The sequence below is a fragment of the Aulonocara sp. 'chitande type north' Nkhata Bay genome, linkage group LG5 (genome assembly GCF_057382095.1).
Source record: "Aulonocara sp. 'chitande type north' Nkhata Bay isolate Kocher_YH1m ecotype deep benthic linkage group LG5, A_spYH_male_GT1.1, whole genome shotgun sequence".
NCBI classification, from domain to species: domain Eukaryota; kingdom Metazoa; phylum Chordata; class Actinopteri; order Cichliformes; family Cichlidae; genus Aulonocara; species Aulonocara sp. 'chitande type north' Nkhata Bay.
Window position 1 is genome coordinate 34,268,320 of NC_141348.1, and position 235,524 is coordinate 34,503,843.

Here is a 235,524-nt window from a genome sequence, read left to right on the forward strand (position 1 = left end):
CAGTCCCTGTGAGGACACACCACATGATCTTTGTCTTAGTATTTTAGGTATCAACACAAGGCAAAGATGAAAACCAGCACAGTGACTTAAAAAGGTTAACTGCAGTGATTCTACTGTAGAAACATGAACAGGTAGAAACAGAGGCTGCACCCTGACTGCTAATCTCTGCTGTTGTTAGTGTGGAAGTTCAGGGTCTGGCTGCTGCGATGGGGTCAACATTCACAGCATCACTCCGGGTTTCTGGCTAGCTTAGCATTAGCATGCTGTCTGTGCAGGTGCTTGTAAAGAGTTGTGTTAGCAGTATAATGCAGCTGTTTCTGTTCTAGATGCAGTTTTCACTTTACCAACGTGCTCTCGTCCTTATCTGTTGTACGAACATCTGTTTACTGGATGCTATGTAGAATAGATACACTGCATATATCCTGGAAAGATCACTATCACATAGCCACTGGCTTACATGCAAATTTAAAATCACCAATTAACCTGCATGCATGCCTTTTTAAGGAAGCCCGAGTACCTGAAGAGAACCTGCACAGGCCTCGGCTGGCCAGTGGATTCAAACCCAGGCAACAGTGCTAATCCATTGTGAATGTTTAACAATGAGTCTTCTATATAAAACAGAATTTGAGTACTGGGTTTGGACGTGAGTCATGTAAACACTCACTTCCTGCTGTGAGAAATTAACCTCCATCGGGCTGATTAGTTTCTTGTCTGGTTTCTTTCACCCTCACGACTCCTCCCTTGCTGTCCGTCTCTGAGTTTCTTCACACTGCCATCAATTACTCCTTAATGACCTAAATCACTTCTTCTCACTCCCATCTCTCCACCCACGAGCCTCCGATGGCAGCCCACATTTCTCGCTGAGGGAAACTCGCCCTGCAAGATGTTGTCACGACGACTGCATTTCTAATGGCGACTGCGGCGCCACCACAGCAACCAGTGACTCCAATTTGTTTGGGTTCATTAGTAACGGTGGTCATAATGTGGAGAAGAGCTCCAGGCGACAAACATCTTAACTGCAGACAGATCATTTAGCAAAGTTTAGAGCTGAACTGGCAGGCGGTTTGCTGACGCTCGCGTCATTCACGCTGACTCATTCCTCTCCGTGTCTTCACCCTCAACATCAATACAAACATTCAGCCCCATTTCTTAGTAGCCAGCGTGAGTCTGCAAGAGGAACCAGAGGGGATTAGACCAGAAAATAGAAAAATGATAATCCCTCAATTGAATTTCATCCTCCTTTTGAAAACACCTGCTTATGTAAAGAGCATGTATAAGTGTGTAAACCTCCTCCACTGTCACACTTGGGATCAAATTATTAACATGAATAAGCCCCAAAAAATGCTTCCATGTTTTGCTCACTCTTCAGACACAAAGATCACAGATGTCAGAGATGATGGTGCTGACGTTTGTTTCAGGAGCAAATCAAACCATTTTCAATTAAGAGAGTGGGAGGCCTGAGTAAAGTGTGTGTCCGTGTGTGTGTGACGGAGAGGGCTTTATAAAAGGTCTCGAGATTGAATCTGAAGTCAGTTTAGTGTCTAATCAGCCGAAGTACTGCAGTCGCAAACACGGGAAATGTAAGTACCTCTTTAAGAGTCGGATTACTTTAAAGAAGCTTTTAGTTAATTTTTGTTTCATATGATAGTTTTTTAGTTTTTAATTTGATTCATTTTTTTGTACTTAAATGTTGCTGGTGTTTATTTTTTCTGTGTTAGTCAAACAGTTAAAAGTAAATTGAACTTTATAAAATTGAAATTGATATGAAATCCAGATTCATTTAAAGAAAACTGAAGCAGTTTCTTGTTGTGGACAGACCGACCCAACGTGGACGAAACAGACAATATCGGGAACGTTTGCATGCTCGTTTTACGTGTTTTTTCTTTTTTGTGTGTTGAACCCGAAGCCCAGATGGAGTAGGATCCATCAGCTTGATTTGTCTTTGACTTTGGGAGATCATTAGCTCATCATGACTTACCCGTCACACCTTTCTCTGCATACAGCCGATCTTCCAGCTTTGTGAAAAGTTTGTAGTTTGCTTCGAGGCAGAAAACAGCAGCTGTGTTCATTCTGGATTCTGATGCTGGGGGAAAAAATGAATGGCTGCAGAGGAATCAGATGTGTGGAGAACTCTTTGTTGTTTGTAGGTTCACAGAATTATCTCTTTGTGAGGTAGTGGAAGATAACTTGGTTGCATCCACTAATGAAGCCAAAAATATCCTCCAACACTTAGAATCAGATTCATCCAGATTGTCCACATCATCAAACATTAAAACACAATCAAAACCTTCATAAACGATGCTTTGTGTTCATATTCTACAAGCACATTTATTTCTGGTATTTTTCAGGCTGATTACTGTGCTTTTATATTTACAGGAAATGAAAGAAAAGCAGATGTAAATAGCATATTCTGTAAATATAAGTTGTTCTTCTTAGCAGACACCTAAAGTAATATCTTATATTTTCTGTATTGTTATATTTCAGTGACTTGCATAACTCAGTGGTTCCATAAGAAGTGGTCAGGACCTGGTAATGGGTTAAAGGTCTGTTGGCAGCTATCTAAATAGGGCAAGGAGTGCGTTACAGGTTATTATTTAGCAGTTTATTTGAAGACAAGTTTTTAAACTCTAATCAGAAAATACGATAAGCTTAAATGGGAGGCTTATTCTCATGCAAAAGTCTTTGCATGTTCCCATGTTCTCTTTTCATTCAGAAGAACTTGTTAACTTTAATTTTAGCTGCATTTCTGTCTGCTGATTATCTTTGAGTAGGGATGCATCCACAGATCAGCACATTTCTTATTGAGTGTCACTTTTCTCATGAGACTCATGGGCTCCTGATTTGAGAGCCAATCAAAAGCTTGGACATTGTCTCAGTATGTGGATCGTGGGGATTGGGGATAAAAATGTGGCACAGTTGCTGAATAGACTCGGGCACCTAATCATAGCCACAAGAAAAACGCACTCACTCGCTCACACGTACACCGCTGAACTAAACATTTCCACAGTTTACCTGACACACAAGCACGAGAACACAAATGTCAGATTCAGTCTGACATTTATGTGATGTCATAATGCATCACTCCATATAGTGCAGCTAACCGCTGCGAGTGGGCATTGTGCTCCTGCGTGCTCTGTGCAGGCCTAAAACACACCGAGGATTTCCAGCAGCGCTAAAGTGTCTGAGGTGCTCTACTTCCTGCTGTGTGCTGCATGTCAGAGGAGACCACTGTGGAAAATGCCCATAAACGATTCTCCTGCAGTTCATGTGTGAAAACGACTCATCTCTGCTGAAGAAAATTTCATTTTCCTCGGTTTGTTGAGCTTGTGCTCCTTTTTCCTGGGAACTGGTGGATGATTTTTATCCATAAGAAAGAAAAATGTTTCCAATAAATAAATAAAGTAAATGGGCTGGTTCTTATAGCACTTTTCAACTCTACCTAAGCTCTCAAAGTGCTTTATGTAGCATGTCTCATTCACCCATCCACACACACATATATACAAGCAGTGTTTTCTATGTCTGGATGGGTTTTTTTAATCTAACATTCCCATAGATGAACCCATCAAAAGCAACTCAGGGTTCAGTATCACCAACCTTCAGCAATAGCTGATGTGCATTCAGAACGTTTGTTTTTTACCTTTCGTATGAGAGGTTTAAATGTGTTTTGTCTTTGCTGCTGTTTTCATGCAGAAGATGCAGACGTCCCACAGGCCTGTGCAGTGGCTCGCTGTCATGCTTCTTGTCATTGTTACAACAGTCCAGGGCCAACAAAGCGACAGGTGGTCTCACTGTTCCCACTTTATTTCAGAGTTTATGAATAATAACTATTACTTATTTATTACGCATTTTCTGTTTTTGGTGTCACTTTGAATCTAAAACAGTTTTCACTCATTTAAAATGTATTCATGTGCTAAGAGATGAATGGACCCAGTTTGCTGTGCTGCGTTTGCGGCTCTGATTTTGTTTCCATAAATGAATCCGTGTGTTGGATAGAACATGTCATTGATGGTTGCTGCATGAACTTTGAGACTGTGCGCTGACCAGCAGCTGCTTCCTGCTGTCTGTTTTCTTTCTGCAGTCGCCGAGCTGTGACCGAACACCAGCTGATGCACGACCGCGGCCGAACCATCCAGAGTCTCAAGAGACTCTTCTGGCTGTCCAGCGCAATTGAGGGTCTCCACACAGCACAGACCCGCTCTGCTGCTTTCAGCCCCACAAAGGTCTTAAACCTGGCTCTGAATCCAGAGCTGATCCCTGATGATGGAAACCCCCAGAATGCCCAAGTCAGGAGCCTCCTGAGAGACTTCTCTAATCTGTACCTGTCAAACGGAGACGACTAACAATGCACAGAAGCAAAACATGAAGCTGAACATATATAAAAAATTTATTGTATCAATTGTTTGAATAATAAAATGCACAAAAAGCACAACTACAAAATCATCCCGAGTGCCCAAAGCACCCATTCAGCTGCAGATGTGTCTCAAGTGTTTAAAAGCAGCTGTAAGTTTAAGTTTATAGAGCTAATAGAGCTGCATGAAAGTGTACCAGTGGGTATAGTGGTAAGGTTTCAATGTAGGACTGCATACGTCTATATGACTGCATAGGCTTTAAAAAATATTTATTGGGGTTTTTTGATGTTGTTGTTTTTTAATCATGACTGAATATCACACGTTAAGGCAAACACGACAAATTATCTAGAAAACGAATATAAAACTTGTGGGTTGTTGCAGACTTTTTTCAATATGCAGCTTTAGTTTTAGGACCAGCACATTCATGTGTTTGAAATTTCATAACTGCAGATGATGCCTGGAAAACCCAAAGTCACAACAGACCAAACTGTGACAGATAAAAGATACATGATTTAGTCTGTTATATATTTATTCATGGAAAAATACGCTTTTTTTGTTCAGATATTTTAAAAAAAGTCATACTTATACTAAAATGGACAGTTTAAATTGTGACGTTCTTTTTTTGACCATTTCCCTACAGCTGGTTACCTGGTTAAGTTGAATAGGCTTACTTTTTGTAAACGAAATGCTGTAACCCTTTAGTTTTCAAATTTGGGAAAAAAAATGACCACCTGGTAACAGCAAGCATATATATTTAAAAGACTATATGCAGATTTTTCCTGTATAAATTCTTTGAATTATAAACACATCACCCCCGATATATAAAAGCTATAATAGGTCACCCAGCTCTGCTACATATTTCAGCTCTCATTCTTGTCCATCAAATGCAAATATACAAATTTTTGTTTCGGCAGAAAGATGGCGAAAGTATGAAGCCTAGAAAAAAGTGTGGGACAGAGACACTTTCAGAACCCGCACAAAGGCATGTAGCAGTTTTAAAGAACCTGATCTGGATGAGAACCAAAATTTATTGGGTTCTTTTAAATAGTTTTTATGTGATTTTGCTGGCAGAGAAGCAGCATGGGATTCCCAAATACATTTGGGAGAAAACAACGCTCCTACTTCAACAAAACTTAAATTGCGTAAATTGGTTAATTTGTTTTTTTTTAAATACCCTCTTTAATGTCCACCTTATAACATAAAAATAGCATTTTAATTATGTTATCTTCTTGTAATGTTAAAAGGTCCTTGAAGCATTAGACATATTTACATACCTGCAGCTATGCCTTTCCCACACCTCAGTAGTGCTTTTTTTTTTTTTAATCATTAACTGAAATGTTTTCAGGTTGGTCTCTTTTGTCCTTTATTGTGCTGCTTTGAGCAAATTTGCCTGATGCACAACAGTGTTGTTGATTTTTTGGAGGTGTCCGTTGCTCTGCATCCTACAGCTGCCCATAGCATCCCTCTCTGCACAGTTTTTGCAGGGAGTCTAACCTGAACTTAACACGCATCGTAGCACTGTGTGCTATGATAAGTTCTGAATAAAGAACCCGAGAAAGTAAATGCAGAGGTAACAGCAAGCTTTAAGTCGAACAGAGTAACAGAAAAATTGAAAAAACTAAGCTGAACACATTTTGAGACAGCAGCATCGCACAGGAACGCAGCCAGTCTGACAAAAGCAAAGGCAAAACTATTGAAAACCACACAGAAAGACGCAGACTACAAGGAGACCACAGAGATTTAAGAGGTGCCCCTGAATGTAAGCATCTCCATCCAACGATTACAAAAAGTCCTATTGTCCAATGAGTATTATACAGTAACCAAGACCCAGACAAAGATGTGTTGCCTAACAAAACAAGGATGTGGCTGCAGGTGAAGACCATGTTATATGTACAGCAGAAAAGGCTGCTGTAGTTGAACATAACTCTCTATTGAGAGTTATGTTCAATTACAGCAGCATGGTCTGATTTAACTCCTATACTGAAAGCTGACTGAGGATTTTGACTTTCAGCCTTTTCAGTGAATTCGTGTTACAAAGTGAACGATTACAGACACAAAAAAGCCTGCAATACAGGAAGGAATGAGGGGCTTTAGGCTGCAGTTACTACATTCAAGAAGACTGATGCAACTGTGTAAGAGGGAGAGGAAAGGAGGGAAATGATGACTCCTTTAGATCTTATTGCAAATATTTGAAATCATTTGCATTTGGCTTTGTGCAACTTTTATGCAGCTGTCAGCATGTTGGAAAATGCGCATGGTCATTGTGCTTTTCTTGGCTGCATTAGACCAGTGCTTTGTGTAAAATAAAATCAGTGCGTTGTGGTTGGTTCAGTTGTGAAAATGCAAAACTGTGTTAAGTTTAACATGTCATATAGTGCAGCTTGAATTTACCCAGAGTCTCAGTAACATTTACAAATTTGTGTGATCAGTGTATAAAGAAATGTGCAAGTATGTATGCAACACTAATCTGAATGCCTGGAATTTTACCTTGTGAATATTTATATTAAACTAAGTGGTGCACAGTTGTACACACGGTCTGTGTCAGCTTACTGCTTAAAGGGGACTCGTTATGCTTTGTCTCATCAATCAGTGTCGCAGACTTTACCTGAATCTGAGCAGAGAGCACAGAGTTCATCCTGTTCATCCTAATAACCTGGTTCAGGTTTTTCCTGGTACCATACCTGAAACCAGGGACTGTGCATTGTTTCAGGGCTGTGCAGTTAGTGTTAGATGTCAAGTCTAATCTGTCTTTCTTGTTCCCGAGTGTAACCTGTTGTTTGCACCTTGTCACAAACCCTCTGTATTTCTGTCTCTAATCTCATGATTAGAGACTTTTACAGTGATAAAGGAACCTCCTCGCGACTGTTCTTGACTCGGTTACAGGTGTGAAGGGTTTTTCTTAACCCAGGAAAGAGTTTTGGAATCATCCACTTTAGGTGTCTTCTGTGGTCTCTGAGGCATTTTGCATTCAACACTTCTTTGGGCCTCATATTGTCAAATACCAAATTGAGTTAAAAATTCTGTTGCTTACCTTTAAAATCATAAACAATACTGCACCGTGCTACCCCATTGAACTCCTTAGTGCCTATATCCCTAGGAGAGCCCTAAGATCATCGGGACAATTACTCTTAGTGCAGCCTAGATCCTGGCTAAAGACCAGAGGTGACTGTGCCTCTGATTCCATCTATTCATTTAAATCTCAATTAAAAACTTACCTGTTTGACTGAGCGTTTTCAGTTAGTTAGTGCACATCTCCTGTATTTTACCCTGATGTTATTTATCTTCTACTAATGTTCCCCTGTATAAATACCCCCACCTTATATTTATGAATACCCAGTAATTTTATCTCCTAAACTATGCTCTAATGTTTTATTTCTTATAAAATGTTTTATTTCTGTCTGTACTTTTGTAATCTGTTATAGCCTTTTATCTTATATCTTATGTTTTAACCTTGTTGTGAAGCACTTTGGTGTACCTTCGGTTTTAAGTGTGCTATATAAATAAAGTTGTGTTGTATTGTATTGTAATTCTTTCTAACATCTTTATGGTTAGATTTAAAATCCACTGTTATTGTGTACAGAAGCAAAATTAAGAAAATTGTGTCACATATTCCATCCATCCTAATCAAATCTAATCAGCTGCAGTTTTGTTCCAATAACCATTGAAATTAAGATAAATTTATGTAATTCTTCAAAATACCTATTATAAATACCCAAGGGCATTTCAAGATGGCTGTTGAGTAGCAGTACTTGCGCTGGGACGTTGGGTCAGTGAAGCCTGTGTAATCTCTGTAAGACAAAGGTTCATGTGATAAACTGTGCTGATGTTCCAGATGTGGTCAGCGCTGGCTTTCAGCACAGACACTCCAGTTACCTGTTGCTCAGATCTGTTCTTTATGAGGGAGAGACACTCATTTGCTATAAAGAGAGAGACAGGCGTGCAGCTTGTTGAGCTGAGCCTTGATGCAGCTCCAACAAGTGCTTTAGCACAGGCGTATAAGAGAAGTATAAGTAGGATTTCTTTGAATAGTGAATCATGTAAAGCTACTCTGGAGTCCAAAAATGAAAAGAATATGCAGCTGGAGATGAGCTGAAATAAACTTGGCATCATTTGATAAGCCTGGACTTTTACTGCTACAGAACTGAGGAGAAAGATTTGAGTCTGGATTTGAAAGTCTGCACGTAGCCACCCTGGCGACCTTGGACTGGAGGTTTGTGCCAAAGGAGAAGAGCTCTGTGGCCAAATGCTGTATCCTCAAAGGAGTTTAGTTACTGAATCCAGGGACAGTTAAGAGCCCAGCGTGAAGGGTGTGATGGTGTATGTTGAGTAATGGGGCTGGAAATGTCAGGGGAAAGATAATCCGATTAGGACCTTGAAGGTCAGGAGGAAGATTCTGAAATCAGGTCTGGCTTATATTGCAAAGACACCCGGACAGGACAATTATGATCGAACTTTTTTGATAACAACTGCTGCACTTTGAACTTCCTGAAGACCACTTGTTGCTGTCAATCAGTTCTGGGTGTAATAAAGTCGGGTGCAAGGTTTGCAGCATCTGAAGTGGATGAGAGAAACTAAATCTGGGCTGTGTTATCTAAACAAAGAAGAAAAATCAGATAGATAATATTATTTTTGAGGTAAAATCTCAAAACTTACAAAATACAAAAGGTTTTCTGTCTTTTTAAATGCTATTATTTGGGTTGTGAGGATTAAAAAAACTGTTTTGTTTTTTTTCATGATCAGATAATGATTGATTTATTGCAGCTTGGGTATGAGAAGCCTTTAAATCCATGTTTAAAAGGCTTCTAACCTTAAACTATCAATACTTAGTTACTAAAAGACATTCTTTGTAGCACTGACCCAAAGTCCTTGTCAAAGCAAGTCTCACCACTGTCAGTAAGTCCAATTTAAAAAAAAAAAAAAAAAAAATCTTCAAATTTCAAATTACTTGAAAGCCAACTCAAGTCAAAACTTTGCGATATTCAAAATTTAGAGATGACAATTCAAATTTTTACTCGTATCTGCCTGGCAGAAACAATCTTCTTTATAAGGAAATAGGAGCCTTTGGTGGAGTGTTTTTATGCAGTGGTTTTGTTAGTCTGACCACCTTGACGTAGCCAACGAACTAAACGAACTTGACACCCCTACACTAGAGGGCGTTTGAGCGGGCTGTGTGCCTGTGAGATGAGTTCAGGGCAAAATTTACCCACTACGAAAGGAAACTTCGCGAGATTTCTGTGATGGCTAACGATAACTAGCCTGCTGTGTCAAACCACAGTGACACCGGTCGTGGTGATCCACCTTACAGATGCAGACGCTTGTTTTGATACTCCAAGTCATAGAGAGGAAATCACAAAGCTAACCGAGGACAGAAAGGTGCTGTCTGTCGACTTCAAACACTCCCACCTGGCCCTTGGACTGTCCGCGACTCTCGTCCTTTAATCGCTCAGGTCAGTCGGCATTACGTTCAGCATCCTGCCAGCAGTCTGGGTTAGCTAGCTAGGCTAGCCGCAGTCACCACGGGAGGTCCATGAGTTTCCGTCTGATCTGAGCAATATGCTGAGTATGCACCGGTGCCTTTAGCAAAATAAGTATGAAAAAGAGTCAATAAACTTGCTGCAAGCGTGTAAATTTATAATGCCACCCTGACATGAGTGTTCCGTAGCCGTTCGCTGCGCTAACGTTGCAGATAGTCCAGCTAATGCACACGCTAACTGATGGGGACTGAGCTAACAGCAAGTGTGCTAGGTTTCAAGAAGCAGGTTGTTTGGTGCCCTCCGAGCTTCGTCAGCAGCTCAAGTGACAGTCACAAGAAGTAGTTTAGAAACGTAGACGAGGTTAATGACCGGCAGCCAACCGCTGGCGAACTAACTCCTGTCAGTGTCAGTAATGTCTCAATAAATATTGCGTTATTGATTTAATCTTTCTTCATCGTCTTTTTTGCTCTGGGTCCTGTCATCAGCAACACATGGGCCTTCTCTGTTACTACAGAAATTTAGATGTGCCCTGTTGTCCCAGTTACGAGTCTTAACTTGCCTTTAATCTCAGAATATTATGGGGAGCATAATTAAGCTGATTACTCACATCCACCTATGATTGTAACTGGGTGGCTCTTTGCAGGAGTGTCTTTTCAAGCTCAATACAGAGAGTCATGTTCCGGATGACGTCGTCATGTGGATGTCTTGTCAGTGTGCATTTTCTATATATATCTGTATAAGACCCCAAGATACTTAAACTCATTCACTGGGGGCAGCAGTTCATCCCTGACCTGGAGTGGGAACTCCACTCTTTCCTGGTTGAGAACAAGCTCCAGCTGAAAGAATGAGATAGATACCAGTGGTGGGAATGAGATTTCTCCAAAGGGTGGCTGGGTGAGAATTTTGGTCATTTGGGAGGGACTCAAAGAAGAGCCATTACTCTACACATCGAAAGGAGGAAGCTAAGGTCTTCTGGGCATGTCCTACTGGGATAACACTTTGGTGTTCAGGGCCAGTAAAGCTAGCAATGTCTTGTTGTGTGAGACTGAGGTCTAGGTTTCTTTGCTTAGGCTGCAGCCTCTATCACCTAACTCCTAACAAGTGGTGATGGATGGATGGGCTTATACATTAGAGTAGGGGAGGAACAACTCTCCAAATCCATGCTTTAGGTCGTTCCTAGGTTTGTTTGTTTTTTTAAAAGCTCAGACAGATTATCATAGTTATGGGCTCATCTATCTGCTCCTGCAAAGACACAAGGAAACTTACAACTATGGCATCTATTACATATACGCTTATATAAGTATTTTTTTCCATGTAAAAGCACTGCTTGTACTGTAAAGCAAAAAAATATAAACCTTAAGGAGTCTAAACAAAGCCACATTTAAAAGTGTGTTTTTTCGCCAAACCAACAACTCGCAGGCAGTTTAAATTCAGTGGGCACAGAGATGCCTGACAGGCTGTTGAGGCATCTCTGCTGTTCTTAGTTAATTTTTATAACATCCTGAATATTTGCAAAAAGGAAAATTTTCTTTGTCTAGCACTGACAGAAGTGTTAAATAGTCTGTATGTACTAGGAAAATGTTGAATCCATAATTGTGCACCTTTTTTCTTCACATGTGATGTAACAGCGTGCAGTTAACTTCCCTGGAAGTCCAGTCTGGTTATGTTAGTGCTGCTGCTGCTGCTCCACCATGTCCGTTGCCTAAAACCTGCAGTCTTGCTGTGAACTTGTGCTATCAGCATTAGCATTCAGGGCCTGCATCACAGAGACTTAGTCAGAGTTTTGTCTCTATTGATCTGCTAATGGCTCTTTTCTCCATATTGAAACTGTCAGTTAACGTTGATTGTACATCGATATAATTGATCAGCTGATTAACCCAAACATCTGCTGTCACATTTTAAACTTTACCCCGGTATTTTTAAAACAATAATACATGAGCCTATTTGGCTTTGTGGTAATTAATCTAGGTTTATAAAACACGAATAACAGAAATGGGTGAAGTGTAAAAGAGCTTTTTGTCATCGTGCCCACTCATCTGACAGAGACAGGATCATGGGGAGGGGGAGGGGGGGTGCGCAAACCCTCCTTTATTATACTGATGCATTTCCACTTGTTGCCTTAGCACTGGTTAAACATGGCATCAGATTTGCATTCTTTAACCAGTCTTGAGCATGTCTATGTGGGTGTTACAGGAGCTGCAGATATCTGCATTGCACTTTCACTTTCAAGAGTATTGCATCCACATTTCCATAGTGCAACAGGGCTATAGAGGTATTTGGGAGGTTGGTTGTTTAGGCTTTTGACAGCTCACTTTGCAGGAGCCTTTGTCTGACTTTATGCTAAAACTAGGGCATAGTAAGTGTTTCATTTGCCTAAAATAGGTAAATGTTCACTAAAATTATTCAAGCAGGAAAAAAAAAATCTATGCCATCAATAACAGTTGCAGTTGGTCATGCAGTATTCCCATGTGGCTCTTGGTATTAGTGAAGTGAATTAGTTTTTTTTAATTTTAGTTAAAAAAAAAGTATGTTATTTTTTTTTAACTTTTAGCTGTTTTCAAGTTTTAGCTTTTCCAATTGAAGGATTTGTTAGAGAAAGTTCTTAAGCACCAGATTTAACATTGATGTATAACAAGTAGCCTAGAAGAATAATTATAAAATAATTATAAAATAATAATAATTTTTAGTTGTAGCCTCTGAAATTGGTTTTTGGGATTTTAGGAGCTGCATTCTTTTTTCTTTTTGCTGAGATATTTCCACAGGGCAGTTTTATGATGTTGGGTTTTTCTTCTTAGGCATCATCCGGCCTCACTGTGGATCTTTAGCCCCTCGGACAGGGCAGTGGCAGTGGCAGAGGTAGAGCCATCAGGGACCAGACCAGCAGGAAGCAGGGCTTCATGAGCGCCACGGGGCAGCAGCAAGGGGGGGGTCTGCGTACTCGCCGAGGCCTTAGCCGGGACAAAGACCCCGGGCACGGCATGGGCATGGAGGCAACCTGCTGGCTGTCCCCTGGAGTCCTGCGCAGGCTGATTGAGTTGCCCTCACCCCCCCTGTCTCGACACCAACTCAAGAGACTGGAGGAGCACAGGTAATGCAGGTTTCTGCTGTGTATGCTGAACTCAGGAAAACAAAGTGTTAGTAAGTGGAGTGAAAAGACAGTGACATGTGGGAAATCTATTTTATGTCAAATGTGTACTGTTGCATTACTGGATGCTTGTATTAAAAACAAGCAAAGATTTCAAATAAGGAGGTGAGCGTTTCTACAGCAATCCCTGTGAGCTAAAAGCACATGCTCAGTTTTTTGTTCTACTCTTGGCTGTGTATGATTTCAAACAGAGGGTGTAGTCATAATATGATCATCTCATGCACACAGGTGCAGTGTTCAAATCCTTTTGTGAGGGGCACCCAGTCAGAAGAGGGCTGACACTGAGTCACGAGATGCTCCTCTACACCAAATATTAAAAAAGTGTGGCAGCGTTTTTTAACTTCACAGGTTGCCTTTTAACAGTCTGAAGAGAATGGAGCTGAGTCCTCAGCCCTTGTCTACAATATCAGTTTCCAGTTCATATTTATAGCTAGCATAGTGACTCAAATTGTAATAATTTTCTGTAGAGACTTTAGCTTCAGGTCTGTGTTTGTGGTCTCCACAGCATGAAACACGACTTGCCTGCACCAAGTGTTCTCACAGACTTGTTTCAACGTGAAAAAATAAATAAATAAAATGAAATGATTCCCACAGCCACTCAGATACAATACCTCCTAAATTAAACCCGATTCCTCCAGGAAAATTTGTGACTTAAGCTTATATTTGTCAAGATTTGTGCTAGCGCTCTCTATTATTGAAATATGTTATTCAAAAATAGTGTTACATTAATGGATAACAGATATACGTAGTTATTATGATTGGTTTAGGAAAAAAACTGCTGGTATGTCAGGATTGACGAGCTATGTTACTGTTAACAGATCAGGCCTGTAGCAGCTTGTGCTAAGTTTTTTTTTTTCCCTTCCCTTCTTCGTGTTTCCCTCTCAGACTCACCGGTCGGGTTGAGTCACACCTCGAGTTGAGTCAAAAACCTTATTATCACTTTCAGTTTAATTTAAGGTCAAATAATGCATCAGAAGTGAAAACATATTCTTCCTAATTAAAACGGAAGTCATTTCAAAATTTAAAAAAAGTTCAACAAAAGTACTTGTTTGAATTTAAGAACTTAATCCAAATAAGTTAACAACATTGTTTGAGTTTAACCACAGAGTTCTGGTGAACTGTTATTTTGAAGCCATTAGTCTTGTCTGAGACTAATGAGCTAGCAAAACCGACATCTTCATTATCATCTTTAGTGTTTCCATCAGGATGTTACAAGCTCGATGGGGTGAAATTGATCCCCTCTTGGGCCTAAGCAGCTGGGATTTTATTTATTTTTAAGATGTTAAATTAGGGTGTTAAGATAAATTGGCTAATGATACTGTTAACTGGATTTACACATATAATAGCAGTCTTAAAGAAGCAGCCACAGTGTGTTATCTAAAATGTGTAGGTGGTGACACGGTGCTGGAATTTCTTGCAGTGACGTGATTAAGAACATTAAAAATCCATCCAAATGGAGTTTAAGGTAATGTTTTTATTGTCTGTGAAGGTTCTCAGTCATCCAGGTCATCGTAGTCAAAGGAGCTTACAAAGAAAAGTGTCTGGACTTCTTTAAGTTGCTTGAAGACGTTTCACCTCTCATCCGAGAAGCTTCTTCAGTTCTGTTTCTATTATTAAATCTGAAAACAGCTTAAACATTTTAACATTTAAAGGACTGGCCACTAGCCACCTCTGAATTCAGAGGACTTATGGTTATTGGTTTAAAGTTTTTAATGATGCTATTTGATGTCTATGGTATTTACCTATGAAGGGTTTTTGTTATGTTTGTCTGAAAGGTACTATAGAAATGAAATTGTACTTTTAAGTCTTTTTAGAATGTATTTAGTTATAATTTAGAGCACAAGCTGAGAAAAGTAGGTGAACCCTTCAGTTTATAACTCACAGAACCTCCTTTAGCAGCACCAAACTTGAAGTATTCCCACAAGCTGCTAATGAGACTTAAACAAGCACGAGGAGGACTTACGGACAAGTCCTCACTGGAAAACTGTTTCAGTTCATAAATATTTTTGTATCCTCTGTTTTGTGTCTGTAACTGTGAATGAGATGAAGATCACAAGACATTTTAAGTAATTAAAACAGAAATCTTTGCAAGAAAAAGTTTGTGAACCTTTGAGAGGAACAAATCTTCCAACTTTTAACCGTCCGAGACTAATGTAAAATTGTAACAAATATTCATGTATTTGACGAAACACCTATGTACTAAAGCAAAATGTTTTAGATCAACCATAAGCCATATAATGTAGCGTCCCATTTGTCTGGATGAGATTTTTGTGTTTTGTTCTCGTGCTGATTGGAACATTAACCTTCATTGAGTACTTTGATGATAACTCTTCATTGCAGCTCACAAACTCAAGAAACTCTAGCTGTAATTCTGTTTCTACAGCTTGGTGAGATATATTTAAACACAGTTAATAATTGTCAAGCCCTCGTAAAAGTCGGTAAACATTCATATCTGTCGCTCCTCTGTATCTCAACTGCTGCCACCTGTTGCCCATCCCTGCAGGTACAGCAGTGCTGGACGCTCCCTGCTGGAGCCTTTAATGCAGCGCTACTGGGAATGGCTGGTAGGACGTGTCCCTTCCTGGATTGCACCCAATCTCATCACCATCATTGGCCTGGCCACCAACCTCTTCACCACCCTCGTGCTCGTCTACTACTGCCCAACTGCCACTGAGCAGGTTAGGCGATAATCTTAAAGAGGATGAGGTCCATAGCTACAGCGCTACTGTTATTGTTATTTTCTGTCAGTGTTTTATATTAAAACATAACCAGATATGAAAGTGGTAAGATTAGGTCATAGAAGCTGCTGGAAGGCTTTTAATGTGAAGCATCAGAAGAGCTCGGAGAAAGAAAAGTGTAATAAGAAAATCATCAGTTAACTCATGATTGAAAGCAGTGTTGGTAAAGATGCTTTTAGATTGGTATATAAAAGAAAAACATTGGCACTGTGGTGTTGTCTGTGTGTTTGTGCACATTTAAGCCTCAGTGTTGCTTTTTTGGAGGCAGAAATGATGTTAATTGAACACAGGATGGAGAGAACTTTCAAAAAAACAACAGAAAAATAATATAAATGTGCTTATTAATTCTATAAAGTTGGACATTTTAACATGGGAATCTATGGGGTTGATGAAGTTTGAGGGTCAGCCTCAAGTGGCCATTAGAGGGACTGCAGTCTTTTTTGTTCTTGGTGTTAACTTTGCTGTTCAGATGCTGAGGTTGCTGCTTGGTCACGATTTCATGTTTTTTGTGGAAGTTATAAATGGTTATCAATATCCTTATTAAACAGGCTAATAAGTATTAAATGCATGTTTTGAATAAAGTCACTTTGAGCTGACTTAATTTGTTGACAAAGAGTCAGGATGAATGAATCAAATCATAAAGACATGTCACTTGCTCTGGCTTATATCCATGTAGACAGCTTTGCAATGATCTTTTAGTCTTTGTAATGCTAACCCATCGGACTGTAACTGTATTTATTTTCCACTGAAAACATCCTGGTTGGTCTGGAGAGTCCACATACCTGAATACCAGTGATTTTCCTTTAGAACTACCTTCAACCTCCAACAAAAACTGTTGACTTTCATATGTGAGCTCTTAGGACTCAAATATATGAGAGCTTCTTTAATTACTTCAGCTACCGTATATATTTTTTTTAATCTGGTGATATTTATTTGGGTGACAGAGGGGAGTAAAAAGGCAACTGACGTTCTTGCAGCCAGCACTGACATGTTGCTGCTGCTTCTGTCATTTGTGGGCGTTTCAGCTACATTGAAATATCAAATCTCACAATGAGGGGGGAAAAAGTGAGAGTATTTCTGTCTGCTGTTACATTAGAAACTGCACAGGTGCTTTTGTTTCTCCAGTTTCCTTAAGGTTTAATAAATTATTCTGATTCTGATTTGAGTGCGTTTGTCTGTAAAGACTTGAATGAGAGCGACAAGTGAGACATTTTACACACATGTAATAATAGACTGAGCTGGATGAGTTACTACAACTACAAGCCTAAAGGCCAAACATTTTAATGACTGTTCAGATGATCTCCGTTCATTTCCACTCACTTAATTAATCTACATCATTCATTCATCATTGTATGTGAACAAGGCCTCACACTGAAGCCTTTACTTCATAGTAGGAACTAAACTCCCCACCCAGTTCCTCTTTCACCAGCACCACAGTACTCATTATGAAAGGTGTTGGCACAACCCTAACAATTGCAGTCTCTGTGTTTATGTATGTTAATGAGGTGAAAGAAACCATCATGTTCATGCTGCCCAATCCTCCACCAGCCACGGCATGTAAAATTTGCCTTAGACCGCACCTGTTCGTGAGCATCGCCATAGAGTGACCTCTTCTTCATGTGATTATTTGTGTTTTTTGCTCCAGGCTCCTCTCTGGGCATACCTGTTGTGTGCGGTGGGTCTGTTTATCTACCAGTCGTTGGACGCCATCGACGGGAAGCAGGCCAGACGCACTAACAGCAGCTCTCCGCTGGGTGAGCTGTTTGACCACGGCTGTGACTCCCTTTCCACCGGTCAGTTTACATCCTGTTTGATTCTGTGTTTCAGAAAATCTGAAGCTCAGTGAACAATCTGTGTGTTTTTTCTCTGCAGTGTTTGTGGTGTTGGGAACCAGTATAGCAGCGCAGCTGGGCACCAACCCAGACTGGATGTTCTTCTGCTGCTTCGCCGGGATGTTTATGTTCTACTGTGCACACTGGCAAACATATGTGTCAGGAACGCTGCGCTTTGGGATGTGAGTCAATAAAAACTGCGTATTTTCCTTTTCTTTAAGAGAACAGTTTGCAGCCGTTTTTCTTATCTGTCAACACACGTAGTCGTCTTAAGACCAGTCTGTTTCATTTCTGATTTCACAGCAGTTCTTACTGATGCTTCACTGTGCTGAGTTTGTTAAAGAATTGATTAATATCTCATCACCGCACACCATTAGTACCTGTTGCTTTGAAGACCTTTGTCTCTATCTGTGGTGGAAAGTAAGACAATGACAGATTTCTTCTGATCTCCACAGTGAGCAGTTGTGCGTGGGTTGTGTCTCAGTAAGCTAACATTTTATTTGTACGCCTCAGCCGTAAAAGGCTGATGGGGTATTGTTGTCCACCCATCGTGCGGGTGGACGTAAATTTGTGAATGTAACTCGAGAACAAGGCGATGCTGGAGCTTCAAATTGATATCGTAGGTGCACCTACTAAAAATCTTGGATGAGTTTAAATTTCAGTGACCTCGACCTTAAGGTCAAGTTTTCTGAAAATCCTGCGAGTACGATAACTTGAGAACAAGGTGATGAAGGATTTTGAAATTGATATCATCGGTTTATCTACAGGGAGGCTAAGTACTGTTTATTTATGGGGGGGTTTAAATATGCAACCACTTTGCAATATGCAATCACAGCCTCACTGCTGTTCATGAAATACATTTTTGGTCTATTGATTCTTACTTCTGGGTGCAAATGTTCCTTTTCTGTTTTTTTTGTTTTGTTTTGTTTTTTTCATTTTACATTTTTTGTCAGTCTCATTTCTTCCGTCATGTCTATCTACATAGACTCGCTCTATGTAGGATTTAAAGGATTAATAAATGTCCACATCTGGAGGCTGGAGTAGTTCAAAGTTCAGACGATTACCTCAAAACATTTGTGCTGTTTTAATGGTGTTCATAATTATTTAAAAAAAAAATACTCTGCTAGGTTTAGGCACTACTTCCTGACAGGACAACTCATGGCCATGAACTTGATTTACTTGAGTTTCTGTAACTATTCCATGTTTTGCCATGAAGCCAGGCCAATTTTACAGTTATGCAAAATTTTAAACTGAAAGCAATAAAGGCTGCTGAAGTTAGCACAGCTAGCATTAGCCCCACTTTGTGTATTCTGGCATTTTATATGCGTAATATTACGCACGACACAAATGGCCGCACAATTCATAGGATTTTATTACCAAAGGATGTTGTTAAGTCTCAAATGGTACTTAAACACACACATAGAGTCTGTAGAGTCTGTTTAATTCAATCTGTTAGGTTTCAGATGTTTTTCTGGCTGTTAAACTAGTCAACTAGTCTGAGTTTTTTATTATTAGTAGTAAATTGCTCAGTTTGTCAGCCATTAATCTCTGATTTTTATTACAAATGAGGGTGACATAAAATTTTTATGGTGACTGACTTAAGAATTGAAAACCCTGAAAAGTTCTAGTTGTTTACTTGACCTTTATGTGCGCTCTCACTTTTATTGAACTCTTTCTGTATAAATATAAACACTGATTTTTCTTTGAACACAAATATTAGTTTGATGTGATTTATTTTTAAAGCCAGCATCTTCATATTAGGCAGAATGGACTATTAGTATAGAAAGAATGTCGTCATTTTGAATCACCTTCTGACTTTACATACTGAAACCTGTGAGAATCAGAATCAGAATACTTTATTGATCCCTGGGGGAAATTATTTTTTTTGTTACCCAAAAAAAAAAAAAGTTTGTTAAAGAATTGATTAATATCTCATCACCGCACACCATTAGTACCTGTTGCTTTGAAGACCTTTGTCTCTATCTGTGGTGGAAGGTAGTCATAAACAGGTTTTTCAGGAATTCAGTCCAAAGCTTTGAAAAAGTTAATAAAAGGTGCAGCGAGTTAATTAGACCTGAGGTTTAGTCTTGTCATTAGATCGCAGCATTTACAAGTTCAGGTGACCCGCAGTAAATGTGGATGTGTTCTGTGTGTAGATTTGATATAACAGAGGTGCAGCTCTGTCTAGCAGGATTACAGATGCTCACAGCCACTGTGGGTCCCTGCCTGTGGAACGTGATGGTAAACTTTCTGGCTGCTGCCTGCATGGCTCGCTGTTGTCCGCTTCCACAGTGAACTCTGACCTGCATGGAGTCACATGGTCAGATCAGCTCGTACTCATTTCTGCTTGAAGGTGCGGTCAGTAAAATATGGCTCTGAGTAGCATCAGCTGAAGCAATTGGGCAGCTAGCTTTCATCTGTTAAATATAACATTTATAAGATTTTAGTTTCAAACTTTTGTTAAGAAGGACTTTATGCGTTTACATTTTTATAAACTAAATATTTTGATTAGAGGCCATAACAGAGCCTCCACCTGGTTTTACAGAGTGGCTGTACACGCTCTCTGTTGTACCTCTCTCTTCATGTCAACCGTAACATATGGGCAATGAACCAAAACTTTAAAACTTGGACTTATCACTCTAAGACCCGTTCCCACTGATTTTCAGCCAATGACGTGTGTAATTAGGTATATGTCAGTCTAAGAATGGCTTGACAGCCACCTTTCCACTGAGACTATTTTTAATGAAGCAGTATAAGAGTGTATTAACTGAAGGGGCCAGATGCATCTCTCTTTAATGGGGTTTTTTCGCCTCTTAAGAATATGACTTTCAGATCCTGTCTGTCTGCTCTACACAGGTTTTTTTTGGGGGGGGGTTGTTTTTTTTAGTCCTCCCACGTCGTCTTTTGTACTCAGTTTAGTTTCCTCAAAATCTTTAAAGACACACTGCACACCAAGCTGACAGATGCCAATTTATTCAGCTAACAGCTCTTTGGGTATAAACATAACATGCTTTTTGCAACAGGCTGCTAGTCACAAAGTCTCTGTTATGTGTAGACAAAACATTGGTTTAGCTCTTGAGTTGGGTGCCTTTATCCTGTAATGATTCATAGGTCAGTCTTCAGTAGCTTAAAAAAACAAATAAAAGAAAGTCCTGGAAATGGTCAGGTGGAAGGACTTGACTGAAAATGAATGGAAAAAGCAGCCAATGTCAAGAGGAAAAACTTTGAAAGACCCTCAGAAAACTTGTAGAATTACTGCTCAACATCGCTTACAAAAAAATTTAATCTGGCTTCTTGGAAGCAAAGCATGAACGAATGAGTGGTGGCTTCAGACTTTCGAACAGTGCTCTATATCCCAAGACAGACTGTCAGCTTTGGAGCCAATAATAAATGAAAACATGTTATCAGATGGTTTTCATAATCAAAATATAAGACAAACTTCGGCTGTCACCATGATCACAGCAAGAAGCAGATAAGGTGGAAACGAGCAGCAGAGGAACTGCAGCCTTGCTCGGGTATTGTCTACATGCATCAAACCTGATGTCCTAGTGACGTTTACTAGACCCATGTCACAGTTTGCCCTGCAGTAAACTTGCTCAAGTCAAAGAGATCAGGGGAGTGACTCACTCTGCTGACAAAACTCGTCCTTTTGTTGACCGAGCCAGTGAAATATTACTGATCGCACCTTTTAACCTCCAAATCAAACGTGTCGAGCAGAAGAGCGGGCTCCGTGTCCGGCAGCTTGTTGTGGAGGAATGCTGCAGGATGACTGTGTGCTGTTATACGTCACTAATCCTCACCGTAAACTCTCTGCTTTCTCCTCCCACTCAGCATTGATGTGACTGAGGTGCAAATCTTCATTATAATCGTGTATTTGCTGGCCGCCGTGGGAGGATCTGCTTTTTGGCAGTCACTGGTAATTCTGATTGATCTTAATCTGAAGAAATTGGAACCAATGACAGTGAGACTGTAATGTCATGACGTTTAACTTGATCATTTCACAGTAATGCTGCTCTAACAGTCATGTTTGAACTGTTTTACTGTAATTGTTATAAGTAAGTGCCTTTTAGTAGTCTCTAACATTAGTCATGGTTGTTTAAATGAGGGTGGTGTAGTGAATGTGCTCTCAAAGTACAAAAATGTAAATTTTCTGTCTGATCAGGATTTGTTTTGATGACTTTGTGTTGCATAAAAGCTTCTAAGATTTCCATGTCAATGTCTCGAATTCCAGATTCCGATCCTAAATATCCAGATGAAAATGATTCCTGCCATCTGCACTTTGTTAGGAGCCATCTTCTCCTGCACCAATTATTTCAGAGTTATTTTCACAGGAGGTGTGGGCAAAAACGGATCCACGATAGCAGTAAGCCCTCAGTGTCCTGTCCTGGTTTGTAATGCCTCTTTTTGACTGATGCGCTGCACAGCTCTGCCCTGGTGCCTTATGAGAACCGCCCAGTGTTTTGACCAGCTTGACAGCCTATTTTTACATAGCAGATGAAGGGGTAATTTACACACGGGGGGAACTTGATCTGCAGGCTGTGTCTTATGTAGCAGAGTACGTACAGCTGAAACCTATGTTAATGGATATCTGTAAAAAAGAGCAGAATAAAGTTTCATTTCCGTTCAGAATAAAAGCATTGTTAGGCTAGCTTTAGTTTGTGTTACAGTTTTTTGTACCTGAGCAGCTCCTCTGTCAGTTTCCACTGATATTAATTGTCTTTTTCTCCTCCCTTGTCTTGCAGGGAACCAGTGTCCTCTCTCCAGTCTTACATATTGGTTCAGTCATAATTTTGGCGATGATGATATACAAAAAGTCTGCTGTCCAGCTCTTTGAAAATCATCCATGTCTTTATATCCTGGCATTTGGCTTTGTCTCGGCCAAAATCACCAATAAATTAGTTGTAAGTCAAACATACTTTTTTTTCCTCTCTTTATAATCATCATTAGTTTATATTTACTGAATTATGGTTGCGCTTTGTGTTTTTCACGGTTGTTATTCCTGATATCCTGCATAAAGATAGTCTGGAGAGGATGAACGATGCTCAGTGTTCAAGAAGGGTTTTAACATTTTGCAAGTTTTACTTGTGAGCATCAAAGGTGTGATTAGCCTAGCTTAGCATAAAGACTGAAAGTAGGATAAAACTGTTTGAATAGTTCCATCAACAAACCAAAAAAAGCTTATGTTTTTCACTTTGTAAACCTCATGCATGAGGTAGCTAACGTGCATATTTAATTGTTTCAGCTTTACTTCAGCTTATCAATGAAATAATAATTATTGGGAAAGGATTCCTGAAAAAGCATAGACGCTGACAAACTTAGCTATTTTTCCTAAGCCAGCTGAGAGACATGATCTCTCCAGGCTATCCTGGCTCTGCCCTGGCGTCTCTTCTCTGTTCAACATGTCGAAACGCCACACCTAACTCCTTTTGGTGTTGAGGATTAGTGGCTCTACTCTGAGCCTTTCCCAAATAACCAAACTCCTTTATCTCTGAGGGCCCAGACAATGAGGAAGCTAATTTCCACCACTTGTTTTAGTGTGTAATTCTTTCCGTCACTACCCACAGCTCATAGCCGTACGTAAGGACAAAGACTGCCAACCAGTAAAACTGCTTCCAGGTTTTTGGTACAGCATCCAAAACACTGCAGACACTGCAGGAGGATAAAAACAGGATTGTTTGTTTCTCTAATTTACACTGTTGGCTTTTCAGCCGCTTTCCATCAACAATCACGACACACGGTTGAAACTTAACATTAAAACTCAACATTTGACTCTCAGTTTAATTTATTGGTTGCTGACATTGTTGCCAACAGCAGCAAAAGGGACTCCGATCCAGGCAGGAGGCTTTGGCGTGAACTTTGCATGTTGTCTCCTCGTTCTCACCCAGGTTTTCTACTGGACCTTGAGTTTCTGCTGGCATTAAAAAACATGTTTGTTACTGCTCATCATAACAAAAAGTTATAAATACAGGTTTCAAAATAGAGATTCACAATAAGATTCACAAATGCCACAAATAATTATTCTAAAACCTGTTATTGTAAAAAATAAATAAATCTTTGGGGGGGGGGGGGATTCAAGAGTCTAAACATCCCCAGGAAGAGACTTCTGAACTGCTCATGTTTAAAACTGTCTTCCTTTCCTGCTCAAAGTGGAGAGATGCTGGATGAGAGGCATCTCTGAAGATGTTCACAGACTAAACTTTATAAAATTAGGACAGAGATGGGGTGGGAAAACTCCCCAATAATTTAAGATGCATGCAAGATTCATTAGGCGGGCCACCACATCAAACTGTAGCAGAGGAAGTTTGATGCAATTTATGTAGAAAACTGAAACTTCAAACAACTCCAGTGCCTTGCAGAGATGACTGTTTAATTGAAACTGTGTGTGTGTTTGTGTGTGATCTTTGTGTACAGGTAGCACATATGACAAAAAGTGAGATGCATCTCCACGATTTAGCCTTCCTGGGACCAGGACTACTGTTCCTGGATCAGTATTTCAATAGTTTTATTGATGAGTACCTGGTGCTCTGGATTGCACTGGTAAGTACGCACGATGCCAAGTTTGGATAAATGTGGTCATGACATTTTTACTTTGAAAAGCTGGAAAATCACAGCGGTAACTAATAATATGAGTGACGGATGTGTTCCATTTAGCTGGGTCATGTCCGGAATTCAGTGTTTATATCTTTGTGTTTTTCCTACTCTGATAGTCACAGTGTCACCTTCAGTCAGTTATTGTTGCTGTTTAATCCATAATCGTTACACCTTCTCACTGATGGTGTCTGTGCTGTATGGAAGCCCATTGTTGCCTGTAAAGGTACGAAGCAATAAGTGAAATTGGTGTTCAGTGCGAAAACCCTGCTTCAGCCTGCACCACCAGGCAGTGTTATAAATGAACAATGATGTTATTTCTAAATTAGCCCAAACATTTATGCTTGTTAACAAGGACAAACCACATCACTTAATGAATTGCTGGCATACTTCAATCATCCCTAGAAACAAAACGTAAGTCCGTAAAATTAAATATATATAAATTTACAGTTTAAAATAAACCAATTTTGTCCTTCAAGACAAAAAAACAAGTAGAAACAGATTTGTATCTGATGGACCCAAGCAGATATTTTTTATATATTTATAATTTTGGTTGCATTTGTTATTGCAGCTCTGTTTAAAAAAAAAAAATAAATAAATTTTAAAAATGTGGTAATAGTGGGCTAATAAGGTGAAAACAAGAAGGTCATAACACATAAATGCTAAGTTATTACCAATTAAATGCTTGAGTAAAAGCCAACTAATCGTCTTGTATCAAGTGGTTTTAGCTGAGCAATGTTACACTGAAGTTTGTGATTTATTTTATTTATTTTATTTTTATTTTTTTTGTAATAAGGTGTCAGAAACTGGGGGGATAGTGTGGAAACATGCATGATTTTGAGGAAACCAATTAGTAATGAGTATCGTCTTTAAAATCTTTTAGAATAAAATGGAAACATCTGTCCTCTTAATTTTCTTGTATGCTGGCTTTAAAGTGGTATTAATTCATAATAATGACAAAGTATTGATTGGTGTTTCAACATATTAGGAGACTATTACTGTGTTATAATGCTGGAATTAGTCCTGCCATATGTCCCCAGCATTCGTCACAACACACAGTATGCATGGCCAATATACCAGTATCAGTGTTATACCACTGTTACCTGTTGGTTTTGCTTCATAGCCATACATTTGCTGTGTAATATTACTCAGCTAAACCCAGTGCTGATACAAGATATTACTTAATTATTTACATATTATGTGGTAAATAAGTTTTAATAAGTTGCAGGTTCTGAATTATCTTCTTGTTTTCTCCTTATGACAACACTGCTGCTGAGCTATCATAAAAAGTGCTACCATGATTTATCAAAGGGTCGTACGGGCGCATGCTGGAATATCTTAAACTTGTCTTAATTGGCCAGCCCATATATCACTATCTAGTTTTCATTTTCTTGGCATCAGTGGGTTTCCGCAGTGTGTTAAGCTCCTGTTTTTCTGCTTTTAAAGAGTGACCTTGTTTCCTTCTCTCCCGCAGATCCTTTCCTTGTTTGACTTGGTGCGTTACTGTGTCAGTGTTTGCAACCAGATTGCCTGCCATCTTCACATTTTTGTTTTCAAAATCAAGCCTTGTTCAGTCCTCGGCTCAGCTCCTCACTGAGGACACGCCGGCCATTACTGACTCTGCACCCTTCCTGTTAGCTGCACTCACCTTTTCTTCCCTCTGTTTTCCACGTAGAGACGCAAGGGGGGGTGACGTGGTGTAAACTGTGTGCTTCTGCCAACTGAATGTCAGGACAAATAATATATATTAAGATACTGGAATATTACTGTCATTGTCTGTTTTTCACCAGTGCAGAATTACATTTATACCAGTTTCATTTTCTGCTCCAGTACTAAGAAATCTTCTGACAAACTTACGGTTGCAAAGAGCAGATATTTCAGGAGAGTACAGGTGCTACTCAGTATGCTCAACGAGAGAAACTTACAGCGTGTTTTAACTGTTCACGTGCAAGAAAATGTATAGGAACCGAATCGTTCTCTTTGCTTTTCATGATTATAATTTTTGTAACTTTACCTTTTTGCTATTGTAAATACCAAACTGTTACACTGTCTGTGCTTTCTTTTAAGTTAAAAATCCTATTTTGACACATTTATTTAACCTTCCTTCATGTGTATGATTTTTAAAGACACTCCATCCCCTACACAAAAACAGTGCAGCTGTTTTACATCAGCAAAATGTGGTTTTGGAGGAAACCTGATGCCAGTGTTACTTCCTCTTTCTTTCTTTCTTTTCTGTTTAAAGCAAATCAGAACGTCCTTTTTGTACAAGCCTGCAAATTATTTCACTGCCACTTTCTTGGTTAAATTTGCACTTTGGATTTAGGTTCAGGTGAGAGTTTGGTTTGTTTGTTAAGCTCTTTGCTAATATAGTCATCATGAAGTTGGTACTTTTGTTACGGGGTATAGGCTTTCTTTTATTTATATTGTAAACGTAAAGGGGGCTGTGGACGAGGGCAAAAGGTCATTTAGTGTGCTGTAGTGAAAGGTCCGTCAGCTCCTTTTGACCTCATGTACGAATGAACTCAAATTTCTCATTTTTCAGTTGATGAGAGCAAAGATCAAAACATCTACAGGTGGAGTGAAGCAGTAGACTTATTTCATCCAACTCTGTTACTGATCTCTGCTTTATTTATTGGTGTTTTTTGTTTATTCGTTTTGTTTTTAAGTGTCAAATTCCACAATGATAAGAAAAATAATCCGCCTGCTTCTTTGTTTTTGTTTATTTTTCTGGAACATTTTATCCTGTGTACTTTTTGCAAAAAAGTCAGGTTGAAATTGGTATTGTTTTGAAAAGCAGATTAACATGCATTTTGCGCTCTATATTAGATGCATTCCCTGCAGCATGTCAAAATAAAACTGCACTCCATGTGTGTTCCAGTAGTGCAACGGTTTAGCTCATTTTTAATGATTTATCTGGCTTTGAGACATAGACTATGCTTGTTAGTAGGTCGGTTAAATTTCCCTTTCACTGTATTTGTCAAAGAACAGTTTTGAATAACAGAAAATGTGAAAATGAAACATACACATGAAAAATGGTCCTTCGTGTGTTGCAGCTACTTTACTGAATCACTGCTGTGTGTTCAGTGTTACCATCCGCCTGCACAGTACATCACGTTTCCTCCAAAACACACGCCTGCCTCAGCAGAACAGGTGCGCATGTGAGTGTGCGGGAGGTGAGGTCACCTGATGATGTCACGGGTTTTAAGGTGGTGACTGATTGAGTCAGATCAAACTTAATAAAAATGTGTTGATTTGAAATGTGGCTGCTGGTCGCTCTGCCTCCACATCGTCGTCGTCATCTGATGCTGTTACACCTCAAACCGAATGTGTTTATCGCTGCTGCTGCTGGAGAGGACCTGTAGTGACGGCCTGCATTCACGTGGAGCTCATGTTTGTCCTTAACAGCAGGGGTTAGCTTCTTGCTTTTACATTTTGTGCCTGTTTTATTTACTTTCTGTTGAATACTCCCATCTGCAGATACTGTGCTTTGCCTCTGCGCCGTGTTTGAAATGACCCACAATGCCAAATGTTGACTGAATTGAGAGGCTCTCAGTGTACATTGTCCTCCGAGCTGCGTCATTGTCTCAGCTGGATGAGTTCTTGTGCAGGGCAGCGGTGGTGGTGTTATCTGGATGAAAAGAGACTGATGGCCATTGATTCATATAAACAAAGCCTTCTACACACAAGTGTTAAAGGACCACTTCACCCAAAATCACACAAACCATTGTCCTCTAATGCCTTAAGATGAAATATTATGGCTCAGTGTATTGTGTTTTTATATCATGCAAATAAAGTCATTTTGAGTAAAGAGGTTTAATGAAAATAAAGGTTAAAAGAAAAACATTTGCGTGAGGGTAGAGTGCTTAAAGGTTTTGTGTATAATGTGATGGAAAATGGGAAAGTTGGAACACATATTTAAAGTCTTGACAGCTCATATAATGTATTTTTTAAGTTGTTATTCCCTTTTTGTCAGAAAATGTGAATATTATAATTAGACTAAATGGGAAATTAATGTAGAAGAAAAGCTTTAATATACTGAGACTAAAACTACAATAAATACTGAAAAGCAACACTGCTGGCAGAGGAAAGAATAGACTATAAAGGTGCTGAAAGAAGAAAATTTGCAATACTTTGAGAATGAAATTATATTCAGTGGATGTTTTCTAAAAAATACATTGAAAGTTTCTGCTGCGTAAAAAATGCTGGGCAATAAAAATAGTTTGGTATGGTAGAAAATAGGGAAAATAGCTATGAGTAGGTAAACTGCTTTAAGATATTTCTGGATTTAATCACTTCATAATGAAATGCCAATGTGTTTTTCAATGGTAAAGTAAAATTTAAAATATGGTAAAGACAAAAAAAATTTATTTTAAGTTTATTCATAATTGTAAAGAATAAAATCATTTTAACAATATCAGAATCTAGCTTCAGTTTTGGGGCAAAGTAAAAGTAAGTTGATAAACAGAGAAAACCTTAATTTCTCTAATATTTCTGTTTTGCTTTGAAGGCATAAAGAAAAATTAAAATCTCAGAAAATTCTGAGGTGGTTTTGCGGTTTGGATGAAGTGCGTCTTGAAGAACACTGATGAGTCCATTTTTTGTTGATTTGTTTTTGACAGATTTTGTAGTTGTAAATTCTGCACGTTGTGCAATAAAGAATAGTACTGACTCAATGTCACATTTATTTTATCAGTAATATTCATTTTTATCCTTCTAAATTCTGCAGTTGGTGTCTGATCGTTGATGTAGGAGATGATGAGCTAATACGCATGTGTAGTATTCTGTTGTATAGTTTTGTACTGTAACTAGAGACTCTGAGAGATTCAGCATCAACACATATATAGTTCCTGATGTGAGGTCACATCTCTCATTGTTACCAGTAAAGGTTTGCCTTAAACCCGTTTGTTTTCTATTGTTTTGTACAGAGACCAGCGTGTTGTCAATGTGTGCGTTGGTTATGTTGGTCAGACTGCCAAGCTCAGGTATCTCATCAGTGTGCACAACACTGTGTTCTCTTAAGATGGTAAACAAAGTCACCTGACAATCTCTCCTTCACCTGCCATTGCGAATAAATTTCATACTCCAGCCTGGAACCAGGTTTGTACTTGTGTTTTTTTACTGTGAACATCAAAGTGATGGATTCACCTGCCTGCTTCTGTACCTTTCGGTCTTCCATGGAAAAGACTGGTGATTGCACAGAGCGCCTTGAGTTTTAAACAGTGATGTAAGAACAAGATGATAAATGTCAAAGGAGTGCTTTAATATTTATTGTCTCCATAATGCATGTTTACAGCATTACTCAATAAGTTAGGGACAGATCTGAAGAAATACGTAATGAAAGGTGAGGTTTTTAGAGGCCCAGCGTCAAAGGAATTGTCTTTGGAACAGATCCAGGAATTTTTGGAAGAATTTACGAGCTTTACTATTGTGAGGTAGGATCTTTTGTGTCGTATCTTTGCAAATGCATATCAAAATGAAATGAGAAAAACTGGGAGATCTTGATGTTGACGGTCTTGATGTTCTCAAGAAAATATAACGAATTTATGTAGATCTTTCTATCCTCCTCATATATATGGGCGTGCACTATGGAAATTAAAAGAAATACCTGCTTGACCCCTGAAGTGACAATGTTCCTTTTGTATACGTGTCAAACTCGAGGCCTGGGGGTTCCAGCTATCCTGGGTCTGCCCTGGGGCTTCCTTCTGGTGGAATATGCCCGAAGCAACTCATGCAGGAGACGCACAGGAAGCATCCTTACAAGACAGCCGAATTACCTCAAGTAGCTGGAATTAGAATTTTCTTCATAATTTTTTCTTTCATGTTTTTGTTTTAAATGTTTAAAGAAGTCATCATCATCTGCCAAAACAGTTACCTGGTGGAATTACTTCAGTTTCTCGGCTGCTTTGATCTGGATCTACCTCAGCAGCCATTGGGTGAGAGCAGGGTGACCCTTGACATGTTGCCAGTCTATCAGGTCCAGCCAAAAGAGAGAACTCCTTACTCTCATGTCCACACCTATGGCTGATCTAGAATCTACAGTTAAGATAAAAAAAAAAGTATGTGTTTGAACTGTGGTAGAACATGCAAACTACATAAAAGGGACTCATTGACCAGGAAGTCTGAACCCACAACTAGGGTTGCCAACCGTCCCTTAAAATACGGAATCGTCCCGTATTTAGAAACAAAAGTACACGTCCCGTATTGAGCTAATAAGGGACGCACTTTGTCCCGTAATACAGTGAGACTCAAAAGTAGTCTATAACTTTTAATGGAATTAACACTTTGTTTGAAAACATAATTCCCAGCCCCTCTCCTGCTTTGTGACCAATGAGCTGACAGCACACTGATTTTTTTTTCAGTCACGTTATTCAGCTCCTGCTCAAACTGCACGATTGACTCGCAGGGGTTAGAAGTTGGTAGGTCACGATGCAGGTCTCACACTATATGGCCCGATGCTCTGATGCGACCCGAGTGCTCACACTGCCTCCATAAAATGAAGGTTATAGCAGAAAATCTGTCGCTCTCTGTCTTTCTCTCACACAGACACACCGCCACCATCAACTTTGCTAAATTGCTAATGAAAAACATGATCAGGCAGCTGTGACTGAGCAGCAGTGTAAATCCAACTATTTTCACGGTTGTTGTGGTCGTGATAATTTTGTGACGCCACATCGAAAAGGCTCGGATGAGCTTTCCAAAGTTCTACAAGTTGTGCCTCCATCGCTTGTGTCCAGATCACACGCTGCACAGCCGTGCTGCGCCGTCTTTTTCACCAACGTTTACGTGTTTGCGCGTGAGCAGTGTGAGCGGCTCACGAGCGATTGATGATCGGGAGCTGCTCGAGGTGTTAATCACTTCTCGTTACCCCACGTATACTACACGACGCACGACGAAGGCCAAAAAACGGTCCGATCACCAAAACGGTCGCACGACTCAAAAATCGGCTCAAAATGGGCCTAAAACCGCACAGTGTGAGCCCAGCATTAGAGCAGCAATGTTTGCTCCCCTCAGAGAAAGGGAAGAATGGGGAAAGGAAAACACCTGGCTGGAAAAAGTTAATATGGGCATGTGCAGTGAATATCAGCGCTATGTGGCCAGAAGTGTGATAATATAACTTATTTTGTGTAAGAAACAACTGCAAGGATAGATGATTACAACAAATAGATCACTAATACATAAAAGTAATACATAGATGAATAATGATGATGAGTTATGATGCGTAATCATGGGAACAGGCGGGTTTACAAACAGGAGCAGCTGATTAGCATTAGAAAAGCTGAAATAATACCTCAACTGAAGCCAATTGTACTAAATGCACTAAATGTGCACAGTTACAAGAATGTTTTTCTTTCTATTGTTTTCTATTATTTTAAGTTAAGCAGGACAGAGTTCTTTTAAAGAAAGATTTACTTATATTCTCAAAAGTTAAGCATGACAGGCTTCTGTTTAAGAAAGAGACCTGTTTTACTGTGTTAATGTTGTCATTTTGAGCTAAAAATAAATGGCTAAATGATCATTTGTTTCACATGTGTTCATATCACAAAGAATAGAATAGGATTTAAGTAGAACATATCTACTTAAATCAACTTCAAGTCAAATGGTTAAAAAAAAGAGCTAGAAAATTCACCACACTGGGAAGGGTGAAGACAACTGGGTCGCCTGGCCCTGGCCACGAGGTGTCCCTTATTTATTTTTCAGGAAGTTGGCAACCCTACCCACAACCTTGTTGCAGTAAGGTGACCATGCAAACCACTGCACGGCCCTGATCTAATACAGGATTTCCTTGTTTCTTCTACAGCTACACAAACACCTTCTGGTGAAACACTGTCACCCAGTGGTGATATTAGTTCCTTTAAACGCCACACTTGCACAGTTTTTCATGCTACTAGAAAGCTTCCCAAAGGAGCTTGAAAGCCCCTCCTTGGATTTAGTTTGTCTCAGTATCTTCTGTCTTTTCATGTAACTCCAGACTGAATATGCGAAGATCAGAGCCCAGTGGGATCCACCATCTGCTAAAGCTCCTTCTCCTCTTGTTGCTGAGTCGGGCAGTATGTTTGGGCTTTCTGTTGTGCTGCAGCGGGATTTAGGATCAGATGCTTCCCTGGAGGTTCTGCTTGATGGATCAACATCTAAAGTCTCTTAAGCCACAGAATTATGTGTCTGCTATGCAAACATGCACATAAATGACATAAATGAGATTAAATGCTGATTTCAAAATTCATATTTTTAATTCTCTGACTCCACTGGAGTAGATTTACATGGCAACTCAAAATCCATCTTATGTTGCTATAAAACTTTTCTCCCTTTAAACATTCAAAGCCTAAGTGATCATAAGTGAAAACCCAATTACAGCCTTTTAGATAAAATCCAAAAGAAATTCTTTGGTTAATACTTTTTGATCAGTGATTATTAGAATGATTGTTTCACCCTGACTGAAATAGAAAAATTTAAAAACCAGACTTGCACATTCTGAGAGCACAGAATTAAGATTAGTTGGAAAACTAGAAACAACACACAGCAAAATAAAGAAAAAAAAAAAAAAAAAAGTCTGAGAGTTCAAATAAACCCTCCCACAGATTGTATATGGGAACCGCTATTGCTGGGTTAAAGTAACACTTATTAACACCATCTGAATTCGAATGCACACCAGTTAGTTCACCTGTTCCACCATCCAGGTGTTGTTTTTCCCACCATGAGTTTGACATTGAACTTAGCTAGGAACAGAGCTTCTGTGCACAAAATACTGCTCTGAACATGAGGTGTCCAAGGACTGTTGGTTGTACCATACAGCCATCTGGCACAACATAGAAAAATTAGTCTGGACCCTGTAAGACGTTTGAACATCAAAGGGCTTCAAAGCAACTCAAGTCATGATGTGTAACAGCTGTAAGTAAAATATTTTACTTTACTAAACACAAACATCCCAGAAACCCTCCTGATGAAACCTGACTCTCTGATATCAAAAGCAGATCTCATCTCTCAGAAATATGTTATAGATATTATTGAAAACTAACATCTCATTGGCAAAGTCTGTTTGAACAAAGCTGAAATTTATTTTATCTGACATGTCAGACTGAATAACTCTAAAAACAAATTACAATACCTTTAACAGGTAAGGACTCCCATTGATAGAATGATTTGTGGGTAATTTCACTTTAGGTTCTTTTTCTATGATGCAAAAATATTTTACTTTACTAAACACAAACATCCCAGAAACCCTCCTGATGAATAACTATAAACGTCAGCACTCCAAATCTTCTTCAGAGAACCTGCCACCTTATAAACAACCAACACTAAGTAAGACAGCTGCTCCATTACTTCCTCAAGTTTGCCATAGTGTATGAATCAACACTTTTTTATTTGGCACGGAGTTGTTATAACATTTGATGCCCTCATGCAAACCTCCAATTTATCTGGACTTGAGACCAGCAATAGGAGTACACCAGCTGGTGACCTCCTAAGGTAGGTTGTCCATGGGCTACTAAAACTGACTTGAATGAGAAATAAATGGGAATATTTAAGCTGTCACACCAACTATCTGCCCTGTCTATCCTGGTCACTCCAAGTGAAAATCTTAACATCTTCACCTCTGCCACCTCCTGTCTTTAGGTTAGTGCCACTGTCACCAAACCACACATCACAGTAGGTCTCACCAACATGCTGTAAACTTTTCCTTTTGTGCTTTATGCTGTCCTTGAAATTTGTTTCCACACACGCCACACACACTCTTTTTTTTTTTTTTTACCTCTCTTCACACTGTCCATTGCTTTGGAAAATGAAATAAAATCAATAAAGAAAAATAAAATCGAATAACATCACATAGATATTTAATGCATTTAATATTTTAGCTGTTCATGTACTTATTTATGTTTGAGTTTAAGAGCTTTTGAGTGTATGTCCTTAATGCCTACAAGCTCGCCTGCGAGTCAAAATTCAGGAGGTAAAGTAATATTTGTGGCTTCTGACAGGCGCATGCGCAGTTTTCAGTAAGGAACTCGAATGTTGTAGGCGCTTTAAAAAGTTTATATTATAAATGAGAGTCGGTTCCTTTTTCCGGCGATTACGGTGATTACCGGAGGTCTGAGAAGCTGCTTCGGGGTGTGAAACGAGTGACTGGAGCAGTTTTGTGCGCGCTGGGGGGGTTATGGTCGCAGGAGGACTCGAGTAACGTGAGTGTCATTATGTTGAAGTAGAGAAAAACTGACTTTCTCTCTGCGATTGTTGGTTCCTCGCTGTAGCAGCTGTCTGCTTCAAGATAGAAAACTTTAAAGTAAAGATGTCCTATTCAGCAAATTCATTAGTGAAGGCTACTTAACGAAGCTAACTTTAGCTGGCTAACTAGTTGCTATAAATTTTATGATTTTAGCCATGCTTTAGCCATCTTTTAGCCATGTTTTGTAGACGTCTCTGTCAGTATTTGTTGGCTTTATGTTGCCAGTTTAGCTCCATGCTTTGTTTTGGTCCTTCTGTCTGTAGGTGGCTCTTTATTTTCACGTGTAAATAAATACGTGCGTTCATTTGCAGCTTAATGTGTTGTCAAACGCCTTAAATAGTCTATTTTTACAGTGCACTTTGGTATTGAAACGTCTCCCCTGTGAGATATTTTCACTTTGTTTCGCTTCCTCAGTGAGAACAAGGGAATTTCCTGCACTCATGTTTGTACCCTAACACATTTTTGTCTCTCACGAGTCATGCAGTAACTCACATGGGCTTACCTGGATATTTTCTTTTTAAAAATTCCATCCTGGTGTATTGGTTATTTTTTGTTAAACGAAAGTCTGGTGCTATATCAAAACACATTTTGTATATTCTAAGCTAGCTCCCAGTAAAAATTAGCATTTTTTTGGGCATCTCATCATTATTGCTAAGAGGTTGTGTGAAATAATAATTAAGATCTTATATCATAGTCTTTGTACACTTCTGCATTCCCTCTTTCTCACCTGGTAGCTGTGATTTCACTCATCTACCTGCCCTTCAGTGAAAATGTCATGTTGCACAAAACTGGGCAAAAACAGTATAAACTGTTACCTGTTATTATTCAAGGGTTTTTACTGAAACTTACTACTTCAAAAGTACGTTTTTAGAAAATAAGTAGCAGAATTTTACTGCAGAATAATCCAAAATACAATACAACTTAATTATATTTGTATATATTTAATAAAATTATTATAATAATTATTGATTTGGGTTTTTGGTGAGGATGCACCTTTAAATCTGTATTATTATTTTTTTAGTTATATCTAGTAAACTACATTTAATAAAAATGCTGGCCATTGTCTCTATATGTGGGATGGGAGGACTGAGGATAAAAATCATGTCCATGTCGTTATTTGGGTCACACTATTACAAACATGAAAGTGTTGTTCTTTAAACTTTACAGGTAAAAAAAATGACACGATGGCTCTGGGCCACTAAAAAAAAAGTATGCTGGGCATGTTGAACAACCAGCTGCTGGGATATTTTGGTTAATGCTGGTGTATGCGTTTAATTTACTGAGTGCTTCTCCTTCTAAAATTGTAATCTAGTTTTGTTATTTCTTAGACATTAAAAGCCATATAACTGACTTTGGCTGTTTTTGTGTGGGGAAGTGTTATGTTGAACAGTGCTTTTATATCAATATAAATATGTTGTTAACTGATTAAGGTTCAGATTAATTTCTTTTAAACATTTCAGAAAGACACAGCTGATGATATTTTGTTTTCTTTAAACAAACTAATAATATCCCGTTTAGACAAAGTAAAGGATGCATTCGAAAAATATCGTATTAATGTTTATTTTCTGTATTAGAAGTACCAAAATTACATTTACTTCCCTGTGAATGTGCACATATACATTTCCTTACTGAATACAAAATGTCTCCTCCATAACTGAAAGGATTCACTTCAGGTCTATTTTAATCATCCTGGTTTACATCATCATTGGACCAGAACAGGTTTCCAAACCAGTTGTGTTGTAACAATCTGTCTCATGAGTTCTTGAACATTTTTTTTACTTCCTGCTTTCAACAGAAGGGTTATGACTCGGTCACAAACAATGATCAAAGCACTTTTTTTTTCAGATCACTTAAATCACAATCTCAAATAGGAGAATGTAACCCCACTTAAACTCTTTCACATGCAAAAACAAACAAAATGATTAGAAACATTCGTCACTGGGTGCATGTACATCTTCACAGTTACTTGTGCATGTGAAAGCATTACTCAGTATCTGGACATATCAGTGTAAAAATACAGTAGAGTTGGGCTGTTTTTAACAAGATATTCACCCTCTTTGGACTCTTAACAAGTTAAAGTTTAATATTTAAAGTTAATGATGTTGTTATGAGATCAAGTCAGGCTGAAATCCAAGCAGAATGGCTTTTTTTTTTCTTTTCTGTAACCTAGTTTGACCATCAATATAATAGGATATATGATAGTTTCAATATTGAAACTGCACGTTTAATGGCTGTTACATTAAATAACACATAAAACATCCAAAATTTCAAAAAGTGCTTTTTGGGTAAACTTTAACAGGCCGTGTCATTGTGTGTGACAGGTGGCTGGTCAAAGAATGTTAGAGCATATGAAAGGTCTTGTTTTTACTCACATTTAGATATCAGGCTCACCTTTGCGAGCTGCAAGTCTTCCTGTGTTTCACAGTATAAATGTTCAATTTTATGTTGAGTGGTAAATGTGCTAAAGTAATGTTGCACAACTCCCCAGCTGATTCGCAGATCAGGTGGAAACTGACTTAGAAATTAAATGCATGAAATTATTAAAAAAAAAAAAAAAAAGATGGAGTGCTCTCATAATAATGATGATGCTGATGTTTTGGACAGGGCACAGTGAATCAGCATCAGCGCACACATCCAGTGAGGGCGCCATGTGGTGGTTCCAGCAGGGAATGTGCTTCCTCCCTGCCGCTCTGGTCGTCTGGACGGCGGCGTCCTTCATCTTCCCTTACATCACGGCGGTGGTGCTGAGACACGTGGATCCTTTTGTGCCGTACATCAGGTCTGAACAAACACAGAAGAAATTTAAGTATTTTTGATGTTAAATAATAATTTATTGAACCTTTTGATCTGTTTAAGAAACAAACCAGACTTTTATAAACCAGCATTTGTTTGGTGTTACAGTGACACAGGAACGATGGCACCAGAGAGGTGTGTGTTTGGCATCATGATGGATGTGTCAGCCTTTTTAGGTAACACACACACACACGGCTCTATTCTGTAAAAATGGTGTAAACACACAGTCATAACAGTAAAAGTGCTCAAACACATAGTGTAGCTGATGGTTATTGTGCTTGCAGGTATGGCCACGATGTACGTGCGTTACAAACAGGTGGAGGCTCTGTTGGGTGTGGACGATCTCAAACTCCTCAGATTGAACTGCATCGGGCTCTGGGTGGGCTGGACCAGCTCCTTCGGGATGTGCGTAGTGGCCAACTTCCAGGTGTGTGCTGCTGCTGGTCTGGAATCATTTTCTACATGCTCAGGTTCTGACGCATCGATCGTGTTATCAGTGTATCTCTGTGTCTGTTTGAGCAGAAGACCACCATTTTCTACATGCACCTCGTGGGGGCGATTCTCACCTTTGGGTTCGGGGCTCTTTACATCCTGCTTCAGTCGGTGCTCTCCTACTACATGCAGCCCCACATCCACAGCAGGACCATCTACCTGCTGCGCCTCTGCATCGGATTCTGGACCCTGGGCAGCATCTTCAGCAGTATCCTTCGACCCTGTGTAGTCGTCATTTTTGCTTTAATCTAAAACAAGCAGCAAACTCGGGGCCTGAGAATGAAGCCAACAGAAGCAGTGCTTCTTGCTCCTCAGCCAACACACCCAAGTTGGCTGTTTCTTTGGCAAGTGTGCTTATAAAATACTCCAGAATTAGTCAGTTGAGCCATTGCACTGTTTTCATGCCTTTTCAAGCCTCTTTAAAAGTTTATGTTCCATAAAATTCAGTCAGTTACTTGGCAGTAATGTCAACTAACTGATTAATGCGTGTTGCACAAGTGCAGTACATCATGCTAACACGTGCTAGATGATAGTTTAGCAATAACCACCACTAAAGACACATTATACACAAAAATAATAAAAACATATGCGTGAATAGCTGCAAATGCATAAATACAACCCTTTAAAATGTTCTGGTGAAGCATTTAAATCCAGTTTTTCCTGTGAAAATATCACCAGGCAATCAGTCGAAGGGTAAATACCAAGGATGCAAAACATGCGGTCCATAATCGGCAGCTGCATCTGTCTTTTAGTCTGTTTGTTATATCCGATGTCCTGATGACTCTGAAAACAGTCCTCAACAGCCTATCAGTGTTTATATCTTCAGTCATCATGTACACCAGTCTGATAGGTGTCGACGTACCTCGCAAACTTCACTGGACTCCTGGAGAGACGGTCAGTAGTCTTCAGAGTGTGTTAGAAGGTTGAAAGTCATCAAAGTATTTTTTTTTAGTAGTTCTCAAGTCAAGAAAAATGTGTTTTACTGTATTAATTCTTCAATTTTTAAGGTTTTGTCAGCACCAACAGCCACAGAAGATCTTTGATTTTAGCCAGCAGCTCTGAGCAGATGAACTGCTCCCACTGGGACACAAATACTCTTCATTTAGTATTACCGCAGCATTCAAGCTTGTCCTCTTTTTCCTTCAGGGTTACACGGCTCACATTATCAGCACAATCTCTGAATGGTTTCTGGCCTTCTCCTTCATCAGCTTCTTCCTCACCTACATCAGAGATTTTCAGGTACTCTTTGTTTCACTCACAGCAGCTGCTGAAGGTCTTATTTGACAGATTTACTCGTAACATAACACAATAATGATCTCGGCCTTGCTCCGGGGGCTTAAAAAGGAAAGTCATTTAAGTGGAATCCTTTTTTTCCCTCCCCTTTGACTCAGCTAATAAGTTTCTGTACAGAACAAAGTAGCCCGTGTTGCTTCGGTCTAACTGAAATACCACAAATGATGCCACTGAAGAGTAAAAAAAGAAGAAAGCATTCCTTTTATGTCTGCATTTACAAAGACCCGCTTCCTAATCTTTTCTTCTTTTTTTCTTTCCTTCTTCGTAATAAAGAAAATAAATCTGCGAGCAGAGGTTGATTTGCAGAGCAGTCACCTGTACGACTGGACTCACGGGCACAACCCTGCATCACATCACAACAGTCGCGCACCCTCTGAAGTGTCTCCACTGCTGGCGGGAACAACATGATGAGAACAGGACTTCCTGCACCAATTTCTTTCTTTTTTTTCCCTTTATATTTTAATTTACATTTAAAGGCATTTTATAAAAGGTTTCTGACAGCTGTAGTGGTTCATAAAGAGTCAGTACGCACATACAGTGTCTCCTCCTAACATGTAGTCAGACATTAACGTTCGACTGTTATTCCATTATTTCTTTCTCTACCTCTATAATGTGGAAGTGAATTTAGTTTGAGTCTTAATAATCCACAGCAGGCAGATGTCATAGTAAATATATCACCGAGTCCTGGCAGCATTTATGGTCCCTCCACACTTTTTTTTCTGTAGCATGATGAGCAGGAAACCAGAGAGACTAAACGGGTGTTAATATGGTTTTATTTTTTACCATTTTTAAAAGTCTTTTTTTTGCTTTATTTGAGTTTTTGTTATTTTTTTATATAATATGTGTGGTATCTGTAGAAGTTCAGATCAGTACATTCAGTAAACCTGCATGAAAGCTGCTTCAAGCTGGTTGTGTTGACAACTTTGACCAATTCAGTTAGTTAGGGTTGCCATTTGTATTGTTCCAGCTTTTCACTCCTGAAGCAAACATTTAATCTGAATTTGGTGAATAACCTTCTTTGAAATCAATATTACAAATCCGAAGAGTCGCACATCTCAGTTGTCCGTTTTTTATTTTTAGTGTGTGTGTGTGGACTCTTTGTGCCTTTACTCTGAAGACACGTGTTTGACTGGTGGTCCTACTCGCAAAGAGATTATCTTTGTGAACAACAAGGTTATTAATACAGATATAAAGGACATATCTTTAGTTTTAGTCTTTGTTAGTTTGGTCGGATTTGTCAACAAGATGTCTGATGAGGTTTTGGTGCTTTTGTTACTGAGACTTGGATATCTACATGACTGAGACTCACCTGCCTTTACAGTCTTTTGTTTTTATCTAGTCTGATTTTCTTAAATCTGTCTGGTGACTAAAACTTACACATTGAAATGGATAAAAAAAATGAAACTGACATGAGAAAACCTGCTCTGGAAGCTAACCAAAGAAACAAACTTTAAGTAAAAATGAAAATTAACTAAAAAAACAAAAAATTACTCTTGCAAACCACACATTTGAAAACCATCAGACAAACAGAAAAAACACTGAGAATCATGCAGATTGTGAGGCTTTCTTGAGAGAATCCTCCAAATATGTGGGAAAACCAGAGTGCTGGCAGGTATCCCATTACCTTCCTTGTATAGGGTTCGGTGGAGAAAGAAATCAGAATCAGAATACTTTATTAATCCCGAAGGAAATTAGGGTTACAGCAGGCAGCCCGCTAATGGCGCATGCTAAATCAAACTAAATAAAAACCTGTCTGACTGAAGAGAGAAAACTAAGAGGAGAGATTTTTTTTTATTATTATTATATGACCTGGTCAACATGAAGCTTTTGCACTTTTCTGTCAAACTATGTAACCGCTTTGCACTTTTTATCATTACTCTTTCAAAAAAAAAAAAAAAAAAGGTATTCATGTTCATTTATGAATCATTACTGCTGTTCCTTCAGCAGTCTCTGGAGTCATTAGATGGAAAACTACTGTTTAAATCTAAGTCAGTCTGTTTGTATTTGAGTTGAGCTGCCGGCTTGTTCAGTTCAGCAAACATTAAGTTTCATTCAGTCGTGTTTGGCTGGTGTCAATAAAAAAATAACAATGCAGTTATGTTATCAGAAGCTAACCTGTAGTGTGCCACTGAAATGATTTTGATCACTGAAAGTGTAAAAACATTCCTAAAGAAAGACTTTTATAACTTGGTTTCTAATAGTAAAATTTTAAAAGAATTTTATCCTTTACATTCTTAGTTCATTGTATCTGTTTTGGGATATGTTGTTTCCTGGTTACTTTAAAGGTGCGCTGTTCAGGTCTTGTTGAGGAAAAAAGGTTTACTGTCGGTGTGACACTCTAAAGCGCTCAATTTATTATTTTACTATCTTTAAACAATATATTTTTGTGTCTCCTGACACACTACAGATGGCACTTCCTTGCTGTCAGTTAACATGTGATATGTTCTCATATCATATATCTACAAATATATAATCAAACAAATATATAGTCTGAGAACGAGCTTCTAACTTTAAACCCTTGTTTCCCCTCTGTACTGTGGCATCTGATGTGCATTTTTATACAAAAACTAATAAAGCTGCACTTGTGTTTCAGTACTTTACATAAATGTAAACTTCAGTTCTGTCTATACAAATATTTTGATATAAATAAATATGTAAATATACTGCTGTTTTCTAGTCTTTTTTTTAGTGTTTTATTAAGAGAAAGACTGGGCATGTAAATAATCCTAAATTCAAATCTGAGGGGTTTAACTTCTCATGGTGGAAAAAAAAGCTTTTTAAAAGCTTTCACCACCAGGGGGCAGCATTTTCAGTGTTTTGAGGCTGTGCCACCAAAGTACAGCCCAGGGGTCCGTTCTTCGTACCTCGCTTACTACATCCAAGATCAAATCATCGCGCCAACTTTGAGCTCGCTATTCCGGTTCTCCGAACACACCTGTTGTTGACGATTAGTACAGCTGGATGAAGTAATGTGAGATCACTGGGTGGCTTAACAGGGGCTACGCATCGATAGTAGAAACATTGATCGGCAACCCTTTGATTGGTCGGCGAAAATGTCGAAGGAGCGCGCTCGGTATTTTTCGGCAGCAGAGCAAGAACTCTTGATTGAGGGATTTCAGGAGTTTCAGAGTGTAATTAAAACGCAAGGGAACACTGCAAAGGCTGCAAAAGCAAGGAGAGAGGGCTGGCAGAAAGTTGCTGACAAATTAAACTCGTAAGTAATTTATTATATTATATGACATCATATCATATTATATTATATCATATTATATTACATTATATCCTCTTTCACATTAGAGCCACAACAGGACCCACTAGAACATGGGAACAAGTAAAAGTGAAATATAAGAATATTCTACAGAATGGTAATATTTATCACTTATATTGCTTTTAGTCTCTTGAAAAGAGACCCTGAAATAATCTGTTTGTTTGTGTATAACAGCAACCAAGAAAAGGGCAGAGCAAAAAAAGACAGGTGGTGGTCCTGCACCCCCTCGTCACACCCCGGCAGAGGAGCTGGCCCTAGGGTTGAATGCCACCAGACCCATTGTTGAGGGCATCCCTGGGGGCAGCTCTTCCTTAGACCAGCAGCCGGGGCGCAGTAGCAGCAGCACCTTCATAACTGGTAAATGAGCTCATAATTCTATTTGTACAATGTAAAATATTTGGTTGTTGCCTTAATTAACATGCTTTTTGTACTTTGACATTTATTGACATTGTGGGGTTTTTTGTGTGTAGTTTTACATAACACTCCATCACTTTTACCTGTTCCCATGCAAGGGGTGACTGAAGCATGCACAGTAAGTTGGGAGATATATATATCTTTTTTTTTTTTAATTATTTAGACCAATAGGCTGTACCACATCCCTTTGTAACACCATTTTGTTTCCATTGCACAGGACAGTGACGCAACCCTGTCAGATGACTGTGGTTTGGAGGAAGTCCCTGTAAGTTCATGCAAAATTTGGCCTGAATTTCTATCTACTTGTGTACTTCTATGTGTTTCTGACTGCAGTATGATTTGCAGGCAAAGAGGCCGGCAGAGAGGCCTGATACAGAGGTGGGCAGTGTTGTAATTAATTTTACTTCCTATATGACATGTATTGACCGTTAAATGTTGTCTCTACAATTGAAACAGGGTGACATTCGTTTGCTCTATAAGAGAAGTCTCCAGCAAAAAATGGAGTATACTGAGCTGAAGAAACAAAAGCTTCTAAGTGAAATCGAACTTCAAGCTCTAATGAGGCAAAAACTTCAACTAGAAATCGAGTTGCTTCAAAAGGAACTTCAGAGTACGTGACACAGTATATATGATTTTTTTTTTTCCAGGCAAATGATGACTGGCTTTTTTTTGATGAGACAGAAAAAGATGCTCAAATAAATTTCAATGAAAAATATGTTTTGTCATGTTTTTAATATTCGAAATTGTGTTGCACAATTCCCTTCCCAAATCCACCTTCACTTTTATAGCCGTGGTCTCTCATCTTGATTACACAAAGTAATTTACTATTACTACTCTAAAATATGAATTACATCTGAAATAATCAAATACATGAAATAGAATGATTAATAGTACATTTCCCTTTTTTTAGGAAATGACCTGTATGTATCTGTATGAAATCAATGAAAGGATCAAATACTGCATTATCTTTAGTTACATTGATAATATTTATTTATGGTAAAACAGTGGTAAAATATCGCTGTTGCTTTCGTATACATGAAGCGGACATACCTGAGTGGCCGCGATCTAATCCTGTTTACATAAAGTAAACCTGCTCCCGAGCAGGTTTACGCTTACGGATCTGTTGCTATGACAGCAAGTCCCAGATGAGCTTCGGAGAACCGAACGATCCAAGATCACACGAAATCGTCAACAATCAAATCCAGCTACCTTACTTAGCGAGGTACGAAGAACGGACCCCAGATTAATATGCTGCTGAGAATATAGCCCAGACGAAGCATATAGTATAGCTTTTATTTTGGAAAGAGCCATTTCTCTGTAATAAACTCTCATGGGTGATTTCTCGATCAGATAGATTAGGTTTAGATTATTATTTTATCCCTTTGTTGTTTCAGCAACATTAAATTTAAAAACTGTAAGTTTTAGTAAGTAAGTAAGAAAAAATATCGAACCGTGACACCAAAATATCGAACCAAACCGTGAATTTTGTGTATAGTTGCACCCCTAATATTAATACTGCGTAGATGCAGGGGAAGGATTATTTACTCTTGTGGGGCAAAACGTTTAATCAGAGATTTCCAGAAAGACAAAGCTGCTTCTTCCAGCTCCAGCTGATGATTCTAACCTGCAAAGAGTTTAACACATGCTGTGACTTGGAAGTAACATAATATTGAAACAATGACCAATCCACACTTACCAAACCACAAAGCCTCTGTTGATGTTCTGTACTTCCTCTGGGTCTGAGGTCAGATTATATCACTGATGGCTGGATAAATATTGTAAGAACTTGTGTGGTTAGTATCGTGAATCACTGACTTCAAATGTACATTTTGTACACGCAAACTATTGGAGACACCAAAAAGTAAATGTCAGAAAGTGAGATTTACTACAGCACTGCTCTTTGCATTAGTTAGCTATAAACTGCACAGCTAATGTAAGTCTACTTCTCCTGTAAGGTCCTTCAAAGGTACCACAATGTTGTAAAACGGGCCAAATCTGAATTAAATAATGGATTTAAAGCAGGATTATTTGGATGTGACATGTAGAGCAGTTTTCTTGGCAAACCTTACAAATGCTTAAATGTTGACAAAATATTTAAATTAGACCTATTAATCATACTCATTTTTACTTTCTTTCATATATATTCAGAGGTTATGTACTAGTATCTCTGGGTTAAGGTTTTCAGACTTAACTTTTCCTTTCCTACTGTTAATTTTTCAGTCTAATTCTAAAACCTTTTAAAGTTTTTTGATTTTTGAAACTAGATTTAGGCCATTGGTCTGGAAATACATGTATTCAGTTGCAGTGATGTCATCTCCTAATATGGGAATTTAAGGCCCAGAAGCCCCACCCATCTGCTGTTCTGATTTGGAGGGGCAGCCAATCAGAAGACTGTTGGTTCAGATGGATAGGATTCAAAATAGAGGCTGAACTGATCCGGTGTAGTACAACAATGAGGATTATATTTAACTGTGAATCATCCAAGCTACTCTAGTGCAGTTCAAAAATGACTTTTGGAGATGACAATGAGCATACCAGATCACCTGTAGTTATTCTATTTTGTCTGCCACCCTTTCTTCTGGATAAGCAGAAGAAAATGGGTGGATGGGCTTTTGTCTGCAAGACTTTTTTTTGTTTTGTTTAATTTTCTTCACAATTCCTACAATTCCCCATAAAGTTCAGACTCAACTTTTTAACTTTTAAACAAAGTGTCCACACAGATGGAAGCATATAATACACGATAAGTTTTAATTTCCTCATAAAAGTGTTACATCTCTATGCAAAGCAAACATTTCAAAAGATGCAGCCCCTGACTTAGCTTCAGCTGCTTTGCTGGAAATGTAAAACTCTTAAACAAGCTGAGGGAGTTCATCTTTAAAATGCAGAAACTTTGGCAAACTTACTTGACATTATTCAGACTTTTAAACCCTGATAAGCACAAAATATATCCTCCGCTCTTGCTCTGTCTGTGCTAATGATCCCATGTAATAATCAAAAATATAATATTACAACACTTTATTATTAAAATTAATGGTTCAATTTCTATACAGCCATAACAATAAATAGCGACAATGAAATTAGAGAAGCAGCTTTTGTCTGTGTTATCAATAAAATGTCTCCCGTCTGCTGCTGTGTGGTGCCTTAGTGTTGCAAACTGGATGTTAAAGGGCCAGCTCACCCATATATTCTCTCACAGGTCTAAAACTTGTGTTGAGGCAGAGATGGCTCATAATCTAATAATCAGGTTAAAAACACTTTTGTAAAATGCTAAAATGTGACCAAAAAAAGAAAGTTTAAAAACTTTTTCAAGAGAGTTTGAAAAGAACGAGAATCGCAGTGTTATGTTTACATTTGGCAAAAACATGAGCCAAAACAATTCATTTAAATTAAGCCTTTCCCAATTTTCCTTGTTTTCCACCATATTTATTGTTAAAATGAAGGATGCTCACATTAAAAGTGGCCAATTTTCAAATAAGGATGCCTATATATATATCCACATGTCATTTTCATTTCTTCTACTCTAAGATCTCTATGATGTCAGTAAGAAGGGGTAGGGCTGTGCGATATGACCAAAATCTCATATCCCGATATAAGAATTCTATCGTCCGATAACGATATAAATCACAAAAATGTAACATTTTCTGTAAATTCTGAATCTCGGGCAGCTCAACTTGCGGGAAGTGTTTCCAGGCGGGCGTTGCGTACCTGGACTCGAGTGTTTTAACTGATGCATGAAACTATACTTTTTTTAGACATTTATTTTTTAGCACCTGACGGCTCGTTTTTGCTTCTCATCCGTAAATACTCTAGATCTTTCACGTGATTCAGTTTATTTTGAAAAGTCTCAACAGGATCTTGAGCTTTATTGTGAAAGGTTTATGTGGAAATAACGACAACGCATAAAAACAAGCGCTTGTCTGTCTGTAGTGTGGTTATATTAAATATAAGAGAAAGAGAGAACTTTAAGAAATTAATATAACCACTACAGTGACCATAATGAAAAAATATTGCCGTAAACAGTTTATTTTGCGACACCACGAAACAAACAATAGCGTAAAATGCAACGATAGACGTTTTTTATAACATCATCATCCGATATATATCGTTATATCGAACAGCCCTAAGATGGGGTAACTCTAATATCCTCTTACTGATACTAGAACATAATGGGTCCACTTTGAAAAAAATTACCCAAAATACAGAAAAACTAAAACGCAGTTCAAATGACAGACTGTTTTAGGTACTACGATATGTAACTGAGAATATCATAGTTTTAAAATTTGGGGTGAACTGTCCCTTTAACATAATCAAAAGAACCAAATAAAGGGCAGAAGCGTCACAACAGATGGCAATTATTTTCTTTTGTTTCTGGGTTTGCTCCTGCACTGAGCAGCTCGATGAGTTTTTCCTCTCAGCACCATCTGAGTTTGTTAGCGGCTGGAAGTTCTGATCATAGTCCGGCTCTTTTACCACATCCACATGAATCCAAATGACGCCAAAGTTCCTTTAAAGTTCCCAGAAAGTGCAAAAAAGCAGGTGTTAGAGGGAGAAGAAGAACGGGAGCTGTGGGTCATCCCCTGCGTTGCTACTGGTTCTACTTTGATTACTCCCAGTTTCATTTTAGATCAATCAGCTATTACAGATTAAAAAGCCACAAAGTTTAAGTGAATCCAGCCTGGGGTCGGCTGCACACGGCCAATATACAAAGCACTAATTTTGTATCTCATTGTTCTTCCGTTGTACATGGTGCTTGGGTTGTCTCTGGCTGACCAATCAGCTGTGAATCAATATCTGAAACCACAAGTCTCTTAAGAGGACTCCATTTAAAAGTCATTTTTCATAAATTTGACCCTCATCACTGTGAAGAGTCACACATGAAGACATTTTTCTGGCTTTGACACAAAATATAACTTTGTTTTCTCCAACCAACAAGGACAACAGCAGATATTTTAAAATCACTGAACGAGTCGGAGGTGTTGGCGGTGATTCAGAGACCTGGGACCGGGCACACTAAAGAGAAACAAAGATTTCTTTTGTTTGTTCTTTTTTTATCTAGATATCTGTGTGGAGCTATGGCACGAGATTACGTTCAGCTGGTAAACTAAATGAGTCACTTTTCAGTCCTCAAACCTCCATGTGTGCAGTTGTTCCAGCTCTCTGAGGATGATGTAAGGAAAGAAGGGGTACCAGGAAAAAGTAATAATAATAAAAGGTTGGGACTTTGTAAGGCATCAGTGGGCGGAGCTGGAGCAAGGCAGATGATCTCCATGTCACGCCTCAGTCCTGAACTCCGCCCTTCTTCTCTTGGCGCCTCCTGAAGTTTTAAAATGTCGACCCGCCACAGATGATGTTCTGGCCTCGACCCGGAAAGAGCTCCATCTGCCAGTACCGGGGGTCAGCGTACACTGTGCAGGTCAAAGGTCAGAGGGGACAACAAATCATCAATAGGTGCTCAGTGTGGCTTCAGCAGCTACACAAAACATTAACTGCTTTGATTTTAATTTGTCAGATTAAACATTAATTTATTAATGTTTAATTTGACAAATTAAACATTAATGAATTAATAAACTATATAAAGTCCTAACAACAAAAACTATATTTTAACTTTAAAAAAAAATAAAAAAAAATAATTATCTGTATTTCATCTGCTGTCCATGTGTAAAAATGTGCAGGTGCAGCAGGTGTTACCCATGTCTCCCGGCGTCAGCCACAGGTTGAAGGAGCTGCAGTGTTTCTGGCAGCGCTGAACGGGCAGAACTCGAACAGTTGGCAGCCCCTCGCCCACCACCAGCCAGCCCAACACCCTGACACCCTGAAACCCAAACGGCAGCTTACAACAAAGAAAGCTGAAAGGTGTGTTTTTGTAGTTAAATATTATCGAGGACAAAACGTCACTGAGGCGCTACAATCACAACTGCACAACCTCACACTTCAGCTGCTTTAACTTAATACTACTACTACTACTACTACTAATCCATTTTTTTCTTTATTTTTACCGTTTTTACTGTTTACTCTCTGCATCCATAACGATAATTAGCGTGGTGTTTCCTCCGCGATTGGAATATGAACAAATATGAACACAGTTGGACTCACCTTGCTCTGAGAGTTTGTGCTGTGGGTGACCAGGCAGCGCTGCAGGATGGTCCCGGCGCTGTCCAGCAGAGGGCAGAGCTCAGCCTTCGGGAAGAGCCACCTCAGCACCTTCTCCCTGGTCCCAGAGCTGAACCGCCTACAGGGACAGAAGTAATATGCACAACTACAACCACACAGACTGTATCCAGATATAATTAATGGTCACAGTGATGTCAGCTATTGGTTTTTAACGTCCAGTTTTAGGGTCATAGGGTCAGCGATCTGACAATTACAAGGCTGGCTCGCTCTAAAACCTAGCATAGGGTGGACTTAACTTCCTCTTTTGAATGTAATTGAGACCACAATTTACGAAGGTCAAAGATCACAGGGGTAGTACAAAGATTTGTCTAAAAGTGTAGTAAGTATACTTTTTACAGGTAGATGTGTTGCACCCAGCATTTTATTTATTACACAGTATGCGTCCGCATGTAGATGTTTTAGTGGCACAACAATCTGATTCTGACCTCTTCAAGTATTAAATTAGTAAGTATTTTCCAGTGGTTTGGGTTAGTACTGAGCAAATGGAGCACTACTTTAAAAATGCTAAGTACCAGAGCAACGTGAAGTTGGCAGGTCCCTGAGGGAGGCCGAGATTGTGGTTGTGCAGACCGTCCTCCTCCTCCAGCAGAATGGACATGGAGCCCGAATGAGCCAGGTAGAGCTCCTCGAGCTGCTGCCGCTGGACGCTGAGGGACTCCCCGCCCTAGAGAGAGCAGCATGGACAAATGGAAATAAAGATGAACAAACTGTTTTGTTTTGTTTTTTTATTCAAACTGAATACTGTTTACAGGGCATGTGATTTTACAGGTCTGCTGTTGACTTTTTCCTAGTGTGACAAGTGTCTTACACACATTCTTTATCTCTTGAGATCTGTGTGAGCGGCTCCCACAATATGCATGCGTCATTTGTTCAGCACAGTAGATGCAGTTATCATGATGATCTTAAGTTTTTGAAGTGTTTGTAGTAATAAATAAATAAATTCTTTGGAAAGGAAAATGCTCACGTGCACATTTCAGAAAGACAGAGGCTACGCTAATAACAGAGTCCAAATTAAACAAGTCAAATCCTTTAAATGGCACCACTGGCACACACGGTGGTGTTTACAGACATTTTAAACAGGTTCTCTATCAGGAATATGACACAAGGCTCTTTAGATGGCCACCGTGACAGCGTTGACCTCTGACCTTCAGCAGGACAAGCTGAGGACCTCGTCGCAGAGTGACAGTCCCTCTGAGGCTCTCAGGGACTTCCAACACTGAGGAAATCTCCGCACAGCCTGAACAGTTGACTAGATTTTGCCTGAGAGCGCCAGCGCTCCACCACTCATGGAAACCTGCAGCACACAAATAAACACTTAAGAAATGCATATTTACAGGCTGGTCTGAAACAAACAAACAAGCTTTGGGCTCTAAGGATAGCTTCATTCTTGACAGAGCTGTCAGTGCTGTGCTACTGGAAAGTGAATTTCCCAGAGGAACCCACCCGAGGGATTAATAAAGTTTCATCTAATCTAACTGCATGGGTTGATTTAATTTCTCCTAAATAAGTCACCTGTTTGGATTTCTTTTAAAGACCTATAGTCTGACGGATGTCATCTCCACTAACTCGAGTCATTGAAGTGGTTCATGTTTATGGTGCCTTTAGGGACATTTTTACTGGAATTAGTTTACTGCCCTAAAATTCTAGTATGTTTTATTTTACTTTGTTTGTTACAGTGATTAGCAGATAGCACTGTCTGTGCACTGCCCCGTAAAGTTTATGCATACAGCTTACAGGTAGGCACTCAAGTCAAAGATGTTATAATGATGAAACAGTTTTATTAAGTGTCCCTGCAAGTAACAGCATGCATAAACACAGGTCTGCCCCTAAGGAGAGATGCAAAAAAAAAAAAAAAAAAGTGTTTCTCCTTTTTGGTTTCAGTTTTTTCTCAAATGGAGAACAAGTTTACGGAACAGTCATGTTTGCTGCTGCACACAAACGTCAAATTTAATTTAAACTGAAACGTCAAATATCTTCTGGATTGGCATATCCCAACTACAGCTCTCTGCTGAGGTGCTGAAATGAATCGTGCAATCCTTGGGTAATAAGGACTTTCTCGTTAGTAGGAAACGTTGGATTTTGTTTGTGTACGCATGTTTGCGACAGAACAAAAACTGAAACAACTCACACCTTGCAGGTTGTACTTCTTGGCGATGGGTAGGGAGAGCAGGCGGACATGGCTGAGAGGGGACGACCAGTTATAGCAGCCCAGATTGACCAGTCCCAGCTGGGGAGCATTCTGGGGGTAGGTGAAGGCCAGCACCACCACCAGCAAGAAGCCAACAGCCACCACAAACTGAAGAGACAACACAAAGACTTTGCAACTCAGACAAATGTCTCCTTTATCAGGACAGCACATGAATAACCGTCTGTGAAGCGTAAACCTATTTTAGAGCAACAAAAAGAGCTGAGTCTTCTACAAAGTAAACTTATTGGATTTTCACACTTTAAATCTATCTTAAAACAGTCTTTCAAACTAATTACCAACACTACTGAACTAAAATTAAAACTAAGCCTCTCTAGTGTCAAAGGTCTTCAGTATTAATCTGTTTCAGCAATGTAGTAATTTATATGTGGACCTTGATGGTGGCTCTCAGGATGGGAAACTGTGGGGGCTCTCTTCTGGGCTCGTTGGTCTCCAGGACCTGCTTGATGAACCTCTCGATCTCCCTCTCCGACATTCCGTAGCGGTAACCCGACTGACGGAGGATGTCGATACTCTCGGACAGTTTATCATAAATACACGGCTCGCTCATCGTTGTCCCCATGATGCCGGCAGTGGCGACAGCTTCTTAGTCAAACGTGTCGAATTTCGGTTGCTAAAAGCTCTTGGAGCATGGCGTCACCTGTGAAATAAACCAAGGGTCAGCTGACATGTCACAGCTTTCAGCACTAGCAAGTTACCATCACTGAAGGTGCAGATGATGTGGAAATACTTCTATGTTTAATCTGAATGTGGCTGAAGGTTGCCCACTTGGCCACTCACACAAACATGTTTGTTCTTCCAGACACTGTCACAAATCTTTCAAATGAATTTCTGGCTTTCATAACTAAAACATATTTTACAATATCATCCTTACTATCATCTTGATTTGTGAGATTAATACGCTGGATTTATTATCGTCATGCACAGTTGCAAAAATTATTTGACTTATTAGATCAGCTCTGCATGACTCTCAAAAGGTCCAGTACAAGTCGCAACTTGTACTCTACAAAAACTACTATAGAGCATCATTTATTAATAAACTTAAAGAAAATGGGGGTGCACCTTCTTTGACATAAAAATGCATACACTCTGACCAAGCCACAGCTTTTATTGATTTTTAAGAAGCTCGGTTGAGATCATCTGTGTGCCATATTCTCTTGTGTCAGTTCTACACGGACTTTGGCACCAGTTACAGATAACTTTGCAAAACAGCCCTGTTTTGATAACATGAGGTTGGTGGCAACATTTACATTTGCAGCACTTCAAAAATGCCCGTTAAGAATGTTGCATGTATAATTTTTGAACTTCTTTTTCCTTACAGCAAGAATTAAAAACCCCACAGTGACAAGTACTTCTTTTACCATTCATTTCAAATGAAGGGTATATGATCTCTAAAGTCCTGTTCACAGACTTTCGAGATTTCGAACATTTAAATAGGTTCTCTTCACTATTTACTTGTGTATTTGTTTGTTTATTGCTATCTGATCATAATGAAACAAGTGGTTCTTTCCAAAAGAAAGGGTGCAGGCCAAAGCAATGGCTTGCATACGATGCACCCCACATACATAAAACAAGGTTTAACCATCCAGAAAGTAACATTACAACAGAAAATATTACCAGATAGCCACAGTGTCAAAGCTGGAATCTGAGACTTGCACTTGTGGATCAGGACAATAATTAGAAACATGCAACCAAAACGTCCAAAAAAACAAAACAAAAAAACATTAAAAAGGTTTTGAAGTATCCTAGGCAAAGTCCAGGCTTAAGATGTTTTGGTTTGACCTTAAAAAGGCTTTTTGTGCTTGAAAACCCAGAATTAAAACAATTTTGTCAATAAGGGTGGGCCACGGTGATGTGAAACACTCATTGCCAGTCATCACAAATGACTGCAAAGACAGCAGCTCTTGCTGCCAAGAGTGGCAAAAACAATCAGCTTTAGGGCAATTACTTTTTACAAAGGGTCAGGCGGGTTTGTGTAGCTTTTTCAGTTTATAAGTTAAACCATCATTTAAAAACTGTATGTTTTATTGACTTGGGTTTCATTTGTTTAATATTAAAATTTAAAAACAAAGTAAAACACATCAAAAAGGAAAAAAAAAGTGGACCCACACAGACTGTCCAGTGTAGGTAAACTGATAAATATTTCTCACTTATTTATGTTCCATAATAATATCTATACGAAAATAAAACGACAAGCTACTATTACATATTACAGTGCAAATTCAGTTTCAGTGCGAACGTAATATCAGACTGAGACTCGGGAGTTAAATCCCCACAGTGTTTAGTTCTGCTTTTCACTCGTCGTTGTAAATAACAAGTAAGAGTTGACGCTCATGTTGGTGTCTAACGTTCAGGAAACTAGTTTTCTCTCCTTTTTATCTTTAATAACTACGATCAGTGCAGCTGCTACGGCCAGAAAACGCATGTAAATGTTAAATATAACACTACCTAATTTATTCGTTAATTTGACTAAAGCATAAACCCATCATATTATTTGATATTAATAAAAACAAAACCCCAAAACGTTTTTACCGTCCTGCCAGCAGCAGCATACTGACAGGTTAGCTCGTCTCTGCGAGCTTTCACATTACGAGCAGAAACCTCAAACTCACCTCAAAGCGAGATCCACCACTCAAAAAGTTTAATTTTCCATCCCCGGTGTTTTTAAAAATAAATTAATAAATAGGGTTTTTAAAAGTGACCTAGCTAGGTAGCTAATGAGCTACATTCGCCTTCTCTTCCGCTTCTACCTTTTCTTCTTCTTTATTGGGCGAACGTCAAAAAAGCGCCACCAGCTGGTATGGAGTTTGGGTCTGGATTTAAATATTGCATTATCCATCAATTCTCTTCGGGGTCGCTGGAGTCTATCCCAGCTGTCTTAGGGCAATTTTGGAATCGCCAATTAACCCGCCCCCAACGTATTCGGACTGTAGGAAGAAGCCTGAGAGAACCAACGCAAACGGGGGAGAAGATGTAAAAACTCCTGATGGTGGAAGTGAACTCAGGACCTTCTATGCTGTGAGGAAACAGTGCGAACCACTTAACTCCAGAAATATACGCAAATAGTTATACAGTACAACACTTTCACCCAAAAATTTTACTGAAGCAAAAATATATTATTTAAAAGTAGTGTATTCATAAGATAATGAAACATACTGAAACCACTTTGCACAAACTCGTTGCTTTGTAGCCAACCAAAAAGCAGAAGCGGTACCAAAACACAGAAAATTAACGAATAAGAGTGGTGAACGTTCACAGGAACTCCCGCCTCCTATTTCCGTTTCTTGTGCAACCATGAAACGGCATCGACATCGAGCTGCGTCAAGCTATCAAAGTAACCGAGTGAAGACGCTGCAAAGAGGAGGAAGTTAAAATAATGGGATTTTATTTAATGTATTGCACAATTTGTTTTGGCTGCAGAAGTCCCAGATTTTTGTGATAAAGAACATATTCCATTATCTTACTTAAACTAATTAACAGAAACCTGAAGTTTTTACCCTGTAAAGTCTAAGACATCATTACTGGTGACCCTAGTCCTATGATATTTTTTTACATTGTTACTTTATTTATCTGTTGCTTTTTCTCTCCCCTTGACAATCAGAGGACAAAAACCGCTATCAGTCCGACTGATAAAAATCCAAATATATGTGCATTTTATATACTTTTTTAGAAAATAATCCACTTTATATGAAGCAATGCTTATCATTGCGATGGTTGTGAAAAGCTTTTAATTTGAACGTCTCACACGGAAGTGTTCGGTGTTACGTATTTATCTTGACATTTGTGTTTATACCTGGACGTAACAGACAGGCGGCAACATCACCGAACTTCACTCAAATTTAACCTTTTGTTTAAGTAGTGATATTTTGTTATTTCTATTTTCTTGCGTAGGAACCAGTGGGTTAAGCTGGTCTGTGCCAAGTTTTCTGTTTTGCTGGTGTTCAGCACGAACAGCGTGCTGTTTTTGACGGAGGTCAGCGGCTTTCCAGTTGAAGCCAGTCCACTGACAAGATGCTTGCCTCGGGTAGGACCGTGTCCTCCCGGCTGCTGAGGCCAACCGCGTGGCTTCCTCTCCGGCTGAGCTCCGAGCGGACGGCCGCTAGCTTCCCGCAGAAAGGTAACAATTGCCCGGAGCAAAATGGGTAGCTTATTCCCCCAAGACCAACTAGCACGAAGCTAATCCCAAAGTGACGCAGTTTAGTGAGGCAGGAAACTTCACAGCATCTGTAAACTGTCAGGTTAACTGACGACTTTAAAATCCATGTGAGGTCAGGAAAACCTAAAAAATACTAAATTAAAACACTAATAAACGGAAAGTTCACGAGCACTAGCTGACTGGCACAAGACGAAGCAATCTTGTTAAATAACTGTTTTAAAAAGATTTTATGTTCTGATATTCTCTGTGTCACTCTCCATTTTTTATAATGTTAAAATCATGCACATTACTCTTGACTTCATTGCCAGATTGACAACATTTTTAGGGCCCGAGCACTGAGAGTGCGAAGGCCCTAATGTATCTGCTCTGTTTCTTATTATTAGGGCCCGAGTACTGAGAGTGCGAAGGCTCCATTGTATCTGCTCTGTTTCTTCTTATTATTATTTTCATTGAAATGAATTGCCATTTTTGAGTGCTTTAACATGCTCAAAAACTCGTGAAATTTTGCACACACGTCAGGTTTGGTGAAAAATTTCGTATTTTAACTTCCTAGGACCTGGCGTCCACATATGTGGACATCACATTTTGGGTTATTTAGACCAAAATACTCAATTTTGCTCTACAAGGGCCTGATATCCACTTACGAGGACATTATACTGCTACTGTTCTATCGAAATTTTAAACGAATATCCTCATATGTGGCTCTTATTTTTCATAAAAACAAAAATAAGGTTAAAAAAAATCTGGTAATTCTTTGTTTTTACATTCATCGGGCCCCAATATGCCCGATGAATGTAATAATGTAACAATTTAAATGCCATTTTTTTACATTAATAAATTTAATGTGGTCTTAAGAATGGCTTTAAATGTCTTAAATATACTGTAATTTATGCTGCAGAGTTGATCAAGAAACATGAACAGGATGAGCCTCGCCCCCTCTACATGGACTTCCAGGCAACCACTCCCATGGTAACTGTTACTAAGCACTTTGTCACTTTTACAGGCTTTTACAGCTGATGTCAGAGAGAGTTGGACATAAAGCTGGTTGTACTTAGTTTCATATTAGGGCTGCTCAATTAATCGAATTTTAATCACGATTACGATCTGGGCTTTCAACGATCATTAAAAATGACTGAGCCGATTATTAGCCCCTCCCTCATTTATCCGCGACACCTTAAAGGCCAGTCCGTGAAAATATTGTCGGGCATAAACCGGTCCGTGGCGCAAAAAAGGTTGGAGACCGCTGATTAAGAGGACCCGAGGGAAGCTCGGAAAGCTAAGCAGAAGTTATTTGGAGAGGAGAGAGTGACTGCTGTTGGTTGAAAAGAGAGGTTAAAAAAAAAAAACCTTCAGTGGTGTTGCACACTATTTTATATTATTTTTTTAAAGTCATTGAAGCCGGTCAGAGCAGCACACTCCGTTTTGTGTAACTATTTTTAAATCCCTGTAGAACCTGAACCGTGTAAGCTAGCGCAATAATTTTTTTTGCATATGAAACCGGAGGAGTTGTACTTACATCTGATGCCATCAGCTTGTCCTCGGTCACGGTTTCCTTCCACATAAAGCTTTGCAAAAACTGCATAGAAAGCGCTTGCAGGAACAAAAACATAATATTCCAGAAACACGCTTTGCCGATCCGATCAGCTGTTCGTAACACTTCCCACAGTGAATCAGACGTCAGCACGAACTATCACATGTCGGCCATTTCCTCCCCGAAACCGGTAGTGACGTCATTTTCGCGGAAATGTAGTTTTTTACTTGTAGGCCTTACTGGTCATGTTTGACTTTTCTGAATAGTTTCTGGGATGCTTAGAACTCGAATTGCACTGCTGGAAATCGTTTATTTTGATGCACCTTCTGTTTTCTTTGCAAATTTGCATCATAGGATTGTTTTTTCGTTTTTCCTGCAGTGTATATAAAAATTGGTGTATCTCCAAAATAAAACTATGAAGACACTCAAAATAAATTTCCTGTTGTTGTAAACTATTTTTTGCAACTTTTTTGTATTTAAAGTTTTGAGGGATAAACCTCTTAAATTTCTCCAAGTAGAAATATATGTAAAAAAACAAAACCGATTTTCAATTTTTTTGTAGTTTATTGCAACTTTTTTGCAATTTATGTAGTTACTATGGACATAATGCATACATATTATTAAAATATGGGCTATAACAGTTGTATAGCAACTTGAAATGCTCCCACAAATGGCACTACAACATGTAAAAAAATAATATAAGCTCTGGCGGACTTGGTTCTATGGTAGGTCTTAAAGGGTTAAATAAATATCGTCAAATAATCGAGATCTCAATTTCAGTGAAAATAATCGTGATTATCATTTTTGCCATAATCGAGCAGCCCTATTTCATATGTTTGTGTGTGTCTTTAGGATCCCCGGGTGCTGGATGCCATGTTGCCCTACCAGGTGAATTACTACGGTAACCCTCACTCCAGAACGCATGCCTACGGCTGGGAGAGTGAATCCGCTATGGAGACCGCTAGGAAGGTAGAGAGCTGCTCCATCTTTAGAAAAGTGGGCTGTGCTTATTTACACTTTCTTTGCAGGTAGTAAAAGGACAGTAACATCTAGTCCTTTTACTGAAAAAATCTGGTCCATGTATCACTTTGGCTTGCTCAGTTGTAGCTGTGGTATGCAAAGAGATGCAGGCCTCATACAAGCTAGTGAGCACACCAAAGTCGAGCACTGATGCTGAATGTTTGAATTCAGCATCAGCGCTCCGACATTAATATTTGTAACCTACAACATGTGCATGTTTCACCGAGAGTCACTGACTGATGTTGCTATATGTCTATGGCTACGTTCACACTGCAGGTCTTAATGCTCAATTACGATTTTTTGATCAAATCTGATTTTTTTGTCTGGTTGTTCACACTTTGTCCTCAAAGTTTATGTGTTAAAAGCAGGAAAAATGGCCACGCATAAGAATTTGAGCAAATTTCTCAATGGCCAAATTGTGATGGCCACTAGGGCGGAGTTAGAGCATCACTAGAACACATGTTCAAAATTAGAAACGCAAATTAGAAACATGTGAATCTGTTTGGTGTTTTTTTTCCCCTTTCTTTCTCTCTGAGCAGCAGGTGGCTGATCTGATTGGAGCCGATCCCAGAGAGATCGTTTTCACCAGCGGAGCCACAGAGTCCAACAACATGGCTATCAAGGTCCTACTCTCTTGACCTTAATCACTTTATCTCACACAAACACACACAGGTTTTGTTTTGGTGAAAACTGATCAAAAATATAAAATGCAGACAACAGATTAAAACTACAACTCTTACAAAATAAGAACACTGTAAAAAACCAAGTGATAAACTACATGAGAAATAAAAAACACACAAAACAGTAAGAGCAAATTCAGAATGTGAACTGATTAATAAAACTCCTTAAAACAAAACTGTCATTAACAAAACTCTTTGTATTGTTAATGATTTGGATGCTTCTTCTGAATCAAACTATACAATATTGAAATGCAAAAACTTGTGATAAAAATGGAATTTGTCAGCCACGTTGAGAACATTTAATTAAAAGAAATTTTCTGTGCACACGAGGCAAATAAGTCAGCTGACAGGAAGAAGTAGCATCTGTTTTCACTGTTTCACTGAAACAAACTACTTCACTTCAGTCCACTTGGATTGCCTTACCAAAGACACCATGTGTAGCAAAGAACAAGTAATAACAGCGAGAATAGAGGAAGCAAATTAAAGTCACGCTGCTGTCGATTCTGATTTACTGGAATTATAAATGAGGTCATTGAATTAATGCTAAAAAGAAACGAGCAGTAGCCACAAACTGGATTCACAACTCCAGAAAGTGCTAGAATCAGAGAAAATCTTAAAACTTTCTTCCCTTTAACCCAGTGTGTTCTCTCCTGTAGGGTGTAGCCCGGTTCTACAAGGCCAAAAAACGTCATGTGATCACCACTCAGACCGAGCATAAGTGCGTCTTAGACTCGTGTCGGATTCTGGAGTCCGAAGGGTTCGATGTTACTTACCTGCCGGTCCAGAACAACGGCCTGCTGGACCTAGAGGTAAACATACAGAGACAAAAAGAGAGATCACGCAGACAACAACCAGAATATTGTCTGTGTGAACATATTAAAAACTGGAAGCTATATTTACAATACCTCTGGGCAGTGAAGCCTGTATTTATTATTTTTACCTCCATTTGTAGCGTTACAGAATTCACGAATTATTGTGTCCCGTGTCTGCTCCTTACAGTGAGTCTTACTACATGTTTGTTTGTGTGTTCAGTTGTTGGAGGCCTCCATCCGTACTGACACCTCTTTGGTGTCGGTGATGACCGTGAACAACGAGATCGGAGTCAAGCAGCCCATCAAGGAGATTGGTAAGCATAGCAAATCAAACACACATGAAATGCTCACAATCACGCACTCATAATATCCGCATCTAAATAGTTTTGTCAGTTTTACTGAATAAATCAGACTATTCGCTTTATGCGGAGCCCAACCGAGAGCTCTGATCAGATTAATGAGCTTGAACTCTTTCTATCTACAGGTCAGATTTGTCGCTCAAAAGGAGTCTTCTTCCACACTGATGCTGCTCAGGCCGTTGGGAAGATTCCCATCAGCATCTCTGACTGGAAGATCGATCTGATGTCCATCAGTGGTCACAAGATTTACGGACCCAAAGGTCAGCTTTAGTAGCAGTACCAGTAGGTGGCATAACTCTAAACCGATCGATAGGCAGGTGAGATAGTTTGTGGAGCTCATTTGTCAGTGCCCATTTCCATTTTTTATATAAATTGTATAAAACTAGAAATGGCTAAATTTTCCCACAGAAATACGTGTTTTGGTTTTAAAAATTAAACAAAATACACGCAGGTGAAATATGAAGCAGGAAAGATGGCAAAAAAGTATGTATGTATATAGTATGTAGGTTGTTTATATGAAGATTTTTTTTTCTTTTTTTTTTTAAATCAGCGGAGTTTCCCTGTTAATTTTTTCTATCAGCTGTCAAAGTCGGAGTTTGATTATCTTTGAAAAGATGCACGTAAAATGGTGTAAAAGCAAAAATACTTACTACGTGTGTGTGTGTCCAGGTGTGGGTGCGTTGTACGTGCGTCGCAGGCCAAGGGTGCGTTTGGAGCCAATACAGAACGGTGGCGGGCAGGAGAGGGGGCTGCGCTCTGGCACTGTCCCCACCCCACTGGCTGTTGGACTGGGAGCTGCCTGTAGCATCGCCCAGGAGGAGATGGAGGTAAAATAACCAAAGTCAAACATCCAAAAAACCTTCCCAGACGATGCTACATTTCAGGGGGATTAGTGCATGTTTGTTTGTTTAGTATGATCATCAGCGGGTGTCCGTGCTGGCTAATCGTCTGGTCCAGAAGGTCATGTCTGAGATTCCTGATGTCATCATGAATGGAGATCCAGAACAGCGTTACCCTGGTAAACACATTTATGTTTGTTTAGCAGTCTTTATGAGGACATTTATTAGCGTAAGACATTTCTTAACTCTAGCCTATACCTAATTCTAAACTGAACCTCGAAACCAACTCTTAAACTGTAAAGTGTTAAAGTGCTCCTTGTAACTAAACTGGTTTTATAATACGCTAATAAATTCCATGTAGAAATGAAACTCAGTGCTGCTGCTGCAGGTTAGAATTTAAACCAAAATTGATTTACAAGTCAGTGAAGATTTTTGAAGTTAATGTTTTTGAAGTGTTTTTGTTGGAAGTTGGACTAACACCTTTGATTGTGTTTGTGTGTCTGGGTGTTTTCAGGCTGTATCAACCTTTCTTTTGCCTACGTGGAGGGCGAGAGTCTGCTGATGGCACTGAAGGATGTTGCTCTGTCATCAGGGAGGTCAGATACAAACTTTTTTTTCACACACATATGTCCAACTTTTGAGTGTAACTTTACCCACTGCATCAAAAAGTTAGAAAATCGGCATGGTTTTGAGAGGATGGAAGTGTTGACCGATTTGTGTACTATTTATGAATCAAGTGTCCTGCCACCTGTGTGGTCAGGGTAGCATTCTTACATTAGCTTCTCTTTGTTGGCTACTTTTTAAATCTGGAATTGAAATTAAATCATTCTCCTATCACACAAAGTCCTGAATGCCTTTTGCCTGAATGACTTTTCGTTCCCTATCTTCTGCTCAAGTTCACAGAAACACTTTTAACATAAATGTCAGTTTCAACACCAGCATTGAGAGTACAGTTACATGCTTAATGTACAGTTCAAAAGCCTCATATGATTGTGCATGAAGTCTCTAAAGATGAATATTTGTGTCTGTGTGTGCAGTGCATGTACTTCAGCGTCTTTGGAGCCATCATACGTCCTCAGAGCTATTGGAGCAGATGAAGATCTGGCTCACTCTTCCATCAGGTAACAATACCTCCTGTAACCTGGATTATGATAAAAACTGCAACTCCCCAGAAGTTTAATAATGATTTTCCTTGAGCTTCCTAACTCTTTTCTTCACATTGATCAGACTTAGCAATCAAAGTGATTAAATCCACAGAAAACTAAGCTGTTTATAAACTTGGATAACCAGGGAATGGTTACCAACAGCCTTTCATGTTCTCTAGTTTCAGGTTTAAATGTCCGTGTTTGTGTCTGTGGCAGGTTTGGTATTGGCAGGTTCACCACTGAAGAAGAGGTTGACTACACAGCAGAGAAATGCATCGAGCAGGTCCACAGACTCAGAGAGATGAGGTAAAGTCAGCTCTCAGACACTATCGCGCAGATGCTGATTTTACTTTACATTCATAAAATTGATACAAAATTTTGAATGGTAACCTTGTTTTCTCTAACCTGCCTCTTTGCCTCTCTTTCTGTCTGTCAGTCCTCTGTGGGAGATGAGTCAGGAAGGCATCGACCTGAAGAGCATCAACTGGGCGCAGCATTAAGCTTCTTCCACTTCTTGCCCACTTCGACATGATAGTTCCCAAAAGACTGAAGGAACAGACCAGCTTTTTCTTCCTGTAAACAAACACGCACAAACTCCCTGTCGTCTGGCTGTAGCTCAGTGTCTCTCTAGAAGCTCCTCCAGTTGCTCTCTCAGGAGATGTTGCTCAGACAGTTGACCAACGCACATCAATCTCTTCTTTTTCTTCTGTTGCCCAGAAGGTTGCTTCTTTATCTCAGATGAAATGTTTACAGAGGCTGTGACACGCTCTGAAATCTAACATGACATTCATGAGAAGTACATCCTCTTTGGTTGTTTCAAACTAAATATGGTATTGATTGTGCGACATGTCCATCAGTGGCCGATTTGGGGCTTTGATCAACAGACTGCCCACAAACAAAAAATTTAGACAGACATCCAGGACCATGTTTTCACAGCAGGGCTACTCAAAAAAAGCAGTTATTCAGAATACAACAGTAAAGGATAAACCAGTCGGCACATGTCGTATTTTTTAATAAAGGTTAGGGGAAAACAAATTTGTGGGCACACACACAAACCAAAACAATTGGTTGTAAAGTAAAAAAGGAAAAAAAAAACACTCTATGACTAAGAAGAAAACCTTTTATACTCATGTCTCTGTCATTATTATTTTTTTCTAAAAACATTGCAGCACTGTAATCAACTATGCATCCATCGCACAATTTGATATGCATCAGTGTCTGTGACCAAGATTTGTCTAAAACTGGTCTTGCACAGTATGACAGACATGCAGTAAATGGCACAGAGGCGCTTTTAATCTGACTCTTTAGGTGATTTGACTTCACCTAATCTAACATCTTGATGCCTGGTGTCATCTTGATTTGTGAGATTAATACGCTGGATTTATTATCGTCATGCACAGTTGCAAAAATTATTTGACTTATTAGATCAGCTCTGCATGACTCTCAAAAGGTCCAGTACAAGTCGCAACTTGTACTCTACAAAAACTACTATAGAGCATCATTTATTAATAAACTTAAAGAAAATGGGGGTGCACCTTCTTTGACATAAAAATGCATACACTCTGACCAAGCCACAGCTTTTATTGATTTTTAAGAAGCTCGGTTGAGATCATCTGTGTGCCATATTCTCTTGTGTCAGTTCTACACGGACTTTGGCACTCAGATCTGCCACTCAACTACTTCTGACCCAACCCAGATCTCGACTGAAGTCCCGGGGTGACCGTGCGTTTGCTCTGGCTGCCCCGGTACTGTGGAATACCCTTCCTCTCGACCTCCGCGCATCTGATTCCATTGCACTGTTCAAATCACGATTAAAAACCCACTTATTCAATCTTGCCTTTCCCTCTAGTTAATATTTCTTTTATGATTTTATATCATGCACTTCTATGCTCATTTAAATTCTTGTTTGCTCTGTACCTGTTGCCTTCCTATGTATTAGTGACAGTTATCTGCTTGCATATTTAGTACTTGCTTTGGTCCTATTTCTATTATCCTCCTCCTATACTCTATTTTTCTTGTTAAGCACCTTGGCATACCCTTGGTTTTTAAGTGTGCTTTATAAATAAAGTTTATTATTATTATTATTATTATTATTACAGATAACTTTGCAAAACAGCCCTGTTTTGATAACATGAGGTTGGTGGCAACATTTACATTTGCAGCACTTCAAAAATGCCCGTTAAGAATGTTGCATGTATAATTTTTGAACTTCTTTTTCCTTACAGCAAGAATTAAAAACCCCACAGTGACAAGTACTTCTTTTACCATTCATTTCAAATGAAGGGTATATGATCTCTAAAGTCCTGTTCACAGACTTTCGAGATTTCGAACATTTAAATAGGTTCTCTTCACTATTTACTTGTGTATTTGTTTGTTTATTGCTATCTGATCATAATGAAACAAGTGGTTCTTTCCAAAAGAAAGGGTGCAGGCCAAAGCAATGGCTTGCATACGATGCACCCCACATACATAAAACAAGGTTTAACCATCCAGAAAGTAACATTACAACAGAAAATATTACCAGATAGCCACAGTGTCAAAGCTGGAATCTGAGACTTGCACTTGTGGATCAGGACAATAATTAGAAACATGCAACCAAAACGTCCAAAAAAACAAAACAAAAAACATTAAAAAGGTTTTGAAGTATCCTAGGCAAAGTCCAGGCTTAAGATGTTTTGGTTTGACCTTAAAAAGGCTTTTTGTGCTTGAAAACCCAGAATTAAAACAATTTTGTCAATAAGGGTGGGCCACGGTGATGTGAAACACTCATTGCCAGTCATCACAAATGACTGCAAAGACAGCAGCTCTTGCTGCCAAGAGTGGCAAAAACAATCAGCTTTAGGGCAATTACTTTTTACAAAGGGTCAGGCGGGTTTGTGTAGCTTTTTCAGTTTATAAGTTAAACCATCATTTAAAAACTGTATGTTTTATTGACTTGGGTTTCATTTGTTTAATATTAAAATTTAAAAACAAAGTAAAACACATCAAAAAGGGAAAAAAAAGTGGACCCACACAGACTGTCCAGTGTAGGTAAACTGATAAATATTTCTCACTTATTTATGTTCCATAATAATATCTATACGAAAATAAAACGACAAGCTACTATTACATATTACAGTGCAAATTCAGTTTCAGTGCGAACGTAATATCAGACTGAGACTCGGGAGTTAAATCCCCACAGTGTTTAGTTCTGCTTTTCACTCGTCGTTGTAAATAACAAGTAAGAGTTGACGCTCATGTTGGTGTCTAACGTTCAGGAAACTAGTTTTCTCTCCTTTTTATCTTTAATAACTACGATCAGTGCAGCTGCTACGGCCAGAAAACGCATGTAAATGTTAAATATAACACTACCTAATTTATTCGTTAATTTGACTAAAGCATAAACCCATCATATTATTTGATATTAATAAAAACAAAACCCCAAAACGTTTTTACCGTCCTGCCAGCAGCAGCATACTGACAGGTTAGCTCGTCTCTGCGAGCTTTCACATTACGAGCAGAAACCTCAAACTCACCTCAAAGCGAGATCCACCACTCAAAAAGTTTAATTTTCCATCCCCGGTGTTTTTAAAAATAAATTAATAAATAGGGTTTTTAAAAGTGACCTAGCTAGGTAGCTAATGAGCTACATTCGCCTTCTCTTCCGCTTCTACCTTTTCTTCTTCTTTATTGGGCGAACGTCAAAAAAGCGCCACCAGCTGGTATGGAGTTTGGGTCTGGATTTAAATATTGCATTATCCATCAATTCTCTTCGGGGTCGCTGGAGTCTATCCCAGCTGTCTTAGGGCAATTTTGGAATCGCCAATTAACCCGCCCCCAACGTATTCGGACTGTAGGAAGAAGCCTGAGAGAACCAACGCAAACGGGGGAGAAGATGTAAAAACTCCTGATGGTGGAAGTGAACTCAGGACCTTCTATGCTGTGAGGAAACAGTGCGAACCACTTAACTCCAGAAATATACGCAAATAGTTATACAGTACAACACTTTCACCCAAAAATTTTACTGAAGCAAAAATATATTATTTAAAAGTAGTGTATTCATAAGATAATGAAACATACTGAAACCACTTTGCACAAACTCGTTGCTTTGTAGCCAACCAAAAAGCAGAAGCGGTACCAAAACACAGAAAATTAACGAATAAGAGTGGTGAACGTTCACAGGAACTCCCGCCTCCTATTTCCGTTTCTTGTGCAACCATGAAACGGCATCGACATCGAGCTGCGTCAAGCTATCAAAGTAACCGAGTGAAGACGCTGCAAAGAGGAGGAAGTTAAAATAATGGGATTTTATTTAATGTATTGCACAATTTGTTTTGGCTGAAGAAGTCCCAGATTTTTGTGATAAAGAACATATTCCATTATCTTACTTAAACTAATTAACAGAAACCTGAAGTTTTTACCCTGTAAAGTCTAAGACATCATTACTGGTGACCCTAGTCCTATGATATTTTTTTACATTGTTACTTTATTTATCTGTTGCTTTTTCTCTCCCCTTGACAATCAGAGGACAAAAACCGCTATCAGTCCGACTGATAAAAATCCAAATATATGTGCATTTTATATACTTTTTTAGAAAATAATCCACTTTATATGAAGCAATGCTTATCATTGCGATGGTTGTGAAAAGCTTTTAATTTGAACGTCTCACACGGAAGTGTTCGGTGTTACGTATTTATCTTGACATTTGTGTTTATACCTGGACGTAACAGACAGGCGGCAACATCACCGAACTTCACTCAAATTTAACCTTTTGTTTAAGTAGTGATATTTTGTTATTTCTATTTTCTTGCGTAGGAACCAGTGGGTTAAGCTGGTCTGTGCCAAGTTTTCTGTTTTGCTGGTGTTCAGCACGAACAGCGTGCTGTTTTTGACGGAGGTCAGCGGCTTTCCAGTTGAAGCCAGTCCACTGACAAGATGCTTGCCTCGGGTAGGACCGTGTCCTCCCGGCTGCTGAGGCCAACCGCGTGGCTTCCTCTCCGGCTGAGCTCCGAGCGGACGGCCGCTAGCTTCCCGCAGAAAGGTAACAATTGCCCGGAGCAAAATGGGTAGCTTATTCCCCCAAGACCAACTAGCACGAAGCTAATCCCAAAGTGACGCAGTTTAGTGAGGCAGGAAACTTCACAGCATCTGTAAACTGTCAGGTTAACTGACGACTTTAAAATCCATGTGAGGTCAGGAAAACCTAAAAAATACTAAATTAAAACACTAATAAACGGAAAGTTCACGAGCACTAGCTGACTGGCACAAGACGAAGCAATCTTGTTAAATAACTGTTTTAAAAAGATTTTATGTTCTGATATTCTCTGTGTCACTCTCCATTTTTTATAATGTTAAAATCATGCACATTACTCTTGACTTCATTGCCAGATTGACAACATTTTTAGGGCCCGAGCACTGAGAGTGCGAAGGCCCTAATGTATCTGCTCTGTTTCTTATTATTAGGGCCCGAGTACTGAGAGTGCGAAGGCTCCATTGTATCTGCTCTATTTCTTCTTATTATTATTATTTTCATTGAAATGAATTGCCATTTTTGAGTGCTTTAACCTGCTCAAAAACTCGTGAAATTTTGCACACATGTCAGGTTTGGTGAAAAATTTCGTATTTTAACTTCCTAGGACCTGGCGTCCACATATGTGGACATCACATTTTGGGTTATTTAGACCAAAATACTCAATTTTGCTCTACAAGGGCCTGATATCCACTTACGAGGACATTATACTGCTACTGTTCTATCGAAATTTTAAACGAATATCCTCATATGTGGCTCTTATTTTTCATAAAAACAAAAATAAGGTTAAAAAAAATCTGGTAATTCTTTGTTTTTACATTCATCGGGCCCCAATATGCCCGAGCGGACGGCCGCTAGCTTCCCGCAGAAAGGTAACAATTGCCCGGAGCAAAATGGGTAGCTTATTCCCCCAAGACCAACTAGCACGAAGCTAATCCCAAAGTGACGCAGTTTAGTGAGGCAGGAAACTTCACAGCATCTGTAAACTGTCAGGTTAACTGACGACTTTAAAATCCATGTGAGGTCAGGAAAACCTAAAAAATACTAAATTAAAACACTAATAAACGGAAAGTTCACGAGCACTAGCTGACTGGCACAAGACGAAGCAATCTTGTTAAATAACTGTTTTAAAAAGATTTTATGTTCTGATATTCTCTGTGTCACTCTCCATTTTTTTATAATGTTAAAATCATGCACATTACTCTTGACTTCATTGCCAGATTGACAACATTTTTAGGGCCCGAGCACTGAGAGTGCGAAGGCCCTAATGTATCTGCTCTGTTTCTTATTATTAGGGCCCGAGTACTGAGAGTGCGAAGGCTCCATTGTATCTGCTCTATTTCTTCTTCTTCTTATTATTTTCATTGAAATGAATTGCCATTTTTGAGTGCTTTAACCTGCTCAAAAACTCGTGAAATTTTGCACACATGTCAGGTTTGGTGAAAAATTTCGTATTTTAACTTCCTAGGACCTGGCGTCCACATATGTGGACATCACATTTTGGGTTATTTAGACCAAAATACTCAATTTTGCTCTACAAGGGCCTGATATCCACTTACGAGGACATTATACTGCTACTGTTCTATCGAAATTTTAAACGAATATCCTCATATGTGGCTCTTATTTTTCATAAAAACAAAAATAAGGTTAAAAAAAATCTGGTAATTCTTTGTTTTTACATTCATCGGGCCCCAATATGCCCGATGAATGTAATAATGTAACAATTTAAATGCCATTTTTTTACATTAATAAATTTAATGTGGTCTTAAGAATGGCTTTAAATGTCTTAAATATACTGTAATTTATGCTGCAGAGTTGATCAAGAAACATGAACAGGATGAGCCTCGCCCCCTCTACATGGACTTCCAGGCAACCACTCCCATGGTAACTGTTACTAAGCACTTTGTCACTTTTACAGGCTTTTACAGCTGATGTCAGAGAGAGTTAGACATAAAGCTGGTTGTACTTAGTTTCATATTAGGGCTGCTCAATTAATCGAATTTTAATCACGATTACGATCTGGGCTTTCAACGATCATTAAAAATGACTGAGCCGATTATTAGCCCCTCCCTCATTTATCCGCGACACCTTAAAGGCCAGTCCGTGAAAATATTGTCGGGCATAAACCGGTCCGTGGCGCAAAAAAGGTTGGAGACCGCTGATTAAGAGGACCCGAGGGAAGCTCGGAAAGCTAAGCAGAAGTTATTTGGAGAGGAGAGAGTGACTGCTGTTGGTTGAAAAGAGGTTAAAAAAAAAAAAAACTTCAGTGGTGTTGCACACTATTTTATATTATTTTTTAAAGTCATTGAAGCCGGTCAGAGCAGCACACTCCGTTTTGTGTAACTATTTTTAAATCCCTGTAGAACCTGAACCGTGTAAGCTAGCGCAATAATTTTTTTTGCATATGAAACCGGAGGAGTTGTACTTACATCTGATGCCATCAGCTTGTCCTCGGTCACGGTTTCCTTCCACATAAAGCTTTGCAAAAACTGCATAGAAAGCGCTTGCAGGAACAAAAACATAATATTCCAGAAACAGGCTTTGCCGATCCGATCAGCTGTTCGTAACACTTCCCACAGTGAATCAGACGTCAGCACGAACTATCACATGTCGGCCATTTCCTCCCCGAAACCGGAAGTGACGTCATTTTCGCGGAAATGTAGTTTTTTACTTGTAGGCCTTACTGGTCATGTTTGACCTTTCTGAATAGTTGCTGGGATGCTTAGAACTCGAATTGCACTGCTGGAAATCGTTTATTTTGATGCACCTTCTGTTTTCTTTGCAAATTTGCATCATAGGATTGTTTTTTCGTTTTTCCTGCAGTGTATATAAAAATTGGTGTATCTCCAAAATAAAACTATGAAGACACTCAAAATAAATTTCCTGTTGTTGTAAACTATTTTTTGCAACTTTTTTGTATTTAAAGTTTTGAGGGATAAACCTCTTAAATTTCTCCAAGTAGAAATATATGTAAAAAAACAAAACCGATTTTCAATTTTTTTGTAGTTTATTGCAACTTTTTTGCAATTTATGTAGTTACTATGGACATAATGCATACATATTATTAAAATATGGGCTATAACAGTTGTATAGCAACTTGAAATGCTCCCACAAATGGCACTACAACATGTAAAAAAATAATATAAGCTCTGGCGGACTTGGTTCTATGGTAGGTCTTAAAGGGTTAAATAAATATCGTCAAATAATCGAGATCTCAATTTCAGTGAAAATAATCGTGATTATCATTTTTGCCATAATCGAGCAGCCCTATTTCATATGTTTGTGTGTGTCTTTAGGATCCCCGGGTGCTGGATGCCATGTTGCCCTACCAGGTGAATTACTACGGTAACCCTCACTCCAGAACGCATGCCTACGGCTGGGAGAGTGAATCCGCTATGGAGACCGCTAGGAAGGTAGAGAGCTGCTCCATCTTTAGAAAAGTGGGCTGTGCTTATTTACACTTTCTTTGCAGGTAGTAAAAGGACAGTAACATCTAGTCCTTTTACTGAAAAAATCTGGTCCATGTATCACTTTGGCTTGCTCAGTTGTAGCTGTGGTATGCAAAGAGATGCAGGCCTCATACAAGCTAGTGAGCACACCAAAGTCGAGCACTGATGCTGAATGTTTGAATTCAGCATCAGCGCTCCGACATTAATATTTGTAACCTACAACATGTGCATGTTTCACCGAGAGTCACTGACTGATGTTGCTATATGTCTATGGCTACGTTCACACTGCAGGTCTTAATGCTCAATTACGATTTTTTGATCAAATCTGATTTTTTTTTTGTCTGGTTGTTCACACTTTGTCCTCAAAGTTTATGTGTTAAAAGCAGGAAAAATGGCCACGCATAAGAATTTGAGCAAATTTCTCAATGGCCAAATTGTGATGGCCACTAGGGCGGAGTTAGAGCATCACTAGAACACATGTTCAAAATTAGAAACACAAATTAGAAACATGTGAATCTGTTTGGTGTTTTTTTTTTCCCTTTCTTTCTCTCTGAGCAGCAGGTGGCTGATCTGATTGGAGCCGATCCCAGAGAGATCGTTTTCACCAGCGGAGCCACAGAGTCCAACAACATGGCTATCAAGGTCCTACTCTCTTGACCTTAATCACTTTATCTCACACAAACACACACAGGTTTTGTTTTGGTGAAAACTGATCAAAAATATAAAATGCAGACAACAGATTAAAACTACAACTCTTACAAAATAAGAACACTGTAAAAAACCAAGTGATAAACTACATGAGAAATAAAAAACACACAAAACAGTAAGAGCAAATTCAGAATGTGAACTGATTAATAAAACTCCTTAAAACAAAACTGTCATTAACAAAACTCTTTGTATTGTTAATGATTTGGATGCTTCTTCTGAATCAAACTATACAATATTGAAATGCAAAAACTTGTGATAAAAATGGAATTTGTCAGCCACGTTGAGAACATTTAATTAAAAGAAATTTTCTGTGCACACGAGGCAAATAAGTCAGCTGACAGGAAGAAGTAGCATCTGTTTTCACTGTTTCACTGAAACAAACTACTTCACTTCAGTCCACTTGGATTGCCTTACCAAAGACACCATGTGTAGCAAAGAACAAGTAATAACAGCGAGAATAGAGGAAGCAAATTAAAGTCACGCTGCTGTCGATTCTGATTTACTGGAATTATAAATGAGGTCATTGAATTAATGCTAAAAAGAAACGAGCAGTAGCCACAAACTGGATTCACAACTCCAGAAAGTGCTAGAATCAGAGAAAATCTTAAAACTTTCTTCCCTTTAACCCAGTGTGTTCTCTCCTGTAGGGTGTAGCCCGGTTCTACAAGGCCAAAAAACGTCATGTGATCACCACTCAGACCGAGCATAAGTGCGTCTTAGACTCGTGTCGGATTCTGGAGTCCGAAGGGTTCGATGTTACTTACCTGCCGGTCCAGAACAACGGCCTGCTGGACCTAGAGGTAAACATACAGAGACAAAAAGAGAGATCACGCAGACAACAACCAGAATATTGTCTGTGTGAACATATTAAAAACTGGAAGCTATATTTACAATACCTCTGGGCAGTGAAGCCTGTATTTATTATTTTTACCTCCATTTGTAGCGTTACAGAATTCACGAATTATTGTGTCCCGTGTCTGCTCCTTACAGTGAGTCTTACTACATGTTTGTTTGTGTGTTCAGTTGTTGGAGGCCTCCATCCGTACTGACACCTCTTTGGTGTCGGTGATGACCGTGAACAACGAGATCGGAGTCAAGCAGCCCATCAAGGAGATTGGTAAGCATAGCAAATCAAACACACATGAAATGCTCACAATCACGCACTCATAATATCCGCATCTAAATAGTTTTGTCAGTTTTACTGAATAAATCAGACTATTCGCTTTATGCGGAGCCCAACCGAGAGCTCTGATCAGATTAATGAGCTTGAACTCTTTCTATCTACAGGTCAGATTTGTCGCTCAAAAGGAGTCTTCTTCCACACTGATGCTGCTCAGGCCGTTGGGAAGATTCCCATCAGCATCTCTGACTGGAAGATCGATCTGATGTCCATCAGTGGTCACAAGATTTACGGACCCAAAGGTCAGCTTTAGTAGCAGTACCAGTAGGTGGCATAACTCTAAACCGATCGATAGGCAGGTGAGATAGTTTGTGGAGCTCATTTGTCAGTGCCCATTTCCATTTTTTATATAAATTGTATAAAACTAGAAATGGCTAAATTTTCCCACAGAAATACGTGTTTTGGTTTTAAAAATTAAACAAAATACACGCAGGTGAAATATGAAGCAGGAAAGATGGCAAAAAAGTATGTATGTATATAGTATGTAGGTTGTTTATATGAAGATTTTTTTTTCTTTTTTTTTTTAAATCAGCGGAGTTTCCCTGTTAATTTTTTCTATCAGCTGTCAAAGTCGGAGTTTGATTATCTTTGAAAAGATGCACGTAAAATGGTGTAAAAGCAAAAATACTTACTACGTGTGTGTGTGTCCAGGTGTGGGTGCGTTGTACGTGCGTCGCAGGCCAAGGGTGCGTTTGGAGCCAATACAGAACGGTGGCGGGCAGGAGAGGGGGCTGCGCTCTGGCACTGTCCCCACCCCACTGGCTGTTGGACTGGGAGCTGCCTGTAGCATCGCCCAGGAGGAGATGGAGGTAAAATAACCAAAGTCAAACATCCAAAAAACCTTCCCAGACGATGCTACATTTCAGGGGGATTAGTGCATGTTTGTTTGTTTAGTATGATCATCAGCGGGTGTCCATGCTGGCTAATCGTCTGGTCCAGAAGGTCATGTCTGAGATTCCTGATGTCATCATGAATGGAGATCCAGAACAGCGTTACCCTGGTAAACACATTTATGTTTGTTTAGCAGTCTTTATGAGGACATTTATTAGCGTAAGACATTTCTTAACTCTAGCCTATACCTAATTCTAAACTGAACCTCGAAACCAACTCTTAAACTGTAAAGTGTTAAAGTGCTCCTTGTAACTAAACTGGTTTTATAATACGCTAATAAATTCCATGTAGAAATGAAACTCAGTGCTGCTGCTGCAGGTTAGAATTTAAACCAAAATTGATTTACAAGTCAGTGAAGATTTTTGAAGTTAATGTTTTTGAAGTGTTTTTGTTGGAAGTTGGACTAACGCCTTTGATTGTGTTTGTGTGTCTGGGTGTTTTCAGGCTGTATCAACCTTTCTTTTGCCTACGTGGAGGGCGAGAGTCTGCTGATGGCACTGAAGGATGTTGCTCTGTCATCAGGGAGGTCAGATACAAACTTTTTTTTTCACGCACATATGTCCAACTTTTGAGTGTAACTTTACCCACTGCATCAAAAAGTTAGAAAATCGGCATGGTTTTGAGAGGATGGAAGTGTTGACCGATTTGTGTACTATTTATGAATCAAGTGTCCTGCCACCTGTGTGGTCAGGGTAGCATTCTTACATTAGCTTCTCTTTGTTGGCTACTTTTTAAATCTGGAATTGAAATTAAATCATTCTCCTATCACACAAAGTCCTGAATGCCTTTTGCCTGAATGACTTTTCGTTCCCTATCTTCTGCTCAAGTTCACAGAAACACTTTTAACATAAATGTCAGTTTCAACACCAGCATTGAGAGTACAGTTACATGCTTAATGTACAGTTCAAAAGCCTCATATGATTGTGCATGAAGTCTCTAAAGATGAATATTTGTGTCTGTGTGTGCAGTGCATGTACTTCAGCGTCTTTGGAGCCATCATACGTCCTCAGAGCTATTGGAGCAGATGAAGATCTGGCTCACTCTTCCATCAGGTAACAATACCTCCTGTAACCTGGATTATGATAAAAACTGCAACTCCCCAGAAGTTGAATAATGATTTTCCTTGAGCTTCCTAACTCTTTTCTTCACATTGATCAGACTTGGCAATCAAAGTGATTAAATCCACAGAAAACTAAGCTGTTTATAAACTTGGATAACCAGGGAATGGTTACCAACAGCCTTTCATGTTCTCTAGTTTCAGGTTTAAATGTCCGTGTTTGTGTCTGTGGCAGGTTTGGTATTGGCAGGTTCACCACTGAAGAAGAGGTTGACTACACAGCAGAGAAATGCATCGAGCAGGTCCACAGACTCAGAGAGATGAGGTAAAGTCAGCTCTCAGACACTATCGCGCAGATGCTGATTTTACTTTACATTCATAAAATTGATACAAAATTTTGAATGGTAACCTTGTTTTCTCTAACCTGCCTCTTTGCCTCTCTTTCTGTCTGTCAGTCCTCTGTGGGAGATGAGTCAGGAAGGCATCGACCTGAAGAGCATCAACTGGGCGCAGCATTAAGCTTCTTCCACTTCTTGCCCACTTCGACATGATAGTTCCCAAAAGACTGAAGGAACAGACCAGCTTTTTCTTCCTGTAAACAAACACGCACAAACTCCCTGTCGTCTGGCTGTAGCTGTAGCTCAGTGTCTCTCTAGAAGCTCCTCCAGTTGCTCTCTCAGGAGATGTTGCTCAGACAGTTGACCAACGCACATCAATCTCTTCTTTTTCTTCTGTTGCCCAGAAGGTTGCTTCTTTATCTCAGATGAAATGTTTACAGAGGCTGTGACACGCTCTGAAATCTAACATGACATTCATGAGAAGTACATCCTCTTTGGTTGTTTCAAACTAAATATGGTATTGATTGTGCGACATGTCCATCAGTGGCCGATTTGGGGCTTTGATCAACAGACTGCCCACAAACAAAAAATTTAGACAGACATCCAGGACCATGTTTTCACAGCAGGGCTACTCAAAAAAAGCAGTTATTCAGAATACAACAGTAAAGGATAAACCAGTCGGCACATGTCGTATTTTTTAATAAAGGTTAGGGGAAAACAAATTTGTGGGCACACACACACAAACCAAAACAATTGGTTGTAAAGTAAAAAAGGAAAAAAAAAAACACTCTATGACTAAGAAGAAAACCTTTTATACTCATGTCTCTGTCATTATTATTTTTTTCTAAAAACATTGCAGCACTGTAATCAACTATGCATCCATCGCACAATTTGATATGCATCAGTGTCTGTGACCAAGATTTGTCTAAAACTGGTCTTGCACAGTATGACAGACATGCAGTAAATGGCACAGAGGTGCTTTTAATCTGACTCTTTAGGTGATTTGACTTCACCTAATCTAACATCTTGATGCCTGGTGTCATCTTGATTTGTGAGATTAATACGCTGGATTTATTATCGTCATGCACAGTTGCAAAAATTATTTGACTTATTAGATCAGCTCTGCATGACTCTCAAAAGGTCCAGTACAAGTCGCAACTTGTACTCTACAAAAACTACTATAGAGCATCATTTATTAATAAACTTAAAGAAAATGGGGGTGCACCTTCTTTGACATAAAAATGCATACACTCTGACCAAGCCACAGCTTTTATTGATTTTTAAGAAGCTCGGTTGAGATCATCTGTGTGCCATATTCTCTTGTGTCAGTTCTACACGGACTTTGGCACTCAGATCTGCCACTCAACTACTTCTGACCCAACCCAGATCTCGACTGAAGTCCCGGGGTGACCGTGCGTTTGCTCTGGCTGCCCCGGTACTGTGGAATACCCTTCCTCTCGACCTCCGCGCATCTGATTCCATTGCACTGTTCAAATCACGATTAAAAACCCACTTATTCAATCTTGCCTTTCCCTCTAGTTAATATTTCTTTTATGATTTTATATCATGCACTTCTATGCTCATTTAAATTCTTGTTTGCTCTGTACCTGTTGCCTTCCTATGTATTAGTGACAGTTATCTGCTTGCATATTTAGTACTTGCTTTGGTCCTATTTCTATTATCCTCCTCCTATACTCTATTTTTCTTGTTAAGCACCTTGGCATACCCTTGGTTTTTAAGTGTGCTTTATAAATAAAGTTTATTATTATTATTATTATTATTACAGATAACTTTGCAAAACAGCCCTGTTTTGATAACATGAGGTTGGTGGCAACATTTACATTTGCAGCACTTCAAAAATGCCCGTTAAGAATGTTGCATGTATAATTTTTGAACTTCTTTTTCCTTACAGCAAGAATTAAAAACCCCACAGTGACAAGTACTTCTTTTACCATTCATTTCAAATGAAGGGTATATGATCTCTAAAGTCCTGTTCACAGACTTTCGAGATTTCGAACATTTAAATAGGTTCTCTTCACTATTTACTTGTGTATTTGTTTGTTTATTGCTATCTGATCATAATGAAACAAGTGGTTCTTTCCAAAAGAAAGGGTGCAGGCCAAAGCAATGGCTTGCATACGATGCACCCCACATACATAAAACAAGGTTTAACCATCCAGAAAGTAACATTACAACAGAAAATATTACCAGATAGCCACAGTGTCAAAGCTGGAATCTGAGACTTGCACTTGTGGATCAGGACAATAATTAGAAACATGCAACCAAAACGTCCAAAAAAACAAAACAAAAAACATTAAAAAGGTTTTGAAGTATCCTAGGCAAAGTCCAGGCTTAAGATGTTTTGGTTTGACCTTAAAAAGGCTTTTTGTGCTTGAAAACCCAGAATTAAAACAATTTTGTCAATAAGGGTGGGCCACGGTGATGTGAAACACTCATTGCCAGTCATCACAAATGACTGCAAAGACAGCAGCTCTTGCTGCCAAGAGTGGCAAAAACAATCAGCTTTAGGGCAATTACTTTTTACAAAGGGTCAGGCGGGTTTGTGTAGCTTTTTCAGTTTATAAGTTAAACCATCATTTAAAAACTGTATGTTTTATTGACTTGGGTTTCATTTGTTTAACCCTCTGATGCATGAATTATGAAAGCCTTGGTCAAGATTTTTTTCTTAAGTGCTTTTATTCTTCTCAGGACATGAAAAAAAATGTTTAACTCTTTTTTTTTCAAAAATATGTTTTTTTATAAAGTTATAAACTTGTCCACTCCAGTGGACTACATGCGCCTGAGCACTTAGCATGAAATACTGTGAATTTACTGTAAAAATTAATTACCTTGTGTTCTATTGTAAATATACAAACACTTGTTTGCTTGTATCCTTTGAAAAACATCTCAGCAATTTTTTTGGAACTTTCAACTCATAAGGCCCCAATGTTTAGACGTAAATAACAAAACCAATCAACAGTCCTAGCTATGAATCCTACACCTGAATATGGCAAACTATCTCCAACAAGAGAAACATTTTTGAGTCTACACAGTTCTATAACGATGCAGGACAGTATTACCAAGCCCTTAGTAGCATGCTGGAAGAAAACACAAACTGACATCTTAGTCTCTGCATCTCCAAACAGTTCTATGTTCATCACACCTAGGCTGTGCAAAAGTTTGCAACGCATCCAGGGCACAATGGCACACAGCATTGCATGCAGATGTATTTGGTCTTCCGTGTGCACACAACATCATGGCACCTGTTTGCATTTTTCACCTCGGTCAGTTGGGGCCAGTGATATCCTGTGGCAAACCTGACCTCACAGGCTACTTTGGTGACTGCTCTCCACTTCACGGGTTGTGGGGTCCCACTGGGTCTTCCTCTTTTGCATTGCTGGAGGGAGAATCTCTTCTCTTGTTACTGACAGTTCTTTCCCATACAAGTTGGTGTTGTATGTTATATTATCAATTAGATCTGCTGGAAACAGATGTCTGAAGAAATCTATGGGATCCTTCCCCTCCACATTCAATTTCCACTCTCCTAGAAAAGGAGGCAAGTCTCCAACCAAGTCATTGTCTTGGACTTTCCAAATATTTTTGCGGGCTTGAGTATGGTCAGGTGCCATGTACCCATCTCCCACAGCTCCCTGATCATACTGACCTTCCTCTTCATCCTGCCCCTCATCGTTCTCACTTTCTGCATCCTGACTGTCTGTGTCTTCATCATCCGTAGTTCCTATGTCTCTGTTCTGCTCTGGCAGCCACTCTCATCATCACTGGACTTATCACTGAACTCCTCATCACTGCACTCATCAATGAAATCATCATCACTGGAGCTGGATGGAATTTCCTGGACTATTCTGTACGCTGTCTTATTCTTTGCTGCATTTGAAGTCTACAAAATATGATAAAATAATTATTATAGTAACTCAAACTACAGCTGATCTGCACAGAAATATATATTTTAAATGAGTAGCTTATAAATGTAACAATTATATGCTTAATTATAACCAAAACAGTCCCAAAAAACAGTGAGACAATTTATGACTTATGTTAAAAAAATATAGTGGGTAATGCATGATGTCCACTACAGTGGACACATGGTTAATTGTAGTTTTCTACATATTAGACATAACAATTTCTTATTCCAAACAGATAATATCCTTCCCTAGATGTTACTGCATATCATCATATTTTTTTTACCTGTTGGGCTCTTTTAGCATAGAAGGATTGACAGGATATGCCAGCAGTGGTCGGCAGGGGTGACAGTTTGTCTGCCATCTTTGATTCAGAGGAAATTTACTTGCAGTTGCACTAACTGAACACTGAATTGACCTCAATGGAGCATGGCAGCAGAGAACACTCTAGAGGCTAATATGCAGTTCCACCATAGAAACCAATGCATTAAAGAGATATGTACGTTTTAGTAGCTGTCCACTCCAGTGACCACTATGCATCAGAGGGTTAATATTAAAATTTAAAAACAAAGTAAAACACATCAAAAAGGAAAAAAAAAGTGGACCCACACAGACTGTCCAGTGTAGGTAAACTGATAAATATTTCTCACTTATTTATGTTCCATAATAATATCTATACGAAAATAAAACGACAAGCTACTATTACATATTACAGTGCAAATTCAGTTTCAGTGCGAACGTAATATCAGACTGAGACTCGGGAGTTAAATCCCCACAGTGTTTAGTTCTGCTTTTCACTCGTCGTTGTAAATAACAAGTAAGAGTTGACGCTCATGTTGGTGTCTAACGTTCAGGAAACTAGTTTTCTCTCCTTTTTATCTTTAATAACTACGATCAGTGCAGCTGCTACGGCCAGAAAACGCATGTAAATGTTAAATATAACACTACCTAATTTATTCGTTAATTTGACTAAAGCATAAACCCATCATATTATTTGATATTAATAAAAACAAAACCCCAAAACGTTTTTACCGTCCTGCCAGCAGCAGCATACTGACAGGTTAGCTCGTCTCTGCGAGCTTTCACATTACGAGCAGAAACCTCAAACTCACCTCAAAGCGAGATCCACCACTCAAAAAGTTTAATTTTCCATCCCCGGTGTTTTTAAAAATAAATTAATAAATAGGGTTTTTAAAAGTGACCTAGCTAGGTAGCTAATGAGCTACATTCGCCTTCTCTTCCGCTTCTACCTTTTCTTCTTCTTTATTGGGCGAACGTCAAAAAAGCGCCACCAGCTGGTATGGAGTTTGGGTCTGGATTTAAATATTGCATTATCCATCAATTCTCTTCGGGGTCGCTGGAGTCTATCCCAGCTGTCTTAGGGCAATTTTGGAATCGCCAATTAACCCGCCCCCAACGTATTCGGACTGTAGGAAGAAGCCTGAGAGAACCAACGCAAACGGGGGAGAAGATGTAAAAACTCCTGATGGTGGAAGTGAACTCAGGACCTTCTATGCTGTGAGGAAACAGTGCGAACCACTTAACTCCAGAAATAATAACAATGAAAGTCAGAATAAAATTATGTTAGAAGATATAACTTCAAATATTTTTGAACTTAAAGGTCGATACCCTACAGAATACATTTTAATGGGTGGTGATTGGAATATGACTCCTGATGAATGGACTGATAGATGGCCCTCAAGGACAGGTAGACCACAAAAAAATAACCTAATTATAGAATTTTTGATTAATAACAACTTGACAGATATTTGGAGAGTAAGAAATCCAGAAATTAAGAGCTTTTCCTGGTTTAAACCAAATGGAGCTTGTAAATCTAGAATAGACTATTGGCTAGGAAGTGACATCATTCTTAGCCACACTGTAAAAGTTGCAATGTCAAATGCACCTCTATCTGATCATTGCTTTATTGAACTGTGCTTAGAATCGGAAATTAGACAATCAAATAAAAGAACTTATTGGAAGTTCAATGCCAAACTTTTACAAAATGAAGACTACTGCAACATAGTCAAAAAAATTATAAAAGATATTATGGCTGATCATCTAATTGTAGGATATATCAATAAATGGGAATTCATTAAATTCAAAATTAGAGAATTTAGTATTCAATTCAGTAAAAACATAAGTCAAAAGCAAAGAGAATATGAATGTAAATTATTCCAAGAAATTACTTATTGCTGTAGTAAAGATGATCTAAATACCCAAGAAAGGAGTAAACTTATGGAGTTGCAAACTAAATTAGATCAGCTCTACCTAAATAAAGCAGAAGGAGCTTTTGTGCGTTCACGGGCCAAGTGGATTGAGGAGGGGGAAAGAAATTCTTCATATTTTTTTAATTTAGAAAAGAGCAGACAGAAAAGAAATTTTATATCTTCTCTGTTAATTGATGGCATTGAATGTGACGACCCTAAAATTTTGGAGAATGAAACTTATACATTCTATTCCAATTTATACTCCTCACAGTTCTCCCAAGCAGATTGTGATGTCTTTTTTGATCAAATAGATAATCTGATCCCTAAAATTGATGAATCATTTAAGGAATTATGTGAATCTGACTTCAGAATTGAAGAGTTAGATGCATCTGTTAAGAAAATGGCACTTAATAAATCCCCTGGTCCAGATGGGCTGACAGTTAATTTCTTCCAATTTTTTTGGGAAGACTTACGGGAAATTTTATTCAAAGCTATACTGGCCAGTATTGAAAAGGGAGAATTGATGTCTAGCATGAAACAAGGATTAATTACATTAATTCCTAAACCAAACAAAGATAAACGACAATTGGATAACTTAAGGCCCATAACTTTATTAAATACAGATTATAAAATTTTCTCTAGCTCAGTTGCAACAAGGCTCAAACAAGGGGTTTCAAGTATAATTAGTGAGACACAATCAGGGTTTTTGAAAGACAGGAACATTCATAATAATATCAGATTGGTTTTAGACTTACTGGACTACAATGATCTGATTAGTGATGACAGTTTTATTCTTTTCTTGGACTTTTATAAAGCTTTCGATTCAGTAGAACATCCTTTTATTTTAGAAACACTAACTCGATTTGGATTTGGGGATAAATTTAGGAAGATAATAGATATACTGTATAATGATATAAATAGCTCTGTGTCATTAGGCTATGGCACTGGTAAAAGATTTGGCGTCAAAAGAGGAATTAGGCAAGGGTGTGGAAGCTCTCCGTTGTTGTTCATAATGGTTGTGGAGATGCTCGCAATTCTAATTAAAAACAGCAGCGTTGCCGGAATTGAGATTATGGACAATTCTTTAATAATTAGTCAACTTGCGGATGACACTACTCTTTTCTTAAAAAATGAACATCAGATTCCCCTGGTAAAACAAATAATCACTACATTCTCAAAAGCTTCAGGCTTAAAGTTAAATTTAAATAAATGTGAATTATTGGCATTAAAGGAGTGTAATTCACAATTACTGTACGATATAAAGGTGAAGAGGGAGGTAAAATATTTGGGCATCACAATTTCAAAAGATCACAAAGTCTTAGAAAAAGTAAATATTTTAGATAATGTTGACAAATGTAAGACAATCCTAAATAAGTGGTTACAAAGAGACATCACAATTTTTGGAAGAATATTATTAACCAAAATGGATAGTTTATCTAGATTTATATATCCAGCTTACTCTCTATCAATATCGAATAAAGTTATTAAAACAATTAATAGCTTGAATTTTAATTTTATTTGGAGGAATAAGTGCCATTATATATCTAAAGATGATTTGGTTAAACCATACATTGAAGGCGGTGGAAACGCAATTGATTTTGACATAATGAATGGTGTTTTGAAACTTAAATGGTTAAAATCCTTCCTAAATAATCCACACTCCATTTGGTTTTTTATACCAAGTAAGGTCTTTAACACACTAGGGGGTATCGACTTTCTCCTAAAGTGTGACTTTGAAATTACTAAGCTACCTGCTAAACTCTCTGAATTCCATAAACAGGTCCTTCTTTATTGGAAAATGTTATTTAAACATAATTTCACTCCACATAATAGCCCAATTTGGAACAATAGATATATACTGATGAACAGAAAATCTATTTTTATTCAAGATTGGTTATCAAAAGGTGTTTGGGCAATTGCCCATTTTGTAGATGAGGAAGGACATGTTCTAGGACATCAAGATTTTTGCCAAAAGTTTAATATCCAATGTTCTAAAAGTAAATTTAATCGGGTTATAAAATCCATTCCATTGTCACTTAAAAACATAGTTGTAAATGATATAATATATTCTGACATCTCCCCCAAGTTAAGGCAATTATATATAGATGGTATTCGATTTTGTGATGTTAAATGCAACAATAAGTTTCTTAGATCTTCATTAAGGAGTCTTTATTCTCCAAATTTACTTAGACGTAATTACATATTAAAAGATTTCCAAAGGGAAGAAATTGAAAAAATAAGAACTGATTATATCACCTTCCCTATCCCTCCTAAAGGGAAAGAAGTCCAATTTAAAATCTTGAATAAAATTTACCCGACAAATAGACTCCTTGGTGCTAGATTCAAAATAGAAACGGGTAATTGTGTATTTTGTGAAACAGAAGAGGAGGATTTGGACCATCTATTCTTTTTGTGCAATTTTATACAAATATTTTGGTTGGATTTTCATACCTGGCTTTATTCCAGTGGGATTCAAATTACCCCATTTACCTTAAATATGATAATGTTTGGAGTGTTTTTGAAAGAAAAGAAAGCTAATTATGGTGTTAATGTGTTATTAATCTTGTGTAAGTATTTTATACATAAATGTCGCTTTTTTAAGATTAAACCAACACTGGCTCACTGGAAAAACGACCTAAACCTGTTGGTTAAATCTTTGACTTTAGTTAAAAAGAAAAAGGCTGCTTTTTTTGTTTCCTTTGTAGAAGATTTTGATTTAGTGAGTTAATAATCTGTTAATTTATGTGACCCCATCTTTATATTTTATTTTCACTATATATGAAAGTTGCTAATATGTAAGAAATGTTTATTCTCTGAATCTGTAATATATGGTGCATTTTGTTTGTATGTTTATATTACTAATAAAAGAAAAAAAAACAAAAAAAAAAACAAAACCTTTTCTTCTTCTTTATTGGGCGAACGTCAAAAAAGCGCCACCAGCTGGTATGGAGTTTGGGTCTGGATTTAAATATTGCATTATCCATCAATTCTCTTCGGGGTCGCTGGAGTCTATCCCAGCTGTCTTAGGGCAATTTTGGAATCGCCAATTAACCCGCCCCCAACGTATTCGGACTGTAGGAAGAAGCCTGAGAGAACCAACGCAAACGGGGGAGAAGATGTAAAAACTCCTGATGGTGGAAGTGAACTCAGGACCTTCTATGCTGTGAGGAAACAGTGCGAACCACTTAACTCCAGAAATATACGCAAATAGTTATACAGTACAACACTTTCACCCAAAAATTTTACTGAAGCAAAAATATATTATTTAAAAGTAGTGTATTCATAAGATAATGAAACATACTGAAACCACTTTGCACAAACTCGTTGCTTTGTAGCCAACCAAAAAGCAGAAGCGGTACCAAAACACAGAAAATTAACGAATAAGAGTGGTGAACGTTCACAGGAACTCCCGCCTCCTATTTCCGTTTCTTGTGCAACCATGAAACGGCATCGACATCGAGCTGCGTCAAGCTATCAAAGTAACCGAGTGAAGACGCTGCAAAGAGGAGGAAGTTAAAATAATGGGATTTTATTTAATGTATTGCACAATTTGTTTTGGCTGCAGAAGTCCCAGATTTTTGTGATAAAGAACATATTCCATTATCTTACTTAAACTAATTAACAGAAACCTGAAGTTTTTACCCTGTAAAGTCTAAGACATCATTACTGGTGACCCTAGTCCTATGATATTTTTTTACATTGTTACTTTATTTATCTGTTGCTTTTTCTCTCCCCTTGACAATCAGAGGACAAAAACCGCTATCAGTCCGACTGATAAAAATCCAAATATATGTGCATTTTATATACTTTTTTAGAAAATAATCCACTTTATATGAAGCAATGCTTATCATTGCGATGGTTGTGAAAAGCTTTTAATTTGAACGTCTCACACGGAAGTGTTCGGTGTTACGTATTTATCTTGACATTTGTGTTTATACCTGGACGTAACAGACAGGCGGCAACATCACCGAACTTCACTCAAATTTAACCTTTTGTTTAAGTAGTGATATTTTGTTATTTCTATTTTCTTGCGTAGGAACCAGTGGGTTAAGCTGGTCTGTGCCAAGTTTTCTGTTTTGCTGGTGTTCAGCACGAACAGCGTGCTGTTTTTGACGGAGGTCAGCGGCTTTCCAGTTGAAGCCAGTCCACTGACAAGATGCTTGCCTCGGGTAGGACCGTGTCCTCCCGGCTGCTGAGGCCAACCGCGTGGCTTCCTCTCCGGCTGAGCTCCGAGCGGACGGCCGCTAGCTTCGCGCAGAAAGGTAACAATTGCCCGGAGCAAAATGGGTAGCTTATTCCCCCAAGACCAACTAGCACGAAGCTAATCCCAAAGTGACGCAGTTTAGTGAGGCAGGAAACTTCACAGCATCTGTAAACTGTCAGGTTAACTGACGACTTTAAAATCCATGTGAGGTCAGGAAAACCTAAAAAATACTAAATTAAAACACTAATAAACGGAAAGTTCACGAGCACTAGCTGACTGGCACAAGACGAAGCAATCTTGTTAAATAACTGTTTTAAAAAGATTTTATGTTCTGATATTCTCTGTGTCACTCTCCATTTTTTATAATGTTAAAATCATGCACATTACTCTTGACTTCATTGCCAGATTGACAACATTTTTAGGGCCCGAGCACTGAGAGTGCGAAGGCCCTAATGTATCTGCTCTGTTTCTTATTATTAGGGCCCGAGTACTGAGAGTGCGAAGGCTCCATTGTATCTGCTCTGTTTCTTCTTCTTATTATTTTCATTGAAATGAATTGCCTTTTTTGAGTGCTTTAACCTGCTCAAAAACTCGTGAAATTTTGCACACATGTCAGGTTTGGTGAAAAATTTCGTATTTTAACTTCCTAGGACCTGGCGTCCACATATGTGGACATCACATTTTGGGTTATTTAGACCAAAATACTCAATTTTGCTCTACAAGGGCCTGATATCCACTTACGAGGACATTATACTGCTACTGTTCTATCGAAATTTTAAACGAATATCCTCATATGTGGCTCTTATTTTTCATAAAAACAAAAATAAGGTTAAAAAAAATCTGGTAATTCTTTGTTTTTACATTCATCGGGCCCCAATATGCCCGATGAATGTAATAATGTAACAATTTAAATGCCATTTTTTTACATTAATAAATTTAATGTGGTCTTAAGAATGGCTTTAAATGTCTTAAATATACTGTAATTTATGCTGCAGAGTTGATCAAGAAACATGAACAGGATGAGCCTCGCCCCCTCTACATGGACTTCCAGGCAACCACTCCCATGGTAACTGTTACTAAGCACTTTGTCACTTTTACAGGCTTTTACAGCTGATGTCAGAGAGAGTTGGACATAAAGCTGGTTGTACTTAGAGTTTCATATTAGGGCTGCTCAATTAATCGAATTTTAATCACGATTACGATCTGGGCTTTCAACGATCATTAAAAATGACTGAGCCGATTATTAGCCCCTCCCTCATTTATCCGCGACACCTTAAAGGCCAGTCCGTGAAAATATTGTCGGGCATAAACCGGTCCGTGGCGCAAAAAAGGTTGGAGACCGCTGATTAAGAGGACCCGAGGGAAGCTCGGAAAGCTAAGCAGAAGTTATTTGGAGAGGAGAGAGTGACTGCTGTTGGTTGAAAAGAGAGGTTAAAAAAAAAAAAACCTTCAGTGGTGTTGCACACTATTTTATATTATTTTTTAAAGTCATTGAAGCCGGTCAGAGCAGCACACTCCGTTTTGTGTAACTATTTTTAAATCCCTGTAGAACCTGAACCGTGTAAGCTAGCGCAATAATTTTTTTTGCATATGAAACCGGAGGAGTTGTACTTACATCTGATGCCATCAGCTTGTCCTCGGTCACGGTTTCCTTCCACATAAAGCTTTGCAAAAACTGCATAGAAAGCGCTTGCAGGAACAAAAACATAATATTCCAGAAACACGCTTTGCCGATCCGATCAGCTGTTCGTAACACTTCCCACAGTGAATCAGACGTCAGCACGAACTATCACATGTCGGCCATTTCCTCCCCGAAACCGGTAGTGACGTCATTTTCGCGGAAATGTAGTTCTTTACTTGTAGGCCTTACTGGTCATGTTTGACTTTTCTGAATAGTTTCTGGGATGCTTAGAACTCGAATTGCACTGCTGGAAATCGTTTATTTTGATGCACCTTCTGTTTTCTTTGCAAATTTGCATCATAGGATTGTTTTTTCGTTTTTCCTGCAGTGTATATAAAAATTGGTGTATCTCCAAAATAAAACTATGAAGACACTCAAAATAAATTTCCTGTTGTTGTAAACTATTTTTTGCAACTTTTTTGTATTTAAAGTTTTGAGGGATAAACCTCTTAAATTTCTCCAAGTAGAAATATATGTAAAAAAACAAAACCGATTTTCAATTTTTTTGTAGTTTATTGCAACTTTTTTGCAATTTATGTAGTTACTATGGACATAATGCATACATATTATTAAAATATGGGCTATAACAGTTGTATAGCAACTTGAAATGCTCCCACAAATGGCACTACAACATGTAAAAAAATAATATAAGCTCTGGCGGACTTGGTTCTATGGTAGGTCTTAAAGGGTTAAATAAATATCGTCAAATAATCGAGATCTCAATTTCAGTGAAAATAATCGTGATTATCATTTTTGCCATAATCGAGCAGCCCTATTTCATATGTTTGTGTGTGTCTTTAGGATCCCCGGGTGCTGGATGCCATGTTGCCCTACCAGGTGAATTACTACGGTAACCCTCACTCCAGAACGCATGCCTACGGCTGGGAGAGTGAATCCGCTATGGAGACCGCTAGGAAGGTAGAGAGCTGCTCCATCTTTAGAAAAGTGGGCTGTGCTTATTTACACTTTCTTTGCAGGTAGTAAAAGGACAGTAACATCTAGTCCTTTTACTGAAAAAATCTGGTCCATGTATCACTTTGGCTTGCTCAGTTGTAGCTGTGGTATGCAAAGAGATGCAGGCCTCATACAAGCTAGTGAGCACACCAAAGTCGAGCACTGATGCTGAATGTTTGAATTCAGCATCAGCGCTCCGACATTAATATTTGTAACCTACAACATGTGCATGTTTCACCGAGAGTCACTGACTGATGTTGCTATATGTCTATGGCTACGTTCACACTGCAGGTCTTAATGCTCAATTACGATTTTTTGATCAAATCTGATTTTTTTTGTCTGGTTGTTCACACTTTGTCCTCAAAGTTTATGTGTTAAAAGCAGGAAAAATGGCCACGCATAAGAATTTGAGCAAATTTCTCAATGGCCAAATTGTGATGGCCACTAGGGCGGAGTTAGAGCATCACTAGAACACATGTTCAAAATTAGAAACACAAATTAGAAACATGTGAATCTGTTTGGTGTTTTTTTTCCCCTTTCTTTCTCTCTGAGCAGCAGGTGGCTGATCTGATTGGAGCCGATCCCAGAGAGATCGTTTTCACCAGCGGAGCCACAGAGTCCAACAACATGGCTATCAAGGTCCTACTCTCTTGACCTTAATCACTTTATCTCACACAAACACACACAGGTTTTGTTTTGGTGAAAACTGATCAAAAATATAAAATGCAGACAACAGATTAAAACTACAACTCTTACAAAATAAGAACACTGTAAAAAACCAAGTGATAAACTACATGAGAAATAAAAAACACACAAAACAGTAAGAGCAAATTCAGAATGTGAACTGATTAATAAAACTCCTTAAAACAAAACTGTCATTAACAAAACTCTTTGTATTGTTAATGATTTGGATGCTTCTTCTGAATCAAACTATACAATATTGAAATGCAAAAACTTGTGATAAAAATGGAATTTGTCAGCCACGTTGAGAACATTTAATTAAAAGAAATTTTCTGTGCACACGAGGCAAATAAGTCAGCTGACAGGAAGAAGTAGCATCTGTTTTCACTGTTTCACTGAAACAAACTACTTCACTTCAGTCCACTTGGATTGCCTTACCAAAGACACCATGTGTAGCAAAGAACAAGTAATAACAGCGAGAATAGAGGAAGCAAATTAAAGTCACGCTGCTGTCGATTCTGATTTACTGGAATTATAAATGAGGTCATTGAATTAATGCTAAAAAGAAACGAGCAGTAGCCACAAACTGGATTCACAACTCCAGAAAGTGCTAGAATCAGAGAAAATCTTAAAACTTTCTTCCCTTTAACCCAGTGTGTTCTCTCCTGTAGGGTGTAGCCCGGTTCTACAAGGCCAAAAAACGTCATGTGATCACCACTCAGACCGAGCATAAGTGCGTCTTAGACTCGTGTCGGATTCTGGAGTCCGAAGGGTTCGATGTTACTTACCTGCCGGTCCAGAACAACGGCCTGCTGGACCTAGAGGTAAACATACAGAGACAAAAAGAGAGATCACGCAGACAACAACCAGAATATTGTCTGTGTGAACATATTAAAAACTGGAAGCTATATTTACAATACCTCTGGGCAGTGAAGCCTGTATTTATTATTTTTACCTCCATTTGTAGCGTTACAGAATTCACGAATTATTGTGTCCCGTGTCTGCTCCTTACAGTGAGTCTTACTACATGTTTGTTTGTGTGTTCAGTTGTTGGAGGCCTCCATCCGTACTGACACCTCTTTGGTGTCGGTGATGACCGTGAACAACGAGATCGGAGTCAAGCAGCCCATCAAGGAGATTGGTAAGCATAGCAAATCAAACACACATGAAATGCTCACAATCACGCACTCATAATATCCGCATCTAAATAGTTTTGTCAGTTTTACTGAATAAATCAGACTATTCGCTTTATGCGGAGCCCAACCGAGAGCTCTGATCAGATTAATGAGCTTGAACTCTTTCTATCTACAGGTCAGATTTGTCGCTCAAAAGGAGTCTTCTTCCACACTGATGCTGCTCAGGCCGTTGGGAAGATTCCCATCAGCATCTCTGACTGGAAGATCGATCTGATGTCCATCAGTGGTCACAAGATTTACGGACCCAAAGGTCAGCTTTAGTAGCAGTACCAGTAGGTGGCATAACTCTAAACCGATCGATAGGCAGGTGAGATAGTTTGTGGAGCTCATTTGTCAGTGCCCATTTCCATTTTTTATATAAATTGTATAAAACTAGAAATGGCTAAATTTTCCCACAGAAATACGTGTTTTGGTTTTAAAAATTAAACAAAATACACGCAGGTGAAATATGAAGCAGGAAAGATGGCAAAAAAGTATGTATGTATATAGTATGTAGGTTGTTTATATGAAGATTTTTTTTTCTTTTTTTTTTAAATCAGCGGAGTTTCCCTGTTAATTTTTTCTATCAGCTGTCAAAGTCGGAGTTTGATTATCTTTGAAAAGATGCACGTAAAATGGTGTAAAAGCAAAAATACTTACTACGTGTGTGTGTGTGTGTCCAGGTGTGGGTGCGTTGTACGTGCGTCGCAGGCCAAGGGTGCGTTTGGAGCCAATACAGAACGGTGGCGGGCAGGAGAGGGGGCTGCGCTCTGGCACTGTCCCCACCCCACTGGCTGTTGGACTGGGAGCTGCCTGTAGCATCGCCCAGGAGGAGATGGAGGTAAAATAACCAAAGTCAAACATCCAAAAAACCTTCCCAGACGATGCTACATTTCAGGGGGATTAGTGCATGTTTGTTTGTTTAGTATGATCATCAGCGGGTGTCCGTGCTGGCTAATCGTCTGGTCCAGAAGGTCATGTCTGAGATTCCTGATGTCATCATGAATGGAGATCCAGAACAGCGTTACCCTGGTAAACACATTTATGTTTGTTTAGCAGTCTTTATGAGGACATTTATTAGCGTAAGACATTTCTTAACTCTAGCCTATACCTAATTCTAAACTGAACCTCGAAACCAACTCTTAAACTGTAAAGTGTTAAAGTGCTCCTTGTAACTAAACTGGTTTTATAATACGCTAATAAATTCCATGTAGAAATGAAACTCAGTGCTGCTGCTGCAGGTTAGAATTTAAACCAAAATTGATTTACAAGTCAGTGAAGATTTTTGAAGTTAATGTTTTTGAAGTGTTTTTGTTGGAAGTTGGACTAACGCCTTTGATTGTGTTTGTGTGTCTGGGTGTTTTCAGGCTGTATCAACCTTTCTTTTGCCTACGTGGAGGGCGAGAGTCTGCTGATGGCACTGAAGGATGTTGCTCTGTCATCAGGGAGGTCAGATACAAACTTTTTTTTTCACGCACATATGTCCAACTTTTGAGTGTAACTTTACCCACTGCATCAAAAAGTTAGAAAATCGGCATGGTTTTGAGAGGATGGAAGTGTTGACCGATTTGTGTATTATTTATGAATCAAGTGTCCTGCCACCTGTGTGGTCAGGGTAGCATTCTTACATTAGCTTCTCTTTGTTGGCTACTTTTTAAATCTGGAATTGAAATTAAATCATTCTCCTATCACACAAAGTCCTGAATGCCTTTTGCCTGAATGACTTTTCGTTCCCTATCTTCTGCTCAAGTTCACAGAAACACTTTTAACATAAATGTCAGTTTCAACACCAGCATTGAGAGTACAGTTACATGCTTAATGTACAGTTCAAAAGCCTCATATGATTGTGCATGAAGTCTCTAAAGATGAATATTTGTGTCTGTGTGTGCAGTGCATGTACTTCAGCGTCTTTGGAGCCATCATACGTCCTCAGAGCTATTGGAGCAGATGAAGATCTGGCTCACTCTTCCATCAGGTAACAATACCTCCTGTAACCTGGATTATGATAAAAACTGCAACTCCCCAGAAGTTGAATAATGATTTTCCTTGAGCTTCCTAACTCTTTTCTTCACATTGATCAGACTTGGCAATCAAAGTGATTAAATCCACAGAAAACTAAGCTGTTTATAAACTTGGATAACCAGGGAATGGTTACCAACAGCCTTTCATGTTCTCTAGTTTCAGGTTTAAATGTCCGTGTTTGTGTCTGTGGCAGGTTTGGTATTGGCAGGTTCACCACTGAAGAAGAGGTTGACTACACAGCAGAGAAATGCATCGAGCAGGTCCACAGACTCAGAGAGATGAGGTAAAGTCAGCTCTCAGACACTATCGCGCAGATGCTGATTTTACTTTACATTCATAAAATTGATACAAAATTTTGAATGGTAACCTTGTTTTCTCTAACCTGCCTCTTTGCCTCTCTTTCTGTCTGTCAGTCCTCTGTGGGAGATGAGTCAGGAAGGCATCGACCTGAAGAGCATCAACTGGGCGCAGCATTAAGCTTCTTCCACTTCTTGCCCACTTCGACATGATAGTTCCCAAAAGACTGAAGGAACAGACCAGCTTTTTCTTCCTGTAAACAAACACGCACAAACTCCCTGTCGTCTGGCTGTAGCTGTAGCTCAGTGTCTCTCTAGAAGCTCCTCCAGTTGCTCTCTCAGGAGATGTTGCTCAGACAGTTGACCAACGCACATCAATCTCTTCTTTTTCTTCTGTTGCCCAGAAGGTTGCTTCTTTATCTCAGATGAAATGTTTACAGAGGCTGTGACACGCTCTGAAATCTAACATGACATTCATGAGAAGTACATCCTCTTTGGTTGTTTCAAACTAAATATGGTATTGATTGTGCGACATGTCCATCAGTGGCCGATTTGGGGCTTTGATCAACAGACTGCCCACAAACAAAAAATTTAGACAGACATCCAGGACCATGTTTTCACAGCAGGGCTACTCAAAAAAAGCAGTTATTCAGAATACAACAGTAAAGGATAAACCAGTCGGCACATGTCGTATTTTTTAATAAAGGTTAGGGGAAAACAAATTTGTGGGCACACACACACAAACCAAAACAATTGGTTGTAAAGTAAAAAAGGAAAAAAAAAACACTCTATGACTAAGAAGAAAACCTTTTATACTCATGTCTCTGTCATTATTATTTTTTTCTAAAAACATTGCAGCACTGTAATCAACTATGCATCCATCGCACAATTTGATATGCATCAGTGTCTGTGACCAAGATTTGTCTAAAACTGGTCTTGCACAGTATGACAGACATGCAGTAAATGGCACAGAGGCGCTTTTAATCTGACTCTTTAGGTGATTTGACTTCACCTAATCTAACATCTTGATGCCTGGTGTCATCTTGATTTGTGAGATTAATACGCTGGATTTATTATCGTCATGCACAGTTGCAAAAATTATTTGACTTATTAGATCAGCTCTGCATGACTCTCAAAAGGTCCAGTACAAGTCGCAACTTGTACTCTACAAAAACTACTATAGAGCATCATTTATTAATAAACTTAAAGAAAATGGGGGTGCACCTTCTTTGACATAAAAATGCATACACTCTGACCAAGCCACAGCTTTTATTGATTTTTAAGAAGCTCGGTTGAGATCATCTGTGTGCCATATTCTCTTGTGTCAGTTCTACACGGACTTTGGCACTCAGATCTGCCACTCAACTACTTCTGACCCAACCCAGATCTCGACTGAAGTCCCGGGGTGACCGTGCGTTTGCTCTGGCTGCCCCGGTACTGTGGAATACCCTTCCTCTCGACCTCCGCGCATCTGATTCCATTGCACTGTTCAAATCACGATTAAAAACCCACTTATTCAATCTTGCCTTTCCCTCTAGTTAATATTTCTTTTATGATTTTATATCATGCACTTCTATGCTCATTTAAATTCTTGTTTGCTCTGTACCTGTTGCCTTCCTATGTATTAGTGACAGTTATCTGCTTGCATATTTAGTACTTGCTTTGGTCCTATTTCTATTATCCTCCTCCTATACTCTATTTTTCTTGTTAAGCACCTTGGCATACCCTTGGTTTTTAAGTGTGCTTTATAAATAAAGTTTATTATTATTATTATTATTATTACAGATAACTTTGCAAAACAGCCCTGTTTTGATAACATGAGGTTGGTGGCAACATTTACATTTGCAGCACTTCAAAAATGCCCGTTAAGAATGTTGCATGTATAATTTTTGAACTTCTTTTTCCTTACAGCAAGAATTAAAAACCCCACAGTGACAAGTACTTCTTTTACCATTCATTTCAAATGAAGGGTATATGATCTCTAAAGTCCTGTTCACAGACTTTCGAGATTTCAAACATTTAAATAGGTTCTCTTCACTATTTACTTGTGTATTTGTTTGTTTATTGCTATCTGATCATAATGAAACAAGTGGTTCTTTCCAAAAGAAAGGGTGCAGGCCAAAGCAATGGCTTGCATACGATGCACCCCACATACATAAAACAAGGTTTAACCATCCAGAAAGTAACATTACAACAGAAAATATTACCAGATAGCCACAGTGTCAAAGCTGGAATCTGAGACTTGCACTTGTGGATCAGGACAATAATTAGAAACATGCAACCAAAACGTCCAAAAAAAACAAAACAAAAAACATTAAAAAGGTTTTGAAGTATCCTAGGCAAAGTCCAGGCTTAAGATGTTTTGGTTTGACCTTAAAAAGGCTTTTTGTGCTTGAAAACCCAGAATTAAAACAATTTTGTCAATAAGGGTGGGCCACGGTGATGTGAAACACTCATTGCCAGTCATCACAAATGACTGCAAAGACAGCAGCTCTTGCTGCCAAGAGTGGCAAAAACAATCAGCTTTAGGGCAATTACTTTTTACAAAGGGTCAGGCGGGTTTGTGTAGCTTTTTCAGTTTATAAGTTAAACCATCATTTAAAAACTGTATGTTTTATTGACTTGGGTTTCATTTGTTTAATATTAAAATTTAAAAACAAAGTAAAACACATCAAAAAGGAAAAAAAAGTGGACCCACACAGACTGTCCAGTGTAGGTAAACTGATAAATATTTCTCACTTATTTATGTTCCATAATAATATCTATACGAAAATAAAACGACAAGCTACTATTACATATTACAGTGCAAATTCAGTTTCAGTGCGAACGTAATATCAGACTGAGACTCGGGAGTTAAATCCCCACAGTGTTTAGTTCTGCTTTTCACTCGTCGTTGTAAATAACAAGTAAGAGTTGACGCTCATGTTGGTGTCTAACGTTCAAGAAACTAGTTTTCTCTCCTTTTTATCTTTAATAACTACGATCAGTGCAGCTGCTACGGCCAGAAAACGCATGTAAATGTTAAATATAACACTACCTAATTTATTCGTTAATTTGACTAAAGCATAAACCCATCATATTATTTGATATTAATAAAAACAAAACCCCAAAACGTTTTTACCGTCCTGCCAGCAGCAGCATACTGACAGGTTAGCTCGTCTCTGCGAGCTTTCACATTACGAGCAGAAACCTCAAACTCACCTCAAAGCGAGATCCACCACTCAAAAAGTTTAATTTTCCATCCCCGGTGTTTTTAAAAATAAATTAATAAATAGGGTTTTTAAAAGTGACCTAGCTAGGTAGCTAATGAGCTACATTCGCCTTCTCTTCCGCTTCTACCTTTTCTTCTTCTTTATTGGGCGAACGTCAAAAAAGCGCCACCAGCTGGTATGGAGTTTGGGTCTGGATTTAAATATTGCATTATCCATCAATTCTCTTCGGGGTCGCTGGAGTCTATCCCAGCTGTCTTAGGGCAATTTTGGAATCGCCAATTAACCCGCCCCCAACGTATTCGGACTGTAGGAAGAAGCCTGAGAGAACCAACGCAAACGGGGGAGAAGATGTAAAAACTCCTGATGGTGGAAGTGAACTCAGGACCTTCTATGCTGTGAGGAAACAGTGCGAACCACTTAACTCCAGAAATATACGCAAATAGTTATACAGTACAACACTTTCACCCAAAAATTTTACTGAAGCAAAAATATATTATTTAAAAGTAGTGTATTCATAAGATAATGAAACATACTGAAACCACTTTGCACAAACTCGTTGCTTTGTAGCCAACCAAAAAGCAGAAGCGGTACCAAAACACAGAAAATTAACGAATAAGAGTGGTGAACGTTCACAGGAACTCCCGCCTCCTATTTCCGTTTCTTGTGCAACCATGAAACGGCATCGACATCGAGCTGCGTCAAGCTATCAAAGTAACCGAGTGAAGACGCTGCAAAGAGGAGGAAGTTAAAATAATGGGATTTTATTTAATGTATTGCACAATTTGTTTTGGCTGCAGAAGTCCCAGATTTTTGTGATAAAGAACATATTCCATTATCTTACTTAAACTAATTAACAGAAACCTGAAGTTTTTACCCTGTAAAGTCTAAGACATCATTACTGGTGACCCTAGTCCTATGATATTTTTTTACATTGTTACTTTATTTATCTGTTGCTTTTTCTCTCCCCTTGACAATCAGAGGACAAAAACCGCTATCAGTCCGACTGATAAAAATCCAAATATATGTGCATTTTATATACTTTTTTAGAAAATAATCCACTTTATATGAAGCAATGCTTATCATTGCGATGGTTGTGAAAAGCTTTTAATTTGAACGTCTCACACGGAAGTGTTCGGTGTTACGTATTTATCTTGACATTTGTGTTTATACCTGGACGTAACAGACAGGCGGCAACATCACCGAACTTCACTCAAATTTAACCTTTTGTTTAAGTAGTGATATTTTGTTATTTCTATTTTCTTGCGTAGGAACCAGTGGGTTAAGCTGGTCTGTGCCAAGTTTTCTGTTTTGCTGGTGTTCAGCACGAACAGCGTGCTGTTTTTGACGGAGGTCAGCGGCTTTCCAGTTGAAGCCAGTCCACTGACAAGATGCTTGCCTCGGGTAGGACCGTGTCCTCCCGGCTGCTGAGGCCAACCGCGTGGCTTCCTCTCCGGCTGAGCTCCGAGCGGACGGCCGCTAGCTTCGCGCAGAAAGGTAACAATTGCCCGGAGCAAAATGGGTAGCTTATTCCCCCAAGACCAACTAGCACGAAGCTAATCCCAAAGTGACGCAGTTTAGTGAGGCAGGAAACTTCACAGCATCTGTAAACTGTCAGGTTAACTGACGACTTTAAAATCCATGTGAGGTCAGGAAAACCTAAAAAATACTAAATTAAAACACTAATAAACGGAAAGTTCACGAGCACTAGCTGACTGGCACAAGACGAAGCAATCTTGTTAAATAACTGTTTTAAAAAGATTTTATGTTCTGATATTCTCTGTGTCACTCTCCATTTTTTATAATGTTAAAATCATGCACATTACTCTTGACTTCATTGCCAGATTGACAACATTTTTAGGGCCCGAGCACTGAGAGTGCGAAGGCCCTAATGTATCTGCTCTGTTTCTTATTATTAGGGCCCGAGTACTGAGAGTGCGAAGGCTCCATTGTATCTGCTCTGTTTCTTCTTCTTATTATTTTCATTGAAATGAATTGCCATTTTTGAGTGCTTTAACCTGCTCAAAAACTCGTGAAATTTTGCACACATGTCAGGTTTGGTGAAAAATTTCGTATTTTAACTTCCTAGGACCTGGCGTCCACATATGTGGACATCACATTTTGGGTTATTTAGACCAAAATACTCAATTTTGCTCTACAAGGGCCTGATATCCACTTACGAGGACATTATACTGCTACTGTTCTATCGAAATTTTAAACGAATATCCTCATATGTGGCTCTTATTTTTCATAAAAACAAAAATAAGGTTCAAAAAAATCTGGTAATTCTTTGTTTTTACATTCATCGGGCCCCAATATGCCCGAGCGGACGGCCGCTAGCTTCCCGCAGAAAGGTAACAATTGCCCGGAGCAAAATGGGTAGCTTATTCCCCCAAGACCAACTAGCACGAAGCTAATCCCAAAGTGACGCAGTTTAGTGAGGCAGGAAACTTCACAGCATCTGTAAACTGTCAGGTTAACTGACGACTTTAAAATCCATGTGAGGTCAGGAAAACCTAAAAAATACTAAATTAAAACACTAATAAACGGAAAGTTCACGAGCACTAGCTGACTGGCACAAGACGAAGCAATCTTGTTAAATAACTGTTTTAAAAAGATTTTATGTTCTGATATTCTCTGTGTCACTCTCCATTTTTTATAATGTTAAAATCATGCACATTACTCTTGACTTCATTGCCAGATTGACAACATTTTTAGGGCCCGAGCACTGAGAGTGCGAAGGCCCTAATGTATCTGCTCTGTTTCTTATTATTAGGGCCCGAGTACTGAGAGTGCGAAGGCTCCATTGTATCTGCTCTGTTTCTTCTTATTATTATTTTCATTGAAATGAATTGCCATTTTTGAGTGCTTTAACCTGCTCAAAAACTCGTGAAATTTTGCACACATGTCAGGTTTGGTGAAAAATTTCGTATTTTAACTTCCTAGGACCTGGCGTCCACATATGTGGACATCACATTTTGGGTTATTTAGACCAAAATACTCAATTTTGCTCTACAAGGGCCTGATATCCACTTACGAGGACATTATACTGCTACTGTTCTATCGAAATTTTAAACGAATATCCTCATATGTGGCTCTTATTTTTCATAAAAACAAAAATAAGGTTCAAAAAAATCTGGTAATTCTTTGTTTTTACATTCAGCGGGCCCCAATATGCCCGATGAATGTAATAATGTAACAATTTAAATGCCATTTTTTTACATTAATAAATTTAATGTGGTCTTAAGAATGGCTTTAAATGTCTTAAATATACTGTAATTTATGCTGCAGAGTTGATCAAGAAACATGAACAGGATGAGCCTCGCCCCCTCTACATGGACTTCCAGGCAACCACTCCCATGGTAACTGTTACTAAGCACTTTGTCACTTTTACAGGCTTTTACAGCTGATGTCAGAGAGAGTTGGACATAAAGCTGGTTGTACTTAGAGTTTCATATTAGGGCTGCTCAATTAATCGAATTTTAATCACGATTACGATCTGGGCTTTCAACGATCATTAAAAATGACTGAGCCGATTATTAGCCCCTCCCTCATTTATCCGCGACACCTTAAAGGCCAGTCCGTGAAAATATTGTCGGGCATAAACCGGTCCGTGGCGCAAAAAAGGTTGGAGACCGCTGATTAAGAGGACCCGAGGGAAGCTCGGAAAGCTAAGCAGAAGTTATTTGGAGAGGAGAGAGTGACTGCTGTTGGTTGAAAAGAGAGGTTAAAAAAAAAAAACCTTCAGTGGTGTTGCACACTATTTTATATTATTTTTTAAAGTCATTGAAGCCGGTCAGAGCAGCACACTCCGTTTTGTGTAACTATTTTTAAATCCCTGTAGAACCTGAACCGTGTAAGCTAGCGCAATAATTTTTTTTGCATATGAAACCGGAGGAGTTGTACTTACATCCAGTGTTGGTCAAGTTACTTGAAAAAAGTAATCAGTAACTAATTACTGATTACTTCCCCAAAAAAGTAATCCCGTTACTTTACTGATTACTTATTTTCAAAAGTAATTAATTACTTAGTTACTTAGTTACTTAGTTACTTTTTAAAAACACGATTTACAACCTGAAGAGGTGATAAAGCGATAGATCTTTCAGCCCAATTCTACTTTTTCTACATAATCCATCATACAAAATGTAATCAAATGGAAAAGTCTCTTTTTTTAACTTGTTTTATCATTTTTAATCTTTTAACTTTATGCATCAAGCAAAAATTTAATTATATGCAACATTCTCTGAGTTGAATAAATGAGTTTAACATTTAAACCTATTTTCTGCACATTCCAGCACATAAAATAAAATAATTTTTTGTGTTTACACTCACTCTTTCAAATAGATGCAAGTAAAACACAGCAGAACATAAATAAAGTCAAAGACTCAGCGGTCCTGTTGCTCTATTTTCACCTGTAAAGCAGGACTGCAGTAGGCGGAGGTTTACCCTGGTGCAGGTGTGCAGCGGTCAGTGGAAGGATACGGCAGTGTCTCTGTGAGTTTCCCATTACGTCGTTGCGCTCTTGGTGCTTCCTTGGAAGTTTAGGGGTTTTTTTCGCTGTAAAAAGAAGTTTTCTTCCCACGCACGATGGACGCTAATGTTTTTGTCACTTTTTATGGAATCAAACTCAAAGTAAGGTCAGTACTTCCACGCTTTAAACGCTGCATGCTCATACTCTCTCCCGCACTCGATATGTGATCCATTGTTGATCTGCACACAGCTGTTGTCACTAACGGCGCACTTGCTTACGTCACTGTCGTGAGACATTCTCGCAAAAAATCACGGTTTTAGTAACGCAGTAACGCAGCGTTCCTACGGTAAAGTAATGGTAATCTAATTACCGATTTTGCAATAGTAATCCCTTACTTTACTAGTTACTCGGAAAAAGTAATCAGATTACAGTAACGCGTTACAAGTAACGCGTTACTGCCCATCTCTGCTTACATCTGGTGCCATCAGCTTGTCCTCGGTCACGGTTTCCTTCCACATAAAGCTTTGCAAAAACTGCATAGAAAGCGCTTGCAGGAACAAAAACATAATATTCCAGAAACACGCTTTGCCGATCCGATCAGCTGTTCGTAACACTTCCCACAGTGAATCAGACGTCAGCACGAACTATCACATGTCGGCCATTTCCTCCCCGAAACCGGAAGTGACGTCATTTTCGCGGAAATGTAGTTTTTTACTTGTAGGCCTTAAAAGCCTATACTGGTCATGTTTGACTTTTCTGAATAGTTTCTGGGATGCTTAGAACTCGAATTGCACTGCTGGAAATCGTTTATTTTGATGCACCTTCTGTTTTCTTTGCAAATTTGCATCATAGGATTGTTTTTTCGTTTTTCCTGCAGTGTATATAAAAATTGGTGTATCTCCAAAATAAAACTATGAAGACACTAAAAATAAATTTCCTGTTGTTGTAAACTATTTTTTGCAACTTTTTTGTATTTAAAGTTTTGAGGGATAAACCTCTTAAATTTCTCCAAGTAGAAATATATGTAAAAAAACAAAACCGATTTTCAATTTTTTTGTAGTTTATTGCAACTTTTTTGCAATTTATGTAGTTACTATGGACATAATGCATACATATTATTAAAATATGGGCTATAACAGTTGTATAGCAACTTGAAATGCTCCCACAAATGGCACTACAACATGTAAAAAAATAATATAAGCTCTGGCGGACTTGGTTCTATGGTAGGTCTTAAAGGGTTAAATAAATATCGTCAAATAATCGAGATCTCAATTTCAGTGAAAATAATCGTGATTATCATTTTTGCCATAATCGAGCAGCCCTATTTCATATGTTTGTGTGTGTCTTTAGGATCCCCGGGTGCTGGATGCCATGTTGCCCTACCAGGTGAATTACTACGGTAACCCTCACTCCAGAACGCATGCCTACGGCTGGGAGAGTGAATCCGCTATGGAGACAGCTAGGAAGGTAGAGAGCTGCTCCATCTTTAGAAAAGTGGGCTGTGCTTATTTACACTTTCTTTGCAGGTAGTAAAAGGACAGTAACATCTAGTCCTTTTACTGAAAAAATCTGGTCCATGTATCACTTTGGCTTGCTCAGTTGTAGCTGTGGTATGCAAAGAGATGCAGGCCTCATACAAGCTAGTGAGCACACCAAAGTCGAGCACTGATGCTGAATGTTTGAATTCAGCATCAGCGCTCCGACATTAATATTTGTAACCTACAACATGTGCATGTTTCACCGAGAGTCACTGACTGATGTTGCTATATGTCTATGGCTACGTTCACACTGCAGGTCTTAATGCTCAATTACGATTTTTTGATCAAATCTGATTTTTTTTGTCTGGTTGTTCACACTTTGTCCTCAAAGTTTATGTGTTAAAAGCAGGAAAAATGGCCACGCATAAGAATTTGAGCAAATTTCTCAATGGCCAAATTGTGATGGCCACTAGGGCGGAGTTAGAGCATCACTAGAACACATGTTCAAAATTAGAAACACAAATTAGAAACATGTGAATCTGTTTGGTGTTTTTTTTTCCCCTTTCTTTCTCTCTGAGCAGCAGGTGGCTGATCTGATTGGAGCCGATCCCAGAGAGATCGTTTTCACCAGCGGAGCCACAGAGTCCAACAACATGGCTATCAAGGTCCTACTCTCTTGACCTTAATCACTTTATCTCACACAAACACACACAGGTTTTGTTTTGGTGAAAACTGATCAAAAATATAAAATGCAGACAACAGATTAAAACTACAACTCTTACAAAATAAGAACACTGTAAAAAACCAAGTGATAAACTACATGAGAAATAAAAAACACACAAAACAGTAAGAGCAAATTCAGAATGTGAACTGATTAATAAAACTCCTTAAAACAAACCTGTCATTAACAAAACTCTTTGTATTGTTAATGATTTGGATGCTTCTTCTGAATCAAACTATACAATATTGAAATGCAAAAACTTGTGATAAAAATGGAATTTGTCAGCCACGTTGAGAACATTTAATTAAAAGAAATTTTCTGTGCACACGAGGCAAATAAGTCAGCTGACAGGAAGAAGTAGCATCTGTTTTCACTGTTTCACTGAAACAAACTACTTCACTTCAGTCCACTTGGATTGCCTTACCAAAGACACCATGTGTAGCAAAGAACAAGTAATAACAGCGAGAATAGAGGAAGCAAATTAAAGTCACGCTGCTGTCGATTCTGATTTACTGGAATTATAAATGAGGTCATTGAATTAATGCTAAAAAGAAACGAGCAGTAGCCACAAACTGGATTCACAACTCCAGAAAGTGCTAGAATCAGAGAAAATCTTAAAACTTTCTTCCCTTTAACCCAGTGTGTTCTCTCCTGTAGGGTGTAGCCCGGTTCTACAAGGCCAAAAAACGTCATGTGATCACCACTCAGACCGAGCATAAGTGCGTCTTAGACTCGTGTCGGATTCTGGAGTCCGAAGGGTTCGATGTTACTTACCTGCCGGTCCAGAACAACGGCCTGCTGGACCTAGAGGTAAACATACAGAGACAAAAAGAGAGATCACGCAGACAACAACCAGAATATTGTCTGTGTGAACATATTAAAAACTGGAAGCTATATTTACAATACCTCTGGGCAGTGAAGCCTGTATTTATTATTTTTACCTCCATTTGTAGCGTTACAGAATTCACGAATTATTGTGTCCCGTGTCTGCTCCTTACAGTGAGTCTTACTACATGTTTGTTTGTGTGTTCAGTTGTTGGAGGCCTCCATCCGTACTGACACCTCTTTGGTGTCGGTGATGACCGTGAACAACGAGATCGGAGTCAAGCAGCCCATCAAGGAGATTGGTAAGCATAGCAAATCAAACACACATGAAATGCTCACAATCACGCACTCATAATATCCGCATCTAAATAGTTTTGTCAGTTTTACTGAATAAATCAGACTATTCGCTTTATGCGGAGCCCAACCGAGAGCTCTGATCAGATTAATGAGCTTGAACTCTTTCTATCTACAGGTCAGATTTGTCGCTCAAAAGGAGTCTTCTTCCACACTGATGCTGCTCAGGCCGTTGGGAAGATTCCCATCAGCATCTCTGACTGGAAGATCGATCTGATGTCCATCAGTGGTCACAAGATTTACGGACCCAAAGGTCAGCTTTAGTAGCAGTACCAGTAGGTGGCATAACTCTAAACCGATCGATAGGCAGGTGAGATAGTTTGTGGAGCTCATTTGTCAGTGCCCATTTCCATTTTTTATATAAATTGTATAAAACTAGAAATGGCTAAATTTTCCCACAGAAATACGTGTTTTGGTTTTAAAAATTAAACAAAATACACGCAGGTGAAATATGAAGCAGGAAAGATGGCAAAAAAGTATGTATGTATATAGTATGTAGGTTGTTTATATGAAGATTTTTTTTTCTTTTTTTTTTAAATCAGCGGAGTTTCCCTGTTAATTTTTTCTATCAGCTGTCAAAGTCGGAGTTTGATTATCTTTGAAAAGATGCACGTAAAATGGTGTAAAAGCAAAAATACTTACTACGTGTGTGTGTGTGTCCAGGTGTGGGTGCGTTGTACGTGCGTCGCAGGCCAAGGGTGCGTTTGGAGCCAATACAGAACGGTGGCGGGCAGGAGAGGGGGCTGCGCTCTGGCACTGTCCCCACCCCACTGGCTGTTGGACTGGGAGCTGCCTGTAGCATCGCCCAGGAGGAGATGGAGGTAAAATAACCAAAGTCAAACATCCAAAAAACCTTCCCAGACGATGCTACATTTCAGGGGGATTAGTGCATGTTTGTTTGTTTAGTATGATCATCAGCGGGTGTCCATGCTGGCTAATCGTCTGGTCCAGAAGGTCATGTCTGAGATTCCTGATGTCATCATGAATGGAGATCCAGAACAGCGTTACCCTGGTAAACACATTTATGTTTGTTTAGCAGTCTTTATGAGGACATTTATTAGCGTAAGACATTTCTTAACTCTAGCCTATACCTAATTCTAAACTGAACCTCGAAACCAACTCTTAAACTGTAAAGTGTTAAAGTGCTCCTTGTAACTAAACTGGTTTTATAATACGCTAATAAATTCCATGTAGAAATGAAACTCAGTGCTGCTGCTGCAGGTTAGAATTTAAACCAAAATTGATTTACAAGTCAGTGAAGATTTTTGAAGTTAATGTTTCTGAAGTGTTTTTGTTGGAAGTTGGACTAACACCTTTGATTGTGTTTGTGTGTCTGGGTGTTTTCAGGCTGTATCAACCTTTCTTTTGCCTACGTGGAGGGCGAGAGTCTGCTGATGGCACTGAAGGATGTTGCTCTGTCATCAGGGAGGTCAGTTACAAACTTTTTTTCACGCACATATGTCCAACTTTTGAGTGTAACTTTACCCACTGCATCAAAAAGTTAGAAAATCGGCATGGTTTTGAGAGGATGGAAGTGTTGACCGATTTGTGTACTATTTATGAATCAAGTGTCCTGCCACCTGTGTGGTCAGGGTAGCATTCTTACATTAGCTTCTCTTTGTTGGCTACTTTTTAAATCTGGAATTGAAATTAAATCATTCTCCTATCACACAAAGTCCTGAATGCCTTTTGCCTGAATGACTTTTCGTTCCCTATCTTCTGCTCAAGTTCACAGAAACACTTTTAACATAAATGTCAGTTTCAACACCAGCATTGAGAGTACAGTTACATGCTTAATGTACAGTTCAAAAGCCTCATATGATTGTGCATGAAGTCTCTAAAGATGAATATTTGTGTCTGTGTGTGCAGTGCATGTACTTCAGCGTCTTTGGAGCCATCATACGTCCTCAGAGCTATTGGAGCAGATGAAGATCTGGCTCACTCTTCCATCAGGTAACAATACCTCCTGTAACCTGGATTATGATAAAAACTGCAACTCCCCAGAAGTTTAATAATGATTTTCCTTGAGCTTCCTAACTCTTTTCTTCACATTGATCAGACTTAGCAATCAAAGTGATTAAATCCACAGAAAACTAAGCTGTTTATAAACTTGGATAACCAGGGAATGGTTACCAACAGCCTTTCATGTTCTCTAGTTTCAGGTTTAAATGTCCGTGTTTGTGTCTGTGGCAGGTTTGGTATTGGCAGGTTCACCACTGAAGAAGAGGTTGACTACACAGCAGAGAAATGCATCGAGCAGGTCCACAGACTCAGAGAGATGAGGTAAAGTCAGCTCTCAGACACTATCGCGCAGATGCTGATTTTACTTTACATTCATAAAATTGATACAAAATTTTGAATGGTAACCTTGTTTTCTCTAACCTGCCTCTTTGCCTCTCTTTCTGTCTGTCAGTCCTCTGTGGGAGATGAGTCAGGAAGGCATCGACCTGAAGAGCATCAACTGGGCGCAGCATTAAGCTTCTTCCACTTCTTGCCCACTTCGACATGATAGTTCCCAAAAGACTGAAGGAACAGACCAGCTTTTTCTTCCTGTAAACAAACACGCACAAACTCCCTGTCGTCTGGCTGTAGCTGTAGCTCAGTGTCTCTCTAGAAGCTCCTCCAGTTGCTCTCTCAGGAGATGTTGCTCAGACAGTTGACCAACGCACATCAATCTCTTCTTTTTCTTCTGTTGCCCAGAAGGTTGCTTCTTTATCTCAGATGAAATGTTTACAGAGGCTGTGACACGCTCTGAAATCTAACATGACATTCATGAGAAGTACATCCTCTTTGGTTGTTTCAAACTAAATATGGTATTGATTGTGCGACATGTCCATCAGTGGCCGATTTGGGGCTTTGATCAACAGACTGCCCACAAACAAAAAATTTAGACAGACATCCAGGACCATGTTTTCACAGCAGGGCTACTCAAAAAAAGCAGTTATTCAGAATACAACAGTAAAGGATAAACCAGTCGGCACATGTCGTATTTTTTAATAAAGGTTAGGGGAAAACAAATTTGTGGGCACACACACACAAACCAAAACAATTGGTTGTAAAGTAAAAAAGGAAAAAAAAAACACTCTATGACTAAGAAGAAAACCTTTTATACTCATGTCTCTGTCATTATTATTTTTTTCTAAAAACATTGCAGCACTGTAATCAACTATGCATCCATCGCACAATTTGATATGCATCAGTGTCTGTGACCAAGATTTGTCTAAAACTGGTCTTGCACAGTATGACAGACATGCAGTAAATGGCACAGAGGCGCTTTTAATCTGACTCTTTAGGTGATTTGACTTCACCTAATCTAACATCTTGATGCCTGGTGTCATGAAGCTGGTTAACAGACAGCTTAGTTTACACTTGTTTCACTAATGCACTCATGAGCGTGTCTGTGGGAAATGGAAGTTACACACAGTACCGTCCAAATCATGAAGTGTCAATGTGGCAGGCAGGTTGAAATGCAACATTGTTTTGTTATGACACTGCAATTAGTAGAAGCTTTGTAGGCCCACACATTGTAGCTGTGTACTGTCATCTGTCAAATATATCTCAGTAATGTAGTGTAAAAGACTTCAAACTGGAGTGAAACTGAATATTGAAAACCTGAGAAGTCTTTTAAGCAGTCAGTATGCCGGGGCTAATGGCAAGTGTGTTTCCATAGCCCTTTCATTCTTTGACTTCCAGTAATCACCCTCTCTGCAGAGCCAAAGAGCTCCACAGAAAGACCTGATCAGACATTCACACAACTAGAACAAAATAATTTATAATTTACTGAGTCAAGCAGTAGTTCAAACATCCATTGGTGTTATATCCAGCGATCCAATTGATGACAAGTTTTGATATTATCTTGAGAATGAACCTGCTGTGGAGAAGCACGAATGTACATGTGACCAACACAGTTACTGTTTACTCTTGCTAAATGTGACCGAGCTTTGTGATACCATCACACTCGCATTAAACCCAAAGATAGCCACATAAATTAGAAAAAAATAAAACACGGGCAACAATCTAAGTGATAAAAGAATCGGAACAAAGCTGTGTTGCTTCAGCAAAGCTGGAAAGAGCAACTGAAGGCAGCAGGATGTGATGATTCGCCCAGTATTTATTTGAGTCAGACCTTTCCACTAGATTCACAGGCTTATCTCTCCAGCTCTGTTCATAGGTTATAAACTGCCCTCTCTGTCTCATGCTCTTGTCTTATCATCCCACATCAGCGTTTATTATTCATTCAGTGGTAGCATGTTGGCCTATGATCAGCAGTTCTCAGTGAAATATCCAACGAGACAGTGTTAGCAGCAGCGGTTTCATTGTTCTGTTAGTCAGTAACCACTCTACAAGTCTGCAGCCCTGATTTTTAAAGTCAGACTTCTGTCACACGTGTCCGTGGCTTATGACAGGAAATACAAGATGATTGTGAAAATCTAAACAAAAATAAAACAATTGGTTAAAAAATGTGGGTCTCTAAGACTACACTCTCTGGGGGGGGGGATTCTTGTATTGTGTTCTTGGATGTATCTGGAGCCTCTTTTTGATATATTTGCTCGTCTCCTGCATCTACTGTCTTCGACTGTTACATGTCATTGCACATTAGTATCCAATAAAATTGTTTCTTCTGGTTATGCCATCAACTTTTGATGTATTTAATTTGTGTTTATTGTTTTTTCAACTCAGATTCTCAAAACAGTTTTGATGATGTCTGAATGCGTTTTTCACATTGCTCCACGGGTCGCAGAGAGTTCAACCTGAGGTAGTTTGACCATTCCATTATAAGATAAAATAAGATGGATCTTCTTTGCCCTGGAGATCTGAAATTGTCTTTTTTTTATGTAGCAGATAAAATTTCAGTTAAACACCACGAATGTCTGTGACTGTAAAACTCCAAATCTGTCTGTCCACAGACTCTTATGCAATCAGGAGTTTAGCAACCAAACATTGCACAGTTACATCTTAGGCCCCTGTATGTATGTATAATCTTTGCAAAAGTCTTGCACCACTCATGTCTTCCCATTTTGCCTCCAGTAAACACCGAAATATACCATACGAATATATGAACTTATCTCTGAAAAATAAAGATATTCTTACCAAATAATAACTTTCACATTTGCTAGAACTGTACAACCCCTGTTTTTACCCAACAAAAAATGTATATAATAATATAGTAATTGTATAGTATATTATAAAATATTCGTAATTTTATAATCTACAAAAACAACTTAAGTTGTCAAGAAGAGTGATTAAAGGTGCAGTGGGATAGATAAGGCAAGGTCTACTAAACTACTTAATTCCCCCAGTCGACAGGTGGCGATGTCGCTCAATCAGGATATCCCCAGCTGCGTGTTCTCGCGTCATCACGCCTGTCATCGCGGTGTTTGTGCCGACATTTCGTGCAGTCGTAGCAGCAGCTTGCAGAAGGGAGAAGAAAAGACCCGCGTTCATGAGTTAAACCTCAGTGTGTTTGTTGACAAATTTCTCGGTAAGAACACATCCGCGGCTGCTCGCTAAAAGACGAAATCACAGCGGGAGCCGATGAAAGCACGCAGCCTGCTCGTTGTTCCGCTGCACTTCACACACAGACACGCACACATACAAAGCAACCACCCCAGTCAGCTAGGTCGCTAATGAGCATTAGCCTGCTAGGAAGCTAAGCGGTATAATCTACATTCACTCTTATCTGCTGAAAATTTGATAGTTAGCTACGACTGTATAAACTCCACGTAGACTATGAATGCCTGTTAAGCGTAATGACTGTTAGCATAAGAAAAAGTGTAAGCAGACTTTGTGTAAAACGGTGTCTTAACCGTAGCCGCAAGCAGATATATACATTTTTCTATTTTTCACTGAGCGTCAGTTCGTGTTCTTGTCGTGTATTTATTGAGTGGAGTGATGGGCATGGAGGAAGGTTTTGAACGATATTTGCTACGATACAATGCCGTCCGTCACTGCATAGTAGAAACCAGTAAACCCCGGCTTTGGGTAATGACGTTAAGCGTTGAGCCGCGATGTTGTCAGAGAGGATGTTGTTCAAGATGAGGCTGAGTAGTCATGGAGACCATGTGGGGACGTTTCTGATAGCTGTTAACTGATGTGTGGTCTTGGTTTATGAACATCAGCCCTTTTCAGATATGAAATATGCAATCCCAGCTCTCCCCTGTGATCATTATGATTTAATTCAGTCATGATAGAACCGAGAGAGAGCTTCTAAAATATGTAGTATACAGTATACATGCCGTTACACTGTAGCGTTAATATCATGATTTAATATATGCAACATAGGCCAATGCTACATATTTTTGTATAGCCTGAATTTATGACGATGATGCGCCTGTTGTTTTTATGTAATTCCTACAGGTAAGTGCATAGTCAAGATTTAGGTTGTCAACATAAAGAACAGCTTAAAGTGTAAGACTGACTCTAAAGTTATGTCTTTTTCACACTCATTACCAGGGATGCACCAATGTTTTTGTTTATTTGCATTGTTTTTATAATTTTTAAATTATAGAAATAGGTATTTTTTAGAAGTATTTATTAGAAAACATAAGTAAACGCATTGGAATGGTTTGATTCTCTATCCATTATAATGAATTGTGGACAGTTGTGACAGCACTGTTTCACACTTTCTTTAACCAATGTGACACCACAGCAACTGGTAAATCATCTTATTTGCAAATAGGTTAACAACAGGGATGAAAACTTCAGTCAGAAATAGCATTCAATAAGGAAAACTACTTAAGTCCCAGATCTCTGCAGGTAGTTTTGCTTTGCCAACGTTACCTGAAAAAGTTTGCACTGGATTTTTTTTCCACTTCAAGTTGTAGTAGCTAACATTTTTACTTAAGTGTCTCAGACTGGGAAGAGACACAAACATGGTTTTGGTCCCGAGCCTGGATAAAAGGGAGAGTTTTATCAGGATGGGTATTCGGTGTAAATGTCTGCCAAATTATCTGCTGTGATGCCTTCTTGGGAAATAAGTGAGGAGCAGAGTTGCATGTTAAAATATAACAGACAATTGTAATAACAAGGAATTTTTTTTTTCATAAATGTATAATTTGTGACATTTTGAATATATGACTATCATAACTAATCCTCACACAGCAGTATGTAAGATTAATGAGTCAATTTGGCCAAATATATTGGTGCATCCCTTCGTATGGCCTTTCATGTACACTATTAATCAAACATGAGACTTGTATATCAGTGCTTCTAAACATTCACATCAAAGGTGCATGTCTGAAAGGGGCTTTAGTTGAGTTTGTGAATGACTCCCCAGTTGGTCTGTTGGATGCTGAACACAGCAAACAGGAATATTTATCAGTTTCTCCAGTATTAGTGGTTTCTAATTTTGTTCTGTTGGCTCAGTGTGCATTGCGCAGGCCAGTGGAGCTCTGTGCCAGAGATTTTTCTTTATCAGACATTTCTGAAAAAGGAGGGCTCAGGTGTGCTCTGGGCTTCATCCCAGAGGCAGTCTCATTGTCCCATCTGAGACTTGATCTACATGCTGAATGTTGTGAATGGAGAGTTCCTCATTCTTGTTCTTTGGTAGATTATGGTCTTACTTTTTTCATCTTCAATTCCACTCTTTGATTGATGGATTTGACAGCCAGTTATGCGTTCCAGCTTTGAACCAACAAATTAAGACAGTGTGTTTTTCCTTTTGATTCTGAAGTTTCTTTCTTGAAAATCAGTTTCTGGTTTTCTTTGTGTGATTTATCAGCTTCACTGTGTCTCTGTTGTGTTAATACAAGCTGAATGTTTAAACTTGCTTCTGGTTACTCGATTCTTTGACAGTATTTGTTTGTTGCTGTTTCCTCTTCTGCTGTGTTTTATCCTCTTGCTGCTGTTGATGTTGGTAGTGGATGTCTTGAATGAAATTGTTTAAAATCTAGTTTAAAAAAGCAGTGGGTACACTGCTGACGCTGATAATGCTAATGTTAATGTCCAGACTGATTTTGGTGGGTGTGTTGAGTTGTGGGTAGCATCCTGGCATACAAACATGTTCCTCTGCAACTCATTGCTTTGTACTTTCTCCTCTGCTCAGCTGCTGTCTTTGGTGCTGTGCTGGTAATTAGTTGCTGATATTACTTTGGTTTACTTAAAGCTAATGTTGCTCCGGTTGATATGATGCTAATGTTGCTCTGGTTGACGTGATGCTTATGTTGCTCTGGTTTACATATATCTAAATTTGCTTTTGACAAAATGTTGAAAATGTTGCTGTAATTGATAAGTTACTGTTGTTACTTCTGTAATAGTTGTCCCAATGATTTGTGTTAATTGCTGACGATGTGTTGCATATTTGCTGGTTTGGTTTGTTCCGCTTGTTGTGCTCTTTTAAAGCCAGATGCTGAAGTGTTGTCTGCTGGATTTGGTCAACACTGTGATGTTGCCTTCGACCTGTTTGCCAGATCGGTTGGTTTTTTGGGTTGTTGCTTTGACGTTTGGTGGGCATTGCTGAATGTTTTCAGATATTGTTATTATCTATTTGTTGATAATTACATTTTTTCGTAGCTGAAGTCATCATGTTGTTGGTTTACGAAGCCTAAATGTTTTAGTTTAGTGTGATATGTTGTGGGCACTGCTAGTCTTAGTCATGATGAGGTTGAACTTTGGACTGGAGTTCTTCTTTGCTTCTGGCAGTAGTTTTTCTTTTTGCTGTCTCATTATGATGATCTGTTGTTGGAAAAGATTTCCAGTTTTAGTGTCCATGGAGCTTATAGAACAATTTTCGTGTGCTTTTCCGTGATAAGACCAGCTTTTAGTTGTAGGGCTAAACTCTTCCACCACATACTACTTGTGCAATATTCAGCATTTTTTTTTAACTGAGTGAGTGCAAATACTTGAAACTGATAAAGCACATCCTGTCAAAACCTTCTTGAAAATGGCTCAACGTACCATTCTTTTCTGTGAAAGGCTGAATTCATTGATGATGTTTTTAAAAACAGGAATGCTTGTTTCTTTGACCTTTTCACCAGGTTTCAGTATCCTGCAGAAAACCTCTGTCTGTTACAGTGAAACTATACACACAGCTTAGTTGCATTGGTGAGTTGGAAGTTGCATGAGATTTATAAAGGATTACTGTTGCACGAATGATTCCATAGTTGAATAAACAAGCAATATCGCTGTACTGCATGATAGACAACTTAATGAACCTTATTGTTGCAGCCAGTTTATTAGGGCTCAATATTCCAGAGTACCACTGCAAAGACTCAAGGCCTTGATAAACCTTAGACAAACTGGGTTGAATGACACTTCATCATCCGTTTCATCTTAAACAAAAATTAAAACATTTAAAAATTCCCTCTTTGGGCTTCACTGGGTTTCCGCCATAACTTAGTGGCCTTACTAAATGTACCTAAGGCCAGAAAAAGCAGAAAAAGGAGGAGGAAGTATTAACATGGCACTATTCAACCAAAGTAATGAATACTAGGTACACATGAAGATCAAGTACAATAGGCTACACCAGCAGGAGGGCAGGGGGGGGGGGGAATATAGCCTCAAAATTGTATCACAATATTTTAATCATGATATAGACAAAAAAATGCTGAATGTTTTATTGTGCTTCTTTGGAGGCTGCTAAAGAAACTCCCATTTCAGATAGGTTGGGTAGGGTTCATAAAAACATAGTATTGCTATAGCAGTGATATTGGATAATGACTTTTTTATGTCACTTAAAATGTTATATCAGTATTGTCATGGACAATATGATATGGCACAGACCTACAGTGCACTGAATCACAGTTAATCTTGTATACAGCGATGGATGATTTTTGCCTGCTATAATTAGCGAATGTAATTGGGCAGATATTAGTTGAAAAATAAAGGTGAAATGGTATTAAACATTTTGCTACTTCAGTCCATTTTATTTTAGTATGTTTGTTTTATTTGTTTTAAGAGTGTTCGCACCAAACATGAAAAAAAAAGTCTCACCTTGCGCCAGTACACTTGCTGAGTAGTTTTATGGAATCCACAAATGTTTGGCCATAATGGCCAGTAGGAGAAAAATCACTGCAGTGCTGCCATCATTTCTAAATGTTCACAAGAACATCTTCAAATTTGCTCACTTTTCTCCAAGCTTTTTAGTTTTTTTCCTGTTCGACCATACAGCTCCTTCAATCCACTAACACCAGCATTAAACTGGTCCTCACTTTCTAAATGTTGGTGATGTCAGAAGACGCTAGTCTCTGGGAGAATAGAGAGAAAGATGAATACACGTGGGTTTGCCTTAATTTCCATTACCCGCATGAACTTGCATAGACTTTTGTCAAAACTTTGCTTCACATTTGGTGTGAATGCTACACTTTAAAAAAAAAAATTTGTTGACAAATGTTTAAAAACAGAAGGCGTACAAGATACGGTAGCTAGTGTTTAACTAACAGTCATAATTTTAGCTCATAATTAAATAAAATTTAAATAAACACGACCTGAAAATGCAACCATCTTAATGCTTGATACTCAAACACTGGCGGAAACCCTGGACTTCAGATGCTTTTATGCAATCTAGTATTGAAAGTAAAACAAGTTGTGTTAAAGTTTTCTTTTTGTGCACACAATTCACATTGAAGGTATGTTGATACCTGAAAATGCTTGTTGAATGAAACAAAAGCTGTGCTACTTGTCTTTACAAACCAGATAAGCTTTACTGAGGATTAGAATTTGACCTGGCCAGGTGCATGCATGGTTTAGAAGGACAAAAAGATATCACAGATGACAAATGAGTCTCATTTTTGGCATGTAAAAAAAATTTTCAGAATTTTTAAATGTTATATATTTGCAATTCATGACAATTTAGGAGAGAATATACCACATATCATCACAGCGTCAACTTTATCTGGATTGTTTTTTCCCCCTGTCTTTAAGCCTGCCTGAAATTCTTGCTGTTCTTTAAGCACAATTTCTTTGTTCTTGCTATGCACTGTTTTTAACACTTGTCAGTTATTCAATACTAAAGCTATGTTTAAAGCTTAAGATTGTTTTGTGGTCTAGTAAAATATGTTGGGCAGGATTGCTTAATTATCAAAATGAAAGTTTAGCTAACCTATTAAGTGGTTCAGAGAGACTGTTTTAGTTGACAGTTTTGTGCAAATTTTTAAAATTCTTACCTCTATTCCCCAAACCCCTTCCAAAAAACCTTTGGTTTCCAGATGGCAAGACAAAAAGGAGTGCAAGATTGAGAACTTGTTATTATGAAGCGCTTAAAATTGTAAGCACTGCTGGCTATGCAAAAGAGACTCCTATCCAAGTTTACTAGAAAAAAAAAAATCTGGAAACGATTGGTCACCCTCTCTCTGCTCTTCATCTGATGGTAGTGTTGCTTTCTCCCCAGGTTTTAGGGCTGTTGTTTAGCAGTCAGTATGGCGGTAGTCATCAGACTGCAGGGTCTGCCCATAGTGGCTGGCACCATGGACATCAGGCACTTCTTCTCTGGCCTCACCATTCCTGATGGGGGAGTGCACATCGTGGGGGGTGAACATGGTGAGGCTTTCATCGTCTTCGCCACAGATGAGGACGCACGGCTGGGCATGATGCGAACAGGTGGGTCCATTAAGGGCTCCAAAGTGTCGCTGTTGCTTAGCAGCAAGACAGAAATGCAGAATATGATTGAACTCAGTCGCCGGAGATTTGAGGCTGGGGCAGGGGCTGTGGAGATTGCTGCACCTACAGCAGGAAATGCCAGTCGTCAAGCAAGTGCTGCCCCTATACCCACAGTACAGTCTGGGGCAGGGGGGAGAAGCGGTAGCCATGGAAATCAGGGTTTTGGTAACACCCCGACTGCAGTGACGGCAGCAAGCTCATCTCAGGAGCCACCAAATAACAAAGCTGCAACCAGCTTGGCCAGCGTGGTGCCCAGCTTCCCCAACAGCTACAGTTCTGCTCCCACAATCACCACAGCACTGGCATCTCTTAATGCAGGACCCCCACCCATCCCTCCACTTCCCAGCATGCCTTCCATGCCTCCTATGCCCACACTCCCTACTATACCAATTCCTCCTCCAGTCTCCTCCCTTCCTCCTGTTCCTACTGTTTCGCCACTGTCCCAAGGACCTCCAGTGCCTCCTATGTCACACCTTCCGCACATGTCCTCTCTACCTCCCTTCAACCCTTCCCTACCTCCCCCAGCTGGACTAGGCTCCGGCCTTCCTCTTGGGACACCCAACCATATGTTATTTAACCCTCTTTCTCCTCTGGCTTCACTTGGCCTTCAAGCCCACATGAAGGCGGCTGCTGCCGTAGCCACTGGGGGAGGAGCTGGCAATCCTGATGAGTTGTTTGTTCTGCTGCAAAACCTCCCATTTTCATGCTCAGAGGTGGAAGTCAGGGAATTTTTTCGGGGTCTGGGGGTTGATGCTGTTCGCCTGATGAGGGATGGACAGGGGCGGCCAACTGGTAGAGCTATGGTCAAGTTCTTCTCACCCCAGGAGAGCTTTGAAGCAGTGAAGCGTGGAGGTGGCATGATGGGCCAAAGATTCATTGAGATCACCCCTGGCTCTGAGCGTCAGTGGGCCAGCCTCAATGATGGGTTGGCAGGCCATGCTCCTCACAACAGCAGCAAATCAAATAGCAGTAATGAGTCACAAGATCTGCAGCACCGCCGTGGTAATGTAGAGGCAGGAGGCAGAGATCAACGAGCAAGGTCGCGATCTCCCCACCGACAGGAGTTCTGTGTGTACCTAAAGGGCCTTCCTTATGAGGCAGACAAAAAACAGATTAAGGAGTTCTTTAAGAATTTGGACATTGTAGAAGACAGTATCTACATTGCCTATGGCCCCAATGGACGAGCCACAGGAGAGGGATTTCTTGAATTCAAATCGGAACAGGACTACAAGGGAGCTCTAGGTGCTCACATGCAGTATATGGGCAGCCGGTTTATTCAGGTTCACCCAATCAGCCGTAAGGGAATGCTAGAAAAGATTGATGCCATCCGCAAGCGTGAAGCAGCACAGGGTGATGGCAAGAACCAGGATGGCTTAAAAACGCCCAGAAATTGCGCCCACATTACCAACATACCTTACAACATCTCCAAGAAGGATGTTCGAGCCTTTCTGGAGGGTGTGGGCATCTATGAGGACACCCTGAAGGTCCTGACAGATAGCCATGGCAACGGTTTAGGACAAGCCATCTTCCAACTGCGAACTGAAGAAGATGCTCGCAAAGCTGAAAGACTGCACCGTCAAAAGCTCAATGGACGGGATGCCTTTGTCCATCTTGTGACCTTTGATCAGATGAAAGAAATTGAAAGAAATCCTCCACCCCAAAATAAGAGGGGCCAACGCAACCAGAACCAGCAGAACCAAAACCACCACCAACAAGCCCAAACAATTCCCCAGCAACCCCAAATCAATCCATTTGCTGGGATTAGTGGTGAGGAGTTTAACTTTCTCAGAAACACTATGGGGAACCTCAACAGCCCCCCATTTGTGACTCCATTTTCAGCTCCAGGAAATGGGCTAGCAGGCCCTCCTCCTCTCCCACCACTGGCTGCGGGATTGGGAGATGTTAATTTGGGCGTGGCTCCCCCACTAGTTGCAGGCCTTCCTGGAGCGCCAATCTTGGAGCCACCTGGCTTTCGTAGTGGAGCTGCAGGAGGGGGTCCATTCAGCCAGGATGGGCTGAGAGGCTTGGTACCCTTTGACAATGCCAACAGAAAAGGAGGTGTGGGAGGACAGAACCGAGGGGGAGGGGCCAACAACAACCAGGGGCGTCCAGGTGGTGGAGTGGTGAGTGCACAGCCAGTGTTCACTCCAGGGGCAGAGGGTCTCCGCAACCAGCCAGCCCCCGCAGGATCCAATAATCCTAGCAGTCAGCGTGGCGCTGCTGGCCCAACAATTGTAAAGCTGCAGAACATGCCATTCACCGTGACAGTGGATGAAATCATGGATTTCTTTTACGGTTACCAGGTGCTGCCTGGCTCAGTCTGCTTACAGTTTAATGAGAAAGGCCTGCCAACTGGAGAGGCCATGGTGGCCTTTCAGAGCCACGAGGAGGCCACTGCTGCAGTTATGGACCTCAATGATCGACCTATTGGAGCACGCAAGGTCAAGATAAGCCTTGGTTAAAGCCCCTACACTGACTGTAGTTAAAATTACCTGGATTAAGTCAAGTTGAAACAAAGCCAGCCTAAACCATACCAGATTTTGGACACAGTTCAGACCTTGCCCTGTGCTGTGACTGTCCCTTTGTGTAGATATTGGCAGGTAAGCCAGATCCCCTGCAGTCTGTGCAGTAGAAAACTATGACTTTGCTCTTTTCTGCAGCTCCTCCACTGACTTTGATAGCACAGTATCATGATTAATATTGCTGTGATTGTAATGATGATGATGCTTATGATGATGATGGGAGGATTTTGGTCCTTTTGTTTTCAAGCTGTTAATGACATCACAGCTTATTTCCAAATCATGTCAACTCATGATGCAGCGAACACACTCAACTGTTTTAGGTTTTTCTGTGTGTCTTTTTTGTTGTTTTTTTGCTATGCTAATATTGCTGTATATGCTTAAATATGCTGCGCTGCTGTGGTTCGATATTAACATGCTCTGTTGCTGTAATTCTCCACATTCCTTGTTGCTGTGGTGAAATCATGATTTTAAAAAAGCTATGTTGCAATGATCAAATGTTGCTTTGGTGAAATGTTGACATGCCCCTTTGCTGTGGAAAACGTATTACTGACTTGAAGTTTTGTGGCCATTGTAAAAGAAAGACACTTGCTATAGTAAATGTTGTCTCAAATCTGTGTTGCAACAGTCCTCTGTTGATACGTGGAGTGTGTGGGATGGACAGATTGCTGACTTCAGTTTTATTTTGTAAAAAGGGGCTGCTGAACTTCTTTAATTTTTCACATTTTTTATCATCTCGCTGTGTTTGAACAATGCCACCCTTTTTCCACAGCACTTGCTCAGTAGATGTTTGGATTGTAGAGCGCTAAGATGAAGTCTGTAGTGTTTTTAGTTTGGTAGCTTTTTGTTGTTTCATAATTGTTTTGGATATTTTCTTCTTTAAGCTTATGTTTGTTTCTCTCTATTGTCAGTGTGAAAAACTTGTATGAACGTATAACCCTATATGATGTGGAGTCCTCTTTACTTTAGCTAATAAAAGGATGTTCCTCACCTGCGATGAGCTCTTTCTGACTGCTCTTCACTGTCTGATGATGGAAATTGACTGAATATGAGTTATTTTTGTAGAAGCGGAATGGAAGACTCGTTTGGACTTGTTTCCAATACAGGTGACCTTTAATATCGACATCTTCAACTCAATATGAATAGGCGTTATTATGGGAAAGAACTTGAACCTATATAGTTATCCGTTCTCTTTTACACAGTAGAGAGATTTTGTGTTTGGGGGGAGGAGGCGTACATGTAATGGTTTTATTTTCTCTGGAGTTGGAAGACAATGTAAAAAAAAACAAAGGCACAATTTAAAAAGGCTGACGTGAAAGTTTTGCTGTTTGAAACAGTCAGAATAAGATGACTGAATCAATTGAAATGCTTTAGTTTAAACATTTTTTTAACCATCAGTTGCACACAGAGGTTTGACTATACTGTCACAGTAAATCTCTTTCTGTGGTTAACACTAGACTTTTAACAAAACAAGATCATAGCAACAAAAAAAGGACATCAAGAATTCCTGAAACAAAATAAAACAAAAAAGGTGCTCTTTTGTGCTTATAACTATAAAAGTTGTAAAATAAAACATTTGATGACCTCAAATTACAGAAACAAAAGTCTAGATAGTGAGTATAAAAACGACTGACCAAGAACAGTCGCAGGTCTCACAGTTACCTTTTACGGTAATAGCTCTATGGCATGTTTTGCGAATTACAGCATTGTTTAGCTAGCGAGTCTCATTCCCTTGCTTGTCTGAAACTCCTGCTGTCACCATGTTTTTCCCAGTCTGGTAATATACTCCCTACCCCCCCCGGCCAGGTGGGTTGGCTGCGGGGGGAATTACATGCAAAATAAGTAATTTATACTAGATGGTTATGTTAAGGCCATTTTAACTATTGTATGTGGAAAAAGTCATCATACATAGTATAGTATATTTGATATATCGCCCAACCCTACATGAAACTACCACTACTATGACAGCAAAGACCCAGTAACTGAGTTAAGTACACAATGGGGTTTTTTTCCAGTCCCTAGAATACTTGGTTGAAAACTATTTTTAACCACTTCTGCTGTGATGCTAAAAGGGAAGCTGACTCCCAAGAAAATTTTCATTGCCGTTTTTAAAATGATTGTTTAGCAACAAACCTCTGGAGCACTGTCTAGCATGTTACAGGTGAATTGCGCTACAGTTACTACTACTACTACACTTTCAGCTGTTTTTTTGTTGTTTGTTAGGAATTTAGTTAAATGCTTTCTTAGTGGAATTGTTTATGAAGAGCCTATGCATTCTTGCACAGTTATAGAACTAAAGCACATTGTGTGTACATTGTAGCTGCAGAAAATAGCTGTAGCTTTTTGTGAAAATTTAGGCTTCCCTTAGAAATATGATGGGACATGAAGGCAGAACTTCACTAAACCTTTGTGCCTCAGCAGTATTCATGTTGTCTAATTCTCCACACAAAATAGAGCTCATAATTAAATTCATCCTGAAACCAAGAGTTAAATAATAGCTGACAGGGTAAAACAAACACTAGTCATATATGAACAAGAGGTTTATGATATTCTATGACAGCCTTTGTTGTTCACTGAACTCTTCTCTGAGCAAATTCAAACCAATTTGTGGAAGATCATTTATCCCAAATTACAGGACAGTTTTCAACCAAATCGTCAAAGTTTTGATTTGTCACCTCAGCTGCTCTCATTTTTGTCGATGTGCTTTATTTATTTTTTTATTTGCTGCAAACTTAAAATAAAGCCTTTGGATGTATTATCAACTCTGTTGTACTGAGTAGAGGTAGTGGAGAGCATCAGTGGAGGTAGTTTTGTCTGAAGAGGAGTCGTCTGCTATCTGGATATGGTTAACCTCCAAGCAGGTACAACAGCGTTCAACAATATGTGCATGCATTGCTGAACTTTGTGTGAAACTGTGGGAGATAAGCAGGCTGTAATAAAGAGAACTGAAGCACTGTCTTTAAAAAATGGTTGCTGGGAAAGATGACTGTGTCTTTGTTGTGAAGCTGGTGTGTGGAGTGAAGAGAAAATGCAGTGCAAATTAAAGAGAAAATTATTTTTTCTGACAATTGGTCTGCAAAGGATGCATGTCTGTGCAGTACCTGTGTTTTGGTGGGTGAGTGTGAGGCAGGGGTAAAAATTATCCCAGCGTGACTGCTACTGAGCTGTCAATCATTCAGCTGCTTTCCACCCTCCTGATAAATAGACATCCAGAAGGCAGATCTTGCAGGTGAGTGAAATTTAAAGCACATGAGGAATTTCACATAGTTTATCAACAATACCCTGAAAAGTGCTGGTGCTGCCTGTAGAGCACCAATATCATTAATCCTAGATTAGTTTTCAAGGCCATAATTGTTCAATGATTCAAAAAAATGGAGCAGGTGGCAGGCCTACAGCCTTGAATCACTAGATTGTCTAAATTGCCCAATGTTTGGAAGGCGATACATACTTATGAGCGATGGTAGCTATTAGATGGCTCCTAGCCTGTATAAACTCCTTGGAAGGTAGTAGAGGGGGTTTTTGTAGCCTGTAAATGGTAGTCTGTAGGCGAGTTAAACCTATGGATGTCAAGCTGTAGATAACTTGTGGTAGATTGAGCTCTTTTAAGATTTTATAGGCACAGGCTCAGGGAGTGGCAGCCATCTGCAAACCTGACCCTGGTTCTGCTGAAGGTTTCTTCCTGTTAAAATTGTTTTTCTTCTCTCTCTTGGCAAGGGCTTGCTCATAGGAGTTTTCTTTGTATTATTGTTTTACAACATAAAACTCCTTGAGGAAACATCTGTTGTGATATCAATAAATTTACACTTGCATAAATAAAACACTATATGACTAAAACTGAATTGATTCAAAGGTAAAGGCTGGCAGTTAAGTGGTGAATAGTAGTTTGTGGATGGTAGCCTATGTAGCATTTCATTTGTAGATGGCAACTAGTACAAGGTAGCATGTGGATAGGAAGTAATTTTTGGTGGATAGTAGCCTATATATGGTAACCTTTTGATCATAAGAGCACTGGAAGGTAGCTGGTAGCATTTAGACTTTAAGTTATAGGAAGTGTATGGTATGTAATAGCTTTCTAAAAGGGTACCTATAGAAGGTAAATCATGCCTAGCAATGCCCCGTGGATAGAAGTCTATATAGTACTTACTATGTAACGGAGGAAGAATAGAACATGATTTCAGGTAAATGGTAGTGTTTTGGGAAGCTTTTGGTAAGCTGTTGATGATTATATAGGGTTGATGGTGCCCTCTAGATTATATTGTTTTGGATAGTAGTAGCCTGTGGATGGAACAACGGCTTACAAATGGTAGCCAATATAGTGACTTATGGATAGAAAGTGGTTGTTGTTAAATGGCTGAAAATGGTTAACTTTTGATGGCTTTTTAAGGTGGATGCCGTTCTATAGAATATGCTATGTCAATGGTAGATAGAGGAATGTGTATAATAACATAGTGTTTGATTTTTGGTACAGTACAAATGTAGATGGTTGCCTGTGGACAGAAAGTAAGTGCTGGTTGACAATATTCTGTCAAAGGTAGATAGTATACTGTCAAAGGTAGTCTGTGGTTAGTAAGTGATTGTTGGTAGCCAATAGATTACAGGTGTCCAACTCCAGGGTCGGTGCAGGTTTTAAATGTGTCCTTGATCCATCACAGCTGATTTTAATGGCTAAATTACCTCCCTAACATGTCTCGAAGTGCTCCAGAAGCCTGGTAATGAACTTATCATTTGAATCAGGTGTGTTGAAACAGGGTGACATCGAAAACCTGCAGGACACTGGCACTCGAGGCCTGGAGTTCAACACCCTTGCAATAGATGGTGCAGAAGGTGGGCTATGTAAACTGTGGTTGGTTGTAAAAGGTAAAGGGTATTGCTGATGCCAGAGGCTTCTGGCCAGTAACCAACACATGATAGATGTGGATTGAATGTGATTGTTAGATGATGGTGCTCTGCAGATAGCATTGTCTAGATGGCAAATAGTGCTCTGTGAATGGTATTCTATTAGTAACAGTTACCTGTTGGAGGCCTATAGATGGTGTAGAAGGTAGATGTATGCGTTGGAATGCAAATTGAGCCACGGCAATATATAGATGGTCATGTATAGACATTACAGAATATTTTACCTGTTGTTCATAGTTAGCAACTGGTAGATGGGTTTTTATATGCAATTTATATAATATATAGCGGTATTAGATGGCGGAGATTGGAAGACTGGCATTTTCTGATAAAGTTGCCGCCTATTTAGCATTATTTTGGTAATGATTTGAAAATCAGTTGAAAATAAATGACTAGTAACATTAACCCAAATATACAATAGTTTTACAACATAAAATAATTTTAAAAAATGTAAACACATGCAGCTAAGTAAATGCAAAATTCACAAAATAATTGTAGGTAGGCAACCTGACCTAGTGATGTTGGATGAACAAATAAGTAATTTAAAATATATATATATTATAATTAAGTAGAAAACGATATACTACCTTCTTTATCCTTGAATGAGAAGTGGTGTATAAAGAATGGGGAGGAGTCCACTTGTGGAAATGGAGGAAATTGTGCGAAAGATTATTGACTGGACTGATCACGTATTATTTTTTTCTTTTTAAGGCATATGAAACACTTACATATGCCTACAAAGTTTGAGCATTTTCTTAATGCCACTTCTAGATTCCTTGCTGCTTCAACTTTAATAATAATAATGTTGAAATATTAGTATTTGTTAATTAGTAAGTCTTTCATCATATGGATTTTACAGAAATGCAAATTAATGACCCAAATATGAACAAAACAAAGAAACAACATTTTTATTGTATAGAATCATGCAGTGAGTCTAACAATATAATAAATGTACATGAAGCTAAATTAACACCTAAGTACACTAAGGTAATGTTAAAACTGATATCTATCTATATCTAGATAGATATACAGATAGATATGGAGGAAAAGGGGTAATCTGAGCCCTGTGGGTTCTTGCAGATGCTGTTTTTTCTCAACTTTTTTGGTCTTGCATGAGGTCATGATAAACTTAGCAAGTGCATATGCTTTTCCAACTTAGACAGTTGGCGTGAGTTTCAGGGTTATTTATTTTTGATGAGCATAACATAAAATTAGGGCTAAAGAAGAATAATATAATGTTTAATGTATAATGTTTAGCTTAAGGTTCCTGTTACATTATTATAGCATGGATTGGGTGCAAACTTATTCCAGCTCTTTTTTGAGGCTGCATCTTACTCAAACCATGGAGTATGCTACTTTCAACATATTTCCTCACAATTAAGTCCCAAAGATTTTTATTTATTTTTATTTTTAAGAAAAGGGTGTGAGTAGTTTTCAGGGAAAGAGATCCTTACAGAATGAGAATCACTGAAGCAGGAGCTCTGTTTGTTTATGCATGTGAGATCTGCACGGTAAATAAAACAACAATACTCTCCCCTACCCTCTCTCCCTCCGTACTGCATTTATCTGTTTGTGCTTTTCCTGGTGTGTTTCTGTGTTGCTTTTCAGACTGCACTGTGGTTCTACTGCGAAGGATGAATAAAATGAAACCATATTGTTCTCTGTGGGGAGGGTGACTCATGCTGTGTGCAGTTTGTTCTGTTTCCTCTCTGCTCTGACTGTTGTTCAGTCTATTTGGTCTCTTCTTCTGATCACCACAGTACATCTGCTTCATCATTCATTCATTTAACTGCAGCTACAATAGCACTTCCGGCCCAAGTATGTGATCTTCAATATAAAAGCACTAAAACGTTTAAGTCTTAAAGCACATGATCTTTTTTCCCTCAAACATCAAGTCAGATGAAGAAAAAAAACAAAAACAATAGCACCCTCCCCCAACACACATTATCTTTCTTATAGCTTCGTTACAAAAGAGCAACGGGAATTCTACTTTGGAGGACATAAAAATGAGGTTGAAAGCTTTAAATAGATATTAATAAAATATTTTTCTATTAGGTCAGTTTTGAAGTGAAATTTGGAAAAAATAAATCTTCAATTGGAAATGCATACATAAATCTCCAAATATTGCTACATCTCTGTAGCAATATTACCACCCTCGTAAACATGCTGGACTTTAGCAAAAACAATACACATATTAGGATGGATTGTTCAGCCATGATAATTTAAACTAAAATTAGGTGGACTGAATATTATCTCTGATGGGATGCAGTCATGATCATTTATAAATTACTTGTACGATTTATAATCCTCAAGGATTATGAATTGTGTTAAAGTGTGTAACACTGTTAAACATTTTTGCATTATTGCACTGGGATATGCTTTAATCCTTACCATATCTTTAAGTCTTGTTGTGCTTGTGTTTGGAAGTAAAGCTTTAATTATGCAAGATCTCAGGGACTCTGGACGTTTTTCTCTCTGTCCTGTCATCGTTGTGTTTGGGGTTATCAGCTTTGGTTTGTTGTTGGTGCAGTAATCTTTGGAATAGTTTCCCCGTTTGCTGCAGCAGCTTAATTCCGAGGCGGGTGTAATAATAATATCTTCAGGCTATGCTAAGGTTTAAACGAGGTGGTATGATTTCTTTTCTGTTGTTCTTGTCTCTGTACCAACATTACTACTAATATAATTATTAATTACTCAACAATGTGCATTATACCTGGTCGGCTGTAGTGTGATTGGAAAGTTAAATGAGTGGGAGGATTGATTGCGTTTGGCGTTATTGAGCTTTTATTGTGAAGGAGTCTACAGGACATGTGAAAGGTAGTAACGTCACCGTACTCTTGTTCGGGATCAGAGGGCGTTACTGACGGTTGTTTTGGCCAATCAGGAGTCGAGTACGCAACCGCATGTTCAATCAGAGAATAGTTAGCCTGGCCACCACCCTCCCGTGACATCGAAGGCTTTCGAGCAACGACAAACGGAGTTATTTTCGTCTCAGTTACTCAAGGCTTGTATTGTGTGGCGTGTATTTTACTAGAAATCCTGATAAACTGGTCAGATAACGTTTAGTGAGCTCTTTAGTGTGTTTAACAGAAAAAACAGGGAGTAGTTTCCGTTCGCGGGTTGTGGGAGTGGCTGTACACCGCCCTTGGTTTTTATTCCTGTTTGAAGGGGATAAAATATAACGGATCCAATAAGGTGATTTTTAGCATTTATGATGGCATAATTCTCTTTAAATGTGTGCTTGTGCGAGAGTGTGTGAACTTCGTGTGTTGGAGAATTGTGCTGGTGTAACTGGTTTTACAGGTCAAGTCAAATCTCCATTCAATCTCATGCTGATGTTGCCTTTAAGGGGCTGCTACTCCTCAAGTTCGTGCGGGTGGTGCCTTTACCTGCTTCTGCTCCTTTTGTTGATTTAGTTTGTAATGAAAACGGCATATCAGGTGGCAGATGGTGCGAATATGTCACATGAGTTGTTATAGAAGAGCCTGGCTGACTTTATGGCTGCTGATAAAGACGATACCGCCACATTTCCTCTGTTTATTGAGTGTCTGAGACCGGTGGCCTCTTTTGAATGTGGAAAAGATAAATGAATACAGTCATCAGAGATATGCTGTCTTACATTTGGGCTGTTTTATGACTCTGTGGTGCAGGAAGTTGCAGAACACAAAACTGAGATCTTGCCAAACTTCATTTAAATTCTGCAGCTGTTTGTGGTTAAAGAGTGATTGCATTTGTGGTGTTTTTGAGCTGCTGTTTCATTTGGGGACATCTTAGGGAACTCTGCTGAAAGTTTCCGGTTTTGAGTGGCATACCAATAAAGAGGTTTTGGCTTGCTACCAAAAGGAAACTTATCAGGATTGCAAATATAAAATAATTTGTTTTTATTTTTAATCAATATGATTAAAGTATATATTAATGTATAATGAGTTGACCAAAAGTGACACAGCACTTAGGTTATATGAGGTAACTGACTCACTTCCTGGACCAGGTGGTTGCTTGCAAAGACCCAGTATGGTTAAAAAAAAAAATCCTGTTACCAACGCGTGTTTTTGTTTAACTAATGTACAGGAGCAGGAGATGAGAAGAGTATGATAGTGATTAGATGTTGTGTTTATATTGATCTGTAGCGGCTGAGTTGTTGTGGCCACTTTGGGTAACCTGAGGCTTTGTGTTTCTAGTGATTCAGTGCTTATGGATAAGCATTGGTGTTATTTGCAGTTGTTTTTTTCTGATACAGGGTACTATAACTGCTGTAAAGACACACATTTCTACTCTTGAATGACTATTTTAACGTTACAGCTGTCACTGTAAGCTATGCTGATATTGAACTCTTAAGTTCTGAAATATGCTGATTTTAATTTCTTTTCTGCTCCTCCTTCAGATGGCAGACTGTGTCAGCAAGGTGGAGCTGAGTGTCTCCTGTGCTAACCTGCTGGATAAAGATGTGGGGTCAAAGTCTGATCCTCTGTGTGTCCTGCTGGAGAGCACTGGAGGAGATAAGTGGGCTGAGGTAATATGACAGTCACGCTTCAGAACAGAGCTTTGTTTGGCTTCAGACTTCATTCTAATGTGAGAATCCTGTTGGTGTTTCTCTGCGTCAGTTGGGCCGCACTGAGCGTCTGAAGAACAACTCCAGCCCGTCCTTCAGTCAGCGTCTCCGACTGGATTATCACTTCGAGAAAGTTCAGAACCTGAAGCTGGGTGTCTACGACATCGACAACTCCAGCTCTGACCTTGGTGATGATGACTACCTGGGAGGGGTGGAGATCACACTTGGCCAGGTACACACCGAATGTGATCAGCTATTACTTTCAATACCAGATTTATTAGAATCTATTTTTCAGTAGACTAAGGTTCAGCTCTTCAAAATGCAGTCAAGCTTATTTTTTTGTTTGTTTTTGTGTCCCAACTGTTGTAGGTTAGAATTGTAACTTTCAGTCTGTTGCTTTCTCCAGTTTCCCAAGAGGAAGCAGGAGAAATGTATACAATAGGATGGACATATATATAAAAAAGAGAAATATATACAAAAATAAGAGAAAGGCACACATTAGAGTACAAGTTGCAAAGTGCTTGGGAGTAGTGCAAAAGAAGACAGACTTGGTCTGAATATAGTGTGTTTGCGAGCGGCCTGAGTGATGGGGGTCGCTCAGATTAGTGGGGTGGGTGGGCAAGGGTGGGGTACTTTTTATAAAGTTTATACATTTTTCATAAATGTATGTGACATCAATCATATAACACAAGTTTCACTATAAAGTTACTGAAATAAGTAGATGCACTTTCTTTATTGAAAGTGGAATTGTAACTCATTAACTTTCATTAAAACTTTTGTTGGCAACGTGTCAGAAACTAGCTGAAATGCAAAATATGCTGAATATGACCAAGAAATAAACAATTTGAGATGCAGGAAATGTTTCACGGTTTTTAATTATTGTGCAAAGTTGTTGCAAATAAATTTTCTTTTAACTAACATAATGATTCACGATCAGCTGTTCCAGTCTTACAATGTGTAGATCATAGGTGTCAAACTCTCAGAGCTGGCCTACTGGTATTATACAGCTAATATATATATTGTTTAGTATTAAGCTTTGCTTGTTCCATATTCAGTTTTTCAGCAAAACGTGTTTGAGTCCATAAGAAAAGATTCATTCTTATATCTGGAGGAATAAATATATTTCAATAAATATTAATGTTAGCCCGCGACTTTGTTCCAGTTTTGAATTTTGGCCCACTGTGTATTTGAGTTTGACACCCCTAGTGTAGATTATTCAATGCAGATTATTCTGCAGTTTTCCAATGTAATGCTGGCGCCCTCTAGTGGTGTCATTGAACCATAACGAGCTATGCTGTCTGTGCTGCAGCTGATTGGCTGTTTTTAATTCTGAAATGGCGTTTTTGTTGTTGTTGTTGTTGTTTTTTTTTTAAACTTACAGATTCAGGTTGAGTCTACTGGTTTGAGGCATGCAAGCTGATATAAGATTATAATCTGATATCCATTAAAATGTTCAACAACACTTTATTTTTGTTAGGCAAGAAACTAAAAAGTTCCTCTGAGGTCAACATTGCCCTCTGCTGGACAAACTGTGTTATGCAAATTCAGGTTTGGGAGCTGGCTGTCAATGATTAAGCTGCAAACATTACCTTCTCTGTGTGTTTCAGATAGTTTCCAGCAAAACTGTGACCAGACCTCTGCAGCTGAAGAAGGGCAAACCTGCTGGGAAGGGAACCATCACTGTATGTAGAGTATCGCTGTACTGAGAATAAAACAAGATTATGATGACTGTGACTTTAACATAAGTGTGTGTGTTTCTGTGTGTGTAGATCACAGCAGAGGAGATAAAGGACAACAGAGCCATTGAGTTGGAGTGGGAGGCTAAAAACCTTGACAAGAAGGTATCTTCTACTTCCTACTTTATTTAATTCTTAATTATTACTCACTGAGGTTTGATCTCATGAACAGCTGCTCTGAATGGCTGATGGTGTTTCTTGATACTCCCCATCGGTCTTATTTTTCCTCACCTTTGTGCTTAAAAACATAATTTAAGTGTATTTTTTAGCTTTTTAATTTTGAGCTTTTCTTAGACTCTCATTTTTATTACAAAGAGTTTGGTAATGTGTACTGAATTTTCCTTTTATATATCTGAGCCACTGATGACATGCAGCTATATCAGAGTATGTGTGTTGCTTTCTAATCTACCCTCACAGCTTAGTAAAATGCATCGCCAATAAATGAGATTGCAGCATGCTGTCCTCCGTTTGTTTAGGATACGTTTGGGAAGTCTGATCCATTCCTGGAGTTTTTTAGACAGGGAGATGATGGAAAATGGCAGCTGGTCCACAGGACAGAGGTAAACACACATGCACACACCTTATTTCATGTGAGAGATGGCTGTTAATTGCTACGATCCTTCTCAAACTCTTTCTTGTTGCTGAAATACAAAATATTTAAACATCTAACACTCTTAGCTTATCATGTGGAAAAACTACAAAAGCACAAACAGAAAATTATGGTGAAGATGACCGAGATGAGGACTGTTTCTGTGTATTTGTGTTTTCTGTTTGTAGGTTGTGAAGAACAATCTGAATCCAACCTGGAAGAAGTTCACCATCCCTCTGCAGACTCTCTGCTACAGCGACCTTGAAAGACCTCTGAAGGTTCCACCAATTAGAATCCACCTCAGTTCATGACAGCCAATCAAATGTGTAACTGTTCCATTAAATCCTGTCCTTCCTTTGCAGGTGGATTGTTCTGATTACGACAGTGATGGATCTCATGATCTGATTGGTTCTTTCACCACTAAAGTCTCCGATATGCAGAAAACAGCACACGGCTCACCGGTGAGTCCAGCGATGATAAGACACGTGACGTATTTTAGTTTGCTGCTGAGAGGTTATTGAGCTGTGCCGTGTTGTTCTCCAGGTGCAATTTGACTGCATCCATCCCGAGAAACAGAAGAAGAAGAAGAGCTACAAGAACTCTGGAGTTGTCTCTGTCAAGAGCTGCAAGGTAAAGACTACGTGACACAGGGTTCTCTTCAAGGGGTTTACTTTTTTAAAATTTTCAACTTTATTTAAATGGGAATTCCTTTAAAGTTAAAATCTCACTTTTGTTTAATGGGGACCTGCCCAAGAAAGTACACATTACATGGTTATTAACATTATAAAATCAAGTAAATCAAAAACATATATCAGATAAAAATAAACAAATGAGAAAACGATGTGCATAAAGTTCAGCTTAGGGATACTAATTCTACTCTTCCTCTACAGTTACTGTGTAAACCACTGTCAGACAGACTGAACAGATTCCTCCTCTCTTGAGCTGAAGTTTCTATTCATTGAGTTTTCTTGAACTGTTCACTGCTAATCAGAGCTCTGTCAGCTTGGCTTGTTGGTGACTATTGCCGTGACGGAAGTGAATCTTTAGTAAAGATGCATGCATCGAAACATGTTTGATTCTCTGTTTGTGTGCAGCTGATCACTCAGTACACCTTCCTGGACTATGTGATGGGTGGCTGCCAGATCAACTTCACCGTATGTCAACGCCAGCTCACATGCACACATTTTAAGTGGTGTAATTTATCTAACCAAGCTCAGTAACTCAAAGGGTGGCTTATCTTTGTCATTTGACTTTTCAGCTACTGATCACAACTTATCAATCAACTTGAGCAGTTGAAAAAGAAGTTAATAAACTAACGCAGTAATTTTATGTGAACGCTTTAGGTTGGGATTGACTTCACTGGCTCTAATGGTGATCCTCGCTCACCCAACTCTCTCCACTATATGAGTGCAGATGGGCTGAACCAGTACCTGTCTGCTCTGTGGTCTGTGGGCCACGTGGTCCAGGACTATGACACGTCAGTACTCATTCACTCAAACTACACCCAAACAACTTCACATCTCCAACCTGAGCCTTAAACTCTAAACTCTGCAGCCTTCTAAGCTCTTGTTCTGCTCTCCTGACTGCACTCTAACCTCTGGTGAAATGAAAATGTTTCTGATCTTTATGTCTAACAGTCATTATTTTGTTTCCTCTTTCAGCGATAAACTCTTCCCAGCGTTCGGTTTTGGAGCCAAATTACCTCCAGACTACCAGGTCAGCTCTCTAACCGACCAATCACAAAGCCTGTTTCTTTAGTTTCTATTTGTTTCTGAAGTGAGAGATCATTAATTCCCTGAGGTGTAAAAATTATTTTGTAATTTTCTGATTTGATTTCGTTGATCTAAATCAGTTATGTCCGGTTTACTAAACCGTTCTACTGTTGATCCTACAGGCGGCACACCACGAATTCGCCCTCAACTTCAACCCAACTAACCCTTACTGCCAAGGTACACACACATTTACTGTACCTCAAAAGTGATATGATTTACTAGATTATTCCATTTAAAAAACAGGTGAAGGAAGAATTAATTAAAATTTTATTTAAGATAGTTTAGCTGTTATTTGACAAAAAAAAAGATTGTACCCTTAGTCATGAGTTTTAACATCTTATTATGTATCAATAAAGATGTGATTTGATGAGCATTAGAATGGGCTTTTCCAAAGGTAGCTGCATGGGAAGAGATCTCTCTCACTAACATCTGATGCACACACAGTCATTTTGTTCTGAAGCAGACCTGAAAAGTGACAGAAACCGCTCAGTTCAAAAAGGAGAAACATGGTTACCCTTAGTAGGCATCCAAGGAGGGAAGAGTTAACAGATTTTCTTTTTAAAGTTTGGTTTTTCTGCTTTGCTGCTGCCACTCTTAGGCATCCAGGGGATTGTTGAAGCCTACAGGATGGTTTTGCCTCAGATCAGGCTCTCTGGACCAACAAACTTCTCCCCCATCATCAACCACGTTGCCTCCATTGCTGCCGGTGCCGCACAGGCTAATGCTGCCGCTGTGAGTGAACTCATAACAACTAAAGCTTAAGACAATTAGCCTGAAATACACAGTCTAACTTTGACATGTATCTTCTTGTCTCTGCAGCAATACTTTGTCCTGCTGATCCTCACTGATGGCGAGATCACTGACTTTGACCAGACGAGGGACGCCATCGTTCGGGCATCAAGACTCCCCATGTCAATCATTATTGTGGGGGTAGGACCAGCTGACTTTAAGGCCATGGAGCTTCTGGATGGAGATGACGGTGTGCTTAGGTCAACAACTGGAGAATCAGTCGCCAGAGACATTGTCCAGTTTGTGCCGTACAGACAGTTTGCAGATGTAAGTGTGATGCATAAGAAGACTAAAAGAAAGTTCAGGCTCAGTTACAAAGGACTCATTCCTGTGGCCTATCATTTTAATATTTTAATTCTTTAGTTATAAATTTAATATTATTCCAACTTTTATGACAACTATTATGCTGAAAACCTGAAAGATAAACAGAAACATTACTTCTCATGCCGACACGGCACAAAGCAGATTTTTAGATGCTTTCCACTAAAACAGTGCAGTCACTGTGCCTAAATAGGCAAATATAGACAGAATTTAGGTGGATTCTTGCTTGAATTTAATGAAATGCAAGGACATTATTTTTTTACATCTTCCTCCAGAATGACAACTTTTCTCATCCAGTTTTGTTTTATACTGACGGCTGACCCCTCCCTCCAACTACCCTGCTGGATTTACCTGTGTACTTTTATAGATGAAGGGATATTTCTTTCATAGAAATGATGATAAGTCTCTACATTCAATTCATGCAACCACTCTCCTCAGAGGGCACAAAACAAAAATGCATCAACAACAGAAAATATTTTCTTAATTTAAAACCTGTTCAGGTCTAAAATAATATACTCTAAATGTTAACCTGTCTCTGGGGGTGAAGTCATTTCTGTGCATGGACTCTGTGGTGTTGGAGGAAATCATTAACAACGTCTCTCTCTTTTTCCAGGCTCCTCAGGCTGCTCTGGCTCAGTCTGTGCTCGCTGAGGTTCCCAATCAGCTGGTCTCTTATTTTAAAACGAGAGGGCTGGATCCACCAAAATCTCAGGCTGCTGCTAAATCCTAAACATTCCGCATGCCCTAAAGCCCACCCTCACATTCCCCAAAACCGAAGGCCCACCCTCATGTCATTCCAACCCACCGCTAGACCACATGCCCCCACTCGGCCTTCAGCCACAAAGTTGACCACTCTTCAAGGACCACGCTGATGTGTTAGCCAATTGCAGAACAGCACTCAGCTGTTAGCCAATCAGGATGCCACAGGAAAACATCCCAGTTTTGTTTACTCCATTTAAGAATGTCTTTGTTTCCAGATCTTTGTCTTCTATAGCTGGAATGATAATCTTAGAATAGAAATGGCAGATTATTTATTCCTTCTGCTGCTTCCACAGTATCTATGCAGATCACATGTGTTTGTTAGCATGTGTTTGAATAACAAAGAGCCACACACACACACACACACACACACAGGAGAAAAAGTGTCTTGTTTTTGTTCCACATGTATTCTAACAGAAGAAGAAAGTTACTGACAGAGGAGATGTGATCTCTAAAATCTGCACAGATGTCTGGGTTTTCTCATTCGTTTAAATGTAGTTTTATCACAGCAGCCCCTAGTGGACATGAGTGGCACTGCAGCTCCTGGTTCCTCAGCTCTGTGTGTGTGTTGCTCTGATTAGCTTTTTTTTTTTAAATGTGCCAATACCTTGCACTTTGCTGGAAGATTATATTACAAATGATATATAGCTTTACACCTACCGCCTTACTATAGACTTTAATGCTGCCTTATAGTGTAGCCTTAGTTTAGCTTCTTTCTTGCTACTTGAGCCTGGATGTTTCTGTATAGCTCTCTTGTGCTGCTGGTTGTTAATGCTGCCATTTTGGCTCCCAGAGCTCCATTTTGCACATTATGTCAGTAACGTTTGCAGGTTACTAGTAAATCTGAACGTCTGCAATTCAACTGCAATCAATTGATTGAAATAGAGTCGAGGTTGGACATTAAAGATAATATAATGTGTGCTTTATAAGAAAGCAATTAGTATCAAACATAATGTGCAAAGTGAAGTCAAACAAAGTTTAGAACAATGACAGTAAAGTGCCTTTTTGAATAAACCTGAAAACTTTTCACACTTGAATGAATCCTGGGAGCCAAAATGGCCACCTGTGCTGCACAGTGACATCACTGCTCTATTTGGATCCTATGCAAATAAGATGTTATTGAAGTTGGAAAAAAATTGTTTCCAAAGCAAACACGAACACTTTAAAACATGAATTTGTATTCAAGCTTGAACTCCATATCACAGCAACATGTCCAGGCTTTGAAGGATTAATGCCAAGGAAAACATGAGATGCAGAAGTAAGCAATTAATAATCAAACTAAGCTTTTATGTAACTGAAACGCAGTGAAGTCGTAAAACAGCAAGCATTGTGGACACTTTAAGAAACCTCAAGATAAACATGGCTCCTACAGCCTGGGATGCTGGGATTTAAAACGTGTCAAAATATGTTTACAGCATAGTCACATTTAATTTTGTTATAAAATACTGTTACCACAGCTTCAGCTGTAAAGACTTCTAAACAATTATTAGATGTTGTGCCTTTTTTGTTTTTTAAAAGATTAGCTAGAGAAAATGCAGGAAAGGAAGGAGGAAAAATGGGAAAAAGAAGTGCTTGGTTAAACTGAAACGCTCGACTTTGTGGTCGGTGTCTTGACCTCCAAACTCATGGCAAGATTGAGCTTTTTTTACTCATGTCACATCATCACTTTTGCAAACGAAAAGAAGAAAAGTGACATCAATGTTCGCTTTTCACAGCTAATTTTAGGTCAATTTCTTGTACTCTGTATTGATTGTATTTTTATTTTAACTTGAGCCAAGATTTCTTGTTTCAGTCTCATGAAAGTGCTGGTTTGATTTTCTTCAATTAAAACTCTGAGAGATCAGATCTCCAGGGGAAAAGGTCAGGCAAAAGTGATCAAACACGTTGTTTTATCTATTTTTAATTGAAACTGTATTTCACCATGAATATGGGTGATAGAAAGCCACCTCTTCTGCACAGCGTCCTGATAGACTCGCAGGAAGTGAATCCTCTGCTAATTTTGTCACAGAAGTTCAGAGATCAGCTGAATGGGATAAACTGATTCTTATTAAAACACCATCTCCCTTGTTTTGCTTTACTGTTTGCCAAAATCCTTTTCCTTGCAGAACTGACTATAATTGTCACAGCAGCGCACACAACTACTGTATTAACAGCTGTGATCAGTTCAACAGAAAGATCCGTATCATTTAAATACATTTTTAACAACGGCAAAATTTTTATTTATTTTTTTTTAAAGTTCCACGTATTGGACAAAATTTGGGCGAAAAGTCAGTTTGTGTTTTGTTTTCTTTAAATTTCTTTTCTTCATCTCATGATCTGCGCTATGCCAAGCCTTTAGGTCGGGAGCTGCTGGTTTATTTCTGCTGTGGCAAAGGGGTTAGGGTTAGTCTTAGAAACAGGTCTGCAGTGTTTGAATCTTCTGCAAACAGAACATTCTAAACTGTTGTAGAAAAAGATAATAAAATCAGAACAATAGTGATTTCATTTTGGTTGTTTTGGGTTTTTTTGTACCAAACATTAGTAGATTCAGTAGAAAGCTTTTTTTCTTACAGGTTGTTTTTCACCTTCACCCTCACCTGGTGCTTCTAAAGAAAGGGAAACTTCTGTTTTCACATGTTGAATACTGAAATATATTTTTGTTCTAGTAAAACATATTTTAGGAGTCAATTGTTGATCATATTGATTGGTCACATGGTGCAGTCATCTCACAAACCCACAGTATCAACAAATTAAGCTTAAGATTAGGTATTAATAATGATAAAGCACTACATCTCCCATAGTATTCCCACACTGCTGCAGGCTGTGATTAGAATAGTTTGTGGAGCCACAGCATAATGTGACTAGCAGCTCCACTGCTTGTTCGGCTAACTACTATCGACTTACCTGTGTAACTAAACCAGTATAACCAATAATAAACCTGTCTGTGAAGAATGCTTTTCTCAAGATGGTAATAAAAACTGGGAAATGGAAAGCGTGGTGGTTTTTGTGTTTCATTGGAAGAGCTGCTGCTGTTCTTGTAAAAACGTCATTTTCTTCTTATCTTTACTTACTGAGAGAAGGACGACAGTTTGTTTAGCTAGTCTACCTCTCAGCATGAATGATTTCTCACACAAACATACTGACGTTCATGTTTCAGCTCCATCGGGTTGAAAGGGAGGCTTTGCTCTTTATATTCAGTCGAACACACTCAGAGCTGGTCAAACTATCTGATCATCTGTGCTGGAATCAAACATTTGTTTCCCCATCATAGAGTTCATCCACTCAAAGTTAAAACTGCTTCCTGGAACAGGGTGCAGGTAAACTCTGCAGAAGGCTGGAGTGTGTGCGTGTGTGCTTTCTGAGGAGGAAACTAGTTGAGCAACTGTATTTGCTTTCTCAAACATTTAAAAGGTCCTGCCCTACACACACACACACTTTAACAAGACTAACTGTACAGTCACACACACAGTTTCATACCGCTGAAGAGGGAAGACGGAGAAGAAGCAATGAGTCGACTTCATAAGGACATGATGTAAATAGACAGAAAAACAGGTGTCTGTTATCATGTCCATCACTGTGAATCTGAAGAGGATCTTTAACCTGCCAGGGCGATCTGACAGAAAGGTCGAACTCTGCTTCAGAGGTCGGTAACACACAGCAGCAATGTCCGCACACACCTTTGGTCTCTTTGGCACATTAAGTGAAACAAAAGTGTGAGGACACACATGATCTGTGTTCTTGGTGTGCTTTATTGAACTTCTATCGTTTTTTTTTTTATCGTAAAAGTAACAGTACCAAACTGTAAAAATGCAACAGTCTAAATTCTGCATAAAAATACTGAAAGTATAAAAACTAGCAGAAAAGTGCCAATAATTTAAAACAAGTAAATCCAGAGTATTACATTTAAAAGGTGCATTACTGATTTGGAATTATGGGTTTTTATTATGGTGGCAGAGCAGTGTAGAGTTCATTGTCACTGCGTTACATCTTCTGTTTACATTTGAGACTCTGACGTTAGAGAGAAACTGTTTTTTTAAACTTCAGCCAATCCTTGATTTTGTTCTGCTTCACTTCCTCTGGAGGGACACTGGTAAGAGGAGGAGGAGAAATGGGAACAAATACATAAACTACAAACAGATGTAGCAACTGAAACAAGGGAAAAGTTATTTTAGCACTGCTGGCATGTGGAGATTTATTTATTTTGTTTATTTTTAAGCTGAGAAATTCACTGCATGAATTTAAATTTCATACAGTGAACAAATAAGAAAATCAAACGTGGAGCTCAGATGACGAGTAAAAACACGTTGAAGCTCAAATGATTGACAGGATTAAAGAAGCATTAAACTACACAAGGATGATGTTTATTGTTTAGGTTCACATTTCCAGTGTTTTTTTTTGTTGTTGTTGTTTTAATAAATTTTATCTAGTTTTTCCTGATATCTAGTGACGATTTTTTTGATGTGGTCCGAAGCCAACTTCAGTCTTGACTGAAACCAGCTTATTGTTTCATTATTGCCAGTAGCTGTACTGGTGTAAAACAGAAACTGCTTAAATCAACTTTTAGGCTGTGTTAAGAAGAGCGTTAAAGTGTACTCTGTGATGGTCTTTTCATTACAGCGTACAGAAAAGTTTATTTGTCAGCATTTGAACAAACATTAAATTGCTACACATGTACACGTATGGGTGTTACTCAGTCAACATTAAAATAAGTCCCTACACTGCAGAGGTGAAGCATTCAGATGCTGATGCGTATATTATCAGGGATTCAATTAGAAGTAAAGGCGATGCATTTAAAGTATTTAAGTAACTGTGACCACCACACCATTATAAACTGGTTTTAGAGTGTTTTATTGATGCATTAACGTGTAAATAAAACATTGCTGTACTTCAGTTGGTGCTTTTTTGTAAGATCTTTATAATTTTTTCATAATCTTACAATCTGTTTATTATCTCATTCTAACAACTGATCTGGTTTGGCTTTTGTAATAAATTCATACTATGATGACGATGAAGTTAAAATAATTAACAGTGAATGAGCGTTTGGCCAAAATATATTTATTATATATATTATATATAATTATTGTAATTATTAAAATAATGCCATTGACATTACTTTGAATTAAATAGTCATTAAAGCTGTATTTGTAAATGTCAGATAATTTAAATTAAAACATATTTACGGTAAGATAAGGATCACTCATTTCTGTGCAAAAAAACAATGAGGTACATTTTTTCTGAAATGTTGCAGCTTGAAATGATGAAAATTACAGCAAGTTATTGAATTACACATCTTTTTTTAAGAAGAAAAAAAAACATAGCCACAAAGTGGAACATTAGACAAGGCAGTATTGTTTTATTGCTATGTTTATATTTCATTCACAGTGTGCAGACAAAAGCATCACAGTCTGTCTGTCTTTCCTTCAGGTTTCACCCATAAAACCAGAGTCCTGCAGTGTGAGAATGTGGCCATCTTCAATGAGGTCAGTAAACCATATTATGCTATGGACATGCTCATGCCATTCAGAAAAGCGCCAGCTGGATGTATCCCTGTAAGCATATTCTGCAGATGAACATTTACAATCTCGAACCAAAGGATTTTTGGTGCTGGAAGCTTTCTGGTTTCCATCTGCTTTTTTCTTGTTTTCTGAGCACCATTGAACAATCACAGGCATTAGTTGGATTTGGGTAAATGGTCTATGCAGACCTCCAGAGTCTAAAGTTACCAGGCTAGCTTACCCATCCTCATAATCCCCAGATGTATAGTTACCTGACAAATCTGCTTTCCAAAACTATCTTCAAACTATGACCAGTTATAAAGCCAGTTCCTTGAAACCTGCATTTTTCTCTAATGATCTCCAGGGGACGACTCCTCTGGTTGCACGAAGATGAGACTGTCTATAAAACAATGGCGCTAAATTGTATTTTGACTTTACTATGGAGTTTTTATTCTCAGTCTGTATTTTAAAGTCTTCCTCAACACAGCGAGATATTTAATTTGTAAGTTAGATTAAAGCAGGGGTTAATATAGCTGTAACAAAATTGCGATGGAGAAGCTGGCACTTTATACCATCGCTCTCAGTTTCTCAATTCAGATCCACAAGTTAGTTGTGTCTGATTAAAAAACAAACAAAACAATCAAAAAAGAAAAGCGTGACGAGACCGGCCAAAATGCTTAGCTTGCATTTTCCAAATAGGAGGCCACAAATCAAAGGGAGGCATCACTATCGATCGCTCGTTTCTTGTGTGACTCTGGCGTTTAAAGAGATGTCTGTTCAGATGGGAGTGCGGAGATTAGCCTTCATTCTAATGGAAGCCCTCAGACACATGATTTATGCACAGGTTTGTGCAAACACACTTTTAGTAAGTGAGAGCATTTGAGATTTCAGATCAAATGATTTTCATCCTTTCTGTCTGTACTGGTCTGTACTTGTTTATCGTTATCAGGACCACGTTGAACTCGCAGGGGGCTGTTTGACACGTCAGACTTGGTTTTAAGAGGACAATAAATGGTCAGTTTGAGGCTCCTCACAAAGACAGAAACGCTGTGCGCGTGTTGGAGCTGGTAGCTGCTGCTGTTTGCCTGCTACAGATTGAAACTATTTTAATTAAACTGATATGAGAGTGTACCCCTCCTATAGTGCACACACAGCCACTCCTTCAGCACACACGCCTGCTACTGGAATGAATTGACGTTAATCTGCTTCACTCTGTTAAGACAGATGTGATAGATGAATCCATCCTCCTGGCATGGCTCACGGTCTGTTAGCTGGTTGGTCCACTAAACTGATCAGGTCTAAAATATTTAAACAACTCAACATGAAGGTTTTGATAGACATAACAGCCCATCCAATCCTAGACTGAACTACAACACTGGACTGATAGTTTTGGTTTACAAACCAAACCGACATCAACAAATTCTGCTTGTAATCTTGTGACATTTGGTACAGACATCATGCAGAGAGGCTGTATTGTTCAGTTAATTCTGATTCATTCTCAGGGATGTAACTACCATTCACAGTCCTTTATAATCTTTATTATCAGGTCATAGTTTGAATTTATCTAAAGCTGTCATTTATGACCAAAACCAAAAAGTCCAACATTTTAACTGTATGACATGTATGTGTGGCATTTTATCGAGCTGCTACATTTATAGTTGTAACTGTGACAGGATTCCTTCCGATAAGCTTTAAGGCGACTTTTATACTTAGTTCACACAAAAGAAAGAGGTTTAACAAATTGACATTATTGTGTGAATAAAATGTCATAAGACATGAGGAGATTCAACAAAGCTGACCAACTACCAAACCGAGAAACTCGTGCAGAGATTCTTTCCTAGTCTATTAATTATTTAATGACATAGAAGGAAGACAAGAATATTTCAGTGCACAGAGGCAGAAACTGTACTTGAAAAAGAAAGCAAACACCATCAATTATACATCCTGAATATGAAGACAGCAACGGGCACCTTTTTCTAGTTACTTGTGTTACAAGAAAAGGCTACAAGAAAAGCCATCTGACCGAAGTTCTTAAATGGGAACCATGACCACGGGCTAATCAGAAATTAATGCCAAAACCAGAAATATTTACGGGGTCTTAAGTATTAAAAGTATTTTGATTGGAGACAGGCCAGCATTAGGAGATGGAGATGCCCAGTGAAAATATGGTGATGACATTTAAGCACAGATTCACCCATGAGGTGAGCTACTAAAATAAAAAATGTTTAAAATATTTTAATGATATTTATTTATTAATTGGGAGGCACAGTGGTTAGCACTGGTGCCTCACAGCAAGGAGTTCCTAAGTTCAATTCCACCACCAGGCCAGGGTCTTTCTTTGCAGAGTTTGCTGTTTGCCCAGTTTCTCCCCGGATACTCCCACAGTCCAAAGACATGCAGTTAGTGATTCATTGGAAACACTAAATTGCCCATAGGTTTGAATGCGGGAGTGAATGTGAGCGTGAATGATTGTCTCGATGCATTATCCCTGTGACAATCTGGCAACCTATCTAGGGTGTACCCTCCCTCTCGCCCTTAGAAAGCTGGGACAGGCTTCAGCACCCCCGTGACCCTGAGAGGGATAAGCAGAAGAGAGTAGATATTTATTATTTTTCATATTATGCGTTCTTCTATTTTATTTTTAATTTAAATATTTGTTTTAATGCACACACTTCAGTTTAACATGTTTCCAGGACAGAGCACGACACTCATGTGCTGCATAGAGAACTGTTCATTTCCAACTAATGCCCCTAATTGGGCTTTTACATCCAACATGTGCACACTTTAGTTTAACAAGAAAAATATTACTACATTTATAAAAGTGCAAAAGTGTAAAATCGTATTATAAATAATGAATAATTGGCTGCAGTTCTGACTTGCTTTAAAGAAATGAGAGCTTTTGACATTCTTCCAAAAGAGATATATCTAAGAGGATACATCTCTGCCACATGTCAGAATACAAGTTTATGGTACCTAATGAAGCACCTGGCAACATTTCTGGGCAGCAGAGATTTTGGCAGCATTGCTGTGACACAGTGTCAAAAATACTCTCTTTAAACGTGACTCTCGCCGTATTGCCATCTTTGGTGTCCCAGTGGAGTACAAACGATTCTCCAACCGGTTAGATGGAGATCTCACCTCATTATTGGCAATGTGACACCTATTCCTACTCCATCAGCAATGCTCCCTCCCATGTGCAGTGGCTCTGTGATACAATGTCTTTTCTTAAACCTGATACGATCAACCATTCTCTCTGAGGCAAATCCCACAACTTCTCACATGTGGAAAGCCTTCCTGACACATTTTAGCTCAGTATAATCCCCGTCTCCAGATGTGTCCCCATCCATGTTCTCCCACCTTCTTGATTCTGTATCTATTGACTTATTAGTTTTTTCTTTTTCTCTCTTATTGTTTCTTCTGTGATTGATTTTAGAAGTTGAAAGGCCTTTCCGACAATAAATACATTAAAAGAAAAAGAAACACTATTGCATGATTTCAAAGATGAAAAAAGAAAGCCGAGTAAAAGCCTCAGTCTCATTACATAACCTCCTGTTTGTTGATAAAGTAATACAGAAACCTCTTGTGACGTGATCATGAGTATCTGAGTATATATTTCTTTGCTTCTGAGTCAGACATCTGTTTGTTCTTCAGGTGTGACCAGGTGAGTGTATCTGTGTGTGTCTGCCACACTATGATTAACAGCTGAAGTGGAAAATGTCCAAAGTTCTTTCCTGGATTTAGATTTAATTTTTCTGTTTGTTTGAGGATCAAATTCTTTTAGTACAACAATTACAAGATGTCATGGCTGAGAAAACGGAAATATTAACATTTGAAATAAAAACTGAACTTTTACAAATAAATGAAGCTAAATAACTGTGAATCATGATGAGTGATGGATCCTGACAGATTTGTTTCTTTATGACTTTTATCTGAGAATCCCAGCATGCTAATTAAAAATCATGACGTAATTGTCAAACTGCATCATAGAACCATATTTTGCTTTTATCTATGCTTCAGATACAAGAAGTGCGTCTGAAAATGTAGGCACCAGAGGCATTGCACAGTAGCTGATATAAAGTTTTACACAACAAATGTGTAAACCAAGAATATGAAGATGATTTGGCACAAAGATAGTGTGGTTTTATTTTTATTTTTCCTTACTTTTTCACATCTCTTTATTGAATTTTCAAATATATTCTGGTACATAAAAATACACCCCCTATTCATCCCAACTCCTGAACTATTCCCACCCCAGTAGGCTACAGTTATGGTTTTATGGATGTATTATTTATTTTCACAATAAAATGAAGTACAGCTTTCTTTTCTTTGGGATAAATATTATTTTTTGAAATTCTGAGTGACTTCTATTGAAATAAATTCCAAAAAATATTTTCTAAACTGTAAGAAAATCACTTAACCCAGATTTTTGACTCAAAGTGTCATTTTTTCCCCTTCTTGTTTCCATTTTTTTTTTTTTTTACTCAGACTTACTGGGTTGTTTTGGTTCAATCACTGCCTCCAAAAATGTCCTTAGTCAAGGCACTGAAAGATTAATGCATAATGTTTTAAACGAAATCAGGTCAGTATAAGTGTAAAACTGTGGAAAACTCCCGTTCTTGATTGTTTTATGTTGGGGATCTTAAATCTTAGAGTGTGTTTTAAGACCATTAATGGTTTTTGTTTTGAGTCCAGTGTCTTTTTTTAAAGAAGAAATTGTACAAATGACTGCAGCTCTGGCCAAAGACAACTTCAATGTTAAAATGTTTTTTCGTGTCAATTTCTACCAGCAGAATGATAGAAATAATCTCAAAACAAATCTACTTGTTGTCGTTGTGTTTAGATGTCAGAGGATCTATAGTGTGTTTTATAGTGTATGGAAGCATAACTACCATGTTTGTAAACCTCTGAACGAAGCTCAGTCATCTGAATTCAGTGAAGAAGTCGTTAAATACATTCAAAACTGTGTGTGTGTGTGTGTGTGTGTGTGTGTGTGTGTGTGTGTGTGTGTGTGTGTGTGTGTGTGTGTACTTGCAGCATTTCCGATGGCCTCACTACGGAAAAGAGATCAGTACTGAAGTTTTGACCGTCAGCGTTTACAACTGCAGTAAATTCTTCTCTAACAGGTAACACACACACACACACACACATCTAACAGATTAACAAAAACGTCATCATCACATCTTATTAGCAATTTGTCATAATGAAATAGTAACTAATAATGATAATTAATAGTAAAAGATAAGTCCTTGGTGAGTTTATGGGGTGCTTTCAATTATTATGATGAACACTCACACGTCTCTGCTGGGAGGACCTAATAACATAGATTATATACACAGAAATGATCATATTTGGATTAGAGGGTGGAGTACTAACCCTAGCAAGCCTGATTAGCATCCTTCCATCCATGATCTGTGCAATGAACAGACACAGATTTGCTAATTATTGTTATTCAGCCCTGCAGTTGCTCCATGAATAAGATGTGAGAAAAATGAAAATGAAGTAATGAAAAGCACCTGTGGTGTTAGAGTAGAAAGAAAAAGAAATTCAGTTTTGACATGTTTATACATTTTTACTTTCTCTATATTGACTAAATTGTATTTTTAAGCGTAAATATCAAATGCTGTTGTGTAAGTTATACTGAAAGCTTGTTTTTGTAGACTGCTTGGGAAGCTGATCATCAGCCTCCAGCATGTCGTGACTTCTGGGAGGTTGGTAGTACGGGAACCGCTCACCGATGCCAGCTACAGCCTGACTGATGTGAGGACGCACAATCACACACGGTGCTGTATGAAAGTCTGGATTTTAAATGCAAACACTTACCTCTGGTTACATCTCCTTCTTTCTGTAGATCTACATAGAGCTGGAAATTCGGTTTCATCCACTTGAAGGAACCGCAGGGACCTGGGATGGACGGGACTTTCTGAGCATAGATGAAGAAAAGGATGAGTAAGTAATATATATGCTGGACAGAAAAATCTTTTTTTTTAATCTCATCTGCAGTAAAGACCTGTTTTATGAAAGCGGCCACTGCAAGATGTTTTTAGCTTGACTAGTTTTGTTCTTTTGTTCTTCAGATCAACTCTGGTCATCAGAAATGAAGGAGCTGATGACATTGAAGGGTGAGAATTAACATCACTTACACAATCTTTAAAGTGAGCTGACACCAAAGCCGCTCTGTACATAGAGTAAAACTCTTCCTCACAGGAGTCTCCGATTCATTAATCATTCAAGCTTTTTATCAAGCAGTCAGTCTACAGTAATGTCAGTTTATTTATTTTTATAGCCCGATGCATCATGCATAAAGATTTAATGGGCTTCACATGCATAATAGCATATTAAAAATAAAACAAAAGAAAATAAATATTTAAAGAGTCACTGATATATTCAAACAAACAAACAAACAAACAAACAAACAAACAAAAGCCCAAAGATACCACAAATACAAAACAAAGAAAAAGAAAAAACAAGAAAATCATCTCAGGCTTGATGATTAATTAATCTCTGCTTCCATCCACCTCGACTCCTCCCTCTGTGGAGGCCATAGGTCTATGATAACATCATCTTCCTCATGCTTTCCCCTCATCTTTCCTTCATTATTTTGAGTCACACTTTCGCTCCTTTTCATGTGTATAGAAGTGTGTATGTTAGAATGAACGTGTGACCCTATGTGTCTGCGTGCTTATCTTTGATATGTGGCTTTTATTCAAACTAGGAAACACTTTGTAAGTCAGTGTTTTTTGTTATTATTATTATTCACAAAAGTGTGGCAAGCCTCTCTGACCACGGTGTCTCACTCTAGTCCAAGCCTGTGCACTGCTGGAATAACGTTTCTGTAAATCGTGGTTGAGTTTGTCACTGTGTCTCGTATTTTCCCATCAGGCAGCGGACAATCGGCCGCCTCGATCAATTGGACAGAGAGGCTCGGCGCCTGGGGCAGAATCTGCTTCCGAGGGATGAGGAAGACGAGGATGGTGATTACGATGATTACGATGATGACGTGATGGACATGGAGGCTTCGAACATCATCTTTACGTCTCTGCTGAGGTAAATCAGGTTACCTTCTCTATGTTATACTACCTGTAGCTTATCTGAGTGAAGTTGAAATGATTACTGTCTGCTGTTTTATGTGTGTGTTTGTGCGTGTGCGCGCAGTCGTTGCAGGCCGCTGTCTAAAAGTTCTGTTGGAGCGATGCCCAGAGTCCAGAGCTTCCAGGTGAGTTCATGCAGCTATTTATTTCTGAGGCTGGTGTTTACAGGACAGGTTCAGGTCAGGGATGCCAAACATGCGGCACGCAGACCACAACCTGTTCTCAAGATGGGTCCAATCCAGCCAACTGCCTGGCTTTGCAAAGAGACAAACCTGTAGGAGAAGAACTTTTGAGTGTATTTTAGAACATTGGAGTTTTATATTGGAGTTAATATTTTTTATTATCTGTTTTGGTTTATTTCTTTACATACCATGAAACAAAAACACATTTCTTACAGTTTTTATGTAATGGTCTTACTCATCTGGCTACCTAGTCAACAAAATGGGATGCACATAGCCCATAAACTAAGATTTGACAACCCCAATTAAGTAATTTTTCCTCCTTACATTTGCTGGGAAAGTATTAGGAATCTTGTCCCAGGTAGCCATTAATTAAAAGATAAAGTTTGTCTACAGGATAGAGAAATGCTGCTGTAGTCAGTGAAAGAAATCTGTCAGAGTATTTCATAATTAATCAATCATACATAGAAAATATTCAGTCTTTATCAGTGGGAGAAAATGTAAAACCTGTGAAACAGTTAAAAGTCCAAAATCTGTGCCCTTCACATTGTCCAAAACACTCCAGTGGGCCAGATTTGAGTCTTTTTGTCAGGCCAATTCTCGCCCCTGTGCCTCATGTTTAACACCAACATGTGCTTTAGATAAAGTCAACAGACAGACCTGGATATCACTCAGTCCTCTATCATTACACACTATAAAGACCATAAATTTGAATTGTGTGTGTGTGTGTGTGTGTGTGTGTGTGTGTGTGTGTGTGTGTGTGTGTGTGTGTGTACAGGTAAATGTGAACATCCTCGAGGCCCAGAAGCTGGTTGGAGTGAACATCAACCCTGCAGTTTTCATCAGCGTAGGAAACCAGAAAAGACACACTGCAACTCAGAAATCCACCAACTGTCCGTTCTACAACGAGGTACAGTGGAGTGGAGATCAGAGCAGAACACAGTAGACTGCAGTAGAGTCCATCACAGTTTTTTTTTCTGTTCTTTCAGAACTTCCAGTTTGACTTCCAGGAAGCTCCACAGACTTTCCTTGATAAAGTCATAGAGATAAAGGTCAGCTCTATTAATTTTCCAATTGTCTCTCATGATGTTGCCATGGTGACATACTTGAGGGTATGGCCTAAGTGAACACCTGTGATGTTTCTTCCTCTCAGGTGTTCCACAGGCGGACTTTGGCCTTCCTGTTGACCCACATTGGAACCTTCAAGATTGACATATCTACCGTGTACAACCAGCCGGGTATAAGTACTTTTCACAGTGTGGTACTCTGATCTGACTACTGCAGTACTCACTGACCTCTTTTCTCTCTGCCTCTCCAGACCACCGCTTCTACCAGAAGTGGGCTCCTCTCACTGATCCTGCAGATACAAGGTCAGGGATCAAAGGTTATGTCAAGGCCAGCCTCAATGTGCTAATGAAGGGGGATACTCTGAGCATGCCCAGTCTGCCATCGTCCTCCTCGTCTGGAGCCACCGAAGACATTGAAAAGTCAGTTCTAATGCCGTATTGGAATCATTATTAGTCCTCATGTCTTATTCACCTTTATTTCAGACAAGATTAGTCCCTATCATTGTAAAAACAATCAATAATAATCATTACCAATAACATAAAAAACAGAAGATGTAAAGAGAACCTGTCATTTCTAGTCTGATACTTTTATTATTATGCAGCAATTTGTTTTTGTCTGAAACAAGCAGTTTTAGTTCCCTTCACACTCAACCTCCCTTTATACATGGCCTTATTGTTGCCCCTCATAAGCAAACGGTTTGAACAGCAGGTGCGTTGGGCTTCTGTATTCACAGGAAATGATTGTATTGGCTGCACTCTGCTGCTTTCTCTGGCATCATGTCGAGTCCCGACAAGTCATCTCGCTCATCTAGCTCTTGATCCATCACAATTCAGTGATAAAATGAAAAATGTGGCAATGAGGACCTCAAGTCATTCTGTGTTTGAGTAATTCTGAGCAGTGCTGCAGGAGGAGCAGTGATTTTTGTGAATTTTAGCTTGCCATGGTATAGCAGTCCTTGGGCCAACTGAGCTAAAAACTGCCTGAAACTGAGTGTTTAGACCAGTCTAAAGCCCATTTTTCCCTAAATGGAATTATTTCCACATTTGCTGACCTCATGTTTAAAACAAAATTATTTATACACCCCCTAATTTGAGTATGAAAAATACAAATAGCGTCCTTGTTTAACAAAACAACACAGTCGTGAATGCAGAGATTATGACTTAACAAGGCCACCTCAGTCCTAGCAGACCCCTAAAATCAAGTGTGGGCACAAATAAATCAACACCACCTCTTATTGTTCTGGATAATTTACCTAATGGAAGCACTTAAGTATTATTAAATTCTGTTCTTTTGAATTCTTTTGGCGACAGAGAAAAACTGGACTCAGAGTGGTCAAGCTCAAAAAATGATCTTTATTTTACATTTCTGGAAATGGAGACCTGAACACACAAACACACAAGCTCAGGTCTGAAAGCATTAGAAGCCAGCATGGTTATATAGTTCTGCTGCACGTCACACAAACATAGTTTCGATATAAACAACTCCTTCTGTGTTTCTAGTTTCGCTTTTTCTGTCTAGTTTCCTGTGATTTATTAATATGTCTCTGCACTAAACTTCCCCTTTCTTTACTTCAGGATTCACTGTGTTTAGATGACGTGATGAGATGGGGTCGTCTGTCTTACTAGTAATTTTGCTCTTTATTCTAAAGGTTCCAGTTTGCTAACTTTTGTCATGAGTTCAACCACTAAACTTATGGGCGCATCAAATCTCAGCAAAACAAAAATGCAGATCTCGTTGTGAACTATTGAATCTGAGATTGATAAAAACATACAGCACACATCATCAGTGGGTTGTGATATTGTGTTTTTCCTGCAGGAACTTGCTGCTTCCTCGTGGTATGCCTTCTGAGCGCCCCTGGGCTCGGTTCCGTGTCCGGATCTACAGGGCCGAGGGTTTGCCCACCATGGAGGCGGGGCTAATGGCCTTTGTGTCTGTCACTGACAGGACTGTATTCATTGACCCCTATGTGAAGGTGACCTTCGCTGGCCAACAGGTACTCAGATATATAAATGTACAAATGTTGTTTGTGGTCTGAGTGCTGGTTCAGAAGCATTGCTGAAACAAATTTTCCTGCATTTCAACTTGTGTACCAAACTTTGGTTTCTGCTATTGTCACATCTGCAAGAAAAACACAAACAGGATGTTCACAGCTTTATAATATTCATAGGTCAGTCCTAGAATTGCATTAAACTTTTTGTGCTCATTTTCAACTCTGTTTAGTTTTGCTAGAGTAGCTTCAGAGATTAAAATCATCCTTACCTACATTTTAATGGGCTTGCTTAGCTCCTCCCCCTTCAACCCAACTTTTTTCTAATTAGTTCACCTCCACAAACAGAAGGTCTGGACAGCCTGCAGATTGGGCTTTCATACTGACAGCCTAATCTTGACCACATTAGGGATGTTCCTTCTGACTGAATAAATACAGAACCAGGAGTAGAAAGAACTGTCTGATAGTGAATGTTTACAGCAGTCTAAGGCCTCCTTTCAGCTTGAAGGGTTTACTTGTACATACACTGACATCACTATCTGAATTGTTGGCCATGTATCATATATCACAGAAAATATCGGAAAGCAGAATAGGCTGTTTTTAAGTTGTTTTGCTTTTGATAACAATGTTTGGAGTTGTCACATTTCATAATCTTTTTGTGTGTCTGCTTTCAGGGGGAAACATCTGTCGCCACTGCCACCAACTGCCCAGTTTGGAACGAGGAGATCTCCTTCATTGAACAGTTTCCTCCTCTGGCTCAGCGAATCAAAGTTCAGATTCTTGATGACTCTAAGATGGGCGACATCGCTTTGGCAACTCACTTTCTTGACTTGCAGCAGATCTCTGACCCCACCAGGAATGGTGTGACCCCAGATTTACACTGTCTTAATAAAACAATGCATAATGTTTTTTTTCCTTAATTCTATTAAAAAATGATGAAAAACTTGAAAATCAAATCTTAATCTGCAAAGATAACCGAGTATTTGTCACTTTAACACTTCCTGCTCACTTGTGGTAGGAACAAAGCTTCAAGGAAGCTGTGATCAATGATTAAAAATTGTATTATTGGTAAACTGAAAAGTTTTAAGCAAAGCAATAAGTATTGACAAAATTTTGTTTTTGTCCCTTTTAAATACAGCCAACGTTACATGTTTGGCATACCGACATTATTTGAAAAACGTTATTTTGAAAAATGTATTATGCTAAAATGTATTATACCATTAATTGAAACAGCAGAATTTCTGTCCCTCCTTTATCTGCAGGATTTAACCCCACCTTTGGCCCAAGCTGGGTTAACCTTTATGGATCTCCTCAGAACTCCACCCTTGGAGATGTCCACCAGGTAATCTACACCCAGCAAACCAGCATTAAGAAAGGCAGTATTTTGCTCTCTATCTGAAAATAGGATGGAGATGAATATTTGTTGTTTGCCTCATTCAGCAAGTTTAGTTTAGCACAAAGACTAAAAAAGATGGTAAGAGTTCTTCTGGCTTTATCTAAAAAAAAATATATAAAAAAAATCTCCTCTACTATCCAAAGTCCCCCCAGAACTAACAATTGTGTTGTCCTTAGACAGAATAATATTGGCTACTTTCAACTACTGACAGTGTGTACGCTAAGCTAATGTAACCTAATCAGCTGCTGTTTAAAAACTTCCAGGCATCTTGTGGAGTCATCCGCAGGAATAATATGTAGCCTTTGCAGGATTAAAATAATCGTAACTAGAGGACTTCACGATAATTTGTAACATAAAAACATCACTGCTTTCACAATGCTACTTGGAAGGAGAAGAATATTACTATGTTGGGAATCTAAAAACCCGCCCAATGTGTCCCTGTGGTTTGGCAACCTCAATTAATTCAATTACAAATAATAAAATACAATCTCTGAGGGTTCAGGGACAAATTCAGTGCTAACATACCTACATTGCTTAAGACTTCAAAACTTGCCCACCTAGCAGCCCTATCACATTAACATTTGTGTGTTTTATGTGTACATGTGAACTATAGCATGCAGGTCACGGCTTCAGCAGTAGTAAACCTATGCGAATACTCGTTTTTTTTTATGGACTGGTGTCCTACCATGTGTTCTGGGTGGGTGTTTGGTATTACTTTCCAAAGGGAATGTGGAGGGGAAAAATGTAACAATGACAATATGTATACTGATATATCTTTTGTTCACTTCTTCAGGCTTTGAATGAGGGTCTGGGCGAAGGACTGTTCTACCGTGGCCGAATCCTCCTCGCTCTCTCCATGGAGGTCTATTCTTCCTCCTCAGCCATCGCTGCAGACACAGGCTCTGCTGCCTTGGGAAAGGTACCTGAACAGCTGAAACTTCAGTATCAGTCAAAACAATTCGCAAACACTTCAGTTTATCAGCAGTATTTTCTATACGATGTTTCGCTCTAATCAGGATTTTGGATCTCAACAACAACATCATGTAATACAATGTTATTTAATTTTATTGCTGGCCTGATTTCTGCATTAATGACGTTACTAATTCATTTCTGAATCTATATTTTGCCCTTAAAGATGAAAGGAGCCCTGAGTAAGCTGGGATCGAGGAAGAAAAGGAGCAGTAAAAAAGATAAGAAGGAAGGTCAGTCTGCTGAAACTGAGAGAAAATAAACTAAAGTAATGTCTAAGCTGCCAAAGTGCATTTTTTTCAAGAAAAATTAGATCACTGGAGATGAAGGGACCTTTTCCAGTCAGTTTCAGCTCTGTGCTTTTGTGCTTGGACTCACTTTGTATGAGTCTTGATGCAGACCCCTAGTTCCTCCTCTGACTGATTCACCTTCCAGCGTCTTGTTACCGATTGGCTCACCCATCTCATAACCAAAAGATCTGGACAGCAGGTGATTGGGACAGCAAAGCTGTGCACCTGACATGACCATAGAAGGGTTATTTACTTTCTTTGACATCATACAGATTCAACAGTTGAAAAAAAGTGCATTTAGCACAGTCTGAAGCCTGAGAAAAAAAACCAGGACTTTATGACCTCCCCCAGTGGCAACTTAATGAGTTTGAAGTAAGAGGAAGTGAATTCAGTTGTGGTGAACGAGAAGAAATTTTGGGGGCAAAACTGTTTCACTGATATTCTCAGACTTCTTTGAAAGCTGAGCTGAAACAAAATGTTTTATCTTTTAACACAATATATTTTCCTTTATTTACTCTGGATAATCGAAGCCAATGACAAAAAGTATAGTTAGGATAAAAAAATAGGTTAACTGTACAGAATAAAGGAATCCACTTGTTTTGCTTCCTTCTTGTAGCAGCAGCATCTCAGGCTGCTAGTGGACCTGATGAGTCAGGGGAGGCGAGTGTTGAGGTACCAGAGGCTGCGACTGTGGATGTCGAGGAGATCCACCCTCTCCCAGAGGTGAGTACCAATTATACTGTGATAGCTGAGAATATTTAAAAAAAATATATATATACATATTTTTTATTCTGTTTTCAACACTGAGATCAAATTTGATCTTTTCTCATTGTTTTGTTTCTGCTCTTCCCTTCTCTGCATACGTAGAGACATGAACGACACACTATACATGATTTTTTTAAATTTCTAAATTGTTGGGAATTTTCTGCTCATCACTTAAGGGAAGTTATTTTCCTCCTCAGGGTCTCCTGGGACAGAAGGAGGAGTTTCTGCTGTTTGCATCTCTGTTTGAAGTCACAATGATGGAACCATCTGTAGGAACCAAACCAATAACCTTTGAACTCTCCATAGGTAAATGTGGTGGTCAGTTTGCAGGATATGGGAACTGCTGGTTTAGTCACTGTGGGTCAACAGTTAGATATTATCTTCACTGATAGTTTATCTGATTATTATTTTCTTAGTAAATTGTTGATATCAGAGATTGAGTCAAATCCTGTAAATTGATAGCTAGACGGACCTTCTGTGGTTGTGAGGAAGAAACCACAGATTGCAGTGGCCGCTCTGGTTTTCGCTGCCTGGGGCTCAAATTTCACATTTTATTTGCAATGGTGAATCCTTGAACTCCAGGTACTGATGTGTTTTTCCCAGGGAATTATGGGAAAGCAGTACAGGTTAGGAAGTCAAAGAAGAAGCAGAGCAAGGAGGATCTGAGAAGGAGCAGGGAAGAGCTGAGGAGCAGCAGAGAGGATCTGAGCGAGGAGACTCGGAATCTGCTGGATTCAGAGGACGAGCTGGACCGAGAGGAGGTTCAAAGTCCTGAACCTGAGAACAGATCTGTGTCTGCTGCCATGAGGCCCCAACCCACCGAGTACAGCAGGTAACCTCTGCCCCCTTTAGATTACTAGGACACGGTTCATCACAATTTTCTAACCTTAACTCAAGATAACTTAAGAACATCAAAAATGATTTCTGTTTGGAAAAAGTCTTCCCATCGTTTGTCCATCCCTGGGCAGAAGCTCTGCATTAGACAACTTTCTGCAGAAATAAATTAATCACATTGTGATGACACTTCTGATAAATATTGTAGAGTTCATTCTTCAAATACTATAACCCATGCAGCCCATTAACTGAATTAACCAATGAACAGTGTTGATAGAAGATGCATGTGACCTATGTAATTCTCTGTCATCTCACGTCTTCAAATGATAACCCCGTGTCTTTTCCAATACTTCGATTGCCTGTTTAAGGAGATATTTTTTTTATATGTGACCCTAACATGACTTTCATTATGTCTTTTGGCCTCTAAGGTCTTTCCAGTGTCTCCAACTTCATCCCCCATTAGTGAAATCGAAGCCTTGTTTGTTTGTCTGGAGTCAGTTTGAAGACCACAGCTTTCGTCTCTATCAGGCTAACTGGCTGAGCAAGATGGCAGACAGGCTGGTGAGACTCGATGGATTTCCAATTTCAAAAATGAAATTATATATATTTTAAGTTATGCATACAGCGCCATCCGTGCTCTCTCTACTTTTAGGAGATTGGTCTCGATGAGGTGGAAAAACTTTTGAGGAGGCCGAGGAGTAAAGCGAAGCAGCGACTGGACGAGGTGCTGCTGGAGCTCGTGGTCTCCTGCAAGTCAGTGTCCTCCTTCTGAAAGCTGTATTAGAAATGATTCCGTTTAGTTTGTTCTGATCTAACTTTATTTGTCTTTTGGTCTTTTCACTTTTCTAATGTTCTCCCTTCTTTCTCTCTGCAGACAGTTCAGTGCTTTCTCTGAAAAGAGATCTCAGTCGCGTCCCAACAACCTCGATAAATGCAGAAGGAACTTCATCAAGAAGAATTTGGTGAGTCTGTTCTCATGTCCTTCCTTTACCCATCACCATCTACCTGCCTGTTTCTCTCTGCCTGATTGAATGTCTTACTTTGTCCAGATCCTGCTGGCCAGGCAAGCAGTCAGGGCCAGGCGAAGGATTACAAGACGGACTGCCAAACAGCGGCTAATGGAGAGCAAGAGATTCCTCAAGAAGCTCCGCCTACTGGCTGTAGAGGTCAGAGTTCAAAGAGTGTGACTGATAGTCACCAAAAAGATGTTAGAAAATCGCTTTATGTACAATATGTTGCAAGTCTGACATCTACTGCCCACGCTGTGCTCTCTTCAGCCCCAGAGTACCATCCCAGATGCTTTCATATGGCTACTGAGTGGAAACAAGCGACTAGCTTACGTCAGGATCCCGGCCTACTCCATCCTGTTTTCATTGGTGGAGGAGCAGAGGGGGCGGGACTGTGGCAAAGTCAGCACTCTTTACATGAAGGTAACCATTCCGTCTCTAGTCATCAGTGAAACCCATGATAATTTGCTTTAGTTAAATCCAGCACTGGTAATACCATTAGGGGCAGTTTGTTTTGAAATAAATTCATAAATCAATGAAACCACACAAATCTGTCAAAACTTATAATATTAACAATATAGGTGCGATAAAAAATAATATAGCAATGATAACATGACAGTAATAATTATGACAAGTCAAAGAACTTTTGTAGAGGTCCATTCTCACAACGGATGAATAAAGTTTGTTTTTACAACAGTGATCTGATAACAACACAGAACAACACAGTCACGCTCTAAAAACTGATGTTTCCCATTTCATCCCATTTATCTGTCTGTCCTTTTAGTCTCCGGGAGGTCCAGCAAGTGAGATCTTTGTGAAACTTGAGGTCTACCTGTGGCTTGGTCTTACCAAGTACAGCAAAGAGGTCATCAGTTGCCTGCCTGAGGACTTTGTGCCAGTTTATGCGGAGGACATAGGAGAGGGGGAGGAGCAGAGGGGGCTTGTTGATACGGGTGGAAGGAGGAAGCTTCCTCTCGGACTGTCCTGCCAAGGTGAGTCAGCTGAAACGTCTGTGTGTTGGTGGAAGCTTAGCATCGAGGTGAAAAAAATAATCTTATTAGAGAACTAGAGTTTGCAAACATTTAAAGTTCCCTGCAATAAATTGATAAATTTGTACTTCTACATAAAAGCCTTGTAGTTTCTTTTATTTTGACTTGTTGATCGTACAGTTTCAGCTGTTTGTTCATGTTGGTTTTGTTCTTTCTCCACAGACCGCAGGTACTACCAGCTACGATGTCACCTGTACCAGGGGCGTGGCTTGATGGCTGCAGATGATGATGGCCTGTCAGACCCCTTTGCCAGGGTGGTCTTCACCACTCACTGCCAGGTCACAAGGGTAGGTACAGCAGGTTTAACAGTTGTAAGTGCAATGTTTCAAACGTTCCACATTTGAAACATTGAATCGGCAAAATAAAGTAATCATTGAGGCTAAAATGAGCTAAAGTGAGAATTAAGGGTGACAAAAAATGATAATCATTATTGGGTCTCTCTTTACATTTACCTGCCACTAAAGTCATCTGTTGGTCTGTTTCTTTTTTAACATACTATCATGGGATCTTTTATCAGAGCTCGTAAACTTTGCACCTACTGTTTTTGATATGTACAGATGTTGCCAGACACACTCTCTCCTGCCTGGTGTGAGTGCTTGGTGTTCGACAGAGTTCTGCTAGAGGGAACGAGAGAGGATCTCCAACAGGATCCGCCCCTCATCATCATCAACATCTACGACTATGATGCTGTGGTAATGTTATTTTTTTCGTTGTTATATTATTATAAAATGTTATTATAAAATAATGCGCTTCATTTTTTTAAAATAGAAAATATTATCTCACACTTAGTGAGAACTTTAGTTTATAAGTTTATAACGGATTCATATACTAATTTCCAGCTCCACATATATATACTTGGACTGTACTAAAGTAGCTTTGCATGATAAACAGTTCAAAATAAGTGTTATTTCTCTTATATTTCACCTTGTTGGAGCCCCCCAGCTCATCTGCTGTCTGACACAAATCTTCCCTCTCACTTAAAGCCACTTTTATACTGCTTGTCTGCTTGTCTCATAAACAGAAGAGTGATAGCTTTTGTCCAAGAGTAGACAAAACTGTTTGACATTAGGCACTTATAGTAGTTTAGCTCACAGGGATTAAGTTCTAAACACTTTGGTTGTCTGTAACTGGAACATCCAACACTGTGTCAGTATTTAAAATAAGGACAGACATAGCAGGTATCCTTTAGCAATCTAGTAGGTGAGAGCTAAATGTGTTTCTGCAGTTGTAATCAGAACTGAACAGCTTTCATAAGTGTTTTTTTAATGAATGGAATCAACAGATTTTCCCTATTTAGACTCTTAGTGGCTCACTGTCATTTTTGCACAGTGAATACCATTTGATTTATCCAGAGGAAGAAGGTGGAAGAGGACCTGTTAGGGTGGAGGTATACACTGCAGAAGAAACGTGAAAGACAGTAGAAGCGAGACAGAATATATGTGGAAAGGTGAAGATGGAATGAGTAAAGGTAGTGAAGATGAATGGCTTTAAAAGGAGTCAATGATCCAAAACAATGAAGAGAGCGCAAGCAGGGTGGAGTGGGTCGAGTAAGCGTCAGGGGTGATTTGTCACACAAGGACAGCAGCAAGAGTGAAAGGAAAGGTTTACAAGGTGGTAGTGAGAACCGTGCTATCATGTTGGAAATGATAGCACCGGCTGGTAGAGAGAGGAAGACGCTACGGATAGGGTGAGATCGAGGAAGATGTTCTGCTATGTCAACCTCATATGGGAGCAGATTTTTTTAATGAAATGTTTTAGTATTTGCCACATCGTCGACTTATTATTAAGTGATGTCATAATAGCTATTGTGTGTGTGTGTGTGTGTGTGTGTGTGTGTGTGTGTGTGTGTGTGTGCGCGCAGGGTGGTCCGAAGCCTCTGGGTCGAGCTTTTGCTGAGCCTGAGTTTAAAACCGTGGAGCAGTTGTATGAAAAGCCCCGCCTCCGTTTCTTTGATGTTAACATGGGGAGGGTCTCCGCTGGAGAGCTGCTGGCTGCCTTTGAACTCATCGAGTTGGACTACTCTGGGTTTGGAGAGGTAACGACTGTCAGCCAGTCACAATCTTAAAAAAAGTTCATATTTAAAGTGAGGAATCTGGAGTAACAGTCTTTTTTGTTTCTAATCTGATAGAAGATCTGATGACAAATCTCAATGAATTTGGTTAATAAAATTAAAGAGGAAAAAAGAAAACATGGTCGCAGCAACTAAGTTTCGTTTTCTTTTAAATCAGAAACGTCGTTTTACATAGAGACACAGGTGGTGTGTCTGAACTGATCAAACATAGTGAATACCAAAAACATTTCCCCCTGCAGCCCACTCTCCCCAGCCACGTGGACCCGCAGGAACTGAACTACGATGAAGAGCACAATTTTTACCTGATCCCTGAAGGAGTGCGACCTGTGCTGAAGACTTTCAGGATTGAGGTCAGGCACACATGGACACACAAAGTTTGTTGATGTGACGCAGATGGATAATGTGGACTTTTGGCTTATAGGGCGAGATCTGTGTCTTTGTTTGTGTGCGTTCAGGTGCTGTTCTGGGGTCTGCGGGACCTGAAGCGAGTGCACCTCTTTGAGGTGGAGCACCCTCAGGTGAAGATCGAGTGTGCAGGACGACAACTGGAGTCTGAGGAGATTGAAAGCTACAAGACTAACCCAAACTTCAAAGAGGTGGTCCACTACATGGATGTGGTGAGTTACTAGTTAAGGATGCTAAAGAGAACAATTCTGGTATAAAGAAAAGCAGAATTGTACAAATTCAGAACAGGTGCAAAAATGTAAAATTTCATTTCCTGTCCTGTTTCCTCTTCCTGCTTGTGGTCTGATTAGGAGCTGCCGGAGGAGTTGTACCTGCATCCTCCTCTCACAGTGTTTGTGGTAGAGCATCGAGCGTTTGGCCACCTTGCTCTGGTCGGGTCCCATGTGGTTCAGAACCTCATGGACTACGGCCCGCGTGAGGTTGCTGGGGAGCCAGAGGAGGAAGAGGAGCCCAAGCCAAAAGGTAAGACCTGCAAAATTAGTCTAATGTTGCTCTCTGAAGCTGTTTGCTGAGAATGCAAGCGAGTAACTCGTACTACTCATTTGTTTCCACAAGGTTTCAATAGACATTTTTCTCAGCATCCTCCAAAAGTTTTTGTGTGTCTTTTCAGCGAAGAAGAGTTCAATGAAGATGGACCCTCTGATGTCAGTGAGGAGTATGGGACTCAGCAACCTTTCAGTCAAACAGTCCAAGATTCCCATCAACCCCTTAAAGCTGGTTAATGTATGTGTGTTAATCTCCCACTCACTTTGCGCTGGGTGTTAAAAACTAGGAACTAGAAAGGTTCAGACATATTTCAAATCAAATTTCAACCATCCACATTTTAAAAATATTTTTAATGTCTTTAGGCACCCCTGAAAAAAATTAGAAATAAGGAGGAGGAGCTAGAGGAGGAGGTGCCTGAGAAGGAGGAGTTAGACTGGTGGTCGAAATACTACGCCTCACTGGAGGAGCTCGAGAAGCAGGTGAGACACTAATTTACCTGTGTACCTGTTAATTTTCCTCATGGACAAAAAGGTTAAATGTTGATATAAATTTCAAACAGAGCCGTGGATACATGTGAGGCTTCAATAATATAATACCTTAAGAATCAATGAAATTCTGCTTAATTAAGACTTTCAACAAGAGACCTTATGTTTAAATAATTTCTTTCCACCGAACATGTGCAAATATATGTGCTTAAGCTTATGAGAAATAAATAATCTCACTAATTAGGACATTTTTCAGTCGTCCTAATGTTCTGATCCCATCTGCAGGCTGCTGAGATTCTGGAGATGGAGGAACAAGCCGAAACCGGTACAGTTAAACGGCTAAATTTAGTTCAAATAATCTGTATTATTTTATATTATTAAATATCAACAACATATCATCTGATTATTTACAAGGATCGTATGTTTAACAGAAAACACATTCTGACATAAAATCTTCTAAAACATGATTTTATTCTGCAGCATTAGGCGTCCCAATCCAGAAAAAATCCCAACAGTCCAAATGTCTAAATATAAAATGTTGATAGATATATAACAGAGAAAGCACGTGTGTGTGCCCATGTGTGTGTGTTTAATAAAATGTTCTTCTTTGCTCAGAGGGAGTAAATCTAACCATGGCGGACATTGAAGAGGAAGAGGAGGAAGCCGTGCTTGTGGAGGCTGAGCCTCCCAAACGCAAAAAGATTGCAACACTAAAGGTGTGACTTCACAATCGATCCCCAGCCTGAAGCAGCTGATCCATAATCATAATCTTATGGCCACATTACTAAAAGGAGTCTTTAGGATTCGCTCAGAAAAACAATTACAAACTGTTTTGGTCCCACACTGATATGTTAACTGTGAAGTTGTGAACTTGGAGACCTCCATTCACTTGGATTGATCCATCCATCCATCCATCCATCCATCCATTCATTCATTCTCTTCCACTTATCTAGTTCAGGGTTGCAGCGGGCTGGAGCCTATCCGAGCTGTCTTAGGGCAAGGCAACCTGTCCAGGATGTCGCCAGTCTGTCGCAGGACTAACACATATTCAGGCAATTTCATAAAATCAAAAACTCGTCATAAACATCTTTTTTACTTTAACTGTTAATAAGGTGTCTAAACTCAAGCCCACATATTATATTTTGGCTATATTGGGTTTTAGAAAAACACATCTGTGCATTTAAACGCTTACAACAAATACAAAATCCAGAGAACTCACTGTAAGCTTCTAGAAAAATAAAAACACAGGAACATTTGCAAAGCTTTTAGGGTTCCCCAGTTCCCAACCTTTTCAATCAATCAATCAATCAATCAATCAATCAATCAATCAATCAATCAATCAATCAATCCTTTATTTGTCACATGCAAAGTTTGCACCTGAAGTGAAATTTGGGTAGAAATGTTAAATCAGTTGAAAGTACTAGAAGTTGTGAGTCAATCCACATAGACGTCATTGTTAAAATACTGTTAGCATAAAAAATTACATGTTTACAGGCAGTTTAAAAGGATTAGGATTCAACTTTATTGTCATTACACAAGTATAAATAGAGGGTAACAAAATACAGTCAAACAAAAAAACAAAAAAGTATAATAATCTGGCCCTTTAAAATAACTGCAAATACAACAAAAGGATTGCATTATATTAATGCTTAAAGCAATGCATTATTACAGAAAAGGCCCCTTTGAGTGATTCATGCGCAGCTGTAGCTGGCATCGTTCTGCAAGGCTTCACCTCTTCTTCAATGACCACTAAACTCTGGTCTGGATCAAGTTTGTGGTGGTGATGATTGCCTTACAGAGAATTTTTAATGAATTTACCTCACAAGTGATGTGACTTGTTGTGTGATTCAGTCCATCCAAGCAGACTGACCTCAAGTTTTGGTGAGATAAATTTTGCTTTTCTTAGTCTAGCACTAGTTGGAAGATACCCGTCTGTTGTACCTGCAGATTTTATGGGTGCAGCTTACCACAATCATCTGATAACTTGGTACTCCAGCTTTTTAAATTTGGCCCCTTCTGCCGTCCCTACCAAAGCAGGATGTGGATGGCTATTTTTCTCAGGTGCACTGTAGCTTCAGTTGTTTTGGGTGCGACTATTTTCTGAGTCGAGTTTTTTCCGCAGCCTTGATGCCAATGAGTAACAACAGAGCAGATTTGGAGCTGGGGTAGACTTTCAGACATTTTTCTCTCTGTGTTGTGTGTGTGTTCAGCTGTATGGAGGCGATCTGGAGTCAGAATTCAGTCACTTTCAGGACTGGCTGCGGGTTTTCCCTGTGTATAAAGGTCGAGCAAGCGGTGAGGATGAGGAGGAGGATGAAGAGGCGAGGCTGATGGGAAAATACAAGGTAATGTATACAGAGCTGTCTGTGTATTATTCTGGTAAATAGTGTTTATTATGTACTTCTCTCTCTCCCTAGGGTTCCTTCCTGGTTTATCCGATTGAACCAGAAGACACCGAAGACACCAGCTGTCAGATCATCAAAGGAATCCCCAGAAACTCACCAGTTAAAGTCTTAGTTCGAGTCTACATAGTCAAGGTCCTTCTTGCTTACACAAACAGCTTTGTGCATTCGATAACCAAATTCACATTCTTGCCTGCAGCTGCATTGCACTGGGTTGATATCTGTTTGGACCCAATTGATGTTTATTTCCTGCTGTGTGTTTGGTGCCTGCAGGCCACCAGCCTGGCTCCCACAGACCCAAATGGTAAAGCAGACCCTTACCTCGTGATCCAAGTTGTAGAGCAGAATATGGACACCAAAGATCGATACATCCCCAAACAGCTCAATCCAATATTTGGAGAGTCAGTACCACAGTTATTATGGTTTTATTTTTTATTTTTTGCTTTTTTGTGGAACTGCTTGTTTTATTACTGTTAGTGTTGGTATTGGTTATTCGTTTTACGATAATATGTAACATTGTCTAATTGAACTTGTCTGAAGTTCTTGAATCTTAAAAAAGCCTGAAACTGACATCCCATAATCATTTGCACCAAAGCCTCCTCAGACCAGTTGTGTTGGAAATTTTAAGTTAACAAAGAATAAAATTGCACAACTTCGAGTTGTTTTTATTCAACTCTAGTTGTTTGATGCGTGTCAGTCTAGCTGTATTTGATTCTTTGTTTACCTGCCTATATGTCTCACTGTCTGTCTGCCTGTCTGACTGACTCTGTATCTCAGGGTATTTGAACTCACAGTGTCTTTCCCACTGGAGACGGAGCTGGTTATCACAGTCATGGACCACGATCTTGTGGGGGCCGATGACCGTATCGGAGAGACACGGATTGACTTGGAGAACCGGTTCTACAGCAGCCACAGAGCCTCCTGCGGTCTGGCTCTTTACTACGACACGTTAGTACCGCAAGTCATTCAAGGCTCTGGACAATGACACTTTAAATTTAATTCTACAATTTGGACACGTAAAAAAATTGTTTTGCTTCTTACTGTGTATAAACTATATCTTATTGTATCTTACTCATTGTCATTTAAACATAACAATAACTTCAGTACTCAAATGGCCTCCACAGTCCAAATGAGCACCTTTGGCATAAGATGGAACAGACGATTCACATCATGGATGAGCAGCTGACAAATCTGCAGTAACTGAGTGACACTGTCATATCAATATGGGCCAAAATCCCTTAGGAACAATTCCAGTACCTTGTTGAATCTTTGCTATAAAGTATTCACCCTGGAACGCATGTGATTGGTGCTTTGCAACAATCTCACTAATTATAATTTTTTTCAAAGGGTTTAATGAATCAAAAAATATATCTTTTTATTGCAATGTTTTATTTGCTCAGGGTTTAAAGTGTTAATATAATTCTGACAGTAGGGTCAAAACTGGTACAAGCAATGTCTACTTGAAGTGGCTGGTGAGTATATATGCTTTGTCTCTCTGCTGTTTCTCACTCCAGTGATGGTTACAATATGTGGCGGGATGCAAAGAAGCCGTCAACTATCTTAAATGAGCACTGCAGGAAGTACGGCATCCCGTCTCCTGAGTACAGGCCATCTGAAGTCAAAGTCCTCAACAAGATTTTCAAAGTACCACCAGACGCGATACCTGAAGGTAAGACGGAAAGAAAAGGAGAGACAGGTAGGTTGCGATTCAGCTAGATCTAAATAGACTTTAGTACTAAGTGAAGCAGTGCTTACTCTGAAGCCAAAGTAAACAGTGCATAATTGTACATCTGTAAATGAATCATAATATACAGTACAACATCATATTGTTCCATCTAGCAGCTCTGAAACTGCACCATAATCATTTTTCATACTTTATTTCTGCTGCTCGTCTCATACAGCAGCCTCCAGCTCTCATAACACTAATAACAGTAATGGTAATAACAGCTCTAACAACACTGCTGCTGCCACTGTTATTGTTATTAGACCTGCTGAAGAAGAACCAGCGGTCTCCAGAGGAGGAGGCAGAGATACAGGAGCATGCAGCCCTGAGTGTGCTGCACCGCTGGGGTGAAATGAACGAATTCATTGCTGGAGTTGTTCCTCTGGTACCTGAGCACGTGGAAATCCGGTCTCTGATGAACCAGGACAATCCTGGACTGCCACAGGTAACCATACCACAGCAGTAAGGACAACACACTGCTACAGGTGCAAATAAATATATTCAGCTGTGTGTGTGTGTGTTGCAGGGCTATCTTCATATGTGGGTGGACATGTTTCCCACTGACATCCCAGCTCCGCCCCCCATTGACATAAAGCCCCGCCTACCTGAACAATACGAGCTGCGTGTGATCATCTGGAACACTGATGATGTGTTTCTGGATGATGTGAACCCGTTCACAGGCGACCCGTCCTCTGACATCTATGTGAAAGGGTTAGACACGCGCGCACGCGCGCACACACACACACACACACACACACACACTCTCTCTAACTTGGTCTGCACAGTCATCATGCCTACATCTTGATGGGCTTACCTCTGTGTTCCTGCTTAGCCTTTAGGGATCATTGTTGTGTTGTATTCCCTGTGCAGCTGGATAAAAGGACTGGAAGGAGACAAGCAGGAAACCGATGTTCACTTCAACTCTCTGACTGGAGAAGGAAACTTTAACTGGAGATTTGTTTTCCGCTTTGACTACCTTCCTACTGAGGTACACACATATTTTGGTGATGTCTGGACCTTTTAATGTCAATTAGCCTTTGCTCTTATGTCTCCAGGGCTACGACCAGATAACTAATAAGTCTATAAAAATGTTAAAAATATCATCCTTGAATCTTTACATAAAGTAGAAAAGCAGAAAACTCCTTTTTCAGAATCAGTAAACATAAGTAAATGCGCTCTTTCTCTGGAGATGAATCATCTTGACTCTTATGTTCTTTCCTTTGGTGCTGCCCAGAAAAGGTATTTTAGTTTAAAAAAATTATTAAAGTACAACTTCAGTTATTTATAAAGCCTGAAATTACAAAAATAGCCAGGATATTTGTTTTGTACGGTAAAGATCCATTAAGATGACATAACCAAAGTCACCAAGTATCCAAAATGTATGAGGAAGGACCTGGCAAGAGTGGGGAGGAAAAGCTCCCTTCTAACAAGAAGAAATCCCAGGGGAAGGCTGTCATCTGCTACGATGAGTTGGAGTGAGGGTAAAAAAAAGAGATCAAAGAAGAGAAAAAACTACTAGACGGAGATGCTGATCTTCTTGTGGCTCTAGTGGATGCTAGCATGTCTCATAGTGAGCCTCAGTACTTAGTAGTATACTCTGCACCTTATGTACTTAGCTGTCTACCATGTAAATTTCAGGGGGTAGTGCCTTTGTGATCGCTTTTGTAAACTTCTGACCAGAAATATTACTGAGTTTCTCTATAGTTAAGACAGCAATTAAACAAACAAACAACCAACAGTGTCACAATACATGAAATATGTGTTTCTATCTGTTAGTTATTTCACATAGTTTTCTAGAGGTACTAGAAAATGACTGGAGACGTATCATGTTTGTTAAAAATGCATGTTCTCCTTCTGTAGAAAGAGGTGGTGTACAAGAAGAAGGAGTCCATCTTCTCTCTGGAGGAGTCAGAGTTTCGTCAGCCGGCTGTTCTGGCTCTGCAGGTCTGGGACTACGATCGCATCGCTGCCAATGACTTCCTGGGTGAGGCACACAGGCTTATCAACACTGTCAATTAGGAAATGCTTAATAGCCCTTAAAAGAATTATTAGACCACCACCCAGTGTATGGTTTATACCACAGCTGCCCTAAAGTAACAATCTTGGCAATTAACAAATGAATGTTTTTATGTTTCTGTAATAGTTATTTCAGCTTTATTCAACTCACGGCTGAGCTGTTATTTTTCCATCCACTGTTTAAAATGTGTCACAAGATTAAAGAGTCCTTACCTCCGACTCTTCCACCCAGTCATTCCTCTTTTATGCTTCATCTGCTAGGTGCAATAGAGTTGCGCCTCAGCGACATGGTGCGACCGGCAAAGTCATCCGGTAAGTGTACGATTTCGATGGCGAAGGATCGGGCCAGCCCTCGATTCTCGATCTTTCGTGCCAAGAAGATGAAGGGCTGGTGGCCCCTGACTCGTCCAAAGACCGCCGAGGACTTTGAGAGGGAGGAGAAGGAGGAAGCCAAAAAGAAGGGACGCAAAAAGAAAAAGAAGAACAAAGACAAGAGGAGCCAGTTGAGAGAGGAGGACATCCAGTACACTGACAGCATGGGCAACACTTTCCTGTTAATGGTACAAAAATCCATCTGAATCACTTCAGTTCAAGAAGCAGTAAAATATTTATTCAATTAAATTATAGAACATCTGTGTCTGTTGGCACAAGAAGAGAAATTTAAACAGAGTTTTGCAGCAGCAAAAGCTTTTTTCCCCACTTTTGGCCTTCTGGTCTTTGAGTTTATAATGGCAAATGAAGAAAATGAATTTTATTTAACACAAACTTGTCTCTATGAAGGGAAAAGTGGAGGCGGAGCTTCAGCTGGTGACATTGGAGCAGGCAGAGGCCAACCCTGTGGGTCGGGCACGCAAGGAGCCAGAGCCTCTGGACAAACCAAAGTACTGCGTGCACTACCACATGCACACTACAACTCTTTTCTTTTTTTCTTTTTTCAAGTTAATATATTTATACACTTGAATACTCTTATAAATGTCTTTAACTTCCTTTTCTTTCATCTCTAAATTTCCCTGATTAATGTAACTAAAACCATTTTCTTTTTTTTTTGATTGATCTCTTTAGTGGTTGCTACAGCAGCTCATTTGCCTCCATCCCCGCTATCTCCAGCATCTTCCTCTTTCCAGCTAATCCTCTGCATGTCCTCTTTTACTACTCCAAGAACCTTCTCTATAGTCTTCTTCTTTTCCTCCTGCTTGGCAGCTCCATATCGAGCATGCTTTATCAAGTATATCCACTCTCCCTCCTTTGCACATGTCCAAACCATCTCAGTCTTGTCTCTCTACCTTTGTCTCCAAACCGCTCAGCCTGATCTGTTTCTTTGATGTACTAATTTTGTAATCCTGTCGTTTCTGGTCACTAGCAGGGCAAGTTTATTTTGTGGTAAAACACTGATGTTTTGAATTTGGTGTGACCCAGCCTGTAGGCTTCCACAGCCCAAGGTGTGAACACATAAACTGTCTTCTGTTGTCTCTCCAGTCGTCCCACCACCAGCTTCGCCTGGTTCGTCAACCCGATGAAGACCTTCGTCTTCCTCATCTGGAAGAAATACAAGAAGTATATCATTGCTCTGGTTATTATCACCATCCTCACGCTTTTCATCGTCCTCATTGTCTACACAATGCCACAGCAAATCAGCTCTCTCATCATCAAGGGGTAAAGAAATGGATGGCTGGTTGTTGACCTGACCTGGCCCAGCGTCCTTTTTATTCCTCACTTTTATGTACCTAATCTGTATAACAGGTGATTTAATGTATTTATCCTGACTGCACTACATAATCAAAGAGATGTTTTACGTTTGGATGAATCCATCCTCAGAGGAAATTAAATCTCTTTCCTCAGTTTGAAACCACACTGATCTTATTTACATGTATTTTATGAACTGTAAAACTTGCAGCAACCCGATGTAACAAATAAGTATGTATGTTAAAATAAAACACTTTTCTATTCATTGTAATACGTCTAATATTGTGTATTATGCATAGTTAGGTTTATATTGGTGTTATAATTGGAAGGTAAGTCAAATAAGTACATAACCTTCTGGCATTTAGCAGTGAAATCACAGACTGCAGACAGATGCAATGATCATACTCCATGAAATAGTTCCCATTCTTGCTGTGGGGCATATTTGAAGCCAATAAAGCTGCAAAAGTTCTTATTTTCCAGGGATTATATACCAATTAAAATAAATTATGAATACTAGAAGTTATTTTTGCAAATAGATCCACCTGGACACTGGGTTCTTAAATCTAAATATAGTGAAAGTTACTCCTATTTTCAAAGTTCTCGATCAGAGTATTTTCTCCATTGTCATTTTAGCTTTGATCATGAACGCAGATGGACCTGACTAAGAAACCGATAGAAGCCGCATGTAGCAACCTGTCATTCATATGGTGGTACCGCCCTTAAAGATACCCTGCATTACTGTCATGCTGGACACTGATAGGAACCCTCTTTTACAAAATGAACATGCATTCAGTGAGACAACAAACTGATCAGGAAAGGATTTAATAACAGCGCGCATTCATGACACCAAGGATCTTTTACTTTTACATTTACTTCTATGTAACTCCTGCTTGCTGTCACAATTAACAGGTTTAAGGTCAGACCTGAAAGTTCCACCAAATGATCAAACGAAACCTGCAGAGTCCCAGTGAAGGAGATTAACTTTAATTAGCTTTTAATTCTATTCAATTTGGCAGTTTTTCTGGCTTCTTTTATGCACAAATTTGGTGTGCTAATTGTAGTGGGATCAGCGTCACACCAGCACTGAGAGCTATACGATTTCTCAGTAACTGAAAGACAAAGCAATTTGCACCAAAACAATCTGAATTGAATGTCAGCTACAACAGATTCCTTACATAACGGATGGTTCTATTTCTGTGCTGCATTAAGCAATCTGTTTATGTCAAAGACAATGGCACAGAGTATAATTGCTGCTACATCGGCATCCAGCATCTACTATACAAGTAATACATGCAATGTAGTCCTATATACACAGAACATACAGCATGCTATGTAATAGTGGTCTCATACATTAGGCCTTCTACATAACGTAATAGAAGAAAGAGATTTAAAGCTGCAATAATGCTGAAGGAAATCACCAACAGGAAAGTTAATTTCGTGAATGTTAGTGTATTTGGGTTGCGCTGTAAACTTTTGACTTTGATAAATTTTTAAGTGTATCTGCCACTTCCTGTTTTTGCTCCTGGCAGATCACCCAAATAAGGTAAAAAAAACAAACATAAAAGCTGAATCTGCAGTTCAGGAATTTAATACGTGGTTCTCCAGATATTTTTCCAAAATATTTGACTCCATAGACAGCTAAGACAACGTGGTAAGGATTTGTCAGTGCTGATTTCTGATCTCTGCTTAAGTAATTTCTCTATGTTCTGTCATTGTGCCTGTTAACAGCTATCACAGCAGAAAATTCAAGTTTTTTAATTCTGTAGAAAGGTGAGAAACAACATAATTATGAAGTGAGATGCCACGTCTCTACTCACTGTGGTTATGCAGAATTAAAACCACAGTTTCTTCCCTTCGCAAATAAGTTGTGAAATTAGATTAACTCATTCAAAATTAATTGGCTGGGATTTGAACTGCAGGGACAGAAATAAGGCTGCCTCTGTGTAGAAGTTCTTGCACTGAAGTTATAGAGCACACATTATTTCTGTCATAACGACACATTTAGTCTGGTGTAGGAGAACTTTGCTACATCTTCCTTTAAAAAGATGTACTGTTTTCTAGCTTGACTATTATATTTTCTTGGAAAAAGGCTCAATATCACACCTAACTTTAACAGTGGGACATTTTATTATCTCATATCTAAAACAGGCATCAAAGAACTTACGTAATACGCTGCAGTCAGCTGTCAGACTTCATTCTTATCTTCTGTCAGAACAACAGGAAGTTGGAAGTAGCTTGTTTATAGCGGTTTGCTCTGATTGTTTCCCCTAAAACTATGATAATGATGGTTGATGCCAAGACAAACTTTGGCTTTTTGCCTCAGACACTACAAAGGAAATTATGTCAGAAGACGAATAAGAGGCTCAGTCGATACGAATAATTGGTAGTTCACGTTAGTGAACTGAGGCGACCGTGTAAAGAGTGCACAACAAGAAAGACCGATAAAGTCAAACAGAAAACTTCAAGTTATTGCTGCTAAATTATGGGTCGTACTTAGTTTTTCACAGAACTGGAGCGACTTTTAACATGCCTGTATATACCCTATGGATCCACTAGTGCAACAGATCCAATATCAGCAGATACCAACATCTGTCTGATAACATTATATCAGCGAATAAGATGACATTTACTTACGTCATTAGACAACAACTGAACCGTGGTGTCGCATCGGTTTTTCACTGGCTAAATGCTCAAAAAACGTGAAGTTCTTCGAATTATTTTTAGAAAGATTTTTGGGTTGGTTTGCTAAAGAAGAAAATAAAAATAAAACTATCAACCCAGAATTAAATTAATATATATATATGCATGAAGTCTTTGGATAGGTATTAGCCGCTTACGTGCTGGTCCTAATTAAGCCTGCCGGCTGAAACCAATTTAATTTATTTGTTTTTTTTTTGAAAACGAGTCGAAAAAAGCACAAACAGGGATTTTCAGATTGTGGGGTCTTTGAGTAGCTAATCCTGTTTTCATGGTTCCTTTTCTTTTGAAACTAACTTTAAAATGGCCGTTTGTGGAAATGTAACTCCGGTTGAGTGATTTAAGCGAACAACGAGAGGACGCAGGTGTAACGAGCTGAGGTTTATTTGGAGGAGCGTGCGTTTCACACTCCTCCCGGTCAGCAGTGCGCGCGGCCGCGACAGAGGGCTCCGCCGCTGTACACCGTGAACGCGCCTCTCCATGCGGTTTAAATAAAGGAGCAAAAGCAGGAAAAGAAATATCTGTGACGAGAAGACATGAAGCTGCGGCTGAAGCCGACAGCAGAAGCCGCTTTTATTGTCTCATCTGAGCCCGGAACCGGTGCCCGGTGGGTCCGGTTCTCCTCTCCTCTCCTCCGCTCTTTGTCAGCGGGTTCACACACTGACCACACACGGGCGGGTTTGCTGGTTTTCTCTCAATGAAGACGCTCTATCGGAGACCGACTCGATCTTAGGACGTCAGTGAACCGGCGGCGTTTTAATCTTTTGGTTGTTTCGTGCAGAGAGGCTGGTGGGCTTTCATCTGCTGCTGGGTTTAACCACCTTTGTTTGGAGAAAAGAAGCTGATGCTGCGGTTCACTCACACTGACGGAGGAGGAATCACCCAGCAGGTCTTTAATTACCCATTTCTTTTTTTAAATCAGCCAGTTGATGCTAGTTTCTCTTACCGGGACTGTGGGAGTCTGGACGTACCACTGATGGGCTCGTTTCAGCTGTATTTTTAATTTTTGTGTGTTGTTGGTGACTCTACGTTGCGCTTGGTGTCCTCGGTCTTTTGTGTGGAACTGGTCTTTCAGTTCCGGACTGTCCTGGTTCTCTCCCGGTCCTTACCGGCCTCAGGAGCACAATGCCGGAGTGTGTGTCGGTATCAGAGTTCGTCCAGGAGGTTCAGGAGGACTGGAACTCTCCCACTACCTCCTCTTTCACCTCCAAGATGATCAGCTGCAGGAACACAGTCTACCTGCTGGAGGAGGTCAGTACTGACAGAGGAGGGGTAGCAGGTAGTGGTAGCAGTCTGAAGATGCTTATCGTGCAGATTCAACAGGACGGGTGTAGGCTACCTGATGAATGAGATTATCCGTACACGGTAAATTGATTATTTGGCTTCTAGCCTACATTCATGGCCGGACCTAAGTGCTCAGGGTCCCCGGGGAAAATGAGCAGCTGTGGCCCCCAATCAATCCTTCATACCAACCCCTCTTTGTGTGAAATGTACAGTTTTTCCTTTTAACCCTGTCTCCTACAAATGACAACATTTTTATATTATTTGCATGTGATTAACAAATCACAAAGGCCTTTGCACATTAATTGTTTATACATACTTACTATAGATGATAAATGCCTGCAAGCATGAAACAGTTTATTCCTTTTAAAATTCTTCTTGGTACAAAAAAAATGTAACCGATTTAAATTTGTCTCCTTGTGAAGCACAGCACAGCCTTTCTGCTGTGTTTAGATGGTTCCCTTTTAGTCCTGCTTTGACTAATGCATTTTAAAACCTCAAACTTGCAAAGAGAGCAAGTATCAACTTGTGTGTCAAAGTGTAACAGCCTTTATATCGACGATCATCGCTGTGAAGAGAGTTGGGTCAAAGAACTACGACACAGAGTGTGCGACCAGGAGTGTGCAGGTCAATTTCTTTGTGATTCATGAGGTTATGCACTATGAATTTATTGCCATTGACGGTTTCCATTAACTAACGATGACCCCTGGTGCTTAGCGTTGTTGGCTTTTCAGCTTGCTATTCACAATTTCATTTAAATGTCTGTGCTACTTATCCCAACCTTTTGACACAAACATAGACTCACCACACTCTTGTTAAACAGACTAATCCACATTATAACACACAGTTCTGATGGTTGGACTGTTTTACCTCGATATGTCTTTTAACATTTGTTTAGTCACAGGTCTGACGACATTATGGTTTATAAATATTATCCATTGAGCGGCTCCAGAACTCTCGCTATTGTGTGGATGTGTGGATGTTTCATTATTTTCACTAAATTTCAGAGCCATTTATGAAAGAAGTTGCAGAAAATGTTACCTCTATATAATGCTATTGCAAGAAGCTTTTGACTGTCATGACTGGGTTTCATGACATTGACCACCAGCTCAACACTTGGTTCTATAGGAGTACAATGCAGGCCTCATACAGTTTGTATGCCCACACCTCCTTCACCACCACCACTGCCTCCAGCTGTTTTCAAGGATCACACTGAAGCATTCCCAAACCAAATGAGATGCACAAATCTCCAGGAAGGCATCCTGGTCAAATTGCCCAAACCCCTTCAGCTGTTTTATTTTAACAGCAGTGTTTGAGCTTGTCGCCATTATATCGAGATCAAAGCCGCTGTAGACAAAAGCTGTGTAAACTGGGCAGTGTTTTGACAGGTGACAATCATTTTTACTAGTTCAGATATATTCTTAGTTACTGCGTACAGAAAAAGTAATGCATTCGTGTATTACTGTACTTTGAGGAAAGTATCAGATTCCTTATCAAAAAGCAATTCACTCAACTGTTTGCTAAATTCGTGCATTGTTTTTAATGACTATACTAGAGCTACATCTTCCATGTTTTACTTATTAATCAAAAACATGAATCTTCTTATTTACTGTCAATCGCCCTTCGAGCTATCATGCTTATTGGTGAAGAAATGTGATCATTTCTGTTAGACAAATGCTTCAGTCACTGAAGTCCAGCTTTTGTACTTCATTCACAATCAAAGTGTTGCTGTCACTTTGAGTTTTTGGAGGAAGACACAGAATCATGCTATGCAAAATTTGTCAAAACACAAGGGGTGCAAATGGTTCTTTAAATCAGCAGATTGGTAGCATGGCTAATTAGCACAAAGCTGTTCCTTAACTACTACTCATCTTATATTTGCAGACATGTTGTTTACAGCCTTTCAGAACATCCTTGAATTGAAACAAAAAGCAGACTGTATCTCACTACGAAGTTTGACTAAAATAACATTCTGCAGTAACAGCAGTTTCTTTTCCATTTGTCTGCCACGACTTTCATATCACCCTTATAGTTTGCAGTGTGCTTGCAGGATTTCAGAAGGAAACGCGGAACAAAATCATGAAATGTTTACATCCGAGTTTTGTCTAAACCTTCCTTTGCATGCAAATTTGCAAACATTTTGGACCCTTCATCCGAAGACTCAATGGACTGAAGCCCTTTAAATATTTACATATACAGAAGTAATTTCTTAATGTTAAAGTGATTAGGTCTAAAGTTAGAACATTTTATAATCTACTAAAGGTCTTAAACAGTTTGTAAATTTGCTCTGCTACTGTGTGAGGTCTGAGAGCTTGAATGGGGATGCCCCTCAAGCCAGCAGGCAGCGCAATTCCCTCAACAGTGGAGCTACTGACCCCGAGCCTGGCCTCAAAAACACTGCCCTTCTGCCCCAAACATGTACCCCCAACAGTGTTGGCATATGTTACCATGGCAACAGATTAATCATTCACAGCTATGGTTATTTGATGATAAGAGAAGGGGCCAGAGGGATAATTACGTAAAGGATGTTCTAGCTTGCACACTGGTACTGCATTCAAAGGAGGCTGAAAAACTGTAAATTACAGATTTAATTTTATAATTTCTAATTATTTATAAAAAAATTTTAGAATAAACACCCATATGGTGGCATACCACCTGTTTATAGTGACATTTATTTCATGTGTGCAAAGTTTTAAAGCCACGAATAATAAGCAACATATAGACAGTCCAAGCTTGTCCAAAGATAAATTCCCAACAGGCAAAGATAAATGTTATTTCACTGTTTGACAATAAAGTAGAGCATATTAATAATGCTATGAATACCCCAAAATCTGCTGCAGATAGGGTCATTTGTTTAGTTCCTGTCATATTTTTTTGCATAATTATCACTTTTCTTTAATTTTAATGGCATTTATGTCAACATCTAGGTCATAAGGACACCTTTGAAAGTTGAATGTGAAAAAATCAAGCAAACCCTGAAGCTGTTTAAATGTAATTAAATGATAAAATTTGAAATTTGTGGTGGTTTATTGACGTAACACAGTATTTTCAACCCTAACATTTCCAACTGCAATAATAACAACCATCAATCATCATTTCCACACTCAAGTTGTAGTGTCAAAAAAAAAAAAGTACTTAATAATCAATAAGAAGCAGCAGCGCATGAAAACTGGCAGCCTCCATTAGATATGTGGTCTGACACATTCAGAAATAATCATGTAGAAATAGTTATACAAACTATTAACCTGTTAATAACTGCTGAAGGTAAAAAATTAACATCTTCTCAGAATGGGGAGAAGAGCTTCACTGTGGAGTTTCATGTGGAGATTTTTAGTGATCAGACGATGGTTCTCACACAGGAACGTTGCTGCCATCAAGCGATGTCATCAAGTTTGTCCTCTGTGTGTATGTTGAGTCAGCAGGTGAATTACTACCACCTCCCCTTCATGCACATGTACACACACATGCACACACTGCAGGTCCACACACTCTTTATTAATGTGTGTATGGTTTGTTTTTGTTTTTTTCAGGTTCTGGACAGCGACAGGTTGGTGCTACAGAAGATGAAGAAAGCTGCAAAAGCCAAATACACATCAGGTCAAGGTACACACCCCAAAATATACACGCACACATGCACATCCCCGTATTGTTCCCTTTACTAACAGCATTTCTGTGTCAGAACACGTGTCTCATTTGGAGCAGTACATTAACGCGATGGAGAAGCTGTCGGTCAACTGTCACTCAAACGGAGAGACGGAGGTTGGCTCCGCCTTCTGCCGCCTGGCGGACTTTTCCAAAGAGCTCCTCTCTCCCATGAAAAACCTGGTGAGTGATAGCAACAAAACACCTCCAGCTGATGAGTTTCTACTTAAAAATCTGTAACTTCAGTTTGAAAAAACCCTTAAAATGAGTCTTTGCTCTAGTTTGAAAATATCTGCCTCCTTCCTTTACAGAAAGCCCCATGTCGAGGAGCGCATAATGAGTTCATTTGCAAAATGACTGACTGACCAGCATCAGCTACATGATTAAATACAGACTTTTTGGTTCTATGTTATGACGAGTGCATTTTATTATCATTTATTGTCCAGTTATTCTGGGGTTTGAAAATGAGGTACTCATATTTTGATTGCTTTATTTAAATCCGCTGTGTTGGTGTACAGAAGCAACATTACTGTCACTGTCCGATTAAGGACCTAACTTAAGACCAAACTGTAGTTCTAATTACTATACATCTGGACGGCAGTAGACCGTAGTGAGCTCGTGACACAATCCTTGTGTCATATGGTTTTGTGCTCTCTGTCAAAGTCATAATCACCTAAACTGTCTTAATGTTTTTCATGTTAAGCAGTTCATAGTGTTACCCATGATGGCTTTGAGCAGTATGTGTTTTCCCTTTAGATAATTTATGTTTCTCTGTGTTCAGCTAAAGAGCATGCTCCACAACATCAACTTCTTCTTGGACTCTCTGGTTAAAGGAGACCTGAGGGAGGTGAAGGGGGTGAGGACATTCATCTTTGCTTAGTGCATTCATACCACCTAAATAACTCGTATGAACTATAACAGTCACGAGCCTCTGGCCAGTGTTTCTGTCAACATTTCACCAGAGTTCAGTCAAAAAAAATGAATCTTTGTAGTCTTTTTTTTTTACTGTTTAGCCTCAGGATGCTGCTGCTTGTGTTCAGTAAGGTAAATAATTCTAATTCCAGTTTCCTTCTGTGTCTCCTAGGATCTGAAAAAGCCTTTTGAAAGAGCGTGGAGGGATTATGAGAGCAGATTGTGAGTGACACTGAATTAACTTATGTTTATTTGCTAGTATCTAAGACTGGAAACTTTAATACGTTTGTATTAGGGGCAGGAAGATTTTTAAATTAAAGTCTTGAAACTGTGTGTGCAGTAAACAGGTGGAGAAGGAGAAGAGGGAGTTAGCTCGGCAGTATGGGATGGTGAGGAGTGAGGTGAGCGGAGGAGAGATCGCGGAGGAGCTGGAGAAGGAGAGACGCTCCTTCCAACTGAGCATGTGTGAGGTCAGTGACTCTTCCCCTTCATTTCCATTCTTATTTATTTTATTTTTTAAATGTGCAGCTTTCCTTCAATCGCTTCTTGTCTTTTTCCCTCAGTATCTAATTAGGGTCAATGAGATAAAGACGAAGCGAGGAGTCGACCTTCTGCAGAACCTCATCAAACACTACCATAGCCACAACAAGTAGGAGCTCACACAAACACAGCTTTGGCAAAGCTACATACAGTAAACTGGAATGGTTCGATTTACTACATCTTTATGTTTGTGTTCAGTTTCCTGCAGGAGTGTGTTTCCACCACTCAGAGGCTGAAGCAGTACATGGATGAGCTCAACGGAGTCCTGACCACGGTACAGGAAGCGCTAACAGCAGCAACACTAGCAGCAGCCTTTAAGTGCGGCTGGCAGATTGTTAATGATTTGCACAGAGATTAAAATCAAGTCATTTACTTTAAAAAAAATTATTATTATGAAGAATACAACATACAGAATAGAGACATTACATGAAGTAAGAAATTAAGTGATTTACTCTCTTTTTGACTTTCCTTTTGGAGCCAGCCTTGAGGAACTATACTTTGCCGCTTGGTTGTGCCCTGTCTCTGCAGTCACATGATCAAAACTCATCCATTCATACAGTAACTGATCAGCTCCAGCTCTCTACATATGTAATATACCATGAGAAGTAAACTCGTGATGATTTAATCCAAAACTAAAAATGGAAATTTGCTGAGTGAGATTTGGACGGTGTAAGCGCGGCAGCAGCATGTGATCCTGGATTAGCTGAGCTCTGCAGGTGAGCTGTTTGTGTGTGCAGGTGAAGCAACGTCAGGATGAGGAGAAGAGACAGCTGTGCACACTCAGAGATCAGCTGAGGCCGGTCGTCCACACGGAGCAGGTCAGAGACACAGACACATATGTGCGCTATTTTGCTGTTTGGACATGCAAAATAATGAATGTGTGTCTGCACATGTGTGTGTGTGTGTGTGTGTGTGCGCGCGTGTAGGACTCTTTGCCTAAGCAGGTGTACAATATGCATCAGCTGCTGGGAGACAAACAGTACGGGACGGAGAGAACAGGATTCCTCTACAAGAAGAGTGACGGGTAAACACACAACATAAAATAACCTGCACGCCTTTTTAAACATTCACAAAGCAGTGCAATTAAGTTAAATGCCTCAATTACTCTTAATGTGCAAACTGCATTGGTAGTACTGATTTTTTTTTCAATTGCAGTATTTTAAAGAAATCATTTAAATTTTAAAAACAAACGGTACCAAAGCGTTGATAAAATAGGGCAACTCATATAAACAATGTTAAATAGTTAAAAGTATCTTCACCTTGACCGACATTTGTTCCTCGACATTAATAACGCATTTAGAAAAATGTATCTGACTTGTGCTCTTAATGGAGTGTCCTTAAGCTTTTTGGTGCTACTGACTGTTTGAATTTGAATAGTTCTTGGACCACTTAACCAACATCAGCCTGCAGCCGTTGGTTTAATGTTGTTATATAATCATGGTCATTGCATCATCTCCTTTTAAAGGCTTGTGTCTCATAGCTTAAGGCACTCTTTTATTCTCACTGTTCTTTCTAATATTGTGGTGTCTTTACCCTACAAAATGAAGTGCCTTGAGGCAGCTGTTGTGAACTGGCGATATAGATATTGAACTGACAAGGAGCGACATTGCACATGTGCTGGATTCGTACTTATATTTGTGTGTGTGGATTATGGAATGGCAAGAAACCGGCCTTTGTAATTTGTTCCCTCCAGACTGGTCGATGTTTTCCAAAATATTTATGTTGGATGGGGGAAGATGCTGCATTTATTGTGAAAATCAGGGAACAGATCTCTCTGTGTGCACCTACAGACTGTATATAAAACATGGCTGTAGATTTCAGGTTTGAAAGGAGGTTTAAAGGGAGAGTACCTGAAACTTATGCTTTTCTAAGGCCTCAGTTACACATGTGACTGGTTGGCAACCCACTGGAGACCAAAGTATGCTAGGGAAAATGTGTATTCCCTGACAGTTACTAATTTGCTGTAGACAAGTATGTGTTTCAAGCAAATGAAGGGCTACTCTGGCAATCTGCTAATCACCAAAACTATAGGGTGGTCTTCCTTATTGATAAGTTGCTACAGAGCGAGGGCACTAAGACACTTGGTGATAGTCAGCGCTATTAGGATCACTAAAAGGACTAAAACTGTGTTTGTGTTACAGGTTGAGGAAAATGTGGCAGAAGAGGAAATGTTCAGTTCACAACTGTTACCTGACCATCGCGCATGCTACTGTGAGTGCATGTGTATAAATGTATAAAGAGATAAAAACATCAGGAAAAATCTGTTTGGCTTAGTTCTCTTTGCTGTCTATGTTTTAACTGAATCTTATCAGCAGCGTTCTTTCTGCTTTTCAGCCGAACAAACCTCCCACCAGACTCAACCTGCTCACATGTCAGGTTAAACCCAGCGTGGAGGATAAGAAATGCTTTGACCTTATCTCTCGTAAGTGTCACTAAATGCTATTCTACATGTACACTGAAGTCGTACATAATTTAACACAAGATAAAAACTGCATGCATCCAAATATAAATTTAAATGCATGTAATCAGTACTATGTACTGTATAAATACGTCTCTGTAAGCATAAGATACACCTTTTCCTGCAGATAATCGGACCTACCACTTCCTGGCTGAAGATGAAGCTGAGTGTGTGGCGTAAGTAAAACTTTCTTCGGGCAGGTTGTTAACGGGCCACTCTGCTAAGTTTACACGTACAGTATGAGTTATGTTTCTGCAGGTCTTGGGCAGTATGATTGCACATGTGACACTAGACACTAAACATTACAAGTCTGAAAATGTTTAGTTAGACAGAAGGGGAGTTTCCTTTGCTGCTCCACAAACTTTGCACCTAAAGAAGTGAGATGCATGTCTCTTGAAACGCTGTCTGAGAGAGGTTGGACTGAGATGTCAGCGGCCGTGTGTGTGTTTTTAATATAGTAATGGTGGTAAATTGTCGGACTACTCTTTTCTTGTGGTGCTCACATCATCTTGGGTCTAAAAATGAGAACACATTATTAAGAAGTGTTGTTTGTTTTCAGCTGGATGTCAGTGCTCACTAACAGCAAGCAGGAGGCTCTGAGTATGGCTCTGGACGGGGGGAGAAAAGGAGGAGGAGGGAGTGAGAGCAGCGTGGAGGATCTGACCCGAGCCATCACCGATGACATCAAACGGATGCCGGGAAACAACAGCTGCTGTGACTGTGGCGCACCAGGTAATCAAACCAATAAAGTACACTAGATGTTATGCCGAAGAGATTACTGATTTAATTGTGTCATATTTAATCAAGCAAATAATTGAAAGATTATTTTGTGGCAAATAAGACAGTTGAATGAATAGCTTAGTTTAATTCCAAGCGTGTATTTAATATTTATCTGCTAAATGTTATATAATTTCTTATTAGCAGTCTGTATTTCTACAATCAGGTGGTTTGTGCCAAGGTAGGCTTTTAATGTGGAAAAAATCTCTCTCGCTAAATGAAAATAAAACTGAAGTTGTCATTTTTGGCAGCTTTGTCAATAATCACATCGATGGCACTCTGGGCCCCCTTTCCTCCTCCTGTAAAACACATGTAAAAAACCTCGGTGTCTACATTGATGATTGTTTTAAATTGAATAAGCAGGTGAGTGCAGTAGTCCAGTCCTGCTTCTTTTTTTTTTTTTCCTGCTTCTTTCAGTTTAGACAGCTAGCCAAGGTAACACCATACCTCCCGGCTAATGTCTTTGAACGTGCCATTCACCGTTTCCTTGCTTGCAGATTGGACTACTGCAATTCATAGTATTTTGGTCTCGACCAGGCCTCCATTCATTGTCTTCAGATGGTCAAAAATGCAGCTGCTCGCCTGCTAACTGGTACCAACCGGAGAGAGCATATAACCCCAGTTTTAGCTTCTCTACACTGGCTTCCTGTCTCCTACAGGATCCAATTTAAACTTTTACTTTTTGTTTTTAAGTCACCTAATGCCCGAGCCCCTCCTTCTCTGTCTGAGCTCCTCTCTGCTTATGCTCCATGAAAAACCATGAGGTCAAGCTCAAAATTAATGCTGTCCATCCCACGGACTTATCTCAAATCTCATGGCGATAGAGCCTTCTCTGTGGCAGGTCCCAGACTCTGGAATAGTCTCCCCCTAAATATTAGATCTGCACAAACACTTGATCGATTTAAATCACTACTAAAGACACATTTCTATGCCCTGGCTTTTAACACACTATGGCCCAAGCATTTTGGTCTTATTTCAAATAGTTTTAGTTATTATTTTAATTCTTTTATTGTCCTATTATTGTTATTATTGTATTACATTGTTGCTTTTTAATGCCATTTTTACATTGTTAAGCACTTTGTGCAGCATCTTCTATCTGGAAATGTGCTATATAAATAAATTTGACCTTGACCTTTGACCTTGACCTCTCTTACTGTAGATCCTGGGTGGCTGTCTACAAACCTGGGTATCCTGACCTGTATTGAGTGTTCAGGCATCCACAGGGAAATGGGGGTCCACGTCTCCAGGATCCAGTCTCTGAGCCTGGACAGTCTGGGAACCTCAGACCTGCTGGTAGGTCAGACCTGTTAGCTAATGAGCTTATCAGTCATGCTTTCCAGGTGTAACTGGGTTCACGTCTGAAATGCTACTGTGCAGGGCATTTACATGTGCTCAGCTGAGAACTGTCATTAGCATGTGTCATAGTTTCAGTTAGCTTTGTGAACAGTTATCAAAGACATTTGTAGAGATAAACTCTCAGGTAGTTTCAACGTTTAGTCTCTTTTTTTTCCTGCTGTGCATTTCCATTGCTTTGCAGCTGGATCTTTACTATTTCAGTGCAGTGTGGTTTATTCTGACATATGTAATGTTAGAAAATATTTAACTAAATGTCAAACTTGGTTATTTAATGTTAATTCAGAGAAGAGATTTATATCCATGCAAGACATAATAAGTTCCAATTCTCAGTCAGCAGTGACCTCTGACAAACTGAAAAAGATTGTAACGTTACATCTCGATGCATTCTCAATCATCCAGGTAAGTAAATCCCCAAAAGTTGATTCTGTTCATCTGGGCGTAGCGTTTTCAGTGGGAGAAACGTTTCGTCACTCATCCAAATTACTACTTCAGTCATGACTGAAACTAGCCATGAGTACCGTTCACACAGAGTTGGGAGAGAGTCCCCCAACTAATCCAATCTAGCTTATTCTGAGGTTAAAAATCATGATGATTCTTATTCTTGATACAATACCCACTGAATGGGTATTACATGGCCCTCATGTTGTTTGCCCTTGACTGTGAGCTCTCTCTCTCTCTCTGTATCTCCCAGTTGGCCAGGAATGTCGGTAATTCTGGTTTTAACGAAATACTGGAAGCCAACCTGCTGAGTCCGTCACTGAAGCCCTCTCAACACAGCCACATGTAAGAGACGAACACAGGTGCACACACTCAAAGGAAATATTTCACACTCTAACAAATCTGATGTTGTATATTTTTGACGTGCAGGCCGGAGCGTAAAGACTTCATCCTGTCAAAGTATCAAGATGTTAACTTTGTGAGGCGGAGTCATAGCTCTACTTCGGCGCTGCGACTTCGTCTGCAGGAGGCAACCAAGAGCTGCGATATCTACACTCTGATCCAGCTGTACGCTCAGAGGGCAGAGCTGAGCCAGCCACTGCACGCACACATACAGGTAGCTAAACATACTTGATACAGGCACACTGATGTGCATGTTGGATTGCACGCACACACATACAGATATAAAAAACCCCAGGTATAATCAGCTACACACGCACAGCTACATTAAGATGCATGGTATTAATAATCTGGGAACAACATAATCTCAAGAGATTGTTTTCTTGCCATCAGGAGAAAGGAGAGACAGCGCTCCATTTAGCTGTCCTACTGGCTGACAGGACATCACTGCACATCCTGGACTTCCTGGCTCAGAACTGGTCAGTCTGCTATGGAAACCTTTGTTACACCTCAGTGTGTGTGTGTGTGTACCTTTGTGTTTACCTGCATGTTTTTCTTTTTCTTTTTTGTCAGCTCTAATGTTGATACACAGACATCAGCGGGAAACACGGCGTTGCACTACAGCTGTCTACACAACAAGACCGACTGTGTGAAGCTGTTGCTGAGAGCCAGAGCCAACACACACATCAGTAATACATACACACACACACACACACACACACACACACACACACACACTTGTATAATGTATCTGTCAGAGCTCTCATTTATCAGTTGAGCATCAACTGTGTGTAGAGGTTATTTAATGTCATTCTGATAAAGCATATGAGAAAAATGTCAGACTCTTCACATCCAAAATAATCCGAGTTCACCAGGATTACTGTCCCAAAGATAAAACACTCTTTATTTCAAACAACCACATCATCCAGAGGTTCACAGTAAGGATCGCAAAGACAAACTAAAGATAACCTGAAACAGAAGATCAGTGTCTGTAGAGTTGTAGGTCTTCAGCCTCACTCTCCATGTAGAGTCACCTGCCTTCTGCGCCCATGCCCATCGACTCCAGCCAATAGATGAGGCCCAATAAAAAAACAACAACACAGGAGGACTGTCAGACAATAAGTAAAACGCACAGTTTTTAGGTTTTTACATGTAGAATATTTTTGGTGACTTGGATAAACTGATGATATTTGGTAATTATTTCATTATTAATTAATATCTTAACCGTTTATTTCAGAGAACGAGTTAGGAGAAACCGCTCTGGATGTGAGCCGCAGGTTGAAGCACACCCATTGTGAGGCACTGGTGAGGTCATCGCTCTGATTACAGATTCACATCAGACTGTCTGATAAATCAGTAACCACCTGTTATACTGTGTTATCACCATATTTGACCAAGATGCCAGAGGACTAAATTACTAGTTTTTTAATTTTTAAAAAATGTATTTAGCAAGATAAATGATGGTCTGTTACTATAATTAACTGCACAGCAATGCATCTTATATCTTTAAAAAGGCGTCCAACATGGTGAAAGCCCCAGTTTAGTGAGTCATATAAGTGGAGGTCAAAGCTAGCAGACTATCTTGTCTATAGTGAGCTTAAGTCACCTACCTGTTAATTTTAGTCTGTGTTTTAACTTGATTTTGTATTGCTGTTGTAGCACTTAATATTTTTACTCTGTTGCAGTGGTTTGTGACTGTTTGCCTGTGAAACGGTACTTACTTGCTTACCTGTTAACCAAAAGGCGTTGATAAAGTTTCACATTGAACACCTGTGTAGTTTTTATAAAAGAGCAAAACAGATACAGAGCTGAAACTAATTATTTTAGCAGGTTGTAAACAAGTGAATTTCTGTTGTAAAATCTGGCATTTTAAAGGCAGTCTATAGAGAGGCACCTAGTTTTTGGACCTATCCTCAACTGACCATCTTTTACTCTCAGCATAGATTGTTAAGCAGCATGCAGTCAAATACTGCTCAAACCTGATAGGTCAGTAGCTCCTAAAGCCTTGTCCCTTGTCTTTGAAGGTGATCCTCATTTACAAATATTTTACTGTGTGTGTGCAGTTGCAGAAAGCCCAGTCCAACCAGTTTGACCATCACGTCCATGTGGAGTACGAGTGGAGGATTCGTCATGACGACCTGTACGACAGTGATGATGACTTTGATGACAAGGTAACCATGGCAACTGACAGGCTGCTGAGTTGAGATTTTTACAAAAAAATGTCCTCAGAGTAATTTAAATGATGTCACTGCCTTTTCTTCATGTTCTGCTTTCATATATAAGTATAAGGGGGATATGTTACTTGTATTTATGATTTACTCTACTCTGCTATCGGAGTTTTGCACAGTTCACAATTTGAAATAATCCTTATTTTATTGGGTTATGGTGCAGCCCATTGGTTTGTACTCTGTTTGAAATAAACATGTTTGGCTCCCTTCCTCGTTAGAGTAAAAGTCTTTGTGCATAAAATCTGCAGTTTAGTCATGATGCTCATAATGAGTTTTAAGCTATCGATCTTTATAAATTGTTCACTGCTTTCTCTCTGCTAACGTCTTCATGTGCTTCACCCTCTGTTTCAGAATGGTCCGTTGAAAAAGGAGCGCTCCACTTCCTCCTCATCCTCTTCTTTCACCCCCTCCTTCTCCTTCTCCTCCCGTCCCTTCAGCTTCAGTCAGTCCAACTCCTCCTGTGTCACGTTGTCCTCCTCTGGAACACCCGGAGGACCAGCTGGAGGCCTTCTCAGTGTGGGGAGGAGACTCGCCATGGCTATGGAGCTTCACAGCCATCCCGCTGGCTCCGTCCCCAGCCCACCACCTCCTCCTCCATCCTCTCCTGCGCCCCCGCTGCCTCCCAGGGTCAAAGGTCAGCTTATATAAACATTTTTTAAATGTTTTATCTGGTTCAACGTCTTTCTCTGGCTTTACCTGCTGCCTGAATGAAAAACCTCAATGCTCTCTTTTGGCTTTCAGCTCCCAATGTTCCTCCTCCTCCACCTCCGTCTGGAGGAGATGGTATGGGGGAGGAAGAAGAGGGAGAGGGTGAGGTATTCTTTCCCCTGACAGGAAATAGAAGGATTACCCCTCCCTCTCCGATCGCCGTCCGACACAAGCGGAGCTGCTCTGAGTCCAGTAAGCACGGTAATATCTGAGAAACACACTGTAATTAATCAGTCAGAAGGATACTGTGTTATTAACTGTGTGTGTGTGTGTGTGTGTGTGTGTGTGTGTGTGTGTAGATTATGGGTTGCCAGCCAGTCCCAGGATATACAGTGGTCCAGACTCCTCCTTCAGGAAGTGTGTGTGAGTATCCACAGCACTGCATCGAGCACATCCAGGAAAAATCTGGCTCATGACCAGTGTTGTGATCATCATTGGTGCAATAGCTGCTGCATTGATGATCACAACACCGGTTGTGTCTCTTTATTATTTTGTAAAAGTGTGTTGTTGTTTTTTTTGTTTTTTGTATGAATACAAACTCCAGGAGCACTACAGGAGTTTGTATGTACAGTCCAGTGTTCTAAAATGGTCCACTGAATTTTGTGTTTTTGTATCCTAGCTTTAAAAAAAAAAAAAGAAGCTAAAATTTAACCTTTGCTGATGAAGCTTATAATTGGATGTGCGATGAAGGGATGTCTCACAGACCGAGGTGCTATTCTGCTCATGTTGTTGTTCAGAATTCAAACCCGTAGAACAAAGTTTTAAGCAAAATAGAAACAAATTAATTTTAGGAGAGATCCTAAAATTTGAATTTGTTCAAAATCTGTCAGAGTAAATTTATTGGGACAGACAGCAGATATGAATATTGTTGGTTTATTATTTCATACATGATTGTAAAAGAATTAAAGAGGACATAAAAGGTTAAAGCTGGAACTTTATTCTTAAACAAAGTGAAGCAGTTTCTACCTAGATAAATTGAGGTTGTACTGACCTCTGGTGGATAGGAGGTGAAATACAGGTCAGTGTGATGAGCTTCAAAACACCACAGACAATAACACGGACTCCTTCTCTTCCCTGTCTGTCTCTGTTTTTCCAGTCCAGCTTCTCCTCTCAGCTCACTGACTGAACGATCTGACAGAGGTACTTCCTGTCCCAAAACGTCTTCTGAGACCTGAGTCTGTTTTACGTATCAAGAGTCTGTTAAATCCATTATGCCTATCTGTGATAAATGTTTACAGACAGCGTGCACCTACAGTCTTTAACCAGAGAGCAGAAGAGCAGACAAAATCTGAGGATACATTTTGGCTTCTATGAGTTTACACTGACTTCTATGATGTTGTTTTTTTTTTTTTTTATTTATTTATTTTTATTAAAACAAAATTTATCTGCAGTTTTAGTGAAAATTCCAAAATCTTATCTGAGGATTTGCTGCTTTTTCTTATTTACAGCACATGTGTTGCTTGTGACTGTTCCAAAAAAATGGTTATTTTATCTGACAAAGAAGTGAATTGAATTTAGAGATTAATATTCACATTATTTAATATATGCAAACATGTATTACTTTACATGCACAAAAACGCATTATTTTTTTAAAAATAATTTAATTTAGTCATTTCAGGTCATTTAAAACTTAATTATGACTAATTAATAATGCATTTTAATGATTATTTTTTCTCTATTATGAAATTGTAAAATATATATTTAATGTAATTATTGTCCCTGTATGAACGAGAATGTACTTAAAACCTGAATCTTTCTGTCTGAGGTTTTCGGAGGGCGGACAGTGAAAGTGGCTCCTCCCATTTCCAGATCCTCAACAGTAAGGCACCAATAAATGGCTCTCCATCCAATCAGCGCTCTCAGAGCTTTGAAAGTGAAAGCAGAGGCTCCGCCCCTCAACCACTTCCTCGTAGATCACTGGTGAGATTTTTGAAAATATTTAACGTCCCATCAACCTTGCAGTGTTTTAATGTTAGGAAGAAAAAAAAATCACAATCCAGTTGCTTCCGCAACACGTTTGCCATCATCTTTCAATGCTGTGATTACAGCCATTGCCCAACTCTCTGTGAATAGTACTCATGGTCTTTGATCAGTGGTCATGACAATTTGCATAGTAATGATCAAGAAATCCTTAATAGTAAAGGGGTATAATTCAAATAATTTGTGTGCAGGTACAGTAGTTATGCAAGCAAAAGGTACAAAGAATGAGCATAAAATGAAAGAAGTGAATCGATATCATATTTGGACAACAGAGGAACAAATTCCAATTGGCAGTACAATGAAATTATAATTGCTACACTGTGATACATGAGCAATAATGTTACACCTGATTTGGTATGTATCAATTAGCCTCGAGGAGCATCCAGTCGTCGGGTTCAGGCGCTGTATGACTGCCAGGCCGACCACCATGACGAGCTGAGCTTTTCTGAGGGCCAGGTGCTGGTGGTCCTGGGACAGGAGGACAATGATTGGTGGGTAGGTATCAGTATCACCAACCCGACCTCTCATTAGAGCCTCGGCCGGCGGGTTGGAGAAAGTCTCACAGTGTGACCTCATCTGCCCTCTGAACTTAAGTCTGTACTTCAGCTGAAACATATGCCCAGAGGCCTGTTCTGGTAAGGAGAATTTAAAGCTTATAGGATAAACTTTGGGTTTAGCTGGATTTTCACTGCTAACAAAGGTGGTTCAGTTCTTGCTAGGATACTCTAACCTGTGCCAGAGCAGCTTATATTAGTCATCAGCATGTATGAAATCAAACTGCTATTAACTAATTCTCTGGAAAAAATGGCATCACCATTTGTGAAAGTGCTCTTGAACCTCAGTAGCTTTTATAGATCATCTTTCTATGATGAGCATTAAAAAGAAATATAGATTTTTTTAAAGTATACGTTTTACTGTTGATATTACCTTTGCTTAAAAAGTTACCAGGGCTCAAAATCAAATCTTTACCCCTCCTTTAGAATTAAAAAAAAAAAGTACATAATACGAAGGCAAAATTTTGCAGTGATCCACTCAAGTGGCTCTCACTCTTCAAACCTCTGTTTGACTACATGTCCAGTGAACATTAAGGTAAACATCTCTCTCTCTCTGTGTAGCATGGTTACATAGAGGAAGAACCAGACCAGAGAGGGTTGTTTCCGTCCTCATTCGTCCAGCCGCTGTCTGACTGATGTGAAACCAGAACTGGGCTGACCTCAGACCAGCACAAATCCAGATCACCGCAGAGCTCTGGAGAACCAAACCACATCAGAACACCTGATCTGCAGATGGACCAGGTCAGATGTTCAGAGGCTTCAAATGTTCATGGTCCTGACACGGTTGTCACAGCAACCGGTGTTCCTCATGCCTTCAGTTACCATGGAAACATTATGGATGACCTTCAGTAAAGACAACACATTATTTTTATGTGGCTCCAGTTAGGTCAGGAAAAAAACAATGAGACAGCCTCGGACAGACCAAACAGCCAGCACTCGAGGCTGCTGTAGCCCGGACTTTATTTATTTACTCAAAAAGCAAAAAAATATTTAAGCACAAAGGGCAAATCACAAGAAACAGCAATCCCCTGGATTTTTATTCTGAAGGTAATCTGGGCCTCATTTTCTTTTGATTTTATTATAATTTATTTATGTTTTCTGAATTTGTGGCTAGCCAAAACACACAAGCTACTGCTGCCACATTTTAGGTTTCGATAGACCCGGACTCAGGCCATATTATTGATCAGATCTGTTGGTTACAGCTGCTTACCCGGATAGCACAAAACACTCTGAGATGCCAAGGACCAAAGCTCTAAAGTGAGATATGAAAGGTGGACTTCATGGGAGACTCGCATTTCCTTCCAGTTGCCTTCGATGTCCCAAGATATCACATCGCCTCAGTGAACACAGCAGTGTGTTGCTGCCACGTTTGCAAAATGAATTTACTCAGTGCTCAAGTCTCAAAACTTCTCATTATAATGAGTTACTTCTGTCGTGATTAAATAATTCTGTTTTAAGAAGAACCGTTGTATTAACATTATAACCAGGGATGGAAAGTTTTATAATTATTATTTTATTTGGCTATTTGAGAAAAATAAGACCTAAAATTCAATCTCAGTAAAAGTACTGAGTTATTTTAGACATAGTTAAACTTAAGCAACAATTAAAAAAAAAAAAAAGAAGCTTATGTAATATACATATATACTCAAGTAATGGCATCAAGCACAAAAGTAAAGCACAAAAATAGACAAACTTGGTACTTTAAGACAGTAGAATTTAATCATTGTGCATAACCTGCATGTGTTGGATATGACTTTAAGAGAAAACACAAATCTTCTTAATGTATGTTCAATAATAATAATAATAATAATAATAATTGGATAAGAGTTTTTAATGTTACATGTTTTATTTTCCCATTAATCATTTGTGTAATTCTTTTATTAGGTCCGTAATAGTGAGCTAAGCACCGGAACTTCATATAGCACATTTTGTATGATTTGTGTAAAACTTTTAGTAAAATATAGAATAAGTTCTACTGAGGCACCATGTTATGTGGTACATTTAATGAGGCAAAAACACAAAACAAAAAGGGAATTGTGTACTGGACATCCTAGCATAATGTAACTAACACCCATTCAGACTGAATTTAGAACAGCATTTTGCTTTTTAAGGCATTGTTTGTACTTTAGTGACCTGTGGCCACTCAACTTGACTACTTCCATTCCTGGTTACAACAACATATCAGCTTATAATAACCCCTGGAAAAAAGTTTGGAATTATTAAAAAGAGTTTAAAAAAAAAAGTCTTCTGTCTAGCAAATGAACAAATTGTTTAATTGCTCTGGCTTTATGAAACATGCCTCAACCAAATGTAATACTTTTTTGATAAAGAAGATCAAAGTACCTCCCCTCAGGCTTATGCAATGGCCTGAGCACATGTACTGGAAGGGAAACTAGTTTTGACAAGGAGGCATTTTGCTCAACTCATTTTGCTATGTTATTAAAAAGAAACATCTAAAAAAAAAAGTGTGTGTGTGTACACAAAACTTTAAAGAAAAACAAGCAACCGTATCCATAATTCTGGATGAATGACCTCTCCTTAGTTTCAAAGAAACACTAAGGAGAGTACTTCCACAAGTCCAACCTACACAGGCACATGTGCTCCTCCAAATGTCAAACTAGTTACTGCAGTTGTTACAGAGTCAATGAGCCGCTGTTAACTAAATAATTAACTTGAGCTGCAGTAAGTCGAGCATGATTCAAATTAAACACTGTTGAAAAATGTCAGAATTCAGCTGACCTTCGTGAATAGACCCCCAAAGCTCCCCCATAACATCAACACTGGGTTTCATCCATGAAAAAAAAAAAAACATTCTCCATCAAGCTGATTCCAGCTTTCTTGTGTAACAGCTGACAGATGAGCTTTGCAGGTTGGAGAACTTTTTTTTTTTTTTTTTCTTCCCTAAAATAATTTTGCCAGGGGTTGTAAAAAGACCTTTCCTTATAGCATCTCTGTATAAACTTCTTGATTCTTTTTTTCTAAAACATTTTCATGAAAGAAAACAGTTCTTGTTAAAACATCTTCATTTAAAGAAAAAGAAAAAAAGAATTTGGCATAGTGGCAGAAATTCATTGGCGTACGAATCAGCTTTTATAGACAAACTCCACAGACGATCAGTTCAGGTCTTACCTCCAGAGTACGGACAATTTTTCAAATAGAAAAACAAAAACCCATGAATTCTGTTTTTAAAAAAAAATGTTTTATTTCATTCAAAGTGACAGCGGTGGATTCAGGATTTTTATCTGTTGTTTCAATGCTTCTGTCAGTTTGGCCTCTATAAACGGACTGATAATCAGCAGGTTTGTTAAATGAAACTTGCATGACGAGCCGAATTAAAGCTATGGTACCACAGGCCGAACACGTTTGGTCACTTGTTGTCACTTTGTACTAAATCTACAGCTCATGTACAGATGTTTATAATGGAATTACGAGCAGCTGACTAAGTGGATTTATCTGCACCTAGCAATGGAAATAAAACTCTACATTTGAAGACTGCAGAGAGTCATTGAGCACAACTTTGGATTTAAAGTCACAACAAACTCCTTTGTTAAAGGTGAGGAAGTAAACTTGTTTACAACAATCCAGCTCAGGACTCAGAAGGGCTGCTGCTCTGTCGTTTTCTGGCATATTAAAGCATTCCTCATCTGTGTGTAAACTGGATAATTTCCCAGGTAATTTGGCAGGAAGTTTCCTTCCCTTCCTGGACAAGGCAACAAAGGTTTAGATCTCAGCAGTGAATGGAAAAAGTTTAGAGCAAGCAGCAGATGTTTCATATTAACATTAAGGCTTCTGGCGATGCAGCAGTTGGATTTACAAGACACTGACTTGTTCCAGACAGATAAGGGTAAACGCTTCACTCAAGCTAACACCAATGACAGAGCAACATCCTCCAAATGAAAATTCAGCATTTGAATTTTTTGAGAAGTCCTCAGCCTGCTTGTGATTCTCAAAGGGTTGTTTTTTTTAATTCCTCCATTAATGGTATCTGACTTTTGTTTTCCTTTCAGACAATAAAATAAATAAATTAAAAAAAATATCCTACCAACCTTGTACAGTTATACTTGGTAAAGAGGAGTGTTGGACAACACATTGTATGAACATTTTTCTTTGGAGCAAATTGATCTTTTCACTGACCATCAGTCTCAGGGTGGTTTCACACTGGCTTATTTGTATATATGTCTACATTGTCACCACAAATATGCACATTTTTGTTGCATTAAAACAACACGCCAACCTCATTACTACAGCAGGCTGTTTGTTTCTTATAACAGCCATTTTTTAAAGTACACATATGCACAGAATTACAAAGCAAACAGTTGCATTCATCAACTTGTGGTTTAAAAAGTACATCCAGTAGGGGGCAGATCAGAGACAAATTACAGACTCTTCATGACAACCTTAAAAAGTCCACTAAAAAAAATAAAAACAAGATAAAAATGTTTTTTTTAGTATTAGGATTTTTAGATAAAAATCTAATACTATATTTACCTCCTGCCCACATCGACGATGGCACATGTGACCCAACTGTGTGAAGCCCAAAAGTTATGATTCCTCAGACTTTATATAAAAGACATAATAGTTTCTGTGACATCACCCACTGGTTTCTGGACAGTGCATCACACTGCATCCATTAGTCACCATTTTGTCTTGGTTAAGAATCTGCCTTTGTCAACATACTTCAAAGCTGCCATGCTCCTTTCCCCCCCCCAATCTTTACAAAACCCACATGTTCTCAAGGAGAAACTACTCCTACTACTGTGATGACTGCTACTAATATAGAATTTCTTACTTAATGTCAAGAAGGAAACCCAAAGTAGAAATGCTTTTCTCTAAAGGCCACTTGAGGCTAGCTTTGAAATGAAATAAAATCACATGTAGGCAGCTGTAAGTGCCAAATTTGAATAACATGGCCTGATGTGCCTGATTGTACTATCAGGCAACCAAAAACGTCTGTGGTCCAATTTTGGTGAGCAAAAGTTTGAGAAACAAAAACCAAAAGCATGCAGTCTGTTGCTTAACACGAATCTAAAGTCTAGTTAGTAACCAGGCTTGCAAACATCAGCTGGTAACTGTCATGTAATTAATATATCCTTAGTATCCTTATTTTCTTATTATATTGTTTTATGTACTTTAATAATGAAGGTTTGTAGAGAAAAGGCCACTTTTGACTCAAACTAAGTGCTCAGCCAGACTGAAAACAGGAAGTGTAGAGCTGTACAGCGTATTAATAAATGCAGGAAGCCAGACAGAAAAGAGAAACTTTGCCATATAAGCAATGGTTGTATTGAAACTGTGACGTGTAAAGTACCAAAATAATACCTATATGAGACAAAGTTTATGATTCTAATGTTAATGATCCTGCAACTGGCGTTTTGGGCTGTGCAGGGGTCTCTCTCTCCAGGAAGATGATTTAATAAAAAGAAATATAAATGTTTTAACACACTCTGAGTCGGTTTGCTCTGTTTTATCATGGGGACAAAAGAATCGGGGTTAATATTTGGTGTTTCCGCCCGGTTCGTTTGTGTCCCAATTTGAATTTCTTCTTAACATCAGGAGAGTTGACATTGAGACCAGATCAGCGGCTGCCGCTCAGAGATGAATTCTTCTCAGGCAGCGGCCCCAGTGTGGACATGGACTATGAGATGTTACGCTGCAAGTTTGATTTTCGGGAAAAGAGGTGCAAGCTGCTTCTTCATTGCATGTGTATTTTTATAGTCAGGTTTAATTCATGCATCCTTGCACTGAGCTGTGGATTCAAACTGTCTCACTTCTGATTCTTTCCAAAAATAATTTCACATGTAACAATTTGTGTATGTGTGTTTTCTATTCATTCACGTAATTGTTAGTTCATGTATTTATCTTTCTCTGTGGTGGACAATCCTAAACCTCCATGAGTTCAGCCTCCATTTTCAATCCAATTATATCCTGTACTCTCTCACTCGAACTCGTCCGGGCTTGACCTCTCACTGGTCCCTGTCCCTCTTCTCACAGTGTCCTGTGTGGCCTTCAAATCTCCAGCAAACACAGGCCCAACTCAGCTGTTTCTTCTTCTCTGTTAATCTTTCAGTCTTTTCTTGTAGGTTAACTCCCAGCATGGCAAATATCACGTCCAGTGCCTTCAAACAGTCATGTCACTTGTCAAGTTTGTGATTCAAAGCTCCATCAGTGGCATTCATACATGCTGCTGCTTGACCCTTCAGTGTTATAGGTCAGTTGCACTGACTTTTGCCTGCTGTTAACTCTTCAAGTTCACGGTGCTCAAACCCCAAAAAGCAGCACAGAGAACCATTGTTCCAGAAAATGTGTTTAGGAGATTAAAAGCTCGTAAGACATAGGTTAAATGTGAACATAAAAGATATGCACTACCTGTTAAAGGGGGCGAAGAAACCAGGCCTAAAGTTTAAAGATGAAACGGGTTAACTCTATAGAGGATGTTACCGAAGGTTGACAAAATAATCTAGGACCTTTTACCAGAAAAGCTAATTGTATCTGTTTGGAGTTTACAGTGTACACTGAGGGACGTCAGGAGTGGTTTTAAACTGGGATTGAAAGAACAATACAGTATCCACATCTGAACTGATATTACCTGTGATGTGCCAATATCAGCCCTTATATTTTCAATAACTAAGTTTAGGTTTCAAGTATCACCACATTTTGAGTATTTTTGTATTGACGTGCAACAGAAGGACTGGTTCTCCTGACTTTACTACTCCAATGAAGGTTGGATACAACAGGGGGTTATGTGCGTTGATTAGAAAACTAAAATCTCCCTATTTTGGATGAAATCAGCTGCAAACCTTGAGACTGCAGCAGACTGCTGAATCACACAGGCTGAGAACCAAGACAGGACAGGAAGTTCCAAGTATCATTGGCTTACATTCTGAAAATGCAGAAGTAACAAGGCTTAAAAAGTTTGTCATGATCTTCTAGGTCAGGACGGTTTGTGTTAAAATTAGGATCAAATAAAATGGAGGGATTATAAATGATATACAATGCAAGAAATCTTATGTGGCCAAGTGAACACTTCCTTCACTCGGCCTCTTTCCACCATTTCTTCTTAAGGAAAAAGTGCTTTTATTTAAAAAAAAAAAAAGACAGAGAAAAAAGGTTATCCCTGTGTACCTATAAAATCCAATAAAAACAAAGATAGGATAAAATAAAGTTTGTGGTTGTTTCCAGCTCACAGCAAAGGTCTTTGTGGTCTATCCCAGCAGTTGCACACGTCAGGAAAGTTGGTTTTAGGTCTAGAAAAACAGACTGATTTTTTTGAGTTGAGCTTTAACTTCTTTCAGCCAGCAAACGTTGGAAGAGGCAGGGGATCTCTAAATTAGATAAGCCTCACAGATGTGTCCACAGGTAATTCAGCTGTCTGAAAAAGCTTAACAACATTCATTCCAGCATTCCTGGATGTCTGACTCAAGGCAGTTGTGGTGACTGACAGAAAAAGTGCAGGAGTCTAATTTCTACCCAAAACAACAAATGTATGGTCTAAAAACTGGCTCAGATTTGGTTTGAGTGCCAGAGGACAGCCAGGTGTTTTGACGATCAGCCAGGTAGAGGTCAATTGAGTTTATGTGCCAGTCTGTCGTTGGTGCCTAGTTCTGTCTGCACGGATGTGGTTGTGTTGAGGTGTAGAGTGATCTTGCCTTCGTTGGCAAGGTGTTGGATGATCTGATTCTCAAAATCAGCGCTGTGGACGCCAGTCTTCTTGAAGGCTCCAGCAAACTGATTCTTCTCCCAGTAATGATGCCAGTTTCCTTGCTTGTCTGCACCATAACCAAACACTGACACCTGGACAGAGAGAAGGAAGCTATTTCATCAACCATGCATGACACACTGCTGACAGGTCATACTGATACTAAATACATCCCGCTTTTATACGCTTCATTTCATGTGTGACTTCTACCCTCACATATTAATTTTTGTGTGAATGCTGTAAGGCCCGGGTTCGAATCCCGCTTATGGCAACATTATATTCAGGTAACAGTTCAACTTTTTTAACTCTTTTCAACACAAACTTCAGCTTCTTCACCCATTTTCAGCAGAATTTTCAGCTTCTTCACCTCTTTTCACAACAAACTTCTGCTTCTTCACCTTTTTTCAGCACAATTCAGCTTCTTCTGCACAGTACACATTTTTTCTCTCATCACATCTTTGTTTGGGACCGGAACTGGTTTGGCTCAGTGGGATGAGCAGCCGCCGTGAGACCTGGTAGCAAAGGTTCGAATCCTACCTGTGGCGGTTGCCGCACATCTTCTCCCGTTTGCGTGCACTCTGCTTTCTTGACATTCTTCAGTCTACCCTTTCAAATACAACTGTCTTCAGCAGTTCAGCTTCTACACCTCTTTTCAGCAGATAATTCTGCTTCTTCAGCTGTTTTTTAGCAGATTCCACTACACGGCATTCAAACTGCATTTTCGCAGGAAATGCAACTTTTTCTAGTCTTGGTTGTATTGCCATGACTTGCTAGTCTGGACATGCTACAATATTGTTTGGACTAGTCTGTTTTTGGTTAGTAACACCATATTTTGTGAATATACAAAAAAAAAAGAAAGAACAAATGTGGTTTTTCTCTCTACACCCAGTCTTTACTTTCCTCTTACCTGGTCACAGACATGCAGAGCAAAGACGATGGCCAGCATGCCGGTGGACGGGTAGCGACCATGATGCTCGTTCCAACGTTCATGAACATACTTAAAGAACACTGGGTTCACCACAACAACCTACACACACACGCACACACACACACACACACACACACACACACAGTTTGTTTAAAATGGATGTGTTTTACACAAGAGTAGGCTTGCATTGCCCACAGTTCCAAAATAAGCCCCGTGTACTTACAAAAAGACTCTTGTTGCAACCCCTGATTTTATCAGGGTAGATATGACAGAAAATAAGGAAATGTATAACAGGTCATGTTTGAACATCAAATGTAGTGGGGCATCTGTGTCCAGATCAGACCAGAAGTGTGGATTTCATCATGTGTGGTTTCTGGTATAGACACTTCCTTCACTCTCACTTGTCTTAAAAAATAAAAATACTACAAAGATTTATTTGCTCATCTTTGTTCCCTTATTCTTTAGCAAATGCAATTTTTAAAATCTTGTAAATACTGGTAGATAAAACTAAGAACTAAAAATAGGAGCAGCAGCAGCAAAAAAAAAAAAAAAAGAAAAAAAAAAAAGGGTGAAGCTGAAAGTGAAAATAGCAACAGAAAGCGCTGTAGAGAAAACTGAGATCAGTCGAGATCATAATTTACCTTGTCTTTATCAGCGTGCACTCTTGCTTTCACCCTCATGTAGGTCCTGAAAAAAAGACACACACAAACACTTACATACAGGTCATATATGTTTACAGTGTGCCACGTTTCTTTTTATCTTTTTGCATTCATGTATATTAGTGTATAAAAAAAAAGGGGGGGGGCGTTCGTTTTAGAGTAGCCTTATCACTTTAGGCGCTATGTCGGCTGCGTTTTGTTTACAGCACTTTATAGATGCCCCATCTATTGAGCTTTTAAATAGCTGTCACAAAAACGATTTGCTGCAAATTGGATCACTTTCAGATGCAGGTCTCAAAAAATCTCCGTAAGATGTGATTTGAAAGCTTTAGTAGTGGACAAGTTGGTGGAAGCTGGTGTGATTCAAGCGCCTGTTTTGCCTGTGGTCTCTGGTGTGCCAAGCCAAGCTGCCGTAGTTGAGGAGGGCCATAAGAATGGTTCTTGTGGGGATGGCGAGGGGGATGAGCGGGGAAAAACGCCACGCACGCTTCCTCGCTATGATCCATTCTCCTCTGGGAGTTCAGATGGCAGAGAAGGAGCTCGGCTGAAGGTGCGGCTGGCACGTCTCAAATTGGAGGCTGAGGAGAAGGCTCAGAACAGGCAGCCTCAGCTAGACCCAAGACGTGGTGGCTGCGCTTTCTTTAAAGGACAGTTTAGACTACGCGTGTGTTAAAACAGCTGTTTTGCAGGCATATGAGTTAGTCCCTGAAGCCTATAGGCAGAGGTTTCGCCAAAGAAAATGCCGACCCAAACTTATGTGGAGTTTTCTAGAGAAAAGGGGATTCTCTTTGATAAGTGGTGCGTTGCTTCAAAAGTAGGTGACTATGACGCTCTGCGTGAGTTACTATTGTTGGAGGAGTTTAAGAAATATTTTCCTGAGCGTATTGTGCTATATTTAAATGTACAGAAAGCGACTTCTCTCGCATCTGCTGCTTCTTGCGGATGAGTTTGTGCTCCTTGCTGATGAGTTTGTGCTCACTCATAAAGCCTCGTTTACTGGCAGTGAGAAGCCACGGGTTAGCGCTGTGCAACAGCCCCACACGGCTAAAGTGTCTGGGTCCAGGGAAAACCGCGAATGTTTTTACTGTCATAAAACTGGACATGTGATTGCTGACTGTTTAGCCTTAAAACACAAAACATCAAATGCTCAGCAACCCAAAGGGGTGGGTTTTGTGAAAGCTGAGGCCTGTAATGAGGTGCCGGACCCCTGTTTTGAACCATTCATTTTTGATGGCTCAGTATCGCTAACCGACAATCCCTCCGATTTAAAACCTGTGCGTGTTTTAGGGACACTGGAGGTTCTCAGACTGTCATCCTCTCGAGTGTTTTACCTTTTTCTGCTGAAAGTGAATGTGGTTTTAATTCTGTTCTACGGGGGACTTGTTGATTTGACTAGACTGTGCAGACTGTCCCTCCTGCCTTTGCACCTTCGTTTTGAGTAGCTGCCGGTGAGATGTTTAGGTGATTAGTGTTCTACTATTGCTATTAGCGTTATTTGAATATATGAGTTGTTTGTTATGTTTGTTTACATCACCCCATTGCGTAGTGAGTTGTTTGACTAACGGTTTTCAGTTGTGGTAACAAACCTTCTGTTTTTCTTTTTATCTAACCCTCTGGGCTCATATTTATATATAGCCAAACAGCCCCCTAGTTCTTGTTCTCTTGAAATTCTTTGTAGTCTATCACTCTTTTAACTCTCTCTCCCCATCAACCCTCTGCTTACTCTGCTCCACCACCACAACCATCTAGACCAGCGGTCTCCAACCCCCGGGCCGGTACCGGACTGTGAGTTGTTTGGTACCGGGCCACGAGAGTTGAGGCTCAGGTTTGAAATTGATGGTTTTCAGGGTTTTTATTGTTAACTCTGTTTCCCTGGGTATTTTTCCCATGTTGTAGTTGTGTGTCTTATTTTGAAAGAAATATTTATGCGTTACCATAGCAACCAGAGAGCATTAAGGGGCAGAGAGGAGGATGTTACTCTCAATGTTGTTGGCGCATTTCAGAAGGACGCTGCTAATAAAGTTACACAATTACACAGTGAATTTGCATTTATTATTATATTTACCAAATGCCACCGTTTTTTCTTGGTCATTTTATTTTGTTGTATATATCAGCGACACCTTAAAGGCCGGTCTGTGAAAATACTGACATTAAATCCGTGGCGCAAAAAAAAGTTGGGGACTGCTGGTCTAGACTCCAGGAGTTTAATTTTAGATTTTTTTTTAAATAAACTTTTCCCTCTTACATCAAATAATCTCTCCTGTCTGATATGTTTTTTGATGTCTTTTTGATGGATGCATGAGATAATGAGCATACTTGTTTTTTTATATATATCGTACATTTTGACTGTTCCGGTGGACAGCGCACTGGTCAGCCACTCCAGGTCTCTCAGTTTGAATGGCAGCAGGATGAGGCTGGTACCATTACTGATGTCCACTGCACTCTCTGGGTACAGGAAGTGATGCGTCGTCCGACGACCGACGTCTTCCTCAAACCCTTTAGTCACCGCCTTGTTCATCCTGAAGAAAAAAAAACATAAGGAGGGTGAGGGCTGTGTGCGCGCGATTGTGTGTGTGTGTGTGTGTGTGTGTGTGTGTGCATGTACCGGAACACGAAGCCATGAGAATCAATGAGTGCACCATGTCCAGAATGCCGTAAGTTGCCAGAGTTGCCAACCACTGCACAACTACGGCAACGTGAGGGCACGGGCTCCAAGTCTATAGAGGGTGGGGATATGACCTGGAACATCTTTGAGATCACTTCCTCCAAGGACTGATCGTTACCGGCCCGTTGAAGACTCTGTGGAAGAGCAGACAAACATTTTTTTTTTCTGTTTAACACACTTATACTCAAGTAAAACATTTGCATAATGAGTCACGTTAAAAATTCTTAAACTTCCAGTGTCAAAAGGCTTGTTATTGGTGCTTATCTCTGTCTTTCATGACAGTAAAATAATTTTTAGTTAAATAATTTCTTAATTTAAAAAAAAGAAGCAGGCGAAAGAGTACTGACACCCCTACCCCCACCCGCGCACACACACACAATCGCGCGCACACACACACACACACACACACACACTTTACTGCCTTCTGTGGCCCAGACTAATTATGTTAGCAGCATTACTGGCCTCCTCTTTTTAATCTACTAATGGTTTCTGCAGCAGGAGTTCACCTCTCTAAATGCAGGAAAAAGACTCAGACATTTGTCTTCTCATGCAAACTGCAGCCAGTCTCCACAAGGACAAATTCAGGCTTCTGAAAATACAAAACTTCATAACTGTTCTTGACTATTTACTGCAACATCATCCAGTATGTTACAAAATATCTGTTGGTCTTTCAATTTAAGACAATGCCCAGAGATTAAGCTGATTTGCTGTTGAGTCATTTCCCCTTTGAAGTAGGGCTGCTCGATTATGGCAAAAATGATAATCACGATTATTTTCACTGAAATTGAGATCACGATTATTTGACGATACTTATATTATTTTTTTTACATGTTGTAGTGCCATTTGTGGGAGCATTTCAAGTTGCTATACATCAATACAACTGTTATAGCCCATATTTTAATGATATGTATGTATTAAGTCCATAGTAACTACATTAATTGCAAAAAAGTGCAATAAACTACAAAAAAATTGGAAATCGTTTTTGTTTTTACATATATTTCTACTTGGAGAAATTTAAGAGGTTTATCCCTCAAAACTTTAAATACAAAAAAAGTTGCAAAAAATAGTTTACAACTACAGGAAATTTATTTTGAGTGTCTTCATAGTTTTATTTTGGAGATACAGCAATTTTTATATACTGCAGGAAAAACAAAAAAACAATCCTATGATGCAAATTTGCAAAGAAAACAGCACGTGCATCAAAATAAAATATTTCCAGCAGTGCAATTTGAGTTCTAAGCATCCCAGAAACTATTCAGAAAAGTCAAACATGACTTATAAAAACACCAGTATAGGCTTTTAAGGCCTACAAGTAAAAAACTACATTTTCCGCGAAAATGACGTCACTTCCGGTTTCGGGCAGGAAATGCGATAGTTCTCGTTGACGTCTTTTTCAATGTGGGAAGTGTTACGAACAGCTGATCGGATCGGCAAAGCGTGTTTCTGGAATATTATGTTTTTGTTCCTGCAAGCGCTTTTTATGCAATTTTTGCAAAGCTTTATGTGGAAGGAAACTGTGACCTAGGACAAGCTGATGGCATAAGATGTAAGTACAACTCCTCTGGTTTCATATGGAAAAAAATTTATTGCGCTAGCTTATGCGGTTCAGGTTCTACAGGAATTTAAAAATAGTTACACAAAACAGAGCATGCTGCTCTGACCGGCTTTAAAGGGTTAACAATAACAATGTATTGAATAATGACTTTAAAAAATAATATAAAATAGTGTGCAAATACTGATAACAGTGCAAATGTTTGCAATAAGATAAGATAAGATAACCTTTATTAGTCCCACACGTGGGAAATTTGTTTATATAAATTTGTTTATATAAATATAAGAAATAAATGAAAAATGTAAACATCTATGTTTAGTGAACTTTGCAGTGTTGCTCTGTGGTGCAGCTACTACACTGTAGCAAAGTTTACACACTGTGTCTACTTGATCCACGTCTGACTCCGCAAACCCATAATGTTTCCACACCACTGAAGTTTTTTTTTTTACCTCTCTTTTCAACCAACGGCAGTCACTCTCCTCTCCAAATAACTTCTGCTTAGCTTTCCGAGCTTCCCTCAGGTCCTCTTAATCGCGTGTTCGAAATGCAGAGCAGTGCGCTCGATTTGCCACACGGAGCAGCGCGAGAGTAAAGCATGAGGGAGGGGCTAATAATCGGCTCAGTCATTTTTAATGATCGTTGAAAGCCCAGATCGTAATCGTGATTAAAATTCGATTAATTGAGCAGCCCTACTTTGAAGGCTGCAATGATTTCCTGTGAATCTTCTTTGTCCATAAACTAAAGCAAAGGAAATAAAGGGAAAACCTGTAAATGACTTGGTAATTATTTACTTACTTGCAATAAAAGCCATTTACTGTAAAAAAACAAAAAAATCGCCTTGTTTATTTATTTATGTAGTTTTAAAAAAAAAAGCTTTACAAAAGTTGAATTAACAAATGATGCATTACTTTGAAGACAGTACAGTGGCTTAAGTAGACATTACTAATACTGCTGTACTATTTTAATAAAAAAACATTGATAATTCACGGTAAGTTTATAATTTGGACATTACATTACCATTTGCAAAAAACTCTTGTTTTATTCACTATTCACAGAAAGTGTTTTGGATTTAGAGTTTAAGTAAACAAAGCAGTCACTGCCACTGGAGTTAGTGACCCTGCTGGCCATTAAAAAGCCACAGTTCTGCTTTTCACATTTCCTGGTTAAAAAGGAACAATCATTCAAAAGAAAGGAAACTTAAAGGGAAAGGAGCTTAAACAGCTTGTTTCAGACCGACCTTCAGACCTTTGGGGGCTACACTAAGGTGGAGTATTGGATAAATAAGGATCATTTTTTAAAAGTGAATCTTGCAAAACTATCTAGTCCAAGAATAAAAATGTAGAGTTGGAAATAATGACAATAGGTCCCCTTTAATAAAATCTGAACTATCACTACATTTTGTCCTTACCAGCCACCATTGAAGTGCATCAGAGTCAAAATTATTGCCGGTCTCTTTGATGATGGGCTGCTGTTTAGCGTCGTAGCGCTGGCTGAACCATTTCGACCCATTGTTGTCTGAAATACAGGCATCAGAGCAGCCACACAGCCTGTAAGAGTACAAAACACAGGTGTAAGACCAGGGTATTAGTGGATATGCAGGGTTACAAGTGTTACATGTCATACTTAGCGTTTTTCATAAGCTGCTCCTGAATCACCATCTCTTCCTCCTCCTCGTCAATTTCTTCCTCAACCATCTCTTCCTCGGTGGGAATTTGTTCAGGTTTCAGGTAAGGAGGTGCCTGACCTGAAATTGGGCCTGTGAATTCAGCTGCTGGAAACAGAAAAAAGTTCAGGCCGTGTGGATCAATACTTAAAAAACAACAACAACAACAACAAAAAACAAACAAACATTCATTTCTCACACCCGCTCTTCACCTGTCATCCTGCCACTGGACGTGCTGTGGCCTCTGGGCGGAGCTGCAGGCTGCAACAGGAAATACCTCCTCTGAATGCTCTGGCTGGCAATCATGAGGAAGAGGATGGCAGCGATCACCAAGGCAACACAAGCCTTCCTCCTAACAATCATTGCTGCACTATCGGTGTTCAGTAGGAAGGGCGTGTTCTTGAGCTGTCAATTGACCAGCTATGTCAGCATAGTGGGAATGTGTCACCTGCTGTCATCTGGACTTTTTCCTTTGTTCTGTCATGACACCACTCAGCTTTTCCTCCATTAAGGCTGAGACCGGTGTTGCTTTCTGATTGGTAGATACAAGATCTATTGTTGGAGACACAGTGAATATTGCATCATTAATAATAAACTAAATATGTGAAACATGTATTTTCTTTTTTGCATTCTTTGCATTGCAACTCAGCAGTGTTTAAATACCTTAAAAACCACTGCAGAACTGATTAAAGATTACATAAAAATCTGATACTGACAAATCAGCCACTGGCAATCACACTCTCTGGGGCCCAGTATCAATCTATATTCAGATCATTTGAAAAACCTTAAGCAAACAAATCGCAGTGCATTTCTGTTTATTCATAAAAAGCCAAATATAGATTAAAAAAATATCATAAAACCAGGGGAATATCTGGAAACTGATCATCTGTGACATATTATAAAATTATTATTAGTTCATTCAAACCTTGGAAAAAAAGAAAGCATTCTGCTGCTCTCCCTCACTCTGATAACAGAGTCATGCTAATTCTTGTTTTGCTCTGCTGCCATGGTGAACTCGGCGTAAGCAGCACTTAAAACAAATTTTCCACCTGCCTCACCTTGCAATTCACTAAGGTGAAAGCTGCTGCCAAGAGGGAGGACCCTCTAGCGTTACAGCCCAAAAGAGCTGAGTACATCACCGATAGGAGAAGTTCCTCCCAGACCCCCCCAAAATGTAGTTTTGATGTCATCACTGATGCTGATAAAGGGGAAGGCGCAGCGCCACTCTCTTAAAAAAATACAGAAAGATTTTTACCGAATGGAGTCATCCTCTTACTCCCGCTCACCTCCACACCGCCCCTCTCCCCCTGAAGGAATGTATCCGTGCACACAGAACTCAGCCTGTGAATCCCAATCAGATCTGGATTCAGTACAGCTTCTCCTGTTTCAGCTCTCAATGTAAATCTCCCTCTCACTGTGTGTGTGTGTGTCTCTATGCACGAACACACTCAGTCTGACCTGTCAGCTAACCTGTGTCAGTGTGTGATTCTTCACTACTATTTATGTAAATCGGCTATCACACAGTTTTCTACACAGTATCCGTTTGATCTGGTTTAACACACATGTGCACTTTACAATCTTTGCTTCCATTTTTCTCATTTGATTTGTAAATTTTTTCCAACTGACATTCGTCAGTCCAATAAATGATGATAGGCGGTATATTGTCTCAGGTACTTTTTGATGGGCGAAGCAATGTAATCATGCACGGACTGACTTGCTTGTTTAGAATCTACAAGTTTTTTGGAGGGAATGTTTTACATTCTTTAGTTGTTTGTTTTAGAACAGCCTTTTTCCCGCAGCACGCCATGTTATAAATACCCACGAAGAAAACAGCGGCCGTTACAACCTATTTCTAAAAATGTACAATTTCATGCATCGGTTAAAACACTGGTACATGACGCCCAGCTGAAAACACTTCACGCCAGTCGAGCTGCCCGAGATTCACAGAATTTACAGAAAATGTTAAATTTTTGTGATTTATATCGTTGTCAGGACAATAAATGTCTTATATCGGGATATGAGATTTTGGTCATAGCGCCCTATATCCATATGATATATTCTGTATTTATACAGTGGCTTACAAAAGTAGTCGGCCCCCACACTTTGTCACATTACAGCAACAAACATGAATCAATTTTATTGCAATTCCACGTGAAAGACCAATACAAAGTGGTGTACACATGAGAAGTGGAACGAAAATAATACATGATTCCAAACATTTTTTACAAATAAATAACTGCAAAGTGGGGTGTGCGTAATTATTCAGCCCCCTTTGGTCTGCGTGCAGTCAGTTGCCCTTAGAAATTTACTTGATGAGTTCTAATGACTAAATAGAGTGCACCAGTGTGTAATCTAATGTCAGTACAAATACAGCTGCTCTGTGACGGCCTCAGAGGTTGTCTAAGAGAATATTGGGAGCAACAACGCCATGAAGTCCAAAGAACACACCAGACAGGTCAGGGATAAAGTTATTGAGAAATTTAAAGCAGGCTTAGGCTACAAAAAGATTTCCCAAGCCTTGAACATCCCACAGAGCACTGTTCAAGCGATCATTCAGAAATGGAAGTAGTATGGCACAACTGTAAACCTACCAAGACAAGGCCGTCCACCTAAACTCACAGGCCGAACAAGGAGAGCGCTGATCAGAAATGCAGCCAAGAGGCCCATGGTGACTCTGGACGAGCTGCAGAGATCTACAGCTCAGGTGGGGGAATCTGTCCATAGGACAACTATTAGTCATGCACTGCACAAAGTTGGCCTTTATGGAAGAGTGGCAAGAAGAAAGCCATTGTTAACAGAAAACCATAAGAAGTTTGCAGTTTGCCACAAGCCATGTGGGGGACACAGCAAACCTGTGGAGGAAGCTGCTCTGGTCAGATGAGACCAAAGTGGAACTTTTTGGCCAAAATGCAAAACGCTATGTGTGGCGGAAAACTAACACTGCACATCACTCTGAACACACCATCCCCACTGTCAAATATGGTGGTGGCAGCATCATGCTCTGGGGGTGCTTCTCTTCAGCAGGGACAGGGAAGCTGGTCAGAGTTGATGGGAAGATGGATGGAGCCAAATACAGGGCAACCTTGGAAGAAAACCTCTTGGAGTCTGCAAAAGACTTGAGACTGGGGCGGAGGTTCACCTTCCAGTAGGACAACGACCCTAAACATGAAGCCAGGGCAACAATGGAATGGTTTAAAACAAAACATATCTATGTGTTAGAATGGCCCAGTCAAAGTCCAGATCTAAATCCAATCGAGAATCTGTGGCAAGATCTGAAAACTGCTGTTCACAAACGCTGTCCATCTAATCTGACTGAGCTGGAGCTGTTTTGCAAAGATTTCAGTCTCTAGATGTGCAAAGCTGGTAGAGACAGACCCTAAAAGACTGGCAGCTGTAATTGCAGCAAAAGGTGGTTCTACAAAGTATTGACTCAAGGGGCTGAATAATTACGCACACCCAATTTGTAAAAAATGTTTGGAATCATGTATGATTTTCGTTCCACTTCTCACGTGTACACCACTTTGTATTGGTCTTTCACGTGGAATTCAATAAAATTGATTCATGTTTGTGGCTGTAAGGTGACAAAATGTGGAAGTTCAAGGGCGCCGAATACTTTTGTAAGCCACTGTATATGTGTATGTGTGGTATATTTATGCGTATATCCTTACTCTCATTCCCTTTTATTGTATCTGGAATATGCAACTTCTGTCGGTGCTGTGCTACTGGAAACTGTGTTTCCTGGAGGAACCCACCCGAGGAATTAATAAAGTTTCATCTAATCTAAATCGCACAAAAGACTTAACATTAAAATCTAAGATTTTCACTGGAAAAAATTGCTTAGGAGTTTCTTCCCGTGTAGGATGAGAGGAAGCAGCTACTGTCAGTGGCTGTCTTATTCACAAGGGGTCACCACAGTGTGTAGTACCACTTGTTTGATTTGGTAAGTTTTTATGCTGGATGCCTTTCCTCATGTAAACCCAAATTGATGGTAAGTGAAACTGAAAAAAAAAAAAAAGTTACACCTGTTACAACCTTTTCAGAACAAGACCAAAGAAGTCAGCCCCATGACGACTGATTATCAACATTGATACCTTTCTCTTAAAGTCATCCACTCCAGATGAGAAGAGTGGCACTCAAAGGACAAAGATTCTGACGCAAAGGCAACTTCCTGGATAAACATAACTGCACAGAGTTTAGGGCGAAGAAGAAGAAGAAGAAGAAAAAAAAAAAAAACTGGAATCAAAGAAAGTGATTTTCCCCCACAAAGTATTTTCAAACTCTTGCAACATATTCCCCTAATATATGAATCTCTGAGCTTCTGTACTGATGTATCATTAAATGGTTGTAAAAAGCAACACAGTTGAACACTTGTGTCCTCAACCCAGTGGCTGCAGTACAAAGACCAAGGTTACAAAAATCAAGAGGTGATGAATGGTGCGGTTTGCCAGGCAGTGCACAGCGAGTATAATGGGGCCGTAACTGTATGCCAAGTTGGAATGTCCAAACTTGCTCCAGTACAAAGAGCTTTTAACACAGAGGCAGCTCAGAGCGGATATTATGATTGGCCCTGTAATTCCACACAGGAGGCAGCACACGGACCAACGTGTCTGCTAAAAATCCACCCTGAGAATTAGGAAATGCTTCAAACATCCTTGGGAACAAAAGGGGGGAAAGTTAATTCCAGCATAGTGGTCACAGTAGTAAAAAGTCTGGTGTATATTATTATATTTTTACAATATGCACTGCCCATATATTGGCTTCTCTTTGATGGCCTCCTGTTAAATCTGTTGAATTTAAAATATTTCCTCACACATACAAAGTCTTGAATAATCAGTCCCCATCTTACCCTAATGCTTTAAAGTAAAGTGCAGCAGCCAGTCTGAGACTCTGTGTTTTGTAGAAACTGCACAATAAATTTTTAAGTAAAAAAAAAAAGAAAAGAAAGAAGAAGTGTGATGTAGCAAATTTGATACAAAATACAACTCGTACATGCAAATATTTTATATTCTTTTATTATTTTTGAATTTATTTTTTCCCCCATTTGATCAGGAGGTTTACTAAACACTCCATTTTCAATTCCATGTTATTAGCTTAACCTGCAAGTGCCTGGTTTTTCCAACAGAGCATTTGCCTCACAGATTAGGAACCACAAGCAAGTCTCCCGAGTCTGTAAAGGTAGAATGTGAGGCAGAGCCTTCAGCCATCACCTCCATCCCCTGTGAACCAGCTAGTTGAAAAGATCAGATATCTCTCAAAAACATCCTCCTGTTTTCTCTCCTGATGAGTCCATGTGTCCACGCAAGCCAAAAACCACATCTGTTACAACTGCCAGTTATATGTGGAGATGCGGGACGCAATTAAAGCAATGCAGATTTAATTAATTATGGTGCTCATAACAATATTAACTTGTGTGTATAGCTGGGGAAGAGACCTAAAAGTCACCTAGACTGGCAAGCGATCACTGATTGCTTTGACCACAGTCAATCTCCAAAATCATCATCTACTTCTACAGACCTATGGAGAGGTGATACATTGTTGTTATTGTTGGACAGCACTGAGCAGCTCTTTCTGTGGCGGGCTGCAGCACCCACAATGTCGGCAGAGGTCTTTCCTTCGAACTGCTGTCAGACTCCACAACAAAGACTGGAAATGACCACACACGCACAGACAGAAACACACATAACCAATAAACCATGGTAGCCTTCGCTAGTCTCGCTTATGTGCAGTGTAATCTTTCTGACAATTATTTTACATATTATTTTACTCTAGTTCAGTCTTTCTCAAACTGTGTTACTTGGGCTCTCTCTGGTGATACACGGGAAATCTCTATGCAAAGATGACACAAGAGTTCCCGAAGCTCTTCTGGGAGCTGGAGTCAACCAGAAAACATTTCCTGGAGCATGAGTCCTCTATAAAGAGCAGCCTTTCCTTATCGCCAGCTACACAGCGCTGGCAGGCTCGTTTCCCTGGCCTTAAAACTGCAAAGGCGGCACGGCGCTGTCACGCTGATGGTACCACCTCATAAAATATATGGCTCTTGAAGTACCACCCTTATGAGCGACGTTAAAGTACAGTAGTATACGCTTAATTAACACCACATAGAGTTTAGACAAGACAATTTTATTTTTTATATGAATGTTATGTATTGTAACTGTCATAAACAGGATGTGGTAATTGATAATAATAACAACCGTACTGCATTAAAACATTCACAGCGGGTGAGATATCTGGTCCCACCTGATGATCTACAAACCCTGCTTCTGGGTCAAAACTATTCCGCGTTTATCAAGGCAGTTGTGTTTGTAACATGTTTTAATGCTTTGTACTTTGTTCTATTTAATCTGAACAAGCCCCTAAAAAAGCAGTGATCACTGTCGGCCTCTCTCGGTTTTTATTACCACTGTTTATTTTAAAGCTCAGTTTTTAAAACCTTATGATGCAACTACAGCCCAGCCCATGTAGCAGTATATTAATTGCTAACCTTGTATTGTGGATGGATTGTCTCAGTATTTCTCCTGACTGAAGTTTGGTCTGTTTACATCAACCCGACATGTGATTGGATTTGTCCCTAAACATCGGGAACCCTCGCCTTAGCGTTCATACTCCAGACATTCCTGCAGTGTAACTAATGATGTGTGTTAACTGGCTTCATGTGTATAGGAATTTATTTTACTTATGTATTAATCACATTATTATATTGTATACTGCCTGGGTGCCACTGGATTTTAACAAGTCTCACACTCATACAGTAAGACAAATGGTGGGGGTCTAGTTAGGAAGTTGGGGGAAGCAGACAGCTCCACAGGAAGAATCTTTTGTCTCTTTGAGGACTCTGGGAGGTAGCAAGGGAGTGTGAATCTTAAGGTGTGAAACCGCTGTCTGCTGCCTTTTGTTCCTGGAGAAGGTATTTAACTGAGAGCCATGCTAGGCTCAGAGAGACTCTGCTGACCTGCCCCGCGGTCATGTAGGCTCTCCACAAGCTTGGTTGTCTGTTCTTTGTGTGTTTTGATTAAAGAATGTTAGCTACCGCTCACCGCTCGTCTGCAGGCTTTATTTAAATGGAAAACTTCCACAACACATGGATCGATAGATCTGGGTGTCATCTGCTTAGCAGTGAAAATCTATGCCATGACTTCTGATGATACTGCCTATACTGAAAACCTATACTGATGATACTGCATGTATAATGTGAACAGAATTGGTCCTAACACTGAACCCTGTTGAAGTCCATAATTAACCTTCCCAGTGCGGGTATATGTGTGTGTGCGTGTCTCACCCTGCCATAAATGGTATCAGCAATTGTCAGTTTTACAGAAGGAAGTGTAGACTATGGAGATGTTTGCCAACCCTAAAGTCATAAAAGTTAAGAAAAGCTCTGTGTGCAAGTTATGGTCATGCAAATGTGTCTGCCCGCCTTTCCATTTCGACAGCAAGCACGTCACTGGAAGCAGATGACATATGCAGCTGCTGAATGCCTATCGGTTGACAAATGGGACAAAATAGAGAAAAGAGCAACAGCGGAGTTCGTCCAGGAATGGGAGAAGAAAACAAACTTTAACCTCCTAAGACCCGAACTCTTTCATGGCATGCATTTTTAATTTCTCTTTATATTTGGGCAGATTGGGACCTGATGAATGTAAAAACAAAGAATTACGTGATTTTTTTTTTTTTACCTGATTTTTGTTTAAGAAAAATAGGATCCAGTCTGTCTGTTGCAGGGCTAACGCACAGAGACAGGCAACCATTCGCACTCACATTCACTCCCGCATTCACACCTATGGGCAATTTAGATTGATAAATGAACCTAACCCCACAAACTGCATGTCTTTGGACTGTGGGATGGACAGTCATTCATTTCCTCTTCTGCTGGCTTCATGCCTGAAGTCTTTCATACATTCGTAAACCTGTTCAGAAAACCTGTTTCCCTTATTAACGAAGTAGGAAACATCCACTTAAGGCAGGGGTGTTAAACTCCAGGCCTCCAGGGCCAGTGTCCTGCAGGTTTTTGATGTGTCCTTGATCCAACACAGCTGACTTGAATGGCTAAAAGAGCTCCTCAAAATGTCTTGAAGTTCTCCAGAGGCCTGGTAATGAACTAATCATTAGATTTAGGTGTGTTGACCCAGGGTGAGATCTAAAACCTGCAGGACGCCGACCCTCGAGGCCTGGGATTCGACCCCCCTGATTTAAGGCAATGTAAATATCCCAGAGAGTTGAGAGTTGAAAAGACAGTGGAGGGTCTTGATGTTGTTTTAGGGTTTTCAGGATGGGGAAAAGGGACATAATTTCCTGTCCCAAGAACACATTGCAACAACAGGGCTTCCTGTCTTGCTTCCTCCCCTTTTCTGTGAACTCTGACACCTCTTTTGAGAAGTCCCTTTTGCGTTTATTAATCCCAATATGCAGCACCAAAGGTCTCTTCAGCTGATGTGTAAAAACGTCCAGGCAACTGCGGACGTTCACTTTAACTGGGTTATAGTGGAGTCTAAAGCTCCCTGTTGATAAAGCAAATTAGTCAGCTGACAAAGCAACAACTGCTTGCTTTCTCAAATTTCTGTAAAAGGAACAAGGCCTCGTCGAGACCCATGGAAAGTAAGTACAGTCTACTTGATGCGATCAGACCGGGTCCTCTGATAGGGATGGGTATTGATAAGATTTTCACGATTCCGATTCCATTTTCGATTCTGTTTAACGATTCGATTCTTTATCGATTCTCTTATAGATTTTTTTTTTTTTTTTTTTTTTTTTTTTTTTTTTTAAAGGAGAACACTAAGGTCTAGGGCTGCACGATTTTGCATGAAATGAGAATCACGATTTTTTTGGCTTAGAATTGAGATCACGATTCTCTCACGATTTTCTTTTCCAGTACTTATTAACTGCACATCAACTTCGCAACAGTTAAGACTGAACATAAAAACAATAAATAAACATAAAAACAACAAATGTCTCGCGTTTTGCTGTTGCCGCAAAATGTACTGCTTGAAATTCCGTCTCCACCGTTGCTCGACACTGCGTGTATAGAGCAGGTAGTGCAACAATAGAAAAATAGTTGCGGGACGGCACTGTGTAGCGTTTGTCTAGGGTGTTGATCATTTTCCTAAATCCCTCGTTTTGCACAGTGTTGATGGGAGCCATACAGTGGGGCAAAAAAGTATTTAGTCAGCCACCGATTGTGCAAGTTCCCCCACCTAAAATGATGACAGAGGTCAGTAATTTGCACCAGAGGTACACTTCAACTGTGAGAGACAGAATGTGGAAAAAAAAAAATCCATGAATCCACATGGTAGGATTTGTAAAGAATTTATTCGTAAATCAGGGTGGAAAATAAGTATTTGGTCACCTCAAACAAGGAAAATCTCTGGCTCTCACAGACCTGTAACGTCTTCTGTAAGAAGCTTTTCTGTCCCCCACTCGTTACCTGTATGAATGGCACCTGTTTGAACTCATCATCTGTATAAAAGACACCTGTCCACAGCCTCAAACAGTCAGACTCCAAACGCCGCCATGGCCAAGACCAAAGAGCTTTCGAAGGACACCAGGAAAAGTATTGTAGACCTGCACCAGACTGGGAAGAGTGAATCTACAATAGGCAAGCAGCTTGGTGTGAAAAAAATCAACTGTGGGAGCAATCATCAGAAAATGGAAGACATACAAGACCACTGATAATCTCCCTCGATCTGGGGCTCCACGCAAGATCTCATCCCGTGGGGTCAAAATGATCATGAGAACGGTGAGCTGGGCGATATGAGATTTTTTCATATCACGATATGTTTTTTTCATTTCAGGCGATAACGATATCTATCACGATATAAGCCAAATAACTATATTTGTAAGATTTAAATGTGCCGTTGCTCACAAGTAAAATGTGAAATAATCAGCAGCTTGTTTTTATTTAAATATTTATTTCCCATAATAAGTTCGACAGGGTAGATGTACTTAAGGAACATGAGACTTTTTCAGATAAATAAAGGCAAATATTGCAAACTACACAAAAGGCAGCCGCTAAAGCGTTTAAGTTTCAAAATAGAACAAACGAAACAGACTAAATTGTCAATTCCACTTAGAAACAAAATATTAATTCTAAAAATAAATCTTAGTTTGTTTTACAGAAGAACAGACAAAACTGACTAACTTTTGTCAGTATCAAATAAACTGAGAACTAAAAGGAAATTCTCAATCTCTCCTTGTTGTATAGCTTAGCTTTTCAAACAGTTTTAACAGTTACTTTAGTCTGACAAAAGCCGAATGACGAATTAGCGCTTCCAGTCAGAGACTGAGGCTACGTCCACACGTACACGGGTATTTTTGAAAACTGAGATTTTCCGTTTTCGTTTTAAAAAATAATCCCGTCCACACATAAAGGCAGAAATGAAGGAAAACGCTGCTATGAACATGCCAAAGCAGCAGGTGGCGCTAGACTCCTAACCGTGCCGAAATGCTGGCCAATCAGAAGTCTAGAAGCCTCGGTGGGAAAAAGTAAACAAAGCTGGGGCATAGAAGCAGAACCGAGTCGTATGTGTGGAGGGACAGTAACTGTGTGTATATGTAAGCATTTAAACACTGCAGAGAGTAGAATTAACAGTAACAGTATTGTAGAAATTCATTTCACCGAAACAATAACGTGGCGCACAGTGTGACGCATGCACCAGTTTATTGTATTTCCAGACTTGCTTTCGGCACAATTTACAGTGCACGCTACTCTGTTTTTTGTCAGACTTGAAATAGCCGAAATACCTTCACACTACGGAACTTCTTTGGCTCTTCTGTTTGACAATCTCTCCGGCATTGGAACCATCATCTGTTTTCTCTTCGGTCACGCTCGGTTGATTTTTCTAGTCGACACACTCATTTCCTCCATTACCCGCTGGCTGCTTCCCAAACAAACACACGTGCGGCTTGGCACTTGTGCTGTATGTAACAAGTCACGCGATGTGACGCTGCGGCTGTGATTGGTTCGGCTCTGCGCTACTTAATTTGGATTGGCTGACCTTTTTTTTTTTTTTTAAGAGGACAAGAGCGGCGAGGTCTATCGCGATAGCTTAATTTCTCTATTGAGTATAAGTTATATCGCGATACATATCGTTATCGTTCTATCGCCCAGCTCTATGAGAACGGTGGGCAAAGATCCCAGAACCACACGGGGGGACCTGGTGAATGACCTGCAGAGAGCTGGGACCAAAGTAACAAAGGTGTAGTGGCAATTCCTTTACTTTTGAATGATCAAACGTCCCACAACTTAAAGTCCACAAGCCACTGCTGCACTGAGGTAATATTTCGTACGCAGGCAAAAGAAGTCCATTGTCCAAACCTTTTAGTTGAGAGTTTTGGTTTTGGTTTATTTATCCATTTGGCAAGCAATAACAAGATCCTTCCTACTGCTTCTCCTGCTCTGGTAAAAAACCATAGGCCCACCCCAATGCATGCTGGTCCTATACCAGTCTCTTTATTTATAGAAACAAAATGGCCCTATAGCTCTTACTGACTAATTTAACAAAATAACAACAAACAAAACAAATCATTTAAAACAAAATATTAACCGACAAATAAACCCCAAAATATAAATAAACTAACAAACTTTAACTAATTTCAAAATAATAAAAAATAAAGAACAAATAGCTCCAACACTCCGGCCCCTAATTGTGCATACTATCACAATTACTTTAAAGTCCCAAAAGGAGGAGCTATTCCCTTAAACAAATCCTTAATTTTCATTGATGATTTTCTTCACGATGAGGCTTCCAGTAGCAAAATAAGTTTTGTCACTGGCCTTTCCAAAACACTGGTCCTTGTTTGTAGTCTCACAGAACGCACCAAGCCTTTTGCATCCTGGTTTACATTTAAGACTTTCGCCATCATCCATGATCCTCTTGGAGCTGTAGCGTCTGCAATTAAAACAACATCTCCAGGTATAAGACATCTTTTAGTCCTCATCCATTTTTGTCTTTCTTGCATCAGAGGTAGGTACTCAGAAAGCCATCTCTTCCAGAACAACTCTGCCATGTACTGTACCTGTTTCCACCTTTTCCTGACATGCAAATCACTTGGATGAAACAGTCCTGGTGGAAAAACTGGTTTATTTTTCAGCAACAACAAGTGATTGGGTGTCAGTGCTTCAAGATCATTTGAGTCATCTGAAACTTTAGTAATGGGTCTGTCGTTCATTATAGCTTCAACCTCACAGAAGACTGTGTGGAGTCCTTCATCATCCAGAACTTGCTCCTTAAGAACTGAGGCTAAAATATTCTTTATTGAACGAATGAGACGCTCCCACACACCACCTTGGTGAGAGGCTGCTGGAATGTTGAAGTTCCATTTCATGCCATCCTGAACAAAAGCCTTTTGAATTTTGGCATGGTCCAGCTCAGTCAAACTTTCTTTCAACTCTCGATTCGCCCCAACAAAATTTGTAGCATTATCAGATCTGATGGTCGAAACTGGGCCTCGTCTACAGATGAACCTCCTCACAGCATTTATACAAGAGTCTGTATCAAGTGTACATGCAATCTCCAGATGTACTGCACGACTGGTGAAACAAGTAAAAAGAACTCCATACCTTTTAAGGAGACTTCGTCCTCTTTTAACACTTATAGGTCCAAAATAGTCCACTCCAACCTTTGTGAATGGAGCTATGTCTGGCAGGACTCTCTCTTCAGGCAGATCCGCCATCTTTTGTTCAACAAACTTTCCTCTGTTGCGTCTACACGTGATACAACGAGAGATAATTTTCCTGGCAGCAGAATTTGCATTTAATATCCAGTAATTTTGTCTTAGTTTTGACAACATGTGTGCTCTTCCTGCATGTCCCAACCTTTGATGGATATGGCGTAAAATCAGTGTTGACACATGCATATCTTTTGTCAAAATTACAGGATGCTTTAATTCCATAGGCATGGCTGCTTTATTCAATCGGCCACCCACTCTGAGGATTCCTGCATCCAACACTGGATCAAGTTTGTAGAGACAATTTCCCTTAGAGACTCCTTTGAGGCCATTGCAGATTAAAGCCATTTCAGTCGTAAATTTTTATTGTCCTCTTGGATTATTTCAAACTTTATAAAGATGCACAGCACACTGAGAGTCCATAGCCTAAAGTACAAACATGACATCCATTTACCTGCCTTTTGCAGCGAACAAACATTTCCACAGAGGGCGTTGGCATGTTTCAATTAGCGATCCAATTTTGCACCAATTTAGTACGTCATATAGTGATATAATGTCTTTAAACTCCAATAGCTTCACCGTTTTCCTTTACGGCTTAAACAATATTATCACTCACCAGCTTTGATGAACGAGTGACATGTTGATCCAGGCCTCAACATCAAATCCGTCTGGATTACCCACCAGACGATCCAATAACTTTTATTCGAGTTCGACGGTGATCCTTGAAATCCTTATATCCATTAATGAAGGATTATTCCTTTGTCCACGGGAAGGTTTTTTACTTTGTGTAGTGGCAATTCCTTTACTTTTGAATGATCAAACGTCCCACAACTTAAAGTCCACAAGCCACTGCTGCACTGAGGTAATATTTCGTACGCAGGCAAAAGAAGTCCATTGTCCAAACCTTTTAGTTGAGAGTTTTGGTTTTGGTTTATTTATCCATTTGGCAAGCAATAACAAGATCCTTCCTACTGCTTCTCCTGCTCTGGTAAAAAACCATAGGCCCACCCCAATGCATGCTGGTCCTATACCAGTCTCTTTATTTATAGAAACAAAATGGCCCTACAGCTCTTACTGACTAATTTAACAAAATAACAACAAACAAAACAAATCATTTAAAACAAAATATTAACCGACAAATAAACCCCAAAATATAAATAAACTAACAAACTTTAACTAATTTCAAAATAATAAAAAATAAAGAACAAATAGCTCCAACAAAAGGTCACCATCAGTAACACACTACAACGGCAGGGAATCAAATCCCGCAGTGCCAGACGTGTTCCGCTGCTGAAGCCAGTGCATGTCCAGGCCCGTCTGAAGTTTGCCAGAGAGCACATGGATGATACAGCAGAGGATTGGGAGAATGTCATGTGGTCAGATGAAACCAAAGTAGAACTTTTTGGTATAAACTCAACTCGTCGTGTTTGGAGGAAGAAGAATACTGAGTTGCATCCCAAGAACACCATACCTACTGTGAAGCATGGGGGTGGAAACATCATGCTATGGGGCTGTTTTTCTGCCAAGGGGACAGGACGACTGATCCGTGTTAAGGACAGAATGAATGGGGCCATGTATCGTGAGATTTTGAGCCAAAACCTCCTTCCATCAGTGAGAACTTTGAAGATGAAACGAGGCTGGGTCTTCCAACATGACAATGATCCAAAACACACCGCCCGGGCAACAAAGTCCTGGAGTGGCCTAGCCAGTCTCCAGACCTCAACCCCATAGAAAATCTGTGGCGGGAGTTGAAAGTCCGTGTTGCTCGGCGACAGCCCCAAAACATCACTGCTCTCGAGAAGATCTGCATGGAGGAATGGGCCAAAATACCAGCTACTGTGTGTGCAAACCTGGTAAAGACCTATAGTAAACGTTTGAGCTCTGTTATTGCCAACAAAGGTTATGTTACAAAGTATTGAGTTGTATTTTTGTTATTGACCAAATACTTATTTTCCACCCTGATTTACGAATAAATTCTTTACAAATCCTACCATGTGGATTCATGGATTTTTTTTTTTTCACATTCTGTCTCTCACAGTTGAAGTGTACCTCTGGTGCAAATTACTGACCTCTGTCATTATTTTAGGTGGGGGAACTTGCACAATCGGTGGCTGACTAAATACTTTTTTGCCCCACTGTATCTTTGGTCAGGTGATAAGTAATAGCCTCCGTAATTTCTTTGTGCCTGCGGGAGTTCGACGTGAAGCGCTGTATAAGGTTCCCGTTATTGATGTTTGGGTGGTTGACCGGGACGGATTTTCTCCTGTCACTTTCTCGTCATCCCTGACGTGCTCTCCGTTGTTTTTTCCCCTGCTAATTTTAGCAGCCAGCTTCTGTATCACGTGGTATAAGGCTCCGCCCTTGTCATTTGTTGAGCAGGAAGAGTGAGCGCTTGTTTTCATGCAGATTACGTCCCGGATCAAAATGAGGTACAATTGTCATCTTTTTTTCTTTTTAAATCGTTGTCATTCGGAAATGAGATCGCACATAAGTATGAATCGAGATCGCGATTTTCTAACGATTAATCGTGCAGCCCTAGCGCACAGTAATGGCAGGTTTTGTAATAAGGCAGATCGCGCTAACATAATATGCACTGTTAGTTGATTATTTACCTGCCGCATTAACGGGAGAGGACGTGCAAATGTTACCGCTGCTGCTTGGTTGAGATTCACGAGTCAGGAGCGGAATTAAAAACACGACATTCATTTAAGGTTATCGTGTGTTTTGTGAGCAAATGCTTTTGCATATTCCTAGTGTTTCCTCCCTTAAATGAAATATCTACTTTGCAAGTATTGCAAGTTGCCCTGTTGTCTTCCGTTCTCGTAAAGTATAATCAAACTTTTTAGTGTTTGAGCCGCTTAGGCGCTGTGTTTCCTGCCAGGTAAATGACGCTCCGCAACGTGGTGACGTCATTCGGGGTGACTGGAATCGATAAGGGAATCGTTTGCAAAAATGGCAAACAATTCCAAGGAATTGAAACAGTGGGAACCGGTTCTCAACAAGAACCGGTTTTCGATACCCATCCCCATCCTCTGATGTAATAAACTCTTTGGCTCACAAAGGTTTCATTACACTTGCAGTAATGAGCTCAGCTGTTACAGACTCTGGGAAAGTTTCACTTTGTATATAATAAAGAACAGCTCTAATGACTGTTATACCATCAATATTACATTTTAGTTAGAGGGGAAAAAGCAAAACTACAAACACTTGTTTGTAGTTGCAAATTTAAGTTAAATTCTTGCACTCTTGAGCCCTGCACACAGCAGCTGTTGCCTTCCCCACCGTCTTTCATATCACTAACAATTCCCCCTCTCTTTTAGATTCTTGTTAAAACTGCAGAGCCTCATATGCTTCCTCTAATGTAAAAAAACAAGGTGAAAATACTAAGAAGAAAAATAAGTCAAATTAAGGTATTATTGATCATATCTGCTTTTCTTTATAAACTGTTTTATTTTTGGATGATTTCTTGTATTGTCAGTTTCTTCCTGTGATATAGCTAAATAAACTGCTTCACTTCAATACAAAACTGTTGACCAATAGTCTACTTATCCCAACAGATAAGATATTCAACAGTCCAAAGTTTTGTTTAACCTTCCTGTGTTCCTATATTTACACGCAAATTTACATGTTTCAGGAGAGACATCCGCCACGTCCAAATCTGGATCCACATACCGGTTTACTGCAGCAGTAATAATATGCTTACCATGAATTTACATTGATAAGGTTAGAATGACTTTTAATGCCATTATTGATTCATTTTAAAGGCCTAATTCTTTCTTGTTGAACTCACTGACTCCTGATCAATGTGTGAACTCCCATCTAAAATGAATATCGAGCACCTTGTTGATGCACAATGTTCATTCACAAAGGAACAAAGTAAACACTAAGCACAATCCTTTCTTAGATACCAGGACTGTAGGAGTATTTAAGTTGCCTTAAGTATAACAGAGACAGTACTTTATTTCTGCCATTTTCAGAAGTATTGCTGAACTGAAATAGGAAAGAAAGTGTGTCAAGCTCTTAAAAGTTTATGAAGGTAAAAGCCACATGTGCGTTTTTGAGCCTTTGAGAGGACAGTGACTGATATAAAATTCCTTGGGTCCAAGTCTGAACCCTTAAACATCTCTTTGAAGAAGGAAGGATCAGCCACGTTGTCCTAAAATTGCACTTTGTACAATCCTCGTGAATTACACACTACACCAACAGTCAGAAACGCATTCCCTAGTCTTTCATAAAACACGCCAACTCCAAATTCAAAACCTTGTATTTATCTTCAAACAGTCCCTACTGAGTAAAAAACATTCTGACTTTCAGAAATGTAACTTACAGCGTTCCTCACAAAGATAGACGATCGACTATACACACAGAACATTTTAACAGCAATACAGCACAGGAAGAAGAGGGGCTAAAAAAAAGCTTGCTCTCATATCCGGTACAGGAAGGCTTGACTCACAGGCATGATTTTTTTTGGGGTGGGATCTTTATTACATATTTTTACTGAACCTAAACGTGTCATTGTCCTGTTTCTCTACATAATGGCTGTCCTTGTAGTCTGACAGTCCATTTTATAAAAAGACAACATCTATTCAGCATTAAGTATTGCCACACAAAAATCCTCTGACTCTGAATGTTTGGTGAAGAAATGAAAATGGATTCAGGAAAATGAGCAGACAGTCTGTAAAAATCGACTTAGTCAGATTTAGTCAGGCCTCTATAATTACTTTAGCCCCAACCCAGTCTAAAAAAAACAAACAAAAAAAAACAAAACACTAAATGACCACACAACCTGCTCCACTGACCATCATTATATTACATTCAAGTGTACCATTTCAGTTGTCACATAAACATAAATATCACAGACAGTCCCAAACATAATTACAGAGGGAGTTTTACTGGTCTGGCACACCTATGATCAAAGTAGGCTGTAGCGGGTCCTCGATATAAAATGAACCACAATTCTGTCACTTCTTTGAAGTTTTGAACATAAATCACTGATTTTTTTTGTTCTACCATTTGACTATAAACAAGACAAAGCAGGGGAGCAATAATAACTGGGACTGTAAAATTAAATACAAGACAGTCAGTATCATAGACATGGCTATCTGTCCGTGCCCCTTCTTCTGGAAATCAACAGCTAGTTTACAAGAAATACATAATCGGTTATGGTAAAATGTTATGACTGTATGGAACACAGTGACCTTGAAAGTAATATATTCTGAGCCCTGTCAGTTCAAAATAATTTGTAGAAGTCTTGATGTGTTTGTCTCTTCACCCTCTGATTGCTTTCTTCTTCTTCTTTTAAATTCTCTCACCAGGTGGCAAATGGTCTCTCTCCCGTCAGCACTGGCCTTTCCCTTCAGTTACTTTTTGTAGTGTTGTTTAATTATTATTTAATTTAGAATTTATTGCAATACCTTTTTTCTGCTTACTGACATTAACTTAGAGGATAAGCCTGAATGACGGTTGGTTCCAGGCCTTTTCCCTCTTTTGTTTGATTTTGCCATTGTGCCATCTCCCTTATTTGTGTTTAAGTGTCTTGGGTTCCTTTAATCCATGAATTTAGAGACCACAACAAAAGGTACACGATGAAGCCACAAATACTACTTGCCAAAGACCTGCAGAGCAACCGAAAATAGGGACGCATCAGGTATCATACAGACTCCAGTAGCACAACTGGTATCTCTGACACTCTGCTGATCTAATTTAATTAAATGGAATTTAGGGTTATTATATGCACATCCATCTTGCATAGGCGGAGCCCGCTGCATTTCAAGAATTAGAGCCAACACAAAAACAACAAATAGTCAGCAGTCCAGGAGCATTTTACACTACCACGCCAAGGTCTGTTTATTTGTTTGCCATAGTTCATGACCTGATTGTGATGAGGCAAACAAACACTGGTCTAGTGAGCTGATGAGGAGGCACATCGCCCTAAAACTGACTGGAAAACTTCTATTGATCCTACAGTTTCATGATGAGATGTCAACAACAACTAAGTGATTAACTGCTATTACAGCGATACTGCAATACATAATATTGACAGCCAGGGGAAGATGACAAAAAATTATATTTAGCACAGTTGCTCTGTTGTGTGTGTTTTGCTGTAATGCTAAATGTCCTGAGGATTAATAATTAGATTTATGTTGATAAGGTGTCAGGGATAAAACTGCTGATTGTTTCCAGGATGTCAACAGGAAACAGGAAACGCTGTAATGAAGAAGTGCTACGCACAGACAATCGCAGGCTACCAGCAGACTAATATCACAGAGATGATAACAACCTGGAGTCAAAACAGGCCACACTGTCAACATCACAAATATTACAGCAGCTGCTCTATATAAACACTTGATGGTCTTTTACCAGTAACCCTAACGCTGAACTCTACAGTAGGGCAACAATACACCAAGAAAACCTCGACACATAATATAATATTGTTAAAGCACTAGCAGACAACAGGCCAACTCCACTCCAAGAACACATTAAATGCACACAAAGCAGCCGAGCACCACCAACTGTAATCTATAAAGACTCTCAGTAAGATAACTACAGACTAGCGATACACTGAAGTTAGATGTGGGAGGAAAATAACACAGTAGAGTGCAGCTACGTGTAAATACACCAAACTGAGCGCAGCATAATAGAGAAGTACTATTAAATATACATTTTATGTATGTATGACTGACATTTCTCCTTAACTTCCTATTCAAAGAAGTTCTTTTTTTCGATAGCGTGGTGTACAACAAGCTATAACTAGACTTTTTTTTACTTTTACATTCTTCGCTCCATGCTTATCAGTATTTATCCTCGGGGTTGTAAATAAGGACACCGGTTTACTTGTAAAACTATCATGTAAATACATTATTTTGCTTGACTAAGCATTATGAAGGCTAAGTAACTTGTACAGTTTTTGATGACGCTTCTGTGTGGAACCAACTGAAGGCTTTACTGGATGTCCCACACTGTTACTGTTAGTGTAGTCTTTGAGGGGGCGGCATTACATGAACCTTCTGGTAAGGCCCTCATTTCCTCATAAATAGATGGGTGGGCGGACAGACTTCTGACAAACTAATGAATACTACAGGAGTAATATGAGCGATAAGTAAAGTCTATGAGGCAAGCTACAACACACAGGATCACAAGACTATAGACATACTGTAAACATCCATTAGGTAAAATATATTAAAAGTACAATAAAAACAATCAGTCCGTTTAAACAGAAACTACAGCAATATTTCAGGAATACATGAAGCAGGCCATTATAGCTAAAGGTACATCAAATACTGCAGAAAGGCATAGAAGTTGACAAATGAGAATATTCTAACACCACCATGAAAATCGCTATTATTATGTAGGACAAGCAAAAATAAGCTAAAATATGATAGGGATGCAGATATAAAGACCAGAGCAAAGTTCTAAAATAATTTTAAGGAAGCACTTTGTAGTAAGTTGTGGTTCCTTAAAATTGGATATACAAAGAACTGCAACTGCATGTCCCCCAGCAGCAGACGGGCAGCTACAAAAATAGAAAAGTACAGACCTCAAGTCTGAAGGTATTTGTCCCCAACCCACCCCCAACGTTATCTGCCTCCTTCTAAAGTATCTCACGCCTTTTCCTTTCCTTTAGAAATCACAACACAAACAAGCAATCCACGTCAAGAGAAAAACAGCACAATCCGGAGTAAACCTGGCTTCAAAATGCGTTAAGTTTTGGTGGAAACTTTAAGAAGTTTCTAGCCCGAGTTACGAACACGCCGTTACTCAGAATGATTGATACACGGCTTTAGACACATAACGAGCCAGTAAACAGCCGGTAAAACCGCACAAAGCTCCGAGAAGAACAAACCGAAAAACACTTACACGAAGGAGCAGCAGCTGCAATAGACACCAGTTAGATTTTCTTCCTTTCTGTTAGAGGAGCAGCAGAGCTGAGGGCATGATGATGCAGAACAGAGACCCCACCCACCGGGAGGGGAGGGGCTTGGCGAAAGAGGAGATTTTTTTTACCACCCAAAAACATTTTTTCTTTCTAATGGTGCGGTTTTTTGGGTGTGTTTGTGTTACAGGCGTGTTGCAGTGTTGAATCTTTTTACAAAATGGATGCAAAGATTTTACAGATTTATCTGGTTAGGCCTTCTCGGCTTTGTTGAGAAAAAGCAAGGAGATAAAATCCAACAATAGGTTCAAGTTTAGGTTCTTAGATCAGGTTTGACTTGTGTTAATTAAACATGAGTTATGAGCTTATTAGGTTAATTTAGGTTATTTTTAGGTAACCTGTAGCTAGTTTTCAAGAATTAATACAAGTCAAAGTAATTTATCTATGAACTGAAATAAACTTGTGTGTATTTCCCCATAAAGAGAAGGAAGAGAGAAAAAAAGAAGCTTCAGTAATTTTATCTGTAGTTCAGTCAGCTGAAGTCTTAGAAACTTAATTGGGCTGTAATTAGCCCATATTTTAATGTCATACGTTTCATTCCAGTGGTTTTTGGCACTCACATTTATGAGTTTCTGTTCATTTTGTTTTTAAGCTGCAGATCAGGCTAGGCCATAAATTTAGCTAGCTAATATATTATCACTCTGTAAACAATTACCAATAATAGTGGGACAGAGTGTTCAGCAATGTTCACTGAAGGGCTGTACTTTAAATGCTTTTAAATGTAGATGTAATTTACAATGGCATTTGGGAACTATAGGAGCCTGTGATATACTACTACAATATTTCTCAGACTGCCCTGTAATTGTTCTAGAAATGAATTCTGTTTAAATATGTTACCAGATGACTTCAGTTTCTCCTTAACCAAACTCCATTCAAACCAAACTCCATTCAAATCAAATCAAATCACTTTTATTACTTTTATCACTTTTATTTTTATTTGCCTACTGGTGTTGGCCAGAGGGGCCGATGGCGCGATATGGCAGCCTCGCTTCTGTCAGTCTGCCCCAGGGCAGCTGTGGCTACAACCGTAGCTGCCTCCACCAGTGTGTGAATGCGAGAGTGAATGAATAGTGGCATTGTAAAGCGCTTTGGGTGCCTTGAAAAGCGCTATATAAATCCAATCCATAATAATAATAATAATAATTATAATAATTATTATTATTATTATTATTATCACATCACATGTGCATGTGCACTGGTACAGTACATGCGAGTGAAATTCTTGTGTGCGAGCTTCACAAGCAACAGAGGTGTGCAAAAAAAAATACAATAACATAAAACAAGCAAAATATAAGAATGGCTAAATCTGAGAGTAATAAATATATGTACAATATAAGAGTGTATGCATTACTGGGTGTGTATACTAAATAGGTTTTTCTACGTGTGTGTGTGTGTGCGCGTGTATATATATATATTTTACAAATTAAGTAGAGTAAACAATAAAATAAAATATATAAAATATACAGAGGTTGGTAGTTGAACACGTGCAAAACAAATGGCATTTATCTGAGAATGTCCAAATGTGACCACCACATTAAAACGAGATTAGACACTCTGACAAACACTGGAAGGAGACTGAGAAGCAAATGAGGTACTCTGCTGAAATTAATGAAAGTGATGACAAAGCAAGTAACATAAATAGATCACACAAAACAAATGACTACCAAAATAAAACAGGAACACCTGAACAGGGAATCACAGAACACAGAGATGACATTTTGATAACAAGATATAAACAAAAACTCTAGACACTAACACTAAGTTTGATTAAACCAGTCTGACATTAATCAAAAGGAGGAGATTTTAAAAAAAAAAAAAGAAGAAAAAAAAAAAAAGAGCATACACACTTACACCCCAAAAACATAGAAACCTAGATTACATGGACAAAAATATAAAAAAAAATCACCTTAAAAAAATGCACAGTGAGGACGTAGAAGAACAAAACTCAGTTATCGCTTCAAATTTTTTAAATTCCAGGGCCTCTTGCAAGAAGCTGCTGGGTGGGGCTTCTGCGCCCCCATTAAAAGCTGTGCGTCTGAGATAACTATAGTAGTGATCGTTGCTCTCTATGACATCACATATGGCTGAGAGTAAAAAAAAAAGACTCAAAGAGAGAGTTTATAGCGGTCTAAAACCTGAACCTTTGGTTTAAAGGGATTAATTGAACACCCACTGAACATTCTTTTTAATGTTGCCCATAATTAATATGAAAATCCGCTATTGCAAAATAATGTGATCAAAAACAAGGAAAACAGGCTCTTTTTAACCATAATGGCTGCTGGGGTTAATGACGAGGCTGATTGTATTTTAACGGTTAACGGGAGCGAAGCAGTAAATGTTTCCCCTTGAGGCCTCAGTAGGTTAATATAGCCATGTAGGCAGACAAAGCACTGCAGTGTTGTTTTGTTTGCCTAACATTTATATTTTTAACATTACAAACAGGTTTTGTGGAGAACTACCTGACCTTTTGTAAAATGTAAAACACATTCACATGGAGCTTTGTCTTAGGAGTAAATTAAAACTTTGACAGCAACACTTCCTCTGTCTCAGCCTTCACACTACAGACAAAAAGGACTGAAATACAAATAGAGAATCACATGAGAGATAGTTCATGGCGCCTTCTGCACACGTGTCTCTGTCTCACATGTGTGACTTCCTGTGAGATAACTATATCAACACTTAAAGGACTAGATGGCAGACACATCGTTATACGACAGGAAAAAGAAAACAAATGAGACAGGCTTCAGCATTTCCCTCCAGCTGATAAGGAATGCCTCCAGAAAAACAGCAGTTTAGCTGTTTTTTGTTTGTTTTTGAGGTGCTGTACTGCAGAAAAGGGCATCTCACAGTTGATCTGATGGTGACGTCTGCACAATGTCAGACTGCACAGAGACAAGGTTTAAGGATTTAATCCAAATGAATTAAAGTAAGTGACAGTGACAGATAAACGAGAGACAGCACAGCTTTCCACTTTTCGCTCCTCAGTTTTATTCCTTTTGCTAAACAACACAAACAACCGTAAACACTCGGAGATTTTCCCAGAGTCATTTCACACTTTTTGAGCAGAAATTACACAAAATAGTAAATTTTTTACAGATGGTATTTCACTTACTTACCCAAGGCAAGGCAAGGCAAGTTTATTTGTATAGCACAATTCAACAACAAGGTGATTCAAAGTGCTTTACAGAGACATTAGAAACAAAAACAAATAAAAAGCATGATTTAAAATTGATTCGTTTGTTTGTTTGCTTGTTTTAATTAACAAACAAACAAAACAGTATATAAAATCAAAACAGATAAAATCAGAACAGTAGATAAAATCAGTAGTTAACTGTAAGTTTTGAAATTTAAGCTTAAAAGTGTGGATTTGGTGCTTTATTCAAATGCAGCTGAGAACAGGTGAGTCTTCAACCTGGATTTAAATAAACTGAGTGTTTCAGCTGATCTGAGGCTTTCTGGGAGTTTGTTCCAGATATATGGAGCATAAAAGCTGAATGCAGTTTCTCCGTGTCTGGTTCTGACGCTGGGAACTGATAAAAGACCAGATCCAGATGACCTGAGGGATCTGGAAGGTTCATACTGGGTCAGGAGGTCACTGTTGTATTTTGGTCCTAAACCATTCAGAGCTTTATAGACCAGCATCAGAACTAAGTTTTTAGAACTTAAAACTTAGTTCCTCCTACGCTGGGCGGCACATGGGGTAGCTAGTGATCTCCATCGATGTCGGTCAGCAGTGACTGCTTGAGCTTCGTCCCAGGCAATGTCGACAGTTCTCAGATCGTCCATGAATGTTCGACGCCATGTGGTCTTTGGTCGGCCTTGCTTTCGCTTGCCAGTGCGTGGACACCATGTCATGGCAATCTTAGCTGGGCGATGAGGGGGTAGGCGTAAAATATGGCCCGCAAAGCGGAAGCGCCTTTCTGCAACAACATCGGCTAATGGGCGGGTGCCTGCTCTTCGTAGGACCTCCTCATTTGTTATTCGGTCCCGGTAGGAAATTTTCAGGATTCGTCGCAGGCCACGTTGTTGAAGCACGTTCAGGTGTTGAATAATTGCACTTGTTGAGCGCCAGGTTTCACTAGCGTAAAGGGCAGTAGGGAAGACGATAGAGTTCAGTAGTCTGATCTTGACCCTTACATTCTGGGAGGTCGAGTTCCAAATAGGTTGGAGACGTCGCAGGACACCAACTGCCTTCCCTACTCTGGCGTCGACATCCCGATCAGAGACCCCGTCATTCGAGATGATGCTGCCAAGATATGTAAAATTCTCCACCTCTTCAGCATGTTGTTGGTTGATCTTGAGAGGAATGCGGGCACGTGCATAGCCAACTCTGAGTAACTTGTTTTTTTTGGCGCCGATTCTTAGTCCAACTTTCGTCGCCTCCCTCTGCAGGGCCGCGGTCAACTTTTGGAGGTCTTCCTGAGTCGAGCCCAGCAGGGCGATGTCATCTGCGAAGTCCAAGTCAGTGAGATTACGCGCTTCGTGCCAGGGCACACCGATGCCAGCTTGGTCAACTGATCGTCGCATGATGAAGTCAATTACCAACAGGAAGAGGAAAGGGGATAGCACGCATCCTTGTCGGACGCCAGTATTGATCTTGAAGAAATCTGTGCAGCCGTCATCCGTCCGGGCGCAGCAACGGGGTTTCTTTTGGGTCGAAAATTGGTCGACGCATCGGGCAGTGGACGACCCGAGGGCTTTTCTCCACTGCCGTCATTAAGGGTTGCCGATCATCTTCGCCCTGATTCAGTCGATAATGAGATTCACTTGCTGTTTCCGTAGCAGTTGGAGTTTTTACAGGGTGGGGTTGCTAGCCCCACACCCAACCCTCCTCCTTTCTCATCCGGGCTTGGGACCGGCAATGGCAGAGTTGGTATTTCACTAATATTGAAATAGACTATAACAGACAATATGACCAAAAGTATTGGGTCACCTACAGCATCTATCCGTAAGCTTCCGCTTATCCTTTCCAGGGTCATTGGGGGCGCTGGAGCCTATCTCAGCTGTCATAGGGCAAGAGGCAGGGTACACCCTGGACAGGTCGCCATTCTGTCGCAGGGCTAACGCAAAGAGACACAGACAATCATTCGCACTCACATTCACTCACAGATTCACTTTAGGGCAATTTAGATTAATCAATTAACCTATCTCCACAAACTGCATGTCTTTGGACTGTGGGAGGAAGCCGGAGTACCTGGGAAGAACCCATGCAAACACGGGGAGTGCATGCAAACTCCACACAGAAAGACCCTGTGGTGGAATTGAACTCAGGGCCTTCTTGCTGTGCGGAAACAGTGCTAACCAACGTGCCACCGTGCTGTACACCTACAGCAGTGGTTCCCAAAGTGGGGGGCACAGAGCCATTGCGGGTGATGAAGCATATCTTGCCTTTGGCTTCACCTACACAACGGCAGTGCCAAGGAGGGCATTCCCGACAGAATTTGTTTCCCCTGTGTTGGTAGCACGCACTGGGCTGTCCAAATCACGGACAAACAGGATCCCACATTCTTGATTTTTAGTTCACAAAAACTTCTTATAATGAAATTTTGGCAATGTTAGCTCTTTATACAGTAAATAATATCAGGCTGATCCTTTCGCAATTTATTCCCCCGGTTCAAATCACAGAAAAACAGTATCCCGCAGTTGTTTATGTTTTTGAATCTATTTTGCATGGACACATTTTTTGAATAATGTATTGATAGCAATGTTGAATATTGTCACACAGTAAAAAACAAACAAACAAAAAACCAACTATATGTAAAAATAATTACACCATAAAGATGAATTGTTTAGTGGTTTATTTTATTGCAGCCTGTAATTTATTGCAGTTTACTTTTATTTGTTTAACTGTTTACAAAAGGTTTGAGGTGTGAATACACTGCAATGGAGACTGAAAACAAATATGTTTGTGCGTGTTTGGAGGATGTTTTTGTGCCAGGGGTGGGGTTCCTGTAAAAAAAATAAGGGGGGTGGGCTTAGCAAAAAAAGGTTTGGGAACCACTGACCTACAGGAACTTTAATCAGTGCCTATTCTAGATCCACAGGCACTAATTTGGAAATGGGTTGAAATTTTCAACCCTTCAGGGCTGTGTGTCTGCAAGTCAAGCTATCATAGCTTAACAGGCCTTGCTCTGTGCACTGGGAAAAGTCGTGCTCGAACAAAAAAGGGCCTTCTCCCAAACTGTTTCCACAAAGTCAGAATCATGGAATTGTGCAAAATATCCAAAAGGTTTAAGAAACCCATTCCAGCCACAGAAACACAACCCCATACTATTGTTGAGTGCCTTGAAAATGATCTGTAACCCAATACTTTTTGTCTGTATTGTGCATCTCTGTGTTTTCTAAAATGTTATGTATTGGACCTCAGGGCCACTTTAAAGGGAGAACAGATGAAATCATCACCATCAGCAGCAACAACAGAAAGACTTCAGAAATTCTTAAACGAGGCAGAAAACACATGCGCTCGTCATCTCTTTTCGACATACATTTATTATCAGTCTTAAAAAGTCAGATTAGACTTTCATGTCCTTCTTCAACACATTATTTCTGAACATAATGTCCATGTTAACCCAAATATCCTCAGTCTCCTCTTTATTTATTTACCATAAAATATGCTCCCTTTAAAAAAAGGCGGGCTTGTCTTTACAAAATTGACTCAGCTCCTGTATAGTTAAAGAAAATAAGTATAGCTAGTGCCTTCTTCATGCTTCAAAAGAACAAAAATAATATATTATTTCTATTTTCTTAACCCTTTCACACATACTGGTCACTACAGTGGACAGCTATTCAAAGGCTGTTTTCTTGTATTTGTGTCAGTGCTGATGGTATACTTGCACATAAACCACTACATTGGACTACCACTACACTGACGTGTCACTCCATACCCTGCCATCCACTGGTCGTTTAAGGTTACTATAGATGTTTGACGTGTTTCGTTGTAATTATTGTTATTTAACCCTTTCATGCATGAAATATGACAACCTCCATCGGGATTTTTTTCATAAGTATTTTTATTCGTCTTTTCATGCCTAAAGATGAATAAAAATACTTAAGAAAAAATCCTGATGGAGGTTGTCATAATTCATGCATGAAAGGGTTAAGTTGGCTGTCCAGGTTTTCAACCACACCTCATCTCCTGCAGTCGATGATAGAAAATACATTTACGGTACTCAAGCACCTACTTATGTAGCTGGATGTTACATTTACTGTTTCTGTTACTTAATACATTTACCTTGTGACCGCTCAGGAGGAAATGCTGCATACATTCCTTTGCAGATTCAGAGTACTAAGAAGAAACTTACAATTATTTTCATTATAAATAAATCTTTTTGTACTCAAATGCTTAACTGAATTTTAAGATGTATGATTTTATAGTGGGATATCACTTATCTTACCAGTAAGAAGTGAGTGGCATGTGTCACATAGCCCATTGGTAGGAAAAAGTAGAATACAGTGAAACCTGACAGCTCAACTCGTTGTTCACGCTGTACAAGACTGTTTTGGCCATTTTTAATGACAAAAGAACAAAAATAATATATTATTTATATTTTCAGCAACTGGCTGTACAGCTTTTCAACCACACTGCACCTCATCTCTTGCTGTCGATGTTAGAAAATAGATTTACTCAAGCACATACTTGTGTAGTTGGACTTGTTTTTTCAGTTTACATGTTACCTAACACATCTGCCCCGTGACAGTTTAGAATGAGATGGTGTTTCAGATTCCTTACACATGATAAATTACATTTCCTTGACAGATTCAAAGTAGTAGGTAGAAACCTCTCACTGGCAACAGGTTTTCAATGACACCTCATCTCACCCAATCTCTTGAAATCAATTGTAAAAAAAAATGTAGTTGTTCAAACACATGCTTGTGTAGTACACTGCAATGCTAAACTGAATTTTAAGATTTATGGTCTAGCACCACTCTGACTTGATCATTCTACTGGCTTGCTTTTTTAGGGTTTCAAATAGGATTTAAAGGTCTGCGGTTAATATAATGTTCAGACATCTGAATGCTGAAAGCTGAAACTTCATCCTTTTTTAAGCAAGCTTGGGGGGAGACAATCAGAGGGGCAGTGTGATGATCTTAGTTTACTAACTACCGCAGTCAAGTCATTAAGGGAGACAGGATCAAACTGCTCTAAGACAGCTGAGCACATAGGAGAAAGACTCGGATAGGAGGTCATATGAATGTTGGGGTTTTTTCTCTTTATGTATTATTGTACGGTCTACCTTACAATATAAAGTGCCTTGAGGTGACTGTTGTTGTGATTTGGTGCTATATAAATTGAATTGAACTGAAAATTGCTATTAGCTTTTGGTCCAAAAGAAAAAAAATTTAATGAAGATGCACATCTATAAAACTGTAGACAAAACAACCTACATTGAAAACAAGATGCAGCATGCACATAATAAAAGATGCTACAGGTCAGATGCTACATATTATCTATCCACCTTCTAATATTTAGAAGGCAGCACACAAGAGGAAGATTGAAGACCACTTCAACAACAATAACTCACGACCGGTATGGCATGGAGTTCGGCACTTAACCAACTACAAGCCTGGCAATACCATGTTGACTGAGGGCAACGCGGCGTTTCTGGAGGAACTGAAGCAGACAAAAACCTGGACCTCAATATCACCAAGACAAAAGAGCTGGTAGTAGTCAACTTCAAAAGGAGAAATTCTGAGCTGCAGCCTGTCAGCATCAACGGGGGAATGTGTTGAAAGGGTGTCCAGTTTCAAGTTCCTGGGTGTGCACATAGACACACACCTCGAATGGAGCTAAAACACCTCGGCGGTTTTAAAGGAGGCACAACAGCATCTCCATTTTCTGAGAACACTCAGAAAAATGGACCTGAAGAAGGAGCTGCTGATCGTCTTCTACCGTTGCTCAAAAGTGTGCTGACATATTGCATCGGTGTATGGTTTTCCAGCTGCACCATGGCACACAAAAAGGCACTTCAGAGGATCATCATTATGACCAAAAAAGTCATTAGACATCCTCTTCCCTGCCTGAAGGACCTGTACAGCACTCCCTCTTTCAAGAAGGCATGCAAAATCCTACGGGATTGTACACACCCAGGACACCAGGTGTTTAAGCTTCTGCCGTCTAGCAGGAAATTCAGGCTGCTGAGGTGGCAGACAAACAGACTCAAGGACAGCTTTTGCAACAGGGCAATAGTCCTAATCAATGATAACACCTGACCTGATTGGCTACCTCCCTGAACTTTTTTAGGGGGCAATAACAGTAACAATAATAACAATGTGCAATAAACATACATTTATTAAGCCATTCCTTTGTTCATACCTTCCTTGCAACCTATAAATCCACTTTAAGTTAAGTTACTGTGTTGTGTTGTGCATGGAGCCGACAAGGGAGTTTCCAATTCCGTTGTACTAGTGTACTGTGCAATGACAGTGAAGACTTATCTTATCTTTATAAAGTTCAGTTCCACCAGAGGCGAGGTGCATCTTGCCTCTTGCAAGATGATAAGAACTGCTGCCTGTTGTCTTGCAAGAAGCAGATTACACCCTGGACAGGTCTGCAGTCTATCACAGGATTCAAAGAGCATCCAATTCAAATAATAATGGCTTGCATGCAGAGGTGTATATTAGCTTTGGAAGGTCTGTGTGAGTTGAGCTGCTTCATTTTTAAAGTAAAGTTTAGGAGGCTTTGCAGTGAGTCTGAGCTCATTATGTGCTAATATTGTGTTTTCAATACAGTTTAACAAATGGCTAAAAAAGTTGGGTGTTTGCTCATTGTAAGAAAGCTGAGGAAAGATTTTATTGTCTTTATGTTTTAATGTTTCTCATGCCCCAGAAGACTATTGATATGTATAACTGTGCTTTTCATGTTTTTGTGTTCGAGGTGCTGTGGGTTTATTCCCCTTTGTTTTTTTTCTTATAGGTTCAGCAGTTGGCAGTGACACGTATTTCTTTGGCAACTGAACAAAACTTGGATTAGTCAGTTTGTAGTTCTTTGTATGGAATGAACAATGTCATTGTTTAAATAACTTCTTAGTACCAGGCACCTACCTCAAACATGTTACTGTCATTACTAATCAGTTACTTGTAGAAAAAAATATATACATATAGTTTTAACACATTTTTTAGTAGATGAACCTATGGTATCAATTCAAAATCCTACGTCATCTCATTCTCGAGTTGTCACATTCACAAGCTTTTCAGCAGAACCTTTGACCTTAGGTTTTCAATTACACCTAATTGACTGTCTATTTCTGTTACGCATTCTCTTTAGGTCATAACCACTGGGCCCTTTTCCTTTCTTCCTTCTCTCAGAATGCATTTAAATACTGGGCAGACTGTCAGAAAAACAAATGAACAGAGGGCAAATATAGAAACTTTTCAAGCTTTTCAAGCTGACCTTTATAGTGATCATAGTTTATTTTAGAGGCATTAGATGTTTAGCATAAACCACAGAATACATTATTTAAAAGACAAAGTATGAAGAGGCTTCAATAAATGTAAAAAAAGAAGAAAAAAAAATTCCAGTCACACCTACATTAAAATTGTGGAGTTTCAAAGAAATTGTCACAGATAGTAATTCACTCATTCACGGAAGACGATGTTTTCCAGTGTCAAAATTAACTTTGACACCGATTTGTCAACGCCAAACTCAAGGGCGTAGATTTGGTTTTGGCATTGGTGCGGACGGATGATTCAACCACCAAACCCTGCCCTGTTTCTTTTTTTTCCTTTTAGTCTTTGCTTCTTGGTTAAAAAAAAAGAGGAGAAATATACTTGCCTACATATGCTATTCTACATGCTTTTAAACCATTTAAAATTACAATTCACAGTTTTACATGTGAATTATATATTGTTAAATTACTATTAAACAAATGACTGACTAAGTATTTTAGACTTTAGTTTACTTCAGCCATATTCCTTATAAATCAGGTGTCATACAATAATAAAAATAGCTTCAAGTACAGTCATGACAATAAAAGAATATGACTTTAAGGACTTAACAACATTACTTCAGTTATAGTACACCAACATCTCTTACACATTAGCACTAAGGGGACACTGAATCACCTGGTGGTTTTTGTCCATAAAACTACTCATCTAAGATTACCACAAAGTAAAAGATCTCTCAGCAAAATTATGCAACCTTTTAGGTACACTATACAAACATTGCTGATGAGTCACTCATCAGTAATGTTTGCAGGGTGAGTGTATTTTTTTTTTTAAATTGTGCAAACTGCACTACAAGGTGGAATATTTGCAAAATCATGACTTAATCCTCTCCTCTCTGTTATAATATAAACTGCTCAAAAATTGAAGATTGCAATTGGCCGACATTTTTTGGCACAAGAGAAGAAAACAATTAACCTAGATAGCATTTTTTTTTTTAAAACAAATGTTTAAAAGTTGTTTGTTTTTTTCACACAGGGTCAGGTAGGTTTGGATAGCTTTTTCCCTTAATAAATGAAATCATCATCTATGGGATCAATTATCTACAGCAGGGGAGGGCAATTAATTTTCCCAAAGGGGCATATCAGAACGCTGAGCTGTTTCAGAGGGCCGAACCAACAATAACCTGAACTTAACTATGTTCAGTATTATGTCACTAATTAAAAGACTAAGGATATTCTATTACAATAAAGATATAAAATTGTGGAGTAAGCCAAAAATACAAGTCATAAACAGGAAAACAACAGATAGGATCAAGGTCTGATCTGCAGGATGGTGATATAGCAGGTTGCTGGATTGTTGTCAGCACTGACTTTTTGTGCATGTTTCAGTACACGTAGGCGTTGCCTTTCCTCTTGCAGTTCACCTTGTTTACATGTTTTGTTTAAGACAAAGACACATACACAGACACAGACACTCTCTCACACACACATGTGCACACACTCATACCAAGTTGACTTTTGATTTATATATCTGTGCATTTTCATATTTTTTGTTCCAGGTGTTGTATGCACCCCCCCTTTTTTTGTTACAGGTGCAGCAATTGGCAACACATTATCCTTTTCTATTTGTGCCTGTGGCAAAGTGGCTAGGACTGAATTCATTTACCATTTGTCACTTGCATATATTGTTATTTTGTGTTCTGTTATCTTATAGTCTATCATAATGCTTTAATGTAAACACAGCACATGTAACCTTGGCTCTACATACTATCCCAGGTCTGTTTGTGGTGGCATCGGTTATATTCATTTCATCTGAGCAAATTTTCTTAAAACTGAATGTCACTTCATCATTAATTGATTTGAATCTTTCATTTGTTTATGTAGTTTGGTTATACTTACCATTGTGTGTTCCTGTGACTGCCAGGTTCTTATGTTCTGTGAAACAACTGTTGAAAGGCAACACCAGAAAATAAAGAACACTTAAAAGAAACTTGAACAGTCTGCAGATGCTGTCTTCCTATCACTTTCCATGCTGCTTATGTTATGCTATCTCACAGTGCTCTGTCCTTTTATTGGTCCTGCTTTCTCCCCAATTCTTGTTTTTCCTGTCTGTCAGCTTAGACACTGTCATACTATACATACAATGTAATAAATGAAATAACACTGATAGAAATGAACAAATACCCAGATAAAAAATAAACAAACACATGAACAAGAAGTTTAATTTCTAAACTTTATTTTTTCATACAGTTTACATTTTTTATATTTTCAAACTTTCATATATATTTTAAGTGAGCATCTGTAACTAAACAGTTTCCTTAGAGCGAAACTCTACTGCCAGCTAGTGTTTTGAGGGTAAAATTGCAGAACAACACAGGCACAAAGGTACAAACACTGGCGACGATGCTGGTTTCTTGAATAGGCTATGCATTAGGCTCTAGATGGCCTCAACACAGAAGTCTAAATTAAGCTTTATGAAGCACATTTTCTCTACCAGTAAAACTAAAGATAATTGTATTTCAGCTTTAATGTATTACTTTTCAACTAGATTTATATTTTGATGAGACAAGGATATCAGAAGATGCCTTTTTAGTTTTCTCTTGGGCTGTGTGTTGGTCTACCTGCTGCAGAATCCTGGAGGTTTGATGTTCTTTTAACAAATGCTCAGAGGCCTGTGAGATTAGATTCTGCCTAAATTAGATTTGATAAATCTCTGTTGTTATTAATGGGATGTCCATTAAGAAATAACTTTTATTCGGATGCGGTACTTTTGCCACTTATGAAAAAATCTCAAAAACGAATGCATTAAATCGTTAAGTTAACTCAACTAAATATGTATATGTAGTTAGTTTAAAGGTAGCTTGATGATAATTTTGAGGACTGTTTCACAATCTCTTTGACGCTCTTGTGCAACAAGTATTTGCAGATGTGTGAAAAAGGGGCTGCCACGGTGTCAAAAAAACATGACAGAAGACAATTCACTTTCATTTCACATCAAAAGAAGCATAACTGACATTTATGTGGTTCGTATATCTGACTTCTCTTGCAAAATTCACACAAAAATATCACATCAAAAAATGTAAACAAAAATTTCGGGGTTTTTTTCTAACATTTTTAGCTTATACTGTTATCTAAAATACAATTCATTGGTGACAATTAGCAGTACAGAAGGCCAAAAACTACAGGGAGTGCAGAATTATTAGGCAAATGAGTATTTTGTCCACATCATCCTCTTCATGCATGTTGTCTTACTCCAAGCTGTATAGGCTCGAAAGCCTACTACCAATTAAGCATATTAGGTGATGTGCATCTCTGTAATGAGAAGGGGTGTGGTCTAATGACATCAACACCCTATATCAGGTGTGCATAATTATTAGGCAACTTCCTTTCCTTTGGCAAAATGGGTCAAAAGAAGGACTTGACAGCAGTCTCAAAATTGCAAAGCTTCTGAAGCGTGATCATCGAACAATCAAGCGTTTCAGTCAAAATAGTCAACAGGGTCGCAAGAAGCGTGTGGAAAAACCAAGGCGCAAAATAACTGCCCATGAACTGAGAAAAGTCAAGCGTGCAGCTGCCAAGATAACACTTGCCACCAGTTTGGCCATATTTCAGAGCTGCAACATCACTGGAGTGCCCAAAAGCACAAGGTGTGCACTACTCAGAGACATGGCCAAGGTAAGAAAGGCTGAAAGACGACCACCACTGAACAAGACACACAAGCTGAAACGTCAAGACTGGGCCAAGAAATATCTCAAGACTGGTTTTTCTAAGGTTTTATGGACTGATGAAATGAGAGTGAGTCTTGATGGGCCAGATGGATGGGCCCGTGGCTGGATTGGTAAAGGGCAGAGAGCTCCAGTCCGACTCAGACGCCAGCAAGGTGGAGGTGGAGTACTGGTTTGGGCTGGTATCATCAAAGATGAGCTTGTGGGGCCTTTTCGAGTTGAGGATGGAGTCAAGCTCAACTCCCAGTCCTACTGCCAGTTTCTGGAAGACACCTTCTTCAAGCAGTGGTACAGGAAGAAGTCTGCATCCTTCAAGAAAAACATGATTTTCATGCAGGACAATGCTCCATCACACGCGTCCAAGTACCCCACAGCGTGGCTG

The 235,524-nt window shown here is 39.4% G+C and overlaps 14 protein-coding genes and 3 long non-coding RNA genes across 25 annotated transcripts; 12 read left to right on the forward strand and 5 right to left on the reverse strand.

Annotated features, from left to right (window-relative positions):
• Positions 1-1,490: 1,490 nt before the first annotated feature.
• pth4 (parathyroid hormone 4) lies at positions 1,491-6,862 on the forward strand. Of its 2 annotated transcripts, XM_086294283.1 has the most exons (3): positions 1,491-1,580; positions 3,691-3,779; positions 4,079-6,862. In XM_086294283.1, the coding sequence occupies exons 2-3, from the start codon at positions 3,694-3,696 to the stop codon at positions 4,338-4,340; spliced, it is 348 nt and encodes a 115-aa protein (XP_086150409.1). In that variant the 5' UTR covers positions 1,491-1,580; positions 3,691-3,693; the 3' UTR covers positions 4,341-6,862. The 2 variants fall into 2 exon arrangements, with proteins under 2 accessions (XP_086150409.1, XP_086150408.1); XM_086294282.1 differs by lacking the exon at positions 1,491-1,580 and having other exon boundaries at positions 3,658-3,779.
• Positions 6,863-9,562: 2,700 nt separating this feature from the next.
• On the forward strand, positions 9,563-27,384 carry cept1b (choline/ethanolamine phosphotransferase 1b). The gene is made up of 10 exons (XM_086293138.1): positions 9,563-9,796; positions 12,619-12,911; positions 15,472-15,646; positions 17,352-17,499; positions 17,579-17,720; positions 21,370-21,454; positions 21,770-21,901; positions 22,281-22,439; positions 23,950-24,075; positions 25,601-27,384. The coding sequence occupies exons 2-10, from the start codon at positions 12,721-12,723 to the stop codon at positions 25,721-25,723; spliced, it is 1,281 nt and encodes a 426-aa protein (XP_086149264.1). The 5' UTR covers positions 9,563-9,796; positions 12,619-12,720; the 3' UTR covers positions 25,724-27,384.
• A 6,711-nt stretch (positions 27,385-34,095) lies between these two features.
• On the forward strand, positions 34,096-40,388 carry dram2b (DNA-damage regulated autophagy modulator 2b). The gene is made up of 8 exons (XM_086293139.1): positions 34,096-34,295; positions 36,944-37,118; positions 37,241-37,308; positions 37,417-37,559; positions 37,655-37,832; positions 38,436-38,518; positions 38,771-38,863; positions 39,191-40,388. Exons 2-8 carry the CDS (start codon positions 36,988-36,990, stop codon positions 39,323-39,325), a joined length of 831 nt encoding a protein of 276 aa, XP_086149265.1. The 5' UTR covers positions 34,096-34,295; positions 36,944-36,987; the 3' UTR covers positions 39,326-40,388.
• Positions 40,389-41,767: 1,379 nt separating this feature from the next.
• LOC147331085 (uncharacterized) lies at positions 41,768-43,864 on the forward strand. The gene is made up of 7 exons (XM_086294284.1): positions 41,768-42,131; positions 42,215-42,282; positions 42,360-42,542; positions 42,656-42,717; positions 42,817-42,864; positions 42,945-42,977; positions 43,056-43,864. Exons 1-7 carry the CDS (start codon positions 41,971-41,973, stop codon positions 43,215-43,217), a joined length of 717 nt encoding a protein of 238 aa, XP_086150410.1. The 5' UTR covers positions 41,768-41,970; the 3' UTR covers positions 43,218-43,864.
• Positions 43,865-45,330: 1,466 nt separating this feature from the next.
• lg5h6orf89 (linkage group 5 C6orf89 homolog) lies at positions 45,331-56,476 on the reverse strand. Its single transcript, XM_086293147.1, has 8 exons — positions 53,589-56,476; positions 51,350-51,616; positions 50,901-51,066; positions 49,916-50,064; positions 49,283-49,434; positions 48,693-48,828; positions 48,288-48,411; positions 45,331-48,004 (listed from the first exon to the last, which is right to left on the reverse strand). The coding sequence occupies exons 2-8, from the start codon at positions 51,536-51,538 to the stop codon at positions 47,922-47,924; spliced, it is 999 nt and encodes a 332-aa protein (XP_086149273.1). The 5' UTR covers positions 51,539-51,616; positions 53,589-56,476; the 3' UTR covers positions 45,331-47,921.
• Positions 54,747-63,773, forward strand: LOC147331087 (cysteine desulfurase-like). The gene is made up of 13 exons (XM_086293141.1): positions 54,747-55,093; positions 56,031-56,101; positions 57,516-57,632; positions 58,223-58,306; positions 59,020-59,172; positions 59,396-59,489; positions 59,660-59,794; positions 60,204-60,361; positions 60,447-60,552; positions 60,888-60,969; positions 61,411-61,494; positions 61,735-61,824; positions 61,955-63,773. The coding sequence occupies exons 1-13, from the start codon at positions 54,988-54,990 to the stop codon at positions 62,016-62,018; spliced, it is 1,344 nt and encodes a 447-aa protein (XP_086149267.1). The 5' UTR covers positions 54,747-54,987; the 3' UTR covers positions 62,019-63,773.
• Positions 63,774-66,191: 2,418 nt separating this feature from the next.
• LOC147331088 (cysteine desulfurase-like) lies at positions 66,192-76,091 on the forward strand. 2 transcript variants are annotated; one of them, XM_086293142.1, is made up of 13 exons: positions 66,192-66,538; positions 68,340-68,410; positions 69,823-69,939; positions 70,534-70,617; positions 71,331-71,483; positions 71,707-71,800; positions 71,971-72,105; positions 72,515-72,672; positions 72,758-72,863; positions 73,199-73,280; positions 73,723-73,806; positions 74,047-74,136; positions 74,267-76,091. In XM_086293142.1, exons 1-13 carry the CDS (start codon positions 66,433-66,435, stop codon positions 74,328-74,330), a joined length of 1,344 nt encoding a protein of 447 aa, XP_086149268.1. In that variant the 5' UTR covers positions 66,192-66,432; the 3' UTR covers positions 74,331-76,091. The 2 variants fall into 2 exon arrangements, with proteins under 2 accessions (XP_086149268.1, XP_086149270.1); XM_086293144.1 differs by lacking the exon at positions 66,192-66,538 and adding an exon at positions 67,347-67,398.
• On the reverse strand, positions 74,997-97,652 carry LOC147331089 (uncharacterized). Its single transcript, XR_015129146.1, has 2 exons — positions 79,182-97,652; positions 74,997-78,047 (listed from the first exon to the last, which is right to left on the reverse strand). It is a non-coding gene; the product is annotated as an uncharacterized LOC147331089 (long non-coding RNA).
• Positions 84,196-93,233, forward strand: LOC147331090 (cysteine desulfurase-like). Its single transcript, XM_086293140.1, has 13 exons — positions 84,196-84,541; positions 85,479-85,549; positions 86,966-87,082; positions 87,674-87,757; positions 88,471-88,623; positions 88,847-88,940; positions 89,111-89,245; positions 89,658-89,815; positions 89,901-90,006; positions 90,342-90,423; positions 90,866-90,949; positions 91,190-91,279; positions 91,410-93,233. The coding sequence occupies exons 1-13, from the start codon at positions 84,436-84,438 to the stop codon at positions 91,471-91,473; spliced, it is 1,344 nt and encodes a 447-aa protein (XP_086149266.1). The 5' UTR covers positions 84,196-84,435; the 3' UTR covers positions 91,474-93,233.
• Positions 95,651-106,983, forward strand: LOC147331091 (cysteine desulfurase-like). 2 transcript variants are annotated; one of them, XM_086293145.1, is made up of 13 exons: positions 95,651-95,998; positions 97,793-97,863; positions 100,323-100,439; positions 101,032-101,115; positions 101,829-101,981; positions 102,205-102,298; positions 102,469-102,603; positions 103,014-103,171; positions 103,257-103,362; positions 103,698-103,779; positions 104,220-104,303; positions 104,544-104,633; positions 104,764-106,983. In XM_086293145.1, the coding sequence occupies exons 1-13, from the start codon at positions 95,893-95,895 to the stop codon at positions 104,825-104,827; spliced, it is 1,344 nt and encodes a 447-aa protein (XP_086149271.1). In that variant the 5' UTR covers positions 95,651-95,892; the 3' UTR covers positions 104,828-106,983. The 2 variants fall into 2 exon arrangements, with proteins under 2 accessions (XP_086149271.1, XP_086149272.1); XM_086293146.1 differs by lacking the exon at positions 95,651-95,998 and adding an exon at positions 96,792-96,855.
• A 732-nt stretch (positions 106,984-107,715) lies between these two features.
• On the forward strand, positions 107,716-117,455 carry rbm12 (RNA binding motif protein 12). Of its 2 annotated transcripts, XM_086293149.1 has the most exons (3): positions 107,716-107,832; positions 111,326-111,392; positions 113,677-117,455. In XM_086293149.1, exon 3 carries the CDS (start codon positions 113,705-113,707, stop codon positions 116,405-116,407), a length of 2,703 nt encoding a protein of 900 aa, XP_086149275.1. In that variant the 5' UTR covers positions 107,716-107,832; positions 111,326-111,392; positions 113,677-113,704; the 3' UTR covers positions 116,408-117,455. The 2 variants fall into 2 exon arrangements, with proteins under 2 accessions (XP_086149275.1, XP_086149274.1); XM_086293148.1 differs by lacking the exon at positions 111,326-111,392 and having other exon boundaries at positions 107,723-107,832.
• On the forward strand, positions 107,718-134,836 carry cpne1 (copine I). Of its 3 annotated transcripts, none has more exons than XM_086293152.1 (16): positions 107,718-107,832; positions 125,739-125,867; positions 125,959-126,138; positions 127,514-127,588; positions 127,676-127,747; positions 128,119-128,202; positions 128,420-128,509; positions 128,594-128,692; positions 128,775-128,861; positions 129,326-129,385; positions 129,575-129,708; positions 129,893-129,947; positions 130,126-130,180; positions 130,602-130,735; positions 130,823-131,059; positions 131,727-134,836. In XM_086293152.1, the coding sequence occupies exons 2-16, from the start codon at positions 125,739-125,741 to the stop codon at positions 131,841-131,843; spliced, it is 1,608 nt and encodes a 535-aa protein (XP_086149278.1). In that variant the 5' UTR covers positions 107,718-107,832; the 3' UTR covers positions 131,844-134,836. The 3 variants fall into 3 exon arrangements, with proteins under 3 accessions (XP_086149278.1, XP_086149279.1, XP_086149276.1); XM_086293153.1 differs by lacking the exon at positions 107,718-107,832 and adding an exon at positions 113,812-113,885; XM_086293150.1 differs by lacking the exon at positions 107,718-107,832 and adding an exon at positions 124,258-124,552.
• Positions 134,837-135,340: 504 nt separating this feature from the next.
• fer1l4 (fer-1 like family member 4) lies at positions 135,341-165,522 on the forward strand. The gene is made up of 48 exons (XM_086293158.1): positions 135,341-135,494; positions 137,276-137,331; positions 142,381-142,469; positions 143,004-143,103; positions 143,195-143,292; positions 143,421-143,465; positions 144,226-144,390; positions 144,499-144,559; positions 145,392-145,523; positions 145,603-145,665; positions 145,767-145,851; positions 145,932-146,100; positions 147,497-147,674; positions 148,343-148,529; positions 148,931-149,010; positions 149,858-149,983; positions 150,200-150,266; positions 150,940-151,046; positions 151,286-151,394; positions 151,692-151,920; positions 152,351-152,483; positions 152,575-152,675; positions 152,797-152,884; positions 152,972-153,088; positions 153,200-153,352; positions 153,714-153,921; positions 154,141-154,265; positions 154,536-154,670; positions 155,840-156,013; positions 156,289-156,399; positions 156,505-156,666; positions 156,805-156,976; positions 157,125-157,237; positions 157,363-157,479; positions 157,771-157,810; positions 158,101-158,201; positions 159,696-159,830; positions 159,903-160,022; positions 160,161-160,288; positions 160,665-160,835; positions 161,402-161,556; positions 161,874-162,055; positions 162,137-162,321; positions 162,481-162,598; positions 163,471-163,594; positions 163,888-164,186; positions 164,407-164,507; positions 165,103-165,522. Exons 1-48 carry the CDS (start codon positions 135,416-135,418, stop codon positions 165,281-165,283), a joined length of 6,174 nt encoding a protein of 2,057 aa, XP_086149284.1. The 5' UTR covers positions 135,341-135,415; the 3' UTR covers positions 165,284-165,522.
• Positions 161,362-163,199, reverse strand: LOC147331095 (uncharacterized). Its single transcript, XR_015129148.1, has 3 exons — positions 162,425-163,199; positions 162,216-162,309; positions 161,362-161,550 (listed from the first exon to the last, which is right to left on the reverse strand). It is a non-coding gene; the product is annotated as an uncharacterized LOC147331095 (long non-coding RNA).
• Positions 163,809-168,424, reverse strand: LOC147331096 (uncharacterized). Its single transcript, XR_015129147.1, has 3 exons — positions 167,944-168,424; positions 164,910-165,162; positions 163,809-164,050 (listed from the first exon to the last, which is right to left on the reverse strand). It is a non-coding gene; the product is annotated as an uncharacterized LOC147331096 (long non-coding RNA).
• Positions 168,288-191,338, forward strand: unm_sa1614 (un-named sa1614). 2 transcript variants are annotated; one of them, XM_086293154.1, is made up of 28 exons: positions 168,288-169,257; positions 172,818-172,890; positions 172,967-173,112; positions 173,711-173,785; positions 174,014-174,063; positions 174,182-174,311; positions 174,405-174,490; positions 174,580-174,655; positions 175,119-175,199; positions 175,308-175,405; positions 176,523-176,592; positions 176,716-176,803; positions 176,967-177,015; positions 177,399-177,571; positions 178,776-178,909; positions 179,664-179,755; positions 179,840-180,026; positions 180,203-180,288; positions 180,383-180,498; positions 181,047-181,114; positions 181,873-181,980; positions 182,389-182,671; positions 182,779-182,946; positions 183,045-183,108; positions 183,842-183,885; positions 184,511-184,665; positions 185,095-185,220; positions 185,841-191,338. In XM_086293154.1, exons 1-28 carry the CDS (start codon positions 169,132-169,134, stop codon positions 185,913-185,915), a joined length of 3,027 nt encoding a protein of 1,008 aa, XP_086149280.1. In that variant the 5' UTR covers positions 168,288-169,131; the 3' UTR covers positions 185,916-191,338. The 2 variants fall into 2 exon arrangements, with proteins under 2 accessions (XP_086149280.1, XP_086149281.1); XM_086293155.1 differs by having other exon boundaries at positions 182,779-182,937.
• Positions 188,462-221,076, reverse strand: st3gal8 (ST3 beta-galactoside alpha-2,3-sialyltransferase 8). Of its 2 annotated transcripts, none has more exons than XM_086293157.1 (9): positions 220,960-221,076; positions 200,655-200,994; positions 200,403-200,547; positions 200,188-200,326; positions 197,168-197,361; positions 196,902-197,081; positions 194,545-194,590; positions 193,883-194,002; positions 188,462-193,070 (listed from the first exon to the last, which is right to left on the reverse strand). In XM_086293157.1, the coding sequence occupies exons 2-9, from the start codon at positions 200,803-200,805 to the stop codon at positions 192,840-192,842; spliced, it is 1,206 nt and encodes a 401-aa protein (XP_086149283.1). In that variant the 5' UTR covers positions 200,806-200,994; positions 220,960-221,076; the 3' UTR covers positions 188,462-192,839. The 2 variants fall into 2 exon arrangements, with proteins under 2 accessions (XP_086149283.1, XP_086149282.1); XM_086293156.1 differs by having other exon boundaries at positions 200,403-200,550.
• Positions 221,077-235,524: the final 14,448 nt, after the last annotated feature.

What these genes read in the sequence shown, in the direction of transcription:
- pth4 (XM_086294282.1), top strand. Translation starts at nt 3,658, where the DNA reads ATGTGTTTTGTCTTTGCTGCTGTTTTCATGCAGAAGATGCAGACGTCC. An exon ending in CAGGGCCAACAAAGCGACAG is followed by an intron (nt 3,780 to 4,078) that starts GTGGTCTCACTG and finishes TTCTTTCTGCAG; the next exon opens with TCGCCGAGCTGTGACCGAAC.
- cept1b (XM_086293138.1), top strand. Translation starts at nt 12,721, where the DNA reads ATGAGCGCCACGGGGCAGCAGCAAGGGGGGGGTCTGCGTACTCGCCGA. An exon ending in CTGTGACTCCCTTTCCACCG is followed by an intron (nt 17,500 to 17,578) that starts GTCAGTTTACAT and finishes TTTTCTCTGCAG; the next exon opens with TGTTTGTGGTGTTGGGAACC. An exon ending in AAATCACCAATAAATTAGTT is followed by an intron (nt 22,440 to 23,949) that starts GTAAGTCAAACA and finishes CTTTGTGTACAG; the next exon opens with GTAGCACATATGACAAAAAG.
- dram2b (XM_086293139.1), top strand. Translation starts at nt 36,988, where the DNA reads ATGTGGTGGTTCCAGCAGGGAATGTGCTTCCTCCCTGCCGCTCTGGTC. An exon ending in CCTTTTGTGCCGTACATCAG is followed by an intron (nt 37,119 to 37,240) that starts GTCTGAACAAAC and finishes TTGGTGTTACAG; the next exon opens with TGACACAGGAACGATGGCAC. An exon ending in GCGTAGTGGCCAACTTCCAG is followed by an intron (nt 37,560 to 37,654) that starts GTGTGTGCTGCT and finishes CTGTTTGAGCAG; the next exon opens with AAGACCACCATTTTCTACAT.
- LOC147331085 (XM_086294284.1), top strand. Translation starts at nt 41,971, where the DNA reads ATGTCGAAGGAGCGCGCTCGGTATTTTTCGGCAGCAGAGCAAGAACTC. An exon ending in TAAGAATATTCTACAGAATG is followed by an intron (nt 42,283 to 42,359) that starts GTAATATTTATC and finishes TGTGTATAACAG; the next exon opens with CAACCAAGAAAAGGGCAGAG. An exon ending in GTGGTTTGGAGGAAGTCCCT is followed by an intron (nt 42,865 to 42,944) that starts GTAAGTTCATGC and finishes TATGATTTGCAG; the next exon opens with GCAAAGAGGCCGGCAGAGAG.
- lg5h6orf89 (XM_086293147.1), bottom strand. Translation starts at nt 51,538, where the DNA reads ATGGGGACAACGATGAGCGAGCCGTGTATTTATGATAAACTGTCCGAG. An exon ending in TCCTGAGAGCCACCATCAAG is followed by an intron (nt 51,067 to 51,349) that starts GTCCACATATAA and finishes TTGTCTCTTCAG; the next exon opens with TTTGTGGTGGCTGTTGGCTT. An exon ending in CAAGAAGTACAACCTGCAAG is followed by an intron (nt 50,065 to 50,900) that starts GTGTGAGTTGTT and finishes TGTGTGCTGCAG; the next exon opens with GTTTCCATGAGTGGTGGAGC.
- LOC147331087 (XM_086293141.1), top strand. Translation starts at nt 54,988, where the DNA reads ATGCTTGCCTCGGGTAGGACCGTGTCCTCCCGGCTGCTGAGGCCAACC. An exon ending in ACGGCCTGCTGGACCTAGAG is followed by an intron (nt 59,173 to 59,395) that starts GTAAACATACAG and finishes TTGTGTGTTCAG; the next exon opens with TTGTTGGAGGCCTCCATCCG. An exon ending in GCAGCCCATCAAGGAGATTG is followed by an intron (nt 59,490 to 59,659) that starts GTAAGCATAGCA and finishes TTCTATCTACAG; the next exon opens with GTCAGATTTGTCGCTCAAAA.
- LOC147331088 (XM_086293142.1), top strand. Translation starts at nt 66,433, where the DNA reads ATGCTTGCCTCGGGTAGGACCGTGTCCTCCCGGCTGCTGAGGCCAACC. An exon ending in CGCTAGCTTCCCGCAGAAAG is followed by an intron (nt 66,539 to 68,339) that starts GTAACAATTGCC and finishes TTTATGCTGCAG; the next exon opens with AGTTGATCAAGAAACATGAA. An exon ending in TCCAGGCAACCACTCCCATG is followed by an intron (nt 68,411 to 69,822) that starts GTAACTGTTACT and finishes GTGTGTCTTTAG; the next exon opens with GATCCCCGGGTGCTGGATGC.
- LOC147331090 (XM_086293140.1), top strand. Translation starts at nt 84,436, where the DNA reads ATGCTTGCCTCGGGTAGGACCGTGTCCTCCCGGCTGCTGAGGCCAACC. An exon ending in TCCAGGCAACCACTCCCATG is followed by an intron (nt 85,550 to 86,965) that starts GTAACTGTTACT and finishes GTGTGTCTTTAG; the next exon opens with GATCCCCGGGTGCTGGATGC. An exon ending in CAAGATTTACGGACCCAAAG is followed by an intron (nt 89,246 to 89,657) that starts GTCAGCTTTAGT and finishes GTGTGTGTCCAG; the next exon opens with GTGTGGGTGCGTTGTACGTG.
- LOC147331091 (XM_086293145.1), top strand. Translation starts at nt 95,893, where the DNA reads ATGCTTGCCTCGGGTAGGACCGTGTCCTCCCGGCTGCTGAGGCCAACC. An exon ending in GTTGCTCTGTCATCAGGGAG is followed by an intron (nt 103,780 to 104,219) that starts GTCAGTTACAAA and finishes CTGTGTGTGCAG; the next exon opens with TGCATGTACTTCAGCGTCTT. An exon ending in CTGGCTCACTCTTCCATCAG is followed by an intron (nt 104,304 to 104,543) that starts GTAACAATACCT and finishes TGTCTGTGGCAG; the next exon opens with GTTTGGTATTGGCAGGTTCA.
- rbm12 (XM_086293149.1), top strand. Translation starts at nt 113,705, where the DNA reads ATGGCGGTAGTCATCAGACTGCAGGGTCTGCCCATAGTGGCTGGCACC.
- cpne1 (XM_086293152.1), top strand. Translation starts at nt 125,739, where the DNA reads ATGGCAGACTGTGTCAGCAAGGTGGAGCTGAGTGTCTCCTGTGCTAAC. An exon ending in GAGGAGATAAGTGGGCTGAG is followed by an intron (nt 125,868 to 125,958) that starts GTAATATGACAG and finishes TCTCTGCGTCAG; the next exon opens with TTGGGCCGCACTGAGCGTCT. An exon ending in CACAGGCTAATGCTGCCGCT is followed by an intron (nt 130,736 to 130,822) that starts GTGAGTGAACTC and finishes TTGTCTCTGCAG; the next exon opens with CAATACTTTGTCCTGCTGAT.
- fer1l4 (XM_086293158.1), top strand. Translation starts at nt 135,416, where the DNA reads ATGTCCATCACTGTGAATCTGAAGAGGATCTTTAACCTGCCAGGGCGA. An exon ending in TCAGCACTCTTTACATGAAG is followed by an intron (nt 153,353 to 153,713) that starts GTAACCATTCCG and finishes CTGTCCTTTTAG; the next exon opens with TCTCCGGGAGGTCCAGCAAG. An exon ending in GCAACACTTTCCTGTTAATG is followed by an intron (nt 164,187 to 164,406) that starts GTACAAAAATCC and finishes GTCTCTATGAAG; the next exon opens with GGAAAAGTGGAGGCGGAGCT.
- unm_sa1614 (XM_086293154.1), top strand. Translation starts at nt 169,132, where the DNA reads ATGCCGGAGTGTGTGTCGGTATCAGAGTTCGTCCAGGAGGTTCAGGAG. An exon ending in GCTGCCTCCCAGGGTCAAAG is followed by an intron (nt 182,672 to 182,778) that starts GTCAGCTTATAT and finishes TTTGGCTTTCAG; the next exon opens with CTCCCAATGTTCCTCCTCCT. An exon ending in CACTTCCTCGTAGATCACTG is followed by an intron (nt 184,666 to 185,094) that starts GTGAGATTTTTG and finishes TGTATCAATTAG; the next exon opens with CCTCGAGGAGCATCCAGTCG.
- st3gal8 (XM_086293156.1), bottom strand. Translation starts at nt 200,805, where the DNA reads ATGATTGTTAGGAGGAAGGCTTGTGTTGCCTTGGTGATCGCTGCCATC. An exon ending in ATGCACTTCAATGGTGGCTG is followed by an intron (nt 197,362 to 200,187) that starts GTAAGGACAAAA and finishes GCTCTTCCACAG; the next exon opens with AGTCTTCAACGGGCCGGTAA. An exon ending in CTCTGCATGTCTGTGACCAG is followed by an intron (nt 193,071 to 193,882) that starts GTAAGAGGAAAG and finishes CTCTCTGTCCAG; the next exon opens with GTGTCAGTGTTTGGTTATGG.